Below are 288,358 nucleotides of genomic sequence, written 5' to 3'. Positions count from 1 at the left end.
GCCCCATGAAGTACCAGCTAGTCTACCCAGCAAGTTGTTACGGCTTTTAAGCTTAGCAGACAGTTTCTCAAGATGGCGTCGGTAGGTTAAGGACCTGTCTAAAGTTACACCAAGATATTTTGAGTTGGTATTACACGACAGTGTGTGGTTTCCGTACCTCATCGTAGGTTGATAGTTTGGCAGCTTGTTATTTATGTGGAACGTAGCTGCCTCTTTCTGTGGTGGACTAGGTTTCAGGCGCCATTTTTTTGAACTCTGTTGTTTGTATGGAGAGGTTGATATCATCTTTATAGATGAACTTGCAAGATACGGTTTCTAGGAGATCATGGATGTTAAGGGGAAGAAAATGGGAGACAAGACCTATTCTCCAGACTGAATAAAAGTGATTATCGTGTAAAGGATGATTGAAGACCTGCGATCAAATCCATGGAGAAATGTCTGAAGGACTGTTGCAACTTTGATTAAACAGGATGTTCCAGGTCAAGTATATTAGATGCAAATGAACTGAGGTTTCAGCTGGACGTTGGACAGATTTCAAGAAAAGATATCTCGAAGAAAACAGGTAAGGCTTTCGCAGACGGCGTCAACATCGCAAGAGAGGTCTGCTGGGCTTGTAAGCCTTGTAAGTCAGAACTAAGCCCCTGGCATTTCATTTAAGACTGGATTCGGCATCCTTTGGGGATCTGCTGCATCTAATATCATCAAAGATCAGTAGTCGGACTAATAAATAGAGACAATCTTTTCAGTTGGTTGACATAACTCCGCCCATTCGCCTTCAGTGATTGTACAGTATTTATAATTCCGGACTGAGTAACTCAGACGATAGAGCGCTGGTCTTCTGAGCTTGAGTTGTTGAGTTGGAGGTTTATATCCCGGCTTGGTCCGGTGGTATTTGAAGGTGCTCAAATACGCCAGTCTCGTGTCGAAAGATATACTGGCATGTAAAAGAACTCTGCGGGACAACATTCCGGCACCTCGGCGTGTCTGAAAACCGTAAAAGTAGTTAGTGGGATGTAAAACCATTAATATATTGCTATTTATATTCATTTATATGCGTGCATAAAGCAGGTAAGACATAAAGCTGATGAAAGGAAGGGAACTTTATGTTATAGAACACGCACAATGAATAGATACATGAGATGGGTAGCGAGTGTTGGAAGTTTTCATTCTAGGACTGTGTTGAAATATTATCGTAACAAGAATAGGCTACATTCTGGTTCTGGAATTTATTCACCTGGTTCTCCTACACGATGCCATTAATATACACTGCCAATAACACGAGCGATATATTTGTAAATGAATCTAGAGATAAACAGAATAGTGATACATTTTAACATTCGGGTGAAAATAAGACATAGGCAAAAGTGTAAATGAAATGGGAGTGATTTCGGAGCTCGGTACATTTGTTATCATCTGTGTGAAAACATGAGTTTTGGCAGCGTCCAACTGTAATTATTTAGTTCTCAAGTCACTCGAGTGAATTTATTATAGTTTCTTATGGCTGTACGCAGGAATTCAAGAACACTTTTTTCTACTTGTTTAACATCACTTCGGCGAAGAGGAGAGGGCCAGGACTGGAAAGGTAACACCCGAGGGTTTAATAAAGATACCACCTTGGCATTTGTCCCATATGAAAATGGACACAAAAAGCATTGTTCTGATCACAATCATACCACCTGCCGAATGCAAGCTTATAACCATACTTCATACCGCGTAGTCAACTAGCTCAGTACAAGAACAACGCTATTGTATACAAGAATAGATGTAGTTGTAGATTAATACACAGAGGTCTTGACATTTTAAAAGTAAGTTAGCGGGGAAGTTAGTTGTGCGGGTAGAGGCGCGCGGCTGTGAGCTTGCATCCGGGAGATAGTGAATTCGAATCCCACTGTCAGCAGCCCTGAAGATGGTTTTCCGTGGTTTCCCATTTTCACACCAGGCTAATGCTGGGGCTGTACCTTAATTAAGGCCACGGCCGCTTCCTTCCAACTCCTAGGCCTTTCCTATCCCATCGTCGCCATAAGACCTATCTGTGTCGGTGCGACCTAAAGCCCCTAGCGAAAAAAAATATTTTATTGCCTCTAGTATTTCCGACTCCTTGACTGAATGATCAGCGTCGCGGTCTTCGGTTCAGAGGATCCTGGCTTCGATTCCCGGTACTATAGTCGCGTCTGATTAATTTCTCTGGTTCAGGGACTGGATGTTTTTGGTCATTTCAGTACACATCTCTTCATATACAGCAAACATTATACACTGCCAGCCAGCACACTGACATGTAGTAGTGCATACATCCCACAACATAAGGTTAGTATCAGAAAGGGCATCTGACTGTTAAACAGGGCCAAGTCCACATATGCCACACAGTTCTCACTTGCTATCCCACCAGAGCATGGGAAAAAGCGGCAGTAGAAATAGGGAAGAAGAAGGAGAATATGCTTATGCTGTGATAGAGTGTAGCTCAATGAATCGTGTAAAAGTGCTATGTTGGCGGTATTACCTGAGCTAGATGTCGATATACTAGCAAAGAGTTTTTCTTTTTTCATTCCATTATCTTGGTCATTGAACTTTACACTCGCAAGAACAATAACTATGTTCTGGGATATCATAAAACTCTCCATGTAGAACTGAGTTGTGGAAACAATAGTTCGTTAAAGTGCCATGGAAAAATGCCTGCTCACAATAGAAGTGTCAGGTCACTTGGTCTGGAATCGAAGTATTCTCTTCTACCTTCGCTTTTACCCCTTAAAGCAACCTGACTTTTCCGGTTAACTTACAGCACGTGTCTTACAGCGGACAGGCACATACAGTAGACTGTAGACGGAAGTCTATATGTTCCACAAGTCGGCATTTTTATACATCGAACATCTTAAGACCTCCGCCATTTGGCATCTTTACTGACTTAAAAGATGTTGATCTTGATGAAATTTTGTTCTTGGGTCATCCTTGACCATCCACCCGATGTATGAGCGTAAGAAAACATTTTGCCTTACCAGATGGCAGTGAAACCAGGATTCTGTTGTGTGATCTATGGCTGAGTTTTAGTTGATTTTGTCGGTAAACACCAAATATGTTTTTTTTTCTTTTTTTAGATTCCGACATCTTACGGCACGGAGTGCCGAATAGATTTCAACAATCCGAATACCCCTGCCGGATTTGATCCCGTGATCTTTGAATCAGGAAGCCGACACTACCACTGATCCAATGCAGGCAGCTTAACTCTGTCTTAATAACGTTAAGCCAGACTGTGTGGTTCAGACGGTAGAGCCAAAATTGGTATATTCGATTCTGGTTCAGTCTGGTGGTATTTGAAGGCGCCGGTGAATCTACCGACATGTGAAAGAACACACGTGGGACAAACTTTCGGCATCTCTGGAAACATACAAATAGCCAGTAGGACGTAATGGTTAATAATAATAATAATAATAATAATAATAATAATAATAATAATAATAATAATAATAATAATAATAATAATCTGTAGGTCATGTCGACCCACTTTCGCCATCTACCCAGAAAGCAAATGACTTGGCGTTCTCCCGTCCAAGCTCTCGGAGAGTTCCAAATTGATCATGTTGCAATCTCCAAGAGAAACAGTCCTGAGATTATGAATGTCAAGGTAAAGAAAGGCATCAGTGTGGCCTCAGATCATTATATGTCTCTTATCAAATTCAAACCAGTTCCCGCAAACACAAGGAAGACAACCAAACAGATCACACGCTTTGACAATGATAAACTTCGGCAAAGGGTCGAGGAGTTCCAGGAGAAGGCTAGACCAAATGACTGTGACTTTAACAACGCCAAAAGTCTCCTTGATGAGGCCGCTAAAGACGTTGCAGAAATCAAGAGAAGCAAAAAGCATGCCTGGTGGAATGGTACCTGCGAATCAGTCCTCCAAGAAAGACTCAATGCGTGGAAACAGTACTACTCCACGAAATCAGAAAATGATTGGGAAACCTACAAAACCCAACGTGCCCAAGCAGCTAGGGTGTTCAGAACTGAGAAACGTAAATACGAAAAATCTCTCATTGAAAATATAGAACAAAACTTTAGGAAGAATGAAAGCAGAGAGCACTACAGAGCCTTCAAACGCAAACTCACTGGCTATAAACCACCATCTCTATGCTTTGAGCGAAAGGACGGCACACTGGCGACGTCAAATGAAGAAAATTGCAGCATTCTGGCAGATTACTTCAAGAATTTACTTAACTGCTCTAAACCGCAAAGCGCCATTGAGACCAACGAACCCTTACTCAGATACCCAGATTCCAGACCACCCGACAGAGATGAAATCAAGCGCCACATTGCCCGTCTCAAAAATAACAAAGCGCCGGGGGAAGACTCAGTAGTAGCAGAACTATGGAAATATGCCCCAGAAGAATCACTGGATATCTTGCAAAAGCAAATAGAAGAAATGTGGAACAAGGAGACCCTACCCGAAGATTGGAAAATAGCTTTGATCCATCCATTACACAAAAAAGGCAGCATGAAGAACATCAACAACTACAGAGGAATATCTTTGCTACCCGTGACTTACAAAATTCTATCACTTGCCATCCTGGAGCGTTTGGAAGCACAAGTCGAACATCAAATAGGTGAATACCAAGGAGGGTTCAGAAAAGGTCGCTCAACAGCTGAACAGATCCAAAATCTCAAAACGATCATCAGATATTGTAGACTAAGGTCCAAGCATTATGTGTCTGTCTTTGTGGACTTTAAGAAAGCGTACGACTCCATTGACCAGGAAGTCCTGCTAAACATCTTAAATGAATTTGGAGTTGATTTGAAACTGCTGGCATTAATTAGAGCCACCCTGACCGATACAAAATCCAAGGTGAAGTTCCACGGATGTCTCTCGCATTCCTTTGACATCAAAACAGGAGTCCGACAAGGTGATGGGCTATCCCCGATACTCTTCAACTGTGTTCTTGAAAAGATCATCAGAACCTGGCGGGTGAGATTACAGGAAACCAACTACAGTCCATTGAGAATAGGAACCAAATCCAAGGGGATCGCAACAGACTGCTTAGCATTTGCTGATGATATTGCTGTTCTCTCAAATGACATAGAAACCGCTAGAGCTCAAGTTGAAATTTTAAAGGAAATTGCCGAACAAACTGGTTTGCAGATATCGTTTGAGAAAACAGAAGTAATGACTAACATCAAAGAGGCTCCACCAAAACTCCATACAAAATACGGGGACATCACCCGAGTAACTAAAGAAATCTTTCACTTTTTTGATTCAAATCCCAAAACCACAATTCCCTGGTTTAGAAATACCAAAGAAGACCTGCAAATGCTACATATCTCAGCTGAAGACGCCCTTAACAGAGATCTCTTCCGCAAGAAAATATTGACGAACGGGCTAAACCGAGACGAGCAACCGAAGAGAAGACACGGTGCCCCTTGGACAGAGGAGCGTAAGCAGGCCCACTCACAAAGAATGAAGGAAATTTGGGCTCTAAAGAAGGCCAAGTTCAGTGTCAAATGCAACAAGAGTTAACGTGGTCTTTGATGGCCCCAGCGAATTATATATATAATAATAATAATGTTTGTTGTGTCTCTGGTAATGATATTTGTTTGCAAGCCTCCGTGGCTCAGTGGAGGCGGGACAGGTTTTTCTCCGGGAACTCCGGTTTCCCTGTCATATTCCATTCCAGCAACATTCTTTAATATAATTTCATCTGATAGGAGTGCGATAGGCTTCGGCAGCCAGCACAATTCCTATCCTCGCCGCTAGATGGGGGCTTCATTAATTCCGTTCCTGACCCAGTCGAATGACTGGAAACAGGCTGTGGGTTTTCATTCAGTTGTTTGGACTTAAGTTGGGAATGCAGTAAGTGCGTCGAAATTTGAAATAAGGTCCCAATCCGTTGCCAAGTGATTATTAATACATACCACTTTCCGGATAGCCACTGTTAGTGCCAGATTGGAACAACCGATTTCTGAAGAGTAGAGTTCACTTTTCTTTTGCGGAGTAGGTTTAACTGCTTGACTGCAAATGTAGGTATGTCAGTCATCTAATCATCAGGCCGACGCTACGCAAAGAAGTAGAGTTCAAGTTCTTGGGCTGACTACTGTAGAAAGTAAGTTAATGTCATATCGACCAGGGTAGTATCACGCTGCAGGCAATGTGGCTGCTGTTTGCTGGATGTTATTTATTATCATATTTGTTCATAATCAGCAGACCAGACTGCAAATGGATAATACAATTTCACTACAACCCTATTCATAAATCCATGAGGCGTAGGATTTTGATTTATTTCAGTGGGAGGAGCTGACCTGCGATGACCTGATCTGATATCCAAGTGATATTTTCATGCTGATTACCGCTACTGACGTGTGTGGTGATTTAATTATATTCCCCAATAAAAAATATTCATTAATGCAGGGTTATTCGTGATAATTCATGACAAAAGGGCTGATGAGCTGTGTACAGCGGTTCGCAGAATACTTGCCACAAGACCCCAAACTGATAAATCTTCGCGGGAAAAAAAGAATGGAGATTACTTATGGAAGTGGATGATTGCTTAGTTGTTTTATGAACATGTGGGCTATCTGAAGTTCTGAATGCGCCAAAACAAGCAGTACTGAAATTGCGTACTTGCTCTGAACATCAAGATACATCATACAATATGCAAGGTGACGACGGTCATATACGCAGTTCACGTTGTTTCTGACCACCTTGTATATTCTGAATTTGTTGCTGAGGGCAGTATAAATCATACATCGTTAGTGCTCATATCCTCAGTCCCGTATTAATATGGTTGAACATTATAGTTCTCATTTAAAAGAGTGAGGGCATATGACGCTGTTGATGGTGATTCGTCCGTCGGATGGGGACGTTAAGCCTTGAGCAGACCCCTTGGTGCTATTCGACAGGAGTAGGCTATATGGCGGCACCGGGTTTCACCCTGTCCCTACTGTCATATATCACATCATTCATTTCATCTCATTAACTCCTCCGATAAGGTTGACGTCAGGAAGGGCATCTGGTCATAAAAACCCTCCACGACAGTTTCATCTCACCTCATACCCGACCCTTTAGGAAAAAGGGACAAGCGTTGGACTAACATTTAAAAGACTCCTAAACTTATTGTGGCGATTGTTGAAATGCGTATAGATGCGCTTAAAATGTAATATATGTCGCAGGATGTATAACCATATAACGCTATATAACTCCGCCGGTACAGCATGTGTTTAAAATATGTACCCACAAGTATCACACATTGTTCATAACTGTCCTGTATTGTCCAACATGCTGATGAACACAGATTCTACAAAACAATAAAAAAATATTAAAGCAAGAAGAAGAATATATCTTTTCTCTAATCCAGGAACATTCCTAGCTGGATTATCTGACTGGAAAACATATTCTTTCAGCATGCCCCAACTGCAAGAGAACATACAGTCATTTCTTGTATAATTGCGGCTACCTGTAATCATCAACGTGTTCGACAATCTACAGAACCGTTATGAACAATGTGTGAGACGTAAGGGTGCACATTTTGAACGTATATGGTATCGACGCTGTTAGATGCGTGTCACCTTGCTTGTTATACTGACGTATCTTGGTGCTCCGAGCATGTCTATAGTATCAGTGCCGTTTTTTGTGCCACATACTTGTCTAACATACTAATTAGCAGTGGGCGTGAAATGATAATGTAGCCTATGATGGTGAATTAAAAATAATCTAACTTTCCACGATATGCAATCTGTGACAATAAAGTTCGGTGAATGTTTTTTTTTCGTGTGGCTATTTCTAGCCGAGTGCAGCCCTTGTAAGGCAGACCCTCCGATGAGGGTGGGCGGCATCTGCCTTGTGTAGCTAACTGCGTGTTATTGTGGTAGAGGATAGTGTTATGTGTGATGTGTGAGTTGCAGGGATGTTGGGGACAGCACAAACACCCAGCCCCCGGGCCATTGGAATTAACCAATGAAGGTTAAAATCCCCGACCCGGCCGGGAATCAAACCCGGGACCCCTCTTAACTGAAGGCCAGTACGCTGACCATTCAGCCAACGAGTCGGACGGTGAATGAAGTCAGAGCGGTCGATCCGGCAACAGTGGCGACACACAACGCTGCACCTGCGTAGCAGCACGTTTTGACCACCTGCTCCCAAGGTTGTTCAGTTGAGCATCGTATGTGTGCCGTGTAAGACCTGTTTGACACAGTGCGTGTTTAGTGCGTTGGTTCTAAACTGTGAACAAGATCATGAACGACCAAAAGATCAATGCACAGTTTTGTTTTAAGCTTGGCAAGACGCCGAAAGAAACGCATGCGATGCTGGTACGTGTTTATGAAGATCAAGCACTGTCCTTGAAGAGTGTGGACGAGTGGTTCGCCGTTTTCGAGGAGGCCGGGAAAGTGTTTCTGACAACCCCCGTAACAGAAGACCGGCGACCGCCGTCAGTGAAGAAAACATTCAGAAGGTGAGGACATTAATCACGAACGATCAGCGATTAACTGTACGCATGATAGCGGATGAACTGCAGATTAACCCAGAAATTAGGGAAGAGGAAAACGTGTTCTCGTCTTGTGCCACATCACTTGACTGACGATCAGAAGCAGGCACGTTTAGAGGCTTCACAGGATTTTGTCGAAACGGCGGATGCGACACCAAATTTCTTGAACTGTATCGTCACTGAGGATGAAACCTGATGTCTTAGGTACGACCCTGAAACGAAACGGCAAAGCATGGAATGGCGTTGTCCGGGATCCCTATCGTCGGAAAAGTTCAGAGCCGAAAAGTCACGCATCAAACTCGCTTTGAAAAGAAGGAGATTTGACGATATTCCTGACATCCAACGAAACGTGACGAGGCTTTTGAACACCATCCCAAAGGAAGCCTTCTTGCAAAGTTTCCAGGACATGTATCCCCGATCTCAACAATGCATAGTTATGGGAGGGGACTATTTCGAAGGACAGTAAGGTCACTGTCGTGCATTGTTCATCTATGTTGTTAGTACAGGAGTATTCACCGAACTTTGTCACAGGTTGTATACAGGCTGGCCGGAGACAACGAGAACCGGTTATATGAGCGTTACAGGATTGGTCGTACTGATAAAAAATTTGAAAAATAATTCGATATCTCGCGCCGTTGTCATTTCATCAGCTGCTGAAGTTAGCGAATCAGATCGCTTCCCAGGCGAATTCACACGGGCTTTGCGCAGCGATGTTGGTAAATCTTCACGTGGCTTGGACCGGCTTGAGAGCCATGCCGAGAAATGAGCATCAAACACAAACACAACGTGGGTTGCAGCCAGTGTCACCGTAGCGCAGTTGCTGAGGCGCGATCCTGCCAGCTCCGAGATACCTGTTCAAATTCCTCCCACCGAGCTTGATAGCTGCAGTCGCTTAAGTGAGGCCAGTATCCAGTAATCCGGAGATATTGGGTTCGAGCTCCATTGTCGGCAGCCCTGAAGATGGTTTTCCGTGGTTTCCCATCTTCGCACCAGGCAAATGCTGCGGCTGTACCTTAATTAAGGCCACGGCCGCTTCCTTCCAATTCCCAGGCTTTTCCTCTCCCATCGTCGTCATAAGACATATCTGTGTCGGTGCGACGTAAAGTAAGAACCAAAAAAATCCTCCCATCACGAAGTTTTTCCTTCGATTGGTGCTCTCAAGCCCGTCTTATGCTACGTGCACTCAAAGCGCATTTGAATTCACCCGCGAAGCGATATGATTCCTTAATGTCAACAGCTGATGAAATGACAACGGTGCGAAATATCGAATTGAAAATTAAAATCCACAGCCTGTTTCCAGTCATTCGACCGGGTCAGGAAATGGAATGAATGAAGCCCCATCTAGCGGCGAGGATGGGAATTGTGCCGGCTGCCGAAGCCTGTCGCATTCCTCTGGGGCAATGATTAATGACTGACGGATGAAATGAAATGATATTGGAGAGTTTTGCTGGAATGAATGATGACAGGGAAAACCGGAGTACCCGGAGAAAAACCTGTCCCGCCTCCGCTTTATCCAGCACAAATCTCACATCGAGTGATCGGCATTTGAACCACGGAACTCAGCGGTCAGAGGCCGGCGCGGTGTCGCTTGACGCACGGCGGCACGCGAATTATCGAATTATTGTTTTTCAAATAAGTTATCAATATGAACACTCTAACGCTCATTAATTGTTTAGAAGGGTTATAGGGAGGTACATTCAGGGAAACGGAGTGGTCTAGGGAGCGGTGACAAGGGTACAGGGATGTGGAAGTCAAGCAGGGATGACATAAAAATGTTAATGTAGAACTGTAGAAGTATTGTAAAGAAAGGAATAGAATTAATTTAATAGATATGTACTCACCAGATATTGTAATAGGAGTTGAATCATGCCTGAGAAATGATATAACGGATGCAGAAATTTTCTCACGGAACTGGAGTATGTATCGTGGAGATAGGATATGAATGGTAGGAGGGGGGGGGGGGGGGGAATATTCATTCTGGCGAAAGACGAATTCCTAAGCTACGAAAATGTTGAAGATGTCAAACATGAAATTCTAGGTGTGAGGCTCATTTCTAAAGATAATAGGTAGCTTGAGATCTTTGGAGTGTACAGACCAGGAAAGGGTAGCGCTGACGCTGATTCGGAATAATTTGAGAGGATAATCTGCTGTCGGGGAAACGATATGGAAAGGAACGTGATTGTAGCGGGAGATCTCATTTTACCAAATGTCAATTGGGAAGGGAATGACAGGAAGCATGACCAAGAAATGGCAAATAAGTCAATATGGGTAGGGCAGCTGATTTAGAAAGTGATGGAACCAACTAGAGGGAAGAATATTCTGGACCTGGTGCTGGTAAAACCAGATGAGCTCTATAGTAATAGATGGTACTAGTGATCACGAAGCTGTTTTTGTTGTAGTTAAAACAGGCATGAGAGAGTTTCTAAAAATAAACTATGATCGGTGGAAAACGGTAAAAAAAAAAGTATGTAAACAGACTCATGGATGGGTTTAAAGCAATTGTTGAGGAATGTAAAAAGAGGTTGGTACTTTTATAGGTGGTAAATATTGGTAAAGACCCACTTTATTATAACAGAGTATTAAGAGACTAAGAAGGAAGTGCAGACTGGAAAGAAATAGAGTTCGAAATGGCTGCGGAAGTAAAGAGAAATTGAAGTAACTTACTAGGAAATTGAATCTATCAAAGAAGTCAGCTAAGGATAACATGATGGCAAGCATAATTGGCAGTCATTCAAATTTTAGTGAAAAATGGAAGGATATGTGTGGGTACTTTACGGCATAAACAGGTTCCAAGAAGGACATTCCAGGAATCATTAATGAACAAGTGGAGTGTGTATGTGACGATCTTCAAAAGGCAGAAGTATTCAGTCAGCAGTATGTAACGATTGTTGGTTAAAAGGATAATGTCCAAACGGAGGAGGTGACTTACACTAAAGAAGTATTAAAATTTACCTATGATAACAGTGATATTTACAAGACACAAAAGTTGAAAACTAGAAAAGCGGCTGGAATTGATAAGATTTCTGGGGATATACTAAAGACAATAGGTTGGGGTATAGTACCAAATCTGAAGTACTTATTTCATTATTGTTTACATGAAGAGCTATAACAAATGAATGGAGAGTTGCTATAGTAGCCCTTGTGTATAAAGGAAAGGGTGATAGACATAAAGCTGAAAATTACAGGCGAGTCAGTTTGACAGCATTGCATGTAATATTTGGGAAGGCATTCTTTCTGATTATATTAGACATGTTTGCGAAATTAATAACAGGTTCGACAGAAGGCAGAAGCTCAACTTGTAGGATTCCAGCAAGTTATAGGAGATATCTTGGATTCAAGAGGTCAAATGTACTTTATCGCGAATGACCTGTCTAAGGCATTTGATAGGGTTTATCATGAGAGACTACTGGCAAAAATGAGTGCAATTGGACTAGATGAAAGAGTGAATGAATGGGTTGCTATATTTCTAGAAAATAAATCTGAGAGAATTAGAGTAGTCGAAGCTTTATCTGACTCTGTAGTTATTAAGAGGGGAATTCCTCAAGGAAGTATTGTTGGACCTTTATGTATTCATATATATAAATGATACGAGTAAAGAAGTGGAATCAGAGATAAGGCTTTTTGCGGATGATGTTATTCTGTATAGAGTATTATATAAGTTACAAGATTGTGAGCAACTGTAAGAATTACTTCGGCAATGATGAGATGGACAGCAGGTAATGGTATGATAATGACAAACGTGGTTCAAACTCAGGTTGCGAGTTTCACAAATAGGAAAAGTCCTCTCAGTTTTAAATACTGCGTTGATGGGGTGAAGATTCCTTATGGGGATCACTGTGTGTACCTAGGTGTTAATATAAGGAAAGATCTTCATTGGGGTAATCACATAAATGGGATTGTAAATAAAGGGTACATATCTCTGCACTTGGTTATGAGGGTGTTTAGGGGTTGTAGTAAGAATGTACAGGATAGGGCATATAAGTCTCTGGTAAGACCCCGAACTAGAGTATGGTTCCAGTGTATGGTACCCTCACCAGGATTACTTGATTCAAGAATTGGAAGAAAATCTAGAAAGAATTAGAGTAGGTGAAGCTTTATCTGACTCTAGTTATTAAGAGGGGAATTCCTCAAGGCAGTATTGTTGGACCTTTATGTTTTCATATATATATATATAATATATAAATGATATGAGTGATAAGGCTTTTTGCGGATGATGTTATTCTGTATAGAGTAATAAATAAATTACAAGATTGTGAGCAACTGTAAGAATGACTTCGGCAATGTTGAGATGGACAGCAGGCAATGGTATGATAATGACAAACGTGGTTCAAAGTCAGGTTGCGAGTTTCACAAAAAAAACCCAGCTCGATTGGTTTTAGGTGTTTTCCGACAGAAGAGTAGCGTTACATAAATATTGCAAAGTTTGGACTGGGAAGACTTGGGAGAAAGGAGACGAGCTGCTTGATAAGTGGTATGTTCCGAGCTGTCAGTGGAGAAATGGCATGGAATGACATTAGTAGACGAATAAGTTTGAGTGGTGTCTTTAAAAGTAGGAAATATCACAATATGAAGATAAAGTTGGTTTTCAAGGGGACAAATTGGAGCAAATATTCGTTTGTAGGAAGATGTTCAGTAACTTTCCAATTTCGTTGAAAGCATGTAAGGCTACGAAAACAACAGATAGGGAATCTGCCATCTGGGCGACTGCCATATAGTATACAGATCAGTATTTATTGTTTGAACATGAAATAACTAAAAGTAGTTTAAGTCGTTTGGATTGTGCATTACTCATTTATTATAATTTACTTTTATAAATACAAAATCATTTTTATAAGGACTGCCTTGAAGAACGACATAATTATTAGAATGAAATGTCTCCCACTTTTGACTCTGACATGCTTCGAAAATTGACATTATGGTTAGAAGTTGATTATTTTTTATATCCGAAGGCATTCATCAACAGGAATACTCGACAGAAGTTTTCCCATTCAGAGTTCCACTACTTACTTCGATCTGCCAAGAAAACTGTCTAGCACGTAGAGAGATCCGAAGAAATTGACTTCGTACCAACTCCTTGTTTAAGTGGAGGAGAATCCTATCTCCCTAATGTAACGGTAGTGCTGTAAAAACTACATTCCGCCTGATTGGAGCTTAAAAGCATACACAGGCGAACGATAGAACTTCTTCCTAGCGACCGTCTTAGGATATTTGAACTTTATACAGTGTATGTCTTGTACTGTTAATAAAGAAAAAGCAATATTATTCATAATAATAGTGATGGGAATAACATTGATTAAATAAAACTAGCCGGGTTCAGTGGCTCAGACCGTTGAGGCGCTGGCCTTCTGACCCCAGCTTGGCAGGTTCGATCCTGGCTCAGTTCGGTGGTATTTAAAGGTGCTCAAATACTTCAGCCTTGTGTCGGTAGATTTACTGCCACGTAAAAGAACTCCTGTAGTACGAAATTCGGGCACCTCGGCGTCTCAGAAAACCGTCAAAATAGTAGTTAGTGGGACGCAAAAACAATCAAATTACTATTATTGTTATTATTATTATTATTATTATTATTATTATTATTATTATTATGAAATAAAACTACACTTTTTCAACAGGCTAGATATCACTATTGGCTGGGAGGTACTTGAAGTGGGACGAGTTATTCCTTAAATATAGGCTACGAATTCAAAGAACTTTAAATTACTTGGAGACAGAACTCGATCCGATTTTTCCCAGTGATCATTCCGGTATTAAAAGATGCATTGCTGGTCATTAGATCAAGAAGCAGATTTATTGGTCACTGTACCCATCATATACACGTGACATGATTCCTTCTGCAGTTCGATACGACGTATAGAATACAGAATACGTACATACATTAGTTGTGTGTGGTCCCATTACGGACAACAATAAGCGTTGCTACATTTCGCGACATTGAGACGAAGAAATTTAGTTTGAATGTCCGTCTGGAGTATCTCTGCCCATGCTGCTTCGATGCGTTCGTCCGCTGTGTCGCAGGGTGTCCTAACGGCAGGCTAGTCGTCCGATCATGGACTGCACGTTTTCGATGGGCGAGATCTCCAATGAACGTGCAGTCCAAGGAAGCAATGTGATGGAACTGTAGAACGATATGTGCCGATCTGATCCCCTATCCGTTCATTGTCGTCCATAACTCGAGGTGCCGGGCCAGAATGACGGTGCATAGTGTAGGACTCGGCCCGCCATAGGCCCTACGCCCCCGTGCCGTCAGACACGGGCGTGACCATCGTGGTGCTGCAAGCAGAAGCAGGATTCCCCGGAGAAGACGGATATTAAGACAGGTACTGTTGCACTGTCTCAAATGAAGCTTTACTTCCACCGCCAATTTTTGCCTTTACTTGGCAACTCTGCTGCTCTAAATCCATATTTTTCTGCTATCTCCGTGCAGTAATTGAACAACATTGACTAAAATAATCTTCCTTTCTGAAAATATCGGAAAATTTCAAGTGTGTTGTTCTTCACTGATTTTACAACGTAGCGTAGACTACTGGACTAGGGTCTTTGATGATGTGTCTCATTGCGTTAGAACTCGTCTGAGTAATATTAAATCAAATAAAATATTGATATTTTAAATGTATTCAAGCTCTTATCTACTGCTGGCACGGTCAATCTGTGGAATTTCCTGTAGAGCCACAGAATAGCTTCGAAGTTATCTAAGAAATATTATATAACTATTTATTTGCAAGTAAAATAAAATGAATAGTGTTCAAATATGAAAAACCTCCCTATTTCTCGTGGTTGTGGGCTCGTATCCCACTGGTGTCCGGTTGGCTATTTTTGTTCTGTACTTAACATCTCTTCAACATTTACTATACAGGGTGAAGCGTAATTCGCGCACTCGGGCGTCGCAGCGCGACGCCTCACATGCCAGCAGTAAAAAAATGTGTCTTACAAAATTTCGTCTTGCGAGTATATCCGGCAGGAAAACGACGTTGAAGAGTAGCAGTCTGGCAACACTGTAACCACATGTAGGGTAACTACCTCTGTCAGCAGAAGTTAGTCGTACTGTACAGTTGGTGCAGTGGGTAGAATTTTTGGTTGGCATGCAGGAGGTCGATGGTTCGATCCTGGGTTGAGGCGCATTTTTTATTTGCTAATTTCCAACGTAACGTAACGTAAGGCCCTAACGAAATGTAATGGACCTGAACGAGGCAAGAATAATAGTTGGTACTAATCTATAGGACCATTGGAGGAGGGTACAAAGAAGGGTACAATGAAAACAGGTTTCACATCTAGTAGATGAAGTGGTGCGAATAAATTCACGCCCACGACGTGGAAAGGGCGCCTTTCAAAGCTGACCAATGAAAACGATTGTTCGTCCATATCTAGGATCGTAGTATGTAAGGGCAAATGGTTTCTAGAGGACCCAGTGCAATCGCTGTTGACGATTAAGATGCCAGATACCATACCACCTGGACTACATTTACGAAATAAAAAACATACGCCTCAACCCAGGATCGACCACTCGACCTCCTGTATGCTAACCCAAAACTCTATCCACTGCACCAGCTGTACTGTACGGCTAACTCCTGCTGACAGAGGTAGTTACCCTGCATGTGGTTACAGTGTTGCCAGACTGCTACTCTTCAACGTCGTTTTCCTGCCGGATATACTCGCAAGACGAAATTTTGTAAGACACATTTTTTTATTGCTGGCATGTGAGGAGTCGCGCTGCGACGCCCGAGTGCGCGAATTACGCTTCACCCTGTATGTGCGTAACACGACCTAATATGTTGAATGTCGATTTCGAATATTATTATTATTATTATTATTATTATTATTATTATTATTATTATTATTATTATTATTATTATGTGTGTTACTAAGATACTAAGAGAATAATGGGTTCTGTAATGGAGGGTAAGAGAAGTAGAGGGAGTCCAAGGCGACGATGGTTAGACTCAGTTTGTAACGATTTAAAGATATTAGGTAGAGAACTAAATGAGGCCACAGCCCTATTTGCAAATAGAGGATTTTGGCGACGTTTAATAAATTGACAGAGTTCTTCTAGGCTGACCGCTGAAAGACATAACGGTCTATAATGATGATGTATGTATGTGTTATAATGTGACATTTTGAAAATTCAGTCAATTAGGTACATTGTTTGTGGTTTCCTTTATTGATTTTCCCTCATTGATATTTTTCCTACCGGGCGAGTTGGCCGTGCGGTTAGAGGCGCGCGCGCAGCTGTGAGCTTGCATCCGGGAGATAGTGGGTTCGAACCCCACTATCGGCAGCTCTGAAGATGGTTTTCCGTAGTTTCGCATTTTCACACCAGGCAAATGCTGGGGCTGTACCTTAATTAAGGCTATGGCCGCTTCCTTCCCACTCCTAGCCTATCCCATCGTCGCATAAGACCTATCTGTGTCGGTGCTACGTAAAGTAGCCCGCAAAAAGAAAGAAACCGAATATATTTCTCCTTCAGTATAGAAAATACTTCGTGCCCTCTCCTATTTGAATGGTTGTCTGTATTTGCGTTCCTGTCGGCGCTATATCAATGGCCACCAACGTAAGGAGATAGGCCTACATGGTTTAATATATTGAGAATGTATAGAATCCAATAATCTCCAAGTTTTAATAAATCCTCCCACATAATTCTTTTGACTGATTTCAGGGTTTTTGAAATGATTTTGGGGGGGGGGATTAAAGCGAAGAAGATACAGGGATAAATTAATATTTTTGCGGCTTTTTTTACACGTTAAGACTCGTCTCGACGTGTGTGAGTCGTACCACCCAATCGCGAAATGAGGACACACAAATGACAATAGTTAAATGACCATTCCAGGTGTAGGCTTTGTGTTGTCGCAAGATGGCAGAATTGTACGATGGGTGTAGGAGTACTGAATTTATTGATTTACGAATTGATACGGCTCAGAATCAATACGCTTTATTTTAATTCATTAAATATTTTCTAATTCATCGGGATCTTTCAGTATCATATTCCTACGTGATTGTAGTTCACGCCTGAGATATCTGATAAACGCTTCGCAAATGGACCTGGAAAGTGGTACATATCCACCAGTGATAATATCATTCCATTTATCTTTCGGTAGATCAGTCCATGTTGTGAATAATGCTGTATGTTTTTATTACGAAGATGTGAGTTGTTAAATATCTAGAATTTCAGAATGTAACGTCAGCAGTAACATCACAGTATTTTCAATTTTCACTCAACGTTGTAGAATTTACTGTAATATATTGCTAATGGAATTAAATAGGATTTTAGACTAAGGCCTATAACCTTTGAGTGTTAATGTTCGAGAATGGAACTATAAAACATCTATCGTTATTCGATCGTTATTAATCGTGCTTAATCAGTGTAAATAGATAAGAGGAGAAAGGAATTTTACCGTCGTATTGTTCATGAAATTTAATATGTGAACATACTGTTGGGAGTTAAATGTTGATTATAAAGGCCTTCTGAATTTTCTCTAACCAATAATAATAATAATAATAATAATAATAATAATAATAATAATAATAATAATAATAATAGTAAGAAGAAGAAGAATACCTGAAGAGTTGGCCGTGCGGTTAGGGGTGCGCAGCTGCAAGCTCTATCCGGGAGATAGTGGGTTCGAACCCTACTGTTGGCAGCCCCGAAGATGGTTTTCCGTAGTTTCCCATTTTCACACCATTCAAATGCTGGGGATGTACCTTAATTAAGGCCACGACCGCTTCCTTCCCATGCCGGGCTGAGTGGCTCAGACGGTTAAGGCGCTGGCCTTCTGACCCCAACTTGGCAGGTTCGAACCTGGCTCAGTCCGGTGGTATTTGAAGGTGCTCAAATACGTCAGCCTCGTGTCGGTAGATTTACTGGCACGTAAAAGAACTCCTGCGGGACTAAATTCCGGCACCTCGGCGTCTCCGAAAACCTTAAAAGAGTAGTTAATGGGACGAAAAACAAATAACATTATTATTATTACTTCCTTCCCATTCCTAGACCTTTCCTGTCCCATAGTCTCCAGAAGACCTATCTGTGTCGGTGCGACGTAAAGCAAATAGCCAAAAAAAAAAAGTAATAATAATATGCATGTACTGTATATGCAGAATTTTCAGCAAAAGTGCAAGAAAAATATAATTGAAACGGCATGTTGAGTAATTTCAGAAGTATCTTTTTTAAATGCCTTGGAGAAATAATTCTTCCTCCGGGATTAGACAGTTTGGCCAATACAGAAATGGCCTCGAAACTTCAGAAGGCATTTAGACTGACATGGGATCAGTACAATAAACGAGTAATGTCACGTAATGCTAAATTGAAGTCACAAAATAGTTATCCTACCGAAAGCTCTATATGCATCAGAAACCTGAACTTTAAGAGGTCATTCTAAAATTGCAGATATTGAAAAACAAGAACGTAACATTCTTAGGAAAATTTTTCTGAACCTATATTAGTTGTAGCAGAGGTACTAATTAAATTGAAAATAACATGGAAAGGAAAGAAGAAGAAATTAATATTGAGAAACTGAAGGTCAAAGACAAGTGCAAAGAGGTAGAGGATGAGTATCGTGACAATGATACGCTAGGAAATGAAACAGAAAATGTAGAAAGGAGATTGTGAAACTTTTAAAAATGAGATAAACGGAGCAGCTAAGAAAACGCTTTGAGTCAAGGAGAGGAAAAGGACAAAGAAGGAATAGATAACATCAGAAATTATAAGCAAAATGGAGGATCGTAGGAAATGGAAAACAGTAAGGAAAGCGTAACTACAGGAAGTTAAATAATTAATTAAGAAGAGAAACGGAAACAGCAAAGAAGAAATGGTTGTCAGAGAAGTGTGATGAGATGGAGTAACTGGAGAAAGAAGGGAAATATGACTTGATGTACAAAGAAGCAACAAATGTAGATTTCAAGGAAAAGAGAAGGAACAACATCAATAAGGAAATAGAGGCTACCGATGGCACAATGATATGTGAACCCCAAGAAATAATGAAAAGATGAGAAAATACATAGAATGGCTATAGGGCCGGGACAACCGACCAAGTGAAGAAGAACATGAATTAGAGGAGGAAGATATGGTTAAAGGGAATGATAAAGGGGAAACCATACTGAGAAGAGAGATCGCTAGTTGTTTTACGTCGCACCGCCACAGATAGGTCTTATGGCGACGATGGGACAGGAAAGGCCTAGGAATGGGAAGGAAGCGGACGTGTCCTTACTTAAGGTACAGCCCCAGCATGTGCCTGGTAAATGTGAAACCACGGAAAACCATCTTCAGGGCTGCCGGCACGTGGATTCGAACCCACTATCTCCCAGATGCGAGCTCACAGCTGAGCGCTCCTAACCGCACGGCCAACTCGCCTGGTTGAAGATCAGATTCTTGTTCAGCTGTTAAAAGTGTTAAATTACGAAGGAAGAAAGGGGTTGATTGGATTATGTAATCAGATATATAAGACAGAAAAATTGCCAAAGGACTTTAGTAAAATCATCTTAATGCCTTTGGAAAAGAAGAAAAGAACAGCAAAAAATGTGAAGAGCATAGTGCATTGAGTCTAATTTCACATGGAGCCAAAGTCTTACTGCAGACGCTCAACAGAAGGATATATGGAAAGCTGAATAACTTTATAGGTAGAAAACAATTTGGTTTCAGGCGAGGAGTTGGAACAAGAGATGCCATTGGGCTATTACGGGTGACAGCAGAGAGGCACATAGAGAAAAATAGGAAGGTTTATGCTGTATTTATTGATCTTGAGAAGGCTTTTGACTGTGTCAGATGGGACAAATTGATGACAATCCTAAAGAAACATGGAGTTCATTGGAGGGATAGAAGGCTAATTAAGAATTTGTATTTATGCCAGAGAGCAAGAATGAAAATAGGAGATGAGATGAGTGAAGAAATTGAATTAAGAAGAGGTGTATGACAGGGCTGCTCTTTATCACCGACACTGTTCAACATCTGTCTCGAAGAAATAATCAATGAACGTTTTAATGGTAAAAGTGGAGTTTGTGTTGGAGGTAGGAGAGTAGAGTGTATAGGATTTGCAGATGATATGGTTGTGATGGGAGAAAGCGAACGTAAAATTATACAAACGTTAGATGAATTTTCAACATGTAACAAAAGAATATGAGATGAGAATTAATAAGAAGACCACAAGTTTGATAATTGGAGGAAGAGGTAGAAGTTGTCGTATTAGTTAAGAGGGAGAAGTGTTGGAGAAGAACGAAGTATGTTGCAAATCATTAGAAGGAGAAAAATGAACTGGATCGGACATTGTTTGAGGAGGAATAGAAGGAATGGTGAAAGACAAACGAGGAAGAGGAAGGAAAAGATATCAAAAGTTGGACATTGTCAAAGGAGAGAAATGTTTGGACATGAAAAACTTGGTGCAGGACAGGCAAAAGTGGAAGAGGTTCATCCCATGACAACACCTGCCACAAGGCAGAATACCTGAATGATGATGATGATGATGATGCAAGAAAATGGAATTTGGATCAAAAGTCGAACTGCAGAACTCTATAGTCACACAGATAGTTGCATCAATACTGTACGGAGGAGGCGTTTGTAATTTTTTCGACATATTTTCAGGATGGATAATAATCGACTCACGAGAATATTATTCAATGTAATACATTTCCAAAACATGAGAATAAATTGGCTCGAGGAAACAAGAGGGGATCTGAATGAATATAACCTCAGGAAAGACATCATGAAACATCTTCAAGTCTTCAAGACCTTAGTAAATGAACACTCATTAATGGTGAAAGCTAGCAGCAGGACTGGTACATAATGATCAGAAGAACGGAAGAGGCCACACAGTGAGTTTATGACGAGTTTTTGGAAGAATAGAAAGGCGAAAGTCATCAAGCCAAAGACAAGTTCCAACGCGCTGTATGATTGGGCATAACGAAACAACAACAACAACAATAATAATAATAAAATAATAACAATCATAGTCATAATACTATTGGCTCTACGTCCCACTGACTACAGTTTTACGCTTTTCGGATACGCCGAGGTGTCGGAATATAGCCCCGTAGGAGTTCTTTTACTTGCCAGTAAATCTACCGACAAGAGGCTGACGTATTTGAGCACCTTCAAATACCTCGGGACTGAGCCACGATCGAACCTTCCAAGCTAATGTCAGAAGGCCAGTGCCTCAATAGTCAGAGCCACTCAGCCCGTCGAGATGCCGAAGGAGAACGGACAGTTTTTAAAATTTGCCTATTAAAATTCATGACAGAACCAGAGACGTACATTAATTTTACTATTGTGTCTATCGCGTGAAATTAACAGAGTTAAATCTCAGTATTTTTATTTATTGGTTGTGGTTTGAATAGGACTGTCGAATGATACTCGTGTAACTCGTATTATCAGCTTTATAAAAGTCGACTACATATTTATTCACTTTCTGAAATCAAATTTCTATTTTTATGCCCAGCCGGAGATATCTAAGAATAAATTCTCCGGGATCTGTAACATCTTTCTGATCGACTGCCATCTACTAGCAGTGATCACTGGTTTGGGATTCTTATATCTGGGGTGCCGTATCTTGGATGCTGAAGCACTGTCGGAGTTGTTTTTTAAACATTTATTTGGCTTTAGATCAGTGTCAGACCAAACAGCCATCTGGATATTACAACATGCAGGTTTGAACTTTACAATTCATTACAGTTCATTGTTACAGTTTGGAACGTATATACATACAAAGACATATATGTTGCACATCTTCTCATTATAATAACATAAAAATATCCATATAGAATCAGTCAGATTTTTAGGAAAGTTTCTGTTACATAGTTTCTAATAGTAGTATACATTTTTTTCTTTAGTCGCCAGTAGTGTACTTACACAGGTTGGTAACTGTTGCTTAGCGTGAATCAAAGATGTAATGAACACATTTTGCTGTTGGTGGTAACGAGCACATGCAAAAAAGAGATGATTTAGGTCCTGAATCGACTGGTCATCACATGAACGGTATGGTGTGCCCAGTAAGTTGATGCGGTGATTTCAAAAACTTCCGTGATTGAATCGCATTCGAGTGATTGTCAAGATGAATCGTCGTTGAGTGTTCCATTGTGCGAACCAAGGGCATCGCAGGGGATTCTGTTCGATCGTTGAGTAAAATTTACATTTATGGCTCTTTGTTTCTTCCCACGTCTTTGTCCACTGACTATGGGCTCTTTTGTATATAATCACTGTATAATCCATCAGGTAGCTGGAGGTATTCATAACCTGTCCACTGACACATGCTTCTTTCGCTAAGGCATCTACGTATTCATTATGTGGTGTCCCGATGTGGGCAGGGACCCATACGAAGTTTACTCTGGAACAGCGTCTTTGGAGTTCATATGTTTCTTTAATAATAGTGATTTGGTATATATTGGGTTTCTGAAGGATAAGCGGTGTAGATAGTGTGGAAAGGACGCTCAGTGAATCGGTAAGGATACTGAAGCTTTTACAGTAGAATCCTGTTGCATATTTGAAGGCTTCTCTAATGGCAATAGCTTCTGCTGCATTGATAGAAATATGTTCACTGTCGGAGTTCCCGCGTTCAGAATAATCTTCTCCGCTCACGTGTCCGTTTCCATTCCATCTTGAAATGTCGACTGTCCTGCTCTACAGACACACTGAAAGATATAGGAAGAAACATTTTAAGTAGTTCCACGGGAATGGCGCATAGGCTACATAAAAACGAAAGTTTTTCATCCGGGGAAAGTATACATTCGTGATAAGAACAGTTCAGAAAATGGAACATTTTGGAAAACATATCAATTGTAGAAAAAAGTAAAGTGGCCTCTGTACAGCTGTGAGGGCCCTTGGAGGAGTAGAAGGTAAAGGCGTGGACTAACCGTAACCTCGACACTAAGTGGGATAAAATGGTTAGCACTGTTTCTGGTAACCTTTGCTCCCAGGAAATAGTCTGTTGTAGACTGAGTGATCGTCCCACTGACTATATTTTTACGCTTCTCCAGAAATGTAAATTTCGTTTCGTAATATTTCGACTTTTTGATGGGGAATCTAACTAACGTTCTTCCGAGTGAACCGCGCTCGCCTTTACCGCATCGGCTAGGGAGCCCCTCATCAATTGTAAACTGCATTATACAAATCATGCTCTTCCCCTTATGGTAGACAAAATTTGAGTTTTTGCTGTAGCTATAGGATAACAAGAAATAGCGTCACCTGTGCATAGACTGACACAAGGGTAAATTGCATCAGAGCTGTGCAGAATAGTTTCCCCATCAGGAAGCCGAAAAATTTCAGAAACGAGATTTCCACTTCCGGAGGTGCACATGGCCCCGAGGTTCACTCAGCCGAAACAAGAAATGAGTACCAGGTTAATTCCTGAGGCTCAATGGCTAAATGGTTAGCATGCTTGTCGTTGGTCACAGGGGTACAGGGTTCGATCCCCGACAGGGACGGGAATTTCGACCATTATTGGTTAATTCCACTGGCACGAAGGCTGGTTGTGTGTGTCGTCTTCATCATCAGTCAATCCTCATCACGACGCGCATGTGGCCTACGAGTGTCAAATCAAAAGATCTGCACCTGGTGAGCCGAACATCTCGTCGGACACTCCCGGCTCTAAAAGCCATACGCCACTTCATTTTCCTGGCGGCGAAGATACTGGATAAGGTGTAAAGTGCCAAATGGCACATGATAATACATCTCTGATTTAGCTAGCAATAGGAAAATGACAAAAGAACATAAAATTGTAAGTTAAAATCATAATGAATTTCTGACAATTCTGACATAACTCGCCTAGTTTAGATTCGCGGCTTACCCAAGGATTCTAATCTGGACTTATGGCTGGACAGGGCTCGCTTACTTTAGTGTGTGCCATGTGGGCAGCGTTGTGGTCTCGAAAGGAAACTCAGAATTGTCCAACCAAGCGGCTGGTATGTTGCATCGTGCTTCCACGGATAAGTTCACTGCGTTAAATATCACTTGCGCCGGGCCAAAATATTTTTACTTCATGAAAACGACTGCAACGCAGACAGCTTCCCATTTGACACATACAATCGTGTGCGGTCGACTGAGTAACTACCTGACTTAAGAGCAGTGAACTGGTTTTAAAAAATCCAGGAAAGTCGTTACGCTGACCGTATGACACTCCAATATTTGTCGGTCCTCTGACTGTGCAGCAGTCGTCTTGGCAGTCCAGGGCCCACAGTGAGCTAAGGCTGTATGTATTTACGAAGTCTGCTAATGATAATGGACAATACCTCCGCAAATTCATAACATTTCCGCACTCATTGGACGTCACGTTCGTTCTACACACTGATATCTAAAGATTCTGTATTTTCTGTTCACAAGAATGAAGCGTGCATACCACCTCATTTGACTACTGATTCTATAACACCCCGCCCATATTTCTACTGTCACTGCAAGTAGGTTCCGTTGCATTGGCTAGTACAGCTGCTTATTAGATAATAAAAAAATTTAAGCGAGCCGTGAACCTTTGCTACTGTTATAAGTTTGATCTTCTTCTCGTTTTTCTCACATCGTGGTGAGGTGATGGGTGCGAACTGTATCACACATGTGGACGTGGCCCTGTTTTGCGGCCGGATGTCCTTCCTGACACGCTATGTGAAGGGATGTAGCATGTTTCTGCGGTGGTTCGTAGTGTAGTGTGCTGTATATATATATATATAGGAGATGTGTATCGATACACTAGTCTCCGAGACAGAGAAATTAAAATCCCCAACGCGGTCGTTAATTGAACTCAGGACCTTCGAAGATTGCGACACTGTCAATACAGCCAAGGAGTCTGACTACTGTTATGTCTTTGATAGCGTTGATTATTATGATGTGTACTTACAATTAGTTCAAATTCTTGGGAATGCTTTTTATGTGTGTTTATGGTATGCTAAATAAATTGATTATTGTTATTTCTCTTGTTTGACAAGTTGTTGTATTTGATGGAAATTATTGACATAGTACGCTTGGTAGCTGCTTCATTTATAGTTCAGTGTTTGTGTTGTTGCGGTCATCACTTCATTGAATAACTCGAAATGTAATTGAAAGTAACATTTACCAAGCACTGTCAAGGAGTATATTACTGTTAGTCGAGGAGAATTAGTAGCGGAACCTTTAAATTGTATTGAATTACCAATGAAGTTTCAAGTGGAGAGGAAGCTATCGAACCTAAACGGATCGAAGATGCCGGCAATAACGAAGCAACATGTATTTTGAGCGAGGCAGGTAATCCAGAGATAAGCCACGCTCCGAGCTTTTGTTTTTCCGTTTTAACGTGATCAGACTGCGCAGTACAACTCTCGTAAAGTTTTACAACTTACCTATAACATATACAAATAGCGCATATGAATTGCCTCTTTCCACGACACTCAGTCTCCATCTGAGAGTGGATTTGTGCGCATTGAGGAGAAGATGTCGGTGTTAGAAGCAGCGGATATTGAAAGAAAAACAACAGGCCCTCATGTAACCGCTTATTTTTGTCTTTATAAAATTATTAATTTTGAGTCTACTTTAGTATTTTTTTTTAGAAATGAAAATAGGCTTACGTATAAGTAAAACCATTATTTCTCAGCTTCAAAATTTAATCCATAACTTCTTTTTGTGGTTCGCAGTCTCCTACTGATTACGTTTATGGTGTCATTGTTTGCCGTCAACTTGCTCGTCTGTTTCTCCTTCCATCTGTATCACATAATTCTAGGACCATCCTTACTTTTATCTCTATACGTACCAAATGTTAAGTTAAATTTTGATCGCCCCCTGTCGGTGGGAGACGCAGACGAAGAATACACCCACGGTATCCCCTGCCTGTCGTAAGAGGCGACTAAAATGGGTGACCAAGAGATGATTGTATTAGAACCATGAAACTACTTGTGCTTAGTACCACCACGCGGGGAACACCATGGGTCGCTCTTACTTGCGCGTAATACCACTATGTTAGGTACCAAATAGGTTTTTGATTAGTAACACGCAGAAGCACCGTCCGGTCAGGCTTTTACAGTACCTGTGATTAGTACCGCTATATTAACAACACCATCGGTGAGCGACACCATGGTTCTGGCTTGCCTATGATTAGTACCCACTATATGAGGAACACCACGGGATAGTACGAGTCCATGTGGCTAGTGCACTTATGGGATGAAAAGCATAGGTTTACGTTGCCTGTAAATGGCGCCGCAATGAGCGAAACACCATTACATGTGCGAATTTCATTACCTGTAAGTAGTACCATAATGTGTGGAATACTGCGAGTCTACGCTTCTTATGATTAATACCGCACCATGACAAATACCATGGTTCTACTTTCCTAGTGATAAGTACTATTATGAGGGGCCGATGACCTGGATTCTGGATCCCTTTAGACTGCAAGTATCATCGATTCAGCATTGTGCTATAGAAGCAGTCCCATGGTCAGTAATACTTTTGTTTTACGCCAGTTTCTGTGAGTGAGGCATTGCTGGTCGGCTCCATTGATTGTTTTAAATTCATATCCATCCATTCATTCTTCGTCCTCGTGTTTTGAATTCTGGTCAGTGGAGGATTTTGGACTTTTATCTTGTCATTGCATTTCGTCTTATTTCGTACCATTATTGGCCGATGACCTAGATGTTAGGCCCCTTTAAACAACAAGCATCATAATCATCATCATCATCATCAAATTTTGATCGTAGTTAACAGCTTGAGTGCGCGGTTCGGATTGCATAGCTATGAGTTTGCATTAGGGGAGGTGGTGATTGGAACTACACCGTCCGTAGCCTTGAAGATGGCTTTCTATAATTTCCTATTTTCACACCACGTAATTGCTTGGGCTGTACCTTAATTAAGGCCGTCGCTTCCATCCCAATCCAAGCGCTTTCCCATTCTTATGTTGACGAAAATCATCCATGTGTTGGTCTGAAGTTAAACCTCTGACGAGAAGAAAATTTTGCTGTACAGATTGAAGTTTGGGAGTTGTAACATAACTGGTACGAAGAAAAACTATACTAGAGTCCAGTTCAACAGAATTTGATGGGACCAGTGGTGATTCGGTTGAACGAAAATTCGGTTAAACCGGAATAATTGGATTTCAATACAAGTTCAGGCATGAATTTACAGTGAGATATCTTCCGCACAAACTGAATAAAACTCTCTACTGGCAGATGTCTCTTGACTTCGACAGGGTACGGTACGCGTACTAAAAATAGACGGAGTGTACACTGTACTGTAATGTGCACAGAACCGCGCGAGTCGGATGTTCGTGTACAGCCAACGCATTGTAGCAATAGCACTGCCGTAGACAGTTGGCCTTACCAAAAATGAACTTAGTCTTTGATAAATAATTTAGGCCAAAACACAGTACTATACATTGTTGTTGGTTTATTTAAATACATCATTTCCCCCCCCCCCCCCTTTTTCATATTTCGCACTACTCTGTGATGAATAGAACCCTTAAAACACCATTCAGAAATGCTTTTCCGGTGCTCCCGCGTAAAACACGAACGCGCATGATTTTTAGCGATTCGGTTAACACGGAAATTCGGTTAATCGGGATTCAGTTACACGGGACTAGTGTATCTACTATTTGTGTAATAGAAGAATGACCGGGCGAGTTGGCCATGCGGTTAGGGGCGCGCGGCTGCATGCGGGAGATAGTGGGTTCGAATCCCACTAGTGGTTTCCATTTTCACACCAGGCAAATGCTGGGGCTGTACCTTAATTAAGGCCACGGCTGCTTCCTTCCAACTCCTAGGCCCTTCCTATCCCATCGTCGCCATAAGACCTATCTGTGTCAGTGCGACTTAAAGCCATTAGCAAAGAAATAAAAATAGAATGAAATACAAAGTGTCGGTAGTATGGAGGAAAACAGTTTAATGTTCACATCCTTACCTCTGTATTGGCGCAATTTGAACGTTGTAGTTAATATCAGCTGCAGTGGAGTCCCCTGCGCTTATTAAGGACACTAAGTTTATTAGAATGCAATAACTGGTTTCCAATAGATAGTGAAAATTTTATTAGTACACTTCATTGTAACATTTCCATGTAGAGAAAGAATGTTTACAGAATGTAAACAGTATTTTACAGATTTTTTTTTTTTTTTTTTTTTTTACACTTCGTGGACGTCCGGGAGATAACTTTGAAAAGAGACCAATAGATATCGAGGTGTCAAGATGGGATGGTGTGAATATGCTTGGACTAATGTTGCCATGATTATTGAAATATTATCATTAGCTGTTTCATTTTTGTGGAAACTATACTGGTTGAACGAATGCTTAACTAGAAACTCTTGACCCTGGTCAGTTTTATTGCATCATGGAAAATAACTTCTCTGTTTATGATAATACATGAAGACGGAAAATGTCTCCTCACATTTCTTGTAGCCACTGAGTTCTCACTTATTGGGGGGCTGACGTACGAAGTATATTCATTCAAGCTGCATTGTTGTGCATATATACTGGCGGAAAAAATTCCAAACACGAAGAAGGGGTTGTGCTAGAATAACGAACGTTGGCAGGCGTATTTATACAGCTAAAAGATGGCGTTGATTCAAATTTTCCGCAAATCGCTTTAGCGTGGCGCTAGTAGCGGCCCCATGACGTTGCACATCAGGTTTGCTTTAAATACGGGCTGTACTGTGCGAGAGCGTTAGTTACGTATGAGATTGGATGGAATGTCTGTGAGTGGGTCAAGAATGACTTTACACGACGGCAGCTTACTGCGGTTGAACGAGGCCGTATAATACGGCTACATGAAAGTAGATATTCCTTCCGTGCTATTGCAGAACGACTTGGTAAGAATGTCTCAACTGTGCATGCGTGTTGGCAGCAGTGGTCACGAGGACGTACGCTCGCAATAAGACCGGGCTCCGGACGACCCCGTGGCACCACCGAGATGGAGGACCGCCGTATTCGGTGTATGGCTGTGGCGCAGCGGACTGTGTCTGCAGCAACAATTCGAGTGGCAGTTGGCACCACATTGACGCAGCGAACTGTTCGAAATCTTGCCCCCAGCCAGACGCCCTGCGGCGTGCATTCCACTTACCCTAAACCAACGCCGCCTGCGACTTCAGTGGTGTCAAGCGTGAGGTCATTGGAGGATGGGGTGGAGGTCCGTTGTGTTTTCCGATGAAAGCCGGTTCTGCCTTGGTGCCAGTGATGGCCGTGTGTTGGTTAGGAGGAGGCCAGATGAGCGCTTGCACTCCACCGCTCTGCGGCGTCGACACTCTGGACCTACACCGAGAGTTCTGGTCTGCGGATCAACTACTTATGGCAACAGGAGCACTCTCGTGGTTATCCCACGCATCCTGACTGCAGATGTGTTCGTCCGTCTGGTGATTCTACCTGTTGTGCTGCCATTCATGAACAGCATTCCCGGGGGTGTTTTCCAACAGGATAATGCATGCCCCCATGTTGCTTTTATAACCCTCTGTCCAATGTATGTCTACCGATATTAATTTGGATAGAAGCAGCCCTTTCTAAAGTGGAGTGTTGAGGATGGATCTTCCTTTTCTGAGGCCCACTGTTCGGCGCGAGCCGTAAAATGCCTCCTTCCTGTGTCCAAGGTTGTGCAATGAAAATGTAATAAAATTCCAGCATAGTCGATTTGCATTGAAGTTCTTAATTCGAGAGGTCCATATGAATAAATTTACGAACACTTTAAACGATTCCCGAATTTCGGCACTCTTAGGTCCCTTAGGATTTATCAGCAGTTAAAGTGTCGTTCAGAATATATTAATACAATAGTCATCACAATCATCCGGCTTCATGGCTGAGTGGTCAACGTCTTGGCATTCGGTTCTCATGGATCCGGGTCCAAATCCGGCTAGCCCAAAGAATTTAAATGTTAAAGAGCACATTCTGTTGGCTCTGGGACACGGTGTTTGTTCCGTCCCCAACATTCCTGCAACTCATCCATTACACATAATACTACTAGCCTCCAACAAAATAACACACAGTTTCTCATACACGGCAGATTTCCCCATTGTCTTCCAAGGGCTGCAGCAGGCTAGCGGTAGCCACACGAAATAGTCGTCGTGATCATAATCATCATCATCATCATCATCATCATCATCATCATCAACAAGATCATAATCTCCTCCAAATCTGTCCGATTTCATGGCTAAGTGATAAGCGTGCTAGCCTTTGGTGCAAGGAATCCTGGATTTGATTCTCAGCCGGGTCGGGGACTTTAAACTTCATTGGTTAAATCCGATGGCTCGGGGGCTGTGTATGCGCGCGCGCCCGCGTATGTGTGTGTGTGTGTGTGTGTGTGTGTGTGTGTGTGTGTGTGTGTGTGTGTGTGTGTGTGTGTGCCGTCTTCATCATAAGGAATCATTATAGCTAGGGCACCATCCTCACAGATGCGCAGATCGCTGATAAGGCGTCAACTCAAAAGACCTGAACCAGGCCTCTTCGGAGGCCACACACTATTATTATTGCTATTTGCTTTACGTCACACCGACACAGATATATCTTATGGCGACGATGGGACAGGAAAGGCCTAGGAATGGCAAGGAAGCGGCCGTGGCCTTAATTAAGGTGCAGCCCCAGCATTTGCCTGGTGTGAAATGGGAAACCACGGAAAACCATCTTCACGGCTGCCGACAGTGGGGTTCGAAACCAATTTCTCCCGGATGCGAGCTCACAGCTGCGTGCCCCTAACCGCACGGCACTATTATTATTAGTATTATTGTTATTAGTCTATTATTATTTTCATTATTATTATTAATATCATCTCAAAATCTGAAGAGAAAAGGCAGTTGAAATTTAACAGACTTCCTTTTTTTTTACACAATATTAATCTACAATTTCTTTAAGTAGGTATCCTCCTTATCATTTCGATTAAATGTATGATTTCAGTTAGCACCATCGTGTTCATCAGCGCTTATGCCACCTTGTGGGAGGGTTCCCTGTCTCAATTTTATTCTGTCGTGGCCCATGGCTGGATGTAGATTATCTCTCTTCGTTTATTACTTGTGAATTTTTTCAGTGTGTCGAAACAAATACAGAATTATTAAAATTAGGAAATATCCGACAAAGAAAACATTTAATCAGGACATTTTTAATTAGATTCTTCCTTCTCCAGGTATATTCTAATATAACTGAACAGTTATAGATTAACTAAGTCGAAACTGAAAAGCAATGGCTTCCTCTACGACAATTTACTCTCTTCGTGTCATCATTTTGTAGAGTAGGCCTATTCAATCCATCGTTGGTTAGGTCGGCCCTTGGGTCTCTTCCCGACGACTTCCAGCGTACCTTTTCCTGCACTTGTACTGTATCTGCGTCTGCCCACAACACATGTCCAGTGATTACAGTTTGCACACATTTAAAAAAGAATGATAAACTTGACATTAAGACTCGTAAACCCAATCGTCGTCGTCGTCGTTATTATTTGTTTTTCTTTGCTAGGGGCTTTACGTCGCACTGACACAGATAGGTCTTATGGCGACGATGGGATAGGAAAGGCTTAGGAGTTGGAAGGAAGCGGCCGTGGCCTTAATTAAGGTATAGCCCCAGCATTTGCCTGGTGTGAAAATGGGAAACCACGGAAAACCATTTTCAGGGCTGCCGACAGTGGGATTCGAACCTACTATCTCCCGGATGCGTCGTCATCATCATTGTCATCTGTATGATTAAGAAGAAGAATAAGAAGACATTTGTTATTGGTTTTAGCGAGTTCGCCGTGCGGTTAGGGTCGCATAGCTGTGAGCTTGCATTCTGGAGATAGAATTTCGAATCCCAACGTCGGTTGCCCCGATGATGGGTTTTCCATTTTCACATCAGGCTTTACCTTAACCAAGGCCACGGCCGCTTCTTTTTCCACCTTTGTGTCCTCGAAACCCTTCAGTGTGTTAGTGCGACGTTACACCAGTGGGGAATAATTGTTTTACATTCCAGCAGCTAATTTAACTGTTTTCGGAGACGTCGAAGTTCTGAAATATTGTTCCACAGGAGTTCTTTTACGTGTCGATAAATATGCCGTCGCGAGGCTGACGTATTTGACAATCTTTAAATACCACTGGACTGAGCCGAGACCGAACTTGCCAGCTTGGGCTCAACTGGGGTTCGAATACACCATGTCCCTAGTGCAAGCTAACAGCTTCTTGGCCTTATCCTCGTAGCCAGCTCGCAAGGTATCAGCATCGTTACTGTGGAAATAAGAACAGCTGTAATTTAACAAATCACGGGGGTTCATCTCACTTTATACCCGACCCCTTAAGAAGAGGCGACAAAGTTAGGGCATACATACTATAGGCCAACTATTCCCAATGATGTTAGAATTATATGTGAACAAACAAATAAATAAATAAATAAATAAATAAATAAATAAATAAATAAATAAATAAATAAATAAATAAATAAATAAATAAATAAACTAACAAACAGTCTGGGCTTAATTTAAAGTAAAACATCCCTTCTACCTAACAGAGAAACGCGGATAACGATTACACAACAAACGTATTATCTTGTGATTATTTTAAGGCTGTAAGTCTCTGAATCACTAAATATATTACTCAACCTGCTCAACCGCGTCACAGGATGAGAACAGATTTACATAAACCGTATAGTACAGCGTGCGTGTATTGTCTGTGAAAACGTGCCCGTGGCGGGGAGTTCGTGGGCGCGGAGCATATTTTATCGGTTGGCCGGCAACAAGAGCTCGCGGCTAAATTCGCGACGCAGGAGTGATTGTTTAATAAAATACCTCTTTTTTTTTCATAAGGGAAGTTAATTCCTGGCCCATGTCATGCAGGTGACTACTGTTGCTGCCTGCCGTCATTTTCGACGTACTTGTGCCATCTGCCTAAGGACTTCTCTTTCACAAATTGAATTAATCTCTTGACGGACTTTATTCTTCAAATCGTCTAAGCATATGGATTTGTACTGCACAATGTATATGTTCCCCAGAGTTAATAAACTCGGGAGTTAGGTCGGTTAGATCAAGCGTCCACTCCCTGTGTTTTTACTGATAAATAGGGAACGAAGTCTGGGAACCAAAACATTGCCTAGAGACGGATACTTGTTTAAGGAACGTTTGCTGTAGAATGACGTCAGTTGTTTACTTTACCTCTGAACTTACAGGTTCGTATGCAAGATGTCGCGTAAGGGAGATCTTGTCATTCACTATACTATCCCTAACGATGTTAGAATTATAAAAAGCTAACAAACAAATGAGCAATCCGAGTTGAATTAATAGTAAGAAGTTTCTCCTACCCGCACAGAATGTTCACTGTTTGTAGTACATTGCAAAAACGTTAGTAACAAAGTACATACCGGGCGAGTTGGCTGTACGGTTAGGCGCTTCCTTTCCACTCCTAGACCTTTACTGTTCCATCGTCGCCATAGGACCTACCTGTATCGGTGCGACGTCAAATAAATTTTACAAAAAAGGGATTATTTCAGGAGAAATTCTCAGTTTCCTCGAGCTCCTGGAAAACCGTTAACTGTGTCAAAATTGAAATATGCTTAAGTGTGAACTCAGTATCTCAGCAGAATGAGGATGTCGAGTAAAAAGAGAAGAACGATGCAAAGTGGAAAAATGAAAAACTGCGTTGGCTTCACAAATATAATTTCATTAGGCTCGGGAATGAAGAGAGATAGAAAATAAAGGTATTGCCTGGCCGAAGCGGTAAAGGCGTGCTCAGTTCACCTGGAAGGAGGTCAGAAACTCGAAAAAAGGTAGAAATGCCATTTCCACTTCCCTAAACTAGCCCTGAGGTTCACTCATCGTACAACAGAAATGACTACCAAGTTAATTCCTGGAAGCAAAGGCGGGTGGGCACAGAACTAACTACTCTATCTCACTTAGTTCCGGGGTCGCGAATAGTGGAACCGTCTACTCTCCGCTCTTCTAACGGCATTTCGAGTCCTACACGGTGTTAACATTTTTTTTTTGTCAGGACAAGAATAATAACAGGCATACGTTATAAAAGAAAATGATTATTTGCCAAACTAGTTTGCGGTGGTTTATTAAACTTCTTTGTTTAATTATTGTGAACCTCTGTTTTATTTGTTTTTCCGTAATGCGTTCTCCAAGAGTGGACGATGGCGTCCTAATCAGTGCCTCCGACTAAACTAGGAGATCCCTGATTAGGCATCGTGAACTTGAGTTTTATTGCGGCATGGTAACCAATTTATTTATACTCCTACTTCAGCCAACAGCTCGAAGTCTTCTCATCCATCCCGCCAGACTGAGTGACTCAGACGGTTGAGACGCTGGCCTTCAGACCCCAGCATGGCAGGTTCGATCTGGGCTCAGTCCAGCGGTATTTGAAGGTGTTCAAATACGTCGGTCTCATGCCGGTAGATTTATGACTCGTAAACGAAGTTCTACGGACTAAATTCCGGCACCTCGGCATTTCCGAAAACCGTAAAATTAGTTAGTGGGACGTAAAGCCAATAACATTATTATTTAGCTTCTCATCCAAAATATGCTGATCACTCACAATACAACTTCGAAAATCTCACGACATCCGGTGTTTTAACATGGCTATGAGCCGCAAGAGAACCTACGAAATAGCCACGTGTCGTAAAGTAAATTCGTATCCCAGTATTCCTCGAGGTGGTGCAGCTCTTTTCAGGAGCACCCACCTTTGGAGGTGAGATATATGTAACTTTAACCACTTACCTCCCTCCCGCCAATCCTAAATCTCTGGCAGTGTCGAAGTCGAACCCGGGTCTCCGAGGACGGCAGCTAATAGTGCTAACCATTACACTACGGAGGTGTCGGCGCTTGTGGTGATAAGAAAATTTAATAATTTTTGTTACGGTTCCGGATAGGTGCATCAGTACTTGGAATAACATACGGTGCCAGCATTTTATTTTAACGTAGAATACGTATTTCGTTTCGTTCGTGTGCTAAGTCCCCGTAGAATTCTGAGTGTTACACAGGAATGTGTAGTAAGATCGACTTCATAACTTCGGAATTAAATGTTATCTACATTGCTAATATACGGTTAAAATGGTGAAGTATTTAAACTTCTTTCTGAAACCAATTTTAATAATTACTAACGTCATGGTGAATGGCGAAGGCCTCCGCCATTTTGTGTTGATATCGAGATTGACGCGACGCATTATAATTAGTATAGCTCGCAACTCCGTGGTGCTCGTGTGTTGAAAGTGGTATCGTTACATTTGTCTCGTTGAACGCTATCATTCTAGCTACCATTGACCACCATTGCATGACATCGTGACCTGGTCTGCTGGAATGTTACAAATTTTGCTAAATTTGCCAAATATATAAATATCTTCGATCTAAGTCATTCATAAGTACTGTAATAATATTATGGTTTTCCATCTTACAAACTACTTTTACGGTTTTTGGACTCGCCAAAGAAATAAAATTTTGTTCCACAGGAGTTCTTTTACGTGCCAGTAAATGTGCGTGTACCTTCCACCGGACAGATCCTGGATCGAACCCGTCAACTTGAGCTCAGAAGGCCAGTGCTCTACCGTCTGATTTACTCGGCCCACCCTACATGAATCAAAAACTCCCGTGAACACATTCAGGAGGATAGAGAAAAATCACAGGAATCGAATAAGCCCAAAAGCCTGCAGTAGAACGTGCAAGAAAGCGGAGATATCCATGCAGCGGCATGTATAGCCTAGCACTTGAAATGGCGTATGGCTTTTTTTTTGTTTTTTGTTTTGCTATGGGCTTTACGTCGCACCGACACAGATAGGTCTTATGGCGACGATGGGATAGGAAAGGCCTAGGAGTTGGAAGGAAGCGGCCGTGGCCTTAATTAAGGTACAGCCCCAGCATTTGCCTGGTGTGAAAATGGGAAACCACGGAAAACCATTTTCAGGGCTGCCGATAGTGGGATTCGAACCTACTATCTCCCGGATGCAAGCTTCACAGCCCGGTCGTATGGCTTTTAGTGCCGGGAGTGTCCAAGGACATGTCGGCTCACCAGGTGCAGGTCTTTTGATTTGACACCCGTAGGCGACCTGAGCGTCGTGATGAGGATGAAATTATGACGAAGACGAGACATACACCCAGCCCTCGAGCCAGCGAAATTAACCAATGATAATTAACATTCCCGACCCTGCCGAGAATCGAACCTGGGACCCCTGTGACCAAAGGCCAGCACGCTAACCATTTAGCCATGGAGCCGGACAGCCTAGCACTTCTACCACGCTTCTGGAGCCTGTGGCTGGGGTTCGACTGTAGTTGACGAAGCAGTCGCTAGGGACTTCTCGCAGACAGTATGTGATCCACAGCAACCGTCGAGGTACAAGAAGGACCAATAGCCCGGGCGATAGAGATGCTCGCGCTGAGTTTATCTTCGAAGATGTAACTAGGTTCGTTGCAAGTAGTTACTGCCACACTCTCCTTGCGAAAGGCTTTCTAGATCGAATGGATTCTGTTACCCACCTACGCCTGCCCATCTTCTACCATCGAATTTTATCTACATCATTTCTGTCAGACAGATTTATTCTACTCCATAAACCTTGTGGTCGTGCATACGACACAGCATGTCCATTCATTATCTCTGGAGAAACCTGAGTAAAACGCGGTTGTATCTTCGTCAACGCCAGTATTAATACCTCGGATGTCCAAACAGGGTACCTTGTTAGTCCTATCGTGACGTGTCGTAATACGCCAGGCTATATAAATGGGTTACACGGATAAATAGGGACTATTTACTGACTAGTCTACTCTATTTGCTTGAGGTTGGAAATTGATGAGCTCATTGCGTGTTCATTACGGTTCATTCATCTGTGGAGTTATAGAAGAAAATAGGCTACCTTTTATGAGATTTGGGAGGATTCTTCATTTTTTTTTTAACTCTGAGCGGTCGGCTGGAGGTAATCCCAGCTTAGCTGCGCCGCGCCTCAGGGGAGAAGAGAATTAGCATTCTGAGAGCAGGGAGACCGCCAGCCTCTTCAAGACTTCTTTCGGCTGCTCTGCCTAGGGAGTTGATTTAGGTCGCAATTTTCGCCTCTTTGTTATTTCGTGGAGTTGTTTTATGTAGAATTATGTGACTACCATTCTTTAATCACGTGATTCCACGTCATCGTCAAAATTAAGCGCGTACTGCCTTTGTTCTCGTTCTGAGTTAGAGGGTTCAAGTGCGACTGTTCGTCTTTCACATGTTGCTTGTGGAATATTGATCGAAAGTGTTGTAAGTATAGCAGGGTGCAGCTTCTAATCACCTGATTGTGCGGCAAAAGCCTGACAACTCACTTCTCGATGCAGTAATTAAAACCAATGGCGCAACAGCCCATTAGGACAATGGTCTGTCAAGACGCGTTCTATTCAGTCAGATGGCCTCCAAATGCTGGATGTCCCAGTGGTCAGCGTGACGCCAGCCTCAGCTTTATTGGTTGGCTTTCTGGACCGTACCCACTTCCTCACGTATCAGACAGCTCCTCAGTTCGTCCCATGAGTCTAAGTGAATCCCATTTCAGCCTTTCATCCAGAATTAAAATCCCTGAATAGATCGGGAATCGATCTCGGGACGTCTGGGAAAGAGGCAGGGACACTACCCCTACATTACAGGATTAGCTACATAGTTCTTAGTTTTGAATTAATTTTCCAACGATTTAGGTATATGGGTGGTCAAAAGAGACAAGCCCTTTGGCAGAAGCACGTGCCACTTCAAGATCTAAGTATCTGTATGGGAAGAAGTTACAGGCTCAAGGTATTAATGTGCTACATGAGCTACGAGACCCTTTTTCTGCCGAAATAAACTATTATTTTTATTTTCTTTAAAGCTAAGCTACATTGACCGTGGCCCACACTTGAATGTATAACTGCTTGTAATTGGAGGTGTGGAGACAAACCGGGAACACCACCGCAAGTAAACTCTTGTTCATGGTGTCTGTTCCCTCACTTGAGGGATAATCTGTTGACTAATACGCCGAGACTGGACAGGGCACTAAATTAAATGCTTTATCGTTAATTTGTGGTCTCATGATACTATGCTTCAGAATCCAATAAAATTTGCTAAGGTATAGTGAATCACGAAATGTTCGGTTCCTTGGCTGAATGGAGAGGGTTCCGGTTTCGTGTCGAGTATTCTAACTTCGTATGATTAATTCTTATGGCTCGGGGACCGGGTATTTGTTTTCGTCTTAATTCGTTTCCCTTCATCTACATGCAACGGATCACACTACCAGCCATCACAGAAACTCGAAATAGTGAATACATCCCACCATATAGTTTTGACGGTAGGAAGAGAATCAGATCGAAAAGTGGGCCAAATCTACTTAAGTTCCGACCCCATTAAAATTGGAAAAGAGGCCAGGAAGAAGAAGAAGATAGTGGATCAGAATTTTTGTTATCCGAAACTCCTCGATCATTAATATTAAAACGAAAATAGGTCTGCGTGTATGAGGAAGAAACTGATTCAGATTTTCCATCTGTTTAATAGGCTCCAAGTGGTGTTTCATCCTACTTTTGACATTAAACTACCGGAATGCTTGAAATAAGATTATGACAGACAATTGCCATATTTCATCGTAACGTCTGTATTATTTTGTTTCGTTGCAAGTTGGATATTTTAATCGAGTTACTAATACTCGACGCGCTACCCTAGCCTCCGCTTCAATTTCAAGCAGTGGTTCGCTTGTAGAATGGCTCACTTTGTTGTCCATTTTCCTCACTCAGTTGTCCCAGGTTGAAATTTATGCGGACTGGTTGGCGAATTTCTGTTAGAACTCCGTAAATATATTATTATTATTATTATTATTATTATTATTATTATTATTATTATTATTATTATTATTATTATTATTATTATTATTATTATTATTATTATTATTCCGTCTCCTGACTGAATCTGGCAACTGCCGCGGAGTAATTTTTTGCCGCTTATTGTTCCCCGTATCAGAGTTGCTGAATCGTGGATACTGAACCACTGGCAGAAATTCTGCGTTCAGGATATAATTTTTTCGTGCGTACAGAACCTAGCAGGATTTGTACGGGGCGTTGTAAGCACAAAGGGTGAACCTAAACAAACAAACAAACAAACAAACAAACAAACAAACAAACCGGTCGTACGGTTAGGGGCATTCGGGAGATAGTGGGTCCAAATCACGCTGTCTGAAGATGGTTTTCCATGGTTTCCCATTTTCACACCAGGAAAATGAATGGGCTGTACCTTCGTTAAAGCCAAGGCCGCTTCCTTCCCACTCATAGCCTTTTCCTATCCTATCGTTGCCATAAGACGTATCTGTGTCGGTGCGATGTAGGTTAAAGCAACTTGTAAATATTCTCAGATAAAAATAGTTATTCATAAAACGAAGAACTGAAAGAAGTACTAATTTCTGTATTTTACATTTATGAACACTATGTTCAAGGTCTGAATATCTGTAATTAGCAAATTACAGTAGGAAACTGCAACCAAATATTATATTACAAAATATCAAATTATGTCACTTACTCTTAGTCAGCGTTATCCTTTTTGTTATTATCCTGTTCCTGTGCTAGCTGATTGTAGGCGCCGATGATGTCAATAAAAATTTGCTCCACAGTAAAGTGAAATACGGCAATAACTCATGTATGTTCTTTAGTTTTGCAGGAGGTATGGTGATTGGACAATTATACAAAATTTTTGCATATTGTTTTCATTTGCAACGTAGTCCGCCTCAGTAGCGCAACGGTTCGTACTATTAGTTGCCTTTCTTGGGGTCCCGGGTTTCTTTTCCCGGTGGTGCCAGAAAATTAAGAATGGCAGCAGGGCTGGTATGTGTTTGAAATGGTGCATGCAGCTTGCCTCCATCGAGTGTGCCTGGAAAGAGCTGCATCACCTCGGGATGAGGACACGAGTTTGAATTTATTTGCAGGATAATTATTCCATGTCATAATTTTTGGCCTTCCTTTTTGAAGTTTATTTTTCATTCCAATTGATATTTGTTTACAATCGTTGGTCCGAGCAGCTGTAGAGGAAGGAGTGCGGGCACTCGTAAACATAAAGACGCTTAGGCCTACATAAACAAGTAGGAGAATTCGCAGCCACACTGCTCGACATCTTTGTTCGGTTTGTGCAGTGCTTGTTACCAAAAGGAAAGAAGCTTCAGTTCAATGAAGTTGATTCATATTACTGTTCTCTACGGCTCATACTTCAAAGAAAATGAAATAACTTTTTTGTCTCTTGTTGAATTTACCCTTTATCTTCGCACAGCCTCAAGCGAGTTGGCTCCGCGATTCAGGCCGTGGTGTTAGCTTGCATTCGTGAGGTAGTGGGTTCAAACTTCACTATCGACAGTTCTGAAGATTGTTTCCCCTGGTTTACCATTTTCTCACCAGGCAATACTGAAACTGTTATCTTAATTAAGGACACGGTCGCTTCGCTCCCAGTTCTTTCCTATCTCATCATCGCCAAAAGCCGTGTCTGAATTGGAGCGACGTATATTGTCAACTCTGCCTATAATGAACCTTTGCGCACTCAAATATTTGGTGCACTATTGCCGAAGTTTACTAGACCTATAACTGAAATCTTTCTTCCAGGCAGGATTAAGTTAACAAGTGACACAAAAATTGATTATCTTAAAACATATTATAGAAACAAGAAGTATATTACTGTAGGAGCAGTTCTGTTAATGACATGCTCTACACTGTTCAATACATACATACATACATACATACATACATACATACATACATACATACATACATACATACATACATACATACATACTGTCCCCTTCTCCGGGGTCGCTCAGTCGGCGGAACGAGAGTCCCAAAAGGGTGGACTGTTCGCAGAGCTGATTTGCTATTACGGGACCGACCTAAAGAAAATTTCTATTTACAGGGCCATTGGTGACTGGACAGGAGACATAATGTGAAATAAAAATCAGAACAAAATAACCACATCATTTATTAAAATATAAAAACAATATTCAGTCTGGACAAAGCACCAAAAGGAAAAAAATTTAACATCTCTTCAACATAATTCAATTGCTTGATCTTCTCATTTACAAATTACTATAAGTCCTTGACATGCTTTGTCGCTTCATGGGATTCAGTAATATCTCCAATGAACTCCAACCGAAGCAGTTCTCTGTAACATTGATTGATCGTGCAATTAGTGATACCGTCGTACTAACATCAACGAAACAATGCCACATTGAACATGAAAATAACTATTTCTCATTACTGTTTTAATCTTCACAAATTCTCATTAAATAATTTTTACTTTAACACATCTGCGACAAATTTTCTATTTAACTGATATTGGCATACTTGGAGAAAATTCTCTTGAGAAATTACTTTGACATATCTGGAAAATCCTTCCTAACTCATTTTTTCTCACACCACTGAGAAATTCTTTACAACTTATTCTCGAGGAATTCTATTCAAATTATTTTTGTGAAATATTTTACAATGTGAGAAATTTTATACAATTTGAGAGATTCCTTTGAAAAATTCTTTGAAAAATTCTTTGAAAAATTCTTTGGCGCATTTCTCTCCTCTCGCAGACTTCGCTCGATTGTATTCCTTTATAAATTATATCAACAATTTCTATCTGACTAGTATTCTATGGATGGATAGAGCATCACGTAACACCACGCGTAAACAACAACAACAACATCATTGACCAATAAATCACATAAAAATATGAAAAGAATAAGCATTCCTGAAAAGACATGAATAACTCAATCACACCAACTGTGCATAGGCAAATTTATCATACAGCTGAAATTATCATATTTTATTATTATCATCATTTATTATTATATTCTCCTCTCAAATTTTATTGAAGACCCTTATAGCATGAAACGATCATAATAAGAATTCACTAAGACTGTTGTTACAAGACGACATAGGATGACTAAATTGATCTCGAAGAAATAATTATCACCACCATCAACAGAAGGATGCGTCTGTGAGCCCCAGGAAAGGCTAATAATAAGCAAGTCGTACGTTATACAATATCGGTTGTTGAGCGAAGGAAAGAACTATTATTAGTCCCTAAATATTATCAAATCACTATAAATCACTATCATCACCATAATTCACCATAATCACTATGACTGACATGCACCCTAGTGGTCCCATATCGTCAATTCCATCATAAAATCTACCATCATAACGCCGTATATTTTTATTCTCAACAACCAGTCAAATACCCGACTTTCATTATTATTACTATAATGAATTATTTTTATTCCTCCTATTATGGCTCCTAGAAACGTCTTCTCGATGAGCTGCTCCTAGTACACGTCAATTACCATCCCTTCCGATATCAATTATATCACATAAACTAATAGTTCATTAAGACTTCGATTTACTGGTATTTACTCTTATATTTAATTTCATCCTCCTCGTCGTGATTATTATGACCACATTTTAATATTATTATTATTATTATTATTATTATTATTATTATTATTATTATTATTATTATTATTATTATTAGGTCTTAATCCCCAATAATTCCTTTTGAGGATCTTAATTGTACATGACCTCATGTAACTCATTAGCAACTGGGATTACTTATCTTCGAATCAAAAACACGAACATTGTTCTAAGAAAATGCAAAGATAGAAAATGTAGAAACCATCAATTAAAGAATGCATGAGTACTCCACCATCACCATTTAAATACAACATTTCCAAAAGAAACTACACTGCTCTAAGCAAGAATACAATCTACTATTCATCTACCGAAAGAGAAGAAATTTTACAATGGTACTGAAGGTTCCGATGGAAATCCTTGGCGTCGGGATGCAACTCTGGGCGTCGGCGTCCTCTTCTTCCTCTACGGAGGCTCATAGATTTACAAGGTCATCGCGCTGGCGTGCACACTTTGGCTTAACCCATGATGACTACGGCTATGAACAGCAGCGTTTTGTCACTCCCACAATGTTCCAGAAAATTCCAGGATTTTCCTCTCGTTCGTTGCATGCTGTCGGTTCCTCTTCACAATGGTAGCTGAAACTAAAATTTTGTATAAGAAAAGTGGTTCCACACTAGTTGTATTCTATTAAATTATTTACGACACTTAACTGGCACAATGATGTACGATCAGGTTCAGTTGTACCCCAAGCTTCAAATTCCGAGCACATTCACAAGATTACAGTGAGTCTTTAAGCTGACGGAACATTATTACTAGTATTTCGACGTTCTATAGGCCAGGTTTCCTTTCGAATATTCGCTTTAGATAGCTCAATTCCTTTACAACATCCAAAGAGACACTCCATGAATTTCTGCTGCAACACTCGGCTTAAGCGAGCGCACGAACTGTCTGTGGTTTCTCAAGTTCCACCCGGTGAAATGTGCGGGACAGCGAACACTTCGCTCTATTCCGAAGTAGGCTGATGAAAAGTTGAATTAGCACTCAAATTACATAGTGGCTGTGCCATACAAGAAATAGACAGAAAGTAACCATATCTGCGAACGTTCATCTTCTTGCTAGATGGTTGAAATTATACGATGTTCTTCCTGAAGACTGTCTTACTTAACTTCTCCTCAGAGACTCTTCCGTTCGATCCTCTCGTAGAAACTATGCTGTTCTTTTCAGATTTTCCTTAGAGACTTCTCTTCGAATTCTTTCTAGAATAATCTCAAGACCTTCCAGCACCTTCCTCGATGTTCATTGGCTGTTGACCTCCTTGTGATGTAATTCGTCCTTCACACCGGCAAGCAGATTTATCCAGAGTATCCTTTCCCTCTCGGCGGTCGACTCGCTAAGTGACGTAATGCGTGACGTGGCGACCTTCACCAGCCTGGTGACATAACACGTCCGCCTGCAGCGGCACGGCACGGTAACAACTGATGTATGCTTGCTTGTAACCCAATGTTCCGTAACAAAAATTACTCCAGCTTCCCTAAATTCAATCAGGCACCATTTAGACGGGTACAATACATACATACATACATACATACATACATACATACATACATACATACATACATACATACATACATACATACATACATACATACATACATACATACATACATACATACATACATACATACATACATACATCTTCATTATAGACGATTATGCTTTTCAGAGTTCAGTCTGCAAGCCTCTATGAATTTACTAACCGCCGCCGCCGTAATCATTTGCTTGCAAATAGTTCTGTGGCCTCGTTTAGTTCTATATTACGTATCTTTAAATCGTTAGAAACCGAGTCTAACCATCGTCGTCTTGGTCTCCCTGTTCTACCTTTACCCTCCATACGAAAATCAATTATTCTCCTCCATTCACCTCACATGACCCCATCACCGAAGCCGGTTTATGCGTATAGCTTCATCCATGGAGTTCATTCCTAAATTAGGCTTTTACTCCTCATTCCGAGTATCCTCCTGCCATTGTTCACACCTGTTTGTACCAGCAGTCATTCTCACTACTTTCATGTCTGTTACTTATAGCTTATGAATAAGATATCCTGAGTCCACCCAGCTTTCGCTCCTGTAAAGCAAAGTTGGTCTGAATACAGACCGATGTAAAGATAGTTTCTTCTGGGTACCGACTTCCTTCTTACAGAATACAGTACTGTTGATCGCAACTGCGAGCTCACTGCATTAGGTTTACTGCATCTTTACGTCCGGCTTCATGGCTGAATGGTTAGCGTGCTGGCCTTTGGTTACAGATCTCCAGGGTTCGATTCCTGGCAGGGTCGGGAATTTTAATCATGATTGGTTAATTTCGCTAGCACGGGGGCTGGGTGTATGTGTCGTCTTCATCATCATTTCATCCTAATAACGACGCGTAGGTCGCCTACGGGAGTCAAATCGAAAGACGTGCACCTGGCGAGCCAAACATGTCCTCGGACACTCCCGGCACTAACGCCATTTCATTTTACTGCATCTTTACTACTACCTTGGGAGAACACACATCCTAAATACTTGAAATTATCTACCTGTTCCAGCTTTGTATCCCCAATCTGACATTCAATTCTCTTGGATTTCTTGCCTACTGACCTGACTTGGAAAGGCTAATCACATTGTATCTCTTTTCAAGTTCCAAGATATTAGACTGCAGGCTTTCTGCACAATCTGCCAGTTAGACCAAGTCGTCAGCATAGACCAGACCGTGTACTACATTTTCACCTAACTGAATACTTCCCTGCCACTTTATACCTTTCAGCAAATAATGCATGTAAACGATGAACAACAACGGTGTATAGACCCTACATATACAGGCTGAACAAACATACGTGGAGAAGCACTTCACCACAACTTTCCACTCCGTATAAGAAAGCCATAATGGTATAGGTGAAACAGTCCATTGTTGCCTTGTTTCCGAATTATATAGATCACAGCTTGAGTACGGGGCAACACTACAGTACAGTAATCTAAGTGTATTTTAGTTTGATTTATTGCATTTCATTAACCTACTTTTACTTCAAAACACTGCATTTAATATTGAATGCAATGGACTTTGTGCTTAAATTACAAATAAAATCACCGGGCGAGTTGGCCGTGCGGTTAGGGGTGCGCAGCTGTGAGCTTGCATCTGGGAGACAGTGGGTTTGAACCCCACTGTCGGCAGCCCTGAAGATGGTTTTCCGTGGTTTCCCATTCGCACGCCAGTCGAGTGTCGGGGCAGTATCTTAATTAAGGCCACGGCCGCTTCCTTCCCACTTCTAGCCCTTTCCTATCCCATTGTCGCAATAAGACCTATCTGTGTCGGTGTGACGTAAAACATATTGTACAAAAAAGGATTATTTCAGGAGGAAAAAACGCAACAATAAGTACCGGTGCCTGGTGTTAAACACGCCAGTGATCTCCTCAGAAATTTTCATCAGCCGGGTGGCAGGAATGAGTAGCGAGGCGGGGAATACTACGCAAAAAAAAAAGAATATGATAAAATCTCATTTTATTCACCTCAGGGCATTAAAAAATAATAATGTACAGGTAAACATTAACTGTTAAATTTAACTAGTGTCATTATCATGAAAAAGACATAACAAAGTATTCTGAACTTCTAGTGTTCCACTGCTCGTTCATAATCATGTAACTCTGGGCCTTATCACTCGGTTGCTGTGGAGTGCCATGCGAGTTTGTAACGTCGTGTGGAATCGAGTGTTCACATGCGATTTCACGCTAATCCATACACCGCTCGCACACGACACTATATGATAGTCAACACTCGATTCCACGCTAATGCATACACCGCTCGCACACGACACTATATGATAGTTAACACTCGATTTCACGCTAATCCATACATCGCTCGCACACGACACTATATGATAGTTAACACTCGATTCCACGCTAATCCATATACCGCTCGCGCACGGCACTATATGATAGTTAACATTCGATTCCACGCCAATCCATACACCGCTCGCGCACGACACTATATGATAGTTAACACTCGATTCAACGCTAATCCATACACCGCTCGCGCACGATACTATATGATAGTCAACACTCGATTCTACGCTAATCCATACACCGCTCGCGCACGGCACTATATGATAGTTAACACTCGATTCCACGCTAATGCATACACCGCTCGCGCATGGCACTATATGATAGTTAAGCTAAACATTTAAATTCCGATGTAATTGATGCCATTTTGCTGACAATAATGAAGATCATTAAATATACAGTTTTAAATTTTAATTTGGAGCACCAAACGATTCAAATATGTATTAATGTTATGTAACTAGTACACATCTGGGTTATGTTAGCCGGGTGGCCCGTAAAAACGGCAGGGCGGTGCGCCCATTAAAAAGATCCTGGGGAGAACACTGCACGGGGTGTTACGATTGAGAACCTGATACGTTCACCATTCAGTCACACTAGTGCATATCGACATTATGCCCCACTAATGATGTTCAGGTTTTACAGTTTTGCTGTGTAGGTAAGTTCTGTTCTCTATAACTTGTAAACCAGATAACATTGTATATTTTCGCTCATACCAATAAGAATTCGTGTTCGATGAACGTAAAATACCGTGATGATGTGCTTATCTACGATCGTTTTTCATATATATATATCAGGTTTTCATGTGTATTGAACGAGGCTTACGGTCCACGGCAAATGCTTACTTAGTTTTCAGATTGTTGTACTGCTTTCTTTCTTATCGAACACGACAATTTTATGAAGGTGTTGCTAAATTTGCTCCTTTTATTCTTATCTTTTAATGACAATATAATGCAGCTTTATATATATGGGTTTCTAAGCAGGCAGAGATGTTTATGATTTCACACCGTAATAATAGTTGAACCAAGGTGCTCCGTTGTGACCTGTTAATCAATTTAGTACTTGGCCTTCATTACATTTGCATAGATTAAATCTGCTTTTAACTACCCGAGGGGCTCTTAAAATGTGAGATGCAGATGGTGAGCAAAGGACCTCGCACGTCTGCCATTACTTCCTTCTTCTAATGGCTCATTTTCCTCTTCTGGCTTGCTTGTCCAGTACCAAATAATCAAGTAGGCAGAGTAAACACCGGCATACGGACCTCCACACATTTTAGCGACCCCTAAAAATGAAACACATTAACATTGAGTTCATCTTGAAAGAAAATTACTATCAAGCTTTCTTAAATTGTTCCCAAAATATACAGAAAATTAATGAAAAAGAAATTAAATATAACGTGCTTGGTATCTGAACCAGTTATCCCCGTTTGTGTTCTGGAAGTACTTCAAAGAGTAGATTCGGCGTTCAAGTTCTCATCCGAGGAAGGGATTGCCCTCACCTTGTCAGCGCTGATCAGTTCTGTTTCTGTTCGTCACTAGCGGATGACGGTTTCTTGCGCTTTGGCTTATTTGATGTCCAGCTTTTACTTTTCTCGTGTTCTCTCCGTCTGTCACTTTTCTGTTCAGTGTCCTCCTTTGGATGGAAATCTCGATACTTCTTCCAGTTTACCGAGTGAGTTGGCTGCGTGATATGAGTCATTTAGCTGTAAGCTTGCATTCAAGAGCTGGTGGGTTCTAATCCAACCGGTCGGTAGCCCTGAAGATGGTTTTCCATGGCTTGCTATTGGAACAGGAATGCCATTTCAAGTACTTAAGATGTGAATTCCTATAAGATGGTAGAGCAGTGAGTGAAATCGAATCAGGTTGTAGCAGACCTATTGCAGTGAGCTCATAGTTGCGATTAATCGTATTCTTTACATCGATCTGTTTTCAGACCGGTTTTGTTCTACGGGTGTGAAACCTGGATGGTCTCAGGATATCTCATTCTTACGTTGGAAACAACATATATGAAAGTAGCAATGATTATGACTGGGATAATCAGATGGAAGGAGTGGCAGGAGGGTATTCGTTATGAGGAGGTAAACGGTAAGTTAGGAATAAGCCCGATGATGAAGTTGTGCGTGCGGATAAATCGGCTTCGTTAGCTGTGACGTGTGATCCGAATAGAGGAGGATAGGTAACCTAGAAAAATAATGAGCTATTGGGCTGAACCACTCATACGGTTAGAGCGTTGGCTCTTTCAGCCCAAGTTCGATCCCGGTATTTAAAGCTGCTGGTGTTGGTAGATTTACCAGCACGTAAAACTGCTCCTGCTAGACGAAATATCGGCACCTAGGTTATTATGATTGTTATTATTATTATTATTATTATTATTATTATTATTATTATTATTATTATTATTATTATTATTATTATTATTATTTACTGAGCCATGGATGGTATGGAAGCAGAGGGAGACCAAGATGACGATGGTTAAACTCATTTTTAATGATTTAAAAATAAGAGGTATGTAACTAAATTTGGCCATCGAGCTAGTTGCAAATATGGGATTATGGAGGCGCGTGTGTTAATTCGCGGAGGCCTGTTGACTGAACGCTGAGAGGCGTAACAGTCTGTAATGGTTATATCTTTTTTTTAATTTACGTTTATTCACAGCATGCTCCATTATATGACAGGAATACTACGTGCTTGAGTAATCATATTAAAAATGTAACTTAATTTTCTAATTAGATGTGAGATACTGTACATTCTTAATGGCTGTTTAAAATACATTTTTTACTAACCTACTTTTGTTCTCTGGCCATGTCTCTGTACATAATATTTATGTACTTAAAAGGCTTCTTTCTTTCTCAAGTAATTCAGAATGGAATAATAAATGGTCAACAGTTCGATCACTGTATGTACACTAGTGTCCAAAAGTTAAGCATACGTTACGAGTTAGCAGGGCAACAGTAAATAGACCGCAAATCGCACGACATATGCACCTACCAACCTTACGTGTTTGCTCTGTATAGGAAAGGAGTGTTCGCTGCTTTGACTAGCGGCGTAAGCGCAAGGTAAACACAGCCAATGTCTGCGCCCCATATTCTCTCAGTCGTATTTGCCCTGTTATAGTGTGCGGAATGTAGCCTCGTGGTGAACGTGACAACATAATGGCACAACGACGCCATTTGCAGGGTAGAATACTCGGCCGCCTGGAAGCAGGCCAGACACAGACCGAAGTCGCCGTATCCTTGAATGTGCCACAAAGTATCATTTCCAGGCTTTGGACACGATTTCGAGACATATGAGATGTTAGTCGTAGGCCATTACCAGGTCGACCAGGGTAACCACCTCACAGCAGGACCGATATCTGGCCTTAACCGCCCGACGAAATCGGAGTGCATCTACAAGACAATCGTCGGTGGAGGGGTTGCCGTTTCCCGGCAAACTGTGTACCGGAGGCTCAGAACAGCAGGGCTGTTTGCCTGACGTCCAGCTGTGTGCGTCCCGCTCACTCCAGCACAGAGTCGGGCCCTTTTTCTGTGGAGCCGTCAACATCGAAACTGGACCATGAATGAATGGAGGCATGTGCTCTCCACAGATGAATCCCGCTTCAGTTTGCAGAACGATTCCCGTCGCATATTAATATGGAGAGAACTGGGTAGCCGATACAACCACAGGAACATCGTGGAACGGGGCCAGTATGGTGGTGGCGACATGGTGTGGAGCGGCATCATGTTGAATGGCCGTACGGACCTTCACGTCTTCATGGGTGGTCCAAGCAACACTGTTAACGCTCAGAGAAACAGGGATGAGATACTGAGACCACATGTTCGACTCTCGAGATGGGCGGTTGGTCCAGACTTCCTCTTAATGGACGATAATGCCCGACCGCACCGCGCTGCTCTAGTGCATGGATTTCTGGCTGGGGAAGACATTCATTGCATGCAGTGGCCAGCAAGGTCTGCGGATATGAATCCTATAAAACATGCCTGGATGGATTGGGGAGGCGAATTGCATCCCGTCAGCCTCCACCAAGGACCCTCCAAAACCTTCGCGTTGCCCTTTCGGAGGAATGGAATCGACTACCACAAGAGCTCTAGGACCATCTGATATTGAGCATGCCACGTCGCTGCGAAACATGTGTGGCCGTTAGGGGTAACCATACACTCTATTAACAGCATATTTTGTTGTGGAAGACATTGCCAAGTTTTGTTAGTTGTTGTCAAAGGTGTACGTTATCTATCAGAACCTTTCTGACACTGTTTTCTTGGACAAGTTGTGGGACATATGGTGTGTGAGTCAGCTTTCGTTTGTTCAGCAATCCATCTGACATTACTATCAGGTAGTATGGCCTCGTTTAGTGATTATGCTTAAATTTTGGACACTAGTGTACTGTATGTTGTATATATGTATGTATGTATGTATGTATGTATGTATGTATGTATGTATGTATGTATGTATGTACCTTAATTAAGTCGTCGGCCGCAACATTCAAGTCCTAACCCTTTCCTACCCCAGTGCTGATAAATACCTTTATGAATTAGTGGGACATGAAACAAATAGGGAAAACCACTTATTTATAATTTGTTTCTACGTGGACCAACGTATTGTCTTCTTTGACGTTGTTATTAGGTGTTAGATTTTGGATGTATTAACGAGCAATACCACCTACAATTGTCTCGTTCCGTGATCTATGGCTTGGTTACATATGATCAGATAAGAAATTACATTGACTATCTAGTTGTAGCTTCATGCTCAGAACCTGGGACATGTTGATCATCTACCTGGCGTGCTTAGCGTGAGTATAGTTTTATCTAATAACATGTTTCGGTGTGGTTTCTCTATTGGTTCTACGGGTGTGAAACCTTGATGGTCTCAGGATATCTCATTCTTTCGTTGGAAGCAACAGATGTGGAAGTAACGATGATTATTGCTGGGACAAACAGGGGCTTGTACCACAATTGCAGCACCTGAAATTGAAATAGGAAACCACTGAGAATGGGGTTTCGAACCATTTCTCTGCAGGTCCTAAATTTTTAGCATCACTGGCACCAAGACAGAACCAACTTTCATCGGAAAACACAACGAACGTCCACTCCATACCTCAATGAGCTCTCGCTTGACACCACTGAAGTCGGAGATGGCGGTGGTTTTGGGTAAGTGGAATACACGCCGCAGTGCGTCTGGCTCGGAGCTGTCCTTCAAGTAACCGATTTCGAACAGTTCGTTGCTTCACTCTGGTGCTAACTGCCGCTCGAATTACAGTCAGCTGCGCTACAGCCATACTGCGATTACGGCCGTCCTCCCTCTCAGTGATTCCACGGGGACGTCCGGAGCTGGGTCTTGCGAGCGTACCTTCTCGTGACCACTGCTGCCAGCACGCATGCACAAAGGAGACATTCCTGCCAAGTCGTTCTGCAATAGCGCGAAATGAATATCCACCTTCACGTAGCCCTATTATGTTGATACTGGCCTCTTCGTCGTCTTAAAGGCATTCTTGGCCCACTCTCAGTCACTCCGTCCAATATCACAGGTAACTAACGCTCTCTCACAGTACAACCCGTATTTAAGACAAAGCTGATGTGCAACATCATGGGGCCGCTACTAGCGCCACGCTAATGCGATTTGCGAAAAATTTGAATCAGCGCCATGTTTCAGATGTTAACACGCCTACCGATGTCCGTTAATATAGCACAACCACTTCTTGGTGTTTGGATATTATTTTCACCAGTGTAACACTTAATACCGATAGAATTGCATTCGTAATGGAAAATCAATTAGTTAATAACAATTCAAATAACATAGACTAACATACTACGAACATTTCGTTATATTCATTTTGATATGTATAAATTATCCGAAGGTCCACTCAGCCTACGTGATTATAATTCAGGAGCTATCTGATGGAGATAGCGACCCCGGTCTATAAAGGCCAGAATAACGACCGAGATGATTCGTTACGCTGACCACGTGTCACCTCGTAATCTGGCGGCCTTCGAGCTGAGCAGTGGTTGCTTTGTGGGTCAAGGGCCATCACGACTGTAACACCGTGGGGTTTTGTTTAGTTTATGTAATATCCCCTTGGTATATATGTATATTGTACCTTCGCTCAGAAATAGAACGAAAGCATCTTGTTGTATAAATTCTTGGCAGGTACACTTTTCTCAGAAACAATAGCACGTATAGATATAATGTTTGTTGTGGGCATCCAGAGGGTTTGTATGAATATGGGGTGGGGGAAGGAGTTTTATTTTGATAATTACAATTAGTCTGATACAATATTAGACACGAAGAACATACAATACTGTGCGCTCATTTTCTTTTATAATAATAGTAATAATAATAATAATAATAATAATAATAATAATTGATCCGGGTTTATCGTGGCTCGCAGAGGTGAAAGAAGGTGCCGGGATGAATGGGCCTAAGTACAGTGTCAAGAATGAATTTTAAAACTTAAACTGAAGGTTATATTTTGAAAAATTGTAAGCTTAACATTTTTTACAGGTACAAGTAGCAATCATTAAACAAGTCTAGGAAAGACAAGATTGGTGGTATCAACAGATCGTGGGCTTCAAGCCCTCACTTTACTTTTCTTGAGCTGCTAGCTCAAATTTACAAAAGAGCACAAATTAATACAAGGGCGGAAATCCCCTAATACATGAAGTACTTGCTCCCTAAATTACAATATCCGGCCTCCCAGAGGCACTTTTACAACACTTAAAAAAGAGCTAACGTGCTCTCAGTTTTCCAAGCCTGCTCAAGGCAACATAGCATGAAACACTAATAATAACTGGCTTTACAAGGCACTATTTACAAATAGAAGTCTAATTACACAGAGGTATCTAGTACCCAACCTACAGGGCCTTAGTGAAAAAGAACAAGTTAAATAAACGGCCCGAGTACAATTTGAATGGAGTCGAAGACTGCGCTCCAAAAATTTTTTTAAAACCTATAGGGTGCTTGGCCGACGAAACAGGGGCTATTCCCAAACTACTGAGGTAGCACGCATGGAAATAACTTTAATACATTGCAGAAACGGAAGGTTACAAAAACGTGGCACCTCAAACCAAGATGAATGGGAGCCCGAGAGGGTGCATCACTCACTCTCTATCCCCGATTTACAGTTTAAGTTTTTATGACCTTTTTACATTAGCCGAAAGAGGATTTACATTTTAGAAAAGTTGGTTACATAGTTAAGGTTTCAGACCTTTCCCTCGGGTTAAACTGCGGAGTTAGCAAGAAAGAAAGATGTTAGGTGGCCATTACCCTGTCGATGTACTGCTGCCTGATGAAAGCGGCCTCTCGCCTCCTGCTTTGACACACGCACTTAGTAAGCTGACGATCAATTGGCTAAGAAACGTGAAAATCCGCAGTTTATAAACCCTCGGGGAAAGTTCGAGACCATTCAAGATTAAACTGGCCACACCCTCTCTTTTTTATTGGTTAATTTAAAAGTTACACTCAAAATCGAAGAAGAAGACTGTGATTGGTAGAAAGTTAATTACAGAAATTATTGATTGGTTGGATTCAAAACTGGCGGAAAGAAAAGAAAAATATTGCCAACCCGAAAATAAATGAACATCAATTAGTAAAAAAAAACTACTTATGAATACAAAACTTCCTGAAATCAAAAGTTATCTCACTTCGCACCAGGGTGCATGATCATATTTTTTTGGTAGTGTCATCTATGGGAGAATGTCCAAACTTCTTGATGAATGGCAAACAAAACAAGTAGAAATTCACACAGTACAGGAAACTTCACAATAACAAAATTACATCAGATTTCTGTGGTGACATCTTCTGAGTAAAGTTCTAAGTAGGTGTAGTTTCCATGTCACTGTTTCACCAGTAGAAGAGTTCTTTTATGCGCTAGATTTAAATACGAGGCGTTGGAGTGTACCTCCCAGTACAATAATAATAATAATAATAATAATAATAATAATAATAATAATAATAATAATAATGTTATTGGCTTTACGTCCCACTAACTACATTTTCGGTTTTCGGAGATGCCGAGGTGGCGGAATTTTGGCCCGCAGGCTTTATTTTACGTGCCAATAAATCTACCGACACGAGGCTGACGTATTTGAGCACCTTCAAATACCACCGGACTGATCCAGGATCGAACCTACAAAGTTGAGGTCAGAAGGCCAGTGCCTCAACCGTCTGAACTACTCAATCCGGTCGGTATTCTTTTCTTTTTTGTAGAGGGAGTGTACTACATACTCGGCTTCAATACTGGCGATATTTCAAAGAATTCAGTCATTCATAATATTAATTAATTAAATACAGCCAGTGCTTCGGTCTCGAGTATAAAAAGCTAGCTCACGTAGATATATCAGGTTGTAATTTAATGTCCACGTACTCAGTTCAGATGTACAGATGAAAGCTTTTACGACTAGCTTGAAATTATCTAGGATTTATTTCTCATGTTGTTTTCCATGAAGAAATCACTCTGAAGATACCAGTCACAATTACTAGAGAAACGCCATTTTTTAAAGAAGAACAAAATAAATTCCGTAGTTTAGAGAGAAATGGGACCTATTTCTTGAATTATGGATTGTTTTATCCCTGTCTTGTTATCGTCTAGGTTAGCCATTCCCAAACCCTTGGGGGCCCGCGATGATAATCCAAGGGGTCCGCAATAAGAATGTAAGTTGTAAGTACTTGAAGAGCGACATTTTATTGTACGCACGCAATTCATATTTAGGAACTACCGTGAAGACTGTTGTATACTTCATACAGTATATGTAACTTTTAACTTGGCTGATAGATGGTACAAGTTAGCAGTGGAAAAATAAGAAATACTACAAGGCAGTGTAATTGACGTAATTGTGAGACACTTGGAATTGCTAGTATCCACACTCAGACCATATTTCTCGCCTCTGATTGAGAAAATCTCGTGGTATAGATGTTGATTCCCATAGGGAATCTGAAATATTTGTTCCGAATGAGTAAATTTATAATACCAATATAAATGGTCCGTTATTGGACATTATAAATTTTCCAGCTAACTCATTCCTGGTTGCCAGCGTTTCGCCCTCGTGTGCTAGGCTGGGATCATCAGTTGGTACCTAGCACACCTACCAAGACGCTGGATCAGAAATCCCTTAATGAAGACCAACTAGCCGAAGTATCTTGGCAGAGAGAAAGTGAAAAATAAATTGTAGTATGATATCGGGAGACAATCAGATGGAGTGGCATGTTTTGCTCCAGGATGTTCCATGAATGTACTACACCTCCACGTCTCTGATCGACTTTTGTGTTCATGACATCCTCGTGGGACTAGGTTCACTCCGATTTGTTTTCCTAAATCCCTTAATATATTTCCAGTTAAGGCGCGTGTTCGGTTGTGCTCAGGAAGACGGGTGACTGGAACAGCTAGGCTAACTTCGCTCTGAAGAGAAAGATGACTTGTTGATTGATTATTTAGGCTGATTGATTTCTTAGGCACTGTAAAGGCTATAGTGGTGCGGAGTTAGTAGTAGTTCACTCTGTAGTTCGGTGTTATATTAATGGTAATTGCATTGACTGCGGCCATTATCAAGATTGGTTTGTGTGACGAGTGACACAGACTGAAAATACAAGCGTGTGGGCAAGACTCATTGATTGTTTGGCTCGTTGATTCATTAATTAATGAAAGTAGACGAAGATGGGAAGGGGAAGTGTGAAGAGAGGATTCAGTGGATTGGTAATCGTTCGGACCGATTATTTGACCGTGAAAGACAAGGTAGCAGATCTAAAAAGAAGCCAATATTACTAAAATAATTATGGAAAATTCTGTTTTCGTGTAAATTTTATAAAGAAAGTGATTAAGGAAAAACACACCTCCAAGTGGGATTTGGATTATTCGCACTATCATGTATCAGGCTCTTCTTTTTCAAATATCCTATTTACTATTTACTATTTACTATTTACTACATTACTATTTACATTTACTATATACTGTATACTATATGAATAACATTATAAATTTGTCTGTAAACAAATGTTTGCCTCTTTCCTCGTTTTGATCTCGGATTTGCAAAAGTCAAAAGCAGGTTCAGTTCAATTTTTATCTGTCTGTCTTAATGTCTGGCTGTCTGATTATTACATAAAGGGAAAACGGCTTAACATAATTTTTCCATACTCAATATTTAAGTTGAGGCACAGGTGGGCTGTGCACTAGGATATTGGCACGGGGTTTTGGTAGTTTACAGAGGTAAGAAGGTGCCGGGGTGAATGGATGGACAGAAAAAAGATAAAAGCATAATTTAAAACACTAAATTTTGAAATTCTATTTATTTCTCTTTTTTTTCTGAGTTTAACGTTTGATAGATAATCTGAATGAACAACAAAATACCAGTTAAATGGAATAAGGATGAGCTCGTCAGCTCTGATAACAAGAATGACTGAGAGTCGAAAATCAGGTACAGTGGAGAAGATCATAGACACCATAATTTACCAGGAATATGCTTTGTAGCCCTAAAGTTACGCTATTTCAAAGAGCACATTTGCTCCACTCCCATTCCAAAATTTTACTACAGGCCAGCCTCTCAGAAGCACACGTTTTCTGCGAAATTTTACTGTGGATAAACTTTGTAAACAGTGTTTACTGTCATTTATGCTCGACAGTGTGTTACACACTCGCCTGTGAATAATTACAATTTAACAGGGGCAATGAGTGCCCATACTAAATGGCCTAGAAGTACAAAAGAAAAATTTGAAGAGGATCGGCCATGAATAAAATGCTAGGAGGCGAAACACTTGCACTCTTTTGAAGTAAACTTGAAATCCTACATGGGCTTATCGCCCGATGTTAAAGGCTAAGCCCATACTACAGAGGGGTGACTAGATGGCGAAATATTAAGTGCAAAAATAGATTTGAAGATTTTAGAGTTTCAGAAAATCATAGTCATCCCCATACCAAGTTGAATGGGAATTAATAGAGGGTGAACACTCTTTATTCCCTAAGTTACATATTTCCCAGCAGGGATTGAATAAAGTCTTCAGACTTGCCTGAAAATTTACATTTAAAAGATGATATTAAACTTTAGAATTTTTCATCAAGAAAGGAGTTTGAAACCATCCCCTCAAGTTAACTGTCTGGAGCTATCTATCACATGTTAAAAGATGTCTGCCATTACCTTGAGCTGTTGGGACTACCGACGAGGGCAAGGCTGCCCCTGCCTCCACTTGCCTGTACACAACACCAATTTTAATCGGCTACAACAGTATTTACAAAAAGTTCTGTTTGGTTAATAACATAAGGAAGAAGGAAGCCGAAGTAGTGCTGACAACCTCAGCACATTAAAATCAATCTATAAACTTCAGGTTTACCAACTAATACAATAGAAAATTCCCTTTAAAATTAATTGTCCGTACTCCCGCTATAGGGGGCACATAGGCCGACAGTAGAGATATCTAGAGACACATAGTTGAGGCTTCACAGCACAGATGACCATCTAGAAGGCGCCCCGTTCAAATGGACAGAGAAGGTGTACCTCCGGTACAGATATAATATTTGATTAGTATCCAGTGTCGTAACGATATTAAGGGAGCTAAAATGAGAAAAGTCATATTTCCCCGTTATTATTAGCTGTATCGAAAAAAATATAACCTAAATGATAAAAATTGTGCGATATATAATTTTCGGACATCCGTATTTAGTATTTTTTACCGTACGGGAAATAATAACGGAGATACTTGCGACTGTTACATTTTTCACAAACTTCGAAATATCTGCGAAAATATTAGTTCCATCCGCAAATTATACATAACAAATACTGTTAAAGCTATAATTTACAATATTTTATGCCGCATACCTTTCTTACCGCACGAACAATAATAATTGAGATATTCACGAATTTAGATCTTTATGTAAGTCCAAAACGGCGAACATCGCTGACTTGGAAATTTGTTCAGTCTCATGTTAACGAACTGTCTGGCGATGGTGGTGGTTGTTGTCTTGATTATTTTTATAAGCATGTTCTAGAGCTAAAATCACATTGTCATAATATAACAATATTACTTTCAAATCCACCTTCAAATGCACATTTTCAATGCAAGATCATTTAAATTTTTCTATTGTAATCCATCTCTTACTTGATCATATGCTGCACCTTGACCTGACATGTACTCTAATAAGAGTTCAAGGAAATTATCATTCTAAAAAAAATCTTACGACGGCGGTATACAAACTGAAAACAAAATCAAGTAGAATATAACGTGTATTATCGATTATAGGACAGATTACTCTGAAAAGACTAAAACACCGCCAAATTCTTTGAATTTCAAGAATTTAGCTATTACTACTACTCAAGTAAACTCTTTACATTTGAAATAATATGGTACCGTATCTCATCTTAGTTTACAATTCAAATTTCAAAGCTTCAAAGCCTTATATAGATTCAAAATTCTACCTTAAAAACCTACTCTTTAACTTAAAAAAATCTATTCACTTCTATACTCATAATGTTTACTTTAGCCCTTCTTGAATAAAGATCAAAATTCGTGAATATCTCAATTATTATTGTTCGTGCGGTAAAAAGGTATGCGACATAAAATATTGTAAATTATATTTTCAACAATATTTGTTATGTATAATTTACGGATTGACCAGGACGATGATGAAGATGTCCATCGAAATGAGAAGAAAAACGTAAAGGAGTGATCACTTGAAGAAAGAGAAAAAGGATTAGGAAGAATGTTAGAAAGACATCTCGGATCTCCTGATATCATCGAGCGAAAATAAAACCAACAAAAACAAGTGTGATGGCCTACAATATCCTATATCCGCAAAACTGACCAATAGTGACATTACTATGATTAACTGATTGTTGTTCATTGAAGTGTGCTGTATCTCTACTCCTGCTACTCATCTCTGATAGTTTGGATTACTGTTGCAATTACAAAAAACTAACACGATAATGACGGGTACATAATAGCAAGTTGTGGAATAAAACTATATGCTGAACAGTCGTGTTATACGCGGCATTCCGGCTTTGTTGTAGACACTAACAGGTGTGGAGCCACCTGCAGTGCCAGACCGTCACAGAAATGAATGAGCAGGAAACGTCTAGTTACGACAGGCGCACACGAGCTGACTTTAGCTCATTGAGGCCCGTTTTCTGCCTTTCCTCTTTCATCTCTGAGCTACATAAACTAGTCCTCTGTAACACGCTCTCTTTGAAGAGACAGCGTTGTGGCTCTGATGTGCTGAAAACTTTAACTCCGGTATTCAATTTGTACACTGCTGATGATACCAGAATGATGCACCCGTAGCGTCCCTTGCAAATACTATTGACATGCGGGATTGCGTTTAAATACTCCTTAATATTCATCGACTCGGCTGAAATTTGGAGACTAAAACGATCACCGATCCGGCAGCTTCATATTGGCAGGCTCACCGAAAGTTAAATTAAGTAATGAACTGACGCAATATAAGATCCTCAACAACTATTGTTTATTTATTGCTAGTGGTTTAACGTCATATATCTAAAGATAATGGCGACGCAAGGATGGGAAAGGGTAGTGGCAGTAGCCTTAATTAAGGTACAATCTCAGCATTTTCCTGGTGTGAAAATGAGAAATAATGGAAAACCATCTTCGGGACTGCCGACGGTGGGATTCGAACCCACCACCTATCGAATGCAAGCTCGCAGCTACGCGACGCTAACCGCATGGTCAACTCGTTCGGTAGCCTCTGATTTGATCGGAAAGAATTATCTCATGGTAGCCAAAACGAAAGGTACAATGGAGCTGTGACCTACAGACCTCTGTCGAAGACCCATTTAATAAACGTTATTTGTAAGTATTTCTTGTTTTTGCTTGTGGTTTAATGTTGTACCAATTCTGACAGGTTTTTCGAGGACCATTGAATAGGAAAGTATTGGGACTGGGAAGGAAGTGGCCGTGGCCTTAGTTAACGCATATGTTCAGTATTCGAGGCGGTAAAGGCGTGCACGGTTCACCCGGAAGGACGTGGGTTCGATTCCCCGTCAGGAAGTCGTAAAATTTAAGAAATGAGAGTTCCACTTCCGGAGATGCACATGGCGCTGAGGTTCACTCAACCTACACCAAAAATGAATACAAGTTTTATTCCTGGGGGCAAAGACGACCGGACCTAGAGCTAACCTTTTTACCCCACCAAGTGCCGAGGTTAGGGATAGTGGAAGCCTTTGCCTTCCACGTCTCCAAGGACCTTCATGGCCTGAACGGGGATGACTTTCCTTTGACTTTGCTTAAGCATTCGCCTGGTGTGAAGTGGAAAACCACTGACAACCATAATCAGGACTGCCGATAGTAGTATTTGAACCCACCATCTCCTGAATCCAAGCTAACGGTCACAAGGCGCGACTTGCCAACTTTGCCGACGACATATGACGGTACGTTCGGTCGTCATAAAATTAAATATCTCTTCATAAGATTTTATTATTTTATTTTACTTTTAATTTGAAAATGATGTTTAGGAAGAAATGCTCTATCTCGACTCATTAGATAGTTATTTGTCACAATCTGAAAGAGATGAATATAGAAATATCAATTCATATATTTAATTAGGACTATGTTCTTAGTACTTAAATGTTAAAAATTACAATTTTACAGTCGCCGAAATAGAAAGGTAGGTTCAAATATGTCTCTGTTTGTTTTTACCGTGTGCTGCGATTTTGATTACTAATTATTGATCTGTATAAAATTTGCTTAATCATTCTAGTTGAAATGTCATCAATATTTATCAGCCAGTAGGCTGCCCCAGTTTTATTTTTGTTTCTTCCCCTCATTTAAGTCCCGTGTCCCTGTTTAGAGGAATTCTTATAAATATGATCAGGTTAACGTCTTATTGGCCCTGTCATACACGAAAGCTTGACGAATTCGAAGTTGATAGCTCGAAGATTCAAAAGTTACACATGTTGTGAGAAGAAGAAAAGCAGTAGAGAATCATTCGTATGAGACAACGGACATGAAAATACAAAGCAGGATGCGCTTCAGGAATCACATTTCTGAACTCAACAGCAGTTCTCTTAAAGGTGCACTTTTCTTAACGTACCAGAATGCGGTGCGTGCATTCAGGCACCCGGTACTTTTAGCTACACCGTACGAATACTCTATTCCGTGTAATGTTACAAATCCGCTATGGATACTCGCTGTGTTCCATGTGGTCGTAATTAGCATGTGTATTGCTGTGTGTAGATGAGGGAGTAAGAGTTGTCGCGTACCGTCGTCCTGGGAGTCTGTGTTGACGGTAGAGGTGGTGGCAAAGTACGGCTAATTGGACGTCTTCTCCTTAGTCCCCCGTGTCACACTACACCTACCGTAATTAGTTGTCAGTTAGTGAACTCAAGATACTCGACTATTTATTTTAGGAGTTCGCAACAAGTGGGTGAGAGTTTTATTTCAAAAGTGTCATTCACAGAGTTGCCAGCCTTACAGAAAACAATAAGGTAGGGTAAGGGTTACTCTGCCCGAAGGCAGGTCCGAACCTCCGCAGAGGTGTTCCTGAGCCGTGCGGTAGGGTGGCCAGTTCCTTTCCGCTCCTCCATTCCCCACCAACAGCGCGTGGCAACCCATCCAACTCCCGACCGCGCCCAATGTTGCTTAACTTCGGAGATCTCACGGGATCCGGTGTTTCAACACGGCTACGGCCGTTACAGAAAACAATAGAGGTAATATAATTGTATAACTTCCTGTCTTATTTATACTAATATTATACAGATATAAAGTTTGTGAGTTTGCTTTATATGGTGGGTAATGTCGGGAAGCACAGCGCAAAGTCGATGCGTGCAACATAGTTCGCAGTCGTGACACCAGGGGGACCCCACATTAGATGAATAATAATAATAATAATAATAATAACAATATGATGGTGGTGGTGATGATGATGATAATGATGATGAAGATGGACTCCCTGCAATATTCTGTGTCATCCCGCACCATTGGACGGAGACTAGCAGCAGCCGGACTAGGGAGTTACCGACCCATGCATAGGCTGTCGTTAACACCACAACACATACGGTTGCGTATGGAGTGGTACCGTCACCGGGAGACATGGACTGCTGATGAATGGCGTCGCATTGTGTTCAGCGATGAATCACGGTTCTGAAGAATCCCGGATGACCATCGTCTGCCAGTATGGCGGTGACCTGGGGAGAGATCCAGTTCATCCAGTGTTTTGGAGAGGCACAGTGGTGTTACTCCTGGCGTCGTGCTGTGGGGAGCCATGTGGTATGATTCAAGTCACGGGTGGTAGTAATTGAGAGAACTCTGACGGCACAACGGTACGTCACAGATATCCTTCGCCCTCATGTGTTACCTCTCATGTGACAGTATCGTGGTGCCATTTTTCAAAAGGACAATGCTCGTCCACACACGGCACATATCTCTATGAACTGTCTGCTTGATGTTGAGGTACTCCCGTGGCCAGCAAGGTCTGTCCCTGGTAGAACATGTGTGGGACCAGCTCGGACGTCAACTCATTCCCAGGTGCCAGTATCCAGGATATCAAGAACCTTTTACATCAGTAGTGGGCCAGCTTGCCTCAGGTGTGGATACAACGGTTTTACGACACCCTTCCCAACCGAATCATTGCATGCATGCAGGCTAGAGGGGTTGCGGCGTCATAGTGATAAATGGGCACGTACTACGAAGTTCTTTGCAAATTTGACTCGATTTTGTAATTTCCGAAATAACAACACATACTCTCTCAACACGTGAAGTTTCATTTCGATTCCTTCTCTGGGTGCTTCAATTTTTTTCCAGGCAGTATATGTATGTATGTATGTATGTATGTATGTATGTATGTATGTATGTATGTATGTATGTATGTATGTATGTATGTATGTATGTATGCATGTATAAATAGATGTACCTGACCGAGACACGTAGGATTCTTAATCGCATGAATTTACTTTGTTAGTCTTCTTTCTCTTACGATCTATGTCTAGTACGATCTTGGTGTTGCTTACACTTGAACCGATTGAGTTAGCGACGCAGTATGGGTCGTGTAGCTGTGTGCATACATTTAGTAGATGATGGGTTCAAAATGTCACCGTCGGCATCCCATGGCTTCCCGTTTTTTTTTTTTTTTTTTTTCTAGTTGCTTTACGTCACACCGACACAGATAGGTCTTATGGCGACGATGGAACAAGGAAGGGTTAGGAGTGGGAAGGAAGAGGCCGTGGCTTTCATTAAGGTACAGCCCCAGCATTTGTCTGGTGTGAAAATGGGAAACCACGGAAAACCATTTTCAGGGCTCCCGACAGTGGAGTTCGAACCTACTATCTCCCGAATACTGGATACTGGCCACACTTAAGCGACTGCGGCTATCGAGCTGCTTCCCGTTTTCACGCCGGAAAAACACTGCGGCTTTTCTTTAGTTAAGACAGTGGTTGCTAATGCCGAATGTTTGTAAAATAAGGTGACATTAAACTGCTAATAATAAAATAATAAGAGCACACAGACTAAAAATTTCTATAGTTGAAACGTCATATGGGACAGTGTTTCTTATTTAAACATGTCCCTAAGTAGGAATCTACATCATAAACTCCAGGGAGAGGGGAACTAGAAATGTACATTTCTGGAGAAGCACTGGTCAATTTCTTAGCATCAGCTAACAGGAAATTGAATGGCTTAGGGGAGGAAAGGTCTAGCCCACCTATCTATTCACAAGTTAAAAAAAAGAAAAGAAAAAAAAAAGAGAGCTCTTAATGAGCACTCAGCCCGGCATTCCAAACCTTGTATGAGGTATTATACGTTCAAGATTATGTTCCTCGCTATTCAAGCTATTTATCTATCAATATTCAGGTTAATTGTGTTACTGAAAACTCGGCGACTGCTGCATTAAAATAGCTTCCGATAGTTGCACTCACCGGTAAACCTAAAAGCAGTAACTTCAAAATTCTTCTTTGCTATTTTTAGAAGTGAGTTGAAGGATCTCACCCATTCAGCCAATCAGTGCTTGTTACTCATGTACGTAATACATGCTACCACTATGGGATAAAACCATCTTCCACCAAGAAGCGAAGCAATGGTATATTGTTTTTCTTGAATAACAAAAGTAGCAATGTTGTGTCTGTATCACAATAAAGAACTTGTGGAATCTAACATTAGATCAGTGGTGACCAAGGTTTGCGCCCCCTAGGAGCTCAACTGAGTGTGGGAGGCGCTTCGGGTATCCTTCACCACTGCGCCGGGCTGAGTGGCTCAGACGGTTGAGGCGCTGGCCTTCTGACTCCAACTTAGCAGGTTCGATCCTGGTTCAGTCCGGTGGTATTTGAAGGTGTTCAAATATGTCAGCGTCGTGTCCGTAGATTTACTGGCACGTAAAAGAACTTCTGCGGCACTAAATTCCGGCACCTCAGCGTCTCCGAAAACCACAAAGTAGTTAGTGGGACGTAAAGCAAGTAACATTATTATTATTATTATTATTATTATTATTATTATTATTATTGTTATTATTATTATTATTATTATTATTGTTATTGTTATTATTATTATCACTGCGTTGTTACGCGGATGAACTGCTAATATTTCCCTCCTCTCCTCTGGAAACCGCGCCATTACTGCGCCCGTCGTGCAAGGCAGGATCACGGCCAGAGCACTCGAGGCTGAGGAGTGCTGCTTCGCCAGACGTGTACTAGACGTGTTAGCTATCATATTTTGCGAAGATCGCAATAGTGATGAAAGAGTGGAATGGGCCTTTAACCACCTAGCCCTTCAACTACTTTAAACTTGAAAACTCAGATTCAAGTTACTATATAGCCCGTGAAGCAAAGCAAAGTCAAAGCAAAGTCATCTCCGTACAGGCCATGAAGGCCCTTGGAGGGGTGGAAGGTAAAGGCTTCCACTATCCGTAACCTCGGCACTTGATGGGGTAGAGTGGTTAGCTCTACGCCCGGCCGCCTTTGCCCCCAGGAATTACCCTGGTACTCATTTTTGGTGTAGGCTGAGTGAACCTCAGGGCCATATGCACCTCCGGAAGTGGAAATCCTATTTCTTAAATTTTACGACTTCCTGACGGGGATTCGAACCAGGTCCTTCCGGGCGAACCGCCTCGGCCAGGCAGCCCCTATATAGCCCGTGATATACACCGTAAATTCTATGTAACAAAGTCAACCCTTATTGAAACGTATGTCGCAGTCTTCTGAATTATTTCTTAAAATCTTTTCTCTTTCCATATGCAATTCCTCGCTCATTTCCTAATAAAATATATGATGAATTTGTCTCAATTTTATCTATTGCCATTTTATTTACCTTGTTTTTCACAGTTAACAATAAATTCCGAAGAATTCAATTCTGCACAGCTAATCAGATTTTTTTTTAATTTCTGGTTTCAGTCGTAATTTTATTGCAGTGAATTGGTGTACGACCGTGATAAGATCCTTAATATAATCTGAGTGCAGTTATCGAATGCTACAGTAATGCAGCAGTTCTCGCTGTCATTTGTTCGTTTTATGAAAGTTTGCAGTTTTCATCTGTGAGTATTTTTTCACAGTTTATGTTTATTAATCTACTATTTTCTTACTTTTTGATGTATATCTAATATAAAATATTGAATTTCAAATGATCCTTCATCAAAACTATATCATATTTTGTCAAACATTGCGTCCATTCCTCCATAGTAATTAATTTGCACTACGTATTTCAGTTCCTTTCATCTTCGTGTAATGTTATCTATTATAAATCAAATTATCCAGGTAGATCAGATTGTTCAGTACTGAATGTCGTAGCGCATCAATTTAGTCGTTGTCCGTCTGTCCCCTTGATAGTGTGTTCGATTGCAGCTGAGGTCGATGTCATTGGAAGGTATTCAAATGCGACAACTCCGTCACATTGGCTACCAGTATATTGAAGGAACTCCTGTAGTACAAACTTCTGACACTGGGATGCCTCTTAAAATATATAGCAATTGAAGGGACGTTAGAAATAGTATGTTTGAACTTACAATTTTTTTTTAACTACCATCTTCAGACAACTCAAGCGACTGATTTCATGGTAATGTTTTGAAAGAGTAACATCACTCACTATTTTAATAGTCTTTGTCTACTTTGTAGCTCTTCTGAAAAGGACTTGTTTTTCACTGTCAGTGTTCTATTACATTAATTACCATAATATGTGGGGCGATATCTCATCACTTTCTCTGTGAGAGTCTTTTTTCACTGCTGAACCGATCGGACAGTATTAGTTTATATATGAGTGTACATGCTTGAATTGTCTTTATTTGTTTGAGAACTACTTCAAATATACGATTCACAAGCTGTTCCTTCTATTCAGAAAATATCGTTATATACTCTCGAAGTAACGTTATCACAGATCGGTAAATTCTTAGAGCGTATTCTTTACTGTCATTCACTACAGCAGAAAAGTACCGATGTTTATTGTCAACATTTGGAATACGACTTTGGTTTGGAATTGATGGTGATGATTATTTCGAAATGTATTTAGCGTATGGCTAGAAATACAAAGTCTGTCTTAGTTAGGATCTACACTTCCATATTCGTAAATACATTTTTTGGATGCTGTCTATAATTTCTGTGGTCGCGAGAGCAAAGTCACTAGCACTAGCACTTTCTTGTCTTACGATGGAAGATGATGTGCTGGATCGTCTGTAGTGTAGCACCGCAGTCACACTCAGGCGTTGACATTCTGTTCCACTTGTAAAACAATGATATTAGCACAGGGAACATGCCCATCGGTAAGGGCTCATACCGATATGGACTGACACCGTGGTTAGCCTGATCGAGTACTGTTGATAGAAAAAAATTCACCATCAGAATGTTGGCCGGCAGAGTAGAAGAGGTGGTGGTATACAATTTATAATCATTAGATAGTGTGTCGAAAGCCTGGATTCAATTCCAATGCACATGATGCTATTGATCGCGATTCGTTCGTCGGATGGGGACGTTAAATCTTGAGCAGACATCTTGGTGTTACTCGATATGAGTAGGCTACATGCCGACACAGGATTTCACCCTCTCCAGTAGCGTAGCCAGGATCGACCATGGTGGGGGTAGAACATAATGAAGGTGCTTGTGCGTATGTGGTGCGCTCATGCATGAGTGTCATAAGGACACTGATACAAGTATTGTGTTGATATTCAGATTGCAGTATCGGTACATAACAAAATCTTACATTAAAATACGGAACAAAAACAATATGGTCAAAGTAAATCGTTTTGCGGCGAATAGAATGTTCAGATTACAACCTAAAATCAAACTTTCGAGACTCCTTGGAAAAATAGATTCAAGAAATCGTGTTAGTTTTACAATTTTGTCTCTGTGAATATTCAAAGGAGCCAACCTTTTGAGTCGACTTTCAATTGTTTATTGTCATTTTCTGTTTATTTTATTTTGTAAAAATGCTGTGGGGGTGGGAGGATTGGGCTAACCGCCAGTAACCCCCCCCCTCTCGGCTACGCCTACGCCCCTGATCCTCTCCCTACCTCATCGTCATTCTACATGCAGACGCACAGGCCGTCCATGGGTGTCAATAGAAAGACCTGCAACAACCGAGCTGAACATATCGTCGGACACTCCCAGCACTAAAAGCCGTACGAAAAATAAATGAAAACCTACAGCCTGGTTTCCAGTCCTTGACCGGGTCGGGGTTGTAATGAATGAAACAGATAATAGGCTATTAGTACGATGGGGTCGCCACTCCCAAGGTGATTATTAATGACTGATAGATGCTATGAAATGATAATGGAGAGTATTGCTGGAATGAAAGATGACAGGGAAAACCGGAGTCCCCAGAGAAAACCTGTCCCGCCTCAGCTTTGTCCAGCACAAATCTCACATGGAGTGACCGTGATTTGAACCACGGTATCCAGCGGTGAGAGGCCGACCTGCTGCCGTCTGAGCCACGGTGGCTCCACGAAAAATAAATACGTACCACAGACAAGTGGATCGAGTATTTTAGCCGGCGGAGTTCTCGTGCACGCAATGTAAGTTTTGAACCCCTGGGGGCTTATCCAGTTACCCAGTGTCTTTCCTAAGATTATATCATGAGCGCTCTCTTTCTTTCTCATTGCTTTTACAACACAATACTCCGTGCAAAACGAGATTAGATTTTCATGAGAAGTTAAAATGAAATTCTGCTGCGAACTCTTGCTGTTTTTTTCTTTCTTTCTAATGTTCCAGCGTATAAATAGTCAGTATATTTTAAACCGATATTGTGACAGTTGGACGCTACGGCATATAGAAAATAATGGAAGCGAGTACAGCAGTCAAATGAAGAATTATGATAATATCTATTTTTAATCCCGGCGGTGAGCTTAGGACGAAGAATTACCTGTCACGGATCATCTGCGAGTCTGTGGTGGGGGTAGTGATTATGTTAAGGGTAAAACCAAAGAGAATGTCAAGAGATAGAGGACGAATTCCACACGAGGGATGAGGTGTCATCTAATGAAAGGGAAGAGCACTCGGAGGTGAGATGAGAGGATCCCTTGTTCTCACAAACCTAATCTGGGGCCGATGACCTTAGATGTTAGGCCCCTTTAAACAACAAGCATCATCATCAGCAGCAGCAAACCTAATACCATTGCGGTTGGAAAGGAGCAAGGATTGACCAAGGAAGTATGGCAAAATAGTTTATGGATAATAGTCTATTACAAGCAAATGGGAACATCCTATTTAGAGTGAGTCACTAATACTTTACCGAGCGAGTTGGCTGTACGTCTAGGGTCAAGTAGCTGGGAGCTTGCATTAGGAAGAGAGTGTATGAACCTACTGTCGGCCGTCCTGAAAATATTTTCCCGTGGTTTCCCATTTTCACACCAGACAAATGCTGATGCTGTACCATAATTAAGGCTATTCTACGGATGCTTCCTACTGCTAGCCCTTGCCTATCCCATCGTTGCCATACGACCTGTCAGTGTCGGTACGACGTAAAGGAAAATTGTAAATATATATATACAGTACATAAATAGCAATACTTTTGGTAAAATTACTTTCTGCTATCAGTGATACTGACATCGTGCTATAGTAAAGTAACACAACTTAAAAGTACATTTTCACTTGATATACGTACAATACCTAGTAAATTCGTTGGACCGACTCCTGAGATGAATGGTCAGTGCAGTGGCCTTCAGTTCAAAAGGTCCTGGATTCGATTCCCACTTGGGCTGGGATATCAACCGCGTCTGATTAATTAATTTTGGTTCGGGGACTGAATAATTGTGTTCGTCTTAATACATGACGCATCACTCTGCTAATCAGCACAGAGCAACGCAATAATAATAAATATAGGGTTAGTGAAGTCAAAGACATCCAGCCGTAATACTGGGCCATATCAATAATGAAGTGTGGACCGCAAATAACAGGGTAGATCCCAGGACGAAGAAGAAGCAGAAGTGGTTACCACGCATTTTTAAACTTGTGAGCTGTCCAAGAGCTTCCATGAGTTCCTTGGTCTACAATATGCATAATGTACAACAAAGTAGTTCGTAGTAAGGACTTATTGAACATCAGCTTCCCTGGAACACCTCCCTAATCGACTTTAGCATTCTGAACACATTGTACAAATATTAGGTACATTTATGATTCCCCAACTGTAAATATTTTGTAACTGTATTCATTCATTCTGGAAATATAACTCCGACAAAATGACTTTGTTCTTCTTCTTCTTCTTCTTCTTCTTCTTCTTCTTCTTCTTCTTCTTCTCGTTTTCCCTATTGTTCGAGGTCGACACTTCATTTACAGTAAATATAGCCCAGAATTGATTGGATATCTTGACTTCGCCAACCCTTTGCGGAGAGATGTATCAAATAAATAAATAAATAACGGCATAGGACATGATCAACTAGCTCTTTTATCCATTACTCAAAAAAGCCTAGAACTTCATTAAAAATAATCTAAACCTCAACCTCATAAATCCCTTAATGAGCTTCGGGCATGTTGAAATGAATGGTTGACAATTATTGAAATGATACGTGGTCAGCTTACCAACTTCACCAAAAGGCTCAGTGGAACACACAAAACTCAGTAAACTCTGTTTTAAACCTCAAGCCAGGATTTAAATCCTCTGTATATGAGACTGTGATACTACCTTAAATTATGTATGTATGTATGTATGTATGTATGTATGTATGTATGTATGTATGTATGCAGTGAACTGAATATATTTTTAGGCTTTAACAAATGGACATAGTCTCTTAGACACGCTTTACAGTGGTTTAAAAAGTTGCCTGAGTCCTCAGAATTGAACTGAGTCGCTTATTTTAAAAAATACGTCGCAGCATTTATTGCGGTGTAGAATGAACTGACTTAATCAGAAGATTTTTAAGAAAAATCCAGGTGAAAAATTTGTCAAGGTTGACATCATCCTCGGTTCATTTTGTGGACTTGGTTCTGTTTAAGTCAATCTATTTCTCTAATATCCCGGAAATTAAGTCGTAATTTGCGCGAGCCCCGAACATCCAGTTGGTTGATAATTGGTGACCAGCGATGAATTATTAGCTGTAATCGGATAATACGCTGTGAACCTAGATTATCATCATCCAGCTGCCTTAACATAGGGTTTATCAGACACGATGAATCTCGTCGGAAGCCCGAAAATATCACATGGAGAACGAATTGAATTAATAATTGCAGTAATTTGTGGTAGATCCCTCATTCAAAACAACGTAAAACTCAAGTAAAAAATCCTAGGACCGAAATGCGAAGATGGAAGTTGTATGAAAAAGAAACGACATGCAGTCTGTCATATCACAGATGCAACCATAAAAGGCGATTACATTATCACGGTCACCGATAGAGATTGCACAATAATGGCCTAACAAAAGAATGTTAACCTAGATCTATTCCTGAAAAAACACAAGAGCTAGTGGAAATAAACGAAGACCGAGCGAGTTGGCCGTGCGGTTAGGGGCGCGAAACTGTGAACTATTCGGGAGATAGTGGGTTTGAACCCCACTGTCGGCAGCTCTGTAAATAGTTTTCTGCGGTTTCCCATTTTCACACCAGACAAATGTTGGAGCTGTGCCTTAATTAAGGCCACGGCTGCTTCCTTCTCACTCCTAGCCCTTTCCTATACAATCGTCGCTATAAGACATCTGTGTCAGTGCGATGTAAAGCAATGTGTAAACAAAATAAACGAAGATGTACTAGAATATCCTATATACCATGCAAGCTAGAACAGCATTCAAAACCGTAATAAGCACACCTGAACGGAAGCAGGGAGGGTGTAGATAAGTTACCGGGAGGAAAAGAAGGAACAGTGTGCTCTTTGATTTGATTGATTGATTGATTGATTGATTGATTGATTGATTGATTGATTGATTGATTGATTGATTGATTGATTGATTGATTGATTGATTGATTGATTGATTGATTGATTGATTGATTGATTGATTGATTGATTGATTGATTGATTAATTTCGTATGACCTCCGGAGTGGCCTCGTACAGGTCTTTATACTTGACACCATGGGTGACGTGCGCGTCTGGATGTGTGGTAGTGATGACGATAATGAACTTGGGAAGGGGCGAAACCCGGTGGCGGCACATAGGCAAGTCCTGTTGAATAACACGAAAGAGTCTGCTCTAGGCTTACAGTCGCCAGCTGTCGGAAGAATCACCATCAAAAGCGTCATGTACTCTCACTCCATATGAACACTGAGGAGAGGTTTGGAATAGAACCCAGGCTTATGTTACGCAATCTGGAGATTATAAATAGTAAACTATCACCTTTCCTACTCTGCTGGCCAACATTCAGACGGTGAATTATTTTCCACCGACGGGACTCGAACCGGTGAACCACGGTGTCAGACCATAAAGACTTGGTGCCTTAACGATCATGGCCACCAGGCTAGCAATAGTGTACTAAAAATATCAAAACGCGCTGCCTAATTCAACATAACGGATCAAAGAAAGTTACTGGTTTTACTAACTACGTTTACGGTTTTTGAAACGCCGCGGTGCCGGAATTTCGTCCCGCAGGAGTTCTTTTACGTTTTAGTAAATCGGTCGATCCAAGATTGCAGTATTTGAACACCTTTAAATACCACCGAACTTGAGTTCAGAAGGCCAACATTTGACTGTCTAAGCCAGACGACATCACGTAGTTGCTCTAGGGAGCCGGTGTAAAACTTGCTCCGCTCTGGACGGCTGTCAGTCACGTGACAAGAGAGCAGTGGCCAGATGGGTTGCATACCGTGGCCGTGCTGCTCGGAAATGATATCATATGAACAACAGCAATGAAATACATCCGGATACATAAATAAATAATCTCTGAGGAATTATCGAACATTATAATACAAATAGAGTTGAGTAGTGTAATATGAAATGTGCGTACATCCTCAAATGTGTTAACTGTATTTTTAAGTTTTCATAGTAACGCTATGCTTTCCCGGCCGTCATATTTATCATACTTGTTGGAATGACATAAGGAACAACGGCGCTCCAGATTAATTTTTATGTGATTCAATATTTTATTACATATTAAACATTTTGTGTGTTATTTTATTGAAGTATCTTCTTCCCAAGAAGGTTTGAAACTTGCTGGCGTCGATGACCTACGCTGAGCTGAACTCTCTTTCATACTAAATGCAACATTTGCCGACTAGGCTTGAACGTCGTGTGGTATGAGGATAAAGGCCGGAACACACTACTGTCACCTCACGTATCACGCGTGCCGTGTCGCAATCTAACCTGTCCAGAAATATGTGCTATACCTTTGCGCCACTGACCTGCAGTACGTACTACGTCATGCACTTCCCCTACTTCTTCTCCTATTTGCTCGCTAAGCTGCTCTCGTTCCTCAAGAGCGGGCAGCAAACTGGCTCCCAAGGCATTTCACTCTCGGGTGACGATGCCTTGTCTAAGCTACTCAGCCCGGTATTATTATTATTATTATTATTATTATTATTATTATTATTATTATTATTATTGCTAGTTGATTTACGTCGCACCGACTCAGATAAGTCTTAGGGCGACGATGGGATAGGAAAGGCCTAGGAGTTGGAAGGAAGCGGCCGTGGCCTTAATTAAAGTACAGCCCCAGCATTTGCCTGGTGTGAAAATGGGAAACAACGGAAAACCATCTTCAGGGCTGCCGACAGTGGGATTCGAACCCACTATCTCCCGGATTCAAGCTTACAGCCGCACGCCTCTAACCGCACGGCCAACTCGCCCGGTATTATTATTATTGTTACCGAGTTTTTGTGGTAGTTATGCGTGAAAGAAGGTGCGGGGTGGTGAACAGGTCTCAAGCTACTAAAGTAAAATTAATTTAAAATTTAACAAGGTTATATTTTCTTTTTTAAAACAAAGAAATAACAAGCATGGCAGGTACAAAGTAGCAAGTCCAAAGGGTAGTTACAGTATTTACAAGATTTGGGCTTCGCGCCCTGACTCCACAATGCTAGGGCAATCAGCCCAGTTTTACCCCAAACACAAGTTTCAACAGAGGGGCAGAAAACCCCATTCATGCCTAGGAGCCCTTGCTCCAAATTACACAGAAAAGCCTCCACGAGGCGTACAACACTCAATTTTCAAAAGAGCCACTCGCTCTCAAATTTAAGCCTCTCCCAGGCCACACCAAACTCCACCTTCAAGTTGTCCTCAACGGACCTAAACACAGGGGTAGAATACCCAATCTACTGAGGTCTATAAAATGAAAAGAAGGTTACTTAAATGACCTCTAAGGTAACAATTTGAGAGGAGGCGAACTTGCACTCCTAATACACTTTGATTAAGACCTACTTGGCACTAGGCCGTTAATACAAGGGCTAATCCCATACTAAAGAGGTGACTTAAGAAGAGAACAATTTGTTTTACGTTAACGAAGAATAGGTTGAGAAAAATAAGTTCACCTCGAAACAATATGAGTGGGAGCTCGAGAGGGTTAGCACTCTCTATCCCAGTATGTAGCTTTAAAAGAGAATATATGAAAGAGTAGTTACATTTAGGAAAAGGTTACATGGTGGAACGCTTAGAACCCGCCCCGAGAGTTAAACTGCTGAGCTAGCCAAGAAAAAAAAGTTATTAATTGGCCATTACCTTGTTGTTGACCGCTGCCGAGGAAAGAGGCGCTTCCCGCCTCCTGCTATGTACTTTATACACTGAAAGATGGAACAGAAGTGGCCCGGAGACCCTAAAATCAGCAGTTTAAATACTCTCGCGGAAGGTTCTAGGCGTTAGGGGAATGAGAACACCCTCCCACGAGGATTTTATGGGTTCACCAATAAACCCCCTACACAATACTAAGAAGAAACACATAATTGGTGGAAAATTAATTTCAGAAATTCGGGATTGGCTAGATTTAAAACAAGGGGAAAGAAAGGGGTAATATTGCCAACTTAACCAATGACTGAAAGAAATTTAACAAAGAACAAACTTTTGAAATTAAATTTTTCTCCAAAGAACAGTTCTTTTTCTTCGCACTAGGGTGCACTATTGTAGTTCTTCAGTAGTGTCCTCTAGAAGAGAAAGTTCACACTTCTTACTTCAAGCAAAACAAAAACACATCAAAAATGACACAGTTCTAAAACTCCAAAATTTACAGGTAGTGACATCTTCTGAGAAAGTAGAGAATTAATAGCGTAGATAAAGTTCAGACTTCCTCCAGCAGAGGAGTTTCAACTGGCGCAAATTTTAAATTAGCGGCGTGGAGGTGTACCGCCCGGTACAATTATTATTATTATTATTATTATTATTATTATTATTATTATTATTATTATTATTATTATTATTATTATTATTATTATTATTATTATTATTATTATTTGAGTCAGTTGGGAGATAGAATAATGGAGAACTGCATAGCTACGTTCCATCAACTGATACTGGAAGTTCTTGAAATAGGGGTGGGTCCTACGTACATTGCGTGGTAAGTTCTGGAAGGATGACCGCGTAGTAGCCTATTAGCTTGTGGAGGAGCGGTAAAGAACGAGCGAGATTCTCTTCATGCAAAATGTGCAGGAAGTTCATCCTTGTTGAAACTTTGCTGTAAGATTTCCTTGTACTCTTCCTTAACACCACCAAGATTTTGATAGAAGGAGCCATTTGATGTTGTCCTCAGAATGAAGCGGATACTTAGTTGCAATATCCAGAATATAAAGAGGTCGAGCTTGTTTGTGTGATCATGCCTGCTAGCTTAGTTAGTGACCGCTTTTGATAAGAATATTACCTTAGGCCAGGGCCTCTCAAACGCCCAAAATCTCACGCGTGCAAACTGCGGCGCACAGTTCCCGTGCACAGTGCATCGGTACCACTCGGCTCGGCTCGGCTCGGACCAACGCTTCGTCTCTGGGCTACGCGGCTAAGCTCGGCTCAACTCGGCTCGAATTTGGAGCGCTACGGAGCAAGTGAGGCAGAGGGAGACAGGGGGGGGGGGGGTGAGCGAACAGGCGTGGGAAAAGAGAGAGAGACAGCGCTATTGCTCCAAATGGAGGAGTGGGAGTCTGCACTCTGGTCAACCAAGCGAAGTCGTCTTTTGCACCGTGCACAGTGCATGCACCAGGTGCATGAACCCTGAGAGGCCCTGCTTTAGGTGGTTTAAGAAACATCTCTCATCAGATAACCAATCGATTCATTCATGTTCTGTCTAGAGTCGGTAAGGAACCTTTGGTTATCTTTTGACAAATCGTAATGAATTCATTTTCAGACCTTTCCTAAAGCATGCAGGTGATCGGTCACAATTGTTTCAGATCAGACACGTTGCTATCCTAAATAAAATTAAGGGAACTTAATCGTCAAAATTTATCAGTGTTTCGCCCCAGTGTGGCATGGGCTCATCAGTTGGATACCGCACCTTCCCAAGACACTGGCCGGCTAGCACGCTGGTAGTGGCACCACTATAAACTATCCTATGATAAGCAAAAATGCAGTGCCTGTGTGGTATCCAACTGATGACCCCATGTTGCACTGGGGCGAAACACTGATAATTTTTGACGATTGAGTTTCCTGAATTTCATTTAGCTATCTCAGTCGGAAGCCATATTGATGATCACGATACTGCCGTCTTCTCAACGAAATGCATTTGCAATGGTCGCTATCGTGTCTCTTATGATAATTAACACTTGAAAGTGACGGACCGTATAGTATAATCAGAATTTAGACTTGGGCACGTTCAGTGTACGTACGTATTTATACCAGACATTCTCAGTATGTGTTAAGTTTATAGCACTTCAGTATATTTTCTTCCAAACGTTAACTCTTATCATTATACCGATTTTTTGTATTATCCCACGTTATGGATGGCGCCGTGTTCAGTCATACAATTTTTTTACAAATTGCTTTACGTAGCACCGACACAGATAGGTCTTATGGTGACAATGGGATAGGAAACGCCTAGGAATGGGAAGGAAGCGGCCGTGGCCTTAATTAAGGTACAGCCCCAGCATTTGCCCAGAGTGAAAATGGGAAACCACCGAAAACCATCTTCAGGGATGCCGACAGTGGGGTTCGAACCCACTATCTTCCGGATGCAAGCTCACAGCTGTGCGCTCTTAACCGCACGGCCAACTCGCCCGGTTTTTTCCACTGGTTTAATATCATACTAATACATCAAAGGTTTTCGGCCGGGTTTAGAGAAAGCACTAAAACTGATATGGTAGCGGTCATGACCTTAATTAAGGTACAGTAATTGCGTTTTTCTGGGCTGCTGTCGGTGGGGTTCGAACCCGCCATTTCCCAGAATGCAAGCGTAAAGCTACACGATCCTCGCCGCTTATGCAGCTCGCGTTGTACACACTAATTTATCATGCGTTACATATATTCTGTATGTTGTTGTGCACTTTTAACAAAATTCACGTGGTGAAGCTGATTCCTACCCGTGGTGCCCCTGCTAAGGTAGTTGGAATTAAATATTCCCATTACTGAACTGAACGCCAGCACTTGGCGACCAGATTACCTCGAGATATCTCATATGGTCAACAGTACACAACGAAATAACATCCAATACCAATTATTTTCAGAGCCAATCAACAAAGACTCTCGGCCCTGCCTTAAGAATCCTTCAAATCAACATGGAAGGCATAAGAAAATCCAAGAGCGACTACCTATCCAAACTGTCACTGGATAATGGCATTGATCTCATTAGTGTTCAAGAAACTCACACACCTGATGAATCATTGTTACATTCACGAGGACGCATCCCTGGCTATGGATTGCTGGGGGCTACTTTTCACCAACGCTATAGTACTGCAACCTGTATTCGTGACTCCATCACCAATGCTCACCTAATCTCAACAAATTATGTAGACTTCATTTTAAATATCGTGATAGAATTTAATAATTTGACTGTTGTGAACAGTAAACCTGTAGTTTATGTGGGTGACTTTAATAGTCATTATACTCAGTGGGGCTATTCAACTAATGATATGTGTAGAGAAAAGCTTTCGGATTGGTCAGACATCAATAATGTTCACCTAATCTTTCGTCCTGGGATATCCCGGCACTAAAAGCCATACGACATTTCATTACCTAATCTTCAATCCAAAATAGAGAGGCACATTCAGGTCAGCGAGATGGAACTCAGATACCATTCCTGACATATGTTTTGTTTCAAGTGACCATCAGGATCCGTAAAGTGCTCACAAATTTCCCACATGGTCAACATCGTCATACTCTCATAGAAGTAGGCCTTCAGACACCTATTATTAGATCATCACCACTGCCACGTTGGAATTTCGATGAAGCTAATTGGGATAATTTTTCTGCTGATCTTGACAGTAATATGAGATGGATTCCACCTATTGTCAATAAATACAGTAGATTTGTTAAAACTGTATTAGCTACTACAAAGAAACATATTCCCAAGGGAATGAGAAAAGAATATACACCTGGATGGAATACAATATACGAAAAACTGTACAGTGACTTTCAGAAGACTGGAGGAACTGACGTTGCTGATAACCTTCTTCATAAGTTAAATGAGGCCGGATGTTGTAAGTTGACAGAAACCACGACTCTAAACTTTAAGTAGTCCAGCAGAAAGGCTTGGAGCCTGTTAAAGAAGTTAGGAGGTGTGCCTCATACACCTCAACCTAAATCAGTTGTGACACCCAGTCAAGTTGCCAGCCGCATAGGCAAAAATCAAACCTGACAAAGAACATTAAATGTTATTAAAAGAACAACTAACCCATGAGAAAAGACCATGTGGTGCTTCGTCAGATATCTCTGACCCTTTTACTGAGGAGGAGCTAGTTGCAGCCCTGTAAGAAATGAAGAACAGAAAAGCTCCTGGTTTTGATAGTATCCATCCTGAATTCCTCATACACTGTGGTAATAATGTAAGGAAATGGTTGTCGCAGTTAGCAGCTGATTAAAATGACAACGGCGCGAGGTATAGATTGTTTTCTCAAATTATTGATCAGTATGACCAACCCTCCAACGCTCATATACCCGCTTCACGTTTTTTCCGACCACCCTGTATATTAAACAAGGCCTCCACTCAGTAGGTCAGCTACATTAACGAATAATTAGGAAAACTGCAACATTCAAATATTGGACTGTGACTCCCTATACCGCATTATAAAACTACGAACTTCTTTGCTCATTGGTGTAGCTCGAAAGGCTCGTGGATTGAATACCATCCAAGTTAAAGCCATTGTCGTCGCTTAATGAACGTAGTTTTTCTGAATACGATACGATCAATTTCGGTTAAATGGATAGCCAGATGTTCGTTGTTTGAACTTCCTCTCTTAATTTTATTTGCTCTGTTCTTGCTTTGAGTTGAGAAGACTGGGCTAACTTTGTCGAACTAAAAAAAAAAGAACTCTTAGTTTGTCGTCCCGTTTCCCTTAGCACACAACTCCTCCTTGCTCTACATTATATGGAATTATGCTTTATCCACGAAATGCATTTCCAGTTTCTAGACTGTTATTTTCCGGCGAATTGTTATACAGTAGTATAAGACCGTATCCGTGATAATTCCAAAATACATGGTATAGCTTTATCCGGTGGGCTGTAATCTTAGTATCCCTTTTCCTCTTGCCAACTTCCAACTCTGTACTTAAGTGAAGTTTGATGTTGACCCAAAAGCTGAGCAAACTCCAAGTGCTGCTCATACCTTGAGTATCCACACCAGTGCAAAATTTAACTTTCCTAAGTTGCTGCTGAGCTCTGTAAAGTTCGTATATCTCCTTCTTTCCCTTGGTACTTTACGGGCGACGAGGGGTAGTTTTCCGAATCTCATACTAAAATTATGTATTTGAACAAATTGGTTTGTAGGCCTAAGCCATTTTAATCATTCAGTTGATATCATCTTCGCGGAAGTTTGTTGTTCATTCGTTTAGGGTTTTTGGCGTCCTGGTCCTCAGCCCTTGTATTTATGATTATATATTTTCCTGGAAAGCTATTTTGTTGTAATGAGTGTAATGATATGTATGTTGCCATTGATGCTTTCACGGCCCGTACTTATAGACATGATACTGTGTAAGCTTTTGGGCTTTTGCCGTGTCAAGAAAATAAGGTGAAATTCTTTACGTGGCGAATGAACGTACCATTTCCACTTCTATTATAACGTCTAAATTTAAAGAATCATTGTTTAAGAAGCTTTTCTCGTGGACAGTCGAGATTTCTTCTGATGATGCAGAGCACAGTTGTCTGCGAAACGGTATAAGCACAAAAGCCTATACAGTATCATGTCTACAATATGTATGTTGGTTATTAAAAATGACCAAGATTGAATAAATGTCCCAGATGAGTCCTGAGGTCGATATGGCTCCTTGACGTATTCATGACACTTGCCTAACGCTCATTGCTCTGAAGACAAGTCGTTTAACAACCTTTTCTGGGGCATAGGATGAAACTACTGGGCTGAATGGCTCAGACGGTAGAGTACTGTCCTTCTTAGTCCGAATTGGTAGGTTCAGTTCAGTGGTATTTGAATTTGCTCAAATACTCCAGCCTCGTGCCAGTAGTGTACCGTCAGGGTAAAGAACTCCTGCGAGGCGAATTTCCGGCACGTGATTGTGTCTAAAACCCGTAAAGGCGTTAGTTGGAATTAAAACCTGTAATAATAAAACTAAAAGACCGAAAGGAGATTAGAACAGAGCCAGAATGGAAAGCTGGTCCATGTAAAGTGTGGTTTGATTGTTTTGTTTCGATCAGTTCTGATATTGGAAGCCACCCCTGTGTTGTAGGGGTAGCATGTCTGTCTCTCTCATGGAGGCCCCGAATTCGATTTCCAGCTCCTCCAAGAATGTTACTCTTGTACTGGAGACTAGAACACTGTTTACTCAACCTTGTGTAACCAACTCAGGATTTGCTTGATATGAGAGGCAGTAGACCCGGTAGGAAAACCAGGCAGTACAGCTGAGGATGTCGTCATGCCAACGACGTGGCGCTTCTATACATGGAGACCATCTGGCTGGGCAGCGGTTGTCATGACAAGCCGAGGTTCTTAATGCACTTCATGTGTCAGGAGGCTCGCATTTTGTTTTTCTATTGGATTTCAGGACCATTCGATTTTTAAATAAAAAGGAAATTATAGATGAGAACATAAATTACAAAATGCAGTATTGTTGTTTGGATGAATCGAGTCATAACTGGGGAAGTGCAGTATGAAGCAGAGTTTAAATAGCTGCTACTTAGGGATTTTAATAGGAATGCTCCTAATAGGACGAAAACGGACTAAAACACTCATAGAATAAAAGTTGACTTCAACCATAGTGACTTTTTTCTTAATGATTTTAGCTAATGTGTGTCACAGATCTGGCTTGAGGTTACAGTGATGTTGGTGCGTTGGCTCCAGGCCAGGAAGAATATCTGTTTGACATAATTAAGTAAAGTAAAATAATGCGGGTATTACCTTACTTTCTTTTACTGAAAATCCACAGTCATTCAACTTAGTAAAACGTAAAACAAATGACGTAAAACAAATTGGTAAAAACAAAGTTGTAAGAAATATCGTATGTTGCTGCTTACATGTTGATCGAACATAGCAGAGAATAGCAGTCTACAGTGAAATCGCATGTTTCTATCAACTATCGGCTTTTTAAGAGATGCTGGAGTGCTGCGATTGTGTCTTGGAAAGAGGTTGTACAACCACCTTATCTATCTATCTATCTATCTATCTATCTATCTATCTATCTATCTATCTATCTATCTATCTATCTATCTATCTATATATCTACTGTATTTATCTTCGTTATATTAGGACCAAGTTGCCTTTATATGTAAAGATGTTGATGCTTTACAATTTTATGTGTACAGTGCATTTCCAATTAAACAACAATTATAGGATATTGATTACATGAATTTAGCAGGATAAGTTATACTTGAAGGTTTTAAGAGAAGGCTTTTTAGTTAGTTGGGTAGAAAAATACAAAGAACTAATGCACAAGAATTCTCGCACAGCAACCTTAAAAGGCTTCCCCAATTTGTAAAGCCTTGGTGTTTTTCAGGAATGTTATTTTCTTAACGAGATGCGAAATGGTGGGAGTTTGTGAACATGGCGGCTCTATGGGTAGAAAATGGAGGAAAGGTGAAGCTTTCGTGCTTGAGTATTTCTGTCGTATGAAGGGAGATAATTGAAACGTTCTTAAGTAGGTGGGTTGTATTTTATAAAAAGTTGTGGCTAAGTGCCTCGCATGTTTAAATTAGGCCATGGGATGGTGTGCTTATAAGCCATAATTTTCATTGTTGAAAATAATAATAGTTTGAGTTTCTCAGGTGGTAAACGCGTGATAAAGTCTCAAATGAACGTGGGTGGGTGATCAAGTTAAAAATCTACAAAGAATTCTTAGATAGACCTAATTACTGGCAGGATGCAAACATTAAAGATAAAAACTAGTCCAAAAGATTAAGTAAAACAAAGAGAGCAAGCTTGTAGTTTTACGTGTCATTTGATATTGTAATCACAGCCAAGGGACCTCCAGTTGTACGTGAAATCCGAACCATAGGAGCATGACTTTTCCTTTCCAAATTCCCACTTGCATTTGTCAAGATTTAAACCTCGGAGAAGCCAGCGATGACGTCACTCAAATATAACCCCCTCTACCCGACAGGCAAAATATATCTCACACAAATGATAGACACCTTGAGGAAAAATCAACTATCAAACGGTCATCAATGATACGCATGTAGGTCTGTCGTCCAAGTGGCAGATTCCTTTTCTTTTCAAAGATCTTGGAAATATATCGAACATTTCCCTTGCTAAATTATTCAGATCCCTTACTCCTCATCCTATAAATGAATTTTCGCTCAATTTGTCTTCTTGAATTCCAGCTTTATTTTCATATTATGATCTTTCCTACTTTTAAAATATCCGCTCAAGCTTATTCGTCTACTAATGTCATTCTATTCCATCTCTCCACTGACAGCTCGGAGCATACAACTTAATTGAGCATCTCGTCTGGATACTCCCCAAGTATTCCCTGCCCAAAATTTGCAATATTTTCGTAATACTACTCCTTTGTGCTGCTATCCGTTGGATATTTTCCAGTTCTCATATCAAGTAGTCCTCGTGTGGGTCCCTTACACTGGAATCATACTCTTACTGGGGTCTTACCGGAGACTTATACTCCCTCTCGTTTACATCCTTACTACAACCCGTAAATACCCTCATTACCATGCGGAGCAGTCTGTAACCTTTCTTTACAACCCCGCTAATGTGGTTATCCCAATGAAGACTATTCCTTATATTAACACCTAGGTACATACAGTGATCCCCATGACGTACTATCACCGCATCAACACAGTAATTAGAACTAAGAGGACTTTTCCTTTTGGTGAAACTTACAACTTGACTTTTCATCCCGTTCACCGCAGTACCAGTGTCCGCTGTCCATCTCACAACATTGTCTAGGTCTTTTTGTAGTCGCTCACAGTTCTGTAACTATTTACTACTCTATACATTATAACATCATCCGCAAATAGCCTTAGTTGTGATTCCAGATCTTTACTGATAGCATTTATATATATAAATGTCCAATATACCGGGCGAGTTGGCCGTGCGCGTAGAGGCGCGCGGCTGTGAGCTTGCATCCGGGAGATAGTAGGTTCGAATCCCACTATCGGCAGCCCTGAAAATGGTATTCCGTGGTTTCCCATTTTCACAGCAGGCAAATGCTGGGGCTGTACCTTAATTAAGGCCACGGCCGCTTCCTTCCAACTCCTAGGCCTTTCCTATCCCATCGTCGCCATAAGACCTTTCTGTGTCGATGCGACGTAAAGCCCTAGCAAAAAAAAAGTCCAATAATACTGTCCTGTTGGAGTCCCCTCTTAATCATCTTCACCTACTCTAATTCTCTGAGTCGTATTTTCTAGAAATGTAGCCACCCACCAACCCGTCTTATGTCTATTCCAATAGCCCTCATTTTCGCCGTTAATCTCCCGTGTCCTACCCTAACAAAAGGCTTGGGTAAGTAAATAGCGATACAGTCCACTTGATTTCCTGAATCTAAACGATGTACTTTATCTAGACGTTGAGCCCCACTGGAATAGCATTCCCTAAACCCAAACTGTCTTCTATCAAACCAGTTAGAAGTATTAATAATAATATTAATAATAACAATATTTTGCTTTCGTTCCACTAACTACTCTTTTACGGTTTTCGAAGACGCCGAGGTGCCGGAATGTTTGTCCCGCAGGAGTTCTTTTACGTGCCAGTAAATCTACCGACACGAAGCTGACGTATTTGAGCACCTTCAAATACCACCGGACTGAGCCAGGATGGAACTTCCCAAGTTGGGGTCAGAAGGCTAGCGCCTCAACGTCTGAGCCACTCAGCCCGGCCAAAACCAGTTAGTAATTGCGTGCCTCCTATGCGGAAGTCCTGGATGTGAGGGCTGGTTCGAGGTCTACTCAGCGTTCGTAATTACAATTGAGGACCGATCTGACAATGAGATAGCGTCCCCGGTCTAGAAAACCAAGAATAATAATGGTCGCGAGGATTCGTTGTAATGACCACACGACACCTCGTAATCTGCAGGACTTCAGGCTAAGCAGTGGTTGCTTGATAGGCCAAGGCCCTTCGGGGCTACTGCGCACAACCGTAGATATATGGCGATGGTTGTATCAGGTGTCTGCGCAGCGGAGTAGCTATACGTCATTATCCATATGTTAGCTACTGTTCTGGATCGCTGGTAAAGTGTTGGCTTCCCAATCAAATCATAAGATCGCGCGTTCTCATCCGGTAGTTAGTTGGGTTCGTTCAGTATGTCACGTCGAACATTTCTCGGCATGTATAAGATTTCTGGTAACATTATCGGTGCCATTTGATTGAGGGAAACAAAACACCGAAATTGATACGCAGACAGCCTAAATAGAGTCAAATCAAAATGCCTGCGAATGGCACCTGAGGCCATTATTATTATTATTATTATTATTATTATTATTATTATTATTATTATTAATAGTAGTAGTAGTAGTAGTAGTAGTAGTAGTAGTAGTAGTAGTAGTAGTAGTAGTAGTAGTAGTAGTATTGAAGCCTCCATGGCTCAGGCGGCAGCGCGCCGGACTTTCACCGCTGGATACTGTGGTTCAAATTCCGGTCACTCCATGTGCGATTTGTGTTGGACGAAGTGGAGGCAGGATAGGTTTTTCTCCGGGTAATCCAGTTTTTCCTGTCATCTTTCATTCCAGCAACACTCACCAATACCATTTCATTAATCATTCATTAATCATTGCCCCAGAGGAGTGCGACAGGCTTCGGCAGCCGGCACATTTCCTATCCTCGCTCTAGATGGGGGCTTCATTCATTGCATTCTTGATCTGGTCGAATGACTGGAAACAGGTTGTGAATTTTCATTCATTCATGATTATTATTATTATTATTATTATTATTATTATTATGCTACGTTTGAAATACGCTTACATTACTTATGTTGGACAGGATTTAAATTCATAGTTTGGCCTTGAGAAACGTAAATGTGTTTTACCTTCATATGAACAGATGTTAGGCACAGATGTTAAGGTCAATTATTCTTTCAGTAAGTGTTCATCTTGCCAGCTTACTAGTTGATTGTCCCAATACATCCATATGAAACCTGTTGTACTATCCGTAGTAATGTCCGCAGTATTATCCATATAATTTGATGGTTCAGTTGAATATTTAATTTGTGACATTCATTGTCTTACATTTAACTAGTTGTTGTCAGTTTATATTTGTTCCTGCTTGCCATGTATCCTTTTCAGTTGATCTTCTGCATAATGTTTAATGTGAAATAGTATTCAATCCCTTCCTTAATTTCGCTCACCACAGTAGCCTATACACAATTTTTTCAGGCTCTATAGAAATGACTTGATTTTTATATTCGTAGTGTTATGAGCTCATTCAGTGGGTGCTTGGGGATGACCTCATCGCTAACTTATCTATTTTTCTGCTCATGTGTAATGTTAGATTGATGTTTTGTATTTATGTAATTGGATGTACAAGATAGTATACAGAGAATGACGCAAGTAAGTGTATAAAACTTCTCTTAATAAATTGATGTGCTTATAAAGCAAACGCAAGGAACCACGGAGAGCCATGTGGTTGCCTATTTTGCTTGCTTTTTGTTGCGCTTTATTCTGCTTGAATGTATTATATCGTGGTAACATTTTAATTTCATGTATTTTATTTTTGTTCTATGTTTTAATATCCAGAGTCTGACAAATACTGTCGGACGGGAGGGGAAGACTAACATATGATGTCTTAATTACCTTCTTAACATCAAGTGTAGATATAAATAGTTAATTCATCCACCTGTAACTGCAAAGCAAACTGTTAGAAAGCCTGTGCTTAAGGTCATTCTGTGATCTATTAGTAACTGTCTTACCAACTTACCAGGCTATAGTCTCAATGCCTGCCTGGGTATATCATTGTTGTGGACAGAAATCATTGCTCGTTTAGGAGTATAACGATATTTTCGTGTTAATCTATCAGAAATATTAGAAGCATCCTGCGGCGCCTCTTTCAACAGCCCTTCTCTCTAGTCTGTAAATTAGCCATAAAAACAACATTCAGTGAGATCATACGTCCAAGCTCAACTTACAGCTGCAGACCAATTACTCATTTCTGTTTCAGTTCCTATGTTTTCTTCGTCATTTTGGTTTGATCATAGTTCATTTACTCAACTTCGAAACGTCTTTCAGTGACATCTAGGCATTGCTGCCAATTCTTATTACACTTCTTAGATTTCTTTATATTTGTTACATCATTATCGTACCTCGCATATTGTAGCATCGTTTTTGCCTATCTGCTTCCCAAGGTACGCTATTATTTTCTGTTTTTAGGATATATACCAGTAAAATAATCACACACATCCCAAGTTTGATGGGAATTTTTATAGCAATGTTACGTAAGGATCCTCCTTTCTTCATACAGGTGGAAGTCTTTGATATCTAGTCATTCGCTATGTAGTTCTTCATTTAGCCTGATACTTTTAACCCTATCTAAATCATTTCTGTATTGTGCATGCTCCGTGTTTTGTTGTTCGAGGTATCTTTAGATTCCTTTCAATATAAGTTACCCAAAACATGGCGGCATTTACTTCTCCTCCCTAGCGAGGTGTATTTGTCCGGTTCTGGCTTTGCTGTTTGTTACTTTTTATTTTCTGTCTTTGTATTAATTTGCTTGTGCATGCGTCTCTCTGTGTATGTCGCCGCTCCATGACGCCGCCCTCGGCCGCAGTGGTGACTTCGTTCTATGTTACAGTGAAGTACCTGCGGGAGGTGACCCCGTACTTCCGTAAGGCCAGCATCATCTCCGAGGTGGGATGGGAGCTGCAACGGGGCTTCCTGACGGGCGCACCTCCCAGTCCGCACTCGCCACAACGCGCCGACACCCGATACCTGCCCCTGCAGCTCTGCTACCTCGCTCGCAACTTCCGCCATCCAGACCCAGGTAAGACACCTTAATATTTCATTCATTAAAATATGTGCCGGCTATAGGGTGAAAATTGAACAAAATGTGACAGAGAACCATTCTAGATGCTTTTGTATCCTTCCGCATCTGACTTTTGGTCCGTTGCCATAGATATTGTTCCTTTCTCCCGTATTTGTGGAAAACAGATTTTGATTGTAACTGCAAAATGTTCCATTTGATCGGCTTTTTCCAAGGATATAATACCAATTGTTGTGTTATATTTCATTCCTGTCTAGAAACTCTACCACAACTTCTATTACAAGTTTTATTATAAAGTAGTACTGGATTCTCTATTGTTCTAACAGCAAAATAAATTACTTCATTTGAGCGCCGTAGGCAGCCATTTCATAACTGTCAAATGCTCTGAGGAAGACCGTACAAAAATGACCGAAAGGGCTCCTGCGAAATAATTTACTTCTCGTTATAACAGGGGTGAAGTCGGTATCGATCTTTGTTAACTTTTTATCATCAGTGTGGGTCCGACTCGTTGGCTGAATGGTCAGCGTATTGGCCTTCGGTTCAAAGGGTCCCGGGCCTTCATTGGCTCGGGGGCTGGGTGTTTTTGCTGTCCCCGATATCCCTGCAACTCACACACCACACATAACACTATACTCCACCACAATAACACGCAGTTACCTAGACATGGCAGATGCCGCCCACCCTCATCGGAAGGTCTGCCTTACAAGGACTGCACTCGACTAGAAATAGCCACACTAATTTTTTATTATTATCATCAGTGTGTACTATTCATCGTATTGTTTCTCTGTATCCGGCTTTTCAATTTTCAGTTACCTCATCTAAAGCAATAATTAATCTGTGTGCAAATTTTGATGAACTTCAGTGGCTATTGGACTAGAATTAGGGTGTAATTCCTGCTCTATGGTTTTTGTAGGTTATTGTTGGGTCATGTGTTGTGTACCTTACCTTTCGATAGTACATTCTTGTGTCAAAGTAGTTTCGATTTGGGCAGAGATGCTGTTAAAAATGAGAAGACTTTCGGCAATAAGCCGCGTGTGTTACTTCTGTTTGCTGTCGGGAGGAGATCTTTTGGTGATATGCCTCAACATTTAGTTTACACATTTATGAAAGCACTCACGTTGCAGAATATTGTCAGTGATACAAGCAAACATCTCGGATTTAATATTTGCACATTAGAGGGACCTCTTTAAAAATATTCTGTCAGTATGTATTGCCTGTGATTAGGCTTAAACACCTGGTAAAAATGTTCCTCGGTCGGTTGACATCCGAAAAATAGACACCTTGACAGCAGGGGAGATTGACGCTAATGTTTAGTGAAAGAACATCACCATTAGATTTACTCAGCAGATGAAAATAAATGTTTGTACTGTATTGATTTTTTTTACAAATTGTTTTACGTCGCACCGACACAGATAGGTCTTATGGCGACTACGGGACAAGAAAGGGCTAGCGGTGGGAAGAAAGCAGCCGTGGCCTTAGTTAAGGTACAGCCCCAGCATCTGCCTGGTGTGAAAATGGGAAACTACGGAAAGCCATCTTCAGGGCTGGAGACAGTGAGGTTCGATCCCACTATCTCCCGAATACTAGATACTGGCTGCACTTAAGCGACTGCAGCTATCAAGCTTGGTGTATTGATTTTTAAGGATGGCGAAAATTTTTGTGTACTGCCATAAAGAAGATGAAAAAGGCAATGGCTAATCTGTCTCCGCATGAATGACGTGCTGAACTACATCTAAAATAAAACCCGTATGAAAAAGAAAGCAACCGATCAACCTAGAAGTGTTTAACTATGTAAGAGGACATATGAGAATACTGCGTTGTTCATCCCTATGAATTAAGTCGAAATCTGCTAGTATTATCCATCGGAAAAAATATTTGAGGAAGCAAGGAGTGGAGGAAGTGAATGGAAAGTGTGAATAAAATGTATTTGTTTAACGTCCTTTATGTGAACTAAAGTGTCTACTTTAGCGGGAATTGAAAAGTTTATTTAGCCAGCTCACGTTTATATTTTCCTCCTCTCTCGATCGTGAGTTGAAGGGAGATAATCTAAGTAATCCAGTAAGGAATCACATTTTGAAATGTTACACTCGTGTTGTTTCAGCTTAAAATTAAAGGACTTAGGTTCTGCTGTTGATTCAGTTTCATTGTAGTTCTTATATTAAATACCGGGTGTCTAGTCGAGGCGTGTTCGGTTCACCTGGGAGGTCATGGGTTCAGTTCCCCAACAGGATGTCGAAGAGTTTAGATATGAACTTTTCTCTTTTGGAGAGACACATAACCCTGAGGTTCGCTGAGCCTACACCAGAGAGTACCAAGTTAATTCCTGAGGGTCAGTTATAGAGCTAAACGCTTTATCCCACTAAGTCCCGAGGTTACGGATAGTGGAAGCCTGGCCTGTGTGGAAATGGCTTTGCATTTAATAAGTACATACAAGTAGTCTACAGTATGTGGTACAATGTTAAGGGATACAGAATACTTCGATCTAGTGCCTTGGAAATTAAAATATGCTTTAATACAGTTTGCGGCAAAACAAAGTGAACTAAAATTACACATATGTTGGAACATCAAGATACGTCATTATAGCACGCAAGGTGACAGTGGCAACTGCGACGGTACATCATGTGTTCAAAATGTGCACCCTCCCTATCACACGTTGTAGTTCCGTCTTTCTGCATCCATTGTAGTTACAGTGGCAAGTTTCTGGCGACATTCATTACTGTTTGATGTTCAGAGCCTGTTTGTAATTCCAGTACTGTTTGTTTTGCTGCAATGTGAAAAACTTACTTACAAGGAGACTTCCCGAAATCAGTAATCGATTTCCTGAATGAGATTCATGTCGTCTGGTAGAGGGTGTAAAGTGTGACCTTGTAAAAAAATTAGTGAACCATGTTTACCGGAAAAAGGTTGCAGTATTAAACATGTCTTATTGTCGCCTGGATATTTCCGAACGCATCGAGAACAATTGGAAACTACTATGGAATATTATTTCGATTCCAAACTGTCCACAGACTCAAAAACTCAAGTTGATCAAATGCAGACATTGCGAATATGACTCTCAACCTTCACCTTAATTTTGATTCATTACTTGTTATACCGTTTTTAATGTTTGTAATTTTCTATTAAATGTGCCCGAATTTCATTGAAATGCAATATGTTACCTCCAAACAACCATGCCACTTCAACTGTTTAGTAGGTTATTCAACATTCTTCCACTTGACCTCACAATTGCACATAGCAACCAATATCTTACAACTTTATCGGATGTTAAGAGTCTTGTAGGGCAGCACAATTCCTCGTTTCTAATGCTTCCCTTGTAGGTGGGATTGTTTCTTGATTATTGTAGAAAGTCGCTTAGTTTGCAGGTATAATTTTATTTTGTTATAGCTGGACTGAGTACCTCTGACTGTAGAGCTCTGGTGTTCAGAGCTCAAGTAGCTGAGTTCGATCCCAGTTCAGTTCGGTGGTATTTGAAAGTACTCGTAGCACGTAAAAGAAGTCCTACGCGAAAAATTCTAGCTCCCCGGCTCTCAGAAAACCGCAAGAGTAGTATGTGGAACGTCAGACCAATTAGATTATTATTATTATTATTATTATTATTATTATTATTATTATTATTATTATTATTTGTTGGTATCGGCCTACTAAGGACCACGTTATTTCAGCTGTCATCTCATTCGTTGCCGGTGTTGCTGATTTCTTTCCTCCGTCCACGTCTTTCCCTTCTTCAACTTTGGCCTTTCTTGAAAACTCTCGTAGTCTTTTAGTTTCCTTCTGAGTGGGTTGCATTCCCGTATTTCTTCTAAATGATCCCCATCTCATGTAGGTCCCTTTCCACCTCCTTGAACCAAGTTAGCTGGGTCTTTCTATCTTTAAAATAGTTAAAGATCTGTTTCAATAACCGTGTTGGTTTCATTCTTCTCCTTCTTCGTCTCTTCTTTTTATATTAAATTTTATAGATGAAAACGGATTTGATAAGTTAGCTTTTTCGGGAATAGTACGTCGTGTTGACATTGTAAATTTGTCGACATTTCGACTGATCTGTGTGGTAGTGCTCGTCACGAAGAAACGACACTGACTATAGGTCCGCATACTTGTTTAGCAGTGAGAAAGCTACCTGCTATCGTGAAATGGTTTTTTCTTCTTTTTTGCTAGTTGCTTTACGTCGCACCGACACAGATAGGTCTTGTGGCGACGATAGGACAGGGAAGGGCTAGGAGTGGGAAGGAAGCGGCCGTGGCCTTAATTAAGGTACAGCCCCAGCATTTGCCTGGTGTGAAAATGGGAAACCACGGAAAACCATTTTCACGGCTGCCGACAGTGGGGTTCGAACCTACTATCTCCCGAATACTGGATACTGGCCGCACTTAAGCGACTGCAGCTATCGAGCTCGTTATCGTGAAATGTAACAGGTTAATTGTCTTGCATTCCTTTAATTCAATTTTGCCAGCTCAGGTTGTTTATTAGTAATGCCTTATGTTGAAAATAGCGACATTATGGCTTCGTGTAAACGATATACTGTATATTTAAGGAAAACATACCACGCAGTCTTCTTGCCGTTAAGGAGAAGAACTAGCTCTCGCTCAGCTCTGTCATTTCGTCTTGATAAGAGCTGATCATAGCTTACGAGTTGACATCGGTGGTGAAAGCCTACACCAGAAAACATAATTCTTTGTTATTCTATGTTATTTTGAGGATAAATGAAGTATTCTGTTAGGTGCAAGGATAATTGTTACGTTAGTTTGTTTACTGTATTGGTATGTAGTAACGAATAATGTTTGCAATATGCTTCGTTATACGGTACTACTACACCGTGAGACAGCTGCATGTAACAGCTGGAATAAACAAGGTGTTACCTACTCTCAGGCGCTGCTGTTCTTTTGTTCTCAGCTCTCCGGATGGAGGTTATTGACTGTGACTCCAGTCGTAAAAACGAAATATTACACTCTTTTTGGAATCTCCGCTCAGTAATTCTTAGGACATTCGTTGGGTGTTGCACATATTGCGAAGCTTTATGTGTAGATGAAAATGTGTGCCGTTTCGGTGTAAGTCATTAGGATATGAAATCATCTAAAATCGATCACTGCTGTGATCTCATATTGAGCGTACTACTATAATGTATGTAAATATGATATGTACAGAATAAATTGAAACACGTCAGTAGGAATATAATAATTATAATTTCGTGTGGCTATTTCTAGCCGAGTGCAGCCCTTGTAAGGCAGACTCTCCGATGAGGGTGGGCGGCATCTGCCATGTTTAGGTAACTGCGTGTTATTGTGGTGGAGGATAGTGTTATGTGTGGTGTGTGAGTTGCAGGCATGTTGGGGACAGCACAAACACCCAGCCCCCGGGCCATTGGAATTAACCAATGACGGTTTAAATCTCCGACCCGGCCGGGAATCGAACCCGGAACCCTCTGAACCGAAGGCCAGTACGCTGACCATTCAGCCAACGAGTCGGACGTCAGTAGGAATAAAGACACAAGACATCGAATCATTTCTTTTATGAATTTTGAACCTGAAACGCACACTCTTTCTCCTTAAATATTTCAACTTTCAGTTTGGTTGTGTACTGATGGCATTCTGATGGCTCGAGATGTATTTAAGCGATATCCATATTAAAACAACAAAAATACTTTTTAGTTTAATGTAATTTCCTCCTCCCCTTCTGGGTGCTTCAATATTTTGTCAGGCAGTGTAATAACTACACTACAATATTACTTAAGCGTATTATATTATTATTTAATCCTACTACGCCCTAACAGAATGAAAATCGCAGTTAATTATCTATGTTAAGACCAACATGGTCTCAGGTAAAATATCTTTTAAAAGATGATAACTCTAGGAAATTGTCAGTTTTAATCACGATGAGTGCATGCATGGTTTTAGAAATTAAAAATGCTTCGCTGTGATTTGGACTTCGTGTGCTTTTGCATAAAGTTGAAAGTCTCTTAAAAATTACAAAAGTGCTTGTTTGCGTGTTTCATCCGTGACAAACAACTGTTCGGTTCACTTTACGTTTATAGAGTATCAAACTTTTTAGGAGAAGATGTTATTAAAAGTTAATATTTAGCATTAAGTATGATCGGCCTACATGTAGCTAACTAATGAACTAACTTCTATATTAATTTTTTAATTAAAAAAAGAAATTCGTAAGGATCGTGTTACATTTCCTCTGTAAGCTGTTTTGCCATTCGTTATAGACTGTTCTGCCACTCGTTATCTTGCTCATAGACTACACTTTTTTTTTATCGCATACGTCCGTTTTTAGTCTTAATGTTATTCAGAGCTGAATGACAAGTCTTTTCACCTAATTTGTTTACTTCTGTTAATTACCTCTCGGTAATTGAAATGGCGTATGGCTTTTAGTAACGCGAGTGTCCGAGAACATGTTCGGTTCGCCAGGTGCAGGTCCTTCGAGTTGAAGACCGTGGGCGACCTGAGCTTCATGTTCAGGTTTAAATTATTATGAAGACGACAAATATAAACAGCCCCGTGCCAGCGGAATGAAACAATGATGGTTAAAATTCCCGACCCCGCCGGGAGTCGAACCCGGGGCCGCTGTGACCAAAGGCCAGCACGCTAACCATTTAGCCATGGAGCCGGACACCTCTCGGAAATTGAATCCATGACCTCTAACATCTGTAACTACTGAAGTGACTCAGTCACTTTTCTACCTGACTGGCCAGGATTTATGGTTGAGATTGATGTTATGTTTGTTTAGAAATTCCTTTTGTTTTAATATGAGATTGCTGTTAAATTGTGCCATATACAGCAGCTCGCTGTAGCACCCGGCTGCTTGGAATTCAATTACCCAGGAGCGCTTGTGGGCTGACGGGTAGTCAGTCAGTCAGTTCGCGTGTAATTGCGACTGGGACAGCTTACAAGCTCCTTACAAGTAGAGGAGTGGTTAATTAGCAATTCCATCTCCGAACCTCTTCTACCCTGCCCACAGTGATCGATTTGTTTGGGAACTGAAGCAAGTTTATTGCCTTATTGTTCATACCATTAATAGGTGTGAAGTATTGACAAATAGTTCAGAATATGTTTAATGGCCTTTGATTGTTTACAAGTAATGGAAGGAAAGGCAGCGGACATACATCCAGTTGCATAGAATTTTTATATGAAAAAAATAATCACTACCGTATTAGGATTTAAGGGTGTACATTAATTGCTCTCGAAAGAATTATAATGTACTCATTTCACTCGAAACTTTTTTAAGTAAAGTTGCGCTCGTACCATTTCGTTGTTACGCCAGTTACGCTTGAAAATTATGTATTCCCAATACTGGATAACAATAACCACTGAGAATAATTTCTACTGTGGCTAGTTGTAGATTTTTCTGGATTGATTAGCATCCAACCAGTCGATTATTTTGTTAAAATGGTTGTATGGCCTTATGGTCTTCCCGCTGGTGACCTCGACTCTCATGCGGCAAATGAGCATGCGCTCGCTCGTGGTAAAAAATGAAATGGTGTATGGCTTTTAGTGCCGGGAGTGCCCGAGGACATGTTCAGCTCGCCAGGTACAGGTCTTTTGATTTGACTCCCGTAGGCGACCTGCGCGTCTTGATGAGGATGAAATGACGATTACGACACATAAACCCAGTCCCCGTGTCAGTGAAATTAACGAATGATGGTTAAAATTCCAAACCCTGCCGGGAATCGAACCCGGGACTCTTGTAACCAAAGGCCAGTACGCTAACCATTTAGCCATGGAGCCGGACGCTCGTGGTAAAAGCACCGCGCGCTTGAATAAAGCATGTCTGATCATCCTGTACTGCTATACTACAACTAATTTTTATCCTTATTTTTTAGAAATATGAATCTTTCACTAAGAAATCCTTTATTGATTAATTACGTTATGTTTTTCTCTTACCGGGCGAGTTGGCCGTGCGCGTAGAGGCGCGCGGCTGTGAGCTTGCATCCGGGAGATAGTAGGTTCGAATCCCACTATCGGCAGCCCTGAAAATGGTTTTCCGTGGTTTCCCATTTTCACACCAGGCAAATGCTGGGGCTGTACCTTAATTAAGGCCACGGCCGCTTCCTTCCAACTCCTAGGCCTTTCCCATCCCATCGTCGCCATAAGACCTATCTGTGTCGGTTGCGACGTAAAGCCCATAGCAAAAAAAAAAATGTTTTTCTCTTAAATGATATTCAATTATTAATACACGTCATAATTAATTTAAAAATTAAATTGGTCCATTTAACCATAATAGAACTACTACTACTAGTCTACTATTATATAATTTGGTGCACCAAAATGGAAAGAGTTTGACATCAATCCTCTCCGTCCGTCCTGTATTTACCTTTTCAGATTTGATATACGATCCCGCCTTCGTAGATTTTAAGTACAGCATCGCTGCAGGGAGAGACGGTAGCGTAATATTAGACTTTGGTACTGCGCAATAATGGATGCACGTTATATTGTTTGCTGTTGAAGAGATTTTGATTTCCTAACAGACACAAAGCATTTCGGATGTCTACTTTGACATTTCCCTAGGCGTTGGGATACTCAGTTGCGGATCTTCTTGAGCTCCATTGTTACTAAAGATGTTGCTTACTAAATGCTCGCATAATCACAATAAAGGTTTCGTGCTAATACGCTGTCAGTAAACTCATTTATTTGAAACAGGCTTCCTTTTACGCCCGTATTTACCAACGCGAGTAAAAGTTTTTATCTTGGATGAGAGCTAAGAAAACCTAGATAACAGTAAAATTTGTATTCACCAACAAAATTATCTCCATTTAAAACTTAACCGAAGAAAGGTCGTCCGGTAAAATAGGATATCTAAGGCTATTAGCCTTTTTAGATGGCAGTTAATTGGAATATTTAGAATATCGCAGTGACGAGGAAAATAACGAAGATTGTGCAATAAAACTTCCGAGGTGGATAAAATAACTACAAAGACATTTATATTGAAACGCGTTTTAGGTTATCTAAAGCTTCGGCAGTTTTATCCATGGTCAAACATAACCTAGAATTCCTTACAAATAGGTAAAATGAATTCTCGTTTATAGCTTATATCTTGCATGGTACACGACTGGGTATGAGGAGCGAAAAAGAAGATTGCATAATTTTTTGAGTGAAGTATACGAAGTGTAGGCTATAATCTGTTTTCTTATTCTCTATGGCAGGGCCTTTCAAACATCCAAAATCTCACGCGTGCAAATCGAGGCGCAAATGCTCAGTGCACTGTGCATCGGTTCCGCTCGGCTCGGCTCGGACCAACACTTCGTCTCTGGGCTACTTGGCTAAGCTGAGCTCAACTCGGCTCGGATGTGGAGCGCTACGGAGCGAGTGAGGAAGAGGGGGACAGAGGGAGCGAGCGAGACAGGCGTGGGGAAAGAGGGAGACAGCGCTATTGCTCCAAATCGAGGAGTGGGGGTCTGCACTCTGGGCAACCAAGCGAAGTCGTCTTTTGCACCGTGCACAGTGCATGCACCAGGCGCATGCACCCTGAGAGGCCCTGATCTATGATAATGTTTCTGCCACCAAAATCAATAACAATTCCTATTCTTGGAACGTCATATTAGGCTTCTTTCTTCGTTTCCAATATATAGTGGACATAATTTATAATAAACTATTTACAACCACCGAACCGACTTAAACACTTGTTTACTATTCGATAATGACGGCAGCACGTAGTCATTTGTTTTCCTTGCGTCAGTTTTGGAAATCTCAGATAACAGCAGAGGTAACTGACGTTGGTGAATATGTGAAGCTCGATACTTAATCCCGTTTTAGTATCTGATTGAGGTCTCACAGACGTTAGTGGCATATTAGTGAGTAATTGGTCTAAGATAACTGGTTCGGTCGTTCCGGCAGAGGTCGATAGCGTTAAAAGGTGTTTACATGTGACACTCGATGTTGTGGTACGTTAAAAATCACCTTTGTTCCTAAGAATGGATATATAGCAGTAATTATTATTGTTATTATTACGTGATTAATAGAGCTTTATCAGGCATACGAGGAAGTAAACTACTGAACATGTCCTGCGCGCGAAGACTTGTCGCAGTTTGGCGGCTCGATGCCCTTCGTGACTCCACCCGTCGGTCGAGGGATGCTTTCACTATTAAGTGTTTGTGTGGTGGTTGGTAATTTGATATATACTGTGTGAATGAAGACAAAAACTAATAGGGTAATTGGAGGCATGTTCGTGATGCAGTTAAGTTCGTGATAAATCTTTGAATTTTTATCATGGTCCTCTAAAATGATGAAGACCATTGCAAGTAACTAGAGACGTCTGTTGAGAACTGAGGGAATGAGTAATAATATTGAAATACTTAGTCTGCAATAGGGAAATTCAAGATACTTATTCAAAAATTTATCACGAACTTACCTGTATCACGAATATACCTCCCTTTACCCTACATATTTTGGAGGCAGAGGAGTTAACCAGTCGCGGGTAAAATTTCCGCTCTAGTCGGGAATATAACTCTGAACTGAAAACTACTACACTGACCATTCAGCCAAGGAACCGAATAATAATAATAATGTATGTTTGTTTGTTTGTTTGTTTGTTTGTTTGTTTGTTTGTTTGTTTGTTTGTTGAGTTTCATCCCGAAGGCTGGTTGGATCCTCAACAGCTCCACAATTAGCTGCCATAGATGGCTTAGATGTCACTGAAGAGGCGTACTAGGGAAATGAGTGAGGTAGTTTCCCGTTGCTTTCCTCACTGAGCCAGAAATTGCTATTGCATACCAGTCCGCCAAGCTCACTGACGTGCGTGCACCAACCGACCTTATGAGCGACATTTTCAGACAATTCATAGCAGGGACTGGCTGCATAAGGAATGGCATTGCTAGCATCGCTCATACCTCAGTCACTGCCATATTGTCAAAGCCAAGGATAAGACTGAAACAGGTCAATGAAAGTAACAAATTTATTCTAGCCCATACCAGAAGACACAGTGCACTGTAAACACGACATCTTGCCAGCAAAGGAATAATGATACAATAATAATAATAATAATAATAATAATAATAATAATAATAATAATAATAATAATAAGAAGAAGAAGAAGAAGAAGAAGAAGAATGATGTTTCAGCTATCATTTGCAGGCGTTTTGATTTGACGCCATTTATGTTGTCTGTGTGCCAATTTCGACGTTTTACCAGATGACAAAGAAGCCGGAAATCTGTTAAACGAGCTCTGGCTGGGTTTTAATTTCGTCAACATCGGGCAAATGTGTCCTCAGAGATGTTTTGCCTGCCGACACCGTACGTCATGTAGTACTGAATGAACTGATGTGCACCCGCGGTCTTGGGAACAGCACTCTGTCACTGATCCACTATGGGAGTTATATCCTTTCTTTTCTTTTTTTTTTCAATTGGCTTTACGTCGCACCGACACAGATAGGACTTACGGCGACGATGAGATACGAAAGGGTAAGGAGTGAGAAGGAAACGACCATGGCCTTAATTAAGGTACAGCCCCGGCATTTTCCTGGAGTGAAAATGGGAAACCACGGAAAACCATCTTCAGGACTGCTGATAGTGAGGTTCGAACCCACTATCTCCCTAATACTGGATGCTGACCGCACTTAAACGACTGCAGCTATCCAGCTCGGTGGAGTTATATTCCTAGTAATTGGAGAAACTGAGTTACGTGAAGACATGGACCAAGACAATGCAGGTGGTAAACAATCGGAAAGCAGCCGTAGTATCACGTCAGACTTACATAAATTTATCATGCGCAGTACTAAAACGTTAACGAAATATAAGCTTGTGCATTATAATAGAAACAGATTAGGTGACTAAAGTCAGCGTACAGGGTGTAGAAGAAGAGACGGGAGGGCGTAAGTAGTTTAATATGAAAAGATATAAAAAAAAAAGAAAAAGAAGAAGAAAGAGAAGCGGTGAGTACTAATGAACTTATCTCGAAATTACTGCCTGCGTCGGGGGAGGATGAAAACGAAAATGAGGAGTATCACGGGATAATAATAATCTTAAAACTATCCAACAAATACGCAAAACCAGACAAACTGTCATTACTTTTGTAGATTTCAAAAAAGCATATGACTCTATAGACCGTCAAACACTGTTCAATACTCTAGAAGAATTACAAGTGGATTAAAAAATCAAGGGCATTAATCAGATATACATTAACTGGCACTACTTCAAAAGTTAAATTCCTAGGCGAGATATCTGAGCCTTTTATTATTAACACCGGGGACCGTCAAGGAGACGGATTATCTCCGTTACTGTTCACTCTCGTACTTGAGAAAGTAATCAGGCCTGGGAAAAGGAAATTAAAGGAGTAACCCTCGGCAGACTACTTAAAGATAGAATTCACTTACACTGTCTGACCTTTGCGGATGATATAGCAATCCTTTCCAATAACAGACAAAAAGCAATTCATTCCATTGAAAAATTACATGAAATTGCCATCAAAACGGGACTTCAGATCTCGTATGGGAAAACTCAATACATGGAAGGAGCTTCACGATACTTAGATAGACAATCTATAATAACTAAATTCGGTGAAATTTTTCAGGTGAACTAATTCAAATATTTGAGAGAAATCATTCAGCCCTCCGGTTGAAACCGCGAAGCAAATAACTAAAGAATTTCCAAATTGCAGAAAGCTTACAGGATCACTTGGAACAGATACAATAAAAATATCTTCTTCTTATTTTTACCGCTTTTCCCACACTTGTAGGGTCGCGGGTGTGAACTGCGTCGCACATGTGGATTTGCCATATTTTACGACCGAATGCTCTTCCTGACACCAACCCTAATGGAGGGATGTAATCACTATTGCGTGTTTCTGTGGTGGTTTGTAGTGTAGTGTGTTGTGTTGTGTGAAAATGAAGAAGAGGGTGTTGGGACATACAAAACACCCCGTCCCCGGGCCAGAAAAATTAATCAGAAGCGATTAAAATCCCCGACCTGGCCGGGAATCGAACGGTAGTACGCTGACCACTCAGCCAACGAGTCGTACAAAAAACGTAAACACTATCATACAGTAATCAAACCTTAAGCGTTATATTATATTATGCTTCAGAAACCTTATTGGTGGCGTGTCTCTAACCGAAGGAATGGAAAATTTAAAGAACTCTTTTGGCCCAGTTTGTATAGAGGGAATATGGAGGAAAAAATCATCCCAGGAAATATATAGTCGATTTTTAAAAAATATCTTAGACTTTTCGGAAAGGACGATTGAAATTTTATGGACACATTATCAGAATGAACAGTAACAGACTAACTAAAATAATTCTCAACCTGGGCCTTTCGTCTAAAGCCAGGAATAGCTAGCTTCGTGAAATTGAAACAGATCTCCAGAAAATCAACATCTCGGAAGACATTGTACAGGACAGATGTAAATTCAGAACGAAAATTGACAATCACAAGTCTGTTTGAAGACAAACCCAACACCACAGCCACTATAACTTGGACAGAAGAACGAAGGAAGAGATTTTGGGAGCAGAAGAAGGCCAACATATCAGCTAATCTGGTTCAATCGAGCTCCTAAGTAGGGCATAACGATGTAAATAATAATAATAATGATAATAATAATAATAATAATAATAATAATAATAATAATAATAATAATAATAATAATAATAATAGGCTTGGGGTAACCGGCAAGACTCCGCTAGTCATGACAGTGCCTTGAAGGACTGATCCATTGAATAACTGGACTGGCTTGGAACGGGCTTTGTGACTTGTCATGATCCTTTTTCCTAACTAACAACGTTACCTCGACATTCCCAGGTTATATCCGTTATTATTATTATTATTATTATTATAGATATTTTAATGCCTCATACCTTTTTATCAGTTTTAAGAGACGCCGGATTGACGGGGTTTAATTCTGTAAAATGATTCTGTCCCTTTTAAGTAAAAATGCGTGTTCATCGTCCGATTTTTTGGCTGAATTGTCAGCGTCGCGTTGGTTAAGAAATTCCATGTTCGATTCCCGGCTTGGTCGAGGTCTTAAGCCGCGTCTAATTAATTCTTCTGTCTTGGGAACTGGGTGTTTTAATGCATCTTCATATACATACAACTTATGATTACCAGCCAACAAAGAAACACGCAATAGTGATAAGATTGATGAGATTGGCGTCAAGAAGGGCATCAAGGTGTCAAATAGGCCAAAGTCCACATGTGTGACACTGTTTGCGACTTTGACCCCAGTAGCGGGGGTGGGAAAGCTGCCACTATGGAGAAGAAAGTGAAGAAGAAAGAAAATATATCACATTCAAGTTCGTTTAAATGGCAACAGATTTTGTGGGATTTGTTACGCAGTAAACAGTGTAGGTACAGTAGTTGGGGGTTGTAATAACACCTGTTGTGTCCGAAGGATAGCTAAATTAATTAACTAATTTAAATACACTTTGAACATACGAGGCTGGAACCGAACTAACACCATTGTCGAACCAGTCGCAGAGGAACACTCTGGCTCGTTTTTGGTCTTGGCCGGGGGTTTAAGGTCGAATGCCCCTTTCCTGACGTCACGTGGTTTGTCATGTGAATATTCCACCCTTGGATCAACCCGAATTCAAAGGTCGACCATATGTTAGAATACTAAGCCACTGTGATTTTCACGCCCTCCAGACCTGATTGGTAGAACTAAACGAGAATGTAATCATAATGAGCTTAAAAAGAGTGACGATGTATGGAGCCATACGCAGGTTGTGTTGCATATGCAAGAATTGGCTCGTCAGCGGCCAACCGTACGAACGGTGTCGAAGCAAATGGACAGAGGAATTTGCAACCTAGCTCAAGTCACCAAACGTGGGCGGCAGGAAATGCGACAGGGCATGTCATTCGAAGGCACGCTCAGGAAGGAGGACGATTTGCTGACTTCGGCGAACGGAAAGAGGCCTTCAGTGACCAATGCAATGAACATATAATACTTTTCGGCTACGAAAAGAAGAAAATGATTTCCTCAGCTGTATTTGATCCAATGTCCTGGAGGTAGATAACAGTGACCATACTCTCTACGTACATATTTGGGTGCTGTGTGGACTGTAATAAGTAGTGAAAAGATACGAACGTAGTTCAGCACACTATAACGGGACTTCGTTGATTCATGAGATTCGGGTTCCAAGTGGTTATCTCTGCCATGATATATTTTTGTAATTCTAAGCTATTTGCTTTACGTCGCACCGACACAGATGGTTATTATTGCGGCGGTGGGATAGAAAAGGCCTAGGAGTGGGAAGGAAGCGGCCGTGGCCTTAATTAAAGTACATCACCAGCATTTGCCTGGTGTGAAAATGGAAAACCACGGAAAACCATCTTCAGGGTTGCCGACAGTGGGGTTCGAGCCGTCTATCTCCCGGATACAAGCTCACAGCTTTTTGTAATTCTAATTTCTACTCCCTGAAGAAGCTGGGTTTTTACCTTGTTCCGGGGATACCGTGGTGGGCAGAGGTGAAAGAAGGTGCGGGTATAAATGGGTGGATATACAAAAGTCGAAAGATTAATTTTAAACTTTAAAATGTGAGCTATATTTCTTTTCCTTTTTTTTCCCTTTTCTTTTCAAACTTTACACTTTGCTAAGCAAATAACAACATTCAGGCACAAGGTCTAGCTCGTGAGCTTGGGTAAAAATATTAGAAAAATCATAATAATAAACCAATTAACAACCTGAGCTTGAAGCTTCCTAATTACCAATTGCACACGGGCACTACTGCTCCTTTCAACCAACAGTCAAGGAGACGGATCTCCCAATTTTTACATTCGTGGGAAGAGCGTCTTTGCTCTACAGATTTACACTTTAGAAGACTATTCTCTAAAATGTTCATGCTCCAGGCCTATGAAAGGCACAACCTACATTTGACGAAAACAAGCAGTATTTAATGCCTTATCGGCTCAACAGTCTGATTTGCCTTAAAGTAAAATTAATAAAGGTGACTTTACCAGGGGTAACAAGAGTCCATTCTACGTACCCTCTGGTAAAAACAAAGGTTAATGTTACTGGCCAAAAATCAAAATGTTAGGAGGCGGACACTTGCACTTATTGAAATTCACATGAAAATACTTAAAATCTATACGGGCTTATGGCCCGACGATACAGAGGCTAACCTTATATTACAGAGGTGACTAAATGGAGAGAAATAAAGAAATAGATTTAAAGGTTACAAAATCATAGTCGCCTCAATATCAAGTTGAGAGGGAAGTTATTTAGACTTGTTTGAAATTTACTTTTAAAGTTTGAAAGTCACATTGAGAAAATAAATGTTACATTACAAAAAATTTGAAACCTTCCCCTCGAAATATCTTTCGGAGACTATTAAATGTTTACAAACGTTCTCCCATTACCTTGAACTGATGAGCCTTTCGGAGATGGACGAGGCAGCCTCCTCTATGAGCACACTCTGAACCTCTAGACTGGAGCGATCACCAAGATATCATGGCCCGAAATGTCCCAGCTTTTACAGCGAAGAGGAAGGTTCCAGATTTCTCTGGGCCGAAACCCTGACACACCACCAATTCCACTGGACAATCAAATATATATAAAAATTTTCTCATTGGTTAGTTAAATAAATGTACAAAATTCCCTATTTTTTGAAATATAAGGTTGGCGGGAAGAGATAGAAGAGTTGATAACTTTAGAATACCAAAAACAATCAATAAACTCAAAAATCAATTGATCATTCTTGCACCAGAGGGCGCATTTAAGTTGATAGTAGAAACATCTGTCGAAAAACGTTCGAACTCCTTCCACTAGCAGTTTCAAGGTTTACGTTACAGGTGGCCTTCTAGAAGGCGCTAGTTTTAAATGCACGGGGCGGGTGTACCTCCGGTACAATAACCAATGTTTCCTCTTCACTCAGTTAATTATAATCACCATAGCAGACTACACAAGAAGACAGATTTTTATTTGAATCCACTCACATGTTATGTATAAGTGATAGCTAATCCCTTGTCTCAATAAGTTGTTCTCTTACGAAATTCACAGATTGTGATAGGGATAATGAACATTATGCTCTGTTATCAAATCTCTATACTTCATCTGACATTCATTCGTAACAAGAGCGGTGGGGGGAATCTTCACCTTGATTAATTGATTTATGTTTACTCGAACCCTGTGAGTGAACGCATTTTACAGTGATGCGGAATTTAACATGTAATGCAGTCAAGACGATGCTACGCTTTCTTTGTGTAGAAATATGTTCATCACTGAACATATTTGTTTGTTTTTTGCAAGTTGCTTTACGTCGCACCGACGCAGATAGGTCTTATAGCGACGATGGGATAGGAAAGGGCTAGGAGTGGGAAGCAAGCGGCCATGGCCTTAATTAAGGTGGTGCGAAAATGGAAAACCACGGAAAACCGTCTTTGGGGCAGTCGACAGTTCGAACCCACTATATCTCGAATGCATGCTCACAGCTGCGCGCCCTTAACCGCACGGCCATCTCGGTCTGTACTGAACTTTTATGCCTAGAAATTATTTCTGGTTGTTCCGAGTTTACCTTTACAGAATGGAAGATGAGTCTCGCTCAGCTCTTAGTTCATTGGCACCGGTATTATTTGTCTAAAAACCTCATTCGCACAAATAATAGGAGGCGATCGACGTGCAAAAGAATAACTAATTGGTCCTGCGTTTTGAAAATGAGTTCTATATCTGCGTAGATCGATATCTACGTAGATTCGTAGATCTAGAAAAGGCATACAAAAGGCATTGGACGAAGCTCTTTGACATTCTGAAGGTGATCATGATCAGATACCGAAAAAGACGAACTATCTACAATGTGTATAAAAATCTGTTTGCAGTGAAGAGAATTGGGATGTTTGAAAAAGAAGCAGCAATCCGGGAACGAGTGAGGCAAGGCTGCTGTTTGTCTCCCCCCCCCCCCTCACTTCTTTTCAATGTTTATAGAGAACATGCGGTAAAGAAAAACAAAGAGGAATTTGGAAAGGGAATCACAATCCAAGCAGAGGAAATCAAGCCGTGAGATTTGCTGATGATATTGTTATTTCTGAATCTGCAGAAGATCTGGATAAATTGCCGAATAGTATCGACAGAGTCTTCAGGAAGGAGTACAAGATGAAAATAAATAAGTCGAAAGCAAAAGTAATGGAGTGCAGGTGATGCAGGAAATATGTTAGGAAATTAAGTCTTGAAGGAAGTGAATGAATATTGTTACTTGAGTATTAAAATAACTAACGATGGCAGAAGTCAGGAGGACATAAAATGCAGTCTAGCAAGGAAGGCCTTTCGTAAGTAAAGAAATTTGCTTACTTCGAACATTGATATAGGAATTAGAAGGGTATTTTTGACGACTTTCATTTGGAGCGTGTCATTGTATGGAAGTGAAACATGGAAGATAACTAGCTCAGAAAGAGAAAGAATGGAAGCTTTTGTGAAATTTTGTGTTAGAGAAGAATGCTGAAGGTGAGATGGGTACATCGATTCACGAATAAAGAGATACTGAATCGAATTGGTAAGAGGAGATCGATTTGGCTAAATTTGACGAGACGACACATCTTCGGTACGACACATCTTAAGACACGCAGGACTTATTCAGTTGGTTTTTGAGGAAAGTGTGGCCGGTATGAACGTGAGGGGTAGACCAATGTATGAATATGACAAACAGATTATAGCAGATGCAGGATATAGTAGTTACGTAGAAATGAAAAGTTAGCACTGGATAGGGTGGCATGGAGTGCTGCATCAAACCAGTCTATGGACTGATGACTCAAACAACAACATTTGCTAGCATTTTCTTTGGGCTGCTTGGTTGGCAGTGACTACGAATTGAAATACGATCCACGTTAAATGAGGCTAGAAATTGAATCAGAAAGATCCTGGTTAAGGTCATGAGACTGTAAGTGTAGTTTTCCTGTGAACAGATCTAGTTCACTACAACGTATTCTGTTGAGCATTAACAAAGAATTTTGTAAGTTATTACATTTTTCAGATATGGCAAATAGCTGTTCAGATTAAGTTAGACATGAAAACCCTCCGAATGTTGAAACTAATCGTTTCTATCAAGACAATTCCGAATACCATTTCATCCTCTCTATTAAGGGTTGGTGATTATACTTGGATTGAACGGTTATTGAATAACTATCAGCCGAGTACGGTGGTGTTTAAAGCTGTTTCATTCTAGTATCGCAGGTGCTGTTCTAGGTGCTACCACATTCAAAGAGTAATTCTTTTAGTACATTGATGGAAAATCGTTATCGACATTGCAATTTTTTTTGTTATTTGCTTTACGTCGCACCGACACAGATAGGTCTTATGGTGACGATGGGATAGGAAAGGCATAGGAAGTGTAAGGAATTGGCCGTGGCCTAAATGAAGGTACAGCACCGACATTTGCCTGGTGTGAAAATGGGAAACCACGGAAAACCATCTTCAGGGCTGCCAACAGTGGGGCTCGAACCCACTATCTCCTGATTACTGGTTACTGGCCGCACTTAAACGACTGCAGCTATCGAGCTCGGTGACATTACAATACACTAGTGTAGTACTTGCGACGCGGACATGACTGGAACGTGATGTGTTTCTACAATGCAATCTCTCTCACTCTATCGAGCATTTTATGGTTGACACGTGTTCTGTCTACACCTTATTTGACAAATATTGCGTTCTGAAGTTGATTACATCTCCCATGCACACCGATGGTGAATCTTAACAACAACCGTTGTACGTACTTGTTCCATTGGCGAACAATTGTCCTCTTACGATATTCAAACTGTCATTTTTAGCATTCCTTTTCTAGGCCTAAGTGTCTTTGCTGCGTTCACAATTGAACGCCCTCTACAGCTACTACTTTCATGAAATGTTCCTTTCAGTTAACAATATACTGTACATCAAATGCGTGATTCCTGAAGCATCTCTCCTTCAGTTATGTTTCGATGAACTTTGCCAATGTACTTTAGCATAGCATTAGTAATTCAACGTTTCCACAAAGTGCTTAACCTAACAACGTTTTTATGTGCTTCGTAGGACTCGTAAAACTGTATGTTTTCTGTGCAAATGTCCCTACAAACTTAGATCAGTCTCGATTAAACCAACTATCCCCTCCCAGTTTGGGGTGTTTGTGTAATAAGGATTCTTGTTATTCTTCAGTGCTAAATTTTAAAAATACCTTCATGTTAAGCACTTCCAGGAGCCACCAAAGAGCTGGTATTATGCTTTGAAAAAGGGTTCGTTAACGAACCGTGAGGTCTACTAACACATGATTTTTCTCATTTAAAGAATCATAATTACCAATTGTCGTCGTCGTCTGGCTTTGATCCTGTAACCATGAGATAAAAAGACAGCCTAAACAATAAAAAATCTGAAATTCGCCCTGCACGGTATTTTTACTACGTACTGCAACATTTGGGAGTTACAGGTTATTCTCCAATTGATGAATAAAAGAACAACAGAAACATGGCTCATGAATGAATGAGAATGTTCATTCAGACATATAGAGAGATGGAAGACGGGGCCGATGGCCTAGATGTAAAGCCCCTTTAAACAGCATACATCATCATCATCATCATCATCATCATCATCATCATCATCAGTAGAATGGAAAACACTGTTATGATGGTCAATCAAAACAGTCTTTAGTCTAAGTTAATCACGCATTGTAGAAGCTCTGTTTAGGGACTGTAATTTATCAGATAAGTGCACTTTAAGCCGTGCAAACAACATACGAAAGGTACACTTAATGCTAAGATATTCCGATGTTCATGGAATGTAGACCAATAATTAAGAAATACTGTGCAGTGGTTCGAATCCTTGCCAGTCCGTATGGGAATTTTGAAATGGGCACTCCCCTGTGGTGTGGATTCGACGTAAAACTGGAGAACCTGTGGTTGTAATAATGATAACGACAGTCGCATAAAATGACAACATTGCTTGCTTGGCTTGCTTGCTTTCACTTTACTGTTATATTTAAGCTTTTGTATGAGATTTTAATACATTTCCAATCTGAAAGCTGAGTAATTTCTTGCACGGTTTAATTTATTTTTTCCCAAACTCTCTTGGCTTTTAAAATTTCCGAAATCGTTGTTCAAACCCATGATTAAGCGAATAATTTTCATTTTATTTAACGATTACTTTTACTGTGAAGTCTCCCCTCATACCTTCACACCTTCCTCACAGATACTGGTATAATATCCTAGAAAGCTCTCAGTTACCATTTGCGAATATAATTCACGTTTATTCCGACAGCTGAAATCACAGCTTCTTCAAAATCCGTAAGTTCAGTTGATATTAAAGTTTTCGTCGAAAGTGTAACTTATCCGAATAACTTATCGATGAACTGTAAAGTTCTTCATCCGAACAGATCACAAAATACGAGTATATATAAAATAATAATATCGTGTAGCTATTTCTAGCCGGGTGCAGCCCTTGTAAGGCAGACCCTCCGATGAGGGTGGGCGGCATCTGCCATGTGTAGGTAACTGCGTGTTATTGTGGGTGAGGATAGTGTTATGTGTGGTGTGTGAGTTGCAGGGATGTTGGGGACAGCACAAACACCCAGCCCCTGAGCCATTGGAATTAACCAACGAAGGTTAAAATCCCCGTCCCGGCTGGGAATCGAACCCGGGACCCTCTGAACCGAAGGCCAGTACGCTGACCATTCAGCCAACGAGTCGGACAGTATATATATATGTGTTGAGTACTTACTGTGAAAGCTAGTTTGATCTCCCGATAGTTCCACTATCAGATGTCACTAAAGGAATGAGGAGTGAGGTGGTTTTCCGTTGCTCTCCTCATTGGAGTAGGAAGTGGTATTACATAGCAGTCTTCCAGGCTCACTGAATTGTGTACCCTAAATGACTTTGCAAGCCATACTGTCACATTCTTTATCACAGTGATTGACTTTAAAAGGAATATTATTACTAGAATTAGGTCTAGAATAATGTCTTACATAGTACTGAAAGAAGAGAAAGCGGTAATAAAGCAGGAATAACGCAGAGTGCTAGGCCGTGTCTGATGTATTTTAAATCTTAAAAGTAGTAAAGGAAATGACAGCAATGTAAATTGAGATGGAGTTATTGTGATAAAGTGTGGAAATCGATCTTGGCCGCAGATATGGGTTTGATGTTGAGTGGATTTCACTGTTTCTAGAGGACAGGTGTATTTGACAAGGTTTTATTTGAAAGTTGTGTAAGGACTGAAGTAAGAGTAACTGTGCTGTTGGATTTTTGTGACGTGAGAGTTGTACTAGGTTTGGCCAAAGAAACGTAGAGTATATCTTCTGTGGGTGAGGGTGCTAAATACAAGGTGCAGAAAAACTTTGTTTCGTGAATTAAAGGAGTAATAGTGGATACAAACGCAAGTATTATGGACAGGAGAACCATAGGTTTGCGCTCTGCGCGCTTAAATATTTCAGATCGGCTGCCTGCTTCCCAGGTACTCGAGCGCAAACCTGACAAACATTTTTTAGTTTGTTTATATTTTAGCTGCACACAGTGATAACGAACAAATTTACAGTACGTCAGAGCAGATGTTCGTAATGTCTCCCTCCAACTTGTTCGCACAATTCTCGTCGACGCAATAATGATTCCTGTATTCTTTGCAAAATTCCCGGCGCCTGTCGAACACGATGTGTAGGAGTGGTGGCGGACAGATGGAAGGGTACAAGGAAGGCAGAAGGAAGGTCACGCGGACAGCGCCTCAGAAAAAACAGTGTGGCTCGTTTAATCTCGGGCATCTGAGAGGTAGGTAGCTGAATCTAATCACAGCAGACCTATGGTTTTAGGCTCACAATACTTGTATTTATACTCTCTAACGCTCCTTGTGCTTCTGTACGGTTGCGAAAGATGGACATTAAGCAGGAAAAGAAAAGACTAGAGGCAGTTGAAATGTGGATCTGGAGGAAATGAAATTACGTATGGCTTTTAGTGCCGGGAGTGTCCGAGGACAAGTTCAGCTCGCCAGATGCAGGTCTTTTGATTTGACACTCGTAGGCGACCTGGCTACTCACAGCTATGTCTGGTCTTACTACGCTTTCTATAATTCGTTTATTGATGTCAACGAAATCAGCATTAAAGATAAAATGCCGAATGATTGTAAAGAATCGTGAAAATTCTGTATCACACACATCATGTACAGAAAATATTATGGCTAAATGACTAGAAGTAGTGTTGATATAATGCTGGCAAACGACAGCTCGTGATAGCAGAGCATGCTTGAAGTAAGAGAAGTAAATCGGTGCCCATTAGTCGGAGGTTTGAGTCCGATATAGGACGATTTTTTCATGTCATTGTTAAACATTCGTGTGAGTGGCGTTGTTGAAGACAAATCTAAATCATGATCAGTTCTCAAGATGCAGGTGCTCTGTTATGTTCATTTGTAAGTAGTTCTTAATTAAAAGAGCTATTTGCAGTATAATAAGCTATTACTGACAGAGGTGCAATGGGCTTGTGAATGGCCATTCGATTAATGAAGGAAACGTTCAAAATGACCACCTCCTTCGTTAATGCATATCTGAGTACGGTAGAGGTGAGTTATTCTTGCTTGCTGCAGCGTATGTAGTGGAACCTGCCTGCACTTTGCTGTAAAGATTACTATGTGCTGTTTCATGTGCCCTACGTATGAAGTCCAGTCGTTCTAGGAGTCGAGCGTGCGCAGTTGTTTGGTTCAGTGGGCGTGTCATAATGCTGACAATAAGTGCAGTGCGTTTCATTCGTTGTAGCCGTTTGCCATATAAAAGTTGCATGTATTTACTCCTTTCTGATGTATGCTTTCTTTCTAAAGGTGAAAAGTGACTTTTGAGACTTAAGGAAGTTCAACCTTAATAAATTAAACCTTAACTAAGAATGCCTTAAGAGTATAAAAATGAAAAGCTCGCAGGTAGATTCCAACTGTAAATCCGTCGAAAAAATCACATGCTGGCTGCGATTAATATCATGTAGCCACTCCAGGCAATGAAGAATAGGTCTTGAATCTCTGTACTAAAGGAATAATCTATGCTATCGCTTCGAAACTGATCTTGTAAGTTACAGGCTCTGAACTCGAATATGCTGACAGGTTTACCTTGCTGTAAACACCACAGAGTGCTAAACAATCAAACCTGATTACTTCGTTAAATGAGTCCAGAATTATGTTTCAGGTGGTATTCGCAATTAATTTGTCCGTAGTCGGTGCTTACGTGGCGATAATTATTATGTCTGTTTAATATAACTTCCTTAGACGAATATCTGAGACTTCAAAAAATTCGAGTCTTCGTAAAGGATGCCTAGAAGTGTACGAAATGATGATGATGATGCTTGTTGTTTAAAGGGGCCTAACATCGAGGTCATCGGCCCCAGTGTACGAAATAAAAATTAAAAAAATGCATGACTCAGTAACTTTTCGATCCATTACTGCTCACTGTAGCTTATCCACGTACATCTAACACGCCTAATTCCGCGCAGCTACTTCCTGCTTGAACATCTATCTCTTACAACTCTGTATTCACGACGAGAGCGAAAGTTCTCGCTTCGCAAAGTTACTGTTGTGTTATAGCCTTATGGGTCCGCTTCTGTGGTGTAGTGGTGAATGTGATTAGCTGCCACCCCCGAAGGCCCGGGTTCGATTCCCAGCTCTGGCACGAAATTTGAAAAGTGGTATGAGGGGTCCACTCAGCCTCGGGAGGTCGGATGAGTAGAGGTGGGTTCGATTCCCACCTCAGTAATCCTGGAAGTGGCTTTCCTTAGTTTCCCATTTCTCCTCCAGCCAAATGCCGGGATGGTACCTAACTTAAGGCCACGGCCGCTTCCTCCCCTCTTCCTTGTCTATCCCTTCCAATCTTCCCACCCCCCACAAGGCCCCTGTTCAGCATAGCAGGTGATGCCGCCTTGTTGAGGTACTGGTAATTCTCCCCAATTGTATCCCCGACCCAATGTATCACGCTCCTGGATACTGCCCTTCAGACGGTAGAGGTGGGATCCCTGGCTGAGTCTAAGGGAAAAACCAACCCAGATTAAGTAAGTACAGCCTTATGCTCCAATTTTTTTTTTTTACTTTATTGAACGCTGTAACGGTTGTAATTACATGGCGTAAGCTATCACATCTGCTGTACAGCATTTGCGTGCCATATATTATAAAATACTGTGAAAACGCGTTTTTATCAATTTCGATGTGATGAGACTATACAAAATGACGGTGAATTGACATGGGTCTAGTTGGTCCTAACCTATCACGTTTTCTATGATACTGTGACCACCCTTTTCTGTCAAAAGAAAACGGCCTCTTGAACCAAGCACTTGCGCAATTCTCTACCGACAGCTAAAGGAGTGGCTATGGTTATTACGGTACAGTAACATTTAGTAAAAATGACTGGAATAATGGACTCCGCTCTACATAAAATGGTACAGTGTTTCTGAGATGGGCCTCACTTACTGCCTCGTGTACCGTTTTACTTGTGCGGGGAAGTCTATATAAGACTAACTGCACATAAACTTGCTGTAAGATTTTGCGCAAGATAGGACTAAGAGGCTTTTAATTCCTAGCTGGTTGCATATATGTTTGTGAAAAAAATAGAGGAAGCTGTACCACCCGGTATATATATAGGCCTATATATATATATATATTATTCAGAGGAGGATGAGAATAAATGGGCAAAATTTTACAGAATAGAGGGATTGATGGGACACATTCTATGACATTAAGGGCTTGTTCTGTTGGTTTATAAGGAAAGTGTAAAGGTTAAGAATGGTAGAGATAGACCAAGACATGACTGTAATGAACACATTAGAATACATATAGGATGCTGCAATTACGTAGAAGTCAAAAGTTTAGTGAAAATTTAGCCCTCATCAGTTTTACCTACGGACACTAGAATACTGGAAAAGCAAGTTAGAATGTAATCACGATGCAGTTTATTTAAAGGGGGATGATTATCTCGCTGCACTACCCCTCAAAATATTTTAGTAATCAATACCCTCATTAAAACCGAGGGCAGAAAGGTAGTTTTGGAGACTAGATAAGAAAATGACTGAAATATGTATACTCATATTCATACAAACCTGAACACCTTGAAAGACTAGAAATAGGAAGTTCATGTTCACAGGAATTGTGCAATAGGATGTTCTGAAGAATTGATTAGCATTTGAAACATGTCGGCCCTCAGGTTCAACGTCCACATCGATATCTCGACACACCACCATAGACTAGTAAAATGTGCCTGTGGCACTCGTCGCTATAAACCGAAGGTAATGGATCAGTGTGACGTGAGCAGACGTGCAGGATGCCTCGCAGACGTATGCGACAACCGTACCCTCAAATGAGTGAGTTCGAAGGAGGGCGCATTATTGCCATGGCAGAACATGATGCATCCGGGAAATTGCTGCTCGTGTGGGATGAAGTGTATTGGAAGTGCAACTGGTGTGTGCAGAATGGTCCACAGAAGACCGTAGAACATGACGAGATAGGTCTGGTCGAACCACCCAGACCACCCCCCGAGAAGATCGACACCTCATTCGAATGGCATTGCAGAACAGATCTGCGTCGTCCTCGGCTCTGGCGCAACAGTGGAACAGTGTAACACATCGTACATTGTATTTTAAATGAGACAATAAAGAATCCTGCACTACGAAGTTCTGTAATTTTGATTGGATTCACGCTGCGGATATCATATACTTTACTAAATCTACCTAAAAGTTCTGCTTATCAGTATCATCTGCCCTGTTATTTTTGTGATGTCGCGTTCAAATGTGTGTGTCAAGCACTATTATTTATTTATCGTATGACTTAAACATGCAAAACTACAGTATTGATTAAGATGACAGAAAGCACTAATGATAATGTTAACAAAAATCTCCTTTTAATGACTACGTAGTTTATTGTAAAACCTGTCTGTACAAAATTCTTAGTATCGACGAAATTCATGACGAGGCTTCATAGCCGACACTCGACCTCGACTTCAAATGAGAATGTCTACTTCTTGTCCCCTGACTTTTCGTCCGTTTGTCTTTATTCCTTCTAGCACTAGTGGAATTTGTAGCCAGCACAAGAATTGGGGACAGGTTTTTCTCTTATTTTCTCACCCCAGTCATTCTCTGCCCTTGTGTTTGTAGGTGAGCAGTTAAAGGGGCAAGCAAAAGGCATTCCCCTGGACCGTGCAGAGGGGGGGGGGGCAGTGGAATATAATCCCTTTCCAACTAATCTCGGTTCACTTTAAAGTAAGATGATTTGTGATTGGTGTACCTATAATTAATTATGGATTTTTTAATTGGAGTACTACAAATAAATATACCTATTGCTGTGTCTAATAATAATATAGCTTTACTTATCCAGGCTCATTATTGTCTGCTAAATATTCTTCCAATGATTCACTTGATTCTGCCCTTCCTCCGAAAGCTACGACAATGCGACTAGCTTCGTCCAATACTAGCCTATTCTTATATTTTCATTGCCGAAGTTATAACTTAATGTGATAGTGTATGTGCTCTTTCGTGCCGTAATATCAAAGTAAGAGACGGATTTGCGAAGTTGTGCCATTAAACTCGTGGTGATTGTAACTGAATTTCTGAAACTATGGGTTATTATAATTATACAGTGTTAGGCTGTATTAGTATATAGTTGCTATTGGTTTTACGTCGCATCGACTCAGACAGATCTTAAGGCAACTGTGGGATAGGATAGGGCTATGAAGAAGCGACCGTGCCGTCAAGATTTGCCTGGTGTGAAAATAGGAAACCACGGAAATCCACCTTCATGGATGCTCACGATGTGGTTGGAACCCATCATCTCCCGAGTTCGGGCTAACATTTACACGGCTTGAGCCGCGCAGCCGAGTGGGTATTGTAACTATAAACTATAAACCGAGATGCCTCGGTGGATCAGTGATTGAGTGTTGGGCTAATTATCCCAAGTCCACAGATTCGATTTCGATCCCGGCTGAGGTTATCGATTTTTGAAGGACGGTCAAAACCTTGGCACTTCATATGATTGTTGCTGGCGTGTTGAAGATCTCTTGACAACGCAGTAAACTCGACCATATGAACCGTCCAGTAGAATTTCGCTTTCGTTGCTAGACAGAAGCAAAATCGGGAAGTCGAAAGTTTTACGAAGGGCGCCTAGATGACACCACTTCAGAAGGTATAAAATTCGTTATTATTATTATTATTATTATTATTATTATTATTATTATTATTATTATTATTATTATTATTATTATTATTATTATTATTATTGGAGACACAAAAGATCTCACCGAAATTCAATATTGACCACTGACAACAAGTTCTTCAAGAAATCGCCTTGGCGTCTATTCAGCCATTGCTTACAACATACTTAAGGCCGGGAAACAACAACAGCAAAAGATTAACACCCAAAAATCCAACGGCAAGGAACTTAAAACTGAAAGTAATATTTATTTCATGGACACTGACACAGACTTTTACATGCATTTCCGAGGAAATGAACGTCTAACTTCAATGAAAATAATGTGAAAGGAGGAGTGTTTGTTATTTCAGATGGTATTGGGGGAAACGTTATCCTCTCAAATACACATTTCTTAATATTGTTCAAGAAATTAAAATTAATCTAAAGATGTTTCGTTATTTCAGATCTTTTTGGAGGAAAGAGTAACTAATCCTACCAAACGCACGTTTCTTAATGTTCTTCAAGAAATCGCAATCTAATAAAGATAGAACCCTTGCCACATAGAGCCTTCGCGTCTATTCAATCATTGTTTACAACATACTTAAGGCCGGGAAACGTGGAGACCGGGGTCTCGACTAATTACACCATTCCCGCTAGATCGCTTTTGGATGTGATGTTTGAAGCTAGACTGATCTTGGTTAGAGGTACAGGAATAACAGGTAAACTGAGTAAAGAATACTGATTTACTGTCGTAATTAGAAATGGGAACTGGTTTAAAAGCGGGCCCTTTGAGCGAAAATGCAGAGTATTTTCATAATATTCATAGCCATGAGGGAATTACTTATATATAAATGAATGCAAACAGGCGAAGAGTGAGATTTCAAATTTATTTCGCGTTAAACACACTTGACATCAGTACTGGAAACATCCCTACATATTTTACGCCATGTACCTGCTCGTTAGTGAGATTACTAAATTCGTAACGAAGCCCTTGTCGAATAAGGAAAGTATCGACGTTCCGCTATTGGGGAAACCTATGTAATTCTTCAACGTATTTTGATCTAAATTATTTATATTCTGAGCGTTCTTTCCGCTTTTAACGTCGTTTCCTTGTAACTTACTAATTGTTTTTCCGTACGCTTCAGTTTGTTCCAAAAAATATGCTTTTTTTATTTCTCCATTATCATAATTCCTCTGTATTTCTTGATTTTATCAAGTAACTTATACTTCTCAGTTGTCTTTATCTTCTACAAAAGTTTAATTTCATTGAATTTACTTCGTAGTCATTACTTTTCTTCACCTGGAAATATCTACATGACGTAAGACTGTGCTTAATTATCAGAAAAGAGACTTGAAATCCCATTTCCCTCATGCTTTGTGAACGTACAGGTTAGAGTGAATATGTCTGGCAAGTATCAGGATCACCGGACGAGTTGGCCGTTCGGTTCTGTGAGCTCGCATCCGGGAGATAGTGGGTTCGAACCCCACTATCGGCGGACCTGAAGACGGTTTTCCGTAGTTTCCCAATTTCACACCAGGCAATTGCTGGGGTTGTACCTTAATTAAGGCCACGGCCGCTTCCTTCCCATTCCTAGGCCTTTCCTGCTCCATCGTCGCCATAAGACCTATCTGTGTCGGTGCGACGTAAAGCAACTAGCAAATGTTTTTAAAAAATTATCAGGATCGAATTCATTGTACATCTTCTTTGCTTTCGTATTAACTGATGGAGTGAATGACCTGGTAAGGGGCTTCTTTCTTTCAGTAGTTTAAATTTTATGGCGCGGATCAGGAAGGAAATTTGATGGCGTGGTATCAGGTGTTTCTTTCCTGCATTGTTTGCATTAAAGTCTGATACCCTAAAAAGTAAACGACTAACTATGACAAATTAACCTGAGGGAACCAAGGAGTACTCAGCTTATTATCGCTTCTAGAAATGGTTAATGTCCCTTTCCAGGTTTCATCTTTCGGAAACTGATGAAAGAAACTTCGTCTTTATTTTTAGTGAAATGAATGTGTGTATGAATGAATTAATGAATGAATGTATTATTAATGATACAGCACTTGATACTTCTTTTACCCCCAATTACAACGAAAATATTTCAATCAAACTCTTGCGTCTACACTCTTCCACTTAACACTGGACTAATAGCATCACGTAAACCTTACATCTATCTACAGACCCTGTAAACGTATTGTCACGCTTTTCCTTGCGGATTGGCGCTCGCCTTCCCGGCCTTGTGTATCTCGAAGGCAGTGGTCCAGCGAGGTGCCTGCAGGTATTGGAGTGTCACGTGATCATCGTAAAGACTTCCTCCGCAGAATTGTTTAGCTTTCTTGATCGAATCTTCTGCCTCTCAAAACAAACAGCTCTTCGGTTGATCTCACGAGAGGAACTGGACCTCATTCCAGCGCTCGGATCAGGATTGAAACCTTAGATTACGGTAACCTAGAATCTCACTCGAATCTTCCGAGATGAGTCTTGAATTACAGCCAGGTTCCTCCTTTCATTTTCCTATCCGACCTCCCGCGGTTAACTTTTACATGCAGTTTGCGTCTTTCACAAAGCAAAAATACAAAATATATCAAAGCAAAGCAAGACCGTCTCCGTACAGGCCATAAAGGCCCTTGGGGGAGTGCAACGTATAGGCTTCCACTATCCATAAACTCAGCACCAAGTGGGATAGAGTGATTAAACTTGCCACCTATCCTGTTATTCATTTTCGGTGTAGGCTGAGTGAAACTTAGAAATATGTGCCTTTCCGAATGTGAAAATCTTCAGTCTAAATATTTCGACTTCGATGTCCTTCCGGGTGAACCGGGCACGCATTTACCTTCTCGGCTAAGCAGCCCCTTCCAAATTATATAATGTATGTTAATCAGAGCCGTGAAGTCCAACTCCTTGGTTGAATTTTTAGCTTTAAGGCCTTTGTTTCAGAAGTCCCACGTTCTTTTCCCGGTTTGTTCGGGGTTTTTAAAAGTGTTTGGTTAATACCTCTGATTCGGGGACTGAATATTTGTGTTCTCTCCCAACATACTCCTCATCATATTCACACAACACACTACACTACCATCCACCATAGAAACACGCAATAGTGAATACATCCCTCCACATAGGGTTGGGGTCAAAAAGCGTATCCGGCTGTAAAGCAAGGGCAAATCCACATGTACGACACAGTTCACACCCGCAACCCCACCAGGATGTGAGAAACGCGGTGGAAGAAAAAGAAGAATCAGGGTCATGAACGCATCAATCTAAACTCTGTTCTCTTTACACCCTAACAGTATTCGTCTTGCTGGACGTGGGAATCCCACATTCCTTTAGTTCATAACCGCAGTCTTCGATTTGTTGGGAATCATCTTCCCCTTCCTCCTCCTCCTCCTCCTCCTCCTTCTCCTCCCATCAGTCTGGTGATGATTATCTTGTAGTTTTTACTACAAATAAAATTTGACTATGTGTATTTGATTTATTTCAATAATATTTCTCAGAGCATACTTCATTATAGATTTAGTACAGAGTTTTATGACGTTCGAAGCCATTTGTCTCCGTTCAAATGCTTCAGAGTAGTAATAGATCACACGTTTTTTCCCATGGCCACATCTTGTTGAATATGGCTTGCTGCCTCCACTGATCCATTTAATAAAGTGGCTCACGACGGCGGCCTCAACATGCATAACACATGAGACCGAGATTCAACCCAGAACCATAGGATCGATTCTCTCGCTCTCTCTCTCTCTCTCTGTCCTCTTTACTCGCACCGTGACAAAGGTGTAAGTTGAAAGGTGCAAGGAGAGCCCTGTACCCTAAAGGGGATAGATACTTCGAAATACAGTAAGAAAATACTGTCATATGTAGTTTAGTAACAAATGTAAAAGAAAATGAACCAAACCAAGCTCCATGGCGCGACAGCCCCGAAGGGCCATGGCCTACAAAGTGACCGCTACTCAGTCCGAAGACCTGCAGATAATGAGATGACGTGTGGTCAGCACGACGAATCCTCTCGGCCGATATTCTTGGTTTCATAGACCCGGGACGCCATCTCACCGTCAGATGGCTACTCAATTGTAATCACATAGGCTGAGTGGACGTCGAACCAGCCCTCAGATCCAGGTAAAAATCTCTGACCTCGTCGGGAATCGAACGCAAAGCCTCCGGGTAAGAGGCAGGCATGGTACCCCTACATCGCGGGGCAGGCAAAAAAATGAAGTATCATTAATTTAGAGCTTTCAGATGAGATTTTCTTTTTGCTAGTCGTTTAACGTCATACTAACACAAAATATTTTAGTATCACAAGGATAGGATAGGGATGTGGTGATCTTGGCCGTAATTAAGATGCATTTGCGTGTTGTGAAAGTGGGTAACTCTGAGGTTGATATTTAGCATAATTTTCAAAATTTGAGGAAAGGTTTGAGGACTGAGCCACAGTGCAGATATTTGGCAACGAAGGGTCCCCAAATGCTAGAGAACTATATCGGTAGAAATATCGGTACATCTAAGAACTCCTCTTCAAGACAAGAAAGAAAGAACAATCTTATACTCTGGGAGAAGCAAATGAGTCAGCAGTCAACCCACACATAGTGTGCTCCACAGTTCGTAGGGAGTCCGTTGGGCTGCAAGCCTAAGCTCAAGAACTCCAGTCGGAGGTCCATAAATCAATCACCGTTGTTCTGCATTTAGGGCAATCGTTCAGGTGGCAGATTCCCTATCTGTTGTTTTCGTAAATAATTGCAAAGAATTTGGAAATTTATCGAACGTCTCCCTTGGTAAATTATTCCAATCCCTAACTCCTCTCCCTATAAACGAATATTTGCCTCAATATGGCCTGTTGAATTCTAAATTTATCTTCAAATTGTGATCTTTCGTACTTTTAAAACACTACTCAAAGTTCTTCATTTACTAATGTCCTCCCACGCCATCTCTCCACTGACAGCTCGGGACATACCACTTAGTCGAGCAGCTCGTCTGCTTTCTCCCAAGTCTTCCCAGCTCAAACTTTCCAACATTTTCGTAACGCTACTCTTTTGTCGGAAATCACCCAGAACAAATCGAGCTGCTTTTCATTGGAGTTTTTCCACTTCTCGAATCAAGTAATCCTTTTAAGAGTCCCATACATTGGAACCATACTCCAGTTGGGGTCTTCCCGGAAACTTATATGCCCTCTTCTGTACATCCTTACTACAACCCATAAGTACACTCATAACCATATGCAGAAATCTGATCCCTTTATTCTTAGTACCGTTTGTGATTACCCCAATGAAGATCTTTCCTTATATTAACACCTAGTTACTTACGGTGATTAGGGGCCGCTGTGGCCGAGGCGGTGAAGGCGTGCTCTGTTCCCCCGGAAGGACGTGGGTTCGAATCCCCGTCAGTAAAATTTAAGAAACGAGATTTCCATTTCCGGAGGTGCACATGGCCCTGAGGTTCACTCAGCCTACACCAAAAAAGAGTACCAGGTTAATTCCTGGGGGCAAAGGCGGCCGGCCGTGCGTAGAGCTAACCACTCCACCCTATCAAGTGCCGAGGTTACGGATAGTGGAAGACTTTACCTTCCGCCCCTCCAAGGGTTTTCATGGCCTGTACGGAGATGACTTTGCTTCCCCCTAAGGAATTCCACTGCAGAGGATGCGAAACATAGCCTCAGACCCAGCGACATATAGCCAGGACTCGAGGCGAGGTAGTTGAGCGTGGCTTTAAGAGGGTCTGTGAGAACGTACTGAGAGGGGATTTTTCAGTCGTTCGTTAGTTACTCGGTTATTTCTTGTCGACCTACTTAGCTGGTGCTGGGACTTGTCTTGCACCAGTGGAATGAATTGTTCACTGCGAGTGGTTATTTGTGCTGGCATGCTTGCTAAAATATCATAGGGAAATACGAACTTTTTTTCTGCACTTACGGGCGGGAGAGTTAAGAGACTTCATGACTGTAGCTGTAAGGGAGCTTGGTGCCTAGGACAACTACGCGTGGAGGCTATTACATCTGAAAGGCGCATAAGGACCTCATGGATAGAGCAGTACATGGAGAGCAGGAAGGCGACACATGATCCTAGTTACTGACTTGGTTTACAGTGCGGCGGCCTGTAGCAATATGCAAAAGAGGGCAAGTATGAGTGATCAAGGAAGAAGGAAAGAGGGAGGTTAGAGAAATTGTAAATAATGTATTTGAGGAATTCTCCTTTTATCTCTGTTGTTAAGTAAATTAAAGAAGGAAACAGTAGCTATAAAGTTTCATGTTGTTGGGTAGGATGGATATTTCACTGTATATGGAGGGTTGGAATTGTTATTGTATTGCACTTATGAATATATATCTGTAAACAGAAGTATAGTTATGAATGTTATTAACCAGCAGTCAGTATGCAAGGTGACAAATTAAATTATTTCGCCAGCATTTGTCTGATATGAAAAAGGAAAATCACATCAACCCATCTTGAGGGTTACCGACGGTGCGGTTCAAACCCATCATTTCTCGAATGTAAACTTACAGCTAAACGGCCCATACCACGTAGCCAGCTCACTCGGTCAAAGAAAGCCATTTAGAGCAAACTACTTACTCATCATGCAAAAGTAATAATGTGATTCTTATTTGTTTTACGTCCCTCTAAGTACATGTTTGTGATTTTCAGAGACGATAGGATGCCGGAATTTTCTCCCGCAGGAGTTCCTTTACGTCCAAGTAAGTCTACCGACACGAGGCTGACGTATTTAAGCACCTTCAAATACAACCGTACTAAGATAGAGCCGAACCTGCCAAGTTGGGCTCGGAATGCCAGCGCTCTAGCACCTGGGCTACTCAGGCTGGCACTTTAATTAACAACAACAACAATAACAATAATAATAGGAAGGAGAATCCGCACACAAAGGACAAAGCGGTGGTCAGTGCAAATTAAGCAACATTTTTCCCATAAAGTAGGTGTTTATACTTATTTCAGTCATCTAACTGCAATACACGTAAATACCTATCCGTACACATTTGTTTGGAAAACAATATGTATTTGTCACAAAACAACGTTGCACCCCTTCCAAGTGACTCTGAACTTGAGAGTTTGGAATAGTAACCACGGGACCGCAGTTGAAACAAATTCTTCTAACTTATTTACGCTGGACTCTTCTTTTTAATCTTTCCTATCTGACCTTCCTGAGCCAATCCTTGTTCTCTTTCAACCCTAACGATATTAGGTTTGCGAGATCTAGGGCATTTTTTGTATGTCTTTCTTTGTTCTTTCGTTTCTTTTGACGATATATTCTCCCATGATCAAAGTTAATCGTTGCAATTCTCCTTGGGACAATCGCCGTCCAAAACAGAAAAAAAATACTTATTGGAGGTCAATACATGCATTATTTACAAGCTGCTGGTATCGTAGGCCTTTTCATCCCCTACACCCCCCCCCCCCCTCGCTCACACGCACTCTCTCTTCCTCTGTGCCTGTCTCTGCTCAACAGTTGTTAGTAGACACTGTACCGACTGAGTTGGACGTGCGGTTAAGGTCACGTAGTTGTGAGCTTGCATTCTGGAGATGGTGGGTTCGAATCTCACCATGGGCAGCCCTGAAGAGGATTTTACGTGGTTTCCAATTTTCACACCAGGCGAATGCTGGGGCTGTACCTTATTAAGGTCATGGCCGCTAACTTCCCAATCCTAGTCATTTCCCATCCTCCCGTCGCCGAAAACCTTTGATGTGTTAGTGCGACGTTAAACCACTAACGAGAAAAAAAGAAGAGGAAGATGAAGAAGTAGAAACTCTTGTGATAAACGCGGACTTATCCACAGCGTTTAAACATCATCACTAGTTTACTTCACAACTCACTCGTGACAAACTTTCAACCAACTAGCCAGTTCAGATTATTCTCATATAAAATGTTGTCTGAATGAAGAGGCCGTCTATGTTCACAGCACGGTAGATGAAAGCTCAATTTCATTTGAAAGCGCACCTTTAAAACTTAACGCACAGCTCATTTACATATGGAGTCACTTAGGAATGTTGCCTTTGATTAGAACACTATGCATTATTCAAGGAAGAGGCAGGGATGGGCTCGTATGAGACCTTATCCAATATTAATTACAACATCTAGCATATCGCCAGAATGACAGAGCACAGATCTACACGCAGAAGTACATGCGTTTCCCCGAGATGAAATGCAGCAAACATGCCGCAGTATAAGCGCCACGAACAACATTTTTAATTCCAGTAACAAATAATGTGTCTCATACAAAATTGTAGCTGATTAGTTAGTGATTTAGTGATGCTGGCCGAAATGAATACTCACACATTTCTGGAGCTACATACACTACCTGATCAAAAGTGTCCGGACCACCCTGTGTAATGCGGAATTGAACCCTAGGTGTTACGAGAGGCCCGCCAGTATGAAAGGAGGTGGGGAGTATTGTGTTGTCAGTAGAGAAACAGTTACAGCAGAATGGGTCGGTCAGGAGAGCTTGGTGACTTTGAACTGAACGTAGACTAGCCATTGGATGTCGCATAGGTAACAAATCCATCAGGGACATCTCAACCCTTCTAAAGCTACCCAACTCGACTGTTTATATTGTGATTGTGAAGCGGAAATACGAAGGAACAACCACAGCTAAAGGAAATCAGGCAGACCGAACAGGGACGGCCTAGGATTGCGGAGCGTAGTAGTAAAAAGTCATAAGAAATCAGCGGTAGAATCACTCGTGAGTTCCAAAGTGCTACCAGCAGTCGGAAGTTAAACAGAATGGGGTATAATGGCCGAGCAGATGCTCATAAGTCAAACATTTCTCTAGTCAATACGTTTGAGGTGGTGTAAAATGCGACGCCACTGGACGGTGGAGAGTGGAAATGAGTGATTAGTAGTGATGAATCATGCTATACCCTGTGGCAATCCGATGGAAGTGTTTGGGTGTAGCGAACGCCTGGAAAACGTTACTTGCAATCATGTGTAGTGCCAATATTGAACTACGGAGGAGGTGGTGTTATGGGTATGTTTCTTTTTGTGGTTAGGGTGTGGTCCCTTTATTGAGCTAAAAAAAACAACGCAAAATGTGGAGAGATATGAACAAATTTTGAACCATTGTGTATTGCGTACAGTAGAGGATCAGTTCGGAGACGACAGTGCACCCTGTCATAAAGCTTCATCTGTGAGGCAATGTTTTGTGGACAATACTATTCCTGCAATGGACTGGCCTACCTAGAATCCCGACCTGAACCCATTGGAGCACCTTTGGGATGAGTTAGAACGTCGACTTCGCTCTAGACCCAGCGTCCAGCATCACTACCTTCTCTGGTTTCGGCTCTTGAGGAAGAATGGGCTGTTATTCCTCTACAGATAATCAGACACCTCATTGAAAATTTCATCAGCAGAATTAAGGCCGTCATAAAGGCGAAGTGTGTACCCAACCCGTATTCATGTCCAAGGATATGGAACGTGACACGGGTGTAGTCTAAATGCAATTTGAGATAGGTGTCTGTATACTTTTGATCAGGAAGTGTATATAGCCTATTCAAAATTATCCTTCCCACCATCTTGACCTACATCACATTTTTGAGGCAACAGCTGCTTTCCTGACAATTTCCTTGCTGGCGTTCCCACATTCACTCCACGCACATGTATCTGTATTTATCTGGGATTTATACGACACAGCGCATTTAGTTGTCGATAGTTCCTTCAAAAACCAGCTAACAAACTCATGACCAGAGATGCATAAAACCTCTTTTTCGAATCAGCTTACAAACACAATAATCACAATTGAATTTTTTAACATGTTCTTAACGGCCATATTTGAAACAGATCTGAACCTCTGTTACATGAGAAGGTTAAAAATTGAGGGTTTAGGATTCCTTTTATTCATCTAAGTGAATGTTACAAGATAATTACACTAATATGGTCGGCCAACGTCACGCATATAGAATATAAAAATCATCTGTCTTGAAAACGTGATTTGGTTTTCAGGCTGTCCGAAACATACGCTAGTACGGTAACTTTTGGTGGTAGTAGCAGGAACATCTTCTGGAAAAGGATAGCCGTTTACATTAAGTTTGGCAAAAATGGTTGAATACTGTACTTCAAAATGGCGATATCAGCAGTTACATAGTATTTGCTGTCAGCAGCAGTCATATTATAAAGAGAAGGCTTGGTATTAATTTCTCCAAATGCAGGGTCTCAATGAAATTTGCATCATTGCTGATGTAATCGAAAAGCTGAAGTGTTCTCTGACCGCCATTATATCTCAAAACAGACATGTATACATACACACATACATAGATATATACATACTGTACATACATTTTCATTATAGACTGTTTTGCCTTTTAGCGTTCAGTCTACAAGCCTCTGTGATTTTTTTTTTGCTAGGGGCTTTACGTCGCACCGACACAGATAGGTCTTATGTCGACGATGGGATAGGAAATGCCTAGGAGTTGGATGGAAGCGGCCGTAGCCTTAATTAAGGTACAGCCCAGAATTTGCCTGCTGTGAAAATGGGAAACCACGGAAAACCATTTTCAGGGCTGCCGATAGTGGGATTCGAACCTACTATCTCCCGGATGCAAGCTCACAGCCGCGCGCCTCTACGCGCACGGCCAACTCGCCCGGTCCTCTGTTTTACTAAACTCCACCACACACCTCTATTTGTAACAAGCTCTGTGGCCTCGTTTAGTTCCATACCTTTTATCTTTAAATAATTAGAAACTGAGTCTAGCCATCGTCGTCTTTGTCTCCCTCTACTTCTTTTGCCCTTCATGACCGAGTCCATTATTCTCCTAGGTAACCTATCCTCCTCCATTTCCCTCACATGATCCCACAACCGAAGCCGGTTTATGCGTACAGCTCATCAATCGAGTTCATTCCTAACTTAACCGTTGTCTCCTCATCCCGAGTACCCTCCTGCCATTGTTCGCACCTGTTTGCACAAGCGATCATTCCCGCTACTTTTATGTATGTTTCTTCTAGCTTATGAATAAGATATCCTGTATCCACCCAGCTTTCATTCCCATAAAGCAAAGTTGGCCTGAAAACAGACCGGTGTGAGCATCCACATAGTTTCGTTTGGGAGCTGGCTTGTTTCTTACAGAATACTGTTGATCGCAACTGCGAACTTACTGCATTAGCTTTACTGCACCAAATTAAATGATTTAATATTTAATTTACACAACCGCAACAGTTCACGTTGTTTCCGACCACAGTGTATGTATATGGCGATATTATTACAGTTATTGAAGTTAGAACGATTTAATTTAATTTCTCGAAATAAACTTTTAATGTGGGTTAAGACCGTCTTGAGAGCATCAGTCGAAGGAAGAAACTTCGCCAGGGTAAGCATTTGAATACACAACTCCGAGCTGATATGATTGCGCCATACGGTGACAGCGGCTGAAACCCACGGTGTGTTTGATTCCCTTTTCTCGGCATCTCATCGGTAGCTGCTAGACGATCGGTCATTTATGAACATTTTCGTTAAGCAGCATGCATGCGTACAGTGGACTCACATTGCAACGCAAGTCACGTGCAGCACCACCTCCAAAAGCCCATTTGAATTCACCTGCGAAGCGATCTGATCGGCTAACTTCATCAGCTGATAAAATGACAACGGTGGGAGATATCGACTTTTCAAATTATTTATCAGTATGACCAACCCTCTAACGCTCAAATACTCGGTGCACGTTGTTTTCTATCAGCCTTTATATGTTGAAACACCAGGTAGTAATGGCTACGTTTTTGAAGTGACTTAAACAGACAAAATAGTTTTCATTTACAGTTTATGACCGAAGACTGATATTTCACAAATGTGCGAATATTGGATACGAAAATTACGTAAATCGTTCAAAGGACTATGTAAAAATATAACTAAGCAGTAGAAATTTATAGAAACAGTATAGTGAAGTAAAGTATCTATAAAGTTGTAGCGGCATGATGTTATCGATTTTTTTATATCGTGTGGCTATTTCTAGCCGAGTGCAGCTCTTGTAAGGCAGACCCTCCGATAAGGGTGGGCGGCATCTGCCATGTGTAGGTAACTGCGTGTTATTGTGGTGGAGGATAGTGTTATGTGTGGTGTGCGAGTTGCAGACATGTTGGGGACAGCACAAACACCCAGCCCCGGGCCATTGGAATTAACCAATGAAGGTTAAAATCCCCGACCCGGCCGGGAATCGAACCCGGGACCCTCTGAACTGAAGGCCAGTACGCTTAGCATCCAGCCAACCAGTCGGACACGTTATCGATGCAAAGGATACAAATTTGATCCAAGTATGGAAGAGCAATAGTAATAGTAACATATTTATTTATCACCTACAGGATGTCCCAATTACAGATGATGTAATAGAAAATTAAATAGAAAATTAAATTAAGTAATTAAATTAAATAAAAAATTAAATTAAATAATGTACATACAAATATATATAAACAGATATAAATATTCACATGTTTTCTACAGATTATTTACATAATTTACAAAATTATCACGTTCCATCCTTGAGAAGAACTTTCCGAATTGCAGTGGAAGGGTGGTGAAAAATGTCGAGTGACCCTTCCAGCTGATTTATAGTCCCAAGGGCTTGCATGAACCAAGAATTTTCATGTGCAACCGTCCTATATTTGGGCAGGTGGAATGGTACATTTCTGCCTTGTTCGTCTGCTTGGAACATGAAGTGGGATCAACCCCAGTATAGCCGGACAGTCCACTTTACTCTTCAAGCATTTAATTGCTAACATTGCGTTCGCACATTTTCAGCGCGTTGCCAGCGTATTCATTCCAAGAATGTTTACAAATTCTTCATACCTAATTGAAGAGAGTGGCATGCCCAGGAACACAAAACGAATCCACTTCATGAACCTTATCTGTACTCTCTCGAGATGGTGTATGTGGCCGTTCTGATACGGGAGCCACACCTCACAATCATACTCGAGAGAGGGTCTCACCAGGGAACAAAACGGTGTTTTGGCACTGAAATCTTTACAATTCCTTTTGACAAATACCAGAAGTCTGAAAGATTTCTTTATAATACTATCGATGTGTTACCTTTCAATTACCTTTCAGTTGCGTGTGTTTTACGATTACCGACATAGAACATAGAAAGTGAGCATAAATCAAATATCTGAATATTCAGTTAAAATAAGTACAAATCGGGCAGATTATTATCAGCTTAACTCTCTTACAGTTGGTAATATTTAGACTGATATCTGTACGAAATCTTTCAGTCATAAAAGAATATTCGCCTTAAGAATAATCAGTTACAAAGTACAACTTCTCACGCTCTATTTTAGTTTCTGTCGAGAAAACGTATAAAGCGTGTTCCGCGATAGAAATGACAAGTTGGATTGGTACTAGGTAGTAAGTCCTGTTACAGCAGCTATGCTGAGTGTGATTTCTCCAAGTACATTTTCACAAAGATTGGATTCCACCTCATTTTAAGTCTTACAATCGTAATATGAAACAAGAGAAACGTTTTACATATGCAGTAAGAATACAAGTTATGACTGATTTTTCATATACGACTTCACGAGGCTGATGATCAAATGTGTACCAACCCCGTCGAAAGCAACAAACTTTGATGTAGAAAGTTTTGTTTACTGTTCGCTGTATTGTCTTCCATGAAATGTACTAACATTAGACCTCCATAAACTGAATTGGGATGTGTTAAAAACTTTCTTTTCTTTTATAGTGGAAGTAATTTCTTTTCAGTTCCGACTCACGTATTTTTTTAATTTTTAATTGTCGAAACTAATCTCATTTTTGAATAAATAAAATTTAGAAAATATCTGAAAAAGAATACATATAATAGATTATACCTGAAGATGTTTGATTAATTTTCAACTTTGAAATCATTTAAGAAAAGACTGGGTAACCACCTGAAAGATAATTTATAAATAATCCGCCTCTGGTGTGGTGGTTAGTGTGATTAGCTGCCACCTCCGAAGGTCCGGGTGCCAATTTGTGCGACAGTCCTAAATGCAGATCAATGGTCAATAGTTGGTTGATCCTACGCCGATATAATCCCTTTATTATGGAAATCGTTCAGCGTATATCTCTGTAACTGCACGATCATTCTTTTCTATTTCTCCGTAAATTAAAATCATTTCCAAATATTCCCTCGATGTAGGATGTGCCATGACTAAAAGATATGCGTTCACTAGCTGCGCACTAATCATGTTTAGATTGTAAACATTACGTCACAGGCTGCTCCTCCCCTCCCAGCGAGGCTGCCAACCTTGTAAGGACCTAAAACTTGCGACATTGTAATCCTCTTCTCAAGATTTATTACTTGTGTTAATTTAGTGCATCAATTACCTTGTCGTCTTCTATAGTCCTTTATAGTTACACTGTCGATTACCCTGTATACTGTAAACGGAATTTTCGCCCAACCTGTAAAACATGCAGACACACTGACTTTCGATGATTGCAATAAGGAAATAATGCTTTTGTATACCGCACAGCAAAGTAATGCCGACTTATGACATGGGCTACATCGAAATTTGGCACTTTCACTTTCCTGCCTCAGTATCACCCTTGGATTTGCTAATAAATTTAAATGGTGTGAAATTATTGCTCATAGGGTCGGTTTGTGCGTACGTTTCAGTGAGTTTTGCAGACTGATACGTCATAGCAATTTCTGGCAGGCGTATCAGGGTAGGGTACGGTGAAAATTCTCGAAGGTCTTGAGAGTGATCGGATGGGACGACGGGTATACTTTATTTGAAGTGTAGAACACTTCCAAAATGTGGATATCGAATTATCATGAGGTAGGGTAAAAATAAAATTTTAAAAAATTATTACAAATGATACCACTTGTGGACGTTTATTTGGAAAGGATTTTCCAATATGTATTTAAATGTAATTGTTTTAAGTGAATCAAGTAAGATATCTGGGCGGAAAATGATTTATAAAATAACAAAAATAGCAATGGATTCTGTAATTTAAATCTCGATTGATGACATCAGCTTTGCAGCAATTAACAATGTCCATCATAATGTTATCGTCTAGACTCGAACAACAATAGTACACATGAGAATTCAGTAACCTTTATTATTTATCAACTGAGCAAGCGCAAATTCAGAAAAAATACATCACATTTAAATATTTATCCAATGTGTGGGGAAATAACTACAGAATATTTAAATCACATTACAGTTGACATTATCATGGAATTCTTTCAGCCCAGATTTTTGCTTTCATACGATTCATATTTACTTTACTTTACTTTCTTTTCGTAAAATTCCTGTTTTAAAATAATGAAATAATTAACGCAAGTATTGAAAGTCATGAGTAATTCGTAATAAACTCCTTGATTTTAATGGAGAAATACCACAATGAAATGTAAATAAAGTGACACCAAGAGCTTCGTTCGATGATAAACAACAAATATGTGGAACGTTGTGTCACTATCTACGACCATCAAAGAAAATAGCACACTCAGATAATAAAAACAGATAACACACTAGCTATAATTATTATCTTTCACGAACAGTATCCGGAAATGGAGAAATTATTTCGGGAGGATCATGTACCTGAAAAACAATTACAGTAATATCTTGGATTGCTCTGGCTTCAACATTTCTTCTGCATTACTTAGAAGAATAACGTTCCTTTTCAAACATCGTATAGTTAGAATCGTACCTTGTGAGCTCACGAAGTGTTATTCGACGACTTTATCTCATTTACCATAGTATCGCATGGCTAAAAAACCAAACAAGTAAGATTATCCCTATTTTCCCAACTGTACACCTAGAAACAACATATACAGTACTGTTACTGTTCTGAAAGACTGTGAATTTAATATATGAATATTATTTAATACTAACTGAAGACATTATTATCACTTAAAATATACATCAGCTTGAAATTAATTGGAAGACTTTATTGTTATTCGTCGTTTACTATTCATTACATATATATATTGAAGACTTTATTATACCATCTTTAATATGTATTCGAAAACCTTACTTCAGTTATCACTTCCATAAATCGAAGACTTTATTGCAAACCTCTGTTTGTCGATGTTCATATCTCGAAGACTGTATCGACTCTGCATATGATCACCGTATCACGGAAATGAATAATCCATTACCAAATCTAAGTAATATTTACTTGATGAAATGCGTCCCAATAAACTGTGTAATGCTTAATTTAATGTAGCCTATCCTAGCCTCAGTAAACATAAATTTTATGAAGAACGTCCTAAAGCATCATTAATTTATACGTTATTTTGTAGATCTCTCTCGATTATTATCTACGTACGATATAGCAAAATTCGTACGCTTGCGTGAGTTTATACTTTTTTAGCATAGAATCAGGTTGCGCCCTAAATTTGACCAAACTTCACGCAAACAATTTCCGATTCAAGATAGGTTCGATCATCGAATTATTTATAGAAGGTTTAGCATCATCATCCGCCGTTATTAATATAATATGCATAATATCTTGATAACCAAAATTAACCATTAACAACATAAATGAAAAATCCAAACTGTTTCTAAGGTATTTAAATGATTCTACATCTCTCCTTCAAATTAAATATCGTTTCTTTCATGTTTGCCTATCTTAAATCATTACTCTTAAAAGCATATGAAATTGTAACGTATGGACTCTGCAAGTGGATAAACAAATAAAGAAAGAAAAGGAAAAAGGATGTTTTAATGTTTATGACTGATACTAAAGGAAACGAAAGTAAACAGTTTCACTCAGCTTCACTCACGCATCTGGACTACATGTTGCTCATCAGCGCGGAATAATCTCCAAGCTGAGATCCCCTATTATTATCGTTCCCAATATTCTTCTCAGTCCAACTGCAGTACATCTCAAACTTGAAAAAACACAGTCAATAACATGCCGTGTGCTACTATTTTATATTTCGACACTCGCCTTCGTAAAAAAAAGTATGACGCTACCGTAGCGTATGGAAAGAGGAAGTGAGTGCTCTCTCATAGGCGGTAGATAGTAGCTGCAGACTGCGCTATAATGTTGCTGTGGCTGCACCGCGAGTACAATAAGCGGGCGCGGCAATACACAAAACGTACACGAAACAGAAACTGTAATACGTCCATTTGACATAATGACCTTTGATTGTTTTCCTTCCATGTGCCATGTGTGTACCTAGGGTACATTCCAGGAATATTTCAAATGACTTAGCATTTGTTAAGATATTGTTGAAACTATTTTGCATTTCACATTATCTAAGACATATACAAAAATTATTAACTCGCGCATGAAGACGTTAGATGTCCGGAACCTATCCTTATTTCCTTCGTAAGGAAGAAGAAGCAGCACTTAATGTAATGAAACACTAATTTTCCCACAAGGTCATATCTGTGATCGCTGCTGCCCCCAAAGTATGTGGGTCCGACAACAGTAGAGTTTATGCTGTCTAAACAGCCGAAAAATATATCCCCCCATAAATTTTGTTCTGATAGCAATTATCTGAGAGAACTGCTTCTACTTGCAATAGCAACCTAAACACACATGGTATCGGATAGTATCGGATGCCTTTCTTCGTACCATAATCTTTAATGAGGGTAAATGTTGCCAGTGGAGGCTCAGGTGGCTGTTCACTACGAAAGGTGCGAGCACGATCTAAGCAGTCAACATATTTGTCACTTGTTTTTACTATGTAGCCTGATAAGTGAAACACTACATTTTGTTTTGGGATTCTCCCACCCCTCCCCCGTACGGAAGAGTTATTTTATTTTCCCAGTCCGTGAGTAGTATTTTTCTTTCATTTTGGCCTCCACGGAATCTTTAATTTCTTTGTCCATACATTCACTGTCCTAGCCATTGCGCTTATGTGACTAACAAATGAAGTGATGGGGCAGTCTCTCATTGATTCGCAGTTTGAGGTCGAATTTAAGGGGAGTTTGGTAGGTACACAGATTGCAACATGTGTAAACGTAAAAGGTCCACAGTGATCATCGCACCTACAGGAAGGCAAAATACCGAAATGGTACTCCAAAGGATCTTGATTAAATTTTTGCCGTCAGGACTCCTCCATTTCCATAGTACTTTTCAACGTTACTCTTAATGATTCCGAAGTGTTTTTTGAATATGTGTTGTTTTATAAATATTCAAGTATTATTTTGTGACGGAAAATCTTTTACGGGATGTGATGATTTTAAAGGCATGCGCAATATTATTGATTTCTCTAGTGGAAATCAATGAACCACTACCTGAATTAATTACGATTAATTTCTCTGGACTACGTCTACATTATTACTGAATAACTAACCTCGCGTTCATCCCCTGAAGTGAGCTGGGTCTATTTAAAGGATTTTTTAAAATAATCTGCGTTAAATCGCATCGACACAGATAGATCTTATGGGGACGATGGAATAGGAAAAGACTAGGAGTAGGAAGGAAGAGCCATGGACTTAATTAAGGTGCAGCCTCAGAATTTGCTTGGTGTGAAAACGGGAAACCACGGAAAACCATCTTCAGGGCTGCCGACAGTGGGGTTCGAACCCACTATCTCCCGGATACAAGCTCACAGCGACGCGCTCCTAACCGCATGACCAACTCGCCCGTTGAGGATGTTATCTTAGGACAGCTTTCAAGACCAGGGAACTCATGACATTGAAATAACTGTTTATAAAAGTTGTAATTCACCTGTTTGCCCTAACAGAACGTTACCATGGAAATAATTACGTATGCCCTTCAAAATATGCACGGAGAAAACGCCCACACTCTGATGATCTACTGCGGTTTCATTGAAGCCTTTTATTTTATCATTCTGCCCTGAAATGCCAAAATTCATCCATGCTTTTTATTAAACTGACTTCCATCGCACGTAAACCTAATTACACTGACTGACAGAGCAAATGCAACACCAAGAAGGAGTGGTCAGAACTTTATGCCAATTGCAGGGTAGACTGACGTCACTGAGGTATGCTCATGATGTGAAATGCGCCGCTGTGCTGCGCACGTAGCGAACGATAAATGGGACACGGCGTTGGCGAATGGCCCACTTCGTACCGTGATTTCTCAGCCGACACTCATTGTAGAACGTGTTGTCGTGTGCCACAGGACACGTGTATAGCTAAGAATGCCAGACCGCCGTCAACGGAGGCATTTCCAGCAGACAGGCGACTTTACGAGGGGTATGGTAATCGGGCTGAGAAGGGCAGGTTGGTCGCTTCGTCAAATCGCAGCCGGTACCCATAGAGATGTGTCCACGGTGCAGCGCCTGTGGCGAAGATGGTTGGCGCAGGGACATGTGGCACGTGCGAGGGGTCCAGGCGCAGCCCGAGTGACGTCAGCACGCGAGGATCGGCGCATCCGCCGCCAAGCGGTGGCAGCCCCGCACGCCACGTCAACCGCCATTCTTCAGCATGCGCAAGACACCCTGGCTGTTCCAATATCGACCAGAACAATTTCCCGTCGATTGGTTGAAGGAGGCCTGCACTCCCGGCGTCCGCTCAGAAGACTACCATTGACTCCACAGCATAGACGTGCACGCCTGGCATGGTGACGGGCTAGAGCGACTTGGATGAGGGAATGGCGGAACGTCGTGTTCTCCGATGAGTCACGCTTCTGTTCTGTCAGTGATAGTCACCGCAGACGAGTGTGGCGTCGGCGTGGAGAAAGGTCAAATCCGGCAGTAACTGTGGAGCGCCCTACCGCTAGACAACGCGGCATCATGGTTTGGGGCGCTATTGCGTATGATTCCACGTCACCTCTAGTGCGTATTCAAGGCACGTTAAATGCCGACCGCTACGTGCAACATGTGCTGCGGCCGGTGGCACTCCCGTACCTTCAGGGGCTGCCCAATGCTCTGTTTCAGCAGGATAATGCCCGCCCACACACTGCTCGCATCTCCCAACAGGCTCTACGAGGTGTACAGGTGCTTCCGTGGCCAGCGTACTCTCCGGATCTCTCACCAATCGAACACGTGTGGGATCTCATTGGACGCCGTTTGCAAACTCTGCCCCAGCCTCGTACGGACGACCAACTGTGGCAAATGGTTGACAGAGAATGGAGAACCATCCCTCAGGACACCATCCGCACTCTTATTGACTCTGTACCTCGATGTGTTTCTGCGTGCATCACCGCTCGCGGTGGTCCTACATCCTACTGAGTCGATGCCGTGCGCATTGTGTAACCTGCATATCGGTTTGAAATAAACATCAATTATTCGTCCGTGCCGACTCTGTTTTTTCCCAAACTTTCATCCCTTTCGAACCACTCCTTCTTGGTGTTGCATTTGCTCTGTCAGTCAGTGTACTTTCACCCCCAGCTTGTTCCAATTGAATTATGACCTACATTAATATTTTTGACAATAGATCTCCAAGAGTTGCATTCTTGCTAGCATACACTGCTACAGGATGGATCCAGGCACAAACATAAATACAAGCGCATGATTGGCAAGGACGTTCTTTATGTCGGCGGGAATTTCATCTCCGAAATCAATAAACCCGTCAGCTTTCGGTGTAGTTAGATTAAATGTAACGTCTTTCCTCAGTTTAACTTCGTCAAAAATCACTATTACTAGTCGCTTGTTTTCGGCTCCCCCGTTTAGATAAAAACCTTTAATTGCATTCGCGGCATTTCCATTAAAACCATAATTACATTTGAACCATTTGTATAGTCGTCTTAAATGAGCTTCGGTAGGGAGAGGAAGTAACTCATGCTTCAAACAATCTGTAACCCTTCGGGGATTTTATTTCCAAAAGAAAACTATCTATTATAAATACATTCGAATAGCGCAAACCTTTGGCGCTGGTGTTGCATTTCTTGAGCATTGTGTCCACTTTTTTTTTTTTGCTAAGGAACTTAAGATTATCTTTTTCACTTGACACATTGACCTTTTTTACAGTCTGCTCAGTTTAGCTCAGAATGCAATTAATTTCTCTTTGATTCTAAATAAATTTCTACCGAGCTTGATAGCTGCAGTCGCTAAAGTGCGGCCAGTATCCAGTATTCGGGAGATAGTAGGTTCGAACCCCACTGTCGACAGCCCTGAAGATGGTTTTCCGTGGTTTTCCATTTTCACACCAGGCAAATGCTGGGGCTGTACCTTAATTAAGGCCACGGCCGCTTCCTTCCCACTCCTAGACCTTTCCTGTCCCATCGTCGCCATGAAACCTATCTGTGTCGGTGCGACTTAAGCAACTTGTATATAAAAAGATTTAGAGGGCAAATTGAGTTTGTTACATTCTAAGCTATTGTTGTTAATATTGTCATTGCCAACATGTTCTGTGAATAACTCTCGTCGAATAACTCGAATTATCAGGGATTTGCTTAAATAAGAGGACAAGTTTGGAAAAATGTGTGGAACAGCTCCTGGCTTTAAGCTCCACCTTATTCTCGGAATTTCAGCGTTTTCCCCCATTAGCAGTAAACGAGTCTGCCTTTATACTGTGATATTCCGAAACGTGACGCTCACAAATCGTAGACTTACGCGTAAGCATAATGTCTTTTCTTGGGATTGCTCTAATAGAAATCCCCATTTTCAGGTGGCAAGAAGAAATGTTCACCTTCATATTACCTCTAATCAGATCGATTTTCCGGCAGAAGGCACGCCGGCATTTTCACCGTAACAAGTTAAAACGCGCGCACCCGCTATAAACAATGCTACCACTTACAGGCCCAAAGCCATCGTTGCTCTGCAGTGACAACTCTCTCCGCATCGTAACATCTCGTTTCCCTATTGCTCTAATCGGAAGCGAGTCGAAATGCTCTCACTTGCTATTTCTATTCGCTATGACGCTACCATAGTTGCTAACAATCCGTCACAATTAACAGTGTTATGTTATGGTTCCTTCAAAATAACATTCCCTTCTTCATAATGCAGGTAGGTATCACTTGTACTTAATCCTTTTCTTAAGAAAATCGTTGTACATAATACGATATATTTCTTATTATACCCATCGAAGTACGCCAACCATAATCATTGGTACTGGAGATAATAAGATCCTGGGACTGTGAAACAATAACACCGTGAGACAATAAGAATGAGAATGAGGCATCATACTTGGGTTTCTGTCCATTCTTATTCTGGAAAGTAGCCATCCGCACTTGTACGTTACAAAATAAATTCACATTCGGAACTATCATTCAAGGCTCGTCGTATGTTACTTGTTCACGTGCTCATTCCGGCATTTAACTTGTCATTTCGAAACGTGAAATTATGACATAGTTCTTTTAAAACCGTATTTTAAGTAAAAATTTATCTTGTGGCGGGCCGATGACCCAGTTGTTAGGCCCCTTTGAGCAACGATCATCATCATCGTCTTTTTCTTCTTCTCGCGGCAAACATCATTCCCACGACTGCGTTGAGTGAACTCCCTTAATGCATTCACATTATTAAAATAAGTAACTTCTTAAATTATTCCGTTCATATTTTCACTGAATGTAACTATCACAAATGCATAGGGAAATAATCTTAATTTCACATTATGCACCTTATTTCTATTTTTTCTCACATTTCAAGATTTGTCCTCGTCTTGTATTTATTTGAAACCCCATTTGGTTGGGTTGTCGCTAACGTATTCTTTTCTACGTAAAGTCACTGTTCATACTTCCTTGCTTACCGAGCTCGATAGCTGCAGTCGTTTAAGGGCGGCAAGTATCTAGTATTAGGGAGATAGTGGGTTCGATCTCACTGCCGGCTGCCCTGAAGTTGGTTTTCCGTGGTTTACCATTTGCACGCCAGGAAAATGCTGGGGCTGTACCTTAATTAAGGCCATGGTCGCTCCCTTCCCACTCCTAGCCCTTTCCTGTCCCATCGTCCCAAAAGACCTATCTGTGTCGGTGGAACGTAAAGCAACGTGTAAACAAAACTTCTGTGCTTTGCAGTCTGTCTTTTCATTGTAACACGACTCTCAAGTACAAGTACTGTATATGCCATGTTTCGTTCATCCGTATGAAATGATCATAATAGGTACATACATACATGCTGTGCGGCTCATTTAGGTAAGCCTGAATCTTGAAGTGTTTTACGATATTAGCTCGTACACTTCGCCGTTTGATATCCCGTAAAATTAGTAACAATAAAAGCGCCAGTTCCGTGTTTTCTATTGAAGACAAACTTATCCTGTCGTGAATATCTTTTTTGTAGATTTCATTTTTTGTCTGTTAGGTCATCAGCCTCAAGGGTGGTTGGACCTTCAAATAGCACCACCAAAGGTTAAGCGGTTATAAAGAAACCACAAAAACCAATGCCAGCGACAGAATAAGGCGTACTAGGCGGTATAGGAGGAGCGAGGTAGTTTGTAATATTGCTTTCCTCACTTAATCAGAAAGACTCCGGTATCCCCTGCCTGTCGTAAGAGGCTACTAAAAGGGGCGACCTTGGCGCGGATATGGATTGCGGCTTAGTATCATGTGTTGGATCCCCTGTGGATGGGAGGGGCTGAATACATTCACAGGTAATCCCTGCCTGTCGTAGAAGGCGACTAAAAGAGTCATGTGGCCATTGATCCCCTCTTTATTTTTTTAGGGTTAGTTGGAGCCCGATTCAAAATTCTTGATGTGCGTACTGTTCGGAGATGGGTCTTTTACATATGCGACTATGCCCGAAAGCCCGCTCGTGATCCCCCAGGAAGCCTGTGGGTGGGAGCGCCATGTACCCGTGCAGTAGTATCCACCTTACAACACTGGTTGTCGCACAGCCGAATGCCAGAAGGACATATTATTATTAATTGTTTTTTCCTCCATATTTATTACTCTGTACACGCTATGGGGTACATGCTGTTGCGCGTGATTGGAGGAAGGAAGTCCTAGTGCTCATTGCCTCAATCATTCCGTATTTGACATCGTCCAACTTCAGACCCCATGCAATACCTGCTACGACCAGGTGGGTATTGCCTTGGCTGCTTGGTTCAGCTACAGAAGCCGCTGATCGGAGTGGGTGGAATTCGGGGAGGATGGTTTCGGGCATGGCTTCGAAGCGTCTTCAGCCTGCCCAAGGTGGTCCCCTACCGAAGTCTTTAACTTTTGATTTCTTGAGGGGTTCAAACTCCTGGGAACAAGCGCAGCGTGAAGGAATGGGATCCTGCTTCTTTAGGTTTCTGGTTGCTACCAGAACTGATGGGAGTAACTTCAAGCTGGTAAAGTCCATTTTGTTCAGTAGGCAGTTGTCTACGGTGAACTTGAAGATCTGAAAAAATGCGCAACGGTAGTTTGTTGCTGAAGACGCGCACTGCCGTGCAGACTATTAGTAGAGTGTAACAGTGAAATTTAGTACATGGCTTTCGGTTTTCAACCACAAAGACCTCTGTTGTACACTTTTGCCGACAGCGCACTCTTCACTCCCATCCTGAGCTTTATTTGGGAAATGTCGCTCTTCCCGTAGTTGACACCGATTTCTTGGGCTCTTTTTCGTTAGCAAATGATTATTATGAGAGCCACACGCGCGGCAGTTAAAAGCGAAATGCGCTAAGAAGCTGAATATTTTGAAGTTCCTAAGCGGTACTATTTGAGGGGCAGGCCACACTTTACACTTACGATTTTATATGGCACATATTTTATCCAGGTTATTCTACGGCAGTGCAGCATATGGATCAGCAAGGCAAAGCGTCCTTGCGAAACTGAATAGCACCCACCACAGCAGGGTTAGTTTGGCGACGGTGCCTTTTCGTACAAGCCCCATTGCTAGCCTGCTCGCTGAATCTGGTATGCTGCCTTTACACCTGAGGCGCCAGCAAATGCTTCTGTCTTATGCTGCAAATTTGTGACAGATGCCACTTCACCCAAGCTATCCTTGCGTATTCCACAACGGAAATCCGTCGACTGTACGCTGCTTATCCTCGAGCAACGCGGCCGGTTGGAATACGCTTGGATAGCAGTCACAGATTGTTTGATATACCTCCGGTTCCCTGCCTTGTCAGACAACCAAGTGGGGTACCTCCGTGGATAATACGACGACCTGAAATAATCCTGGATGTGCATACTGGCCCGAAGGAAAACACGGACCTTTCGATTTATCGGAGGCTCTTCCTGTCCGTTGTTGGCTGGTGTCCAGGTTCAGTCGTCGTTTACACGGATGGTTCGATGGCAGAAACGAAAGTGGACTGTGTTGTGGACAATGATAAGTTTCGTTTTGCTCTCCCGGAGACCTGTAGTGTGTACACAGCAGAGCTCTATGCTATCTGTGAAGCTCTGCGGTACGCACTGTCCGATGAGCGCCGACACTTCCTCCTTGAGTTCGCTACAGTCTATTGATACCTGTTTATCTCGGCACCCTCTGGTGCAGCGGATCCAGGACCTGCTGACCGGATGTTCGGATGCTGACACCAGAATCACGTTTATGTGGCTCCCAAGCCACATGGGTGTAGAGGGAAACGAGTTAGCTGATAAGGCTGCCAAGGAGGCAGTTACATTGCCCCCGTTGCCTTACAAGGTTCCAGCAAGTTATATTTGCTCTCAGCTGAGACATTTGGTTATGTCCAATTTCCTAATAAGCTGAGAGCGATAAAAGGTACAACGAAGGTATGGAGGACTTCCCTTTGGGCTTCTCGGAGGGAAACAGTGGTATTATGTCGTCCTCGGACTGGCCACGGTATAGTAACGCACTCCTATTTACTGAAATGAGAACCCCGTACGGTGTGTACTTGCGGCGATCATCTTACCGTAGTACACATCCTTACGAAGTGCGTAGACCTGGTCCATCTGCGCCGTAGTCTCAATCTCCCGAGTACCATCTCCCTCATCTTGCGAGATGATGAGCAGTCAGCAAACCTCGTCATCCGTTTTATGAGGGATAGTGGTTTGTTTCATCGCATATAAACGTAGTATTTCGTATCATTGTATTATTGTTCACTCCGCTTTAATTTGTGATTGAATGTGTTTTTAAAAATAGTAATTTGCATGATATATTATTGAATTTTAAGGCAATGTCCTATTCTATCATAACTTATCATCTTTCATTTTACCGAAAATAAGGCATAGCGAATTGGATCCACAGATTATTTTAAATTCGCCATCATTATTCATCTTCATTTGTTTTAAATTATAGCCAATTGATACATTTTAAAATTTTAAATATTATATCTTCCATCTCTTACCATTAGGGGCCGACGACTTTAGATGTTAGGCCCCTTTAAACAACAATCATCATCATCATCACTACCACCACCACCACCACCACCTGAACTAGAAAGCGTTATTGCAACAGGATCAGCCCTATGCGTAGCACCTTTCATAATACTCAGATTACTTAGCACCACCCATACCTCAGCAGCTTTCATACTGTCACGGCCATGAATGAGATTGGAATTTCAGTGGACGCTACTTTTTCCTCTGGCCTGTGCCAAGAGACAGATGCAAAGTTACTGCATCGCTCGAGAAATTACAACAAGCCGAAGATTTCATCAAGAGCTACAAATGTTTCCGATATAATTTTATGTACCGTATTCACTTTTAAAGGTTTTGGTGACTTGCTCCATTTTTATTTAAATTGCTTGCGTACCAGATAAGCTGACGCAGTTCTAGATGGTCTGTAATAATCTGCAAGCAATATGCTTTCTACTATAATGGTGAAAGCATTACTGAAGTCGGTTGAGTGGTTCACTTACACTGACGGGGGAAAAACGCATCACTTCAGATTTTGCAAAGAAAGTGATTTGTTTTATTATTACTAACTTGTATTATCTTTACGATTGTCATTGAACTCGCTACTAATGAGATATATAGACCAATTTTCATTGGAAAAAATGGGAGCTTGCAGATAATTATTCGCAGGGATTTTTACAAGAAACTTGGTGAATTCATCTTCTTTTTATCAGAATTTAACATTGTTTAAGGGCAGTTCATTTTCATTTCATTTCACTCAAATGTAACGGTTATTACCGCATTGCATTTCTCCACCATTTCAGAAACGTGTGTTGCCACCTCTGCTACGAATCAAACATTCGGGCTTTTGAGTCATTTTCCTGATGAGTGTCGCTATATTCTCTTCAGTTCTGAGTTTCCATTCTTCTTCAAGGACTTCCCGCAGCTCCTGCATAGTTTCAGGACTATGACTACGCACTTTTCTTCTCAAAATATTCTACACATTCTCAAGTGGGTTGTGATATGGACTGGGTGAAGCTCGTTGCATCAGTTGGATCCCTACTTTGTTGAGGTACTGAAGGAAACATCTTACCACATAAGGGCGCGCACTGTCTTGCATTAGCAGGAATCTTCACCAATGAAGCAAAAGGAAGAACATGTTCTTCCAGGATTTCTTCAGTATAGCAATGAGCCGTAAGTGATCCACCTTCCATAAAGACGAGCTGTATTCGGGCAGCCAAGTACAGACAAACGCACCAACTTCCTGTTTTTATAGTATTAGTATAGATATACTTTCAGTCATAACTAAACATTTTGTTCCTGCACTGTTTAATTGAAATTCATCCTCTCTCTCTCTCTCTCTCTCTTTCTCATTCTTACCGCATAAGACAAATGTTTACGAAGGCCTCGTACAATAACTGCTAATAGAAATTAATTCTAAACACATTTAAAGGTACTAGCTTCAACACAGTTAGCGTCAGACTTTAAAAAGTTAATGAATAAATCATGTAAGATGTTAGTGATGTATGTACTGCTTAGGAAATTAATTGTAGGCAGTGGTTTAAACTGTCAGTTCAACATTGCCACTCAAAAATATGTAACTTATACGCTGAATTAATTGGGTTAAAGTAGTACAGAAACGGGGTAGGCAGCTGGAAATTCCTTTAAGTTATATCAAACAAATCAAACTCGTGACACAACGTATTAAGAGCAATATCCTACCAAGACGACTGCTGCCCTGAGAAATGTGGGTATTGGAGTGCTACTGCACAGTATGACGACGTCGTCAGCCGTATTGCTTGGTTTTTGTGATCGAATCTACTGCCCCTAATTTTAGACAGCTCCTAAAATTGGTCTCAACGGACTGATCAGGAAACGAACCCGCGGCCTCCATGTAGGTGGCAGACACGCTAACTCTACAACATCGAGCGAGTTGGCCGTGCGGTTAGGAGCGCGCGTCTGTGAGCTTGCATCCGGGAGATAGTGGGTTCGAATTTCACTGTCGGCAGCCTTGACGATGGTTTTCCGTCGTTTCCCATTTTCACACCAGGCAAATGCTGGGGCTGTACCGTAATTAAGGCTACGGCCGCTTCCTTCCCACTCCTAGGCGATTCCTATCCGATCGTCGCCTTAAGACCTATCTGTGTTGGTGCGATGTAAAGGCACTAGCAAAGAAACTCTACACCACGGATATGAGTGGCTCAATTAAATAATAATAATAATAATAATAATAATAATAATAATAATAATAATAATAATAATAATAATAATAATAATAAAAATAATAATAATTCACATACAACGTTCGGAGAGCTCTTGCAGTCGGGGAACCAAGGAGAGAAGGAGAGCACGCGGGCATCCGAGTGCAACACGGTGGCGTACAGCCGAAAAGGCCTTGAATAGAAACGGCATTCCAGTGGCGGGGACATCCAACCGCAGGGATTACGCTAAGGATCAGAAGAGCCGACCCTGAGTGATACTTGGGAATGTCCATTGTGGACTACATATACGGCCAGGAAATAATAATAATAATAATAATAATAATAATAATAATAATAATAATAATAATAATAATAATAATAATAATAATAATAATAATAATAATAATAATAATAATAATAATAACGTAGGAACGGATTCATAACTAATACATCGTTAATGGCCATTGGCTGTGGTTACACCAAAAACACAGACAAATGTGATACAACTTATAATTTCACTGTAAATAAACATAGCAGTAGCCTTACAAGTCGTCAACATTAAAGGTATTATAATTAAATATATTTGAAAATATGCTCACCTATTATCCTACGCCCCGCCAGAGAGCCTCATACCGAAATCGTATTCCGAGTCCCCTGTGAGGTCGTGGTGAGAGGATGGCATTGTCTCTTAGACAATAGGAGCCACTAGAGGGGTAGTATTGACCACCAACGTTCCCCTGTGTACTCTCTGTGTGGCCCCGCGGTACAAGATAAGGAGTACTGATCAAAGATCGGGATGACGTTGTTCGAGAGAAGTACAGCCCAGTAGAAAGAGTACCAGATTAAGCATGGTGCCTTGTAATCGTCATTCACTTTTGTGTTGTTGTTAGCTTCAACTTATTATTATTATTATTATTATTATTATTATTATTATTATTATTATTATTATTATTATTATTATTATTATTATTATTATTCAATTTCAAATAGTATTAGTTGGCTGCAAGGGAAAATTACACATTGCTACTTTGATATTTCTTGACATAGTCTGTGGTTCTTCCTGTGTACTCTCTGTGCTGCTCATCCATAACAGCCCTACCTGACAGTATGATAACGTTTCCACGTGGTACCGTTCGACTGATGTGTAATCTCATCTTATAAACCCTCCTTTCTTCGCACCGGGTTCATTTTAAGTCCAGATTATTGAAGCGGAAAGAACCTTCAGCTGCGCTCTCGCACCGGATGTCATTTCAACTACTAAACCTAACTAGATAAAAAACGAAGTCTTTATTATTCATACCTCGCCCGGTAGGGTTGACTGTACTGTGGCTCGCGTCATGGCAGGCATGGTTCTAATTTCGATTAATACAAGTGTAGTTTTCGAAATGAAATGCCTTATCCCTCTGGTTCAGTGGATTAGTGATAAGAGTATCTGAATCATAACCCCACGTCCTCGGATTCGATCCTGGCTGACGTAGTCGTTTTTAGATGATCAGTAAAAAATCTTGGTACTCCATATGATTTTGTTGTCATGTTAGAGATATCTGATGGTGCGGTCGGTGACACCCGACAAAATTGAATTAACTGAACCGTAACAACCATAATAGAATTTCTCTTTCGTTGCTTGACAGCGGCAAAGGTCTATTTTGGTCGGCAGGTTGCCTATATAGAAAGAATCTCTTCAAAAGATATGTAACTTGGTAGCCGAGGTCATATGACGACGACGATGATCATGAACCGAGTGAGTTGGACGTGCGGTTACAGGCGCGCAGCTGTGAGCTTGCATTCGTGAGATAGTTGGTTCGAAACCCACTGTCGACATCCCTGAAAGTGATTTTCCGTGGTTTCCCATTTTCACACCAGGCAAAGGCTAGGGTTGTACCTTAATTAAGCCCATGGCCGCTTCCTTCCAACTCCTAGCCATTTCCTATCCCATCGTCGCCATAAGACCTTCTTTGTCGGTGCGACGTAAAGCCAGCTGCCAATGGACAACCTTGTCCGTAAGGAGAACGTTCGGGTGGTGTGAAAGCATTTTTCTCTGGTTAAGAATATGATCTGTAGGAAGCTAGGGTTGTGTTTACAAAGCGATCATCATTTGAGTTCACAAAGCAGATTTTAAAATTGCACCAAGAGTAGCAAATGACCGAGTCAGTACACTGGTCACCTGAGTTCATTCGAAATAAATGCAAAAGTAACATCTCCGTGTGGGTAAACATTTAAAACGGTCATATTATTTATATTGCGTGGTGATTATATATACGTTCATCAAGAGTAGTTACACACCCTGAAATGTTTGCATTCTCTATTTGTTTTCCTTCGTAGTGTTTGGAGATGGGGGTCACGGAATACGAATTTTTCAGGCAGTAAGATGCATCTATAAAGACAGGGTGTGAATACAGTAACCAAGGGAACCGCCCGAGGAGACAGGCTGAAATGCGGAGACTGATAGTTATTGTGCTGTCTTGGTGTAGAAGCTTGCCAAATTTTACACGCCACGAATATACGGTGGGAAGTGGTAGATGTACTCTTATATATAGCTAGTTACTTGCAATGGGGTTAGAGAACACAAGTTGTCGTTTATTTCGTGACAACCTGAAAGCTTGAAAAAAGGGATTTTCTAATTGCACCGTTATTCATCGTTCTTTTTTCATTAGACTCCTGTTTGTTTGTTTGTTTGTTTGTTTGTTTGTTTGTTTGTTTGTTTGTTTGTTTGTTTGTTTGTTTGTTTGTTTGTTTGTTTGTTTGTTTGTTTGTTTGTTTGTTTGTTTGTTTGAGTTTGCTTTCCACATTTCATTCATTATTTGTGAGCAGAAGAATAACTTTTGGCATCATGATCATCTAGATATGTCCCATTATTTCAGATTCTCATCCCAGACGAACACTAGCGTTATATAGAGACCGTGACGATAGAAGATAAGCTGTCTGCCCGACAGCGACCGAGCGAGTCGGCTTTGCGATTAAAGTAACGTACCTGTGAACTTGCATTCGGGGGATCGTGGGTTCGAACTCTACCGTCGGCAACCCTTTTTGTTTATTTATCTATATATATTATTTTATTTATTTATTTATTTATTTATTTATTTCCTATTTTAATACTAATGTTATTGTGTTTACGTCCTACTAACCACTTTTGAAGGCTGAGGTGCCGGAGTTTGGTCCCGCAGGAGTTCTCGTACGTACCAGTAAATCTACTGATACGAGGCTGACGTATTTGAGCACCAGGATCGAACCTGCCAAGTTGGGGTGAGAAGGCCAGCGCCTGAATCGTCTGAGCCACTCAGTCCGGCCATTTTCCTATTTTCACACCAGGCAAATGCTGGGGCTGTACCTTAATTAAGATCACGGTCGCTTCATTTTTAGTCCTAGCTCTTTCCTATCCCTTCCCAAAAAATATATACAGGGCATGTGATGGGACATGCCGGATACCTGCCAGTTCTGAAACAAGGACGATAGAAGTCACATGGCGCATCATTATGAATAACGAGCCAAGTTTGATGAAAGCCGTATATTCAGACTGTAAGATGAGGGGCGCACGACGCGCCGAACTGTCCATCATTTTCGCCCTTTGGGCATCACAGTCATCTCATGCTGGGAGCAGTGGATAGGTGAAAATACCCGTACACAGAGTACCAGTTCTAAACGAATTTGACAGACATGTAGACGAAAGGATTGTTCACTTGCATGAGCGGTACAAACAAATGATACGTGTGACACCTTCAACAGAGCATCTCATCTCTGTTGGTAACATTTCCAGGCTACCTTCGTGACCTCTTAATTTTCTTCAATATGATCGCCTTTATTTGCAGTGGTGTCGACAAAAAGCAACAATTTGCTCGTTTCTTTGGGTGAGATCGCACAGCTGTCGACAGCAGGTTTTATGTGAGAGTAGGCATACTGAGACTTACATCTTGGGAATATGTTTGTTTCATATGTACAAAACTGTCAATGACGTGAATATTGTAATGGCTTAGCCACTGGCTTTGAAATACTGATAGTCGGTGGAATGTTTTGCATCAGAATGCTTTGCATCAGAAAGGAATTCCGCCCTTAAATTACTGCCAGTGCCCAAAGTGAGCCATAGTCACTCCAGTAATACCAAAAACTAACTTGTATATAAAACTTCCCTTTCTTTATTTGATCGTCGTGCATTTATAGTTTGTGTGTAGAATACTACATGATTAATGATTGAAGAGGCCCGTATACATCTCGAATAAGTTTCCGCATATTACTATGTTCTCCTTGCTGTGTGCGTGGCATCTCTAAATAAGTAATGTGATGAATAAGTTATATTCTAGCTTTGACTTCTCTTGTTCGGTTTGTTCTGCTCTCCTTCAGTCCTCTCTCCTTATTCATTGTATTCCTTTCACTTATTGTTCTTTTGTCATCTTTGTCTTCGTTAAACTTTAATAGTTCCTTACCTCACGTTTTCTTCTACCTTGTGCATCGTAGCCCGGATCTCAGAAACCTTTGTTAAGTTCTCCCACCGCTCATAAGAAGGTAAATGGCCCATTAGTGTGTATCCGTTAGGAGATAACTTCACAAAGTGCTCAGGTGGAAATGAATAACAAATAAAACCCCAGGCCATGCTGTTCTCAATGTAGATTCTCTTTTCATCGCGTTAACGAATGTGTTACCTTTATGTACCACCTTTATTCTGTAATAGAATTTGCTTCAGACAAGATCATGACAATACGAACTCTTGCTATGAAGCCTCTTTGTTAAAACAAACATTCTTTTCTTTTTTACTAGCAAATTAGAAGTATTTGTGTTTTGGATGTAAACTTATAGAAAGACTAGCAGAATATACCCGTCGTTGATGGGTCAATAATAGGCGATGTTACATCTGTTTGTATCCATTGTTGACCGAAATTAGTTAACAATAATGACCTGTTTTGTAGAAATCTGAATTTTAATACACGTGTTGGTCTTCATTTTGTGATAGAAACAATTAGTTACTCATTATTATGCTTTATAGCGGATAAAACATGCTGGAGTTCAGTAAATATCTACTAATTAATAGCCATCATTTTAAATGGTTAATTAGTGAAAAATTACGATAGGGCAGGGATGGCAAAGCTATGCCACGCGTGTCATTAGGTGACACGCGAACACGATTTCGGTGGCACACCACATGCACCTATTTATATTTTTATGTACGTTTTGTACTATAGACTATATATATCTCGTGCATCGTATAGTCATAGTGTTTCAGGTTTAAGAAGTAAATACCGAAAATCTAAATTCTAGTTCCATTCGAACGTGCATTATGGCAACACTACAACACTGATAGGTCCGGAAGTCAAGTAAAATAAATGTCAGATGCGGCCAACGAGCCATTCGCTCACCGACATCAGTGAATTGGCTTGTGTGTGGTTGCCAGAACCGCGTAATTATTCTTAGTGAGTAACTGTTTATTGTTGTGAACTTTGTAAAACAAATAGTTGCCAAGATTTTTCCCAGTTTCGAGATTTGGAGAAACTATCGCACTTTATTTCAAAGCCTCATCTTGCACAAATGAGGTTGTTTATTTTTTTGAGTGGTTAGATACTGATAGTTTAGAAATGGAGTTGACTGAATTTTAAGAAAGCATGTATGGGTGAAAAAGTTCCTACAACTTGATGAAGCATTAATGAAAATCGAGTGTGCTGTTGTTGGTGAATACTCTCTCCAGAAGCCGGAGAACTTAATACTTGAACAGTGGAACAGCCTCCCACAAAATTTTCGGCCATGAAGAAACTTGCTACAGCGCTACTTACTTTGTTTGGGTCATCATACGCCCGCAAGCAGCTGTTTTCTACAATAAACGTTGTGAAGACAAGTTATGAACCTAACATAAATGACATGGCTACTAAGTATTTTTGCAGTATTGGCAAAATACGACCATGAAACATGCAATCACATGTATTTGGTATTTTACAATATAACATATTATGAAGCATAATTTGGAATTAGGGATGGAAGTCAGTGGTGGCGATGGTGAGAGGGCTGGGATTGTATCCGTTACAAACGAAAATAACAAGTGGGACAGTAGACAGTTGAGAATAATAATCCAGACCTAAAATGGCACACTAGTTGGAAAAGGTTCGCCATCCGTACAAAAGGGCTTTGTTTGAACTGAATATCTGAGATACATCCGTGCCCTCCATTGGTCGAGTAGATTTAGCGCGATTGAGCGAGAAAGAAACACTCACACTTTCTCATTATAAGCTGTTAAGCGATTTGTTTACAAACAATTTTGTAAATAATATGTTTTCGGATTAATATTTTGAAATAAAACAGCCATGTCATAGTTTACTTTGAGAATGATTGGGCAAAATGGCATGAAATTCCACACAACGGTTTAGAAGTGATGTCCTTCGTAAGGCAGGCAGATAGATACATAGATAGGTAGATAGATATATAGACATTTCATGCTTACATGTAGAGATTCTGGTCATGATACCTAAATTATTATAAAGAATGCAATCTAAAAATGAATCCACAATAAAAACAGAGTTATGGTGTGTAAATTCTCAGAGAGTGAGCGCTGGTAGATGGGTGAGGCAAAACTACTCGTTTAAAGACCTGAATCCCTAGCAACAATGACAGATGGACAGAACAGATCAAGGGAGCAAAAATGAAGGGAGTAAATGCTCTGGCTAGTGTATTGGAGTGCAGGAATGAAATTAGTAGACTGATAAGTTTTGGTGAAGCTTTTACGGTAGGAAAGATGATAATAAGATAAAGTTGGAGTTTAAGAGGGAAGATTGAGGCAAATATTCAGTTATAGGAAGAGGAGTTATGGAATGGGATAATTATCAAGGGAAATGAATGGAAAGATGCAGGACATCCAATATAAAATTCCAAAAATATGTATTTCATTTAGTAGTTAACACGAAGTTATTGTATGGAACAGAAATTTGGAAAGTAGATGTTGTAATTGTAGCATTAAATGTAGTTGGTATTAAACTTGCCAAAATAATAATGGGATTGCCAAGATGTACTGCAAACAGTGGAGTGGGAATGGTGTGTGAAGGGTGAGTATACGGGCAGGTATTGTTAAATGAATAGTTAAATATCGGTTGAGACTAAAGACGGGCAGGAGGTGAAATTTTCAGGATAGAGTACTAGCACCAAGATAAATGTCAGAACGAGGGTTACTGGAGGGATGGCATGAGGAAAATAGATGCATTTTATACAATAAGGATATCGAAGTGGCACACCTACCAAAAGTCTGTAATGAAACAATAAAAAGTCAGAGATATATAGAAGGAAAGGTGATAGGTAAAATCGAAAATGATTCTGAATGGAAGACGCCAGGGAGAAGAGCAAAACTATGTAGTATTATAAAAGGAATGTGGGAAAAAGAAATCTAAAGATTAAAAGAGAGGAGATGCATTTAGCTAATAGTAAAAATATGCATGTGGAAGTATCCTAGACACTATGACCTATTTAAGCTCTAGGAATTATCTGAAGTGATACGTTTATCTAATCATTAATATATTAATTATGATTGCAATAAATGAATAGAGCGAGCAATTGGCTGCGCTTGTAGCTATCAGCTTGCATTCGGGAGATAGTGGGTTCGTACCCTGAAGATGGTTTTCTGTGGTTACCCATTTTCGCACCAGGCAAATGCTGGGGCTGTACCTTAGTTAAGGCTGCGGCCACTTCCTTGCCTCTCATAGCCCTTTCCTATCCCATCGTCGCCATAAGACCTATCTGTGTCGGTGCGACGTAAAGCACATTGTAAATAATATTGATGATGATGATGATGATGATGATGATGATGATGATGATGATAATAATAATTGAACCGGAGGTACACCTCCGTGCATTTGAACTGAGCGCCTTTTAGAAGGTCATCTGTGATGTAAACCCTCAACTGTGTATTGGAAGAAGTTTGGAACTTAAATCTTCAGATGTCACTGCTATCCACTTATGTGCCCCCTCTGGTGGGAGGACGGACAATTAATTTTCAAGGGAAAACTCTGTCCTAGATGTTTGTTAACCTGAAGTGTTTGTAATGTCTTTAAATGTGCTGAAGTTGTCAGCACTACATGGCTTCATTCTTCCTTATGTTACTAGCCAATCAGAAATTTTTGTACATATTTTTTTAGCCAATTAAAATTGGGGGTGTGTACAGGCTGTCTGCCTAGAGAGTTCTGGAACTTTCCCCTCTGCTGTATAAGCTGGGAGCTTTTGGGCCATGTTGCCTTCTTCACCTCTCCAGTCTGGAGTGTATACAGTTAGTGGAGCCAGGGAAAAGCCTTGCCGGCCGTCGGAAGGCCTGCCAGATCAAGGTAATGGCAGACATCTTTTAAATATGTGATAGCTCCAGAAATCTGACTTGAAGATTTCAAAATTATTTCTTAATGTAAATTTCTAAATTTTAATACCGTCTTTTAAATGCAAATTTTCAACGCATTCAACATGGTATGTCGCTTTTCTAAAAAAATTAATTTTAACTCTATTTTGGAACTTCATATTTTCGCCATCTAGTCACCCTCTGTAGTATACGCTTAGCCTGTGTAACTTCAGGCCATAAGCCGATATAGGATCTTAAGTATTTTTCAAAGTGTATTTCAAAAGGAGTGCAAGTGTTTCGCCTCGTAGCATTTTGTTTATGGCCGATTTCTTAAAGCTTTTCTTGTGACCACTAAGGCCATTTAGAATCGGCACTTATTGCCTCTGTTTAAGGTGTCATTATTTATGGATGTGTATGTAATAGACTGTCGAGCTGAAATGACTGTTTCAAGGTTTAGCGGGTGTAACATTTGGATAAGAAACTTGTGGCTTTAAGAGGCTGGACTGTAGTAAATTTTGGAGCTCAGTCTTCTAGAGTGCAAATTGAGTGGAGCAGAACTGCGCTCTTTGAAATAGTGTAACTATGGAGCTACATGCTCATTTTGTAAATTATTGTGCACCTGAAATTTGACTTAAACCTTTCCTGTTATCTTAGCAGACGAGCTCATCGTAATTCAATTGAACTGTTGTTTGTTATTGTACAATCAGATTATTTATCAAGATTAAAGTCAGAAAAAAAAGGAAGGGAATAAATAACATTTCAAATTTTAGTGTTTTAAATTATGCTCTCATCTCTTCTCTGTCCACCCGTTCAAGCCCGCAGCTTCTTACACCTCTGCATCCTACCAAAACACGGTACCAATAATAATAATAATAATAATAATAATAATAATAATAATAAAAATAAAGAAAATGAATACTCTCTCCATAGCTGGTGGTCATCCGTGACTTGGGGCAACGTGGAAAGTAGCTACAAACCAATCCTTGGATTGAACATCGCGGAAGATTTTCATTATTGAATACCAAACACCTGTAGCTTAAATTTTAGAAAATCTGCGACCTCATAAATTATGATAATATAATTTAGAATATCGTAAAGCGCCAAGCTGTTTGCTTTCAGAACACAGCGTGCATGTGGACGTAACATTCAAGCCAGATAATGAAAATTCATCGTAATTACGCTATAATAATAATTGTTGTTCATTGCGGAGGATATTCCCCTCGTACCTATACCTACATTTATCAACTACTGCGTGAGGAGCGTTCTTCCACTAGAGTAATTCACATCCGTACCGGGCGAGTTGGCCGTGCGCGTAGAGGCGCGCGGCTGTGAGCTTGCATCCGGGAGATAGTAGGTTCGAATCCCACTATCGGCAGCCCTGAAAATGGTTTTCCGTGGTTTCCCATTTTCACACCAGGCAAATGCTGGGGTTGTACCTTAATTAAGGCCACGGCCGCTTCCTTCCAACTCCTAGGCCTTTCCTATCCCATCGTCGCCATAAGACCTATCTGTGTCGGTGCGACGTAAAGCCCATAGCAAAAAAAAAAAAAAAATTCACATCCGTAGATGTACTTTCAGTGCGCTTTCCTTTAAAGTGCACCTATTTCACTTGGAAATTTTTACTTGATTTCCATTGGGACAGAAAGCTTATAATGAAGACCTTTTATGCTTTCTGTTACTGGGCGAGGGAGTCTTCAAGAAAGTAGTCTGCACAATTACTTTCTTTGACTTCACTCTTGAGATAAATGAGAATATCCTTACTATTTTTATAGCATACATTGGGCAGTATGTTGTACGGTCGGGCACTGGGATAGGCTATTTCGATAATGCAATCTGACTGGGTCTCGTGAACTGATGAACTGTCGAGATATTGTTTTAAACTTGGACGGGTCTTCGAAGGTGCTGTCATTCTCAAATAACACAGTTGAGGAGAGGCGGTTTAATATATCATCCTCGACCATTCTAGAAGTGGTTTTCCGTGGTTTCCCATTTTCACACTAGGCAAATGCTGGGGCTGCACCTTAATTAAGGCCACGGCCGCTTCCTTCCCACTCCTAGCCGTTCCCTGTCCCATCGTTGCCATAAGACCTATCTGTGTCGGTGCGACGTAAAGCAACTAGTAAAAAGAAAGTTAATTACACACATGTACATGTTAGACACATCTCATCGAACACCCTCACCCTCTGCTAAACACACACAGAGGATGTCTGGCAGCCTTTAAAAACACGGAGCTGTTGGTCACGATGCATGTATGTATTGATGTCCGGTTATAAATCGAGAAGAATTGGACAATAATTTTTATGCGGATTTCGCTGTAACCTAGAGGATCTCCAGAGAAAGGTTTTACGTGTATAATTGAACTGTGATGAAAAGGAATCAAACAGTAACGATTTCTGCGAAACAACTGGAAGGAAATTACGCCAGCGACAAACGTATAGCCTTACACTGCCTAAATCGTTAAAGACATCCACAATGTGTACGCACTGCAGAGCATAATAAGTGTCACAAAAGAGTCCACGACACCACACACACCCATCATTCAAAGTTCGGTCATAATAACACTTTTTATGTTATTTTAAAATCAAGAGAAGTGCTCTGTGCGGAAGAGCGTTCATGGGGCTAGGCTTAACAGTACTTAATCCATTACAACTTGAGAATATGCGGACAGATTTTTATGGTTTCACTGTTGCCTAGAAGATCTCTCGACGAAGAGTTTCGGGTGTTAAACATTGATACCGGTTTCACTGTTGCCTAGAAGATCTCTCGACGAAGGGTTTCGTATGTTAAACATTGAACTGTGATAAAAGGGTCCCGGACAGTAACTGTTTATGCGAAGAAAAAGAAAAAAACTCTGAGAAAGTGACGGCACGCGAACAATTTCTCGACTTACGCTACCTAAACCATTAAAGATATCCACAAATTATGTGGGAAAGGGTTGTAGAGTATAAAATGTCTTACAAAAAGTTCCAGGGACTCAGTACTTACCTTTAAAAGTTCGACTACAATTACAGTTTGTATGTTTGTTAACAGCGAAAATCCTGCGTTAGATACGGAAAGGCATTCTATAACTCAATGAAGGTTTCTTTGTATAAAATTTCTAACTGTGATGAAAGGAAAGTGAGCAGTATAAATTTTTGCGAAATAACTCGAAGAAGATGACGCCAGGCGACAATTTGATCGACTTACGCTGCCTAAACCATTAAAGATTACTCAAAATATGTATGAGTAAGGATTGTAGAGCATAACATGTTCGACAAAAATTCCCTAGGTTCGCAAACCTATCTTTAAAAGTTAGACCGCAATTACAGCTTGTATGCTTGTTAACGGAGGAAATCCTGTGTTAAGTACAGGAAGAACATTCTGTAACTGGAGAATCGCTGGGAAGATTTTGAAGCGGTTTTAGCTGTTGCCTAGAGGATCTCCCAGGGAAGTTTTTCACGTATAAAATAGTGAACTGTGATGAAAGGAAGCAGAGCAGTAACGATTTCTGTGTACAGCTTGATTCTCGGCTTAGGCTGCCTAAACCGTTTAAGATATCCACAAACTACAGAATGTAAGAATTGTGGATCATAAAAAGTTCTACTACGAAAATGTCCGAAGGGCGGCATATCTATCTTTAAAAGATCGCTCACAATAACAGCTTTTATATTTGTTAAGAACAGATAATCTGCGCTGGTTACGGGAGGAGCATTCGTGAGGCTCGGCTTAACGTAGCAACCAATTGGTGCATCGTAATCACGGTTTCCAGCATTTCCTGTGATGGACAGTTCTCCTGTTCATTAACAATGGTCAATTACGCGTCATTATTGTACAGTAAATGTTTTTCCGGGCTAGTTTTATTTTGCTCACCCAGTGTTGTCTCCCAGGTTTCACCTAACCTCTGACAATGAAGGTTTACCGAAGATTTATTCAAATCCATTACACTGCCCCAGCTTTTCTGTTCCACATACAGTTATTATTATTATTATTATTATTATTATTATTATTATTATTATTATTATTATTATTATTATTATTATTATTATTATTATTATTATTATTATTATTATTATTTAGGTGAACCGTGTTCCATTTTAGAGCTCTCAGAACCTTCCAAAATCCTTTTATCCATATAACATATGAGATTTTAAATTGTATTGTACGTTGTGTTCTAACGAGCCCTGCACCTGTGATAAGATCTCGTTGGCTGTGAGAACGGGACGTCCGTACCACGAGAAAATTCATCACGCGAGGAAGAATGCTCTCTCTCTCTCTCTCTCTTTCTTTCTCAGATGGTCAGACCTTACTTCGAGGTTTAATATCCGATTCGTTCACCTAGAAACAAACTTTACTATCAGATGCATTTTATTTTACGAACTACATACTCTTGATATTTTTGTATTCTTACTTTATGTTTTGAGGTGAAGAACATGAAATAGTTAGACCGGCGGCTTCATAACCGAGTTATTTATCTCCTCTCCATGATAAAAATGGAAACTACCATTCAAGATGGTTTTCACGAGCTTGTTAACTTTAAGATAAAACTTGTGCAGCTTTCGGGAGATGGTTGGTGCGTACAACGCTATCTGCAGTCCTGAAGGTGGTTTTCCAGGGTTTCTCATTCTTGAACTAGGTAAATCAGAATTGGCCTCATGCGAAAATGAGAAGGATTGTATTTTAGCGCCAGGACAAGCTTGGAAATGTCAATAACAACATAATGGACAATTTATTTCATTTGAATCTTAAATATAACGATGTTTTTATGTAGGCCTTGTCCGTGCCTTTGAATTATTGTGTGTCACCATTTCACCGCCTGTCGACGGAGCAAGGTAAATAATTGAATAAAGAATAAAGAATTATTTAATTTACTTTTTCCAAACTGCTCTATGCTCCTAAGCAATTCAGAACTGATAGTCCTTTGTGTACACAGTGAAGTTAGACACTTGACACTGAAGGTCGTTAAAAAAAGTTGTTCGAACTGTCATCATATTCAATGCACACTTCACATCGGCGTAAGGGTTCATCCTAGACTATACGTTCCTGTTCGGAAGTTGTTGCACTTCGACCGCTCTGTGAGCTACTTCAGTTTCTGTGCAACCTTTTGAATCATCCTGTAATACTTTCCGTTTTATACTGGATGAATCAGGCGTCCCTATTTTTTTCTGATTTATGTCACTCGCAGTTTATAATCTGACGTGAAAACATCTACCCTGTCGTCCGATAATAAGTCCTTGTTTAGGTACTTGACCTGAAATGCATGTATCCGTTGCTGGCAAGTCAGCAATATGGAGGCTGCGCGTGTAAAGAGAATGCTCCGTGTTTATCAGAAACTGCGTGGACACTGAAATTTTACGTAACAAAAACAGTTACAATCAACTTCTCCGCGTTTGTTAATAGCCAGTCTTGTGTCGTATATTCTGAGGATCAAACTCAGTGCGGACAGAATATTTCAATCCTGTGTGAGACGCAAAAGTTTAGACCAGTAGTAATTATGGTCACATATCACATTTGATGTGCACAAATTGGTGGCGATGCAGTATGAGCTTCTTCGTTATAACTGGACGCCACTGACGCATCCCGAACAGGTCGCCTTCAAAGGACATCGTTTCATGCAGCCGTCTTTTAACCCTTCGAAAAGTATCCAAAGCCGGTAATCTTCGTCCAGGAAAGTTCTTGTTATATGCATCGTGCTTCTCATCCATTACGTCTTACTTCTCCATACAGTGATATCATACAACCTGTGACAATAAAGTTTGGTGAATAGTCCTCTACCATCAACGTAGATGAATAATGCACGACAGTGACCTTGCTGTCCTTCGAAATAGTCCCCTCCCATAACTATGCACTGCTGAGATCGGCGGTACATGTCTTGGAAACTTTGCAAGAAGGCATCTCATGCGTTCCTTTCGGTGTCTTGTCAAGCTTAAAACAAAACTGTACGTTGATCTTTTGGTCGTTCATGTTCCTGTTCGCAGTTCAGAACCAACGCACTAAACACGCACTGTGTCAAACAGGTCTTACACGGCACACACACGATGCTCAACTGAACAACGTTGGGAGCAGGTGGTCAAAACCTGCTTCTACGCAGGTGTAGTGTTGCCAGTGTCGCCAGTGTTGCCGGGTCGACCGTTCTGACTTCATTCACCGAACTTTATTGTCACAGGTTGTATTCAAGTATTCGTCACTTTACACATAGCGGTTGCCTCTACAGGAACTAAGGCTCCAATGTATAGAAACTATCCTAGCCGTTGCCCATCCTTGCGTAGCCAAAATCCTTCGATGTTTAAGTGTGACTTTAAACCACCAACAAAAATAAAATACAAGGTATAGACATACTTCGCTTGCAGTAACAACCACAGAGGTTGAATTATGCCCTTCTTAATTCCTGATAGTCGTAACCAGTCTCAGTGAGTGAAGTATGTACGTATTATTTGATTGAACGCGTTCATTATAATGCTGACTATGATATGCATTATGCGTTTGTCCGTAGTTAGTGTTTAGGTTACGATATTTGATATGTCTACTTTATTTATTGTAACTTCGCTATAAGGATGTCTGAGGATGCCAGGAATGTCAAATCTCTTAAAGGATGCCAAATCGAGCCCAAAATAGGTATGTACTGAAACATTACCGATAGATGTCTCACGAGTAGTACCCGCTATGCGCTTGTCGATCGTCATTTGTTTGTATGTGTTTTTAATGGAAGTTACCTTGTTAAATGATGAAGTTAAAGATTTAATATATCGTTACGACAACAGAGACAACAAGAAAATAGTGATGCCTGACTATTGGTGTGTCTCACTGTCCCAAAATCAAAGTCGACCGTATTCATACCATCAATTTCCTAAGCAGGATCCTTTCCGTAAAAAGTGGTTGCATGCGATTCGTAGGCAGGACCTACGAAATAAAAATGTGACTCCTAATATCAAGGTCTGCTCGAAACATTGTACAGTTGAAGATTATGTAATTTCTGAAACTGGTGAGTAAGCTAATTATTACTAATTAAGAAATAATTTTATAATTATGTAGTGATATTCTGAGGAGTTACTATAACCTATTTCAATAATTTTAGGCGAAAGACGAAGACTTAAGGAGAACGCTGTCCCTTCGATATTTTCATAGTGTGGCACCGGTATCTTGGAAATAACTCCGAGAACAAGAAGATGTAGAAGTAGGAAAAACATCCATAACATCGTGTGCGGTACCCTGAATCACACAGTGACCTATAATTTGACACTGGAACACAATCAATTTCAGACTTCCTGAACACGAAATAATTCATTAATTTCAAATTTGAAATCTTTATATTTGTCTTATGGTCGAAACAAGATCCTGAAACTCGTGCGCTGCAGCGAAATGAAATTCAGTCGTACTGGATGTAGCCCCAGGCACTGCTGTCACACCATTGTCGTGCCTTATGAACGCCTCTAACGTGCAAAGAAAAGGAAAAGGCTGTGTTAGGAATGTTTTGAAAATGCTATTTGTACTTAAAGAATTCAATCATAACAAAAACGCTAAAAGAAGGAGTTGCTGCATTTAGTCCTTACCTTTCAATCAACTCTTGTTTTTTTCTGGATATTTTTACCGCCCCTTTTCTTCAATTCTGGTCCCAAATCCGCAATCGCCATTGCACCTATACCATTTCCAGTCTTGTTAAAAACATTAGCAGAATATGGTAACTCCATTTTCATGCATTTAAAGCTATAGTTTCGTTTCGATGATCACAAATGTAGGAATACTCCATATAAGTCTCATGTAAAACAATCGAGCAGCGGAAAGCGCATACCGCGTATTACCATTGCACTGCCTAGCGGACAAGTGTTGCGTGATACATCCCTATTAAAACAAAAGGAGTTATGAGTGAAGGGGGATTTAAATCCCTACTACTGTGAGAAGGTAGGTATCTACTGTACCTTAAGCAATTCCACGCAGCTATTTGAAGCGTGCAGCTTTTCGTATTACAACTCTGTATTCACTAGGAAACCGGAGTTCTCACTTTGAGAAACTGCTTATCTGTTACTGCCTTATGGCCTGGTTTTAACACTTGATTGAACCCTTTATTGTGGTACCTTATGTGGTAGCTTTATGAAACCTTAAATTAATGAGATGTGTTTTTATAAAAATCTACATTCCAAGATTAAACAAAATATACATCCGTGACGCTATAGCATGACGAATATAAGAACAAGTGTGAGGACTTCTCAAGTTCAAGAGCTCCCCGCCAGGTAGAGCTAGAGTGGGCAAGTTCCACAATACCGATCAGCTGGGCTTACGAATGATGCCAGAGGAAACGTATTAATCCGTAACTGATAAGTAATACATTTAAAAATGTGAGATTACAATTAAAATACTACGGCAGGGTACATGTTGCGGAAAGCACAGGTTACTGGAGTGTACATTTAGAGATAAATAACACACAACTCCCAGCATATTAAAACAAACACCCATGAACTATTTATAGGTAAAGGTAATACTCTACTTACCAACTCAATTTGTCGGTCACTGGACATTCTAAAGTTGCGTGAAGATTTGGCGGATGTTCAAGATTGTAAATCTCGCCGAATTTCCTTCATTCTGAAGAAAAATCGGCACTTCAGGTAATGGTAAACAAGTCTGGGGATTATATCCATAACATGTTGAAAACATCTGAAGAATCAACCGAATTTTTTTCTATGGAATCGATACAGTCGAACAATATTTCGCCCCACATCGGTTTTGAGTTTACTTTCCATTAATTAATTTCTCGGCCTAGAAAATAATGTGTCATAGCTTAAACGTTTTCGAAGGACGTGTTAAAAACACGTCATTGTTGCTTTTAACCATAGTCGTTTATTTCGGTGAGAACTGAATATTTACTTTTATTATTCTCACGTAGAGAATAGGCACAGGGTTAACACTTAATACATTTAGAAGAGTGGTTAACGACGTACCCAGCCAAATGGTACACTAAACACTTCTCAATCGAAGAGTTTAGAACTGCGCTATCAAATTCAGGTACAGAGCTTTCCCATTCTTCGATATTTACTGCATCTTGAACCACAATTTTTTGCTTAATGGAAGTTTCCACTGATTATTTCACTGTCGTGTTATGCATTTCCACATTCCGGACTAACATATGTATCTGATTAATATACGGTCTCAAGATCGTCTGCCGTTTAAGTTCGCAATTTCCTCCCAACATTTAAAGCCTGCTTTATAGGGACGTAGGCAAATTGAAGTAGATGCAAATGAAGGAAATCTATTGTCGATGGATAATCATCTGAACGGGAAGAACGCATAATTTCGAAGTGCTGTTCCAAGGGATCCTGGGTGAGCTTTCCTGTTACCACATACAGCCTCTTTCCCAAAGTCATTCATACATTTCCAAAGTACTCTGTAGAGTTACCCTCAGTGATTCCAAGGTTCTGTTGGAGGCAAAGATGTTGTTTGTAGATCTCACAGTTTGAAGAAAGTTAACGTGAGCTGTATGAGAAGGTGAACCTCTACGAAGAGCATAAGAACGGATGAATGCATTTAGTGCATCAACAACAATATTTATATCACTGGTAAATAAGGCAGCGTCCACACTGCCTTGTGATCTTGCCAGTCCCATTTATCGACAGAATGTCATACCTTTGGCAACACTGTCACTATAAAGTTGGAAGGCAAGCCTGAGAACGATGATGGGTCTAAATGAGCAACTGTCAGCTCGGGGCAGGCTCCACGTCCAGCATATCCTGAGAGGTTTTCTTTGAACAGTTCCCTACACAAATTAAATGATTTTGTCGTTATAGTGAAGTTCTACTTTATCATGAAAGTGGTTTCTTATGCATTTCAATACATACATGAAGTCGGAGAAAGCCCAGATCTTTCTCTTAACATCTGCAGGCTTAAGGATGTGAGGCTGGAGAGAACCTGTCTTGCCACTGACTTCTAACGATTTCCAGGCCTTTTTATTTGTCTGACTACCATCACAAGTAAAGCCAACCACCCTCGGCCCATCCACTTCTAATGCAAAATCACCTATACTAGAATTTTTGCGAGATTGTCTCCTGGAGTGGCATTTCTGCTTGCATAAACAGCAACTGGTTGCACCCAAATATGCATAAAAGGTACGAAAATGAACACTAGTGCGTGATTTTCAGCTAATTCTTCTGGAGGTCTGGTGTGTGTTCACCTAAATCAACTAATCCATCTATTTTATGCGATAAACTATTGAACCGGATGTCTTCTCTTAGCTTAACATCAAAAATAACACCACCATAACATGAATTATCCCTCTTTTCATTCTTAAGAAAATCGGAAATAGCATTTATGCTATGAATATTAACTCCGTAAGGGCACATAAACCCTTTACAAAGTTTTCTCAAGTAACTTTCTGAGGGCAGAGGCAAGAGGTTATGTCACCGACAACGACGGAATGCTTTCGGTGATTTTATTCTCAACAGTAAACATTCTAACATGAATTCATTGATTTACCTCATTCCATTAGAAGATTTCACCTGGCATTTTTAAGCATGGGCCGATTATCATATTTTCCTTCTTGGTAAAATGTTTGTTATTTCTGTAATTAAATACCCGTGTATTTCTAACATGCTTCTCCAGCAAATTAATTCTCGATTTTGCTGAGTTGAAACTGGATCTAGCTCGAATTAAATTTCGATTACCATTTTTAGGCAACTTTTGAGTGATAATAGGCCTAATGTCTTTACGGCACCAGAAAGTATACTAGAATGACCCAAATTTTGATCAACATTAGACTGCCCTGTTAATTCGCCATTTGCTGCTGCAATCCTGTCCTTAATCTTCTTTCTTCTTCTCCTGATGGTGTCTAGATTCTTTTTTCACGTTGGGAGTTTCACGAGACTTAATCTCACTTTAAAGGTATTTCGGCACATTAGAGAAAATGCGATGCACTGCTCCTGGGCGTAATTTCCATCTCACACAAGAGTTATCCACTCTTTCACCATTCACTATAAAATTATCCGATTTTACTATCAAATCATCAGAGAAATGAATATGACAAATTCTGCTATTACGAGTTAACTCAGTATCCTTTCGTGGAATAACTCTGACCTATTTTTCAAATTGATTTCTATCCTTCGGTGGTGAAAAAAATTGCATATCATCAACTACTCTACCATAGCCTGACTTACAGCCATCCATTTTCGATGGGTCGGACCTCTTCCTTCTCATTATTCTGATAAATGTTAAGAGAAGATGGTTGGCCAGTTGTACTTCTTAAAATCAGTAATCGCCAACACACCGATTGGCACAATATCGGGAAAAGATCTTGTCTTTATGAGGGGATTTTAAGTGATCTATTTCCACATATTCATGAAATATTTCCGTGGCGAGAAGAAATCTTTATAGTTCAGTGGTTTAGATCCAATAATAATGTATTGGTTTTACGTCCCACTAACTACTACTAAGGTTTTCAGAGACGCTTAGACATTAGTGCCACCGTGCTTTTTCTTGTGGATTACCATAATTTTTAGCTTCTCGCCAAGACTGCCAGCGCATGTGGTATTTTTGAAACGAAAGTCGCATCCCTTTATTTCGCATTTACATTAATAGAGGTCCCGTGGCTTCACGATATTGACAGTCACGTAAAACCGCAAGTTTGATTTTTAAATACTGTATTTCGTGCATTAGCTTCCGTATAGAAATTTAGATCCCGTTACAAATGAAAATTCAGTGTCCCTGATCAACACGATGGGAGCAACATTTATGTAGTTTTGTCAGCATGACATCATCAGCACTAATTACTTTCTATTTTGGCAGCGGGGATCATTCACTGCACGGAAAATCCATGCATATTAAGTGATCCATGTGATGCAGCTCCAAGGAGTTTGTATTCTCCAACTCCACTCGCTCGTTCAAATGTTTGGGCCTCTTGTCTTCCCCTAGCGTGACGTCACAGCTCTGTGTCCGACAGGTCCCTGGGTTTAACGTCACAGTGAATTTGAGGACATGAATAGCATTCAGACTGTGAGTTAAAATTGTAATTGCCTAGAACTGACCAAGGGCAAAAGCAGAGTAACATTCACTCATAATCCTATATATCTTACCTCTGTATGGATCCGCTTAATATACCTAGGCCTATAATTTGTTCAAAATCTGGCGAAGTGGACTAAAGTATTCTTGAACAATTATCTCTCTTCCAATGTTTGAACAAAATTTGTCTGGTTCTAGATTCATTTTCACTCCATCAACAGAATATATTCTTAATTCCGGATGAACACATACAGGTTACAGCCATTCAACCAGGCGCAACTTCTGATCTTCAACCTTTGGATGGATATCTTTTTGTCAGTGGAAGAATTTCGCTAAACGCTTTTGTGAGTTAGTTTTACTCGACAACATTGTTATTGCCCTCTGGAGCCGTACCGCTATCATCAATCAACCTTCGTGCGGATATCCGTAATCATCTCAGTGTATGCCTGGAAGATTTCCAGTTGAATTTGATGCCTTGTAAGCTCCTGACAATGTTATCTGTGACCCTGAAGATTTGAGTTGCACAAATGCATCATGCTTATGCTTATTGTCGTTTACATTTGTGCTTAGCAGATTTCTACATCAAAACCTACAAACATGTTTGAGTTTTTGAAATAAAATGTCAACGTAGGTGAGGAGATGTTTAGCACAGAACAAAAAAAAAAATGTTTATTTCCAGTACAATGCGGTCGTCAAAGTTCACTATTACCGGGCGAGTTGGCCGTGCGCGTAGAGGCGCGCGGCTGTGAGCTTGCATCCGGGAGATAGTAGGTTCGAATCCCACTATCGGCAGCCCTGAAGATGGTTTTCCGTGGTTTCCCATTTTCACACCAGGCAAATGCTGGGGCTGTACCTTAATTAAGGCCACGGCCGCTTCCTTCCAACTCCTAGGCCTTTCCTATCCCATCATCGCCATAAGACCTATCTGTGTCGGTGCGACGTAAAGCCCCTAGCAAAAAAAAAAGTTCACTATTCATGTTTAAGTGCGTCTAAGGACAGCTAAAATTAGTAGAAAAATAATTATTAATAACTGAGTGTCCTTTCGTATTCATTACTATACCAATAACTATCTACGCTCATAAAGATGTTTAATTACCTCAGCATTCCATCACATTTGATTTTACACTTTCTTTATCAGGCATTTCGCGAATGTTCCTTGAGAGAACATGCCTATGCCATTACGGAACTTGAGCTGAAGTACTGAATGTAGCTCCATCACTATTCAATTTTAGCAAGCCACTGCTTGGCACTTAGATCGACTTAAGTTTAAGTGTTTACTTTATTTGTAATTTTGTTTTCATAAATACAATTCGTGGCTTTAAGAAAAAATATTTTTATTAAGCAAGCAAATTTATAGTTTGACTGGGCTTTTGTACGGTGGACATAGTCACACGACCCTTAGTTTAGTGCATACCGAACAAGTCTCATATGCAGGGATTCGAACCGCGTCTGCCTTCATGAGAAACCAGTGAGGATATCACTCAGCTATCAAAACCCCCTCCCCATGTCTCTCCTGGTGTTTATTTTATTCTATACTCACTGTGCGTGTTCTGTTCTTTGCTTTTCTGCTAGAGGCTTTACGTCGCACCGACACAGATAGGTCTTATGGAGACGATGCGATAGGAAAGGCCTAGGAGTGGGAAGGAAGCGGCCGTGGCCTTAATTAAGGTACAGCCCCAGCATTTGCCTGGTGTGAAAATGGGAAACCACGGAAAACCGTCTTCAGGGCTGCTGGCGGTGGGATTCAAACCCACTATCTCCCGGATGCTAGCTCACAGCCGAGCGCCCCTAACCGCGCGCCCAACTCGCCCGGTGTGTGTCCTATTCGGACGCATTAATCTCCACAGTGCAGTACTGAGTTGAGGAAACTTGGCCAATAGAAGCTCAAAACTCACATTAGACGTAAATATATCGAATACAAGAACTAGCCGTTATTACTCCAATGGAAACAGTTCAGACTGTCTGCTAAGCGATACAAAGCTAATTTTACTCACGAGTCGAAAGTAAGTTACACCGTGCTACGCGCCACAGTGTGTTCATGTGTGCAGCTTTCGTCGTGATGTATTTTCATTTGGTGGGTGATCTTGTGAAGTTCATCGTTGCGCGTGTGATAATTATGGTAGAAATACTGACCCACAGCACATATATCATAAGAGCGAGAATTATTTTGATATTACTCACACAATATTGAACCTTCCATGACAGAACTTTACCGAGAAGATTTCAAATAATGTTATTTGCTTTACGTCGCACTAATTACTTTTACGGTTTTCGGAGACGCCGGCAAAGTTCTAAGCTGAATTATTTCACATAACGGTTTTCCCTGGCGCAATGACTATATGAAAGTACTGTATTCGGATTTGTCGATAATGATATTCTTAGCCAAATTGATATTATAGCCTATAAGGAGTCAGACTGTGTAGGGTGTATAATATTCCCCAAAGTTTGTTTGGAATCATGAAGCGACTAGTTAGAAGACATTTTTAGAGAAAAGAAGCTTATCAGTGACCCAGCTATATCTTCGTGTACTACATTGACTAATATGGATTGAGAGACAATAAAATGATAGGATTAATGATAGCGGCTCGGTTCATTGTAAACGTTCGGAAGAAGTAGACTTACCAGGATTGCTAACCATACCTCTTTTAGTTTTATGAGGTTCGGTTTCATTACTGAGAAATCACTGTTATTACTATGTTGTAATCCTGTATTTTAATGTATGTATGTTCACTCTTCAGCCCTAAGGCTGGTTGGATCCTCAACAGCTCTGCCATCAGCTGTCATAGATGGCCTAGGCATCACTGAAGAGGCGTACTAGGGAAATGAGGAGTGCGGTAGTTTCCCGTTGCTTTCCTCGCCGATCCAGAATATGCTATTACATATCAGTCTGCCAAGCCCACTGAAATGCACCAACCGACCCTATGAGCAACGTTTTCACACCATTCACACCAGGGACTGGCTGCACAAGGAATGGCATTACTAGTATCACTCATACCTCAGTCACTTTCATATCGTCAAAGCCAAGGATAAGACAGAGGCAGATCAATGAAAGTAACAAAATTGCTCTAGCCTATACCAGAAGACATAGTGCAGTCTAAACACTAGGTCCTGCCAGCAAAGGCATGTATTTTAATGATGTTATTGAAATGACTGTATGTAATCATATAATTATCAATGTTAGCCGAACTAATAAACTGCGTTGTTAGGCTTACATTATGCTTTGTCCACTGTGGCAACCCTCAATTGAGGGAAGTTTTTCAAAAAAATATAGGCACGGTAGAAATATGGACTCTGAATCTTTTTCCGACATATGAAGGGAAACAGGCTGACAGCTTCGAGAAGCTGAGTTATGATGATATCAAAAAATTTACGATGTTAAGATCAAGTGCACTTGAAGTAGCACGAAGAATTTACTACCTTTAATAAACTCCCAAACAAGCGCTCTCTTCTCGTTTCTTGTAGAAGAAGCTGTGTAATATATTATAGTCCTTTTTTGAAGGATATTGTATATCACCGCTTTATAGATGTGTGATGCTATTTCTTGAAACCAACCAAGCTGTGTAGAGGGAGCTGTTTCTTCAAGTAGATACCACACTGCTAGAACAAATGTGATAGTGTGAATGGCGTAGAGAGGCCTTACACCGCCTCTTCCAGTCTGTCTTGCTTTCCTGCAAGCGTCGAACATTCCAGAGTCGTCCCTGTAAAAATCTCCCTCTGTGTGGTTTGCGTCACTTGACAAATAATACTTTTTGAACAGATACTTATTAAGGATGCGAAGGACATTCAGTTCTTTCTTAATTGAATCCCATCGACCAACTTGACGTGTTGCTTTCAAGAAATGTTTTAATTAGATCATAATTTTTATGATTATTATTATTATTATTATTATTATTATTATTATTATTATTATTATTATTACTTAAAAAGCTCTTGAAACACACTGTACATAGGGGGACCATGCAGCGCTCAAATGTTCTGGTTTTCATATCAAGTGTTAGATCCCTCATGTTCGTAAAGGTGAATCTTGTTTTTGCCATTCCCATTTTGTTCTCGGTCTTTTGGTACCGATACTCATTCACATTGCTTGTCCGACTCCTTAGCTGAATGATCAGCGTTGTAGTCTTCGGTTCAGATGTCCCGAGTTCGATTCCTGGCCGGGTCGGGGATTTTAATCGCGTCTGATTAATTCTTCTGGCTCGGGGACTGGATGTTTGAGTTTGTTCTAACATTTTCCTTTTAATGTCCAGATAACACACTACACTACCAACCACCACAGAAACTTTTTTCTTTTTTTTTTTTTTTTTGGCAAGTTGCTTTACGTCGCACCGACACAGATAGGTCTTATGGCGACTATGGGGTAGGAAAGGGCTAGGAATGGGAAGGAAGCGGCCGTAGCCTTAATTAAGGTACAGCCCCAGCATTTGCCTGGTGTGAAAATGGGAAACCACGGAAAACCATCTTCAGGGCTGCCGACAGTGGGGTTCGAACCCACCATCTCCCGAATACTGGATACTGGCCGCACTTAAGCGACTGCAGCTATCGAGCTCGGTAATAGTGATTACATCCCCCCATATAGGGTTGGCGTCAAGAAGGGCATCGTGCCGTAAAACAGGGCCACATCCACATGTGCGGCCGCACAGGTCTGGCTAAAGCTGTAGAAGAGGAAGAAGAAGAAGAAGAAGAAGAAGAAGAAGAAGAAGACTCATTTACATCCCAAACATACATACCTGTTTTAACAGGACTGATAGAATGCAACGTTCTTTTTAAATTTCAGATCACTGGTGATAATGAAGTAACTTATACGGTTAATTATTATCCATTAATAGTAAATGATCTGGTTGCTTTGATCATCGTACTTTTCTGTGATGAATACTTTGTTTTAAAATTTAATGTAATCAGATAGTATTTTTGAATAGCTTGGTTTGAACCAAATTCGTCCCTGTCTGAATAAATATAGATCGTTATCAAGATAATAGAAATTCCTCGGAATGCGTGCGGTTAGTCATTGATGAATATTCCATGAATTCTTGCCTTAGCTTCTTTTCTTCATCAACAATTTTCCGTCTCCTCTCCCTTTTTCTCTCTCTCCCCCTCTTGCTTTTCCTATCCTGTATTTGATGTTATCCCTCCTCTTTTTTTTACGTGCACTTTCTTTCATAACCATATTGTCGTCGTTTCTACGTTCTACTCAGTCTTCAATATTATTGGCGGAGCCTCAATTAAGCCACTAATAAGAGAGCCCTTCTGTAAGAAGAGCTCTCATGCCAACCTCCGGGAGTTCTTGATAAATTAGAACAGGCTAATGCATGAACTTCGATATCAAAGATTCTCGCAAATTCGTATAGGATGGTGCCAATTAAGAGGCAGTATAGTTAACTATAGTAAACACATTTTTGCATATGTGTTATATTATATTAATACCTAAATTGTATAAACACTGAGTGATTTGGCCGCGCGGTTAGGTTCGCTCAGTAGTGAGCTAGCACTCGGGAGATCGGGGGGTTTGAATCCCACCGTCGGCAGCTCTGAAGATGGTTTTCCGTGTTTTCCCATTTTCACACCAGACAAATGCTGGAGCTGTGTTTTAATTAAGGCCACGGCCGCTAACCTTCCACTCCTAGCTTTCTCTCATTTTTCCGTCACCGAAAACTTTCGATGTGTTAGTGAGACGTTAAACAAGTAGCATGAAAAAAAATGTTATTTGCTTTACGTCCCACTAACTACTTTTACGGTTTTTGGAGACGCGGAGGAGCCGAAATTTAGTCCCGCAGGAGTTCTTTTACATGCCCGTGAATCTAGCTACACGAGGCTGACATACTTTGTTTGAGCACCTTCAAATACCATCGGAATGAGCCAGGATCGAACCTGCCAAATTGAAGTCAGAAGGCCAGCGCCTCAACCGTTTGAGCCACTCAGCCCGCAAAAAAAAAAGTATAAAATTAGTCTGATAATTTTGGACTATTAACTGAAAATTCCCCTCCGTCCGACTCGTTGGCTGAATGGTTAGCGTACTGCCCTTCGGTACAGAGGGTCGCGGGTTTGATTCCTGGCCAGGTCGGGAATTTTAATCGCTTCTGATTAATTCTTCTGGCTCGGCGACTGGGTGTTTGTGTCTGTCCCACCACTCTCTTCTTCATATTCAGACAACATACCACACTACCAACCACCACAGAAACACGCAATAGATATTATATCCCTCCATATAGGGCTGGTGTCAGGAAGGGAATCCGGTCGAAAAACAGGGCCAAATACAATTTGCGACGCAGTTCGCACCCATTACCCCACAGGTGTGGGAAAAGCGGTAGAATAATAATAAGAAGAAGACGAACTGAAAATTCCCTTCTGCTCTCTGAAACGGCCGGATTAACGGGGGGCTAAAGGGGCTGCAGCCCCGGGCCCCGCGTGCCAAGGGGCCCCGGCCCTTGGCCGAACCTAAAATTGTATATAAAGTCCTGTTGCTCCACCTCCGTGTATGTACATGAATATTTATGCTCGCAAAATATCGAACACGCACTCTTCCTTCCTTCTTATCAGCTGTCCGCGTTAGTATTTCATCACTGCTAGAATCAGTTACCGTCCGGAGACACGAATCCTCACTACTTACGCGCTGTAATTATTGTAAAGGTTATTGTTGACGAAAATTTAAATCTGGCAGCTTGCTAATACGGGCAGAGGAGGAAGGGGGCAAGAAGTCTAGGAAGTGAGCGGGAAGGGACAGGGGAAGCATGGGGGAATGCGCATGCTATACTATATCTTTGCATCAGGAAGAGAACTTCCAGTTCACCTCTGATTATTGAACCATTTGTAATTTACAACTGAAATGTTCTTGTAAAATGGATAGAAAATATCCTAAAACGTAAATTAAAAGAACAACATTTGAAAGAAATTGAAAAGTTGCCGAAAATATCAAAATATTTTGACACGAAGTCTACAAGTGCATCGACGACTGAAGAGACTGTTGCTGGTGAATTGGAATCTTGTACAGGTAAGCGAATAGTGTAATATATCTAACTCTGCTGTTTTAAGAGAGATTTGGTCTTTACGGAATTGGAAAGCATGAGCATTCGGAAGATGGTTTTAGGAACAATGAAAGGGAATCCTAATGTGTATTTTAAACTTCCGTCACATTGTATGGAATACTCGGAGTCGATCTCGGTGTAGTGACAGCAATAATGACTGCCACCCCCGAAGACCCAGGTACCTTCGCCGGCTCTGCCTTGGTATGGGGTCTCATTAACTTGTTCAGGGCACTCCGAATTAAACCCAGACCCGACACGGTGTGGTCACATGTTTACTTACTTAGTAATAAATTATTTAATAAATGCACGAATTAAAAAACCCCAATGTTCTACAGCCACGGAGGACCTTGCCTTACCAAGTGACCGCTGCCCAACCTCTAGGACCTGCAGATTGATTCCGAGGTGTTGTGTGGTCAGCACAACGCATCATCTCGGTCGTATTCTTCGTTTTCTTGCCCGGGGCTGCCATCTGACTGTCAGATGTCTCCCTGATTGTAATCACGCAGGCTGAGTGGGCCACTTACCAGCCCTCAGATATAGCTGAAATTCGCTAACCTGGCCGGGAATGGAAGCCGGGGCCTTCTGGTGAGAGGCAAACACGTTACCCCTACACCACGGAGCTGGCTAAATACACGAACACACAAGTGAAATTTTACTTTTGTTCTTAAGTCGCAGATTCAGATTTAGTACTCAAGAATGAGGCTATGCGTGTCATAGAGCTTGGTTGCAGCTCTGCCACTTCTAATGAGAGTCCTGCTTCAAATCTTCCTTCTGCTGATCCTGGTTATTGGCCTGAGTGCATGATGGACGAGTTTAGAGAGCAATGTACACTGACTGACAGAGCAAATGCAACACCAAGAAGGAGTGGTCAGAACTTTATGCCAATTGCAGGGTAGACTGACGTCACTGAGGTATGCTCATGATGTGAAATGCGCCGCTGTGCTGCGCACGTAGCGAACGATAAATGGGACACGGCGTTGGCGAATGGCCCACTTCGTACCGTGATTTCTCAGCCGACAGTCATTGTAGAACGTGTTGTCGTGTGCCACAGGACACGTGTATAGCTAAGAATGCCAGGCCGCCGTCAACGGAGGCATTTCCAGCAGACAGACGACTTTACGAGGGGTATGGTGATCGGGCTGAGAAGGGCAGGTTGGTCGCTTCGTCAAATCGCAGCCGATACCCATAGGGATGTGTCCACGGTGCAGCGCCTGTGGCGAACATGGTTGGCGCAGGGACATGTAGCACGTGCGAGGGGTCCAGGCGCAGCCCGAGTGACGTCAGCACGCGAGGATCGGCGCATCCGCCGCCAAGCGGTGGCAGCCCCGCACGCCACGTCAACCGCCATTCTTCAGCATGTGCAAGACACCCTGGCTGTTCCAATATCGACCAGAACAATTTCCCGTCGATTGGTTGAAGGAGGCCTGCACTCCCGGCGTCCGCTCTGAAGACTACCATTGACTCCACAGCATAGACGTGCACGCCTGGCATGGTGCCGGGCTAGAGCGACTTGGATGAGAGAATGGCGGAACGTCGTGTTCTCCGATGAGTCACACTTCTGTTCTGTCAGTGATAGTCACCGCAAACGAGTGTGGCGTCGGCGTGGAGAAAGATCAAATCCGGCAGTAACTGTGGAGCGCCCTACCGCTAGACAACGCGGCATCATGGTTTGGGGCGCTATTGCGTATGATTCCACGTCACCTCTAGTGCGTATTCAAGGCACGTTAAATGCCCACCGCTACGTGCAGCATGTGCTGCGGCCGGTGGCACTCCCGTACCTTCAGGGGCTGCCCAATGCTCTGTTTCAGCAGGATAATGCCCGCCCACACACTGCTCGCATCTCCCAACAGGCTCTACGAGGTGTACAGATGCTTCCGTGGCCAGCGTACTCTCCGGATCTCTCACCAATCGAACACGTGTGGGATCTCATTGGACGCCGTTTGCAAACTCTGCCCCAGCCTCGTACGGACGACCAACTGTGGCAAATGGTTGACAGAGAATGGAGAACCATCCCTCAGGACACCATCTGCACTCTTATTGACTCTGTACCTCGACGTGTTTCTGCGTGCATCGCCGCTCGCGGTGGTCCTACATCCTACTGAGTCGATGCCGTGCGCATTGTGTAACCTGCATATCGGTTTGAAATAAACATCAATTAATCGTCCGTGCCGTCTCTGTTTTTTCCCCAACTTTCATCCCTTTCGAACCACTCCTTCTTGGTGTTGCATTTGCTCTGTCAGTCAGTGTATTCAGCTCGGGCCTCAATACTTCCAAAACTGTTCAGTTACGGGAAAGTACCTTGAATCCAAACAAGTGCAAAAATCACAAAATCGTTATTTGTCAGACAGTTTGTTTATGTGCAAACTCAGAAACGGAGATTCTTTTGAAAGGATTTGGCTTGTATATTCGCCATCTACTGGAAAAGTATTTTGTTACATTACAAATTAATTTCAAATGACAAGATGAACTCTGCATTTTCCTCACATGGTTTTTGTAATTTAAAAAAAAACAGACGAAGCTGTCAGTAGCCATGAAAACAGTATAGAACATAGGAATGTAATTAATTCTTGGTTGTATAGGAAGAAAATTTCCTCACGAGTTGATAGTCAGTCAGTTAAACAGATAACTTTAGAGTCCCAGTACTGGGGCGAGATGTTGAAATGAATTGTGGCAGTCATAAAATGTTTGTGTGTGCGAGGACTAGCATTTCCTGGAGAAAATGAGATTTTTGGAGTGTATAATAATGTGAAAGGAATCCTTGAACTAATTACCCAGTTTGACCCTTTTCTGAAGGAGCACATTTCAAAACACGGTAATGAAGGAAAAGGGAACCCTTCGTATTTATCAGAAACAATTGCCGAAGAAGTGATTCATTTAGTGGAGGAAAAGGTGTTAAATACAATCCTAAGTGTAATAAAAGAATCAAATTACTATTCACTGATGGTAGACTCTTCTCCGGATTGTGCTCATGTAGACCAATTGTCAATTGTATGTATACTAGACTTAACTAAAGTTGGCGTCTGACAGGTAAGGTTGGAAGGAGGAGCACTACACGTGCCATTTCACGATGTTGCCACATTCCAGCATTCCTTTCTACATGCTCTTACCCCTCGCTTCCGGCTCACTTGTTCCCTCCTTCATTCTGACCGCTGTGATCTGTTGTAGACTACCTGGCCAGGCGGTGTCGTCCCATTTGCGACCACTCTTATACAAACAATCAGGTTCTTATCAGTGACAGTGACAGGTTTGGCAACTCCCAGCAAGACGAACTGCCCTGAAGTTTTATCTCCATGGCAACCGCAGTCGCCCCACCCTCTTTTCCATGGCAACCACACAGCCACTCCCTTTATCCCGCCTCGGCAGGCAGTAAACGGACCTCCCTCTAAGAAATGTCAGACGCCAACTCTTATTATTAGCAGTATAGATATCTGCATTCTGGGGAGTCAAAGAAAGGTTCCTTTGTTTCAAGGCTATAGAAAGCCACACAGGAAACTCATTGTTTAATGAAGTAACATCAGTTTTAGAAAAACCATACCTTTGAGTCAATGTAGAGGTCTTTCTTGTGGTAATGCGGCGAATATGTGTGGCCAGTACAGTGGGTTTCAGGCACAACTAAAGAAGAAAAATAAATTTGCCCCGTTCGTCCCTTGTGCAGGACACTCATTAAATTTAGTCGGAGTAAGTGCTGTTGAATCCTGTCGTGAATCTTTTTTTTTTTTTTTTTTTTTTGCCTACCTGCAACGACTGTATGTTTATTTCTCAAGCTCTCCTCGTAAATGGGCTATGTTGTCGAGAAATTTGGAACCGCACTTAAATTACAAACTTCTTCACCTGAAGAGTTTGATTCAAACCAGATGGTGCTGTCATTATGAAGCAGTGAAATCCTTGCGTATCAACTATGACAATATTTTGTGTGTATTAGATATTATTATGTGAGAAGGCTGAAGAAAAACATGAGTCCCGGAGAGAAGCAAAATCACTGAAAAATAAGTTCATGAAATTTGCATAGGCTTTTATGCGTGTCTTTTGGCATGAAATTTTGGAAAGATTTGATAAAGTTAGTGTGAGTATACAGAAACCTACAGTAGACTTGTTAACAGGTTGTAAACTTCTGGAGCGTCTGGTTACATTCACAGCCAATGAAAGAGGTAATTTTGACAAATATGAAGAGGAAACTAATAGGTTATGTGAAAAATATCTCACAGGTTTTGAGCACACATCTGAAAGATAATCAAAGAAGAGATATTCTGATGGAAATGCCCTTAACGAAACTATATTGAAAGGAAGAAAAGAATTTGAAGTAGAAACATTTCTGGTGATAATTGATAGTTTATGTAGTGGACTTAATAATCGTCTTCAGTCTTACAAAAGATTTTAGTCATTGTTCCAGTTTCTAGTAGTCTGTAAAGTTTCATGTACTGTGGATGAAACTTCTCTTAATAAGAACTGTTTACGTTTTTACCGAGATGATCTTGATGGATCTTTGAAACCATAAATTAAACATTTTAATGATTTCGTTAAAAGTGTAGATGTAGTTACTTGCCAGGAGATAGCCAAATACATATACGAACATGATTTCATTAGTGTATTTCCAAATGTATTTGTGGCTTTGAAATTGTATTTGGTAATTACAATAACCAATTGCGAAGCAGAGCATTCTTTCTCTAAACTGGCACTAATCAATAAATTACTGTTAACCATGCTTCAACCAAGACTGGACGGTTTGACTATCATGTCTTTAGAACATGACATAACAAATGAGTTGTCATTCGATGATTTTTTACAGTCATTTGCAAATCTGAAGGCAAGGAAGAAGACATTTTTAATGTAAAAGTTATTCAACTAACAATTTGGTCATTTCAGTACAGCATCGATTATCCGAAAGAATTCGGGAATTGGAACGATCAGTTTAAGTGAGTTTTCGGGTAGCCGATCATTTACGAAAAGTCCGCTCCTACGTCATAAGAGCACTGCAGTGATACTGAACACTTTCAAAGTTTTTCTGTTTCAAGCTTCCGTCCTTATGCAGTTATAATTTTCGAATTTAAATGTTTGTTACTGTGTCCTTCCTGCTCCAAATTCTTGAACTAATCTTGATCCGTATTCCTTTAGACGCCATTGCGAACTGTACAATCATTCATTCCATTTCAGTACCTGCCACAAGCGAAGATTCATGCGTCACTGACGGCAACGGCAGTATTGTTAACTACGTCGGAGTAAAAAATAGGTAAGCTTTGGATGAAAAGATTTACAATTGGGTGAAATGGACCTAGATTACAATTATACTATATTTTAACGATATTTCTGTTTTTTTGGATGCGAGGCTGCTGACGTAGGAAGGAGAAAACGTTACTTTGTCACAGCACTTGTGGATATACATAACGCAGATATTTGAATTTGCTGACTGGGACACTTTCTGTTAGCCGATATTTCTGTTGATCGACATTCGGATAATCGATACTTTACCGCAGGCAGGAATGAGTTTGCCAGTTATATAACGAAGGACATGTAGTATTATGACTTGTAAACAAGTAGTACAAGTCATAATACTACAATGTCATTTTGTGCTAGCTTTTTACATGTTGATTTAGTTTTAAATTTTAGATTTTAAATTCATGTAATGCCAATAAGATAATGGGAATGCGATCGTAGTAAGTTCTGTTTTGTATGTCGATTTGATAGTGATGATGAGACAAATGTAAAATATGTTTTGGCATTATGAAATATTAACATGAAAAATAGAGTAAAAATGTAGTCTATTTCATAACTTCCCTATTCATCAATTTAAGTGGAAGTAGTTCTATAACGACTTCAGTATGCTAGTCTTACGTGATGTTACATTTTTAAATAGCCCAGGGCCCCCAAACACCTTAATCCGGAACTGCTCTGAAATATTCATTAGCCTGTTGCTAGACTGCCCTCAGTTTTCCGAATTTTAACTCGATGTTTCGCTTTCTTGAGTAATTAAATGGCTTTCATTATAAACATCAATTTTCTTTCGTTATTGCATTTCTAAATCATAGCGTGTAACATGTGATACAGTAATCGTTCCTTTACAAATAGTTGTTTGCTTCCATTTACGATTTTACAATTTTGCCTTACGTCGCACCAACATGGGGACGATGGGATAGGAAAGGACTAGAATAGGCTCGGCCAACTGGCTGGCGTGTGATGTAAGAGAGACCGTGTGACGTCGGAGAGACCACGTGACGTAAGAGCGCAGAAGGTGGGGAGCCGCTGTCGTAGACTGGAGACTAAGAGACAGCCTCGCTTTGTAGTAAACACGTGAAGTGCCATACATGCTGGTGGCTACGGCTTTTATAGACACTTTTCACAACAAGCCACACAAATCCTTCTTATTTAAAAATTTATCTCTTAGTTCTCTATCACACTGTAAATCTAATAACTCTAACTGTAAGTCTAGATCAACGTTATCTACAACTGAAAATGGCGTGGTTAAAAGTTTGTTTCACGCTGCAGATTATGATCAGTATCAAGGCGAGGAAAGGGTACGTGTAATTACAGAACTAAAAGGTAAAATAAATAACCATGTCGAGCATTCGATCAGTATGTCAGCAGTTCGAATGAGTTATAAAATTTCATATTTAATTACAAAGAAACACCGTTCAGTGGTGGTGAATTCGTGGGGATGTTTAATTCTAGCAGGTGGGGAGTTTTGTCTAAATATCATTCACGAGTTCGAAGCTACCAGCTTGTCCGTGCACACAGTGTGGACAAAAATTCAAGACCTATCTGATGATGTCCACCTACAATTATCAGAACTGACAAAAACTTCCGGGCATACTCCTTAGCAATTGACGGGGGCACAGATATTTCTGACACGGCCCAGCAAGCCGTTTTCATACGAGGGGTTGACAAAAACTTAACAATTTGGGAGGAAATACTGGATTTAGTGCCTATGAAGAATACCACGAAAGGCATGGACATTTTCAACTGCATTGTAAGTGTTGTTGAAAATGCTTCTTTGCCATGGAACAAACTAGTTTCAATAGCAACAGATGGTGCACCTTCTATGGTAGGGCGCAATTCTGGAGTAGTTGGGCTCATAATATTAAAAAGAAAGGTTTCCCCGATTGCATAGGTTCGCAGCGGGAATGTTGAGTATATTAGGTTCCACGTATGCCTGTGAACGAATCTTTTCTATTTTAAATCAACAAAACCAAAATATTGAAGCCAGTTGTCAGATCACGATTTGAAGAGTGCTCTTAAACTTAGTGTTTCCTCAAACATTAACTCCAAATATTGCAAAACTAATAAACGAAACAAGACTACAAAAATCAAAGAAACCCACGAGTGGCAACTGAGTATCGATATCATGAGATAAAAGGTATGTTCGAGTTTACAGATTACTCTCTGTACTATTTTTGTTTTAAAACTGTGCTGTTTGTTACTATTAGCACTATTTTTTACGGTGGGTGATATTGTAAAACACAGCAATTTTGTGTTCAATATCAGTTCCGAAGATTCACCGGAAAAAGTTAGTTTAGTTTGTATATGTAGAAATAAAGTTTCTTTATAACTTTTATATTAATTCATAACAAAGTTACGTTACAATAAATTATGTGGAGAGAAATATGTACTACACATACCGCATTGTACTACCTGCAGCACTTGGGCCTCCCTCTACGAATGAAGATGCGTTTCCCCTCGCCCCTCTAACCTACACTTCTCAGTTACAGTACTAAGTACTTCGTTTCGCTGCCCGAGCAGAGTGTGTGACGTGTTACCTGACATCACACGTACTCGCAGTTGGCTGACCCTGGACTAGAAGTTTCAAGGAAGCGGCCGTGGCCTTGATATTCAGCCCCACCATTTGCCTGGTGTGGAAATGGGAAACCTCTGGAAATCCGTCTACAGTGCTACCGACAGCGGGGTTCAAACCCACTATCTCCTGAATGGCCACAGCTACGTGACCCTAACCGCACGGCCAACTTACTCGGTACTTCCACTTATTCCAGCATCCTTTACTAAGTGCATTTTTTTTTTTTTTTTGGATTCTAATAACGTTCACGATAAGGGTTTAGACATTGTTCAGATAGCTTGGAGTCCCCTTTATTCGGGTCTGTTGGGATTTTTTTAAATCTCTTCTGCGAATTAAGTGGATATTTTTTACGTCGCACCGACCCAGATAGGTCTTATGGCGACGATGGGATAGGAAAGGCCTAGTAAGGGAAGCGGCCGTTGCCTTAATTAAGGTACAGCCCCAGCATGTGCCTGGTGTGAAAATGGGAAACCACGGAAAACCATCTTCAGGGCTGCCGACAGTGGGATTCGAACCCACTATCTCCCGATTATTGGATACTGGCCGCACTTACGCGACTGCAGCTATCGAGCTCGGTGATTTCTTTTTTATCGCAGAGGTAGTTTGCCATAATTTTGGTTCAATGTCATGCCGTATTAGGTCCTTACATGTGTAATTTTGATCAACAAGTCTAGAGTTTACGAATGCTTTTATTCTAAATAAAAACTGTTTGCGGATTAAAATATGTTTGCTCCTGCATTAGCTGTCAAATAAGCACGAAAAGAGCTTAATGGGCCATGCATGGAACGTTCGTCGTGCAACTACTTCCAAGGGCTTTCAACAAGCTCTGAATGAGTGCATACATATGTAGGTAAAGTTTTAAGTTGTATATTAGATTTCCGGTCTCCATGGCTTTTCGCTTCAAATTGGTATATTGTGATATTGGTGTTGACAGCACAGCAAGAAAATAGTTTAGTATTTTCAGTAACGGCTGAGTGAGGCTGTTGAGTGACTATAGTGTAGGGACAGCACTGCACACTATAAGGCAGTGCGACCAGTAAAGCTGTACTGTGACCGGTCAATAAAATATTCTTGAACGGAATATCGCACTAGACTAATTTGAGGCTGGTTTATCGATTGGGCGCGTAACATTGTATTTTAAACAACATTTAGTATGCAGTGAAAAACTCTTTTTGTTTTGCTAGTGGCTTTACGTCGCACCGACACAGATAGATCTTATGGCGACGATGGGATAGGAAAGGCCTAGGAGTTGGAAGGAAGCGGCCGGGGCCTTAATTAAGGTATAGTCCCAGCATTTTCCTGGTATGAAAATGGGAAACCACGGAAAACCATCTTCAGGGCTGCCGACAGTGGGATTCGAACCCACTATCTCCCGGATGCAAGCTCACAGCCGCGCGCTCCTAACCGTACGGCCAACTCGCCCGGTCAGTGAGAAACTAACCGACGTTTACACCGAATGTCGCATGACGTACAGGTTAAGTAATTTTTGTTTGAGCGGAATGGAGCTACACGTTACAAAAATAAAATTGAAGCTATCTTCGAAAACACTGGAGAAAAGGCACCTGACGACTCTTAGGTGAGGCATCCGCTACAAATAAAAGTAAACCGACAACCAGAGCCTACAAAACTGCATAGAGAAAATTAACTTAGGCAGAAGGCCTATTCGTGTATAAACACTTACAAATACAAATAAAAATAAAACTCCCTGAATTCACAAAACGTTGTACTGAAAACTAAGATCTATTAAGGGGAGCCGGAGGTGGTCATATCCAAAAAATTACGATATATCACTTTTACTACTAAAAATTAACTTGAACATTCCTCTTCAAGGCAAACTTTGATTTATCAGTCTACTCGCCGTAGAAGTGGAGTTATTGATGTTTCTATACGTGCTTGCAGAGGAAGTGGGTAGCCAGCACAATAAAAAAAAATGAAATGGCGTATGGCTTTTAGTGCCGGAAGTGTCCAAGGACATGTTCGGCTCGCCAGGTGCAGGCCTTTCGATTTGACACCCGTAGGCGACCTGCGCGTCGTGATGAGGATGAAATGATGATGAAGACGACACATACACCCAGCCCCCGTGCCAGAGAAATTAACCAATGGTGGTTAAAATTCCTGACCCTGCCGGGAATCGAACCCGGGACCCCTGTGGCCAAAGGCCAGCACGCTAACCATTTAGCCATGGAAGCCAGCACAGTAATGCTTATCCTCGCCGCTAGATGGGGCTTCATTCATTATATTCCTAACCCGGTCGAATGACTGGAAACAGACTGAGCAATTATTATTATTATTATTATTATTATTATTATTATTATTATTATTATTATTATTATTATTATTATTATTATTATTATTATTATTATTATTTCTAGCCTGGTGCAGCCCTTGTAAGGCAGATCCTCGAACAAGGGTGGGTGCCATCTAGCGCGTATGGGAACTGCGTGTTTTTGTAGTAGAGAATGTTGTTGTGTGTGAGTTTCAGGAATGTTGGAGACAGTACAAATATCCAATCTCCGAGCCGGGTATAGTTACCATTTTGTGGTTAAAATGTCTGACCCGGCCTGGAATCGACCCCGCACCCTCTGAAACGAAGGCGACTACGCTGACCAATCAGAAAGAAGAGAAAGGGACATGAAATATGATGGAACAACAGGACAGAAAATAAGAATAATCCTCTTGGAGGATGAAGAAGAAGACCCTGACATTCCCTCCTATAGTGCAGGAATGTATTGATAAACTTTGGAGGCCATTTCCCGTAAATTCGATTTTTTTTTTAAAGCTGGAACAGTTCAAGAGTGGAGGACATCAGCAGCGGTGACTAATATTCGAATAGGTGTATTTGTAGGGAGAACAGTTCGGTTATCTACATCTAGCAGCTGGAAACCGTCTACAGGTATCTCGTTATAAGGGAGTATATATGAGTGAAATTCGTAAGGTGTAGTAAAGTCTGTATATTCATAACTTCAGTATCACTTTGTGGTAGAAAGTACATTTTAACACAGCCATTTGACAATATGGTCAGTAGTGTATAAGTAACTTAATTAAATATAGCAATATTTTTCAAAAAATTTAGGGTTGTAACAAAAAATTATTCAAGGGAAACAATAAAAGATAGTAAAAATTCCACCCGTCCTGAGTTCAAGACTGAACCACTGTATTTCTTGACGAATTTTCAAATTAATAGAAGTTATAGTTTTCCCGTAAATGTTCCTTAAATGTCATCATTTTAACATGGGCAGCATAGGCACCTCCGGCTCCCCTTAACATTTCGAACTTACAGTACCAATCTTAATACAGTGGACTGTTGTAGTCGACCACTTCAATATCTCATGATAGATATGTTGGTATCCTCTGATGTATTCCAGTGAAGTCTGCAAGCACCGGGCGAGTTGGCCGTGCGGTTAGGAGCGCGCAGCTGTGAGCTCGCATCCGGGAGATAGTGGGTTCGAATCCCACTGTCGGCAGCCCTGAAGATGGTTTTCCGTGGTTTCCCATTTTCACACCAGGCAAATGCTGGGGCTGTACCTTAATTGAGGCCACGGCCCCTTCCTTCCCATTCCTAGGCCTCTTCTATCCCATCGTCGCCATATGACCTATCTGTGTCATTGAGACGTAAAGCAAAATAGCAAAAAATAAAAATAAAAATAGAAGTCTTCAAGCCTTGAAGATTAATGGTATGCATTGAGACCTTTCTACTAGGATAATTCATGACTGCCTCTCTTTGTTTTCATTCACTCAGTTTTGTTTAACGTTTCTTTGATAGTTTTATATGATTTGAGTTAATTTGTGTATTAAACATGTGCTAATTTGTGTAGTAATTTTAAAACTTTTTTTTAAATTATTGTATGTCCGACTCTTTGGCGGATTGGTGAGTGTTGATGCCTTCGATTCAGCGGGTAGCGGGTGGGAGATTTTAATCTTATCTGATTCATTCTTCTGGCTCGGGGACATGGCATTCTTATTTGACACAATACTCTCCCTTTCACATTCAGATACCACACCATACTACCAACCACTACAGAAATATGCATTATTTTATTTTTTACAGTTGGATTTACGTCGCACTGTCACAGATAAGTCTTGTGGCAACGATGAGATAGGGAAGGGTTAGGAATGGAAAGGAAGCGGCCGTGGCCTTAATTGAGGTACAGCCCCAGCATTTGCCTGGTGTGTAAATGGGAAACCGCTGAGCTCGATAGCTGCAGTCGCTTAAGTGCGGCCAGTATCCAGTAATCAGGAGATAGTGGGTTCGAGCCCCACTGTTGACGGCCCTGAAGATGGTTTTCCGTGGTTTCCAGTTTTCACACCAGGCAAATGCGTGGGCTATACCTAACGTGGAATTGAAATGAGCTCGAAGACAGTATAAAATAAATGTCGGCAGGTTAAATCATAGCAATAATAAATTATCTATTCGATTTCAAATTATTTTGTCAAATAGGACCTTTTAGTTTCATTTGTCGGATTATTTGAATATTCCGTTATTAATGCGACACGTGCATCTGAGACATTGAAACCCTCCGTTATTTCAATTATATTACCATTATGTTACAATATATACGCCATACAGCTAGCTTTGTGCTAAATGGGTTTGCATTGCGCGTCCATAATGGAGTTCGCAACGAGCACACCTCATATTGATGTTATTTTAATAGAAGCTTGTAGTTAGAGGTTCTAAAAATGGAATGAAATAAAACTACGTCCATTGCTGTGATGGATGGGAGAGAGAGAGAGAGAGAGAGAGAGTTGTAGGAAAACTGGAAACGCACAGCATAGTATGCATATTTACGTATATTTTCATTATAGAAGGTCTTACCTTTCAGCATTCAGTCTGTAATTTTTAATGAGCAGCCTGTATGATTTTACGGCCTTCACAATTGTCATTCACAATCAGTAGCAATGCTCGAATTCCATTCCTATTACCTTCCGATTGTTGCTGTCGTTGGTATACACTGACATTTTTATCTTCCTATAGCTGAGCTCATTTCTTTCGTTGGTAAAATCTCCAAACGTATTCTTCATATCATACAGACTAACTATCGAATCCAGTGAATCTGCACAATCTAGCGTATTGATTCGTAACTTCGCCTAATCTCTTTACTTCTTTCTTTCTTTCTTTCTTTCTTTCTTTCTTTCTTTCTTTCTTTCTTTCTTTCTTTTTCTTTCTTTCTTTCTTTCCTTGGAATGAGCCTACTTGGATCATGGTTGTACAGTTATTGGGATTTGACATCTGCCCTTGTTGTCGCATCTTTTTTTCCGGTGTAGCTACTTTCTTTCCATGACCAGGGGTACCTTTATTCGTCAGGGACTTTTTTCCTGAATGGACTTTCTTCAGGATCTGTGTGTTTTGTAAATCGGGCGGCACTAGTACTTTAAAATCATTTTTAGTCTCCGTCAACCAAATGGTACGGACTTTCTTGTTTCGACAGAAGGTAAATACACAGTTCAAAAAAATTAGGGGATCATGTTTTTGAACGTATACCATGTTCCACAAAACTATACCTCATACCTGGTGTATTACCAACTAAACCTATATTCTTTACCGTTGAAGTGTACAAAAGAACATCGATGGATTCGTCTGAAAGTTCGAACTGTTCACCGCTCTTCGTCCATTCTGAAACTTCGATTCCATTAGAATTTCACATCCGGAAAACTGTGAAATTAGTTTTGACAAACTTGGTGCACCATCGTCGTTACTGTCAGAAGACGCGGAACTTCCTAAAAAATATTTTTCCGCGACTTCACATAAGTCTCTTGCTTTACTTCATTCCATGAATCTGCTAACCAACACGCTACGTCCCTCATGATTATCTCTTTCAGGAAATGTGTGATATTTCCCATGCGTACTGTTGTTTGCAGGAGAGAATGTGGTAGGCAATGTCGATATTTTTTCTTCATACATTCCAATTGATCCATTGGTTGTACCAGACTTGTGTAGCACAGATTCTGTCAGAAATTCAGTTCTTCTTCATCTGCATGTGGCTCGGTATTGTCCATCAAGAGAACGGCAGATAAGCTACTATGACCAGCATAGTGAACAGATTAAGGTTGTCAAGATAGACGCCAAGCCAATTCCTATCATAATAGGGCAGATGTATACGCCTACTATTTCTTTTCTTTTTATAACTTGCTTTACGTCACACTCACACAGATAGGTTTTATGGCGACGATGGAAGAGGAAAGGCCTAGGAGTGGGAAGGAATAGGCCGTGGCCTTAATTAAGGCACAGCCCCAGCATTTGCCTGGTGTGAAAATGGAAAACCACGGAAAATCCTCTTCAGGGCTGCCGACAGTGGGAGTCGAACCCACTATCTTCCGGATGCAAGCTCACCGCTGCGCGCCCCTAACCGCACGGCCAACTCGCCCGGTACGTACTAGTTCTGCGGTTGATGAAGAAGTCGAAAGAATATATCAAGAGATGGAAGATTCAGTACAATATGTGAAAGGAGATTAGAAACTAGTTCTGATGGGAGCCTGGAATGCAGTGGTAAGCCAAGGAAGAGAAGATAATATGGAAGGAAAATCCGGACTAGGATAAATGAATGAAACAGGAAGCCGGCTGGTAGAATTCTGCACCGATCGTAATTTAGGCCTTGCTGATACTTGTTTCAAACACCACAAACGACGGCTGTATACGTGGACAAGACTTGGAGACACCGGAAGTTAATAAATATATTTCACTGTGATTATGCAGAGATTCAGAAGCCAGGTGCTGAATTGCAAGATCTTCCCAGGAGCAGACGTGGACCCTGATCAAAACTTGGTTGTCATGAAATACCATCTGAAGTTGAAGAAAATGAAGAAAGAAATGCGAGGAGATGGAGTCTAGACAAGTTGACGGAAAATAGAGAGAAGGGTTGTTTCAACGAACATGATGCACAAGGACTAAATGAAAAGACTGAATGAAACACAATAGATGAAGAGTGAACAGTCGTGAAGAATGACATTAGTAGGGCTACTGTCCGGCTCCATGGCTAAATGGTTAGCGTGCTGGCCTTTGGTCACAGGGATCCCGGGTTCGATTCCTGGCAGGGTCGGGAATTTTAACCATAATTGGTTAATTTCGCTGGCACAGGGGCTGGGTGTATGTGTCGTCTTCATCATCATTTCATCCTCATCACGACGCGCAGGTCGCCTACGGGTGTCATATCGAAAGACCTGCATCTGGCGAGCCGAACTTGTCCTCGGACACTCCTGGCACTAAAAGCCATACGCCATGTATTATTTCAGTAGGGCTACTTAAGAAAGGTTAGGAATCATTGGATAACTCAGGAGACAATAGACTTGATTGACGAACAATGAGGGGGGGGGGGGGCAGAAAAGAATACAGGCGATTAAAGAATGAAGTAGATAGAAAGTGCAGTACAGCTGAGGGAAAACAGCTGAAAGAGAAGTGCAATGATGTTGAGTGCTATATAGTTGTAGGAAAGGTAATTGCTACATACAGGAAAAAAGCAAAGGAAACTTTTGAAGAGAGGAAAACTAGGTTATGAATGTTAAAAGCTCGGGTGGCAAACCACTTCTAGGGAAAGAATAGAAGGTAAATAAATGGCAGTAACATATTCAACAATTGTATCAAGGGAAAGAAGTAGATGATAATGTTCTGGTGTAAGAAGAGGCTGTTGATGCTGATTAAACGGGACACCCAATTTTGAGATCAGAATTTGACTGAGCTGTGAGAACCTGAATACGAAAAAGGCACCTCAGATTAATGATAAACCCTCGGATTTACTGACTGCCTTGGGAGAAACCGGCGTGGCGCGGTTATTTCATTTAGTGTGCCATCCGATTTTAAATACAATGTTGTTTATACCTGCTCCCAAGAAAGCAGCTGTTGACAAGTGTGAAAAGTACCGCACCAGTGGCTTAGTATCTCACGCTTCCAAGCTGTACTGTGACCGTCAGTAAAATATTCTTGAACGGAATATCGCACTAGATTAATTTGAGGCTGCTTTATCGATTGGGCGCGTAACATTGTATTTTAAACAACATTTAGTATGCAGTGAAAAAACTTTTGTTTTTGCTAGTGGCTTTACGTGGCACCGATACAGATAGGTCTTATGGCGACGATGGGACAGGAAAGGGCTAGGAGTGGGAAGGAAGCGGCCCTGGCCTTAATTAAGATACAGCCCCAGCATTTGCCTGGTGTAAAAATGGGAAACCACGGAAAACCATTTTCAGGGCTGCCGACAATGGGGTTCGAACCTACTATCTCCCGAATACTGGATCCTGGCCGCACTTAAGCGACTGCAGCTATCGATCTCGGTATATGAATATTGTAACTTGTGTAGTAGAATAATTGAAGATGGCAGAAGTAAAGAGGACATAAATGCAGACTAGTCCAGGCAAGGGAGGCGTTTCTTAATAAATGTGCTCATTTCGAACGTTGATATACGAATTAGAACGATTTTTGAAGGCTTTAGTCTAGAGCGTAATATTTTATTAAACTGAAACGTGGGCAGTAACTGTCTGGGAAAGAATAGCTTTTGAAATGTGGTATTACGGAATAATGCTGAAGGTGAGATAAGTAGATGGAATCACAAATAAAGAGATACTGAATCGAATTGAAGAGAGAACGATTTAGTGAAATTTCGCCAAAAGAAGAGATAGAATGATAGGACACATCTTAAGACACCCAGGACTTGATTAGTTAGTTTTTTTTTTTTTTTTTTTTTTTTTTTTTGCTAGTGGCTTTACATCGCACCGACACGGATAGGTCTTATGGCGACGATGGGATAGGAAATGTATAGGAGTTGGAAGGAAGCGGCCGTGGCCTTAATTAAGGTACAGTCCCAGCATTTGCCTGGTGTGAAAACGGGAAAACACGGAAAACCATCTTCAGGGCTGCCGACAGTGGGATTCGAACCCACTATCTCCCGGATGCAAGCTCACGGCCGCGCGCCCTTAAACGCACGGCCAACTCGCCGGTTAGTTAGTATTTGAGGGTCCGTTGGTATTTGAAGGTGGTCAAATAGGCCACCCTCGTGTCTGTAGATTTACTGACGTGTAAAAGAAGACGGGTTGAACAAATTTCCATCACCTCGGCGTCTCTGAAAACCATAAAGAATGTAGTTATTGGGACGTAAAACTAATAACACTACATCATTCGTTTTTGAGGGAGGTGTAGGTGATAAGAACAGTAGGGATAAACCAATGCATGAATATGACAAACAAGTTAGACGTACTTGAGCACCTTCAAATACCACCGGACTGAGCCAGTGTCGAACCTGCCACGTTGGGACCTGAAGGCCAGTGCTCCAACCGTCTGAGCCACTCAGCCCTCCTATATTCCTTTTGTGACCACAAGTCCTTACTTAACTCTCGTTAGGCACCTTGATTTATATCCTGTGAATGCTTATCGGGGAAAGGTTTCAAAGTAGGATGAGGTTGAGTGACACTTAGTCTAGTGCAGCCTTTCAGTAGTACGAGCAAGCTTCGTCTTCGTTTTCTTTTTTGCTTCAGTAGTCCGCGTGGCTCGTGCTTCTTGTAGTAGTGGTAGTTGGAATTTTTTTTTTTTTTTTTTTTTTTCATTTTCGTATTTTCATTTCTCCTCTTTGGAGTCAAGCTCAGCAGTTCATTGTTGTGTACGATGGGGAACATGACTCCCGCTTTCTATTGTGATTTATCTTTTATTTACACCTTCCGTGTGCGAGTCGCTAGCGGAAACTAGCAAGTAATTACAATACCTTGTACCGGAGCTTGTAAATGCTTTCATACAGTGCGCTGCGCAGTTTGTACACAGAGATCTTCTCATTGTGTCTAGTCATGAGCTACGTGTATTGGCATGCATCGTTGTTTCCGGTGCTTGCAGTAGGATGATGTTTCCAAATGCTTTACTTTTAGATCGGTTGCAAGCGTAGCTAGTTAGACCATCATTTTCTATGCTCAAGGTTACGGAATCGAATCCCTGAAAAACTGCTGGCATTTAAAAGTACAGAAATGTTAGAGATCCATGTCGGTTCATTTACTGACGCATTTAAGAACCCTTTTTCAGGGCAAGTGACCCACACTTCTGTGTTTCTTTTGACCGATAGAAGCTGTAGAATTATCAAATTCATACATAATATTGTTGTTGCTGTTTAATTGACCACTTAGTATCACGTTACAACCTCATTTCTTTCTCTATATATGGACTTTTCTCTGTGTCTAAGGGCCGAATTCATAGACAGCACTTATACATAAGTGCCCCTTATAAGCCAGGTTTCATTTCGTATTACCTACTGAAGTGTCCCACTTATTGCTATAAGTGGACCTCCTACACAGACTGAAGTGACTCACTTAGGTTGCAGCAAGATGGAGGATAATGATTTTGCTGAATATGTTGAATTTCATTCACATAATGCTTTCCGTGTACACAGAAAAGATTGGAAATCCTGTCGAAATGTATTGTGACCAACAGTTTAGAGGAGGTTTCGTTTTAGTAACGTGACAGTTATGAATATTCTTGTTCCTTTGGTTGAGAGACTGAACATAACTTCTAGAAGATTCACTATTGTCACCATTAATGTCGGTGTTGTTTCGAGATTTTATGCCATCTCTTAATTTAGGATATTATTAATATTATTATCATCATTATTATTTCGCTTAATTGGAAGCGTGTTACAAGTTGACAAGTTATCAAGACTGTAGGCCAGGGCCTCTCAAACGCCCAAAATTTCACGCGTGCAGAGCGAGGCGTAAGAGCTCCGTGCACTGTGCATCGGTGCCGCTCGGTATGGCTCGGATCAACGCTTCGTCTCTGGGCTACTCGGCTAAGCTCGGCTCTACTCGGCTATACTCGGCTCAACTCAGCACGGATTTGGAGCGCTACGGTGCAAGTGGGGCAGAGGGAGACAGGCGGAGCGAGCGAGACAGGCGTGAGGAAAGAGAGAGTAAGCGCTGTTGCTCCAAATCGAGGAGGTCTGCACTCTGGTCAACCAAGCCAAGTCGTCTTTTGCACCGTGCACAGTGCATGCACCACGCGCATGCACCCTGAGAGGCCCTGCTCTAGTCCTTTAGGATAGTAAAGAACAATACTGACCTATCAGAAAAATGAACATGTTGCAGTACCACCATTTATTTTAAGGTTGGTTTGTGCTAATTATATCAGATTAGTCAACCAGTCGTTTGTCGGATTGCATCAGAAGTTACTGAAATCGTGGCATCGCACATCAAAACATACTACCTATTGTATTTCCATTTAATTGGGGAAATAATTAGGCCTGCTACAACGTAAGGGCTGTGGATATACTTGTCAAATCATTAAAAGCATTGTAAGGCTAGATATTTTACATTTGGAGGAACATCTGTATAGGTTGGAATACCTGGATAACTATAAACATATTATATTAAGAAGACAATTAGACTCTGGGTATTTTCGTAGTTTGCATTATCCACGCCACGTTTTTACCAGGTCATCCATATTCTGCTGAGAAACTGCGTCGGTCTGCTTGTTCTATATTATGTGCATGTACTTCGACACAAGTTCTTACATGTGCGGTCTCAGCTCGCTGTATTGTTATCCTTTAGGCATTCTGATATCCAAATACAATATAGACGATCTTCTAAACTAAAAAATGGCAACAAATGCCGTGCGATGTCCTTCGATAAACAAAATACAATAGATCATCCCACTATTCGGTAGCCAGAACTAGATGATCCAGGAAGCATGGACTTAATATACAGCATTGCCACATCTCCAGTGAATACTTACTGTATCAATGTGTGTGCTCTTTAATGTTGTCTATGAAATTTAAACTCTTATGAGCGAATACATATTGTAAGTGATCCCTTATTAATTAAGGGTTCAAGCTCGATAGCTGCAGTCGCTTAAGTGCGGCCAGTATCCAGTATTCGGGAGATAGTGGGTTCGAACCCCACTGTCGGCAGGCCTGAAGTTGGTTTTCCGTGGTTTCCCATTTTCACACCAGGCAAATGCTGGGGCTGTACCTTAATTAAGGCCACGGCCGCTTCCTTCCCAGTCCTAGCCCTTTCCTGTCCCATCGTCGCCATAAGACCTACCTGTGTCGGTGCGACGTAAAGGCAATAGCAAAAAAAAAAAAGTAATTAAGGGTTCCACCTATGAGTAAGTGCTGTCTATGAATACGGCCCTAATACTCCTTCATGTGTTCGCTGGCCTCCTTCCGTTATTCTGTCCAGGTGGTCTTCTCAATTCTTACTTTGGCTTAAAACCCTTCGAAACTTTTATCTGTGTTCGTAAATTTATTTCTGCCTAATATTTGGACCTCCGAGATGTTTAACCTTTCCATAACTTTCAGGGTTTCCTTAAATCCTGAAGTAATCACATACCTTCCTGGTAATTCTATTTCGATTCATTCTGTGCAAATATTCTAGAAACACCAGCCTCCTCCTCTTTATGGTCTCACAGATTCTCTCCACCTTCTGATAAAATTCTTTGTTGCTCCGAAGTTTCCATTTCCATCCGCCTTCAATTTGTACAGCGCACGTACTTTTTCTTAGGGTTTTTTATTTCTAAGACCACCGGGCGAGTTGGCGGTGTGGTTAGGGGCGCGCAGCTGTGAGCTCGCATCCTGGAGATAGTGGGTTCGAACCCCACTGTCCGCAGCCCTGAAGATAGTTTTCCGTGGTTTCCCATTTTCAGACCAGGCAAATGCTGGGGCTGTACCTTAATTAAGGCCACGGCCGCTTCCTTCCCATTCCTAGGCCTTTCCTGTCCCATCGTCGCCGTAAGACCTATCTGTGTCGGTGAGACGTAAAGCAAATAGCAAAAAGTAAATTTTTTAAGACCTCTAGCTTCTCCAACTTGTAGTTCATGGGCAAGCATTGTCTAGTATGCAGACATATTTTAACTGCACGTTGTAGTGTTTTATTTTATCTTCCTACGAGATGCACTTACAACTTTTTTTTTTTTTTTTTTACATCTTTATGCCCTACTTAGGAGGTCGATTAAACCAGCTTAGCTGATGTGTTGGCCTTCTTCTCCTCTTGTTGAACTTCTCACGTTCTTTTGTCCAAGTTGTAGTGGCTCTGGTGTTGGGTTTGTCTTCAAACTGGTGATGGTCGATTTTGGTTCTGATTTTGCACCTGCCCTGTACAATGTCTTCCGAGATGTTGATCTCCTGGAGATCTGTTTCAGTTTCACGAAGTCAGCTGTTCTTGGTTTAGATGAAAGGGCCAGGTTAAGAATTCTTTTAATTAGTCTGTTCATTCTGATAATGTGACCATAAAATTGTTATCGTCTTTTCCGAAAAGAGTGTGATATTTTTTCAGAATGACAATATATTTCCTGGGATGATTTTTACCTCTATATTCCCTCTGTACAAATTGGGTCAAAATATTTTCTTAAAAGTTTCCTTTCCTGTTTCTCTATGTCTTTGGTTAGAGATCCGCCTCCTATGATTGAGGTTTCTGAATCAAGTTTGATTACTGTATTATAGTGTCTAAATTCTGATTTCCGAGATAATGATTTTTTATTGTAGCTTTGGCAGCGTTGGGTTCTACTGCTGTATAGCCTGTTACAAAACAGTGAAGGGGTGAAAGTTCGCAGTTCCAGAAAAAATAAGTCGTCATATTCTGAGCCAAACATTATTTACAGTAGTATTTTCAAAGTTTGATGACCTTCATGTCACACTAAAAGGTCAGTTCTTCGCGTGGGTTATTGGAAATTCTGAAAATGAATGTAGATGGAATAAGGATAGTATGCCATGTAATATCTCCAATTCGTCGAGACATACTACAGTAGATTTACTCCTGTGACACAAGCTTTGTTACATTTTATAAAACAGTTCTGAATTGGTTATAAGGTTTAATGACTCTAGTATTCATATTAAGGGCTTTGTCAGAGTGAGTGTTAAAGGAGAATTAGTCTGAGTTGTGCAAGTGTATTCCTATTATAGCTATTTCATATAATCGTCCGTGTAGCGTATCCAGGTCCAACCGAGCGGGATAATTGGTGGCTATTGTTTGACTGCGTGTGTCGCCACTGGGACGGAACGTTGATCTTGGTCCCAGGATACTACTGTACCTTGTTCATTGATTAGTCCTGCTTCTGTACCATGAAAATTAAAAATCTCTGGGAAGCACATCGCTGCCGTATACAATCCTCTGCACTGTTCTACGATGATCAGTATACGCGTTGATTCTGATTACTGGTCTACTTGTAGGAGGTGTATAGTGAGAATAACACCTATTTTTCTGTGCGAGAGTTTCTGATTACACTGAAGGGTCTTTCTCGCTCGTAGTCAGTTGTGGTAGGTATTAACAAAGTTAATACTGGATAGTCACCCCCAGAAGCACGGGTTCGATTCCCGGCTCTGCCACGAACTTTGAAATGTGGTAAGAAGGCTGGAACGGGATCCACTCAGCATCGGGAGGTCATCTGAGTAGAGAGGGGCTCGATTCCCACATCAGCCATCCTCGAAGTGGTTTTTTGTTGTTTCCGACTTCTCCTCCAGGCAAATGCCGCGATGGTACCTCGCTTCCTTCTCTCTTCCTTGTCTATCCCTTCCAATCTTCCCATTCCCCCACAAGTCCTATAAGTTGAGGCCGCCTGGGCCCTTCTTCCCAGTTGTATCCCCCCGACCCAAAGTCTCACGCTCCAGGACACTGCCCTTCAGGCGGTAGAGGTGTGATCCCTCGCTGCTTCCGAGGAAAAACCAACCCTGGAAGGTAAACAGATTAAGAAAGAAAGAAAGAAAGAAAGAAAGAAAGAAAGAAAGAAAGAAAGAAATATTGGATAGTAAACAGTTGGTATTGAACACCAGAGAAGTCATATACTTTTTTCTTTTACGTAACACAGTCAGCCGGCTAAATATCTACTCTTGATTTTCCATTCTTATTCATTACTACGAACTTCGTATGCATGCAAGAGGATTACTACCATCTAGAAAATATTATCAGTATATTGTGCTAGACATGCAACTAACGCCTGATTCGTATCGCCGGAGAAAACGTGATCGCCAAGTGACATCATTGCTGGCTTTTTATCAAGCCGAATATGGTTCGAATCCCGTTCAATGCTCACGGCTTTATAAAACTTTGAATTCACGCCCTGTTGTTCGTATTTCGCATAAAGGTGATGTCCCATGGCTATGGCCACGTTATCAATAGCTACAACTGCAAGCTTGCTCACTTGGTTGTGTTGCAAATAAGCAACTTGGCGCAAGTTTAGTTTCACCAACACTTTAACCTCAACTGCGCTGGTTGGGCTTCGAATTCTACACTCATGTTCATAAAAATATGAAAACCTTGACAGACTAGAGGTAGGAAGTTCATATTCACAAGACATGTGTACTAGTATGTTCTGAAGAAATGATTAACATTTGAACTATGCCGGCCCTCAGGTTCAAGGTCCACATCGATATCTCGGCGCACCACCACCGACTGATAAATTGTGCCTGCGGCTCTTCTTGTTGCTATAAACCGAAGGTAATGGGTCAGTGTGACTTGAGCAGACGTCCAAGATGCCTCGCAGATGTATGCGACAACCTGCGCATTACTGACATGAGAGAATGTGATGCATCCATAAGGGAATTAGCGTGTGTGAATTTAACACAAGTCATTGAGTAATATCGTGAATTGTTACAAATTCGTCTAAAAGAAATTCGTAACTTCACTCTGATTTCACAAAAGAACATTCACATAGCTGCTTTAAAGATATTTGTGTTTTTACATTCCGCTCACGGAATGTGAAAACAATGAAGGAATTGTCATACATGATAGATCTGTGAGTAGGTATGACTAGGAGGTTGTTATTGTTGGATCTAATATTTCAGTTACGATATGAGAAAACGTTTTCTGGCTCCTTAGCTGAATGGTCAGTACAGTAGCCTTCGATTCAAAGTGTCCCGGATTTGATGCCCGGCCGGGACAGGGATTTTAGCCGAGTCTGGTTAATTACTTTGGCTGTGGGGCTGGATTTTTATGTTCATATTAATACACCATTTTTTCACAAAACATTAGGCTACATTACCAACCACCACAAAAACACATAGGCCGGGCTGAGTGGCTCAGACGGCGCTGGCCTTCTAACCCCAACTTCGCAGGTTCGATCCTGGCTCAGTCCGGTGGTATTTGAAGGTGCTCAAATACGACAGCCCCGTGTCGGTAGATTTACTGGCACGTAAAAGAACTCCTGCGGGAATAAATTCCGGCACCTCGGCGTCTCCGAAGACCTTAAAAAGTAGTTAGTGGGACGTAAAGCAAATAACATTATTATTATTATTATTATTATTATTATTATTATTATTATTATTATTATTATTATTATTATTATTATTATTACAAAAACACATAGGGTTGATGTCAGGAATGAGCATACGACCATAAAATTGGGCCAAGTCCACCTATACTACAAACCGCAATAACTGGGAAAAGGCCGGGAAGCAGGAGAAAAAGATCAAAGATACATATAAAAATAGGGTTTTATTGATAGATCCTTCTCGGAGTTTTTTGGCATGGCGTACTTGAGAGTATGTAAAATAGTCTTGCAATATTTTTGCAAGTATGAGGCCTAATAATAATAATAATAATAATAATAATAATAATAATAATAATAATAATAGCTTGTGACCCCCGAAGAGGTCTGGAGGAGGTCTTTCGTGTTGACGCCTACGGTCGTATTGTGCGTCTGTGAGGATGAAAGCTAATGTTGAAGTTGGCACGCACAACCAGTCCCCGAGTCAGAGGAATTCGGTAAAGGTTAAAATCCTCCACCCGACAGGGAATCAAACCCGGGACCCCTTGATCCAAAGGCCAGCATGCTACCCAGTTAGCCTTGGAGCTGGACATTAGGCGCAATGAAAATAATGAGTAATGGTCGAAATATATTTCCACTTTCTAGTGAGGAAATATAGTTAATTTTCAAGTACCTTCACGTCCTGCTCGATCTTCTTGTATAAAGTTACCTAACATAATTACCTTACGTTCGACGGAAAGATGGTTATAAAAAGGAAAAAACCTGCAAGTTTGTGCTAAAAGTAGAAGTGTATACATTTTTAAAGGATTCCAGTACTCCCCTGCTCCTCAGTGGGTAAGAAGTGTCTTGCTCTTCCAATTCATGCATATTTGAAATTACTCAACGGAATGAATACCCCCTTACAAAGTCCAAGTGCGACTTTTTAGCAACTTCGTGCGAGGCTCTTGCATTTTAAAGGTAATAAATGAAATCGATTTTGGAAAGAATTGAAAACTTGTTCGAGTATTTACAAGAAAGCTATTACAGTGAATCTGACCTAGACGAGAAGTAGGTAGCTTAAGAGGCACTGAATTGAATGAAATTTACTTAATATATTTTAGTATTATGATGGTTAATCTCGAAATTAATTATCCCCCTCCCCCCATGGTGCAACACTCCCGAAGGGCCATAGCCTACCAAGCGACCGCTGCTCAGCACGAAGGCCTACAGATTATGAGCTGCCGTGTGGTCAGCACAACGAATCCTCTCTGCCATTATTATGGGCTTCCTAGACCAGGGCCGCCATCTCACCGTCAGATGGCTCTACAGTTGTAATCACCTAGGCTGAATGGACCTCGAACCAGCTCTCAGGTCCAAGTAAAAGTCTCTGACCTAGGCGGGAATCGAACCCGGGGCCTGCGAATAAGAGGCAGGTACGCTACCCCTACACCGTGGGGCCGATGAAACGAAATATATTACAAGAGGAAAGACCGGAAGTGTATAAATTGTAATGGTTTTTTGTAAAATTATAATTGAAGTGCAAGTTTGAGTACTTTTTTTTTTTTTTTGCTAGGGGCTTTACGTCGCACCGACACAGATAGGTCTTATGGCGACGATGGGATAGGAACGGCCTAGGAGTTGGAAGGAAGCGGCCGTGGCCTTAATTAAGGTACAGCCCCAGCATTTGCCTACTAATTAAATACCAGTTTGTGGATTCAGATTTTATTTCGTGAAATATGGTGTTAGAAATTACTATCCCAAGTTTTTATTTTATTTTGTTTTGTTAGCGTATGGCTGTCCGCCTCTGTGGTGTGGTGGTGAGTGTGATTAGCTGCCACCCCCGGAGGCCCGGGTTCGATTCTCGGCTCTGCCACGAAATTTGAAAAGTGGCACAAGGGCTGGAACGGAGTCCACTCAGCCTCGGGGGGTCAACTGAGTAGAGGTGGGTTCGATTCCCACCTCTGCCATCCTCGAAGTAGTTTTCCGTGGTTTCTCACTTCTCCTCCAGGAAAATGCCGGGATGGTACCTAACTTAAGACCAGGACCGCTTCCTTCCCTTTCCCTTGTCTATCCCTTCAAATCTTACTATCCCACCGCAAGGCCCCTGTTCAGTATAGCAGGTGAGGCAGCCTCGGCGAGGTACTGGTCATCCTCCCCAGTTGTATCTCCCAACCCTGCCCTTGAGGCGGTAGAGGTGGGATCCCTTGCTGAGTCCGAGGGAAAAACCGACCATGGAGGGTAAACGGATAAAGAAGAAGAAGAAGAAGAAGAAGAAGCGTATGGCTTTTATCTGCAGGAGTGTCCGAGTACTTTTTCGGCTCGCTATTCAGTAGCTGTTTTCCCCAGCACACTCGTGGCGGTGAACTACATGTACCGTTGTGTGAGGGTTTTATTTGTGGTTGTAGGTGTAATTGTACGGGCTGGGAATGGAAGGGAAGCGGTCATGGCCTTGAATTAACCCAATGACTATTCCGGACTGTAATTGTTCACCTACCGAACGATTGGCTGCGCTGTTTGAGTCTCGTTGCTGTCAGCTTGCATTCGGGAGATAGTGGGTTCATTCCCCACTGTCGGCAGCCCTGAAGATGATTTTCTTTCGTTCCCGTTTTCATGCCAGGCTAATGTTGGGGCTGTACCTTAATGAAGGCCACTGTCCATTCCTTCCCACTCCTAGCTCTTTTCTGTCCCATCGCCGCCGTAAGACTTATCTGTGTCGGTGCGACGTAAAGCAAATCGTAAGAATGAAAAGAAAAAATATTAACCTGTGGGCATTGAGAAACTCTCACTTGAAAATGATTACGATACTATTTTCATTATGCAGTAATGTAGACCTAAGTTATTGAATATTATACAATATAGTATTATATAATATATTCTATGATGATAAGTAGTAGTAGTAGTATCCACTACAAAAACGCACATTTTACAAAATGTATCTATGCATAGATAACTATGAGGGACTACAGTATGTTTGCCTTACATCATCTGAGAAAATTTAGGACTGTTTCAGGAAGTTCAAATTTAGCACATCTGAAAACAAAGATACGAAAAGTAATAATGGAAATGCCATAGGTGATGTGAAAAGTGCCCTGAGTATCACAATGCATATTTCGTCGTTCTGTTTACATCCCTACAAGATTAATTAGTTGAAGAAAGTGTAATAAATTAAATATTATCAAGTATTCAAAACTTTGGATCGTCTCTCTTCGCCGTTCGACGACACCTTCTTCGAACAAACACAGCTTTATTCCCACCCAATGTCCGCTACCCTGCTACACACAATCTACTAGACACTGTTGGGATATTTATACTTCCCTCTTTTTTTGCTTTACGTCGCACCGACACGGATAGGTGAGCCACAAATGCAACTGTGCTGCGTATTATGGTAGCTGTCAGAACTGCGTGCTCTGAGGTAGTTGGGAAGATAATTATCTCCATAAAACTGTTCTGTGTATATCAGATTGGAAGATTTATCCGGAAGTACTACAAAGAGTTTAATAGTTGTCTCTACCAATTTGCCGTTTAAATTAGCATTGTTGTCTTAACATGTCCTGAACGAGCTGTGTTTTAAGACAACAAGCAGATGTTTTGTGTTAGATTTATGTTGAAGTTAGTATTTTTGTCTTATATGTTGTGGTTGTAGACCAGGAGTGGGCGCGAGTGCGTATCTCGGTGCCAGCTGAGTGCGCTGGCCAGACTGTGCGCATGGTCTGCGCCGAGGGAAGTTGGTAAACTCCGGCACGGTCATATAATTACCCCACCGAGATGGTGTTAACTCCACCACCACATACATAAAGTCCACCAAATCGATAGAGGGAAGTCCATCAGTTTATATTCTGGTATAAATTGACCAAAGGCATATCCCTTCTGAATTTTCAGACTGAGGATTGGCTATGAAGATTCAAGGAAAATCAATAAAACTTCTTAGCTAAGGTTCAAAATGGGTATTCAGTTTATAGATTAAGTTTAAAATATTTGGTCAATACCTCATTCCTTTCTTATATATTTGCTTTTGTTGGATGTTTTTCTAACAGAGTCTGATTGGCATATTGTTTTCTGCCTGTACATCTCACGTCAATGTGCAATGTGTTCGTACATTGGACATTTTAAACCCATCACGAGAAACCCAACCGTGGTGGAGTTTACTATCAGCCGTGACGAAACTCTGGAGGGCAGGTATGAACTGCACCTGCATGACAGACAGCTGTCTCTGCATTCTAGGCTACATAAAATGATGCAGCATTGTAAATGAATAATATACAGTCTGGAAACATATGAAATTATAATTAACTGGAAAATTAATATTTTGCATTTTGAAATAGTTTTTTAATGAACTTCATTCTGTTTTCTCCATACTTAGAGGCTGCCTAGATTGAAACAGCTTACAGTAAAAATTAATGTATTAAATTACACGAAAAATAACGGAGCATATTCAACTACTGTATAATGATAAGCTTAAGTAGTCGATAAATTAGATTAATTTAGATGATACCGAAGTAAGTATCTGTAATTTTGCTCTAATTGTCTTTAGGTTGGCTCTGTGGCATTGTGTGCTCTCCAGCCGCTAGGTTGCACCGTTGTCTACGTCTGTGGTAGGTTTCAGCGTTATCAGATCAGTACAGCTTGCGCTGTTGCGACGTAAAGATGGCCGCACCACTCTCTGCTTGCACCAAGGAAGGACAACGTTCCGTAATCCGTTTCTTGTGGTCTGAGGGTGTACCGGGAGCGGAAATTCATAGAAGACTTTCAGCAGAATACGGGGACAATGTTTTGCCACAGCGAAGTGTTTACCAGTGGACTGAACAGTTCAAATGGGGTCACACGAGCGTGAAGGATGAGGAACGAACCGGGCGTCCATCTGCAGCCGTGACTGATGCCAGCTTTGAACATGTGCGTGATATGACCCTGAATAAGAGACGAGTGACTGTTGATGACGTGGCAAACCATATGCACATTAGCTCCGACCAACAGGCCGAAGGAAACGGTGCATACGTAGCTTGCTAAGCAACTAAAAACCTTTTTAGCAGAGTGTATCAGAAATCTTGTGAAACGGTGGACCATGTGCATTGAAAAGCAGGGTGACTATGTCGAAAAATGATATCAATAAAAAGTTAGTACTCTTTTCGTAAATTGATTGCAGATACTTATTGACTTGCCCTCGTAATATTAAAACTACGATCAATTCTGGTAAATTTAGTTTGTAGACTGTGTTGCTAATGAATTCCACATTATCTATGTTAATGTTTCGTAAGGATTCTTAAATAACCTTTCACTGGGTATAAAGACACATCACTAATATAATTTTTACAGAAAAGATGAATGAATATTCCTATCGTGAAACAGATAATTAATAAACATTCATTAAAAATGATTTTTTTGTATATATAGCGTATGCAAAATAAATGTCGTCTGTGTCGCTGAGATCTTTGGAATGATTATTCTGGCAGTGGCGCTGTAATGTTATCACTACACTGCTGAACATTGCACATTTCCAGTACCCTGAAATAAGATGATATTCTCAATGGAAATTTACGCACGCCGCGTTATGTTGCTGCTTGTAGTCATGCCCTTGTGCTATTCGACTAGCCAAGCACAATAATGGATCTGTTGTACGTAACGAGCAAGGACCACATGTAGGATTTTGAAATACGCAATTCACAAAGCTAGTGCTAATCTGCGCATCTGCACGCTTCTGTTCTTGACAGGTACTTACTCGGTACTTAATGAATATCACTATTAAATTAGTTTAATGTTTTAGGATGAACCAAATCGCATCCCGCTTACCTCGGACAACCGAAGTTGGAAGAGAGAGACTCCAAACTTGATCCTGTACAAAAATTAACAGTTAAAAATTGGTCATATTTGAGTAGAAAAAATTTACGGCAAATTATTAATCTCAAGTATTATCTCCGTATGGGGCAATAATAACTAGGTTTTGTAACCGTGTATGTACAAACCACAAATGTAGAGTCAGAGTCAAAAATGAGTGAGGTCGCCAGTAATTATAATTTTAGTGTCTTGTTCTGTTTTAATATTTGCTCAATGTTGTTACTACTACTAAATGATTTCATTCCTCCCCTGAAGAGGAACAGTGGGCCTCTTAGACGGTGACGCCGTCTCTCGGGCCAGGAGATTTGCATCGGAGGAGGTGAGAGGGTTAGCGGCCTATACTAGGAACTATCCCGACATTCGCCTTTGTGCAGGAGAATGGAAAACCACAGAAAACAATTCTCATGATAGCCGACGGTGCGAACCACGTTCCTGTCGCACATCCCTTCACCCATTTTCCTCCAGTTCCTCCATTTACACTTGATTCGATGGAAAACACCAGCATTTTAGCCTCCATTTTTTTCCAAGGTTGAACCTAGGTATTAAAACATCCTTGCTGTTTGCAGAGTTACCACTTGAAGTCTTACAGAGATGTCTTCCTGATGCAGGTCCTTGGTCACTGTGTACTCGGTCTTTGCTGTATTGTTGTTGATTCCTCTCTCCTCTGGAAAGAGTGCCTGAATGGGTGGCTATATTTCTGGAAAATAGAACTCAGAGTATTAGAGTAGTTGAAGCTTTATCCGATTCTGTAATCATTAAAAGGGGATTTCCTTAAGGCAGTATTATTGGACCTTCATGATTTCTTATATATATATAAACAGTTACCGGGTCGAAATATATACCTTCCCTCTTTGGATCAAGCACGAAAAAAAAAAAGCAACTTAATATCTCATTTTATGATAGCTAGAATCGGGAAAGTTAGATTTTCTGTTCAGAAATAGTACGTCTAACAGTTCGCCAGATGAAAGCATGACTTATGGTTCCCTGTCGAGGATTAAACACACGGCAGATCTTGTGTTTTATATTTCGATCATTTTATCTTGCTGCTCCTCTTTCAATTTTTCTACGTTATCCGTCTGTGCTCTGAGGAGAGAAAGGGAGAGTTTCCTGTGTGTGTGAGTCTGTGGAGACCCGATACTGTATGAAAGTGCAGTGTTCCGTAACGATTTTCTCTCAGCTGAAGTGCTTAGTGATTGTTCGCTCGTCCAGCATCAAAGTAGCGGTTGTTTGGAGAGCAATCGAATAAACTTGGTGACATTTAAATTTATTTGCATTTTGTAGCAGGAGAAGCCTCATGGAGCAATTCCCGGTTGCTGAACATACAGGAGCTACGGGTCAGCTTCTCTCAGAGGAGGGCAGTTTACCTCCTCAGTAAGTACATTATTCATCGCTGCGCCTAATACGTAGTAGGCTACATGCGAGCTTTCTCTCTGCCAGATAAGGCACATCTTACCTTGCTTATAAACTATTTCACAGGTCGAAATTTGTACATGCTCGTCCGGTGGTGGCTTCTGCCCAGACAAGTAAATTAAAGGATGTCTTAAAGTTAGCTACATGATCATAACCAAGGAAAATAAAATGAATTTCCGAAGAAGATAAATTATTCCGTCCGACTCGTTAGCTGAATGGTCAGCGTACTGGCCTGCGGTTCAGAGGGTCCCGGGTTCGATTCCTGGCCGGGTCGGGGATTTTAACCTTCATTGGTTAATTCCAATGGCCCGGGGGCTGGGTGTTTGTGCTGTCCCCAACATTCCTGCAACTCTCACACCACACATAACACTATCCTCCACCACAATAACACGCAGTTACCTACACACGGCAGATGTCGCCCCCCCTCATTGGAGGGTCTGCCTTACAAGGGCTGCACTCGGCTAGAAATAGCCACACGAAATTAAAAAAACATATTCCAGCCCTTCTTCTTCTGCTTCTTCTTCTTATTCTATCGATCAAGTCGACATGCTGTTAGGGTCGCTCAGCCTTGAGCTTGCTATTCGGGAAATTCTAGGTTCGAACTCCACTGTCGGCACCCCTGAAGATGATTTTCCGTAGTCTCCCATTTTCACATCAGGCAAATTCTGGAGCTGTACCTTAATTAAGGCCACGGACGCTTCCTTCCCACTCCTAGCACTTTCCTATCCCATTGTCGCGATCGTCACCAAGGCGGCTTTATTCAGATCACAGCCCATACACGTGGGAGATTTTTTTTTTTTTTTACAAGTTGCTTTCTTTTTGCAATTGGCTTTACGTCCCACCGACACAGATAGGTCCTATTGCGACGATGATATAGGAAAGGGCTGGTAGTGGCAATGTATTGGCCGTGGCCATACTTAAGGTACAGCCCCAGCATTAGCTTGGTGTGAAAGTGGGAAATGTGGAAGTTTTGAAATGAAAAGTCATACCCCTGTGATTTGTATTCCGCGTAAAATTGAATGTCCTATAGTTATGATCACGATGTCAGTAAATGCAAAACTACAAACTTGTTCGCTTCCTTTAATAATAGTGTTGTTTGTTAAACATGCCCATAGATTGTAATAGACTCCAGGGTATCCGAATTTTGTTGCGCGGGAGATTTTGCATCATGTGATCGAATTATTGTCCGGTTCCATTGCAGACTGGTCACTGTCTTGGCCTTCAGACCTCGAGGTTCCAGAGTCGAGATATTTTTATTTTTAACGTTTAATTTCCTTGGCTCGAGGACTGGGTGTTGTGCTCTCCTTGGCATTCCTGCAACTGATCCATACACAACACTATCCTCTCCCGCAATAACACCAAATACAGTAGAAACATGCAGTTTCCCATACACATCAGACGCCGCCCATTTTCATTGGGGGATCTGCCTTACAAGGCTGCACCAGGCTAGCGAAATTATTATATTATCGAATTATTGGGGGCATGATAGCTGAGTGTTATTGAAATGGAAAGTCACGTCTTAGTGATTCAGACACCACGTAAAATTGGAAGACCAGTGACTGCTATCACGATGTCAATAGTCAGGAGAAACTGCAAGCTTAATTTAACTGGACTTTGTGGTCTACAATATTTACGGTTCATTTTCATTTGCTATATTTGCTTCTTATTTTAATTTCGTACTCGATGCGTAATTTAATCTTCTCCCTAAAACAGCTGATGGAGTGTTATAGGGAGATACACACGACCTGGAGAAAACATACGACAGAATGCCAAGATAACAAGAATGAGAGAAGGGAGTCCCAGAGAAGTGTATGAGGCTGGTTAAGTTAGAAGTAGTGTCGGTATAACAGAATGGTTCTCTGTGTAAGTTGGTTTCAATCAAGGATCGGCACTCGGTCCATATTTGTTCAGTCTGGTTATAGGTGTACTGGTGAACGACGTCAAGACCAAAGTACCGTGGAGTATGTTTGGGTACGATATTTCCTCGTGCGATATCCATCGAGATAGAATGAAGGCAAAGGCTGAAAGAATGAGGGAAAGCAATCAGTCAATATCAATCAACACTGATCTGCATTTATGGCAGTTCCCCGGGTGGCAGATTCCCTATTTGTTTCCCTAGCCTTTCTTAAACGATTCTAAGAATTTGGAAATTTATTGAACATCTCCCTTGGTAAATTATTCCATTCCTTAACTCCCCTACCCATAAACGAATATTTGCCCTAATTTGTTCTCTTGAATTCCAACTATCTATATCTTCATACAGTGATCTTTCCTGGTTTTAAAAACATCACTCAAACTTATTCGTCTACTAATGTCATTCCACGCGATCTTTCCACTGGCAGCTCGGAACATACTACTTAGTCGAGCAACTCGTCTCCTTTCTCCCAACTCTTCCCAGCCCAAACTTTGCAAATTTTCGCAACTCTACTCTTTTGTCGGAAATCACCCAGAACAAATCGATCTGCTATTTTTATTTTATTTTTCCAGTTCTTGAATCAAGTAATCCTGGTGAGGGTCCTATACACTAGAACCATACTCTAGTTGGGGTCTTACCAGAGACTTATATGCCCTCTCCTTTAAATCCTCACTAGAACCCCTAAATACCCGTATAATCCTGTGCAGAGATCAGTGCCCTTTATTTATAATCCCATTCATGTGATTACCCCAATGAAGATCTTTCCTTATATTAACACCTACGTACTTACAGTGATTCCCATAAGGAACATTCACCCCATCAACGCAGTAATTAAAACTGAGAGGATTTTTTCTAGTAGTGAAACTCACAACCTGACTTTTAACCCCGTTTATCATTGTGCCATTGGCTGCTGTTCATCTCAAAATATTGTCGAGGTCTTTTTGCAGTTGCTAACAATCTTTTAACTTATTTATTTATTTTTTTGCTAGGGGCTTTACGTTGCACCGACACAGATAGGTCTTATGGCGACGATGGGATAGGAAAGACCTAGGAATTGGAAGGAAGCGGCCGTGGCCTTAATTAAGGTACAGCCCCAGCATTAACTTATTTATTAGGCCCTACTCTATACAGAATAACATCATCCGCAAAATGCCTTATCTCTGATTCCAGTACTTTATTCATATCATTTATATATATATCAGAAAACATAAAGGTCCAGTAATACTGCTTTGAGGCAGAAATATAGCCATCCTTTGCGTCACTCTTTCTGGAGGAGAGAGGAATGAACATCCGCAGAGCAAAGACCGAGTACACAGTAACCAAGGACCTGCATCAGGAAGACATCTATATAAGACATCAAGTGGTAACTTTGCAGACAGCAGGGATGTTTAAATACCTTGTTCAACCCTGGATAAAAAATGAGGTTTGAATGCTGAGGTTTTCCATCGAATCAAGTATAGATGGAGGAACTGGAGGAAAATGGGTGAAGGGATGTGCGACAGGAATGCGAACAGCAGATGAAATGAAAGCGGTAAGACCGACGGTACTGAGAGTTAGGCAATTACCAAGGAAACTAGAGGTGGCTGAAATGCGAATGTTAAAGTGGATGGGTGGCATTTCAAGAGGGCGGGTCTGGAGGTGCTAGGAATATAAAGGATTAGCGGACCCAAGCTAAGGTGGGTAGACAAAATAGTTGGAGATCTTAGTGAAAGAGGAAATCCTGATTGCGAGGTGTGGCGGAAAGTATTAAAGGAGGGAAATGCCGACCCCACACAGAAGTGGGGGAAGGTTTAGTAAAAGATGATGCGTAATGGGTATATAGGGAGAGTTATCTATGAAGTCATTTTGGTTGCACCAACTGCTATTTTTGAATAATTAAAATGGTTTTCCTTTACTGATTTTTATCCTTCACTATTGGAAATTCGAGTTACGTTATTGGGATAATATGATTGATGTAGGGTAAAAAGCACACACCAAGCGCTTGGAAATTCTTTTATTTCATACTATGACGTAATTGCCCTTTTTCGTATTCAGAAGAGGATGGAAAATGGCACTTTACCGTATTGTAATTACTTTCTGGACTGTCGTATTACAAATCGTCTCTGATAGGTTGTACTGCGCTTCAGAGTTACGTAAGCACGGATAGTCAGAGAGATCACGAATCAAAGAAAACTAAACCTCGTTGAATCGTTTCTCTGCCTAATTGCAGCGCCGTCGTTCCGTACTCATCTGCACAAAAAGTGGGGTCCATGCATTCCCAGCTCAAGTAATCTGCCGCCATCACACTACTGACTAATGTATCGGTTAATCCACTCCCAACAGATAAATATCGCATATGTTACGAAGTTCGTATTACCTTCATTAATCCAGGACCAGAGGGCCATGTTTTCGACTCTGGTAGCTTAATGGACTGTTCGCTGCTTCAAATAATATTAATTTTTATGTTTTACTGCAACATATCGCCATGTACACACATCTTATATCTTTCAGAGCAAGACACGAAAAACAAAACAAGAACACGTCAATGTATGGTTCAAACATGGACGATTTGCGTAGTGACGAATCAAAATCAAAATTATTTATAATTAAATTCATTTAAATTAAAATAAGTAAATTCACTATGTCCACCTCTGTGGTGTAGTGGTTAGTGTGATTAACTGCAGAGGCCTGGGTTCGATTCCCGGCCTTGCCACGAAATTTGAAAAGTGGTACGAGGGCTGGAACGGGGTGCTCTCAGTCTCGGGAGGTCGAGTAGAAAGGGTTCGATTCCCCACCTCAGCCATCCTCGAAGTGGCTTTCCTTGGTTTCCCACTTCTCCTTCAGGCAAATGCCGGGAAGGTATCTAACTTCAGGCCACGGCCGCTTCCTTTCCCCTTCCTTCTCTATCCCTTCCGATCTTCCCCTCCCCCTCCCAAAAATGGCGCCTGTTCAGCATAGCAGGTGAGGCAGCCTGGGCGAGCTACTGGTCCTTCTGCCCAGTTGTATCCCCAGATCCAAAAATGTCACGCTCCAGGACACTGCCCTTGAGGTGGTAGAACTGGGATCCCTCGCTGAGTCCGAGGGAGAAACCAACCCTGAAGGGTAAGCGGATTAATAAAGAAATAAATTCACCATATTGTGAAATAAAATATTGTACGCAACATCCACTAAAGTGATAAGTTTACGTTACTCGTTTTCAAGTTCCGCCGAACCCTCGTAACGTGAAACATCACTTTCCGTGACTGTTGCAAGAATGACTACTCTCTGTACTGTAGGATGACTAAAAATCGACACGAGACATATTAGTTGATTATACTCTAGTATGAATTACTCTCTCCGATTCTCGTGACCAACCTCTCGCATATATAACAATGTCGAATACATGAATAGCAGTCTGCTCGATATTGGAGTGTGCTGAGAGACAACAGGAGTGGATTTTTGTACTGTCAGCGCTTTGCGCTCTCATCTCTTGCACTAGCATCACAACAGTTCAAATTTCAACTCGTACGCGTGCCTGTACGTGACTCTAGCAAATATAGCTTTCTTATCACCAAATAAAATCTATCCGCCGAGGAAACACTACGTTGCTACTCTTCATATTGGTTTGACTGGCTGAATGAGAAAGGATATCTGTAAATACTCCAAAACGACCACCTTTCCGTGGTAAACTACAATTTACATACATACATACATACATACATACATACATACATACATACATACATACATACATACATACTGCGGGGCTGAGTGGGTCAGACAATTGAGCACTTCTTTTCTGAGCCTGCGTCAGCTTCGTGTCAATAGATTTTCTGGCACGTAAGGAAACTCCTGTGGGACAAATTGCCGGTACCTCGGCGTCGCCGGAAAATGTAAGGTAGTTAGCGGGACGTAAAATCAATAACATTATTAATTATACATACTTACATTGGTAAATACTGTGTTGAAATGAAATGTCATATGGCTTTTAGTGCCGGGATATCCCAGGATAGGTTCGGCTCGGCAGGTGCAGGTCTTTTGATTTGACTCCCGTAGGCGACCTGCGCGTCGTGATGAGGATGACATGATGATGAAGACAGCACATACACCCAGCCCCCGTGCAATTGGAATTAACCAATTAAGGTTAAAATCCCAAACCCGGCCGGGAATTGAACCCGGGACCCTCTGAACCGAAGGCCAGTACGCTGATCGTTCAGCCGACGAGTTGGACAATACTGCGTTGATCGCTCATGTACTAGTTGGGCTTTTAGGGTACAATTTGCTGCAGCATTCCCAAATCGGATAATTAGTAATTAGAAAGTTTCAGACTCACTTGCTGCTTCCAAGACGATCTTTAGATAATGACATTTTGATAAATTAAAGTGACATTAAGGTGACTTGGTATAAGTGTAATTATCATCCGTCAGCTGGAGTACAGGGAATTATTTATGACAGACGCTATAGTTATTAGTTCCTGAAAATATGTTTGAAAAGCAGGGGATCATCGAAACAACCATCTCCCAAGAAGTAACTCGCACCATTTAATATACACTGACTGACAGAGCAAATGCAACACCAAGGAGGAGTGGTTCGAAAGGGATGAAAGTTGGGGAAAAAACAGAGACGGCACGGACGAATAATTGATGTTTATTTTAAACCGATATGCAGGTTACACAATGCGCACGGCATCGACTCAGTAGGATGTAGGACCACCGCGAGCGGTGATGCACGCAGAAACACGTCGAGGTACAGAGTCAATAAGAGTGCGGATGGTGTCCTGAGGGATGGTTCTCCATTCTCTGCTAACCATTTGCCACAGTTGGTCGTCCGTACGAGGCTGGGGCAGAGTTTGCAAACGGCGTCCAATGAGATCCCACACGTGTTCGATTGGTGAGAGATCCGGTGAGTACGCTGGCCACGGAAGCATTTGTACACCTCGTAGAGCCTGTTGGGAGATGCGAGCAGTGTGTGGGCGGGCATTATCCTGCTGAAACAGAGCATTGGGCAGCCCCTGAAGGTACGGGAGTGCCACCGGCCGCAGCACATGCTGCACGTAGCGGTGGGCATTTAACGTGCCTTGAATACGCACTAGAGGTGACGTGGAATCATACGCAATAGCGCCCCAAACCATGATGCCGCGTTGTCTAGCGGTAGGGCGCTCCACAGTTACGGCCGGATTTGATCTTTCTCCACGCCGACGCTACACGCGTCTGCGGTGACTATCACTGACAGAACAGAAGCGTGACTCATCGGAGAACACGACGTTCCGCCTTTCCCTCATCCAAGTCGCTCTAGCCCGGCACCATGCCAGGCGTGCACGTCTATGCTGTGGAGTCAATGGTAGTCTTGTGAGCGGACGCCGGGAGTGCAGGCCTCCTTCAACCAATCGACGGGAAATTGTTCTGGTCGATATTGGAACAGCCAGGGTGTCTTGCACATGCTGAAGAATGGCGGTTGACGTGGCGTGCGGGGCTGCCACCGCTTGGCGGCGGATGCGCCGATCCTCGCGTGCTGACGTCACTCGGGCTGCGCCTGGACCCCTGGCACGTGCCACATGTCCCTGCGCCAACCATCTTCGCCACAGGCGCTGCACCGTGGACACATCCCTATGGGTATCGGCTGCGATTTGACGAAGCGACCAACCTGCCCTTCTCAGCCCGATCACCATACCCCTCGTAAAGTCGTCTGTCTGCTGGAAATGCCTCCGTTGACGGCGGCCTGGCATTCTTAGCTATACACGTGTCCTGTGGCACACGACAACACGTTCTACAATGACTGTCGGCTGAGAAATCACGGTACGAAGTGGGCCATTCGCCAACGCCGTGTCCCATTTATCGTTCGCTACGTGCGCAGCACAGCGGCGCATTTCACATCATGAGCATACCTCAGTGTCGTCAGTCTACCCTGCAATTGGCATAAAGTTCTGACCACTCCTTCTTGGTGTTGCATTTGCTCTGTCAGTCAGTGTATTTCAGCAGTCGATTAAAGAAAAAGGAGAAGAAAGCATTAGAGGGACGCATGGAAGAGACCCGACCCTTCTAAGAATGAAAATATCGGCAAAAGAAAGAAAAGGGCTACAAAGGGCTTGAAATGAAAGAATCCCTAGTCCTAGCAAACATACCGTCGAGGTCAGAAGAACAAGAGCTGTCCAAGGGAAGTGAGATAGGGAATATTGAGAATCTGGCACAAGTGAGTGAAAATAATGCCAGATTAAACTAGTGGCCATCACACGCTCCCAAGATAAGATCCCTTGGGGTTTTATTTTAGTCCCATCTTAGACAGACAAGCCACGCGTCTCGACGGATTGTGGACGGAAGCAAGATCAAATGAGCAATTTTAGCCCTTCGGCCTTGTGGGCCTTGAATGCACTTTTGACAGTGCTGATTAGCTGGACTGCATAGATGTGGTACCGTTAAGTGGTGGTACTTGTTGAACGTATTCGAGCTTTCAGGGTATGACCCGAACCCCGATGGGGGGGGGGGGGTATTTAGTTTAAGATTGACTTGGGCCTTTTGTAACGAAGACCTTCGGTGTCATATTTATCTAAGTTCGAGATGAGGTGATTTGGGGTGGAGTCTGTACCAGAACAGAATTTCCGTGTAGTCTTCTGGATTCTGATGTGGATTTCATCAGTTTGGAGGTCATTATGAAATTCTCGATTCCATTCGAACCATTGTGCACCTGTTACCATGCGGAAAGCACGATTTTGAATGCGTTGGACAGGCAGGCTATACCGTGGATATATTCCACCACCATCACCCACAGAGGATTAGGTCGTTGAACTACAAGAGTACGGCAGGAGACCTCTTTTACTGCGGTAATGATGTTAAGCTCCTTCTGTGGATCAGTGGTGGAGTGTCTACTTCCGCATCTCAAGATTGCGGGTTCAAACCCGGGAGTGGTAGTCGGACTTTTGAAGGGTGGAAACAAATTCCATTTGACACTCCATGTTGTTCGATGTCGGCATGTAATAGATCTCTGGTGACACATTTAGTGCTTACCCTACAAAATTAATTAAGGTGAGCGATATACCCTATCGCCCAGGAGAATTCCGGTTCCTCTGTCGTCTGGTCTGATCGTCGAACGAAATTCGAAATGGATTCGCTGACAGCCTAAATGGTATCATTACAAAATGTTTGCGCACACTACTTGCAGCACCAAGAGAGTTACCCGCGCGGTTCGGGTCACGCACCTGTGAGCTTGCATTCGACAGTTCTGACAATGGTTTCCCGTGGTGATATCCCATTTTCACACCAGGCATATGCTGGGCCTGCACCTTAAGACCACGGTCGATTGACTCGCCGTCCTTGCCCTGTCCTGTTTCACCGTCGCCACTAGACCTGTCTGAGTCGGTGCGACGTAGAACCAATAGAAGAAACCATATGATTATTATTGTAATAATGTTATTGGTGTTTACGCCCCCTTAGCTACTTCTATGGTTTTCAGAGAAGCCGAGGTGCCGGAATTGTGTCCATCAGGAGTTCTTTCATGTGCTGGTAAGTCTACCGACACGAGACTGGCTTATTTCAGCACCTTTAAATACCACCGGACTGAGCCAGGATCGAACCTGCCAAGTTGAACTTAAAAGACCAGCGCTCTGCTGTCCGAGCTACTCAGCCCGGCACGATCATTATTATTATTATTATTATTATGATTATTATTATTATTAACCCCTGATCGGCTTTCTGTTCCAAATAGTGTTCATTTCTTCTTCTGACATGACCATACCAGCAGACCTGTTTTTCCTCCATCTTGTCGCTGATGGGCACAACTTTAAAGGATCCTCGCACATGCTCATTGCGCACTTTGTCATACAGAGTGACGCCCGTTGACCGTCGCAACATCCGCAGGGGTCAGGGGTCGGCACTGAACCCGGTACTGTTCAACATTGTCATCAACTACCTGACGGAGCAGCTGATGACAGACCTGCCATTGACTATACTTTATGCAGACGATATTGTTTTGGTTGGTGAGCCATGTCAGGAGGTTGAGGCAGGCTTGGAACTTTGGCGAGTAATACTAGAGGCAAACGGATTAAGAATAAGTCGCAAGAAGACAGAATATATGTTCTTCAACTTTGCTCAGCCTGGGAAAGGGGGCCCACACAACACTGACTTCCTTGCTGGAGAACCACTGATGATGACTGACAAGTTCAAATATCTTGGATCAGTCATCACAACTGATGGTAATATCGATGCAGATGTCAAACACCGCATCAGTGTTGGTTGGATGAAATGGCGGTCTCTTTTACTGGTGCTCTGTGTGATAAGCGGATGCCAGTCAAATGAAAGGGCAAAGTGTACAAATCCACTGTCCGTCCATGGCCATCGAATGCATGTCACAGAGATGCGGATGTTGCGATTGTCGGCGGGCGTCGCTCTGTATGACAAAGTGCGCAGTGAGCATGTGCAAGGATCCTATAGGCCGGGCGCACATTGGGACGCAGGAGAAGCAGCTAAAGCAGCGCAGCACAGAGCAGATTTTTGTAATCTACACAAATCATTGCAACATCGCAAGTTGACAGACAGGGCAGGAGAGAGCAGAGCAGGCCGGTTCTGCACCTACTTCCGCCTACCACGCGCAGTCTTCGAAACACAGTTTCCTGCGCACGTGTCACGCAGTTAGTTAAGAAATGGAGGAGAAAATTACCACAGCCGTTCGGTCTCACCATGTTTTGTAGGTACTATGTGAATCTCGTGGACTGCAATGCAGTATGTACGCATGTATGTACACGCATCGTGAGAAAATTACTGAACAGAATTTAATGAAAATCGGTATGTAAATTCGGGGAATAAGGCACTACAGTCTAGGCTACAAATCATTTTATTCACGCTGGGTAACAAGGTAGTTTAGAGGAAGGCCTAAAATGTAATCCACCGAGCAAGTGGGCGTTCGGTTAGGGTCGCGCACCTGTGAGCTTGCATTCGGGAGATAGTGGGTTCGAACTCCACTGTCGGCAGCCCTGAAGATGGTTTTCCGTGGTTTCCCATTTTCACACTAGGCAAATGCTGGGGCTGTACCTTAATGAAGGCCACGGCCGCTACCTTCCCAATCTGCCACCCTCCCGTCGCCGAAAACCTTCGATGTGTTAGTGCGACGTTAAACAAACAGAAAAAAATGTAATCCCCAAATATCTATGAAACAATCCGCGACCCGAGTTCTCGCAACATAGAGTATTTAAGACAAAGATCTAATGCTGATTATGGAGAGCATCATCGCCGACTCCGTCGCCGTCATCCATCATTACATTTATGTGAAGAGATAAGTACGGAAAATAATTTATCATGTCTTGTCAAATATAAATGCAAACGCTTTCACAACAGATTGTCAATGTTGATTGATTTTAGTATCTTGTGTCTTGTGGCAGTACATTTGTAAATATATATTTTCTCCCTCTCCCCCACTCTGATCCTATTAATGAATTTACCATGCAAGTTGGTCGTGCGGTTAGGATCGCCTTGCTATGAGGTTGCATTCAGGAGACAGTGGGTTCGAACCCCACTGTCGGCAACCCTGCAGATGGTTCTCCGTGGTTTCCCGTTTTCACACCAGGCAAATGCTTAATTAAAGCCACGATCGCTTCCTTCCCATTCCTAGCCCTTTCATATTCCATCGTTGCCATAAGACCTATCTGTGTCGGTGCGACGTAAAAAATATAAAAAATAATCATGAATTAATTTTTTTTTTTCGCATAGTCCATGTGAACGCCGAACATCACTAACATATTATTGTTCAGTCTGGCGAAGGTGGTTGTTTTTATTGCGATTGTCTTAAGGTGAACAACCGCGTTGCCATCAGCACAAGGAAAATTGTGAAGATGATTATCAAAATGAGAAAAATCGCTAATGCTCGAAGAAAAAGAAAAAAAGAGCCTCTTTATACTGGATGCCCCAATATCACAGAGACTACATGTTCTTTCTAAAAACCGACGAGACCCTGCGTGGCAATGTGCGCTCGCGTCAACTTCGCAGTTTCGTAAGCTTCGCACTGTCCTGCTCTGCTCTTCCCTGCTCTGCGGCCAACTACTTCTCAATGTGCGCCCGGCCTTACAGTTATGCCCATCAGCGACAAGATGGAGGAAAAACAGCTGCTGGTATGATCACGTCAGAAGAAGAAATGAACACCATTTGGTACAGAAAGCTCTTGCAATCGAAGAGCAGAAGAGAAGGAGAGGGCGTCCTAAGGCAACAAGGAAACGAACTGCTGAGGCTGCCTAAAGGAAAGTAAAGTGCCATTAGATCTGGTACAAGAACGTCGGACATACTCTCTCCGAGTCAGACGAGCCGACCCTGAGTGAGCTCGGGAGTGCCCGTTTTATGGGTACGGATACGGCGAGGAAGGAATTATTATTGTTATTATTATACAAGATGAAGCGAAATTCTTGCACTCGGGCGTCGCAGTGCGACTCCTCACATGTCAGCAATAGAAAAATGTCTCTCACAAAAGTTCGTCCTGCGAGTATATCAGGCAGAAAAAGGACGTTGAAGAGTGGCAAGCTGGCAACATTGTAACCACATGTACAGTAAGTACCTCTGTCAGCAAATATTGCCCGTGCTGTGCAGTTGGTGCAGTGGATGAATTTTGGGTTGGCATGCAGGAGGTTGAGGGTTCGATCCTGGGTTGAGGCGCATTTTTATTTGCTAATTTCCATCAGACATTACATACTGTAATACAGTAAGACATCGTACCTTAGGTCACATGTATCCTACATTTACAACATTTTGTAACGCTGAACACAACAAATACTTTGCTAGGCTACTGGTAACGTAAGGCCTTAACGAAATATAATGGACCTGAACGAGGCAAGAATATTAGTTGGTACTAATCTATGAGACCATTGGAAGAGGGTGCGAATAATTCACGCCCACGACGTGGAAAGGGCGTCTTTCAAAGCTGACCAATGAAAACGATTGTTCGTTCATTTCTAGGATCGTAGTATGTAAGTGCAAATGGTTTCTAGAGGACTCGCTGCAATCGCTGTTGACGATTAAGATGCCAGATACCATACCACCTGGACTATATTTACGAAAGAAAAAAACATACGCTTCAACCCAAAATCGACCCCTCGACCTCCTGCATGCTAACCCAAAACTCTATCCACAGCACTAACAGTACAGCACGAATAATATCTGCTGACAGAGGTAGTTACCCTACATGTGGTTACAGTGTTGCCAGATTGCCACTCTTCAACGTCCTTTTTATGCCGGATATACTCGAAGTACCTACGAACTTCTGTGAGAAACATTTTTTATTACTGGCATGTGAGGAGTCACGCTGCGACGCCCGAGTGCGCGAATTTCGCTTCACCCTGTATAATTTGATGATTATGATGATGATTGGTGGCTTTATTCTGCTGCTTGCATACAGCGATATGATATTATATGATGTGTGTGCTTTTTTTTAAGGGACGTGGCACATATACCGGGAACCTGTACTGCAATTTTGAAAGTACTGTGCGTTTGAATCGCCGATGTAGGCTATGGTTAGCAATATGTATGATTATCACGTCCCAGTTACCCATAACGTTCTGCCTACTATTGATCAGTGAACTGGAAATATAATTTGGGATTAATGAATTGATGAAATAACTGCGACAGTAATTGCACGTAGGTACTTGTTGCGTGGCCGTACTTTTCTGGTGAATGTGGAATGGAAATGAACAGGTTAAAAAAGAAGGTGAATCTTACTCTTTAAAAGAAAACGGAATGACGTCGATTTCAATCTGCTCTTGCGACATACATGTAATGTGTGTTTATTTCTTCGCGATAAAGAACATCAGCTACAATTAAGGAGATTGCTATTGATTGCAATTGAAGTGGTGAATCTCAGATACATGTTGACCTCACATGACTAGATACCAGACCGTCTTCCGCTCAGCTGCATCTTTCTCTAAAAACCAAACATGAGAGACTTCCAATGTGTATGAAATACTTGCAGATGTAACACTTCCTCTTAAAACAATAAACACCACCACCACCTTGCAGACGTAACAGGTAAATGCTTCCCGCATTCCTTCCTCTCCGTCGGAAGGTTATCTGCACAGTTTTGTGCTCTCGATGACTGCAATTTTGCGCCGCAATGCTTTCCGTTAGCCGTCTATATAAATAAAATAAGAGTTTTGTCTGTACGTGTACTTCAGCCAGAATGTATAAAAATATTGGTGGAGGGAAATGCAATTTTTAAATTTCCATCATATGTGTCTGTATGTTCACGCATCACGAGAGAAAACAGATGAATAAAATTTGATGAAAATCGGTATTTTAAGTTGAGGAGGAGTCACCAGAATTTAGGTCATAAATAATATACGCGTTAAGTGAAATAGTGGTTTAGGGGAAAGCCTGAAAAATAAGTCTCGAATATTTCCATTACTAATGGTACTGCCGATAAATACCGCATAACAGAAGTTGTAGAAAATAACATTTGATTGAGTGGAAGGGAGCAATTTTTATTATGTCTTTTTTGTTCTCTGGATCATACACATTCTGATAAGTGCCTGTACTTCTTCTTCTTATTATTATTATTATTAACAAGTACATCGCAAATGGGAAATATCCCGGTGGCAGTGGTCACTTACAGTAGTGTAATGTTAAAATTAACATAATTACCCAACAACTACAAACAACAAACAAACAAACAAACAAACAACAAGAGTACAACAAGCAATTCCATGGAAAGAAAATATTACAAGAAATACTACTAGTTTAACATTCTAAATCCAGCATCACCATATACAAATTCACACACAACTTAAGTATTAAGAGTACATAACACTACAGCTTACAATATTATAGGTTGAACTTGTAACAGGAGGTACACCTCTACGCCGCGCATTCGAAATGAGCGCCTGAAAGAACTCCTCTATCAATCAAATGTGAAACCAATAATACAACAAGTTAGAACTTTAATCAGAAGATGTCACCACCGAAATATTATGTAATTTTGTTATTGTGCAGTTGCCTAACCTGAGTGAATATCTCCTTGTTTTGTTTGACATTCATCAAAAAGTTTGGACATTTTTTCACAGAGGATACAACTAAAAACTATGATCATGCACCCTGGTGCGATTTATGATTTAAAGAAGTTTTGCATTCCTAAGTTTTTTGGATTGATGTTGGGTTGGCAATGGCTCCCTTTTCGTTCCGCCAGTTTTGAATTTAGCCAATCACGAATTTCAGTAATTAATCTTCAACCTATCACAGGCTTCTTGTTCGATTTTCTGTGTTACTTTTGGATCTGCCAATAAAATTAAGTGGGCGTTTCCTGATTCCTCCTGAATGATCTCGAACCTTCCCTGAGGATTTATATACTGCGTTTTTTCACGTCTCTCGGCCAATTGATTGACATCTTCTGGGAGTGTGTGTGTGTTAAGCAGGAGGCGGGCGGCATCTTCGTCGGCAGCTACCAGGTATGGCCACATAATTCCATCTTTCTTGTTGTAGCTACCTCCGCAGTTTAACCCGAGGGAAAGGTCCGAATCGTTAACTATGTAACCTTCTTTTCTAATGTAACTTTCTGCCGCCTAATGTAAAAATTTCATAAAATCTTTGACTTTAAATCAGGGATAGAGAGTGATGTACCCTCTCCAGCTCCCCTTCATCTTGGTTTGAGGTGACTACGTTTTGTAACTGTTTTTCTTCCTTTCCGTAATGCATTAATTTATCCTTACATGAGTCACCTCATTAGTTTGGGAATAGCCCCTGTTTCATCGGTCTAGTGCCCTTTAGGTTTTAAATGTTCATATCTAGGAGTGCAAGTATACGCCTCCATTCAGTTTGCGTTTTGGGCCATTTTACTTAACCTGTTCTTTTCCGCAAAGGCCCTGTAGGTTGGGTACAAGATACCCCTGTTTCACATTGTAAGTTGGGCCATGGAAGGCCAGAAAGTGTACGATTTTTGATATTGCCTCGAGGAGGTTGAAAGGAAATGGAGAGCCTGTTAGCTCTCTCTCAAATTTTGTAATTGTAAAGTGTGCCTCTGGGAGGGTAGATATTGCAAATTTAAGAGCAAGTGCTCTTTGAATTAGGGGATTTCTGCCCTTTACTAAAGTTGTCCTTCTAAAATTGTAAATTTGAGCTGGGAGCTCAAGCATTGTAAAGCGAGGGGCTTGAAGCCCAGGACCGGTCGAATTCACTAATATTGTATTTTCTTTGACTTGTTCCAAAATTGCTAATTGTACTTGTTATATTGCTATTTGTTGATTTTTGAAATTCTAAAGAAATATAATCTTTGTTAAAGTTTCAAATTAACTTTGATATTGTAGTTAGACCCATTCACCCCAGAACCTTCTTTCACCTCTTTCTGCTCCACGTGTAATCCCGGAACAGAACTTACTACTAGCTTAACACTATAAGTGATAACAAAGTAATGTTAAAAACATAACTACCCAACAACTACAGCAAACAGTACAAAAAGCAATTCCATGGGAAAAAATGACATGAAATACTACTAAACATTATAAACAAATTCACACACAACTTAAGTATTTCCAGTAGTTAACCCTACGGCTTACAGTACTATAGTTTGAGCTTACTACTCTCTTAAAATTACGATAATAATAATTATAATAATAATAATAATAATAATAATAATAATAATAAAGTAAAGTTAAAAACATAATTACCCTACAAGAACAACGGCAACAGTACAACAAGCAAATCCCTGGAAAGAAAATATTACATTTCTTTTCTATTTGCTTTACGTCACACCGACACAGATAGGTCTTATGGCGACGATGGGACAGGAAAGGCCTAGGAATGGGAAGGAAGCGGCCGTGGCCTTAATTAAGGTACAGCCCCAGCATTTGCCTGGTCTGAAAATGGGAAACCACAGAAAACCATCTTCAGGGCTGCCGACAGTGGTGTTCGAACGCACTATCTCCCGGATGCGAGCTCACAGCTGCGCGCCCCTAACCGCACGTCGAACTCGCCCGGTAAAAATATTATAAGAAATACTCCTAGTTTAAGTTTAAAATTCTAAATCCATCCTCATCATATACAAATTCACACAAAACTTAAGCATTTCGCAGTGCTTAACACTACAGGTTACCGAGCTGGATGGCTGCAGTCGCTTAAGTGCGGCCAGTATCCACTATTCGGGAGATAGTGGGTTCGAGCCGCACTGTCGGCAGCCCTGAAGATGGTTTTCCGTGGTTTCCCATTTTCACACCAGGCAAATGCTGGGGCTGTACTTTAATCAAGGCCACGGCCGCTTCCTTTCAACTCAAAGCCATTTCCTTTCCCTTCGTCGCCATAAGACCTATCTGTGTCGGTACGACGTAAAACCAATAGAAAAAACCACTACAGGTTACAGTACTACAGGTTGAACTTACTACTAGAAACACAAGCGATAATAAAGTTAAAAAATTGGAAACCACACAACAACAACAACAACAACAACAACAACAACAGAAACGTGAATACAACAAGCAATTCCCTGCAAAGAGAATACGACAAGAAAAACTACCAATTTCACATTCTAAACCCAGCAGAAAATCACAAATTCAGTGTCCGTAATTTAAAAATACAACTTTTACTTTTCATTTTACACTTGTACCAATGGTCTTCTTAAATGAGTTGATACCGGAAGGGAATCTTTCAAAGACTGCTGCAGGTAATTTATTCCAATCCCTTTGGTCCTGTTTACGAAGGAAAACTTGCCCACGTCCGTATGCTGGTTTCTGGCCCTAATTTTATGCTTATGATCATTTCTCGAGTATGAGGGAGGTTCCAACCTATTCCTAATACTACTCCAGGTAGCCCTTCCCGTATAGCTCGTATACAGGCCACACAGGTGAGCTCTGGTTCTTCTAGATTCAAGACTTTCCCAATTAATGGTATTCCTCCTATTCCCAGTTACGAAACGCATCGCTCTTCTTTGAACTATTCCTAGGGAATTTATTAAACCCACCCTGTATGGATCCCAGCACGGAGATCCATATTCGAGAATAGGTATTACCAAGCATTTATAAGCTTTACTTTTGGCACCAGAATTAGCTTTCTTGAGATTCCGCATAATAAAATGTAACAATCTCCAGGATTTATTAACTACATTTTCCACTTGCTCTGACCAGTTTAAGTCTTTTCCAATAGTAACACCTAAGTACTTACAACTATCAACTTCAACAACACTTTCCCCTCCACTTTCATATTCCCTCCTTCCTTTCTTTTCTTTTTACTGAAACATAATTTCTTGCTTTCCCTGCTGTGGATTTTCATTCGATTTTCACGCGCCCATTTTTCAATCGCATCTAAATCCTGCTAAATTAATTCGTCCTCCTCTGTCTTTATCTCCCGGTATATGACGCAATCATCAGCAAAGAGGCACACTTCCAATGTTATCGAATCAGGCATATCATTCATGAAATGAAACGAATTGGCCCAATAACGCTACCCTGAGGCACACCAAACGTAACACTTATTGGAGAAGATAGCGTTTCTCCCACGCACACCCTCTGAGTTCTTCCACTGAGGAATTTTCCTATCCATTTCACAACTCTGATGTCAATGCCTTAGCAAAATCAATTACTATTGCATCAATCCTTCACCCACTGTCGAGCTTATCCGATATATTTTGACATACGGAACAGAGCTGACTTTCGCAGGAGAAGCCTTTCCTAAAACCATGCTGCCCCTTGAATATCATTCCAGAATAGTCCCATTTTAACCTGAAATAATCTGCTATTAATTGCTCCATTTGTTTGGATACGATTGACGTCAAACATACCGGTGTGTGGTTCTTCAAGTCGCTCACGTCACCCCCTTTGTCAATAGAAACTGCAATGGCCCATTTCCAATCTTCTGGAACCTTCGTATCGTTCAGTGATATATTAAACATTCTTATTAAACATGGTAAGATCGCTTCACCCCCGAGTTTAAGTGCCTCTCTTGAAATAGAATCAGGCCCACAATATTTACTTCTTCTGAGTTTAGAAAGACCTTTATGCAACAATGAAGCTTTAATTTGGAAATCATTATTAGTTTTCGGAAAATTGTCTCTGCCTCTCTGGAAATAGAATCAGGCCCACAATATTTACTTCTTCTGAGTTTAGAAAGACCTTTATGCAATAATGAAGCTTTAATTTGGAAATCATTATTAGTTTTCGGAAAATTGTCTCTGAATAACTGTACCGCTGTGCTTAACTGTGCTTATTTAATGCTTCCGCTTTATCTGTATATGTTGTCCCCAATAAATCCCCTCCTATACAAAGAGAAGGAACTGACTTGTTCTCTCCCTTCAATTTCCGCATATATTTTAAAAAATGGTTTCCAAGAATTTCGATTTTCATTTAGGATATTGTCAAGATATTTCTCTTCAACCACTTTCTTTCCTGCTAGCAAAAGCTTCACCAAATTTCTATATTCCGCTTTGCACGCATCGTTATTATTGCTTCTGTTGAACGCTCTTCTAGTCTTACGTTTAAGCTTCTTAATTGTCGCGGTGTAGTACGGTGGATCTGAATTTTCCCTAATTATCCTTTTGGAAACGAATTTATTCAGTCCAGTATTTAAAATGGTTTTGAAGTTCTCCCGAATGTCGTCCATCCCCTTGCCCTCTTTTAACTTATTAGTAGGCCTATAGCACAACCTCAAATAGTTTTGAAAACCTATGGAGTCTCCCCTCGCATAGCACCAGTTAGTCTTAGAAGTTCCCACATGCCTCGTATTACAAGTTTTCCAACAGAGATCGAGTATCACTGCACTCTGCTCACTAATCCCCTGAATTACGTCACAAGATATAACTATGTCATCCCGTCTGACTAGAAAACATCTAAAAGTGCTAATTTACATGTGTTCTTTGTAACGACTTGGAAAAATCCATTATTCCACACTAATAAGTAGGGCCCGGATTCATATGCACTAAAAATTCCAAAAATATGCATGCACATATGCACTAAAAATGTTGAAAATATGCACTAAAATATGCACTAAAAATAAAAGAAAATGCACTTACCAAACGCAGTATTTAATTTCAACTCTGTGTTAAATTGATAAACATGTTCCATTACTTGCAAATGATGCATGGCAGTAGGTTATCTACAGTTTTTACAATGTTTTCAGGGATCAATGACTTTCTGTTGTCGGACAGAGTTAATTTATACGCTGAAAAGGATTCTTCTACGTCGACAGACGTAACTGTGCTATACTTGTATACTGGCACTGACTGCTCGGAATATTCTTCTATCAAAGACTGCCTGATTCCACTTACTATGTAGTTGCTTATGGATTGAATCTCCTTCAGTTCTGGGTTTGAGTCCAACACCGCACTGAGTTTCCTTTTAACTTTTTCTCCAGTTTCACCACGGACACCATTTAGAGAACTAACGGGTGTTTTGAATTAACTGAAGGGATTCGTGTAGGGGTGCACCGCAAGTTTCTAGGCCCTTAATCGCCATGGGAAGTGACAAATCATGAACGTTTGATATTCAAATGCGCACTTTGCTTCACGAACACACGCAGTATGACTATCGTCAATACTTTTAACTACACCTTTCACTTGATCAAAATTCTCCTGATAGAACGATACTGCGGATAACCAAGTTCCCCATCTTGTTAGAACAGCTTCCGGTGGAAGAGAAACCTGAAGCAGATGAGTTTTGTACAACTGTATACGAGCCGGTGCTTTTAGGAACAGATTTTTTCCCCACTTGAAAATACTTTGTTGACAGATGGAAAGAGAGTACGTATCTTATCCGCAATACGATGCCATCCATGGGCCAAACATGTGACATTGATGCTATTTGGGAAAAATACTCGATGAGACTGACCAGCTTTCATACACGAAGCTGCATCTGTGACTAAAAGGCGCAGTTTGTAACAATCACTCTCCGATTGCTTAGGCCACAGAAGTCGCAGGGAATCGTTAACAAATCTTGCAGCTGTAGCTTGGCTGGATTTTTCTAGCACTTTGCACGAAAGTAAATGAGGTTTGTTGGGATCTTCTGGACACAATTTACCCACTATGAAGTTCGCAATGTATCGACCACGCGAATCGTTTGTTTCATCTACCGATATCCAGACGCAGTTCTCTCCTGTATCAGATCGTATCGAGTCCACGACAGAACCGTGCATTGAAAGTAAAGTAAGGGTAGATTCAACTAGTGTTCTTTGATTAGCACAATAATTTTCAAGAAACGAGCGTAGATGTGGATTGTTCAACCTTCATATAAACGTTTTACAAATATCAGCGGAAAATGTGCTAACTTAACTCTGTGTTTCCGCGTCGGTGAAGAGTAGTGTTGCGTATTCTTATTCTGTTCTTTTGATCTGAGATATGAAGTTATTTTCGAATGCTGTTCAGTTTGAAATTTTTTATCACATTTTTCACTCTTGTCGCACACTTGGCAATACACTATATCACCCTCATTTATATAGTCACTATTGCCTGATATCCACAGTTTGATTAAAAAGACCTAGAGCTCTTATCTTTAGGCATTTTTACATTTTAATTTACGAAGAGTAAGTTAACAGATGAACGCACTTGTTTAAGCAAACCTTGGGAGGCTACTGTAAGGAGGAAGGAATGTCAGAAAGAAGGAAATAGCTGTGGAAAGGATCATTATCTGTATACTTGCTTGTATTGCGACACCGAAAGCATTTTCCTTGATCTGGGAAGGCTTCTCGTGTTGCCAAGGGATGTACAACATATAGATTTCGTTAGATTTTCATTTCGTTCAGAAATCTTAGATTGTCGATCACGCATGACAAAAATATATCTATATATGCACTAACGTTCAAAATATGCATGCATTTGCATATGCGCATATGCATTTTAAATAATCCGGGCCCTACTAATAAGTTAACTGCGATACAACCCCCCCCCCCCCCCCCCGGTAGTTGACCCAGCCCAGTTTACTGACGGTAGGTTCAGATCTCCTGCAATTATAGTTCTTTTCCCGTAGCTTATATTTGCACATGTCAATTCTGAAAGACGAGTGATCGTGTTTAAACCTGATTTCGGCGGGCGAAAAGCTCCAATAATGACTATATTTTGTTTATTGCGTGCATTATTTATCTCCGTCCCAGTTATCTCGCAGTCATCGAGAACACATTTTAACGTACTGCTTAGCTCTGACCTCACACAAATGGTCCATTAAAGTATTCGAGTTATTTGATCCAGTTCGCAAGCGTAGTACTGTTGGTGAAAAGTGAAAATATGTACCAGTTTTCATTTGATCGAGCATTTCATGTGATAGCATTGCTTTTAGCTGCAAGGAGTTATATTCCGACAAGAATAATGACGTCATTTTACCTAACTACCTACTTGACCGACCTAACTCCCTCTGTAGACCAGTGTAAGAGTGTCGACCTCAGGAACGCAAGATCGCGGCTTCAAAACCGGCAGAGGTAGTCGGATTTTTGGAGGATGGATAAAGTCCACTCAACTCTTCTTATCGTACGATGTCGGCATGTAACGGATCTGTGGTTACACATTTGGTGTTAACCAACAAAATTCATTAAAACTCAGACCAACAAAATTAATTAAAACTCAAGAGAGATTCGGTTTACTTTGCCGTATAATAGGCCAAGAATTAAACGGAACGATGCAGTTGACGAGCAGGTGGCCAGATGGCATCAAATTAAAATGCCCGCACATGGCAGATGAGACCATATTATTATGATTATTATCATCAACCTGTCAAAGATAGGCATGTTAACTAGTTACTTATAAAATGAACTTGCCCAGAAAACAGTCACGCTGTTTTTCGGCAATTGCTCGTTCTTTATTCAAAACCTCTGTGCCCGTTACGTGCTGAGAATAATTACGCGAAAGAATTGAGTTGTTAATATTTATGATTCAGTCTAAACTATCAGGGTGTTCGGCGACAGATATCCAGTTTTTCTTGTGCCTCCTGACAAATATTGGGGTGATAATTTAGTTTAAAGTATCGTAATACTTTCCCCACAGTAGATCAGTGAATATTAGATCGATGCCGAATTCAAAGCAACCATGAGACCACATATTTGGTAGAATTCAACTGAGTTAGATGAATATCAGTGCAAAAGTTGTCCGTATGTTCTAACCAGTCATTATGAGAGGTGGTGGTGGTGATTATTGTTTTAAGAGGAAGTACAATTGGGCAACCATCCTCTACATAACATTAAACAGAGAGAAGAAATGGAAGGGGTCCGACTCTTCGAAAAATGAAGGTATCGGCCAAAGGAAGACAAGGGCCACGAAGGGCGTGAAAATGAAAGACTCCCTAAGCCTCCATACGTAATACCGTTGGGGTCGGAAAAGAACAAGAGTTGACCAAGGCAGGTCGATAAGAATAGATGAAAGTGAAGAGCCTGGCATGTATAAGTGGAAGCAATGTTAGGACTCAGCTGAGGGCCCCGTGGTCGCCAACCCACGCTCCAAAGTTCAGAGCCCCTGAGGCCCCTTTTAGTCGCCTCTTACGACAGGCAAGGGATACCGTGGGTGTTATTTTACCGCCCCACCCACAGGGGGAGTCATTATGAGAACCTGCTTTTTTTTTCACCACGTGGATCTTCCGTCGTGATCCTTTTCACCGTGTGTAGTTTCGTTACTAGTCTTCTGTTTTAAAATAACACGAGTAGATTTTACAGTTTCTGCTTGTTTATGCTTCGTTTTCTTTTGCTCATGGGCATAAAGTAACCTCGTATTTACTCATTTAGAACTTTAATTTTATTGATTTAACTAAGATCCATTGAAAACTCTTGTGAACACATACCAACACCAACCTGTTGCAGAGCGATCTAGTATTTATAAAACCGGGCGAGTTGGGCATGCGGTTAGGGGCGTGCAGCTGTGAGCTTGCATCCGGGAGATAGCGGGTTCGAACCCCACTGTTGGCAGCCCTGAAGATGGTTTTCCGTGGTTTCCCATTTTCACACCAACCAAATGCTGCGGCTGTACATTAATTAAGGCTACGTCCACTTCCTTACCACTCCTAGTAGGCCTTTCCTATCCCATCGTCGCCATAAGACCTATCTGTGTCGGTGCGACGTAAAGGTCAAATATAAAAAAAGAAACAACTTATAAACTGAGGAGAACTTCCTGTTCCTATTTAAGTATGGAACAAGAGAGAACGATAGATCTTACAAGTATTCAGAACTGAAAATGAATTCAGTATCTGTCATATTTATAATTTATTTTGCTGTCAATAATTCACTTCTTTTAAACTGAAGTGTACCGTTGCTGTTGCTTGTGAAAAAAAAAAAAAAGTGTAAACTCGTGTTCTCACCCTGCGGTGGTGCAGCTCTTTTCAGGCACACCTCCAATGGAGGCGAGCTGCATGTACCATTTCAAGCACATACCAGCCCTCCTGCCATTCTTAGATTTCTGGCAGTACCGGGAATTAAACCCGGGCCCCGAGGATGGCAGCTAATAGTGCCAACCGTTACGTTATGGATTAAACCCACGGAATATGCTATTGCAGATGTCAGAAAAATACTCTCTGTCGACAAGATTGTGTAATACAGTATGTTCCTAATGAGGCCGCGATAATAAATAACTAATATTTCTCTTTTGCATACAGCGTGTTACTATACATAAGTATGTACATGTAGAATCTTCTTTCTGTTAGTTCTTCTTCTGGCTGATACCCTGAGCCCTCCATCCGTCTTATAAGGTACAAATGATAGTTGGCATAAAAGTATACAGAGTTCAGAAAATGTCATGTCAAATTCCGAAACTAGCCAGCGCGACCATTAATGTAGCCAAGGAATGCTCAAGATTTTCTTCCTTGTTTGGAAGAGAGCTCCAAGATCAGACGTTGAAGAAGATAAAAATAAGCCTGTGAGGGTTCGAGTTTGAATCAGTTTCTTACTCATACTTATTTAGATAAAATGTTTTCAAAAGAAGCTGCCTTGCTACATCATTTATATCCAAATATTTACTTTGTGAAATTTTGGTTAGATCTGCTACTACAACGGAAAATCCCGTATAATTTTATAATCGAATAATACTACTCAATCATATAATCAATCGTGACTTAATTTATAATGTTGTTAAAAGAGGAATGCAGGCTGGCAGAGTGTTGATTTACATTTAAACTGAATACATTTGAATTGATGTTCCCTTTCTCCTATCACACAAATGAACTGAAAGTGATAGACGTTTGATTGTGGGAAACGGACTCTTCATTGGATTAAACATTATTTATTTTACTTTACCCAAGAGAACTGGGAATTCTAGCGGATTAGTATTATCAATCATTACATATTTAAAATTGGTATTGGTGAATTATAAACATAATATGTATTTCATGTATGTCAGGTAACAGAACAATATAAGCCGAGTAGATTTATTATGGTAGTATTTTATAAATCTGTACATTTTTCTGAACGTAGTGACAGTGGTAATGATGGTTATTACGTAAACGAGAAGTGCAACAAGATAACCACCACCGTTGACGGCAACCACAGCATCAAGTTTTTCATGATCGAGAACAAAATGTAAATTGCAGTCTTTAATACAAGATTAACGTAATGAGCGATTGTAAAATATATCGTTTTCTATTTCAGTGAATGAGTTGACCGAACAAACATGGCAGGTAGTATGCGTACTAGCTCTGTGATCCCCCTTGTAGAATATGTGCAGTACAGCGCCAGAAGTTGTTACCTATATGCGCAATTGATCCGAAGGTGGAAATGAAAAACGGCGTGCTCTTCACTGAACTGGCCTTTATCTGTTACATGTGAGGAGTGCAGGTTATTGCCCATTGTGCTCTATACTATACATATTTGGAATAATCTTCAGAATCTAGTTGCCTACTAGAAAATGATTTTCAACTGGTTTTCACAGTGTGCGAAGACGGAAGGACATGTCGCTGCACTGACTTAAAAGGGGTGGACAGTTTAAGGGCATTATGAAAGCTTGCAACGATTAATTTATTTCAGTAATGATGATTGAAAGAAACATTTTAATTTCACATTACGCTGCACTAAATTCTTTGACTGTTATCAGGACAAATAAGGAACTTTATCAATGAATCACTAGGAGTTAATCAGAAAATAAACGGAATAATATATCAATTTGTAAATTTGTAAATAATTACGACGGTAAATGGTAAGATGTACTCCCCAGAATGACTTGATCTTCACTGAATTATCTCCGTTCACCAGCTACGTACAAAACGATACCCGGACGTCATCCTATCAGCTTCTCCCTAGAAATAATTCGCCCTAGGTTCTGCACCCTAACTAGACATATCACTCTTAGTTATTTCAACCTGTCACCATTTTCACTCCACCAGAAGATTTGGAGGACACTTTTGATGCCTTATACAATGAGATATCAGATGATGAGATATCGGATGAAGTGATCGATCTTGCAAAGTGCTTTCAGCGCACATATATCCGTGCACGAACTCGCCGCGCACGTGGGTACGTAATTCCGCATCACCACCTTGCTGTAGTCCTCATACGTGAGATCATTTCGTTGCTGCTCAGCATCGTAAACAGAGAATAGGCCACTTAACGAAGGCTGGTACAATAGATTCTGGTGTAAAGTAAACGAGAAATATCCTACCATTTCATTCGTGAAATATCAGTGAACAGGATGACTCAACGCATGATTGCTGAGGCTGAGGCAGGGAAGAAGATAAAAGAGATATAACGGCGGGAACAAAGTTACGAAAAGATTGGAAAAGATCACTCGACAGTACGAACTCAAGGCGAAAGGTATTGTTTTGCACTAAACTTGCTGGTATTTATTCACTCTGTCAATGGAATGCAACTACCGGTCGCTCAGGACAACAATAGCAGAGAAACCTAAACAGTAGATAATTCCAAATGATCAAAGAATATACATGCTTAATAATTTGTTGTTAATAATTTAATGAAACACAGACGGGATGTATGCAGAGAAAAAAAAAAAAAAAACTTTCGGTGAAACGTCTATAGATGAAATTAGCAAGGGCGAAAGCAATTCTGGGCGAAAGTTTTCAGTGAAACGTCTAATGGTGAAACAGACAGGTGCGAATGAATTAAAAGGTGAAGAGAATTGGGTGAAACGTCTAGGAATCCTACTGGAGGATGCATATCCCTGAGTCGATTCCTCAAATGAGTCTTTTTAATTTTGAACTGTGACTAGTCTCTGAAGTTTGTTGAACCAAACAAGCATAATAATGGCTTAATAATTTACTTTTGCAGCTAATATATTAAGTTCTGGGAAGTGCACGCTAAGATTTCAGCCAGTATACCTAATAAATGGCCAACCAGCTGATAGTACATTATGCAATATAATGCGAAATGGATTTCTCGATTAAACACTTTTGTTGTTGAATTATCTTTAGTTGAAGATCTTACGTAGAACTAGTAGTGCTGAATACTTCCTCCTTTTGCATTCTTCCTCTTATTTGTTTTCAGATAACAGGACGTTGGAGCTTCATTCACCCGATGGAGTACACAGCTGCGTGTTGCGAGCGACGGATGCGACAGAGGCTGTAGCGTGGTTCAACACACTCCATTCGGCGCTGAACGTTCTCAACGGGCAGGCGTTACAGGAGGCGAGTCGTGCGCTAGGACCTCTAGTAGGCGATCTGCAGCACATCGGCTGGCTGGCGAGACGGCCGCCCTCAGAGGTAATTTGTACTTTATTGTATACATTGAACAATGAATAAAGTTAACGAACAGATGTTACTGAAGACTCACCTTTTGCTGAGGGAGAACTGCCTTCGCGGTTAAGGTTGACAGTGAGTGTAGTGATCTGAAAAAGTGAACAGTCTATCGCATCTTTGCTCTGTTTTTTATTTTTTATTTATTTATTTATTTATTTATTTATTTATTTATTTATTTATTTATTTATTTATTTATTTATTGCTAGCAAGACGCGTGCTTCGCTACGGTATTATAATGAAATTTATAATTGAATGCTTAACGTTTTGTATGTAATCCGCCGAAATTCGCGATCTGATTCGTTCCTGAGAGAATCCGCCAAAATTCGTGATCTGACTCATTTTCTGAGAGATTACAGTAAATTTCCTCCCATTTTTCAATCTTTCTTTCCAGCAATCGATTTCGTACTTCCCGGGCTACGTCCAGGTATTCCACCCGGTCAGTTGGGTCCCTAAATCTTTGCCACCTTTCCCTATAGTCTAAGCATTTTTTTTTTTTTTTTTTGCTAGGGGCTTTACGTCGCACCGACACAGATAGGTCTTATGGCGACGATGGGATAGGAAAGGCCTAGGAGTTGGAAGGAAGCGGCCGTGGCCTTAATTAAGGTACAGCCCCAGCATTTGCCTGGTGTGAAAATGGGAAACCACGGAAAACCATCTTCAGGGCTGCCGATAGTGGGATTCGAACCTACTGTCTCCCGGATGCAAGCTCACAGCCGCGCGCCTCTACACGCACGGCTAACTCGCCCGGTATTAAGCATTTTTAACATGGATCAAATCCTTGAGGAGATCCGGCGTGGTATCGTCTTGGGTGCCTTTGGCGGTATTGAATCTGCGGCCGGACTGCAGTCGTAGTCATTACCCGGTCAGGACCCGTTTCTACCGCGGTCCGCACATTTTAATGACGGTCCAGAACATTATTGTTATATTCTTCTTCTTCTTCTTCTTCTTCTTCTTATTATTATTATTAGTATTATTACGGGGATACCCGTGGAGCAGTAAGAGGTTAAAGAAGGTGCGGGATTGAATGGATCTAACTACGATATCAAGAAATGATTTAAAACTTTAACAAAGGTTGTATTTCTTTTAGGACTTCAAACTTAACAATTTTTCATAACAATGAAACATCAGGTACAATGACAGTCTTGAAGCAAGACAAAGAAAATCCAAAATTTAGTGATTTTTACAAATTCTGGGCTTCAAGTCCCTAGTTCTACAATTTTACAAAAGGAACAGGTATTATTTAGTGAGGGGCAGAAATCCCCTAATTCAAGAGCACTTGCTCCCAAAATACAATTTCTAGCCTTCTAGAGGCACTCGTTAATCTTACAAAAACTTTGAAAAAGAGCTAACAGGCTCTCAGTTTTTCAAGCCTACTCAAGGCAACAACAACTTACAATCACTGGCCTCTCAAGGCACAACTTACAATTTGAAAAATGATTTTATACAGGGGTATTTAATACCTAACCTACGGGGCCGTATTGGAAAAGATAACTGGCCCAAACACAAAAGGAATGGTGGCATACACTGCGCTCCAAGACAATGAAAACTTAAAAACCTAAAGGGATCTAGGCCGATGAAACAGGGGCTATTCCCGAACTACTGAGGTGACTCCTATAGAAATTACTTTACCACATTACAGAATGAAAAACAGTTATAAAACGTAGTCACCTCAAACCAAGATGAAGGGGAGCTCGAGAGTGTAATTCACTCTCTATCCCCGATTTACAATTAAAGGGTTTACGAAGTTTTTTACATTAGCCGAAAGATGATTTATATTTTAGAAAAGTAGGTTACATAGTTAAAGATTCGGACCTTTCCCGGGATTAAACTGCGGAGGTAGCAAAAGAGAATAAAGGTATGTGGCCATCTTCTGATTAAAGTTCCAACTTGTTGTGTTATTAGTTTCACTTTAGATTGATTGAGGAGTTCCTTTAGGCGCTAATTTTGAATGCGCGGCGTTGAGGTGTACCTCCCGGTACAATTATTATTATTATTATTATTATTATTATTATTATTATTATTATTATTATTATTGATGTTCTGGACCCAACAGCCAGATGCAAGACCGCTACTTGGCGGTAAATTACATCTGCTGCCATTGTCATTGCTGAAAATGTGACCAGCACCATCGTCGCGCGTAGGCAAGTGGGCGAGATTTCTGGCGACACGAATGATATACTTCTTTGCATTATTGACCTTATTATAGAGGTGAACAATTGCACGGTCAATGTCATTCCTATCGTTTATTTCAAATGTGTTTAAATTTTTATTTATATGCCAGTAGAATCTACCTTAATGTAACTTTATGTTCTCCAAAGTAAAAGATGGCTCTTGAAAACAAACCCAGGGAAGATTAAAAATGTTCAGTTTATGATCAGAATAAGTACATTATGAACAGTAAAATCAATTGGTCTCAACTCCTTTTTCACCCTCCGCCGTTGATTTACCCCCTCAAAAAAAAGGCGTGTTTCTTTATGTTTAAAGGAGATTTCAAATACCAATATTCACGTCTGTTACATTCAGTTCTGAGATATAAGGATCCCCATAAAAGGAATTCACTTTTTTCACTTCCTTTCACACTCCCCCTCCCCTTAAGTGAATTTTCCGGCAAAAAAAAAAACTTGCTTCTTTAGTAGTAAAGGATCTTCTAAATACCAATTATCACGACTCTCACACCTTCAGTTTATGAGATATTTGTCCTCATAAAGGAATTCAACTCCTTTTCACCCCCGCCCCCAAGATGATACGCCTTTTTCTTTGTTTTTAAAGGAGATCCAAATACCAATTTTCACATTTGTACCAACTTTAGTTCTTATTAGTTGTAAGTGTTCTCATACAATTCATTCATTAATTTTTCAATTCTTTCAGCCCCCCCCCCCCTTTTCATTGGATTTTCCGAGAATACGTGTTTCTTTAATTTTAAAGCAGTTTACAAATACCAATTTTCACGTCTGCAAAATCATTCATTTTTGAGATAATAGTATCCTCATACAAATAATTCAACACATTTTTCAATTTCCCCCCCCCCCGTTAGGTGGATATCCGAAAACAAAAAATACGTATTTCTTTATTTTTAAAGGGGATGCCAAATACCAAATTTCACGTCTGTAACATCTTTACCTTTTGAGATATCATTATCCTAATTAAAATAATTCAACCCCATTTTCAGTCACTTTTACCCCTCCACCCAAATAGTTTTTTAGAAAACAAAAAATACACGTTTCTTTATTTTAATAGAGATAAGAAATACTATTTTTCACTTCGGTAACATGTTAAGTTTTTGAGGTATACTGTAGAAATGTTCATTTTAAAATTTCATCCCCTTTTTAGTTCCCCTTAAGTGGAGTTTCCAAAAACATATCACCTATGTTTCTTTTATTTTACAGGAGATTCCAAATACCAAATTTTACGTCTGTAACATTTTACGTTTCTGAGATATACTGTGGATATAGTCTTTCTAAAAATTCGCCCAAATTTGTCACTCCTGTTTAACCCCCATTAACTGGATTTTCCAGAAACAAAAAAAAAGTGTGTTTTTATTTTCAAAGGAGATCCCAAATACCAATTTTCAGGTCTGTAATATCTTCTGTTTCTGAGATATAAGTATCTTCATTTATGGCATTCAATCCCCTTTTCACACCTGCTATTGGGATTTTCCGAAAACAAAAATATATATGTTTCTTTATTTTTAAAGGGGATTCTAAATACCAATCTTTTTTACATCTGTAAACTTTGAAAGTTTTGAGATATAGATACACTCATTTTTTAAAATCACTCCCTTTTACCCCCCATTAATTTTTTTCCAAAAGCAAAAAAATATGTGTTTCATTATTTTTAAAGGAGATTCTATATACCATTTTTTTACATCTGTAAACTTTTAAAGTTTTGAGATACAGATACACTCATTTTAAAAAGTAAACCCCCCCCCCTTTTCACCCTCCCATTAATTGGATTTTCCAAAAACAAAAAATGTGTTTCATTATTTTTAAAGGGGATTCTAAATACCAATTGTTTTACATCTATAAACTTTTAAAGTTTTGAGATATTGATACACTCATTTATAATTTCACCCCCTTTTCACCCCCTCAGCGACGGAATATCCAAAAATCCCCCCTTAACGAGCACCTACATTGTACTCTAAATGTATCCTCAAAATTTCATTTCATTATGTCGAGTAGTTTTGGCTCGGCGATGATGAATCTGTCAGTCAGTCAGGACAAGTTATTTTATATATACAGTATATATATATATATATATAGATTGGAGTAGCGGTTGTGGGCCTGCCTCTTACCTAGAGGCCCCAGGTTCGATTAATGGTTCTTCCAAGGATTTTAGTCATAGATTGAGGGCTGGGAATAGGGCTTTCTGTGGCTCATGAGATCAACAGAGGATTTTTCTGATATGAGGGACAGCGAATCTGGTAATAACCCGTCAGTACGACTGAAAATGTCATTATACTGACCACTTGGCACTCGAATATCTTCAGGCAGTCTAACTGTGCATCTATCGTCTATAGCAGGCCAAGACATGGCATGTATGTGCCAGGGGAATCTTTTGAAAAGTTCTGTGAATGAATGTATTATTAAAGCTAATTAACAAGTTAAAGTGTGGATGATCATAAATTCTTGGAGGAGAAAACTCTGCGAGTACGCTACCTGGTCAAAAGCACTTGGACAACTAATCGAAACTGTCCTTAAAGTGTTCCAAGGATTATTGCCCAGTAGTGAACAGTTAATACGGGATGGGGGATGAGTCCACCGCAGTAATAAAAATGGACAAGGGTGGGTGGAAGTCTACCCCGAGTTGTAATAATGGCCAACGGTGGGTTGCGACGTTATAGCAAGCGTAGTTGTGATGTGGGTCGTTGAGGTCTGGAGTGAAGTCGCCGTTCTAGTTCATCCCAGAGGTGTTCTATCGGACTGAGGTCAGGGCTCTGTGTTGGCCAGTCCATTTCCGAAATCTCATTGTCCACAAACGACTCATGAACAAACCTTACTTTATGCCAAGGAGCATGATCATGCTGAAACAGTGATCATCTCCGAATGGTCTTACCGTAAACAACACGCATCGGGTTAGAATTTCCTTCCGCCTTCAACTTGCTGTTTAGTATTACTAGACCGACCGAGTTGGCCGTGCTGTTAGGGTTACGCGGCTGTGAGCTTAGATTCGGGAGATAGTGGATTCGAATCCCACTGTCAGCAGCGCTGAAGATGGTTTCCCGTGGTTTCCCATTTCCACATTAGGTAAATTCTTGGGCTGTACCTTACTTAAGGCACATGGGCACCAATGTGTTGACAGTAGTACTGCAGAACATGTTTAATTAGTGTAAGTGTGGTATGGTAGGCATTATATATAATCATAGAGGGGTATAATATTAATTAATATAGGCATAACAGCTGTTGTGCTTCATTCTGTTATATGTCAGTTCTGTAATTTATTGTGAAAGTCACTATATAGACGCCGAATAAGTCTCATTTTGAATGATAATACCGCTAACTCCCACATGCACGTATGGAGAGCTACTATATGAAATATAGTCCATAGTATACAGTAATACACGCCCTTTTCATATGTTTTGGAATACTTTGAGTAACGTATACAGGATGAAGCGAAATTCGCGCACTCGGGCGTCTCAGCGCGACTCCTCACATGCCAGCAATAAAAAAAATGTCTCTCACAAAAGTTCGTCCTGCGAGTATATCCGGGAGAAAAAGGTCGTTGAAGAGTGCCAATCTGGCAACACTGTAACCACATGTAGGGTAACTACCTGTGTCAGCACTTATTAACCGTGCGGTACAGTTGGAGCAGTGGATAGAGTTAACATGCAGGAGCTCGAGGGGTCGATCCTGGGTTGAGGCGTATGTTTTTTATTTCGCAAATGTAGTCCAGGTGGTATGGTATCTGGCACCTTAATACTCAACAGCGATTGCAGCGGATTCTCTAGAAACAATTTTCACTTACATACTAACATCCTACAAATGGACGAACATTCGTTTTCAATGGCCAGCTTTGAAAGACGCCCTTTCCACGTCGTGGGCGTGAATTTATTCGCACCACCTCATCTACTAGATGCGTTACAACGTGTTCAGGGTTACTAAATTTTGTAAATGTATGGTACATGTGACCTAAAAAACGGTGTCTTACTGTGTTACAGTATGTAATGTCCGATGGAAATTAGCAAATAAAAACGCGCCTCAACCCAGGATCGAACCCTCGACCTTCTGCATGCTAACTCAAAACTCTATCCACTGCACCAACTGTACAGCACGACTAACACCTGCTCACAGCGTTAGTTACCCTACATGTGGTTACAGTGTTGCCAGATTGCCACTCTTCAACGACCTTTTTCTCCCGGATATACTCGCAGGACGAACTTTTGTGAGTGACTTTATTTTTATTGCTGGCATGTGAGGAGTCGCGCTGAGACGCCCGAATGCGTGAATTTCGCTTCACCCTGTATATTCGAAGTACAGGCGTTGATTTAATGAGGCCTGAACCGTCGAAGCCTGTCCTCTTAAAACAGTAATAATCATTATGTATTGATTTAGTTGTTCACAGGGACAGGTGAGTTATCGTTTTCAAACTCTTGTATTTGTCAAAACTGCATTTGGCATTCACTCATGAACCATTCTTCATGGATACCGAAGTATGCTAGGCTTATCATAAGTCTTTCAGTATAGATGTCCCATATGCTGTAAAAGTTGTTAGAATAATAGAATATTACTATGCACATTGATATCATACTCCATTCATCTCCTTCAGGCAGCAGTACTTATTTCTCCCGTAGACATGGACGCTGAAGTGAAGATGCAGCGACGCAAGCAACAAAGGAACAGAAAACCAGGAATGTTGCATTATGACAGGTACGCATGTGTTGCAGACGTGATGTAAGGAGGAAGTGAGTGTGTGCGATCAAATTGCCGTGCACCAAATGAAATCCATAGGAAACTCGTTACTCTAGGCAATGGTTCCTCATTGACTGCGCTAATGATCCAGGGACGTCCGACATGTGTAGTGATAGCCGAGTAACAATGGCATGGCTTCTCAGCTACGCGATCCCGGTTGGAATCCCGGGCAACGCAAGTAGGATTTTTGAAAAGAAACATCACGATCCTGTGGTTCGGATTCCACGTAAAACTAGAGGTTCTAGCTGAGCAGATCAGGCCGGGGGGGCTTTTAACTTGAATTCTGGAGATGGTGGGTTTGAACGCCACGGTCGGTGCCTTGAAGATGGTTTTCCATTGTTTTTCATTTTCACATCGGGTAAATGTTGGGGCTATGCATTCATTAGGGTCATGGTTGCTTCCTACCGAATTCTAGTCCTCTCCTGACCCGTCGTCGTCATAAGAGCTATCTGTGTCGGTGCGGCGTAAAACAAATATTATTTTAGTTACAGAAATACATAAATACTTCGCTGTGATTGTGGCTAACCTTCAGGAATGTAGAAGGCACTACAAGAAGAAGAAGAAATCCACAAACGTGCTTGCTTATGTTTTAGTACATATTCGCTAAAAGGACATGGGACATTTTAGACTCAACTCGATCCAAAATTCTCCGTCTGTTATTATTATTATTATTATTATTATTATTATTATTATTATTATTATTATTATTATTATTATTATTATTATTATTATTATCATCGACCCGCTGCCAAGATATCGCGCACACTTGAATTCAGGTGAATATTACTGATTAGCGAAACGAGTCTCATTTTCCCGTATGAACCTACAGTAATATAGCGAGCTCGCATTTAACCTAGTAGAGTGCTAATCACTGATTTTTTTTTTTACACTGCCTCTTGTTTCTTATTGCAGAATGGCCGGATGAGCTCAGAGAGCAGTGAAGACCCAGAGCGATGGCAGTCAGTGTTCGCAGCCGTCACGGATCGTGAACTTCGCTTGTATGAGTCTGCACCTTGGAGCCCTGAGGCGTGGGGATGTCCGGTAGACACTTGCCCGTTGCTCTCTACTAGGTAAGGTTATGATTGTTAATATATCATGTCTTGATTAACTTCATGAAGCTTATATCCAGTATAAGACTATATTGAAGTTTAAAAATAAAGTCGTTTGTGGATGTACGACGTATATAAGTAAAGTAGTGGCAATATTGATAGAACGCAATATTTAATGTTGTCATCCGCAAAGTCTATCACCTTTCTCCATAAGTCGGGAAGCCGTTGGAGACCGTTGGCAAGGCGTTCTCTGTTGATGACAGCTACGAAGCGCCCTACTGCGCGGAGTACAGATGCTATGTCAGGAAATCGGTGGCCTTGGAGTGGATCGTTCAACTTCGGAAACAGGTCGAAGTCACATGGACTCATGTCTGGTGACTATGGAGGGTGTTCCAAGACCTCCCAATGCCATTGTTGCAATGAAAGCTTGACTTTGTGTGCGACATGACAACCGTCCTCGCCACAGGCTTCACTTAATCCTCGATAATATTCTGATGCATTTTTGTTACGGCAACCTCGATTTTAAACCACGGACGATGATTACCTTTTAAAAACGTTCTTTAAAGCGGTGAAATCGACTCTCTTCACTTCAGTGCACAGCAACAATACTCCCAAATAGATGCCCATCAAATGCACACTACTCATCGACAGCTGCGCCACCTGACCACTCCCATATCCTATTTGCGCATGCCCGATCTGCTGCAAGTGTCATGACTACGGTGCCACTACTTTATTTACAGCCCTCGTAAAATTTTTATTTCCGAAATAAACAGATCATATGTTTTTCGCTACGTAAGTTTCGTATGCTGTAAAAGTTGTTACAAAAAGAATAGTATGCACATTGATACCTTACTGCATATTTAACTCTGTTTTAACGGACTTCGTTTCCTTCTTTCCCTTTATGAAAGTGCCTTACTCCTCGAAATGACCCTCTTCTCCCTGTCTAGTTTAACCCGCTATCAGAACAGCACGGTCGTTGTAAATTGTTTACACCGTCAAACGAACATCAGTATTTTGAAAGATGACAATACCACTAGATTATCAAGCATCATCTTCAAAGGGTTGGTTTCGTCGCCTGCATGCCCCACACACCCTTCTAAAGCAAGTTGAAGGATGGACAACACAATCAGGGAGGACAGCAAAAGATATACTGTTTAAGAAGTTTCAAAATAATAATATGAATAAGTGTTGGATGGACTTCAGCAACTGAGAGGATGTAGCATCTGGCCTGTTTTTCACAACAACAGCAACAACAACAACAGAGAAGAACTAACCACCAGCTTCTACAACAACAATGAGCTTTGGTATATTTGATATGCCAGCATTACATCAGTGCTTGTGCCCGTTTGTTTGTTTGTTTGTTTGTTTGTTTGTTTGTTTGTTTGTTTGTTTGTTTGTTAAGCCTCCAGACCGAAGGCTGGTTGGATCCTCAAATAACACTACCAAAGGTTATGCAGTTACAAGAAATCTGCACAAACCAGTGGTAGCGTTATAATAAGCCGTACCATGAATGAAGAGGAGTGAGATAGTTTGCCATTGCTTTCCGCATTGGGCTAGAAGGTGCTGTTCCAGTACGACTTCCCTATGGGTAACACCATTTGTGCCCCAAATGCCATTACTCAGCACCATACATACCTTAGCAGGTTCCATAGCGTCACAGTGATAATTGAGACTGAGACTTCGATGGTATATAGAACTGTCATCATGAGTCCCAGTCTGCAAATTCAGTCTGATATTATAGGAAATGAACTGCAGCAGTAAAATCCAGAAGTACAGTATGGTGCTCTGTAGCTGAACCGGAGAGCATTCAGCTTTACTGTGATTAAACTAATCAGCGTCGTCGTAAATCCTTATTCTTCTATTATCTGATATGCCAGTGGAGATTCTTCAGCCACATGAGAACTAATGAAAGCAGGTGTGATTGCATACTTACTAAACTGGATGTGTGTGATTGCGCAGCAACAGCTCGTATTATTCAGCACAGAGTTGATGGTTGCCCTAACAGAGATGTGAGTTGGTTGGTTATTGGGCTTAATGTTCAGATCTGAACCTTTACGCTAAATTGACTGGGCCATTATTATGGTATAATTACCCTCAAACGTTGATAGGCTCCTCTACAATTCGGTTTTGCTTGAGGATAATCGATCGTTATAAGAAAATATTCTTTACCTTGTGTTGTCTACAATCTTGAATCGCTTCTGCTGATCATTTTTTTGTTTAACAGTGTACATGGATCAGAACTATACCGACAAACAATCAGGGATGCTCTTCTTGTTATGTAGAAGCTACATTTTGCTCTGACATATGCCTAGAGACAGATACAAAAGTACTGCATCCATCAAGAACTTAAGCCGTCTACAAACCCATGATGAAAATTTGCTCGTATATTACGCCAATTATAGCCGATATCATGAGGCGAGTACATGTTTCCTCCTGACAAAGTTTTTGCGTGTGTTAATTTATTGTATATTAAGTTGGCTTCATATGCTTAAATCAGACGTTTTTAGTACAGTAGACGTCAGAAACATAACTGTAGTTGAGAGTAAGCTAATTTTGGGCCATGATAGCCTTGAGGTATGAAAACAGGAGGGTGCGGCGTCTCTCCCTGATAGTTGGCCTTCGGGTTGAGCAGCGGTCGCTGTGCAGGCCAGAGCCATTTCAAGGGTGTTAAGTGCCGTGGGGTTTTATATAACACAGTGAAGAATCCATTGCACATGCACATTTATAGTAAATCGAAATTAAAATATGATTTTAATGTTGTAAATTATCAGATAGATTTTTTCCATTGAATGATTATATTATGTGGATATAATTGTCTTGTAGTACGTTCTAGTGTTCGGTTATATTAAAGTTGAAGAAATTGGCTTAAATTTGATTTTGTCATTAATTATTTTACTCGCGGCATCTCTCCTGAGCAAAGTCGGCATCTATACCGGGATCCAGGGAGAGACGCCGCAGATGCAACAATTCATTTGTTCACTCCTTTCTCCCATTTACATACAATTGCCAATATTTTGTTCATCCCTGATCAAATGTACATGTTTTCAAATTATGCTCGATGAATTTGCAACAATTTTTAAAGTAAATATACCGAGATATAACAAAAGACATAAAAAGTGCGGCAACTCTCCCGGAATTACCCTAATTCTTGAAGAGCACCAATCTTCCACTGTGAGGAATTATTTCAAAACTATTTTTCAGGTTTCCGTTATTCTGGTACCTTTCGTTCTGTGATGTTCTTTCTACTACCGTAGCTGTTTATCGGCGCACTAATACAGGTAGGTTTTCGGTGACGCTAGGTTAGGAGAGTCTAGGATTGAGAAAGTAGGAATTAGGAAACAACCCCGCCATAAAGCTGTGTGGAAATGGAAAACCACGAAGAAACATTTTCAGGGTTACTGATAATTGGTTTCGAACACACTATCCCTCAGCTACACGACTATGATGCCAACTAGCTCGGTGTTCTGCAAATTTACGTAATCAGACAGACTGAACCAAGCTTCATCAGTAATGATATTCTTTGTGAATTTAAAAAAGAACTGTTGTGAAAATTTCTAGAAAATCTGTTACTAAATATAGTGCCTGTTTGATTCATAATTTGTGGACTGTATTTAAGTCGCAAAAGCATGTTCTTTGTTGCTCTCCGTCAGTTGACTTTAAGAAATGGAATTTCTGAGACGTTTTGAAGGAATATATGAACAGAATTTTCGCCTTAGAAATTGAAGAGCCAGCTATCCTTGTGCGACTATATAGCAAAGAGCACATTCTTTCTACCAACCTCTACCGAATTTCGCTGACACATGCAAGCAAATACACCATGCAGGTTGTTTTCAAACCATAGGGATTCTTGCAGAATTTTCTGGTATACCGTACTCCTCTCAAAACCTCTTAAGAATGTTTCGAGCAACCCGATACTGAATTTCGACTATAATTAGAAGGAAAATGGACGTTAACGTGAAAATCGCCATCCAGTATGTATCTGAAGTTTAGACAGGGAAACCATTTTTATTATTTTTAACACTGGTAGTCGAATCTATCTCGTAATACTACGAGTTTTTGCCATTTAGATCAGAGGATCAGCGCCGGAAATATAGAAGGTAGTTTCGTCAATTTTAGTACATAAATATGAGCAGTTTTCAGGCATTACTAAGATTGAAACTATATTCTTTATTTTACAGCGCTAATTTTTAAAAATTTCAAAATCTTCTCGTTAAATTGTTTGAAGATGTCTTAAAAGATATAATTTAAAAAAATGATAATATCTCTCCTGGGTGGTTTACCCAGCTACTAAGTTTACAGATTTTATCGCAAATTAATATTTGTAAACCTAAAAATTGCATTTCGTAGGATTTTAACTGTCGCCATCAGGGACTTGAGAAACGCCTGAACATTTGTTGAACGATATTCTTGCAAACTGTTCGAGTAATAATATCCATTACAGTTTTCTTCTGTTACATTCCTTCCATTTCTCGTGACTTAGCTCCAAATAAGTCCGTCTTTTATTTTTTTATGCGAGAACAAAAATCATCTTTGAAAAACACGACCGCACGTATTGTGTTGCTAGACTGGCATACACCTGAGGTTTTAGAGGTAGTGTGAGGAGAGCAGTTCCCTCCTCCTGCTGCTGCTGTTTGTTTTCTCTTCCGACTAATTCTCCGTGAAGAACAACGAAGTAACAAAACAAGTAACATACAAATGATGAGTCTCTCCTCTATGGCAAAAAAAAAAAAAAAAACAGTTTTGTGACTGGGGCATCGCAAGGAGAATAGTGAGCCAAGAAGTATGGCCCAGTGCACTACTACGGTTTATTAATTATTTATCAACGTTAGACGAGAACACGCATTGTGCTGCGTTGCCACTAGCAAGAGAAACATGTGTGCACAGCATTGACTGCTGCGGAAGCTACGCCACACTGCTCGACCTTGTGTCTCGCCCGGTCCAGCGTAGACCCTATTACACGAGGTGCACTCACCAACAGGCTGCCCGCTGATTGCAGTACACCCCCACTCTTCACACTTACGCTTAAATTGCGTTATGAGTGTCACTGAAGACTGACAGTTGCTCTAGCGTTGTCAGATGGAGGTCTGGAAGCGCAATTGCTGTCTTAGTAGCACACAGTTGTAGTATATAAACGGTAGAGAACTGGACTATACATCTGAGCCTTATCTTCCTCATCACCTCCTGAATCACTTCTTTACTTCTCGTCACAAAGGAGATCCACGCCGTATAATGTGCTCTACGGGATTAACTACGTTTCTCAGATTGTAAAATAGGTCGAGTGCAAGCACGGTAACACCGGTCGCGGTGTGGATTGGTTAAAGCGCATGAAGCAGCCGTTCGTGGTTCAACCAGTACAGCGCATTATAACTGTTCCAAAACATGAGAACGCTATCATACAGGAAACATCTAACCAACCTAGCAGCCAAATTAAGGTCACGCAACATCATCATTCACAAACTTGCTGGCTCCACATGGGGAGCCTCTGCATCTACTTTGCGTACTTCAGCTATGGCGCTGGTGCTTTCCACAGCTGAGTACTGTTCTTCCGTATGGATCAACAGCTCTCATGCTAAAAAGGTGGACACGGTCCTGAATGAAACAATGCGTGTCATAAGTGGCACAGTAAAATCTACTCCTCTTTTCTGGTTGCCAGTGCTCAGCCACATAGAACCTCCTAGAATTAGAAGATTGAACAACTTGTTTAGAGAATACAGCAAGATATTAACCAATCCTGATCTCCCCATCCATGAAGATGCTAACGTCAGATTCAGCCGCCTCAAATCAAGATCTCCTCCTATTCAAACAGCACAGGAACTTGTTAGAAGGGATTTCAATCCAAAAGCAGATTGGCAACAAGAGTGGAACAGCGTAGCTCCGACTCAATGGCGGGCATTGTTCAATTATAAGAATCTTCCAGCTGGCTTTGATTTACCCCGCAAGACATGGGTAGCCCTCAACAGAGTCCATACTAACCACGGGAGATGTGGTTCAATGATGTTTAAATGGGGTATGAGATCTTCCCCAGCCTGTGACTGTGGGGCAGTTAAACAGACTATCAACCATATCGTCACCGAATGCATTGGAAGGGCATTCGCTGGATCTAGCCAGGACTTTGTGGTGGCTTCTGCTGAGGCCATACAATGGCTAGAGAATTTGGATCTAAATCTTTGAACCCTTTTGCTTGCATGATTGTTTTCAATGTTATGTGTATATCTTATAATTATGTATATAATGGTTTGTGCTTTTTACTGTTCATTTATATTTAATCTTTGTATTGTTTTGTGTACGTTACCATACGCTAATAATAATAATAACATGAGAAGTAATCCAAGGGTGGATAGAAAAGTCCAAAACAACACAAAACTTCCCCATGGACGTATGCCCTACGGTCGATTGTTTACGAGTTCCGGACATTCATAGTTTGTACGGGAAGCATTGGTAATAGCCTTATCTGGCATATCACACATTGAGTAGCTGTCGCCATGCTAGTGTACCAGCAGGGATACTGCATTCTAATACAAGCTCAAAATGTCCACCATGCGCCTGAACGTCAATCAGTCATCAATGGTCGCCCAGGTGGCGGATACCCTGTCAACTGTTTTATCTAACCTTTTCTTAAATGTCTTCAAAGAGCTTAATTTTTCGAGCATTCCCCTGATAAATGATTGCTAGGGCCCGGATGTTTATGCAGTTATAGGTTAGAATGCAAACTTACTGAAGCGAGTAATAAGTAGAGTCTACCCGCACGACGGTAATGCTATGAGGTTTGCATAAACATTAGGTGTTCGGTCCATTAGAACCCCTAGAATTTATGCTATTCCCACCACATTACGTTAGAGCGGGCTAGTCGTCATTTCCTACTAACAAAGTTATTTAGTAGCAAAATTATTTAGTTGGAAATGTCGACTAGCCCGCTCTAACGTAATTTAGTGGGAATAACATAAATTCTAGAGGGTTGTAATGGGCCGAAACCCTAATGTTCATGCAAACCTCATAGCATAACCGTCGTTCGGGTAGACTCTACGTGTTACTCTCTTCAGTAAGTTTGCATTCCAACCTATTACTGCATAAACACCCGGGCCCTAATTATTACAATCTCTCATTGTTCGTTCTATAAATTAATATTTGCCCCAAATTCTCCTTTTGAATTCCAACTTTATCTTCATATTATTATCTTACATTTTTATTCGTATACTAATATCATTCTACGCCATCTTTCCTCTGACAGCCCGGAAAATTGTGCTTAGTCAAGCTACTCGTCTCCTTATCCCCAGTCTTTCCAGCCCAAAGTTTGCCACAGTTTTCTGACGCTTCTCTTTAGTCGAAAATCACCAAGAACAAATCATGCTGCTTTCGTTTGGATATTTTCTAGTTCTCGTATCGGTAATCCTAGTGGGGGTCCCATACACTGGAACCATGCTCTAATTAGTGTCTACCGGGCGAGTTGGCCGTGCGCGTAGAGGCGCGCGGCTGTGAGCTTGCATCCGGGAGATAGTAGGTTCGAATCCCACTATCGGCAGCCCTGAAGATGGTTTTCCGTGGTTTCCCATTTTCACACCAGGCAAATGCTGGGGCTGTACCTTAATTAAGGCCACGGCCGCTTCCTTCCAACTCCTAGGCCTTTCCTATCCCATCGTCGCCATAAGACCTATCTGTGTCGGTGCGACGTAAAGCCCCTAGCAAAAAAAAAAATAGTGTCTTACCCGAGACCTATACGCCCTTTCCTTTGCATCCTTACTACAACCCTTAAAATACTCTCATAATCATATGAAGACATCTGAATCCTTTCCTTACAACCTCGTTAATATTATTACCCCAATGAAAATCACTCCTTACAGTAATACCTAGGTACTTTCATTGATTGTCGGAAACATTCAAACACTCCAGGCTTTGCACGTATTCGATGGCAGTCTTGTTCTACACGCTGGCGAAATACTGCAATGTCCGTAACGGCATGCCTGACTCCAGAATTAATCCTAAATACGATCTATCCCCCACCCTCATTCCAGCTAATAACTAAAACAGGTGTAGCTCGTAAACGATCGGCCGTAAGGCATATGTTCATAGGGACTTTTTCTGTTTTTTGGGGGCGTACTGTCCAGTCCCCGATGACTTCCCACTTGTTTACTTCAACCTGTTAAGAGTCTAATCCACGTTGTGTTAGCTGCTACAGAAAGCAAACAGTAACAGTGTCTTCTCACGCTAATTTTACTATTATTATATTATTGGTAGTACGTTCCACTAACAACAGTGGTTTTCGTGACGCCCAGGTCCAGGAATTTTGTCCTGCAGGAATTCATTTACGTGTCAGTACATCTACCGACACAAGGCTATCGATTTTTAGCAATTTCAAATACCTCAGGACTGAGCCAGGATCGAGATGAACTCAGAGGACCAGCGCACTACCGTCCGAGGTACTCAACCCGACCCACACCACACGTTTTAAAACCACAGTTGTATATCAGTTTAACTTCAAAGTGGACTACGTTATGTTCATGAATACGCAGAAATGGTGTCCCGATATAAATAAAGCATGGCGTCCCCCTGCCTCCTCGCTTAACGCATTGCTGCAGGTAGACAGCCCGCTACAAGACTGTTGTGAATGAAATGGGCACAGTGGTGAATGTATAGCAATACACACACACTGGTCTTCAACACTACCCGTTCATTCCCATCCCTCCTTTTCGGTGCTGGAGTGGGGCAGTGTTGATTGTTCATGTCGGGACACCATTTCTGTGCATGGGTGTACTAGTACCATATCTTTTATCGTTCACCTTGGCCACTTTCCCGCTTCCCTGTGCTGAATTGCTTCTTGCTGATGTTTGGCTGCCCACTAGATTAGCCGTCAGTCGTAAAATAGGATAACTCTCAAGCCTGCCCTCCAAGATCTTAACTTAAAGATCTTATATATAATGGATAGAACTCTCGAATAATGCTGCTTATATTTCAGTGCGGCATTATTTTTTAATGCATGTGGAGGTTGTTTGTTGCAGTATATTTATATATATGGTTATGTTCTTTAACAGCTAAATTTTAATTTCAGGTTGGTAAGTTCCAGTAGACACACTGATATCATCACATTCAGTGTTCGATGTGGAACTTCTGAGGGAGTAATGACGCATCACTTCCGTGCTGAAACTCATCGCGACCTCGCCAATTGGGCACGCACATTGGTCCAGGGTAGTCATAACAGTGCCCAGAATCAACGAGAACTAGTCTGCCGTAAGTATTCTTCTTCTTTATCAATCCTGATATGTAAATTACTTTGAATAAACTGTACAAGTACAGGGCAATTCAAAATGATGGACCCATTTCATAAATTTATTCTGTGAAATCTAATAAACGTATCGTAATGTGAGACATATGCTAAGAACGGTAAACTCTCAAAGTTTTATCAGTCATATCACAAGTGTTTTATATGAGCACCTCACGTAACACGACATTCAACCCGATAGTCTGTCTCCAGCCAAACCTTGTGTAGTATGTCGCGGTCAATCTCTGTGATAGCTGCTGAGATGGTGGCACGAAGATCGTCCAATGTTAGTGGAAGAGGTGGTACGTAAACATGATCCTTTATGAAACTTCACAAGAAGAAATCACATGGGGTTAAGTCGGGGGAACGCGGTGGCCAACGAATGAGAGTTCGATCCTCCTGAGATGCACGACCTATCCAGCGTTGTGCAGATGTCTCGTTGAGATGGCTCCGAACGTTGACATGGTAATGCGGAGGGGCACCATTCAGTTGAAGGATGAAATCTGCACTATCCTCTTCGAGCTGTGGCAGGAGCCATTGTTGCAGCATATCAAGAATAACGTTTCCTGTCACAGTAGGTTCAATGAAGAAAAAAGGTCCATAAACCTTCTCATGCGAAATGGCACAAAACACATTCACCTTGGGAGAAACGCGTTGGTGTTCCACAACTTGATGGGGATTAGAAGTTCCCCAGATCCTTACGTTGTGTCTATTCACAGTCCGAAACGGTGAAAAGTCGCTTCATAACTTAAAATTACCCTTTTAGAAAACCCACCCTCTTCCATTAATGCGAGAAAATCAGCACAGTAGGACACTCGAGCAGCATAATCAGTGTCTTTTAAGGCCTGCACCAGTTGCAAGCGGTAGGATTTCATTCGTAAACGTTTCCGCAGAATGCGCCAAACAGTTACCTGTGGAAGTTCAAGTTGCCTCGCTGGCCGGTAGGTGGACTTCTGCGGACTCCGCACGAAACTGGCGCGAACACGTTCCACTGTCTCTTCCCCGGTCGAAGGACGGCCAGTCGACTTTCGCTTACAGATGCAGCCCATGTCTCTGAATTTTTCATACCACGCACGAATAGCTTAACCAGTAGGTAGGTCTCTTCCATACCTGGTACGGAAATGCCGTTGAACACTAATCACAGACTTGTTTACATGGTAATCAAGCACACAGAACGACTTCTGCTCTCCAGTCGCAGCCATTTTCTTTACTCGCTTCCTGCGCGCTCGTAACGGCTGAAAATGAAACCACGTGGGATGAAATCTAAACTCAACTAAACTTTGAGAGTTTGCCTTTCTTTGCGCAGTATGATATGTTCATTAGATTTCATATAATAAATTTATGATATCGGGTCCATCATTTTGAATTGCCCTGTATTGACCGGCTGCGTAGCATAATCGGATAGACCTTCACCTTCCCTGTTCAAAGTTGCTGGGTGGAATACCGGAGCAGTCGGTACTGAAATGGGACAGACCTCTGTCAGTCAAAGAACCTTTCAGAGCAAAATTCTAACACTCAAGCGTCGCTTAAAATCTATTGCAATTGAAGGGATATGACAAACCTAGCATTATTATTAGACTATTATTGAAATGAAAATAAAACTCCATAGCCTGTTTCTAGTCATTTGACCAGGTCAGAAATGGAATGAATGAAGCCCCCATCTGGCGGCGAGGATAGGAATTGTGCCGGCTGCCGAATCCTGTTGCACTTCTCTGGGGTAATAATTAATTAATGACAGATGAAATGAAATGAAATGAAATGAAATGTTGCTGGAATGAATTATGACAGGGAAAACCAGAATATCCGCAGAAAAACCTGTCTGCCACCGCCTCCAGCACAAAATATCACATGGATTGACTGGGATTTGAAGCACGGAACCCAGCGGTGAGAGGCCGGCGCGCTGCCTTTGAACCACGGAGGCTTAGGCTATTATTATTATTATTATTATTATTATTATTATTACTATTATTATTTTACAATTTGTTTTATGTCGCACCGACACACATAGGTTTTATGGCAACAGTGAGATAGGAATGGGCTAGGAGTGGTAAGGAAGCGGCCGTGGCCTTAATTAAGGTATAACCGCAGCATTTGCCTGATGTGTGCAAGCTCACAGCTGCACGCCCCTAACCGCACGGCCAAGTCGCGCGGTTGTCGGCAGCCCTGAAGGTGGTTTTCCGTGGTTTCACGTTTTCACACCAGGCAAATGTTGGCGCCGTACCTTAATAAAGGCCACGGCCGCTTCCTTCACATTCCTAGGCCTTTTCCATCTCGTCGTCACCATGATACCTATTTGTGTCGGTGTGACGTAAAACAAATTGTAAAAATTATTATCATTATTATTATTATTATTATTATTATTATTATTATTATTATTATTATTATTATTGGACCCGTTCTGCTCCGGAGAATTCGTTATAAATAAGTCAGATAAATTGTCTTGACATGAAATTGGTCCATGCGTTGCCTAGGTACTTTTTGAATACTTTTAGGATTTGAATTACCTCTCAATTATATGTCAGATGTTTTTGTAGATTTCTTGATTGTTACGTTGATTCAAATTTACGAACTCTTTTTTTTAATTTTAGGGTTATTGTTGTGTTTTTAATTAAAAGTTTTAATTTTAGATTATTTTGTTTCGCGTGGGGCATTTTCCTTGTTGCAGGCCATATTGTCTAGGAAGTAGATGATCCCTTCAAATAAATAGGCCTAATAAAATACGAGGGCTGTAAATAAAGTAGTGGCAACGTAGTCCAGACACTCGCAGGAGATCGAGCATGCGCAAACAGGATATGGGAGCGGTCGATGTGTACTGTGCATGTGACGGGCATCCAATTGGGAGTGGTATTGCTGTGTGGCGTTGAAGTATAGTACACCCTTCCACCTATCATTCCACCTATCAATAATTCCATGAACCTCCATAAAGCGGGGGTTCACTGCGTATTTCATGTACGGTGGTTGGAAGTATATGTTCAGCTAGCTACTCAGGGTAAAATATTTCAATTCGGTTCTCCAATTATATAAACAAATCGCAGGTTCTGTTGAAGAGTGATAATATACGCAATTAATCATTCAATTCCCCCAAAACCTAGTAATGTTCCGTGACAATGCTCCTAACTTAACATAAATATATATTATTAGCTCTTATACTACCTTATGGCTACGTATTTCAAGTTACTCTCAGAAAGGAAACGCATAAATAGTCATATATCTACTTTATTAGCATGCTAATATATTAATGAAATAAAAATTAAGTTCTGGGCAATAGCGAAAAGAAAATGAACTTAAGTTACATTACTATCCTTGCATTCAAAAATCAACACCATAAACATAATTCAAATTTGTTAAATTACAATATTTGAATACATTATTTATCATTATCGTTCTGTTGTATGACCACAGTTCATCATTTCAACATATATCATGGGGTAAGAGAGGGTTAAATCTTTATTTATTAGGAGGGAGTGGTATTTCTTCCTGTTCGGTTTATTTGGATTTTCTTTGGATTTTCGTTGGATTTTCGTAATGACTTGTTCGTGACATGAGATAAGCAATATGTTTCCCAAGTAATGTTATCAAAACATCAATGCATTTTAAATAATTCTATCTATACTAATACCAAGTATATCATTATTATATTATTTCATATGTGCCAGAAGAAATCAAATATTCTCAGTAGTGAGTGCCACAACTAAGATAATCAATCAGTTCAAACGACGAAACTCGCGCCAAACGATTACATATTTACGTGCCATTGCAGTTCAAATCAACTCTCATATCATTTACCGCTGTGCCAAAATTAGGTTAAAATCTGCTCTACCAATCCACATTCACATTATAAGACGTTTGTCATGTTAAACGATGTTCCTTCATACTCCTATATTTACTCTATAATGCATCTGATATACAAATAACCTAGCGATATCTTTGATGTAAATACTACCAATCGACCATTTAATGTTTGGACTGTATCTTATATTCATTCAGACATGACCTAACTCCATCGTTTGCAGTATTATCTACCATACTATAACCGTAACCAACATAGAATTCCACAATAACATCATCCAGCCATTGCTTATACAAGGAACAATTAATATTTGCAACCACTAATATCATTACATTACTCTCATATATCTCTTCTTCCCGATACCTCCGCATATTAAAACATATTCTCATCTAACTTCTTCTTAATAACCTCTTTGATACGGTTGAAACAGTCCATTGACTTCAATATCTATTCATAAATGGCATCTTCCTAACATTAAATCAATTTCTAATTTCATAATCGTATTTAGCCATGTCTGCCGAGCTAGTATTAGTAATATCTAGGTTACATTTCATACATCACAGACTCCGTTCTTAACCTCATCTGGTTCGTCACTAATTGATCTTTCCAAGTAGATTGGCTCTTAAACATTGATATACACATTCCGTTTCTGTTTACATTAACCTAAAATCATCTTACGAACACGGCATTACTATAACTCGAAATGGCACGTTTGCGGTTACTTACTAAAACTCACGCAGAAGTATTCGCTTATTGGCACATTTAATTTATCTGTAGGCACTTTTGCACTCATATAAATATTTCTCATCATTCAATACTAATTTTAAAATGAATACCTTGAAACATATTACTTATCTCGTGTCGGCTGGTTAGCCGCTGGCTTCTTCTTCAACTACGACATCTCCGAGTAATCAGCCATGATCCAGGATTACGTCACAGCTGGGCACGGGTCAGGCAGTCTGGCTTGAGGTATGGCATCTTGAGCAGTCCTTCACCATCAGTTTAAGCGAGCTCCATCACGTTTCCAGTGTCCATGCAATGAAAAGACAGCATAAATCTTGTAGAATACATATCAAACTCTTGCATTTTAGGTTTTCCAATACGTATGATGGTATTCATATTCTTTATGACTGATAAAACAGTGTTCTAAAATTACATATATTTTCAATTAGGCCTGCTTTCTGTCAAATATATCGCCTAATGAATATTGCTTAGAGTTTCTGACAGTTATTTCTGCGTTTCTTGATAATATACGGCCATTTCTTGTACTCTTACTGGCCCTTTTCTCGTCACCGTTCCACTAGTCCGTAGGCTTTCTTTACTTCGATATTTGGAAACGAAGTTTGTACGTATTCCTTTCGCCTTTGAGTTATTTTACGGATGTCGCGATGAATGTTCTCCTTAATTTGCAGTGAAAATTGCGCAGTTTTCCTTCTCTCCAAGAAGTTAAGAATCGACTGATTTCAATTATTTTTACGGACCATAGTTGTTCTATCTAGGAAACTCTTTTCTTTCTCGCCGGTCAATATCAGCCCCCGCCTTCTAATTACGATCGTCTTGCCATATGACTACATTCCGTATACATTTACGCCGCCTGAAGCTGCTCTGCGCCATTTTTTTCCGCTACCTGTCCATGTTAATGACCGTCTCAACTGTAACGTAATGGTACAATAGTGTATCGATTTCACTGCTCTGAAGCATTTTTTAATAGATGATCAGCGTTCGTGGATTTAAATCGAGGTTGCCCGCGGCAAAAATACATCAGAATGTTATCGAGGATTACGTGAAGCCTGTGGTGGGAATGGATTAGCATATAGGACAGTTGCACAATGGGTCAAGGCGTTTGGGGGGGGGGGGGGGTTCTGAATGAGACTGCGGATTCGGTCGTCCATTCCTCAAGATCAGATTGATATCGTGAATGACCTCATTTCTGTAGACCATCGATGGATTGTCCGGGAATTATCCTTAGAGGTTGGTCTCAGTCATCAAACGGTGAGGCATATACTGACGAAATGTCTGAACATGAGAAAAATTGCTTCCCGTTGGGTTCCACATCGGCTCACCGACACACAGAAATGGAACCGATATTCAATGGTTGGCATCCATTTCGACGGATACCACAACGAAGGAGACGCATTCCTGCAGCGTACGGTATTGTCGCCATTGATGAGGCGTGCCACAAGCCTACGACTCTGGATTAAAGCGTCAGTCGAATGAATGGCGTCACTCAGATTCGCCACGTCCACAGAAATTTCGACAGAACCCTTTCGGCTGAAGCTTATGCTGACTGTGACATACGACTACGAGGGTGTTATTCCTACGCATGCTGTACCTGAGGGGCAAACCGTCAGCAGTGACTAGTATTGCCGATTTCTGGAGCGACATCTATGTCCACGTTTATTGCGAGACGATCGCCCTATCGTGTTGTATGACATGCACGTTGTCATCTCACAAGCAATGTCAAGCTGGTGGCATTGGGAGGTCTTGGAACACCCTCCGTACTCACCAGACATGAGTCCTTGTGACTTCGACCTGTTTTCGAAGTTGAAGGAACCTCTGCGACGCCACCGATTGCTTGACGTGGCATCTGTACTCCGCGCAGTAGGGCGCTCCGTCGCTGTCATCAACAGAGAACGCCTCGCCAACGGTCCCTAACGGCTTCCCGGCTTTTGGGAAAAGGTAATAGACTTTGCGGTTGGTTACATCGAAGGAATGCAATTGTACTTGTTAGTTCATTAAATATTGCGTTCTATCAATATTACTAGTACTTCAGTTACAGCCCTCGTAAGTGATATTTTATGTATTTATGGATCTCCCTGTACGTATGATGTACACGATTCACGCTGCCATTGAGACTGTCGCCAATCAGCCTAGTCAACCCGAAAACTGTGGATTCAACACCCAACACTAAACTCGATCATTTGGACATTTCTTTTTCCACCACTTCCCTCCCCCACCCCCACCCACCCACCGCAGTGCCCATGGAGGCTGAATCTAGAATTAAAAGCATCCACAGCGTCACAGTTCACCTCAGCGACCCCAGAAACTGTGGATTCGACACTAATATGGGTCGTTCTCGATGATTTTCGTATGTCTCTCCCAACCAACCCCCGACCGTATAGGTGCTAGAGGTGTCTTACCCCTTCACAGTATTTTCCACCAGCTAGTAAGTCATATATGTACGAAGTTTGGTTGAGAACTATGCTGGAACATACACACATACAACCATAATCTCGGTCATTTTGGAATGTACTGTTTCACCCCCTCTTTATCCCCTCCCTCTGCCGACGGAGACTTAAAACAGCATCCGGAGTGTCACTATTCATCTCAGCGATCCCGAAAACTATGGATTCAGCACTAATATGGTCGTATCCGATAATTGTGTCATGTCACTTCCTCCCAGCCTTCAACCGTAGAGGCGTTAGGGATGTTTACAGCCAGCTAAGTACAGTATGTATTGCGGGCTAGGGTAAGCCTTCGCCTTCTATTAGTGGAGAGATCATGTAATACATTCATTTTAGGATTACTCGAAGATGACTGAACTGTCAGTGCCTATCACTGCCTGATGGTTTACCGGCAGTTAATTCCGCAGAGAATAAAAAAAAGTGATGCGTATCGGTCCAGTAGAACTGTCTGACGGACTGGACAAGGCTTTTTCTATATAGATTTATTATTGCTATTATTATTATTATTATTATTATTATTATTATTATTATATTGATTTTAAGCCCCGTGAATTATTTTAATGGTTTTAGGAGCCACCGAAATGTTGGAATTTGTGTCCCACGGGGCTTCTGCTGATAGTTACACCGTATTATTTGGAAATCCGACCCCCATTGTATGTACTGCTGGTAGGAAAGTGTACCGGTTTCCAGTAATGCCGCCAAATTTTGTCATTGTTTATTGATAGTCCTTTATGCCCCTCCGAGTGACCTATAATCGTTCCGGCGAGAATCACACAACACGCCCACCGCCACTATCCTCTCTTTCTAACCAGAACTCACACATCCCTCCAGCTTCACAGTCTCTGTAAAGTCGCTGTAGTGAGATAGTAGCCTACTGTGTTTGTAATAATACAATTGTATGTCTCAGAAACTAAACTGCTCGATTGGAATCCAGTGTACTTGATAAGAACAGCGCATGTAAATGTTGCAATTTATAGGTAGCGTACTGATCTTATCCAGTAAAAATGGATCTGATCTAATCAAATCCATTTGTACAACATAGTTTGCACCCGCGACGCCACATGAGTGTTGAAAAGGCGGCAGGAGAGAAAAGAATTAATATTATTAAGCGTAGCGTGAACAACCACGTCGGCTAGTGTTCTCGTATTGGTACACCAGAAATAATAATGCCAATGCTGTAAATAATTGGCAGTAGCACTGCTTAATAATAATAATAATAATAATAATAATAATAATAATAATAATAATAATAAAAGACAAACAAATTGAACATGTTAAAATGCAAGAAACTAGGTTTCCATCAGATGAAATATCCATCATAGGCAGCTATATATTATTAAAAGGGCTACCACCTATTAGGGAATGCAAGTCAACAAACAAGAGGAAGTCCCCAACCATCATGGGAACAGCCTTCTTTGTTTAAAAGTCTGTAGTGGATGAAATCATAGAATTCAGGTCACCGTCACCAAGGCTTTCAATTATAATGCTAAAAAGTGGAAACAAATGTGATCTTCAATGCCCACGCGTCGATCAACGAGGACAATAGGAAAAATCCTGATGAAGTAGAGGAATTTTGGTCCCTGTTGGAAAGAGAGATGATGCAAGCACCTGATTTTCAAGTGGGCATCCTTCTTGAAGACTTCAACGTTCAGACTGGAGAGGAAAAGAAATATAAAAACATAGTTGGGAGATATCCGGAACACAGAAAGACAAAGAAGAGTGGATAGAGATTGATCGAATCTGCGATTAAATATCCAACCTAATATCCACGTGTTTTAAGAAGGATCCCCAAATCTTAATTTAGGAGAATTTCAAATTGACCACGTGGCAACTTCCAGCCCCAAGGAAATAATGAATGTTAATGTTCAGAGAGGAACCAACGTGAATTCTGATCACTACCTCATTAAAATAAAGGTCACGTTCATTCCAAAACCCACTTAAAAAATTAAAAGTGAATAAGGAGATTGTAGAGAACTGCATGAAAGAGTTTCAATCTCTGGACTCATATGAGTGGGACGAAATGACTAAGAAAATAAAACAGGCAGCCGAATTGACCATATCAGTGTCAAAGAAGAAAAAAGTATTCTTGGTGGAACAACAAGTGTGAACAAATATCAAATATCAAAAGCATGGAACAAATGATGCTCTAGCCATAGAGATTTTGAGGCATTTAGAGAGCAGAGAAATCGTACAGCCAAAATTCTAAAGAATGAGAAACACAAATGCGAGAACAATTGGATCACATAGAGGAACATTTTAAGAAGAATAACACGAGAGATTTTCATCAGCTTTTCAAGAACAAACAGCCTTCAAAATTCACACCCTCCTGACAGTGAAGAAATCAGAATTATAATCAAAGAGTTGAAGAACAACAAGGCTCTTGAGAAAGACTGCATCACGGTGGGATGCAAAAACACAGGTATCACTTTAGATTGTTTGGCTTTCGCTGACGATGTTGTGCTCTTAGCAGAAAATCTTCAGACAGCGAAAAAATAGGTGGAAATTCTTCAAGAGATAGCTGCTAAAACAGGCTTAAGGATGTCCTTTGAAAAGATCGAGTACATGGATTCGGAAAAGACAGACTCCACTCACAGCATTTAGACGGCTTATGGGATTGTCTGGAGGACCATGAAATTTAAATACCTCTGCGAGATTACTGTCTCGAATGACAATGATAATGAAGCACTGGAGAAGAGAGCAAGGAAGATGGAATTGGCATTTAAAATGAGCCATGATACTTACAGATCCAAATATATCTCCTACCAGGCTAAACTGAGACGCTACTGCGTACTCCACTACCGGTTTGCCTTCACGCTGCAGAGACACTAGCAAAAATGGTAGATATGTCGATTGAGAAAAAGGAAAGGAAGTTCCTCAGAAAGATTTTGTGCCCTAAGAAAGTGTCCGTACAAATTGCTTACTTTACATGAAGAATGGAGGTCTCATCCCCTCTGGCTGAAAAAGGTGCACAAAGACATGTGGTAAATCATATAAGACCAGAGGACATAATGGAGAGGACCATCTTTAGGAAGAAAGTTGCTGGGTAGAAGCATGATCCAGAGAAAGAACCTGCTAAACCGTCGAACATTTCGCCGGAAGGACGCCTGAAAAGGAGCGTGAAGTTGAAAAACCTTTGGTTACAATGTAAACAAAAAAGGGCGTAAGCCTAAGAAAGAGACGCAGGTAACTTGTGTAACCGTAGTCCACAGTTGGCTGTATCAATGTAAATGAAGTAATAATAATCATCGTATGCACACCAGGCAAATGCTGGGGCTGTACCTTGAAGTCCACGGCCGCTTCCTTCCGTATTCCATTGTCACCGTAAGACCTACCTGTGTTGGTGCGACGTAAAGCAAATTGTGAAAAATTAAAAAGTAAGAAAATAATCGTATGGCCTCAGCTACCGTGTGAAGTCTTTTATGATTTGACACCGTCTAGGCTGCCTACGTGTCAGTTTCGATGCTCTGTTTTACTCTAGCAGATGGCGTTCTTTAGCCAAGTTTTAATTAATTTTGTCGGGTAAACACCGCCGACATCGTACGACATGGAGTGTGGATTGGACTTTTTCCGCCCTTCAAAAATCCGACTACCTCCGCTGAGTTTGAACCCGCGATCTTGGGATCCTGAGGCCGGCATTCTACCACGAATTCTCAAAGAGAGTTTGTATTTGAGTTGAACAACCCTTTCTCTTTGCTCAGCCGGCATATCAAGTGCGTGACTTACCAGTTCCCCTCCGTGACGATTACATTCGGTCTTTCACCATTGCATTACAGGTCGAAATTCCAGATATCAACTGTTCACTATTGCGTGTGTCTGTGGTGGCTGATAGCGTGGTATGTTCGGAGTGTATTGAGACAAATACAAATTCCCAGTCCCCGAGTCGAGAATTGACCAGATGTGTCAAAAATCGCCAACCAAACAGAGATTCGAACGCAGGACCCTCTGAACCTTTCAGCCAAGCAGAATGCTATTGTAATATCAATGGATGTTTTTATTGCTTTGCGGTATCTTTTGAAAAAATTAGAATTTAAGGAATTAGTAAAATATAGCAGCTACTAGTAACGTTGTACCTGGATGGGGAGGAAAGTTGTTTTGAACATGGATAATCATTTCTCCTTTAGAAGGTCAGCAATTCTAATTTGCTAACTCGGCGAGATTGTCACTGCAATGTGTGACGGAGGGGAGCGACTACAGCTTAACTGCGCTGCATTCGGGAGGCGAAGGGTTTAAAACCTCACCATTGACTGTCCTGAGAATGGTTTTCCATGGTTTCCCATTCTCACCGCCAGGCAGATGTCAGCACACTTTATATTTATACGCCACGGATGATCCCTCATCCCTCGTCCGTCACTGATCGCAAATCACCACACATCTCCTGACCAGACAGAGGGTGTTATCCTCTAGGTGGCCTGCCGTGCCCCTTCAGGGTACAGGTGGTGGTGATTTTTGTTTTAAGAGGAAGTAGGACTACTTCAGAATTATGAATGGAAGAATAAACTGCTACAGTATATAGCGTCTTGGAAAGGCGTGCCAGTTCAACTGTCGAGCCCATATGGCATGACTGGAGCCTAGCGCTACATACGCACGGTCTTAATAGCCCAGGCTATTGCTGTAATTTTTAGAGTCCTTCACACTAAATCATAGAATGACTTACCGACCATCCTGAGCCACACTTCCCTTGCGGTAAGGTGATCAGTTGCTTTCCCCTCTTCTTGCAGCCAACAGCGAGCAGTCCACCTATCCGAGAGCTGATCATGCCTAGTCTTGCTTGATTTGTGGTGTCCCATCAGACCTATGTTCAAACATACAGTAAACATTGTGTTCTCTCTTTCTTTCTCTATTCTTCAGCTTATCGCAGGTTTTTTTTTTTATTTTTTTTTTTTTTGCTGGGGTCGCTGGAGCTATCCAGCCTCATTTTGGATTTGACCGGAGTTAATCATGCACCCCCTTCTCTCTCTGTCTCTCTCTCTCTCACACACACACACTCTCTCTCTCTCACACACACACACACACACACACACACACACACACACACACACATAGCGAACTTGAGGTACTTGCATTGGCTGGTTACGAGTATGCGGTAAGTTCAGGGACCGCTAGTAAATAATCATAAAAGGTACTCCGTCTTTCTTGGAAATCGTATGAATTTCTAATCCTCACAAAACACAAAGAATCAAGCGTATCTTCCGAAATGACAAATATAGCCTGATACAACCGGTCATAGAAAGGAGACATGACGTGAGTGGAGAAGATTATCATCAGTGAAGGTGAGGTGGTTTGTCATCCACGATAGGATTTATCTGATACGTGAATCGCAAACTGGGACAAAATAGAGAGTTTTTACCTGACTGACGATATGTGGTTAATCATTTTATGTGGCTATTGCTAGCCTGGTGCAGCCGTTGTAAGGCAGACCCTCCGGCGCGAGTGGGTGACATGTGTTATGCATGGGAAATTGCGTGTTATTGAGTTGGAGGATAGTGTTGTGTGTAGTTTGTAAGTTGCAGGGATGTTGGAGGCAGAAGAGGGGGAGAACTGACTTTCTTTTCTTATGAATTTTCAGGTCTTAAAGGGTCTGGTAAAATTTCAGGAATTTTCCTTAGAAATATTCCATTTACATGCTATATTTTGAGTAATAATAATGAAGTAGAGCAACAAAATTGTTTCATTTCATATGCACATTTTTTTACAAAAGTCCTTTAGAAAGCTCTTCCAACAATAACATGTAATTCATGCATAAAACTTGGTGGTTTATATATTAATGCAATATTATTGTGCTGATGTTTGATTTCCATTTATTTATTTATTTATTTATTTATTTATTTATTTATTTATTTATTTATTTATTTATTTATTTATTTATTTAAACGGATCAAAATTTTTGTAGTGTAATGTGGAAGAAAAATAATTTTGAATTGTGTTGTAATTTCCCCGTAAGTGTTGTGTTAATGCATTTCCTGTCCCTACTATACATTTCATAGCCATTTCATGTGAACAGTAAAGACTCATTATTTTACTCCTCTAGGATGTATTTGGCAAGGTCAACCGGCCCAGCTCGTCGTACACTACGAGAACGGATTTACCCTACTAGAAGGTTCTAACACAATGTCAGGGCGCGAACCGAGAACGTTATGGAAATTTCCCTTTGAGCGACTACGTATGTCTGCCGATGATGGAGCCAGGTTGCTTTGGCTCGATTTTGGTGGAGAAGAAGGAGAGATGGTAAGATGAATATTTAAGTTACTTTATGGTTCGTTCATTGTGTATTGGTAAATATAGTTGACATATTTGTTTAGTATCCACATCCTAAGTGAGTCCCTGAACTGCACATAACAAAAAACTTCACTCCAACAATTGCAAAAAGAGAAAGAGAAGTTAGTAAATTCCAATTACTCCTCTGCGGGTTATTCGTACAACCTAAAAATTTAATGTAAAGTGTATAAAAACACTAAAATAAATATACTCTAGGGTGCATTTTTCTTCTCTTTTTGGACTGATCTTTCTAGAAGTTGCTTTTTTTTTTTTGCTAGGGGCTTTACGTCGCACCGACACAGATAGGTCTTATGGCGACGATGGGATAGGAAAGGCTTAGGAGTTGGAAGGAAGCGGCCGTGGCCTTAATTAAGGTACAGCCCCAGCATTTGCCTGGTGTGAAAATGGGAAACCACGGAAAACCATTTTCAGGGCTGCCGATAGTGGGATTCGAACCTACTATCTCCCGGATGCAAGCTCACAGCCGCGCGCCTCTACGCGCACGGCCAGCTCGCCCGGTCTAGAAGTTGAGTTGTTAAGAAAAGTAGCTTTTTGAATAACATTTCGGTCTTATTGGTCCATGCAGCCAACCTGAATTTGTATTTTTGATCATTTGTTAATGAAAGCCATTTTATGTGATATTTACTCATATATGTAATTTTTTTATTAATTGAAAATTGACGTGATGAAATGAAGTTATACATCTGAGACGAATACAAACATCCAGCCCCCGAGTTAGAGGAATTAACCAGGAGCGACTAAAATCCCTGACCTGGCCGGGAATTGAACCTAGTATACTCTGAACCGAAGACGCTATGTAACTTACGTAACAGGAACGCACCCCACGTTACCTGATAATAGAGTACCATTTCGATTGTTACCGTAGTAGCATCTCTGTGAAAACGGAACATTTCTTTTGTTAATCAATCGGATATGTTCCTTTTAACTCGTCATGGCAGAAAAACGTAAAAGAAATATTTTAACAATAAAGCAAAAAATTGGAAGTTTAAAAAAATAGAAAATTTGGAGAAGGGAGAGTCGGCTGCTAGTTGAAGACAGATTATGGAATATGAGTACATATGGTCTGCAATTTTAATAAGTGGAGTACATAGCGCAGAAGGTGCCAGTTTAAGAAAGTCTATATACTGTACTATACGCGAACCTTTTCTTGAGCCCTGACCTCGCTAGTGCTGAATCGGTAGACCTCGGTTATCTTCGGCATCCGTATAGGCAACCTTTGAAGCACAAAATGTGAATCGCTTATGCATCGCTGTGCGACATCTGGCGTACACATTACGAACTAGTACTGTTGTTTACACAGCAAAGCCAAACTATATAATTCATGCTAGGAACAAGATTCGCATCGAGAAATATTAAATAATGTATGTGTGTGACAGTTGTTGGCGTAAGATAATAAATGTTTAGAAAATTCATATCGATCGATCATATTATCGATTCAATTCAGATTTCATTTCCAGTAAAACCGGAACCAACAGCGTTTTCTCCTTACTCTCACCCCGTAAATATTGGGATCAAGAAAAGGATCACGTATAATATGAGGATAAAATGTGTACAGAAAAAGTCGAGTTATTCCATTAATATTCATTGAATTGTTTTATAGGTGCATTTTTACTTATTTTTGCTTGCATGTTCTTCACTTCGTTAGTCGTAATAACCAAGAGTTTATACCTATACCTGCTTCTCCCCTTGCCCGTTGAAATGCAGGTGCTTAAAGCTTTGTGACGTCTGCCTACAATAGAATGTTCATAGTACTGTATATCCTGTATGTATATTGACTTTTGAGACTGTAAGTGTTAAAAAGTGATATCAATGTGAACCGACACCGTCCTAATTTGAATGGTTTCAATCAGTGACGTGAAAACTCATGTGGTGATGCAGAAACCCTTGCACTAGCTAATAGCGCGACATGGCTTGTAGCTCCCGAGGTAATGTTTATTAACCCATTAAAGCCTAACCATTCATTGATCCTGTTTTGTAAATGATTTTTAAGGTCTCAGCTAGTAAATTAATTATTGAAACATATAAATTGAAATATGTGGATCAGTAGCGTAGCCAGGATCGGCCGATTGGGGGGGGGGGGGGAAATAGTTACAAAATGATGATTGAACACAATGAAGGTGCATGTGCGTGTGTGGTGCGCGCACGCAAGACTTGTAATTATAAGGACGCTGATACAAGTGAATTATGTTGATATTCAGACTGCAGTAGACTACCAAAAGTTACATTAAAATACAGAACAAGAAAAATACGATCAAGGACAACAGTTTCACAGCGAATGTATGTTCAGTTTAGAATCTGAAATACAACTTTCGAGGCTTCTTAGAAAATAGATTCAGATCTGTTGGTTCTACAGTTATGTCTCTGAACGTTTATTTAGTTTATTGTTTTTATCCGTTTATTTTATTTTCATAATATTTCTGTGGGGTGGGGGTTCTAACCCCTAATAAATCCCCCCATGGCTACTCCCCTGACGTGTTATTATGCCAAAATATTTGTTCGTTTATTAGTAATAAGTAACCAGTAGTAATTCGTAATTTATTCATCATCAGTTTATCGAAAGTTTACTGTCTTTGTAAGGCGACTTTCTACATCGGACTTATTGTAAAATTTCCAAAAAAACGTTTTTTAAGAGGTATTGAAGGAAACTGAAATATAATCACCGTCGTAATATCAACAGTTATTCGCAGCTGCCTGAGGTCGAAACGTTCAAATCTTCTTCCTCAATCTTGTCTTTGCATGAACGACCATCTTGTTAACGTTCCTATAAACTACTGACAAGGATACGGAAATCTTTAAACTGACCATTTGTAAGTCATTGCTACAAGCCTTTAATACTTAACAACACATTTTTTCCTTATAGTTAGGCTACTAACGGTTTTATGTCACATTGACACCTACAGGTTTTTGGCGACAGTGGGTGGGAATGGGATAGAATTGGGGATTTAGCTGTCTGGCCTAAGGGTGAATCATAATATCTTCCCATGTCTTTGATGTACTAGCGGCAATGTTTACTTAGTCTATATGATTTTGAGGAGTATTCTTAGTCTATTAATTTCAATTGAGCTATGTAAAATAACAATGACATAAGTAACCAAGAAGTTATCACAGACTGCCCTTCTTGACCTACGAAGAATTTTCTCCTTAATACATATAATTCATATTTTCCACATTATTTTTCTGTTTAACCTTTTGTAGGTGTCCATTTACGTGTATATTGTTACCTTATTGTTTCCTTATGTGGGCTTGTTATTACCTGGTCACTTATACACACGTGGAATGGTGAACCACCAATTGTTCTTTTTCGCTGATGAAAAATAAATACGCGGTAAATTAATATTGTTCTTTAATGTTCAAGATATAACTTCTAAAGTTTTCTAAGAATAGAATACACTGTCTAACTGAAAACGATAGTCTTTCTAGGAAGACTGATCTATCAGTGTACAAAGCTAGGTTGCTATATTATTACACGCATTGTTAAACCTGTTATTTTTTGTTGAAGGATGCAGTATCTTTGTATTGGTTTTGTCTCTTGGCACATTTCAGTTCAAAATGTAGCGTCTACCAGAGTCTGTCTTATAGGGCTGTGTCAGCATGGGTGGGCTAAGAGACGGCATTCAGAGCACGACTAGTGCACCTGGGTGTGAAACTTGTCTTGCTGCTCGAAAACTTTCTGACCCACCCACCATGCCTTGTATACCTCATTATGGTGCCGCCATCGGTTTTAGCGATTCCCTTATAACCAAAGATTGTGCTAATTGCGAATCCAACCAGCCTCCAAACTCAGTATTTTACGGACAGTTACGAATAAATGAACGAAGGAACTTTCGATATCTGTGACATCGTACTCCAAGATTGGAGTGTGTGTCATTTTTTCTTTTCAATTAAATAGTGTAGACTGCGTTCGTCTTTCGTTTAAAGGTTTATTAAAGAGGAGGCATGAGGAACTTATTTGTTTCAGAGATATTCAAAATAAAGACTTTAAATCTCGTAATGTATTATTCATATTCATTTTCAGTATCGAAATTCACTTTTTTTTTTTTTCAACAGAATCTGGATACTTTTCTCTTACTACAAGCTGAAGTTTCAATAGCGTGTTGGAGAGTCGGGAACCTTGCGGTTAACTTTAGACTTGTTTTTAAACGAAAATGTTTCTTCGGCGACATCAGCCTTACCGTGAAATGCGAAAGCAAATTCAGATTCAGAATCCACGCTAGTGCCAAACAGCGCATCAGTGCGAATATGTTCATTAGTAATGGCGTCGAGCAAAGCAGTCTTCTCGAAACAAGTCCATAGCGGCAGGTTTTAATTAGAAATGCATTATTGTAAAAACGAACATCTGAACAAAACGTGATATTAATTTTTCTTTGCTGAAATAACTATTATAATTCGGCTGTCTAAAAGCTGATATATACAAAAGTGTGTATTACGCTCTCGCCAATCGTCACGTTGCTTGCATAAGTTATTTCATAACTAACATGTTTGTATTGTTTTGTTTCTTTCAGGAATTAGATTTGGAATGCTGTCCCAAGCCACTGGTATTCATTTTGCACAACTTCCTCTCCGCGAAGATCCATCGCCTTGGATTGTTCGCATAACGTCCATCTAGTTACTTCACTCCAGCCAAGGAAGAGAGCGATCTTGCAGAAGTATGTGGCCAGACTGCAAGATTTGCTCACATCTTGCCTGCCCTTATCCTTTGTTAGTCAATTCTCATGATCGTGATATGTTTCCTCGCTGCTTTCCGATTAAATCCCCAGATTACCTTCAGCTAGTGTTTAGATAGTGTACTAACTAAAAGCTCCTAATTGTGCTACAGGAGATTTTTTATATAAATATATATGGGGAAAAAAAGGATGTCTGTGTGGGATTTTTGTGCCTTTGCTGTATGTATTTTATACGTTTCAGAAGCCTTTTGTACTTTTCCAGTGATATCGTATTGACACGATACAGGATTTACTTCTTTTTATGCTTTGAAGGACATGACAGGTGTTATACTTAATGCGAATTTCTTAGCTACTTGCCTCCAGTAATCTCATGTCAGTCGCACAATCTCATTCCTAAAGACAAATAGTAAGATGTATTTTCAAAATGAATGTTTAAAAAAGGAATTCATTTAGTTCCATAATGATATCATACAGCTGACATTTGTTTAGTCTTGAGGTTGTTACGGAAAGCTGCTTGTACGGGATTGTATCATTGGAGAAATGGCGTATCCATCTTATAATGTAAGTGATAGAGAAAGTGAGGGAGAGAGAAAATGAGAGTGAGTTAGTTCTTTGGGAACTGAGTGACATATCATGATCTGATTTGAATGAAAGTTAAATAAGTCAGTTGTGTTGCATATGAATAAGACATTTGTACTATATTGTTCTGTAAGTATAATTTATTGGAATGTTCCATGTTCAAACTTTGTCGGTTGAACAGAATTGCTATGCATTTAATTTCCCTTCTTAATCCTTAGGGCTCAGAATTAAAAAAAAAAAAGATTTTCAAGTCAATGTGCTTGTCACATTGTGCAGCACACAAGTGTAGTATCGATGTTCGAATGTTTGGCGCGGGTTATGTGAAGTTCTTCTTTCATCCTCCTAGTACTGAAATGCAACATCACAAGTTACCAGCTCAAAATTATAAGAGGGACATTGGGAGCCATGTAGGGGTTTACTAATTTCTGACCATGTCTATGTACATATTAATCATATACATTAATTAGCAATGCCGTCTTCAATGCAAGTTAGTGCTTGCTTGTGTAAATTATTTTATTTTCAAGATGTAGTTAAATAGAAAGAATCAAGCAATCCATTGCCATTACTGTTATATGTCACAGCAATAAGTATAAGTTGGAATAAATAATTAATAAGAACTGATGTACTCTTATTGAACCCCTTTCTCCTTCCTGTAAAAATGGGCTGATGACCTAGATGTTAGGTCCATACAATAATCAATCTTATAAGAATCCTAACAAGTGAGGTGTCACACGCTTCATGCCGAAACCTACAGTGGGTAAAATAAGTATTCATATATATGGTTTCAAACGATGTACAAACGGGAATCAAGGGTAAGTGGTTTATACTAACACTGCAGATGCACTACAGGTTGACGTAATTAATTGTTACGTACAGTGGGACTATGTACTATATTCCCTGGTTTAGGACGAAGTACTGTTTAACGGCATACAAAAAAATGTTTCATACCATTAATCGCAGTCGTGTGTGGTATGCACACGTCGCCGACCGACTGCTCAAAGCAAATCATTCATCGAGTATCCAGTTTCACAGTGAGTATTAGTGCCTGAAACTACAGGTGTACAGGAATGGGACATCGATCGTATAAGTTGAAGGCAGTTGTGAAAGAAGAAAATACTTTCCTTATGGCAATCGGGACTGAGTTAACCGAAACGTTCCTAAAAAACTGAACCTCTCGCATGCTACTGTCCAGTATGTTGTGAACAAATACACACGAACAAGATCTACGGCGAATGCATGAAGGTCTGGACGTCATAGAACTCTAACTGACCGAGAGTCGCGATATGTAGTACAACAAACGCGCAAGAACTCGAGCGTGAGCGCAGAAATGCTCGCCGAAGACGTTGCAGCAGTGACAGGCAAGGAAGTAACACCTCAAACCATAACGAATTACATTCACGAAGCTGGCTCAAACGGCAGAGCGGCAAAAAAAAAAAATCATTAATCAGCACAATAGGGTGAAAGGACTGGAGTTAGCTCGCGCATATCTCGACAACCCATGGGATAGTGGGCAAAGGTTGTATTCTCGGATGAGAGCAAGTTTAACCTTTTTGAATCTGATGGGCGAAGGTATGTGTGGCGTAAACCAATTCAAAAATTCAAAAAAGAACAGTGTACCAACTGTCAGGCATGGCGGATGTCATGTCATGGTATGGGGATGCATGAACTAAGCTTGGGTGGGAGAACTAGTAGTTGCTGAGGGTAATATGACTGCCTCAGCATATGTGAACATACTCTGTGATAATTTGCTAGCCAGTGCTGAGAAATTAAATCTTGAGGACTCGTTTGGCTTTCAACAAGGCATTGGACATTGTTGGAGCGGAGAGTAAGGAAAGGGACTTGCTCGTCAAAAGAAGATTTCATTGAGAATCTGAAGACAGAAGGGTCGAAAATTGATGCCGAAACCACATCAAACCTAGTAAGATGCATGTTACGAATGCTTCAAGCAGTTATACATGCCCAGGGAATGCATACGAAGTACCGATTGTCAAACTGGGTGTGTTTGAGGACAGTGTTTCGACATGTATAAATAATAATTTTGCAAACAGAAAATTATATTTGTTTTGTTTAGTTGAAAAGACTGCAGAATTTCTATCCGTAGGTGGTTCTTCGCGCTTCATTAAGGAATGCAATTCATGTGCAATGGCATAAAGTATTTGTGCTTTAATTAAAGGTATCTGACAAGCCCCATATGCAGTGTAAGAATACTTATTTTATCCACTGTAACTTGACCGAGTGAGTTGTATACATGGTTTGGGTCACGTAACTATCAGCTCACATTCGGGAGACAGTAGGTTCGAACCCCGCTTTGGGCAACTCTGAAGATTTTTTTCCGTGCAGTTTCACATTTTCATACCAGGAAAATGCTCGGTGTGTACCTTTATTACGACCTCGGTCGCTTTCTTCCCGCTCCTCGCCCTTTCCTATCGTCGGTGCGACGTAAAAGAACGAAGGAAAACCTTCCCTGGAAACGTTGGTAATATAACTGATGTGCTACAAGAACACCACGTACAAAAATGAGCTGCTTGTTTCCACTGGAAGGTCCCGAAATCGAAGCTAAACCTCACTGATGAACTAGTATTTCCCTGTATTCCGACCTTGACTCGCGGTTTTCTGCTCGACTGGTTTATCTATAATGAGAGCTGTACAATCCAAATTTTAGCGACTAGTATCACTTTCCTGTTGCTTATATGCGTAATTCAGAGTTTATTTCGAGACCTTGCAGTGGAAACAGGCAGCTACTTTTTTCTTTTTCATGCGGTCTTTTCATAGCATATCGCTTGTACCCTCATGTTCATAAAAACCAGAATACCTTGAAAGACTAGAGATAGGAAGTTTATATTCACAGGACATGTGCATTAGTATGTTCTGCAGAAATGATAAGCATTTGAACCACGTCGACCCTCATGTTCAAGGTCCACATCGATATCTCGGCGCACCACCACCGACTGGTAAAATGTGCCTGCGGCTCTCGTTGTCGCTATAAACCGAAGGTAATGGATCAGTGTGACTTGAGAAGACGTGCAGGATGCCTTGCAGATGTATGCGAGAACCGTACCGTCAAATGAGTGCGTTTGAAAGAGGGCGCATTGTTGGTATGAGAAAATGTGATACATCCATCCGGGAAATTGCTGCTCGTGTGGGACGAAGTGTGTCGGCAGTGCAACGGGTGCGTTCAGAATTAGAGTTAAACCACCTTTGAATCACGTTCGAAGACTTTAACTTCAAGAAGGAACGTCTCATTTGAAATGGTGGTATTTTCGACTAATGCTCGTATTTCATTTGGTGCTATCGAAAGTCACAACACCTATACGCCGCAACTGACCCACAGCACGATATAATGGTCCTGGCTTCACTCAACAAATTCAAACTAGCAGATCCGCAAGGCGAAAGAGAACTTCCGATAGAAGTTCTCATAGGTGGAGACCACTACTGTAACATTGTAACCGTGAAACAGCCAATGGGAGTATCTCATTCCCTTGTTCTATTGCCTAGCATATTTGGATAAGTTGTCAGAGGGAACAGATCCGATGTTGCGGTCAACTAGATAATGGTCCATCATATTTCATTTGCTGTAGATGAAATGTCCTATGACAATGTACGTCAGTTTTGGGGGTTAGAAGCCATTGGCATGAAGGGATATTAAGGGCGAGCACTGTCACCCTAGGATCACGCCATTCCCCAAGATTTTCGTAACACCTAGCGTAAGGAAGATGGGAGGAGAGTTGTCTCGTTGCCTAGGAAAGAGGGCGTTCTCTTTTCCCCCAGCATCACCACAGCAGAAAGGCATTAAACAATAGACTACAAGGGAACGATGAGCTGAAGTCCATTTGCCATAAACACATGTTGGATTATATACGGAGAGATCAAGTAGAGGCTGCCTTTCACAACTGTTCTAGAGATGTGTTTTACCTACCCCACCACAATGTGAAGAAATCCAGCGTGAGTAGTACAAAATACAGAGTCGTCTTCGACGCATCATCCTACGAAATAGACTCTCCATCAGTGAACGACGTGCTAGAAATAGACCGTAACCTGCTACCGGACATTCTAGGGACCTAGTTTTAGAAAACATTCCAAGGCAATTGTATGTGTCACCGGGCGAGTTGGCCGTGCGCGTAGAGGCGCGCGGCTGTGAGCTTGCATCCGGGAGATAGTAGGTTCGAATCCCACTATCGGCAGCCCTGAAAATGGTTTTCCGTGGTTTCCCATTTTCACATCAGGCAAATGCTGGGACTTAATTAAGGCCACGGCCGCTTCCTTCCAACTCCTAGGCCTTTCCTATCCCATCGTCGCCATAAGACCTATCTGTGTCGGTGCGACGTAAAGCCCATAGCAAAAAAAAAATTGTATGTGTCAAGCATCCCTACATTTAACACTCAACGAGGATGATAGAGATATTGCGAGATTTCTATGGTATCGTGTCCAGTAGGAATTGTTGATAAATTAATTTTTCAGGATACCTGACTCAGAGATTTAACTGAGAAGGAGTTACTACCTCCGGATGTAGCAAATAATTGGCATTCTTGGATTAGAAAACTTCACTTCCTGTCATCTATACACATCCCCAGATGGATCAGGATAGGGCAGACAAATCACGAATCACATTTGCACGTATTCTGTGATGCGTCTGACAGGGCATACGGAGCAGTTATTTATGTGAGGTCAACACGGGACTATAGCACCCCCTCTCGTATAGTTTGCAGCAAAAAGAGACTTGCACTAGTGAAAAAGATGACGCTTCCAATATTAAAGCTGCTCGCCGCACTTATTGGCATACGCCTCCTGCGCTACTTTTGTGAGGAAACAGGTTTTGACCTCAACAGGGCCACTCTGTGGAGCGACTCTACAGTGATGTTGGGATAGATTAAAAACTACCCAAGCAAATGGAAGACCTTCGTTGCCAATCGTGTAATAGAGATAGTTAGCCACACAACTCCCAGCCAGTGGTGACACTGTCTCGGAGACCAAAACCCTGCAGATTATCTCACGTGAGGGATAGACGCAGACCAACTACCATCCTTAGACATGTGATGGTGTGGTCCCTGCTGGCTTACTCACAGCGACATTTGGCTACCTGACACAACAACGGACACATGCCACTACCAGAGATCAGAAAGCTACCAGATGTGTTCGTGATCACCACAACTGAACCCGTCCTAGATGTATTAAGGTTCAGCGCTACTGGAAAATACTGGGTCGATGCATAAGCTGGTGCGATATTCCTTTGGGTTGGCAACAATGCGGCGTGAATGGATTGCTTATCATTATTCCGTTGTTTTAACTGAGTTTGGAGTTTGTGTGTTGTGAAGCACAGGTTTTCTTGTTTGTGAATGTATTATTTGTGTGCATTTCAGACAGACGGATATGGAATATCAAGTTGAGAAAAGTGAGCATTTCCAACGCATTTTACTCATTGAGTTTAACCTAGGATGCAGTGCAACAGGAGCTGCGAGAATAATTTGTGAAGTATACGGAAATGAAGCAATTGCTGAAAGAACAGCACAAAAGTGGTTTTCCCGCTTTCGAGCAGGACGATTTGACTTGTCTAATGATCCACGTTCTGGAAGACCTTCATATTTTGAGGAAAATCGCTTGAATGGGTAGCTTCATGAGAATCCTCGTCAAACAACGCAGGAAAAAGCGCCAGTTTTGAATGTGATCAGTCAACTATTGTACGCCATTTGCATTCGATGGGTAAGGTACAGAAATTGGGTATATGGGTACCGAATGTGCTAAGTGACAGTAACAAAAATCAACGAGTAAATATCTGCTCGCCATTGCTTGCCCGGCAGCGGTTGGCTTGTGATAGGCACGAAGCATTTCTTTCGAACAATGTCTCCGGTGACGAGAAATGGTGCCTGTATGTGAACATGAAGAAGAGGAAAGAGTGGCTCAGCCCATCAAAAAGAAAGCAACTTCCCGTGCCAAGGATATTCCCCATCCACAGAAAATCATGTTTTGTGTTTGGTGGAACAAAAATGGCATTCTTCACCATGAACTTCTTCCATAAAACGTAACGATTACCTCTGCTGTGTATAGTAACCAGCTAAGACGGCTTGCCATTGCTATTGACCACAAAGAACAAAGACAACAACGAGCCTTATTGCTCCATGATAACGCTCGTCCACATACAGCGCAATTGACCAAAGGTGTGATTGCTGACTTGGCTTGGAACCTCTTCTTCATCCTCCGTATTACAAAGATTCGCCAGCCGACGGGTTATACCCCACACCATATACTCGGACAACGCACGCACGTTCTCTGCAGCGAATAAGGAACTCATGGTCATCGAATACGTCTTGCCGGACCCCGGTATGCATCACTACTGTGCTCACCAAGGATTCCAATGGAAATTTTTCGCGTCACGGGTGGCTTGATGGGGCGGATTCTTGGAGAGGATGGTCGTTTCTAACAAACGATGCCTGCGGAAAGTTCTAGGACGCTCGCAACAGGACGAGGAAGACCTGTACACAACACTTGTCAGCATAGAAGCCGCCCTCAACAGGAAACCGATCACCGAGGACACAAATACTGGCGATGATCTGATCCCATCTCACTTTCTAATCGAAAAAATGTCAATAGCTATCCTGTTTTGGTGAATTCTTCAAGATTTCTGGAAACGGTGGAAAGCATAGTATCTTCTCCAGCTGCGAAGCTACCACGAGGTTGAAAGACCGCACAATCAACAGGGTTGACCAAGGATCGGTGACGTTGTCCTCCTCCAGGCGGACTCTAGACCACGACACGTATCGATACGAGCGAGAATAGAGGTGCTTCTCCCAGAGGGAGATGGAAAGATCCGAACAATCATCCTACGCCAGCCAGACGTATCCAGAATCAGTCGACCGATGCAGTTGGTCGTTCCTCTGGAAATTGACCAGGGTGGGGAGGAGATGTAACGGACTCAAGATAATAGCGCACGCTGTCTATCGGTTGTTATAACCAGATGTGTTTACGTAGAGTCCGGGTATTGTTAATGAAAGGGATTAGCTTGCAATAAACACGGTGTTGTTACTCCACACCTGTATTGACTTCTAGTTTCATACTTTTGTCATACATCGCTTATTAGAACCAACATGGAGCAACAACTCACATTCTAGCCATTCTAGCATAGACAACTTCACAGAGCTCTCTATTGGGCTGGCATAGAAAGATCAGAGGAGACAAGTTTCATAGATCCATCTACCGGCGAATACAGTTAACTGCTACGTATTTTTCGAATAAGTGACTACTTTACGCAAATGAAGGCCTTAATGAAATAAATAATATTTTCTAGTATTCCTGAGATGGAGACATTCCTTTTGAGGTATAATAGGCGATTTTCTCACAATATTGTGTTACACGTTCAAATTATGTACATAGATTTGTTTATATATTTTATTTAACTGCAAGAAAGATCCGTGCATTGAGCGAGTCTGAGCGCATTCCGTCTCCACATCCGACAACCCAGCTCGTTTGGTCAGAGAACGAGCCTGCTGCTGCTAGAGAACGAACAGAGATAGTCTCATAAGTGAAATAGTCTGGACAGACTCGAACAAGATTCACTGCTGCTCAGTTAAATTGGTCGATATTTGAACAATGAGCTGTGTGTGCCAACCTAAACTCAAAACTCGTTAACAGGCTCGGTATACCAGACCACTCAATTTTTCAGTCATTCGGTGAATGATCAAACTGCGAGTTGATGCCATGTTTCATGTGTGTGCGTAACGAGTGTTATATGCAGTGGCTGTACAAGAAAGTTTTTCGGAGAACCTATCCATGTTGCAATAGTTTACCAGTGAGTGCGTCACTTGAACGTCGTTGTGCACAGCTCCACTACAATTATCATTCTTACTTGTTAAAGGAAATTTAATGGACTATTGCAACATGAGTGCTGGAGAGTGGTGATGGTGATTATTGTTTTAAGAGGAAATACAACTAGGGAACCGTCCTATACAGGTTCTCTCATATAAACCCAGACCGAACGCACAGTGTTTGTACTCTGCGCTACGGCAGCTGCAGTATGGGAGGCGTGCGCATAGCTCTTGCCCTTGCAAGCAGCCGGCACGTGTTTGACCTGGCAAGCATGAGTCGCCAGTCGGAATCTCATCTGTTAACAAGCTGAGACAGTTATAATTGCAACACTATATTTTCGTATGTAAATTTTCTGGCTTCACCGTAATGGTCGTGTGAACAGTCATAACTCTCGCTATTAGTGTGCAGAAAATCCTAACGGTCTTTATAAAGTCTCTCATTATGATAGGAAGATTTGTGTTTGGTGTGCTATTAGTGCAAGACGAATATTTTTTTCGAGACGACAGTGAATGCACAGAGGTGCCAAGATGAAATTTTGATGCCGTTCTTCCATCAGTTAGCCGGCTCGTGGTATAGGGGTAGCGTGCCTGCCTCTTATCCAGAGACCCCGGGTTCGATTCCCGGTCAGCTCAGGGATTTTTACCTGTATCTGAAGGCTGGTTCGAGGTCTACTCAGCCTACGTGATTACAATTGAGGAGCTATCTGTCATTGAGATGGCGGCCGCGGTCTAGAGAGCCAAGAATACGGCCGAGAGGATTCGTCGTGCTGACTACATGACACCTCATAATCTGCAGGCCTTAGGGCTGAGCAGCGGTACCTTGGTAGGCCATGGCCCTCCTGGGCTGTTGTACCTTCTTTTTCCTTCCATCAGTTAACGGAAGAAGAAAAATCGCGTGGGTGGTTTCAACAAGATTCAGCCCCTGCTCATACAGCAGAAGATTCCCTTCCTAAAATCTGGGAAGTGTTTACAGACAGAGTGATCAGTGCTGATCTATTTCCCCATCGTTCTCCAGATCTAACAGTGTGTGATTTTTACTTATGGTATAAACTGAAAGAAAAAGTGTATCGAGCAAATCCTCGCACATTGGAGGAACTGAAGGAAATCATTACGAATAAAATCAGGAGCATTACAGCGGCAGAACTCACTCGCGTCAGCTAGAATGTGGTTACCAGATACAATGCCTGTATAGCCCAGGAAGGACAACACTTCCAGCATATTTTATAAGGTTAAATTTCATATAAGATTGTATACACGCTGAAAGTAGGGCGGGCGCGAGCGCGACGTAAGCGCAGAGTACAAACACCATGCGTTCTGTCTGAGTTTATATGATAGGTAAGGGTTGTTCTGCCCGAAGGCAGGTCCGAACCTCCGCAGAGGTGTTCCTGAGCCGGAGTTTACGTGCGGTAGGGTGGCCAGTTCCTTTCCGCTCCTCCATTTCCTTACCCCCCACCAACAGCGCGTGGCAACCCATCCAACTCCTGACCACGCCCAATGTTGCTTAACTTCGGAGATCTCACGGGATCCGGTGTTTCAACACGGCTACGGCCGTTGGCAGTTTATATGAGAGACCCTGTATTAACGCTAATCAGAGGAGAAAATGGAAGAGTTCCAACACTTCGAAAAATTAAGGTACTAGCCATAGAAAGAAAAGGGCCATCAAGGGCGTGAAAATGAAAGACTCCCTAGGCCAACATACGTAATACCGTCGTACCGGGCGAGTTGGTCGTGCGGTTAGGGGCGCGCAGCTGTGAGCTTGCATCCGGAAGATAGTGGGTTTTACTCTCGGCAACCCTGAAGATGTTTTACCGTGGTTTTCCATTTTCACACCAGGCAAATGCTGGGGCTGTACCAGTGGCATGCGGTGAACACATTCGTTACTTCAATGCAAAAACGTTTTGTTAGATATAAGAAAGTGTAGTGGATCGACTACACACTAAAGAAGAAGCGTAGAGATATAAAAAGGTTTGCACTGGATTGGAATCCACAAGGTGCACGAAGACGTGGCTATTCGAGAAAGACGTGGAGGAGAACTGTTGAAGAAGAAGCCATGGAATCTGGGGAAACCTGGAGTGAAGTAAAGCGGCTGGCTGCTAATAGCACCAGGTAGAGAATCTTCACTGCTACCCTAAGAACAAGAACTATCAGGTGCAAAAGGAAATAAGTCAAGTGATATCGTGATCATCTAATTTTATGTGGTCGTTGATATCGTGTTCACAGCCACAGGACCTCCGGTTTTACTGTATATGGATGTTGATGTCGTCATCATAGTTACGGGGCCTCCAGCTCTGTGTGACTTGATATCGTGATTAAGGCCGCAGAATCTCCATTTTAACGTGACTGTTGTTGATATCGCAATCATAGCGACGGGCCTTCTTCTTTTACGCAGGAATCCGAGCCGCAAGTGCGTGACTGTTTATTTAAAAATTCTTTCGTCCTGTGTTTGGGATTCGAATCCCGACCGCCTTGGTGAGAAGCCAGTCATGGCGATGGTATGCGGTTATGACGTTTCTTGCAGAATAATTACAAGTAAATCACTAATGATATTGGCTTTACGTCCCACGAACTACTTTTACAATTTTCGGAGACGCCGAAGTGCCGGAATTTAGTCCCACAGGAGTTCATTAACGTGCCAGTAAATCTACCGACACGAGGCTGACGTATTTGAGCACTTGCAAATACCACCGGAGTGAGCCAAGATCGAACCTGCCAAGTTGGGGTCAGAAGGCCAGCGCCTCAACCGTCTGAGTCACTCAGCCCAGCGAGTAAAACACTGACGTGAGATTTGACAGAAAATTGTTGAGTGGTGCATTCCCACTTCCCCCTCCATCCCCCCCCCCATTCTGTACTAACGACGCTCGTGTCCTCGAGCACGTACTAAGATCATCTTTCCAATTTAACGTGGTTTAATATATTTCTTGGAAGAAACCCATGGGTTGTATTATTATTATTATTATTATTATTATTATTATTATTATTATGTTGTTGTTAATTTTTTGTTGAAGTCTTTTATTCCACTTCTTTGTTGATTCTTAGGCTTGCAGCTCGCGAACGGAATACACCTAATATTCGCATTTCATTTCGATATACATCACGCACAGTAATTTATCATTAATCTGAAGAGATAATATAGGGAATGATTGAGTAGTTCTACTTCCAATTAAAACAAAAACAAAAATCACCATCACCACAATAGGTAATGTAAGCATTTTCTACTGTTGGTAGTCCTGAAGATGGTTTACCGTGGTTTCCCATTTTCACGCTTTAATTTCACGACTTAATTAATGCCACGGCCGCTTCCTTCTCCCTCCTAGGCCTTTCTTATCCCATCTTTGCCATAAGACCTATCTGTCTCGATACGACGTAAAGTAGATTGTAAAAAAAAAAAGAACGAAAAAGGAAAACCAAAGGAATTCCCACGTTCCGTTTAACTCTACCAGATAGTAGAGAAACGAGTCTGTGGTTGAATCTTATAAATAAAGTTGTTCGTGTCTGTTTGTCTGTTTGTTTGTTCCACCATCACGTCGAAACGGCTGGATAGATCTCAACCAAACTTCATATTTAGAGTATGCTCACCCCGGGGAAGGTTTCGATATGCATATCATTTTAAACTCTTTGAAAAGACGGGGGTTTTATAGGAAAAATATAAAAATAATAGGCTAATATAGGCAAAATATCGAATTTGTCGTATAAGGACGAGACAAAGCTCAATTTAATCGTCTTGACGCAAAGAACAAATATCGGTAAGCCCTACGGGCCCGAAAACCATGTTTTAAGGCCCTAAAACCAACCGTTACGGAGATATTGGTACCACACTACCCCTGCTCTAGGAATCGGATAAAGAAATGAACTGCCGTAACCATGGCAACGTCAACTCCAGGATTCTAGAGCAGTGAGATTATGTATGTACGTTTGGGCATAGCTGCCAACCAAAATTGGTACAAATAAGACTTAATATCTGGAAAAAATATACTGTTGTGTAAGGCACTCATAGGACTACTTTGGGCGGGGATGGAAAAGTGGTGAAGTACGAGTATAAAAATCTTACTATATATAGAAATGGAAGTGTGTGTGTAAATGACACATCTCCTCCTAAACCACTGGGGCAATTTCAACCAAACTTGGTACACGTATTACTTACTATCGGGAGACGATCACTGTGGGGGGTAAGCCGTCCCTAGCGCCCTCAAGGGAGAGGGTCAGGGGGGGTAGTTACAATAATAATCGAGAATAGTATCGAATTCATAGTTTTCGGGGTCACTGAGTTGAAAAGTAATACTCTAGAATTTTTTAAAATCCAGCCCCCTTTTAGGTGGGGAGCAAAGGGGGGGGTGAGATATAGATATAATTAAAAACAGTTTCGAATCCATAGATTTCAGGGTCTCTGAGATGAATAGTATTACTCCGGATTTTTTGCAAGTCCAAGTGGGGAGCGAAGGGGGTGAGACATAAAATTAATCGAAAAACTACATATAAAATATTATCTTCTTCTTCTTACTATATATAAATTGATGTATGTGTGTGCGTGGGTGTGTGGATGTGGGTGTGTAAATGACACATCTCCTCCTAAACCACTGGAGCAATTTCACCAAACTTGGTACACTTATCAATTAGTATCAGGAGACAAACCGCGTGAGGGTAAGACACCCCTAGCACCCTTATGGGCAGGGGGCGAGGGGGGTGGTATAAAAATAATCTAGAATATTATCGAATCCATGGTTTTCGTGGTAGCTGAAATAATTAGTGACACTCCGAATTTTTTAAAATTCATGTTCAGCCCCCTTTGGGGTGTGGGTGAGGGGGAGTGAGATATAAAAGTAATCGAAAACAGTGTCGAATCTACAGTTTTCTGGGTCACTGAGATGAATGGTGACAATCCAGATTGTATATCTCTTAGTGGTGGAGGGCGGGAGGGGGACAGTCTCGTTGACAGTTGAAATCCTGTACATCGTATCTATAGTGCGACGGCTAAATACATATAGTCATCACTTATTAATTTTTGGCAGGATCAAATACTTCCCAGTCGATTCGAGCTTCCATAAGGACGAAGTTTTACTCGAAAATTAAATAATCTAAAACTTGAAATCAAACACATCTAAAAAAAATTTAAAACTACATAATAGATCATAACATATCAATCTGCAGGTCAAAAAAGAATTCTGTAAAAATTCACATCACACATAACTAACTGGTAATGCAAATCTTAAAGGTAAATATTCAGAAACTATCCGGGCAACGCCGGGTACTACAGCTAGTTTTGAATATTATCGGGTAAACACCTAACACAGTATATACCCAGAGATCTTTGTTATGCTGATATCGTACGACATGGAGTGCCTAATGGACTTCATTCCGACCTTCAAATTTCGACAATCTCTGCCTTGTTTGAATCCGCAATGCTGGGATCTGTAGGCTGACACTACCACAAATCCACAGAGGGAGCTTAGGATACAAGCATTGATGTGATCTTTTCTGTACGATGCGTTCCTTTATACTCGTTTATCTGAAGTAATTAATCAAGTACCCCGGTATTTGTGGTTAAATGATAGAGTAGTAATATTCTTCAACTAATGGTCCTTCACGTTTACGTTCCGCTTGAACAATATCCGACTGCTTTTTTTTGTTTTTTTTGTTTTTAAAAAGAGCCTGCGGTTGTCATATAGGTGTGAGCGTGTGAGTCTTGCCTTTTATTTCCACATGCGGTCAAATCGCTATCCTCCCTTCACTCTCCCAGGTGGTTAGGTGGGGAGCTTTCTCCTACATTTCATTTGTTCCTGATTCATTAGTGGACGCTCGCTTGAGGGGTGGTGTGCTGCTAGCTTGCTGCAAGTACGAGATCCTGTCCTACATGTGAAATGCAACACGTATCGGTAAGTAATTTGCTCTCACCTCTTCTTGTGAGGGAAGCTGATGGGTATTCTTGATCAATTCGCAGCTGTTTATCAAAGATTCGCAGAGACTGTGCAGTAAAAAAGTATTACTTGAAAAAGTTAACCTGATGTTTGCTCACCTATATTTTATGTTAATTAACACGTGAGATATCGCTACTTCGATTTCCAGTTCGTAGAAATTTCAAAGAGGACCATATCACAGCTTCTGAGATGTCTTTCTCATAATTTTTTTTCCTCATAGTGTTAATTAGTGGGGAGGGGGATGTTTGACCTTGTTAACTACTCTGCCAGTTGCCTGATTCATTCTTCCATACCTTTCTCTACTTCATAACAAAATTCTGAATTTAAAATTAGTCTAGTATTTCTGTCACCTGGCCATTTCTGCACAGCACTTTGAAAATAAAATAACATCAATGGGGAATGCGTCTGCTTTTCATCATCACACTAACTCATTCAAGGTTTTCGACTGCGCTGGAGGAGGGACTGTGACCTTCGTTAAGATAACAGCATTTGCCATTTGGCAGTTGTCTGGTGGGGAAAATGGGACACTACAATAATCTTCACTGATGCAAATGACAGAGTTCGATCCCTTAGTTACAGCTACACGACATGTATCGTATAGCCAACTCGCTTTGTGTGGAAAAATTACTCTTGTAGTTAGTTTCTGGCCAAATATCATTGATTATCTTTTCCGATGTACTGAAACTCGTGGATTAATATTTATTTACGTTTTTGTAGACGCGGACAGAGTTTCAGTGAACGATCACTGACGTTCGAGTACTCTTTGTACCTGCTCACGTGTTTGTCTGTAACAAGGAAGAATTTTGTTTACTTTAACTGAGACAATGGCATATGAATGGAATTATACTATTTTCCCTGATTTTCCATCATACGTTTCTCAAATTATTATCGCGATAGTGACTTTTGAATGTTTTATTTTTTAACTAATGGGGTAGAATTGTGGCCTAGCGATGGTGGACCACATCCATGAGCTGCATGCATGCTTGCTAGGGTTGGGAATGAATACTACTGGTGAGAGCAACGACTGAAATTGCATACTACATACAAGTAGTGATGTGCGCGAATGACGCCTGAAATCGCTAGAATCGGTTCCTACGATTTCGAGGCCGCACTCAATGTCGCATGTAAGAAATCGGTTCCGCGATGACGCCAACAGCGTGTGCTGGGCTCACTTCCTAGAGTGAGGCGTCCGTGTATAACTACGGCAAATTCGAACGTGCAGTAATTACTATTTCCTTTGTATACAGTTTAGTATGATATAACACCCACTTAAATTAAATGTCTTATTGGTTGTTATGTATGAATTATGACACATAATAATGGAATACCAATTTACCCTGGGAGTCTGGAAATAACATTGCATATTTCGGCTCTGTGTACGTCAATCGACATTATGTATGCTTATACTGCATTCTGCTTCTAATGTGGTGTTCAAATATCGCTACTATAAACGTAAAAAATATGTGGAATTAAGTCACATTTGTAATAGTACACAACTTGTTTTGTCTTTCGATGCATTTAATTTGCAATGAACATTTTCATATTAATACTAAATATTCTTTCTTTCTTAATCTGTTTACCCTCCAGGAGTGGGATTCCCTCGGACTCAGCAGGGGATACCACCTTTTCCGCCTCAAGGGCAGTGTCCTGGAACGTGATTTTTTGGGTCGGGTGGGACACAACTGGGGAGGAGGACCAGTACCTCGCCCAGGCTCTCTCACCTGATATGCTGATATGGTGGGGGGATGGGATGATTGGAAATGATAGACAAGGAAGAAGAAAGGAAGCGACCGTGTTCATAAGTTACGTACCATCCCGGCATGCACCTGAAGGACAAGTTGGAAACTACGGAAAACCACTTCGGGAATGGCTGAAATGGGAATCGAACCCCCTCTACTCAGTTGATCTCCCGAGGCTGAGTGGACCCCGTTCCACCTTTCAAATTTTGTGGCAGTGTCGGAAATCGAACCCGGACCTCTGGGGGGGGGGGGTGGCAGCTAATCATGCTAACCACTACACCATAGAGGTGGACAATACTAAATATTATTATGAGAATACGACAGAATTACTGCCAGCCTGCCTCTTGCTCGGAGGCCTCGGGTTCGATTCATGGCCAGGTCATATATTTTTACCTGAAACTGAGAGGTGGTTCGAGCTCTACTCAGCCTACGTGATTACAGTTGAGGAGCTATCTTATGCTGAGATGGCGGCCCCGGTCTAGAAATCCAAGAATAACGGCCGAGTGGGTTCGTTGTGCTGACCACACGACACCTCGCAATCTACAGCACTTCGGGCTGAGCAGTGGGTGCTTGGTAGGCAATAGCCCTTCGAGGCTGTTGCGCCATTGGGTTTGGTTTGGTTAAAATTACTATTTTTATTTCATCACTGCTTAACATTAGTTAAGGTTGTCTCTTTAGTAGAATTGTAGTTTAATGAAATAGTACTTTATTATATTTCCATAATCCCCCTACAAGTTTTGATTGATTGGCAATCTATACAATTTGATAAGTTTCAAGCTGAGAATCATATATTCTGATCAAATTACAGTCGTATTAAAATATATAACTCCAGGACACTACTATAATGAGAACTTGTAGAGCGGAGGTGCTCAGCGGGCCGCCTGTTGAGGCTAGCCCAGTGCGGCCGGGCTGTCCTGACGCAGCTTATGTAGTATGCATACGTCACAGTGAAGCGAGAGAGCGAACACACTTCGCAGGGAAGTGAAGCGGTGTCATTTACTGTGACAGAGAAGCTCTTCTCCACTACTCAGCGAAATGTTGACTCGGGTACAGCATTAACAACTAAAGAATTAAATAATCGCAAGAAAACCGACCTTTTCAACATATTTTGGTTTGATTTATACTGCACTTGATATAGTCAATTTTTCTTATATTTACACATTCAGAGAAAACTGACACGTTATAATTGTTATTACAATTTACAAAGCTACAGGGTTTAAGCGTACAAGCTACGATTTGCAGTTCCTTGAATGGACTATGACAGTATTTCCATTAAAAAGTAAAATTCTTGTTATTCATTCAGCAAAACAATATATTTACATAATTTAACAAGTTTAATGCTTGATTTTGCACAGTTTTGTAGTGTTATGTGACTTTCCCTGTTCACTGAATTTCTGAAAATAGTCATTAAGACTTATCAGGCCTTCGAAGATAATAGTCCTCCAAGTGGTGAGGGAGTTCCATCACGAGTGAGGACTTAGTTATTTACTATCCAAGATTAAAGTACAACAACAACAACAACTTAAATGTATCTGCCAAACAGATATATAGCACGCCTTCAAACAAATAACCTAACTGATGTTATTCCCGGTAAGCATGAGTTTATGAGATAGTTGAAACCCAAGCAACCACAAGCCACAGCTTATCAACCTTAACTCCGTATTATATTAGATAAGTTTCTATAGCACCTCTTATAATAGTGAAAATTGTAGTTCATTACGTACATTACAAAAGTATTTGAGGTTGTTGGCTTTTTATTGTATGCGATCAAAACACAAACTGGAATGAATACAAATAACTTATTTCTTACAACTTAAGTTGAAAATGACGTAGATTTCTGCCGTCTTTGTTTCATTATTTTCTGCCTCCTTTTCAAACTCTGATATCGCCGAAGTGTAGTGATGTGCGCGAATGACGCGTGGAATCGCGAGAATCGGTTCCTACGACTCCGAGATCGCACACAATGTCGCATGCGAGGAATCAGTTTCCCAATGACGTCACCAGAGTGTGCTGGGCGCACTCACTAGAGTGAGTCGCCCGGATATACGTGGGGCAAATTCGAACGTGCAATATTTACTATTTCATTGTAGACAGTATAGTATAACACCCATTTGAATTAAATGCCATATTGGTTGTCATGAATGAATTATGCCACATAATAATGAAATAACATTTTAAGTTGGTAGTCTGGAAATCACATTACACATTTAGACACTGGGTGTAGCAATCGACATTGTTATTTATGCTTATACTGTATTTTTCGAATGTGGTTTCCAAATATCGCTCGTATAAACGTGTAAAGTCTATGGAATTAAGTCACATTTTTAATAAGTACACAACTTGTTTCGTAGCATGCCTGTCTTCCATTATATTTAATTTGCAATGAGCATTTCGAACTACTGTTAGACTCATTAGCTGAATGGTCAGCGGTGTGACCTTGGGTTTCTAGGGACCCGGGTTCGATTCCCGGCCGGGTGGAGGATTTTAATCGCCTCTGATTAGTTCTTTTGGCCAGGGGACTGGGTGTTTGTGTTTGTCCGAACGCTTTCCTCTTCATATTCAGACAACACACCACACTACCAACCACCACAGGAACACGCAATAGTGATTACATCCCTCCATATAGGTTTGGCATTGGGTAGGGAATCCGGTCGTAAAGCAGGGCCAAATACTCATGTGCGATACAGTTCGCACCCGCGATCGCACACGTGTGGAAAAGGTGGTACAAAAAGGAGAAAAATAATAGGCCTATTTCATACTACTGCCAAACATTATTATGAGAAACTGTTAGAATTACGTACTATTTTTGTTTCATCACTGCTTAACAGTTAAGGTTGTCTCTTTAGTACACTTGTTATTTTATTGTAATAGTAGTATTATATTATGTCATAATCCACGTACATATGTTGATTTGTTTACAATCCATACAATTTGATTAGTTTCAAACAGAGAATCATTATTTTCTGATCAAATTACAGTCGTATTAGAGCATATAACTCCAAGTCGTTATAATGAGAGCAGCCATGACTTGTAAAGTGACCTGGTTATAAACCAAAACGAAACTCACATTACAGCACACATTAGTTCTCCACGTGTTTACGTATCTGCATCATAGATGGTGCTGCTAGTTCCTCGGAATCGATTATGGAATCGGGTATCCGATTCCCCAGGTATATGGAATCGACTCTTCGCGATTCCAGTCGCAATCCATCACTACCGCAGTGATCGAGAGTGACTGGGAGAGCTTCGCTCAACCTTCACGGCCTCTGACGTAACGCCAACGCCACTGTATCTGAATAGCGTATAGTACGCTCATCGCCTGCCTGCCCGCCCGCCGGTTACAGTGCTGTGTGCCCGCGGGACGAAATGCCCAGTGTGAGCATATCTGTTGTTGAGTGACCTGGTTATAAAACAAAACAAACTCACATTACAGAACACTTTCGTGCTGCACGTGTTTACGTATCTGCATCATATATGGTGCTCACAGTTTCTCGGAATCGATTTCGGAATCGGGTATCCGATTCCCAAGGCATATAGAATCGATTCTTTGCAATTCCAGTCGTAACCCATCACTACATGCAAGTGATGGGGAGAATCGATTACTTTCAAGAATTGATTACATTAGGCGTGTTCAGACGAGCTGCCGACTTGGTTTGCCCTCGGCTTGCTGGGCTGAGCAGACCACAGCTGTGCACAACGGCCAGAAAAAGCTCACGGGGAAGACTATTGGGAACTAAGGTTGCCAGGTGTCCCGTACGTATTTGGAGGTCTGAAGTATTGTGCTGTTTTAATTGCATACGGGCCACTTTTATTTTTACATATATTTAAACAACTCACGTCTGTCATGGTTAAAATTATCTATTTAGAGTAATATTTACTGATCCTGCATTTCAGTTCTTATACTTCAACTATTGATTCTGCACTGTGATAGAAACCTGTAGTAGACGAGCGAACCACTGAAGAACCTTTAGAATTAAATGGAAGCTAATCTAAATAGCTTTTACAATGCTGCTATAAATTATCTGGAGAAAGTTTGACTTCAGTGATGTAGATATTTTTAAGAAAGTACAGGCTTTACTTTGAAGAATGTTACAATTTTAGGCTTTGAAGAAGTGATTAATTCTTTGAAATATACTGACATTTGTCCAGCTTTTAATATGGATAGCTTTTATGAAGAATATTCTCCCCATAACATTGAATTACGTACGTCATGCTGCAGCTAGATATAGCTGTACTGATAGTAATCACAGTTGCAATGTGAACTCAGAATGGGCGATTTTTCTCTAAATTTAATTTAGATGCTTTTCCAAATATACTAATGTTGGTATCTTATGTTCTAAGTATGCGTGGTTCTAATGCAAATGTTGAAAAAATTTTTCAATTCTTAAAAACAACTCACGTCTGTCATGGTTAAAATTATCTATTTACAGTAACATTTACTGATTCAAATGGAAAATTCTAAATTCCCATGGAGGGAATTAGATATTTTTTTACCAATAGAGCATGTCAAAAATGTCAAAAACATATCAGATGTAAGGCTTTTCAGGCGTTTGCTCTATTAACCAGCGTTTCGTCTAAGGTCTGACACTAGACTCATCAGAGTGGGATGTGTCAGACCCTAGCCACTGACGCTGGGGTGTATGCAGGTGAACTACTATTCTCGTTTTCATTCCCCACCCTGAAGGGGTGGGGCGGGCCACCTAGAGGGTTACGCCCTCGCTCTGGCCAAGAGGTGCGGGCGGGTCAAGGAATGTGTGTAAAAGGGAAGGTGGGTAAACGAAGTGAGAAATGATAGGGTATGTGTTCGAAGAGGAAAAGTTAGATAGATGGGAATTAGAATTGTGGAATAGGGAGGTGCGTGTGGACGGTTTTAATATATGACTTAAGAAAGACATGACGGAACTGAAGAAAGAAAAGTTTTAAGCAAGGGGGTGATGAGGGAGTTGAAGAGCAAGGAGATGAAACACCGATGAGAAGGTTACAAGAGAAGTGAGTAAGAGTCGGAAAAGGTCAGCGGGGGACGGTGGTTGCGAAAAGAAGAAATTAGTTGGAGGAGGGGGTGGACTAACGGGTTGAGGTGGTGGAACGGGGGGAGGAGTCGTTCGGGGTTGACGACGGATGGTGTAGGTTTGAGAGCGTGCTGGTGGTGAACGAGAAGGCTCCACTCCATATCGATGACCATAGATGGGGGCTCCGGTGGCAATGAGGCGCTGGACGTCGGCGATAGTCGGGAGGAGGAGACGTACCATGTATGTTGGTCCTGAACTGGTCTGAATGAGAAACGCACGACAGGCGGGGATTCCGGCGGCGTGAAGTTCTTGTAGGATGTCCTGGCTGGAGATGGAAGGGTCGAGTCCACGGATCACACAGCTGGGGAGACCATGATGAGATGTGGATTGCAGTGTGGGCGTTGATGACGGTGCTGCTGCTGCGACGTTGTCTCGAAGCGATGATTGCGGCGATGGCGGCGTTGAGTCGGAGGATGCCAGGGTGTTGTTATGAGGAGGGAGGGGGTTTACCGTTGTAGAAAACGTACAAAGTGGAAGGCAGGAGGTCATGGGCGATGGGTGGCTAGTGGTGACAAATGTAGCTAGAATGTGAGAGGAGGACAAATGAGCCGTGGTGGTGATAATTGTTGTAAGGAAAAGGGAATAGGAAGTCGATGTGGGTTGTTGCGAGGTTAAGATTGACGGCATGAGGACGACGGGAAGGGTGGTAGGGTCGGCGAAGAGTTGGGCAAGTATAGATGGAGGAGTAGATTCCACGGGGTAGAAGCGATTATGCACGGATACGCCGGCGTCGATGAGGCGCTGCTGGTCGTCCAACGTTGATATGTAGAGAAGAATCAGTGGTGATGGCAATGAACTGGTGCCGTCCAATAGCCGGTAGGCGTCATGTATGCGGAAGCCAGCGGAGCGGATGGCGGTGTAGATATCATCTTCGGAGATGGCTGGAGCAATGTCTAGGATGGCGCAGGTGTACATGGTGACAGCCAACGAAGCGTCAACCTTTGTTTTTGGGGGTCGGCTGGGTAGCAACTATAGATGATGGTCACCCGGCCGCAAAAAAGACGAAGGGATGCGTGGACGTAAGTATAGTCCAATTTGGAGAAGAAAAGCCTGTGCGTGTGTCCCCCGCAGTAGGCTTGAGGATCTCTCGTGAGATATGTGTGTGTGTGTGTGTGTGTGTGTGTGTGTGTGTGTGTGTGTGTGTGCAGCAGGTGAACTACTACTATTCTCGTTTTCATTCCCCACCCTGAAGGGGTGGGGCGGGCCACCTAGAGGGTTACGCCCTCGCTCTGGCCAAAAGGTGCGGGCGGGTCAAGGAGATGTGTGTAAAAGGGAAGGTGGGTAAACGAAGTGAGAAATGATAGGCTATGTGTTCGAAGAGGAAACGTTAAATAGATGGGAAGTAGAATTGTGGAATAAGGAGGTGCATGTGGACGGTTTTAATATAGGACTTAAGAGAGACATGACAGAACTGAGAGAAGAGTTTAAGCGAGGGGTTGATGAGGGAGTTGAAGAGCAAGGAGATGAAACACCGATGAGAAGGTTATAAGAGAAGTGAGTAAGAGTCGGAAAAGGTCAGCGGGGGATGGTAGGTGCGAAAAGAAGAAATTAGTTGGAGGAGGGGGTGGACTAACGGGTTGAGGTGGTGGAACGGGGGGAGGAGTCGGCCGGGGTTGACGACGGATGGTGTAGTTTTGAGAGCGTGCTGGTGGTGAACGAGAAGGCTCCACTCTATATCGATGACCATAGATGGGGCTCCGGTGGCAATGAGGCGCTGGACGTCGGCGATAGTCGGGAGGAGGAGACGTACCATATATATTGGTCCTGAACTGGTCTGAATGCGAAACGCACGGCAGGCGGGGATTCCGGCGGCGTGAAGTTCTTGTAGGATGTCCTGGCTGGAGATGGAAGGGTCGAGTCCACGGATCACACAGCTGGGGAGACCATGATGAGATGTGGATTGCTGCGTGGGCATTGATGACGGTGGTGCTGTTGCGACGTTGTCTTGAAGCGATGATTGAGGCGATGGCGGCGTTGATTCGGTGGATGCCAAGGTGTTGTTATGAGGAGAGAGGGGGTTTACCGTTGTAGAAAATGTAGAAAGTGGAAGGCAGGAGGTCATAATGGGCGATGGGTGGCTAGTCGTGACAAATGTAGCCGGGATGTGGGAGGACGACAAATGCATCGTGGCAGAAGTCGTGGTGGTGATAGTTGTTGTAGGGGAAAGGGAAGAGGAAGTCGATGTGGGTTGTTGCGAGGTTAAGATTGACGGCATGTTGACGACGGGAAGGGTGTTAGGGTCGGCGAAGAGTTGGGCAAGTATAGGGGGAGGAGTAGATTCCACGGGGTAGAAGCGGTTATGCACGGATACGCCGGCGTCGATGAGGCGCTGCTGGTCGTCCAACGTTGATATGTAGAGAAGAATCAGTGGAGATGGCAATAAACTGGTGCCATCCAATAGACGGCAGGCGTCATGTATGCGGAAGCCAGCGGAGCGGATGGCGATGTAAATATCATCTGCAGGTGAACTTATCAGAAGCCCTTTTAAGAGTCACTGTCTGATAACTGCATACGGGAGATAAAGCTCCACAGTGGAATTATTGCCTGCCTAGCAATTCCGAATGGAAAATTCTAAATTCCCACGGAGGGAATTAGATATTTTTCACCAATAGAGCATGTCAAAAATGTCAAAAACATATCAGATGTAAGGCTTTTCAGACGTTTGCTCTATTAACCAGCGTTTCGTCTTAGGTCTGACACTAGACTCATTAGAGTGGGATGTGTCAGACCCTACCCACTGACGCTGGGGTGTATGCAGGTGAACTTATCAGAAGCCCTTATAAGAGGCACAGTCTGATAACTGCATACGGGAGATAAGTCACCACAATGGAATTATTGTCCATTGCTAGGCGGGCAGTAGTTCCATCGTGGAGATTTATCTC

At 41.2% G+C, this 288,358-nt stretch overlaps 1 protein-coding gene across 1 annotated transcript; it reads left to right on the top strand.

Moving 5' to 3' along the window:
* Window positions 1–85,252: 85,252 nt before the first annotated feature.
* Syn1 (Syntrophin-like 1) lies at window positions 85,253–265,571 on the top strand. The gene is made up of 6 exons (XM_067136658.2): window positions 85,253–87,246; window positions 229,009–229,223; window positions 237,077–237,234; window positions 246,257–246,435; window positions 259,470–259,666; window positions 264,220–265,571. The coding sequence occupies exons 1-6, from the start codon at window positions 87,012–87,014 to the stop codon at window positions 264,310–264,312; spliced, it is 1,077 nt and encodes a 358-aa protein (XP_066992759.1). The 5' UTR covers window positions 85,253–87,011; the 3' UTR covers window positions 264,313–265,571.
* The last annotated feature ends 22,787 nt before the right edge of the window (window positions 265,572–288,358 follow it).

Source organism: Anabrus simplex, chromosome 1, assembly GCF_040414725.1.
Source record: "Anabrus simplex isolate iqAnaSimp1 chromosome 1, ASM4041472v1, whole genome shotgun sequence".
NCBI classification, from domain to species: Eukaryota; Metazoa; Arthropoda; class Insecta; order Orthoptera; family Tettigoniidae; genus Anabrus; species Anabrus simplex.
This window is presented reverse-complemented; position numbering and strand designations above follow the sequence as displayed.

Excerpts from the sequence above, each read along its gene's own strand:
- Syn1 (XM_067136658.2), top strand. The coding sequence starts at position 87,012 with ATGACGCCGCCCTCGGCCGCAGTGGTGACTTCGTTCTATGTTACAGTG. Across the intron at positions 87,247-229,008 it reads CTTCCGCCATCCAGACCCAG|ATAACAGGACGTTGGAGCTT; the intron begins GTAAGACACCTT and ends ATTTGTTTTCAG. Across the intron at positions 259,667-264,219 it reads GTGGAGAAGAAGGAGAGATG|GAATTAGATTTGGAATGCTG; the intron begins GTAAGATGAATA and ends TGTTTCTTTCAG.